At 37.1% G+C, this 287,564-nt stretch overlaps 2 protein-coding genes across 2 annotated transcripts in view; one reads left to right on the top strand and one right to left on the bottom strand.

Moving 5' to 3' along the window:
• Positions 1-59,983: 59,983 nt before the first annotated feature.
• Positions 59,984-218,668, bottom strand: LOC150103682 (GPI-anchor transamidase-like). The gene is made up of 9 exons (XM_090396491.1): positions 218,554-218,668; positions 177,183-177,343; positions 164,887-165,022; positions 146,232-146,343; positions 111,105-111,201; positions 89,225-89,342; positions 71,677-71,787; positions 64,787-64,974; positions 59,984-60,085 (listed from the first exon to the last, which is right to left on the bottom strand). The coding sequence occupies exons 1-9, from the start codon at positions 218,617-218,619 to the stop codon at positions 60,064-60,066; spliced, it is 1,011 nt and encodes a 336-aa protein (XP_090252617.1). The 5' UTR covers positions 218,620-218,668; the 3' UTR covers positions 59,984-60,063.
• A 47,638-nt stretch (positions 218,669-266,306) lies between these two features.
• Positions 266,307-287,564, top strand: part of LOC150103681 (uncharacterized) — a 46,171-nt gene continuing 24,913 nt past the window's right edge. Inside the window, exon 1 of the mRNA XM_090397052.1 lies at positions 266,307-270,258. Within this exon, the coding sequence (XP_090253178.1) occupies positions 266,367-270,254 (3,888 nt within the window). The 5' untranslated portion in view covers positions 266,307-266,366 and the 3' untranslated portion in view covers positions 270,255-270,258. The remainder of the gene's footprint in view (positions 270,259-287,564) is intronic.

Genomic DNA, 287,564 nt, shown 5'->3' with positions numbered 1-287,564 from the left:
CATAGTTAGGTTATCTTTAAATTCTACAGTAAAATTTTTCAAGAAAAAATAAAACTCCTTAGTTCAAAAGAAACCACATGTAGGTTTTTATTTAAAAAATTAAAAAAAAAACTAAACAGTAAATCCGATTAACATTTTCAGTGTTTGTTTGCATGATTGAATGTATGGACTGCAGATGCTAGCAAACGAGAAAGAGGGGTTATATGATTGAGACTTACAAACTTCTGAAAGGGTCATACAGAAATTCAGTTGATGGAATTTTTCATTTTATAGAGGAAAGGAGAGACACCCTTGGAAATTGAAAATGAATGCCATCAAGAAGGGGGTGAGAGGTAGTGTAAATGAATTCAAGAAAAGGTATGACAACTGGTGTGGATAATATGCATGACCTGACTTCCTGGAGGTCTCTCTTAATAATGCTTATTTCATTTTTTAATGCCACTTTAGGCTAGTAAATATGTGTTTTTTACTTCCCACATGTAAATAAATATCACATTATTTCTGTTATGAAAGAGGTGTAATTTTTATGTTAGTGAATATGAATGATGCCAACTGTTGCAATACAAATTAAATTATATTTGTATGCATAAATATAAAAATATGTAATTTTTATATTTATGCATACAAATATAAAAATTACACCTCTTTCATAACAGAAATAATGGGATATTTATTTACATCCGGGAAGTACAAAACATATTTACTACCCTAAAGTGGCATTAAAAAATGAAATAAGCATTATTAAAAGAGACCTCCAGGAAGTCAGGCCATGCATATTATCCACACCAGTTGTCATACATATATTTAACATTGCAAAATTATTAATTGATATGAGACCTAACATAAAGAGTCAGGGAAACTGAATTATGATGGGAGGAATCTTGAAACCAAGAGCGACAATGTCAGGTAACTTAATCATGGGAATGGTTATTGTGGAAATGATCCTGAAGAGAGAACAATTCTGTGTTTGTCCTGTTAGCGCCTATCAAGCATGTGTAAAGATGTCTGAATAAGTAAGGAACTACAGTAGATAAGAACAGAGATCTGCAAGTTGTCAAACAGACTACAGACAAGAGTATACAAAAAAAGCATGCAGGTAGCTTATATCTATAGACAAATGCTAGGAGTATCAGAAACAAAGGAATATATTGGGACCTCATATTGTAGGAATTAGTGAGTCCTGGCTATCAGCATACTAACTGGTATCAAGTGAAAAGGGTACAGTATTTTTAGGAAAGATATGGTAGGAGAGGAGAGCATGCTGCTCATGATATCAGATGACTATGAATCCAGTTAGAGTTGAGACCGTTGACCTGCAACAGTTTTTTCATGTGGCAGTGAACTTAAGCCATCTTGTGTGAGGTGGAGTCTAATAAGATCAAATATGAAGTTTGTATTTGACCGTCTACAATAGGATGATACTCAATAGAATAGAACCTTACTTAACACCACTTTTAAGAAAAAAACGATATACAGTAGAACAGATACATACATTGCATCAAAAGAATCATAGAAGGTTCATGTGATAAAAACTTACCATCATTGTAACCCTTATAGACTTCAAAAATAACCTTTGACTCCATTAATGGGGAAGCAATGTGTAAAATACTCAGCTTCTATGGTCTACCCTCAAAACTCATACAAGCAGTCTCTTCATGATCCTTGGATGAACTGTGTCACTAACTCTGCTCTGCTAAATTTGGCTAAGCAAGAACTACTTGTCAATATAGTCAAAAAACTACAACTCGGATGGCTTGGGTCAACTCAGGCATCCTGAAGTCTCACCCTTTTGGAATCCCTCATCCTGTACAAACCAGAAGATGGCAATCGCAGTAGAGGAAGACCATGCAAACAATTTTGGCAATACATGTGTGAAACCATCAGTAGGCTCAACTGTAAAAATCCATCTGACATTATTATGTGACACCTCCAGGGAGTCCAAAGACTCATCGAGGAAGAGTGTGCCAATAGCATCGAACGATTAACCCCTTCCAACTACTAACCATGCTCAAATGTGCTTAACTATTTGCATGAGCCATTAGTAGCAGAGGCTCTGCCAATCGACCAACCTTTGCTGACATACCAGTTAGCTCAAGATAGAGAGACTTGGAAGACCATAATTTGCAATATTTAATTTTTAATATAAAATTATATTAAATTGTATCTGTGAATAAACTATGATGATGAGGAGGTTTGTCCAGAAATGCCCAAACTTTTTAAATAAAAATTTTCCTGTCCAACTTAAAAGCTATTTGGCTTTGTCACCTTCAAAGTACTCTCATTCCACTTTTATACACCACTGCTAGCATTTCTTTCATTCTTGGAAACATTTCTGAAAAGTCTTTAGGGGGGGATACTGTGCAGTCCTGCTGGCAATATTTTCTTTATCAAGTCAATCGACTCAAAATGTTGGCCTTTCAATTTCAATTTGGGAAATAAAAATAGTCTGCTGGTCATGCGAGTAAGCAGGCTGTGGAATGACCATTGTTTCATGTTTTGCCAAAAATTGACGGACTAGTGGTGATGGGTGTATGTGCATTATCACGATGAAGCATCTATCAGTTTCCCCTCCAAACGGTAAGCCTTTGTTTTCTGATAGGCCTTACAAAGACATTGCATTTTCTCAAAATAATATTCCTTATTTGCTGTCTTCCCGTGTAGAAGAAATTCATGGTGAACAATGTTCTTAGAATCTAAAAAAACTGACGTTTCACTGCACTTGTCTCACTTATTTGTTTCTTGGCAACCTTTTTCACATCACTGTGGTGAAAAACCCACTTCTCATTCCGGTAATGATGTTTTTTAAAAGCTTTTCATCCTCGTAAATTCTACTGAAAAGCTGTTGGCTCACATCAACTCGAATTTGTTTTTTAATGCAAGCCGATACAAATTTGGCGCCAATGCGATGCATGCTTAAATTATTATTATTATTCCTGATACCTCCAAGGAGTCCGAAGACTCATCGTGGGAGGACATCTACAACTGTCTCTACACCTAACCTCTACTACGAATCATCTCCATCAACGCCGTCTACCGCCCAACTCCAACACCACCACAACTAGTAATTTTTGTCTGTAAATTGCGTGTTCTGAAGGGCCGATTTGTATGTATGCGGGATGAAAAACCCGAGTTTCCGGGAGAAAAAAACCCTGCTACCTCCGTATGAGATCGGCTAACTCACCTATTGAAATCGACCAGATAAAGATTCCTCCCGTCGCGACGAGAATCGAACTTAGGCCTATTTTAATCGAAGGGCGCAATGTACCGTCGTTCTTCCAATTGCGCTACGGAGGCTAAATTTTGCGTAAGATTCTCATGACACAGTTTTTGAAATTTTACTTTTTCAACTACCTCGCGAACGGTTAAACAGCAGTTAGGAAAACTTTTGCGGCATTTTCGTCATCCAACGTTGACGGTCGTCTGAAAGGGGATATTTGTCGATATTCTTTGAAACAAAGAATTTCCGGACACGATGAACACATGTTGACACAAACGACAGCAAAATATCACGTTGCAGTTTTCATAGGAAAACAAACATCGTACATAGGTGGAGTGTTGTTACAAACCTGGTGGATCGGTTGCTAGTGACGAAGAAATGCATCATCGAATAAAGACGATGGTGCCAAAAGAGTAATTGCAGTTGGGATTTTAATTATCCAAACATTGCTTTTGTAGATTAGGTAGAACTGCATGAGAAGAATGAAACTTAATTTATTGAGCTGTTGTGAGATTCATCGAATTCCATGTCACATGCTGCTTGCAGCATGTGACAGATGGAATTCATCGTCAAAAGAGTTAGATCTGATCAGAGGGGATTTCAGTTAAAGACATAACTTATTCTGCCTCCAGTTGGTGACTGATCATGCACGAGTACTCATTTGGGAAGTGGCTAAGTTTTTAAATGTTCCATTCAGAAAGGTACACATGCTGAACTACAAAGGAAATTATGATCACCTGAGGAGTATGCTGGGTTCTGTGCCATGGTATCAGTTGTTGAATGGGAAGTGTTTTAAAAAATACTTAAATGATGCGATATCAGAATGTATCCCTACTTTTCGAAGAATAAATAGAGTACTGTGGATGTTGCATACTTCATACATTGGCCTTTGCACCACCAGGAGTGGAAAGAATGTATGGTAATTCCATTGCACAAGAGTGCAATGGAATTACCATACATTCTTTCCACTCCTGTATAAATATGGCTGGAATTGTGGGCATGTGAAAATGGCTTGTCAGTTTAATAATAAATGTAAGGCGTGATTAGGACAAATGGCTGGTGTAATGTAATTAAGCAAGAGATTCATAAGAAAAAGATGACGTGCAAGAAATACCGTGTGCATAAGGATGATAATTGTAAGCAGCAGACGAGAAGAGTCACAAGTGTTTGGAAAGCTAAGTCTGAGTATGAAAAGAAGTTGGCTCTGCGAGTTAAATACAACTCAAAAAGAAATCTATCGTTATGTTGCAAGTAAAAGAAAGAAAGAATGAATTTAAAAAAATAACTACTGAATGCAAATAGTATGCAGGTGACTAATACTGAAGATTAAATTAAGAGGATAAAAAATCCTTTATTATTTTACAGCCAGTATGCGAAACTCTAAGATCGAGAACTACGATCTACGAGTTTCATGCCGAAGAACTATCGGCGAATCCAAGTGTAAGTGACCACTTGGTAGTACAACACCAAGGCAACTCGAAGCAAAGGTGGTACAAGCTCCCTCGCTATCCTTGATATTTTCTCATAATGTGAAAATACAGCTCCTAAGAGATGTAATACTGCTTTACATTATGAGGAAAGGTCACTACCCAGGCCAGTATATATATATATACAGTATATATACTGGCCTGGGTAGTATATATATATATATATATATATATATATATATATATATATATATATATATATATATATATATATATATATATATATACACACGAAGTATAAAGGGGCAGTGAACTCACTACCTCTTCATACAGTGAAGAGGTAGTGAGTTCAATGTTGCATATACCAGGTTGGTAGCTCTTTTAGCAAAATGGCTACTCGTTCGTTGAACAATATCTTCAGTGTTAAGATGAAAAGCCAAACGGCTATATTTGCAATAGGAACTGATGGGATAGCACAGATGCTAAAAGTGTTCAACTGAAATGGCCATTCCTTTTACCATGCTATATAATTTGAGTCTCAGAATGGAAGATTCCACACGAATAGAAAGAATGTATGGTAATCCCATTGCACAAGTGTGAAGCAAAGAGCGATATATCCAACTGTGAATCATTCAATATCTCAGGAGTGGTGGTGAAGATTTTGGAAAAATTGGTCAGGGCTCGCATTCAGAAATGAGTTGACAGTGAATTTACTTTGCAATGAATAGGTTTGCTAAGGGAAGGACATGTTTTAGCATCTTGCTCACATTCTCTAATGTTATTACTGAGTCAGATAAGGGGAATAGATACACTATAGCACTTTTGGATTTTGCTAAAGCTTTTGATAGAATACAGCTTGGAAGATGCATACATTGAAGAATATGAGTTTGGATTATAAAATAGCGTGGATAAGAGGATGGCAGACTGATATCAAAAAGTCATATATATATAGGGGTGTGTATCTGCAAGATTCAAGTTAATCAGTGGTATGCCTTAATTGGTCCATTTTTATTGAATCTGTACATTAATGACATTTCGAAGGATTTACCATGTAATACAGCCATTTGCTGATGGCGCAGGTTGGGTAATCAGGAATGTTGCTGATTATGCAGTACTCACAGAATGATTTGAATAGGCTCTGTGGGCATGTGAAAATGGCTGCCTCAAAGGACATATAGCAAATATTGCAAATACAACTCAGAATATAATTGCAATGCAGAAACGAACCCTGAGATGCAGAGAGAAGGAAGTCATATGGTTTTTTGATAAGACTACATTTGGAGTGTTGCATGCAGGTCTGGTTTCTGTGGTAATTTTGAGAGAGTGTAAAGGAGTTTCAAAAATGATATCAGGATTGTGGAATACTGATTATGAAGGCCGATTGAGAATTTGTAGGCTGCAGACACTAGCAAACAGGAGAAATTGTGGTAATATGATTGGGACTCAAAAACTTCGGAAAGGTTCATACAGGATTTCAGTTGATGAAATTTTTCATTTTATGGAGGGTGGGGAAAGGACGCAAGGGTATCCATGGAAGTTAAAAATGGATGCTGTCAAGAAGGATGTGAGAGCTAGATTTTTCTTTCATAGAGTGTTGTGTGATTGGAACAGATTGCTGTTGGATGTTTTGTGTGCAAGTAGCATGAATGAATTAAAGAACAGGTATGACAGCTGGTGCAAATAGTATGGTCTCCCCTCGATGGGTTCCTGACTCCCTGGAGGGCTAACAATAACAATAATCACTTATTATCATTAATGTGATGATTGACATTCGACATGTAATTAAATGACATTCTGCATTCCTATTTTCATTCAAAATAGTGGATTTGCAAAATATATTACATACATTGCGCATCATTATTAATTTCATTCAACAAGGATTGAAACTGATTATTATTACCATTACTACGGGCAGCTCCAAGGAGTCCTCAGACTCATTGAGGGAGGCCCAACATCATGTCAAGAACAACTATTCAACATTCACACAGTGTCTCTCATACTTCACCTTGAACTCATTTACAGTCATGGCACCCACAACAGATTCTGGAAGCTTATTCCACTCATTTACCACTCTCCAAGTAAAAACCTTGCTCTAACACCCTTGCTAACCACACTCTTACCAAGCTTCTATGGATCGCCCCTAGTCCTCCTATTATCAGTCCTATTCTCAAAAATATCTTCTGAATTAATCTCATAGAAACCCTTCAGTAATTTGAATGTCTCAATCATATCACCCCTTTTCCGCCTATCAACCAATTTCTGCAGCCCACAAATCTTCAACCTGTTCTCATAAGATTCATTCCACAGACCTACTATCATCTTGGTCACTCGTCTCTGGATCCTCTCCACTTTCTCCCCATCACGAAGAAACCCTGGCACCCATATCTGGACACAGTAGTCTAGATGGGGTCTTATCTGATGATTCAAAGAATTGTTATACGTGTAATTAGAACGTATAACACACTAAACTTAACCACATTATCATGCAATGTTTTCAAAGTATCTTCTTTATACGTCTGTGCACAGAAATTTTTCTGCTATGCAATGAAATTCTGACAAATGATTGTCAGTAACTTTATTTGCCAAATATAATTTCAAGTTCAGGATGTGAAGAACCATAATATATAGCCGCTCCATTCAAATGCCAATCCTGTTCTAAATGTATAAATGAGGCATAGGTGACTGAGTATGGGTGGCATAACCCTAATAGAGGAATGCTGTTAAGACAGGCATTAGGTACAACTCTACCATTGGACTCGCCCAGCAACAAGCTGGATTTTAAGGATGAGAAACCAAGGAGAGGTTGGGCAGATTACCATGGTTCTGGGAAAGTAAATAAAACTGTATGAAGGAGCATATGAAAATTGCGACCTCATTGTACACAAAGAGGACTGATGAACATTAAACCAATTTAATGTTCATCAGTCCTGATGAACATTAAATTGGTTTAATGATGTGTGCTAACAAATTTATGTGTACTAACAATTTATCCATCGTGTAATCTCCGTATATCTGAAAGGGAGAAAAATTAATTAAGAAGAGGATGATGGCAAACAATGCGTAGCCAGCGATATATCACACTCCAATGAAAATGTGGAGAAAGCAACGCAGTCTGTTAAAATGGACGAAGAAGAATTGACCAAGAGGGACCACAAAAACGAATTTTCTGCGGAAATTTGGACGTAAAGGAAGAAACTATTCAAGAAATCGCACATTTTCATCCATAGGAGCTATCCGGAATAATAAAATTGCCAATAATTTTCACGTTTTCTAAATTTGAATAAGAAGAGTAACCACTCTGTATTTGAAAATATTTAAGTATGCGAGAGGCTTACTATTTTTTGTCGTTTCTTGTAACACGAAAAGAGTTTAAAATACGCTAAGGCAAGAATAAGATGACATCGCAAATGAGCTTCGATTCCCGAGGATTTATTAAGAAAACCTGTTTCATCTTGTTTAAGTGTTTTCATATATTTAGCAAACCACGATGATTGTGGAATTAAGTCGGACAGAAGAGCAATCCACCATTTCGAACCAATCGTGCTTCTGAATGCTCTTTCTAAAGTACAGTGACCTTCGTAACGCAATTGCAAGAACGACCGTACATGGCGCCCCTCGAGTGGGAAAGGACCTAAGTTCGAATCTCGGCTTTTTCATTTGAAGGTGAGTTAGCCAATCTCGTAGGCCGGGTAGGCAACCTTTTCAGACTCGCGGGCCACATTCAACTTTTACTTTTAATAATCGGGCTGCAAGCGTTTAATTAAGAGAAAATAGTGAGTGAAAAAAATACTCGGGTTATAAATTTTTATTATATCAATGTTAAAATCTCGGTTGTCGTTGGATGAAGTCGCCTTTGTTATCCCCCACATGATGACTCGCACTAAGTTGCATGGGAAGATCATAAATAAAGGAATTCCGTGTGAATTTCTTTATTTAATGAAGCGTTGCTCCATTTTACAGGAGTCCACGGTACCATCTAGTCTCTCCAAATTTGATCCACGCTCCGGAACCGGCATAGGCTGACGAATCAGACCTATGGCTGGGTCAGTGTTCCTGACTGTCATCCGTGGGTGTCCGGTTTGCCTGCTTGAGGGATGAAAAAACCCCAGATAAACTGGCAGAAAAACCCTGCTGTCCATGCCCAAGACCAGCTGACTTGGCTGAGGAAGATCCTTCAGCTCCTCACGTCACCGACGGGAATCGAACCTAGGACAGTTCTTCCTCAGGCATACGGATGCGAAGCGTAAAGCCACTCGGCTAACCGCGCGGACGGAAATTATCATGAAGTAAGTATAAAATTATCTTAAATTTTTATTCATAACATAAAATGCATTATTTAAATAAATCAATATACAGGCCACATGACATGTAAGTATGGCCGACCTTTCTGGGCCGCATGCGTCCCGCCGGTTGCCTACCCTTGTCGTAGGGGATAGCAGGTTTTTTCTCCCGGATACTCAGGTTTTTCAGCCTGCTTAGAGACAAGTTGGCCTTCAGAATATACAAACAATACTGTTTGTAGTTGTGATGGGCGATAGATGGCGTTGATGGTAGGTCTGTGTAGCGTAGTGGAGTAGAGTGACCTCCCGCGATGAGTCCTTGGAGATATCACGCAGTAGTAAAGTGCAGTGAGTTAAATAAAGACAGATTAACATTCCGATGTATTAAAGATCTCGAAAAATATGAGCCATTAATTGACGATGTTTTTTTTTATTCTAATACGGCTTGATATTATGCGGACAAGCTTGAGACATTCCAGGAATTTAACCCTGAATTGAGTTGCCTCATCATTCGAACTGGCCAAATGAATTTCTATCTTAATTCAAATTTGTAAATAACAATATAAAAGAATATCTTGTTTGGATATTATTAACTAAATCAAGCTATTATAGTTTGTTTTCGATATACTCAAAATTTCCAATAAGCTTCTCACCACATCTTTTCGTTTATTATGAAATTATGTATAAATAATCATAATATGGGTAACAATCGCACGTGCAACTTCGCATGATAATTTTCGGTAACCGGTTTTGCAGAAACAGCCAACATCGTCTCGAAGAAAACCATGCAAAGAAGCTTCTACAAAAGAAGACTCACTCGAATCTGCGAATACGGGGGATGTAATTACAACGCGCGAGATCTCAGAAGAGGGCGAAGTCAATCCTGAGAAGTTAATGCTATAAATTCAGAGTGAATCCAGTTCCAGACCTCCCTTTCTATCGAAACAAAGGGTCGAATTTTGTCCATCTGCACAGAAGTTAAGATTAAAGACTAACAGAAAATGAAGAGAATTTATTGTAAGGATCCTAATAATGCTTTTGTTTACACCGAATATGGTTGAAGCATTTTTAACCTAAGGAAATGGATTTCGCAAAAGATAAATACAACAGACACTAATATTTTTGCAATTACGATTAGTATATAAGATTTAGTTTCTTACATTAAAAGCGGAAATAATATTAATTTTCTCAAATAATATACGGAATCGAGACGGATCATTAGCGGTGTTCGAGCTTTGCGCGCGCGTGTGTGTGTCAAATCCTAATACAGGAACTTCTCTAAATAAGTAAGATTGTATACGAATCGAATTTCAATTAGTGACAGCGTTTTCTATTGTTCTCTGAAAATATCGGTTCCACCAAAAATGAGCAAATATAAACACAGTAGCGAAATCAACATAAGGAAACCCAAAATTAATAGAAATGATAGAACGTGTAAACGAAGGAGATAAATACCTCATAGCCAGAACAAACGCCAATTTATATATTAATTTAAAAGAGAGAGAGAGAGAGAGAGAGAGAGAATGACAAACAAAAAATTCATTCGACAAAACAAAGGATGAGGACATGCTCGGTGAATACTACGATAAAGGGAAAAAAAAAAAAACAGTGCTAATCCTAACAATGTAAATAAACTATACGAAACGTTATCAATACATTTCCTGAACTTTGCAAAATATCTTCTTATGATATTCGGATTAGTAATTCTGAAGAAAGTTTAAAAATTTGGAAGAAATGCTTGTCGTTTAAAAAAAAAAAAAAAGTAGTGAAACGAAACTCTCATCTGATGATTGATCGCTGAATCACACACGAAATGAACATCTTTCTATACAAGACACACCAAGATGTTTATTTCTTATAATTACCAGCAACGGATGGATGGATGGATCCATCCTTCTGTACTTTTTTCAAACAAACTTCCTGCAGAAGAATTCCTCCGGAGTCTCTTTTCTTCCTGATGTGAAGCTCGGTTAAGGTTGGCCACAAGAAAGAACTGCTCAAGGAAATCGCAGTCGAGTTCAGAATGAAGAAAATGTTAATTGAGCGGGTTGACTTAATCTTAAAAAGTTCCAGGGAGAGAGGATGTCGCAGATAAAAAGTAAGTGTAAGAAAGTGGAAATAATTTCTCCCCCCCCCCCTTGGAGAAATGAAGCGAAACAAGTAACAACCACTTCGGCCAACTTCAAGAGAGCAGTTTTGGGCTGCGCGCAGATCCCTTTTTCGTTTCTCCCTAATTGCAGCTTTTCGCGCTAAAATTGAAAACGGAATCAGCTAACACGGGCTGTCCTAACAAGCCTGCGGGGTGGAGAGCAGATACGCTGACGGCTCGGTCAACCAAGGCTGCTCATTCAGTTTGGTGTCACTCGAGTAAACATGATTTGAACGCTATTAACGCACACGTGGAAGAAGTGATAAACGGAATTTGTCATTTTATGCGAATCCCACCCAGATCAGTGTTGGTGCGGTGAGCGAGCCTTTAAGCGGGGTTGGGACCTCCCAAAATGCTTCCCTGCCTGAAGACTGAACATGGAATTTTTTCCCCATTTGGTGGAGGGTGTTTTAATTAACTGAAACGCTTCTTAGCGGTTCATGATTGCCTGCGTGCTTGATAAATTACCATCATGTGACACATGGAGGTGTCACATGATAATAATTTTTTTAACGTGCCTGCCATGCTGAAGGCCTTCGAAGGCGTCTTTTCCCAAGTTCTTCTTGTATCGTTGGATAGCGGACATGCTCACCAGGTCGGCCTATTATTGACAAAATGTCGAAGTTCTAATGCGCATTGGCGATTTCAGAAAATCCGTATCATTTCAGTGGCCACAGAAAATGAGAATCCGTCCCTTTTCCCACAGCATATTAAGCCACTGAAGCAGAATAAGGGCATGTTTTAATTGTTAGTGAACTTTACAGAACATTTTTGGGTGTAATTTACTTGTGGATGAAGTTTTTCTTACAAAATGGCGTCAACGGTTGGCTGGCAAAACGTTATAAACTCTCTCTCTTTCTATCCTATTTGTGTAAATGTGCAGTGAAGTGAAGGGCTGCTCAACTAACTGCGTTCATAGAAGAGAACCGGATTAGAATAGGGACGCGCTTACTTCCTCAAAATGCTGATGACGTCACCTCTGTTAAATGGGTAAGCGACCGAAAGAGAGTTCATGAGACGGTATTAAAAATCAGGGAGCACGCGATGGTGGTATAGAGGTTAGCAACAAAGGGCTAAGTTATGTTACATTAAAAGAAAAATACTGCTCAACTCATGTAAAAAGGACTGTAGGAAGAAGCAGACACTGAGCAGATTACTGATGTTAAAAATAAGGTATAGAGGTTAGCATAGCTGCCTTCCAAGCAGTTGACCCGGGTTCGATTCCCGGCCATCGCAAAATATCATTTTGGCTTTTCCGAAGGAATTTTGTTCATTAATTCAAGAAGTGTGAAGTTTTTCCGTCGTTCGTATACGACGCTTATTTTCATCGTAAACAAGGTTTGCGAATAATTCATTGAAAATTGAATTTTAAAAAATAACAGGAAGACTGTTTTCTTATATTACATTTCAGTTACGGTATTAAATGCCCGACGTAAGAAAATAAAACTCACAAACGTCAAGAAAATCGAGCGTTCAGTGACGTTGACGTAGTGTGGGGAATGATGAACGTGACGAGACTCGATTACTTACTTTTTTTAATGCGACGAGTTTATGGAAGAGGAGACAGAAAGATGATTGGATTGACCTTGACGGATTAGTCGAGAGTGTCAAAGATAGATAGATTGAGGAGATTTACTTCGCTTAGCTGAATAAGCCTCTGCACATGTAAAAGACACAGCAAGAAGAGTCTGCGATCCCTTTGTTTACTGCTGTTTCAGCCCACGGTATCCCGAATCGATAAGATGAGGTCACTTTAAGACATTTTTTATTATGAAAGATTTCTTTCGATGTGATTTTCTTGGAAAGTTTTATTTTATTTCAAATTCTTCAAGTTTTGATTATTTTTTAATTTTGTTTTATGGAAATTTTCGCACACCGCGTCCCAAATTATTTAAATTGAGAGAAATAGAAAAGCCCGTAAAAGTATAATTCTCCAGATTGATCGGTTTTCATTCTTGTTTTCTGAGGGGTGTGTGTGTGGGGGGGGGGTCATGACCTCCAACTCATCGCCTGTACGAAAAGTGAAAATTGTTTCTGATCTTCGGAGTCTAAATCTAATTTTCGACAAGGAAATTCTTGCATAATCACGCCTAAGACACTTTGGGGCAGAGGGGGGGGGGGGGTGTCAAATCTTACCAGAGCCTCCGATTCATCGCCTGTGCTAAGAACATCATTTTCGTGCTAAATCACTTTTATTTCCTTCGCTCCATCACTTTATAATTAAAAACTGTACGGGAATATCTCCGCGATTTTACTCTCGAGGATTCTGCTGGCGTACAAGTTTAGCGACTGTCCGTTGCAGATGCCCTTCTAATCTTCAACATCTTCGTTTTTCATTCCCTAAAATTCCCTGTACATTTGAATTTATTTATTTGAAAGAATTTGCTTACAAATGTGATGACGTCGGACCTTTTTGATCACTGACATGGAATACGGCGAAATCTTTCTGTTGAACCGTAAATCGCACTTTATTGGGTCGGACATTTGGCACAGAATTTGTTTGTGTTGGCCACATTGAAAAGACCTTGCGGTGACAACAGCGACTGTTCTTGATTTGCTTTATTTATTTACACTCTGTAGTTCTCATGCAAGTGCTTAGTGATTGTACTGAGGAATAAATCGCGTTTAAAAACTGGAAAACGGGAGAGTCGTCCGACTTTCAAAACGGACAAATCGTTGGTATGCGTTTAGCTGGAGCATCAGTGACAAAATCTTCCACGTTATTTGGTGTGTCGAGATCGACAGAGTAATAGGGCAGCCACTTTTGACAAGATCAAGATCAACGTAAGATAAGGAATCATGATGTGATTGGTTGATCATATGGTGACGTCGTGAGTTTGGAATTTCCTTGGGGCATATGTGTCAGTGACGTCAGTTCTTGTGTTTTGATTCGCGTATGGAATTGTGGGTAGGGGAGCCACTTCTAACCAGATCAAGATCAAGATAACATAAGGAATCGTGATTGGTTGTTTTTCCTCAAGGTGTTCTAGAAACAAATTTGCTAGGTTTGGTGATAAAGGAGATCCCACTGCTGTTCCTCTTGCTTGTAAATTTGACCTTTCCAGGTGAAGTAACCTGATGCAATAACAAACTTGAACAATTCAACTATATCAGATGGAAATTTTTGAGTTAGTAATTCTATTGTTTCTTTATGGGGAATGTTAGTGAAGAGGGAGACAATTTCGAAGCTGATTAACAAGTCAGTTTTTGATAGTTGAATGTCTTTAATTTTTGTGTGAAACTCAGTAGAATTTTTGATTGAAGAGACTGATATAGTTGAATTGTTCAAGTTTGTTATTGCATCAGGTTACTTCACCTGGAAAGGTCAAATTTACAAACAAGAGGAAGGAACAGCAGTGGGATCTCCTTTATCACCGAACCTAGCAAATTTGTTTCTAGAACACCTTGAGGAAAAAATATTCACTTTTGAACCCAAACCAAAAATTTGGCTAAGATATGTCAATGACGTATTTGCAGTATGGAATCATCCCGAACTGAATTACAACTGTTTCTAGATAAAATTAACCTTCTTCATCATCGCATCAACTTTACGTTAGAAAAAGAATCTCCACAAGGCATCTCTTTTTTGGATTTACACATCAAAAGAAAAGAAGACGGTTCCATCGCCACTTCCGTCTTTCGCAAGCCTACATTCTCAGGTCGCTACATTCACAATTCTTCTGCTCATCATCCATCTCAGAAGTCTGGCATTATTAAATCACTAGTTTCCAGAGCACACAAATTCTGCTCCTCTGAAGAATCTTTAAACCAGGAATTAGAAGTTATCAAAAATACAGCCATCCTAAATGGATATAATCCCAAAACAACTCAAAAAATCATCAGTCACTTCTGCATACATCAAACCAGACAGGAAGAAGTGCATAGGATTCCCATACCTTACGTTAAATGCATCTCAGAACGTCTTTCTAAAATTATGAAGAAATACAATTTTGCCACTACTTACAAACCTATCAACCAAATTTACAACTTATTACCTTCTCCTAAGGAAAAATTCTCACCCTTGATGTTACCTGGTGTTTATGAGATTCCATGCTCATGCAAATTATCTTACTTTGGACAGACAGGTAGGTCTGTTCAGAAACGCATCTCGGAACATCAAGACCACATTCGCCTTCTTAAACCGCAGAAATCCGGCCTCTCTCAACACGGAATTGAAAATCCAAACCATAGGATCCATTGGGAAAAGGCTAAACTTTTACATAGATCTTTATTTAAACATGAACGTTTATACAAAGAAAGTTCTGAAGCCCTACTACACAGACCAAACCTAAACCGCAACGACGTTCTTACTATTCCTAAAGTATGGGAAATTATCATACAAAACTGTGTTAAATAATTAACGGTTTTTTTTTTTTGTACTACTTTAGCACGTTATGCACGTTTTCATGAGATTCTATTGTAATCATGCGCCCTAACTGTATGTTATTCCTAATTTTTGTTTAAATACTGTACTGATGATGTCCTAAGATACTTAGGATGAAATATTTACAATTAAATAATTTTCACTGTGGTTTATACGTGTGTTTCTTCTAATTATCATGGATTTGGAATGTTTGGAATTTTTCTGGGGAACATCTGCGTGTGTGATGTCACGTTGTTTGTTTTGTTCGCGTATGGAATTATGGGTGATGGTTAGAGATAAGGATTCATGTTGTGATTGGTGGGACACTATGAACAAAATAGGGGTAGGATGTATGGGGAAGCAACGTCGGTGTCATGGTTGTGTTATCAGATGAAGATAAGTGATGTCATTTGTTAGTTGTAAACAAGTGACGTTATTGTTTTGAATGGACAAAATGCGCATAAGGTTGTGGATAAGGATTCTTGTCGTGGTTGGTGGGACACTTTTAACCAGATCAAGATAAAATAAGGAATCGTGACGTAGATGTGTGTTGTTTTCAGATGAAGATAGAGTTTGGAATGTTTGGAAATTTCTGGGGGAGCACATATCACTGTGATATCACATGGTATTTTGGTTTGCCTATGGAATTGTGGGCGATGTTTTTGAGATACGACATCTTGGAATTTTCCCAGAGTCACGAACATCCGTCATTGTCATCAAATTTTATGTTTGGTTGTCTATAGATGGCTGTACTAATTTTCCAATATATTTTGGGGTTTTTCTTTTCTGTTAAAGGCTATGGGAATTCTTAGAGTAGAGTAGAGTTGATATGGCTGCAGCGTTTAGGGTTTTGTGAATAATTTAATTATATGCTGGTGTCCCTCAAACACACACTTTTTTTTCCATAGCTCATACATATTTTATTCTACATTCATATTCTAAAGACTATGGGAATTCTTAGAGTACAGTAGAGTCTAGTGGCAACAGCATTTAGGCTTTTCTGAATAATTTAATTATATGCTGGTGTTGCTCAAGCACACACTTTTTTCCCATAGCTCAGACATATTTTATTCTATATTCATATTCGAATTCATATTTTATTCATAATTAATCCCAATATTTTGATTTGTCTAAATTTAAGATCTTAAAGTTCAATAAATAAACAAATCGTGTGTGAATTCACTGAGATTTCAAAAGTGATCTTACTTAAATATGCATAACACATCAACGACACTGTTTGTTCTTTTAAGTGTACACATTTATTTCACAGATATTAATTACCTTTCTTTCCAGAATGGGACATCTTGCAAATATCGAGGTTTTCTGAATATTCCAAATTGCTGATTTTAAACATATATTCACAGCACAAAACACACAATCACAAGATCTGAAGTGCATTTGACTCTTTTTTCATTATAGGTTACTGGGGCATTGCGTTTTTCCTTCACTCATGGCTATGTTTTTTCCCCCACACATTTCTGGAGTTTCTTTGCTTACTGAGAACTTTTGTATGCAGTCTAGAAATTCTAATGATAATTTAAATTTACTTACAGTCTTTGCAGAATGACTCTTCTTAATGCGAACAGATATTTCAAAATTAGTTGAATTAAAGCATATATCCAGACCACAACACAGTCCGTAAATTCCTTCGCATTGGGGTCATGCTATGTTTTTATTCCCATGGTGGTGAGTGTAAGCTGAAACTGTCTTTTCCTGACTAATATATCTGCTAGCAATCCGTAATTTCCTATCTCTCAATGAGGATTTTTTTATGTGGTTCTTTTTTTTTTTTTCAAATGATTGGTTGTTTTTCTATTTTACTTTTAAAATTCAGTTAACTACATATTATAACTAGAATAACCGAGTAAAATAAATAAATAAATAAACTGTGTGTGTATTATTTTCCCACACTGTTAATTTCATTAGTCTTGTTTGTAGATAACTGAATGACTCATATCCGGTCATTTGTTTTCAGTCCTCGTTCTAAGTGTGGGAACATTAGTTCATTTAAAACTTTACACTATATGATATGTTGAGGTAAGCGTACAACGTGTCTTTTCATGACTCAATTTTCCCCCCTTTTGATGTTTTGCACGGTCTTTCTATGTTCTTATAACACAAACATTCTATTAGAGATCAGTAGTTAAGGGTTTTCGAACATGTGAACGAAATGTTTACAGATGTCTCAAACAATGTCAATAGTTAGCATTAGACAATTTTCTAAAATAATTAAATACAGGATATCAGTTTTCCCACTTTTTTCTTTCCCCTAATGGAATATTATGTGTTCAGTTTTGAAAAAAAAAAGTTTTGACTGCCTGTCACATGTTTTTAAACTTTTATTGGAAAATGCAACAACAACAGCACGCATGTTTGTTTATTAAGTTACAAATGTATATTTTATATTGCTCAAATATTAAATCATCAGATGCTAACAGTCACATTTTAATTCCAAAGCTTATAACTTACTTACTTATGTAACTGAAATTTATTTATCTTTCTTTCTTTAGCATTAGAAGGATTTTTTTACATTACAAGGATTTTTCGCATTTCTAACTAAACAAAAATTAAGACAATAAACTTAAAAGGTGTCTGAAAGCAGGGTTACCATATTTCCTGTAAACAATATGCAACAATGTCAAACATCAAAAAAAAAAATAAATTGTAAAGAAAAATAAAATGTTTACCTTCAAATAAATATTTATCAACACACCAAGCAAGAAATTCATCACCCTTTCAAAGTTTTGATATTCCTACCCATATTGTTTTCATCATTTGGTATCATTTAAAAGAAGAACAGGTCTGGCTATTAAGTTCGTTAATGTATTTTGATTTTTCTCTTCCAATGGCGAGTATTATTTGATATATACATGTTGATTCACTTGTTATCCGCATGCTACGATACCTTTTTATTTTCTACAACAAACTTTTTAAGAGTTTAGTAACTTGATGGGTTAAAATATCTGTCTCTCTCTGTAAATAACTAAATTCTAATAATCGTATTGTTAGAATTTGGTACGACTGTTTTTTTTTCTAGTCTGGTGAAGGTGTCTACAGATGTAGTAACAAAATTATCACTTTTCACTTCATTTGTACTTTATTCACAAAACTACCATTCTGTTATCTGCTATGACCTCTGTTTTTAATTTCCCTACACTAAAATAGTATGGGTGGTAAAGTTGTGAAAAAGGTTTCGACTCGCAGTCACTTGATTTTAAAGTTTTATCATGTACAGATGTGTGAAAAGAAAAGAAAACGTACCTCTGCTTTATTTTGAAAGCAGCATAAAAGTTTTCTGTCTATTTCTTCTTGTTACTTTGTATGAACATTAATTTATCCTGTCTTCTCAATCCCCAAAATTGTATTGTGTTATCTGGCACAGCATGATACCTTTTTTAAACAGAATTGCATTGAGGTATATAAAGTTATGGATTTTGTTTATCAAATTGTAAACAGAATAAACGTGTAAAAATTTCATTGTGGAAAACACAACAACAACATCACACATCTTTGTTCATTTAAGTTTGTAAATGCATAGTTTAATTTGCTGAAATATTATTATTTACACAGAAAACACGATACGATACTGCACTGGATGAACAAATTGCAGTAACTGAAAAGCCACTCGACTCAATCGTTTTCCTTATAGTACTGTTTACCTGACCCTTACACTGACCATTCCTTCCAAAATGAAACTTTCGTGCAGATGACTCACAGACATGTTTTCGCATGTGCTGTTCGATATGATGTTGATGTGAGATTATCTTACTTTGTGATATCATTGGGCAAACCTTATTTCTGTGGCCCGAAGGGCATTCTATATTATTTGTCCAATGATATCACTGGATAAAATGGTTAAGTATTTTATCAGGACTGGATTAACCATTAAGCAAAATAAGCACGTGCTTAGGGCATCATGGAAAGGGGGGCACCACAGAATTTCTGCTTTAGTTAGATGACGAATTTAATTTAAATTAACTTTTAATTAGCTTTTCATTGTTTTTATCTTTTCTTACTATTACCTACTTTGTTTCAATAAATAATGACGTGTAGAAGGCCTAATAAAACTCTAACCACGCGCATGACGTTTGGTTTACACTGTATTATCGCTCACGACGCTTTCTGGTACTACCATTGCGTCAAAATGGGGTAATTTGTTATTATTAGCGTAACCATTTTATTTTTTATTTTCCTGTCTGTTTTAGGTCTTGTTTTAATAGATTATGTCTTATAAAAGGCTCCAGAAGCAAATATCAAACAAATCATGTGGTTGTCTCAGAAACGCGCATCAGGTAAAAGGCCTAGCTGTCGTAGAAGTGCGACTCGGGTAAAATAAGAGTTAATTAAAGCACAAGATTCAGCTGTAAGCCGAAAATTAAATTGCTCGTATGATTTTGCCTGTGATATGTGTTACTGTGTTGATTGCCACCTAATATTCAACAAAATAATCTTTTTATTTCTGTATTTAACAGATCCCAAGAACCAAGATGAAACGTGTTCAGTTAAGGGGTGCACAAAAGCGAAAACTATCAAACAAGAAACAAGAGGAGACTCTGGAATTAGATTCCAAGACTGTAAAGCTGACTGATTTCTTCACACAAGTTCCACAACATTATATACCAATTCCTGATCAGAGCCAATCTCCGTCATCAGAAGTGGACATAAATACCACTTTGATCACTTCAAAATCAAAATACGATGATGTTGGAGTCATCAAGGTGTCAAAAGCAAGTTCATCTAGCACATATCTCACTACTGACCTCACTTTGTCTGTAAATTCTCTTGATATCTATCTCCACTGCAAATGTTGATGCAAGTTGCTTTACAAAACATTCTGAGGTTGAAATAATTGCTGAAAATGAAAGTTTAGTGTGGGGGGGGCATGGTGATGGTGGTGAAATGATTCAGTCTGCAAAAGATGAAGTAAATATAGCAAAAGATCCAGGGTTGTGGCTTGATTTCTCTGCTGCTGATGAAGTGGCTTATTGGACTACTTGTGGACCCAGTGACTGTCAACACCACAATGGGCCATTTGACAAGTCTTACCGACCTTTCAGTAGTGGGAAACCATTAAGATACTGTTCGCAGAAACTTTTTGTTGGGACAAAAGCCAATGGTGAGGAATACAAGAGAGAGTGGTTATTGTATTCACCATCAACGGGAGCGCTGATGTTAATAACCAATTTTCAGAATGAAACAAAAAAGTTAAGTAAATCAGAGGAAAGCCAACAACTCTGCCTCCAAGGTGTCTTCTGGTTGGCCAATCCCTTCTCCGAATAACTTTGCAAAAGAACTCTTTCCCATCTTGAAACTTTAGGTCCTTCAGTCTTTTTTTTTTAATGATTTATTCTGCCCGGTTCTCTCTTTCTCTCTCTCTCGGCTACTAACCCTTGAACAACTTTTTCTGGTCCCTCGTAAGCCCTCCCTTATCCTCACTAATCCGTTCGGTCCAAAGTAGGTAAACTCAAATAGACCCAATCATTTTGTTTACCGTAACTCTATCACGATTTCATTTAACTGCTTACCCATCTTTGTTCTTTCATGCCCTAAACGCGAATCGAGGGTCACATGGGCTCGATTATTTCAAAGAAGAAAGCGATGGACCCGAGTGAAATCAACTTGCAGGAATTTTCGTTTCAAAAACAACATGAAAACACGTGACCTCCTTGTTGCAGGGACTTTAAGTAAGAAATGTAATTTATGAATAATACAAAAAATGTATTCATTTTGATCATTTTATTTACTATTTCTTATATATATATATATATATATATATATATATATATAATAAATAATTAATAATTTATTAATAATTAATAAATATAAATAAAAAATTAATTTAAAAAATAATTAATTAATAAATATTCATACATATATTCATACACACACACACATATATATATACACACAGTAAAACTCCGAAGTTAGGCGGTAGGTGGGTCCAACAAAAACCGCGTAAGTTGAATTCGCGTAACTCGGGGTATAATTTTTCAATTTATATATACAAACATACAATTGGGACCAAAGGTTTGCAAAAACACCTATATTTTTTAATAAATATAATTATAATTGTAGTTTTCGTACATAAAAAAAGAAAGTTATTTCGATGTCGATGATTTCATAAAATCTGATAGATTCGTCTGACGCCATAATGTCTTTTTCTTGTCACGCAAAATTTCTTCCTAGCAAGCGCCAATGAGTTTTTTATTCCTTGCCTTGTGGCTACAATTCATTCCTAGTTAGAATCTATATCCTCCAAAATCTATGAACCTTTCTTAATTAAGCTGAGACCTTCTGTTAATTTTGCAATTGTCACGTGCTTTTCTGGTAGAACTGGATCGACGACTTAGACGTAGCCTCTTTATCAGCGCTTGCCGCCTCTCCGCGATTTTTAAATCGGTTGAACCAACCATTACTACTGGCCGCGAAATTTTCTTCTTTGGCCGCTTCTCCAGCTTCTGCTTTTAGTCTCTCAGCAATCAGCTTGGCTTGGCTACATGTTGTCGTTTGATGAACTGGACAATTTTCTTACTCTCACTCGATTATCACACCATAATTTAAGCATCGCTTCCATCTCACCAATAATCCCATGATGTTTACGAATTATGCTTGAATTCAATGATTGGGCATTTTTCACAGCAGCGAGAATTCTTTCTTTTTCTTTTTGATTGTTCTTACTGTGGATTCTGTAGGTCGAACTTCTTTGCTAGCTCACAAATTTTCATTCCGCCTTCAAAATCCTTAATAATGTTGAGTTTTGTTTCCAAAGTCAATGTTTTTCTTTTCTTGCTAGCTGTAGAAGAATCGGACTTGCTTCTTTTCTATATATATCTATATATATATATACATAGAAAATAAAAAAAGGACGAAGAGAGTGAGTTACAACATGACAGAAAGCGGATGCTTGATGTTAACAGAAAAGTACGATACGGAGGTATAAAATTCAATCTATGTTATTATTAAATTATTATTTTTTATTTCAATGTGTATAAATTACGACAGTGTAAAGGAAAGGAGATGTAAATTTATGAAGTGAGTTGGATGTCCGTGTTGAAAGGACCATGAGGCGAAGTAATTCGCCGACTTCGAAGTTTGATTTTCTGAAGACGGTGGGATTAACATAAATTACCGTTTTTGTTAGCCTTTATTGCCGTGGTTACGATGTTTTATGTGATATGAATATCAATCTTTGCAGCACCAGGTGTGCTGATTCCATTTCCACAGTTCGTGTTTTAATGTTCTGTAATTCGATTGGACGGCAGGGGATTAAGTACATGGTGTGGGTTTGAGAGGCGCTCTCATGGTCGAGCCTTAAATATTTTACAGCTCTCTTCAAACCCATTTTAAGAATATTATCATCATCATGCCTAGCAATGATTTAGGCGTTGATAGGCATGATGTGAGTGGTCTATCCGGCCTTAAAAGTCATCGTTGAATCGTTTAAGAGGACGTCCTGGTTTTCTTTTTCCTAATGGCTTTAAGGCTTGTTTCGGTAATCTTTCTGTTTTCATTCTTTGAACGTGTTCCATCCATCTATGTTTATATTTTTTAATTTTTTCAATTACTGGTTCTTGGTTTAATTCTTTCATAATATCTTCGTTTCTTTTGTGATCAAATAGGGTATACTTTGCAGTTTTTCTCATAAACTTCATTTCTGCTGTTGTTAGTCTTTGTTTGTCTTTTTGTTTTATTGTCCAGATTTCACTTACAATAAGACTAGTAGGACTAATGTATTGTATACTCTTAGTATGACAGGGGGGTTAAGTATCCAGTGTGGGTTCAGATGCTCTCTTAAACCCACACTGCTCTCTATCAGGGCCGGGCCATACAAACTATTATAGCATCCAGCTGTGTCCAAACCCATTTCAAGAATACCATCATCATCATCATGCTTGTGAAGGATTGAGGCCTAGGTGGCCTGTTCTGGCCTTAGAAGTCATCGTCATGATTTCAAGAATAGCAAATCGAAAATGAGTACTAGAACGCTGATGTTATTTGGGTTTCAACAGAAATGCGAGGTTTTCTTTCTCATTCACAGAGTCCAAGAAGCTACAAAGCAGACAACTGTAGTGGATAAGAAAAAGAAATGTGTGCAGTAGAAACAGCTGCTTCCAGTTGCCCATCAGATCAGATAAAATAGTTTTTATTTATTAATTTATGAAACTTATTGTGAAAGTAATTTTCATGAATTTAGCCAGAATTAGCTGAAAATGATTTACCATCCTTTTATAATGCGGAGGGGGGGGGGGGTGCGCGAGAAGTAATTGACTGGCTTTATGTGAAAGTCAATGATTCGGGGCAAAAATACAAATGTATCAAGGCTATGCATGAACTAAAATTGTTTACAATGAAGAAGGCTACTGAAAACATCTACGTAAGATTTAAAAAAATAAAAAAAGAAAGAAAAACCTGTATAGCAAGTTTTACAGGTTTTTTTTCTTCCTAAGTCGAAGTACAACTGAAAATGGGGCGAAAGAGTGAAATTGCCTTTCTCGGATTCAAGCAGCGAACCTCTCTAAAGACGTCGCACTTTTACAGCCTTTTGAGTGGAATAAATTCATAAAAAGAATTTCCGCTAACAGAATTTTTCCTAATTTTTTTTTCTTCAAAATATTATTTGAGTGTGATCATCTCTCGAGCTCTAATGAAATCCCCGCTTTCTAGTTCGATTAGATTGCTGAAGTTACTTCTTGTCTTCAAGATACCGACGGGTTGGTGCTCATTTCCATAAGGGGCGGCCCGAATTCGAACAAGGGATTAATTCATTGCTAGAGCAAATGAGATTCGATCTTGCGACTTGTTTTTGTGGACAATATCAAAATAATATTCTAATTTATATCCAATCTTGTACTTTCCTCTTGGCTATTTTCTCTAAGACCTTGATAATGATTCCTGTTATGCTGATTGGCCGGTAATTTTCAACAGCAGCCTTGGAACCACCTTTGTGCAGTGGAACTATTTTCCCCTCTTTCCACCCCCTTGGGACTGACCCAGTCCTGAGGCTCAAATTAAACATAATGGTCAAGGGCACTGACAATTCTTTGGCCGCTTCACGTACGACACGAGCTGGTATACCATCCAATCCCACAGATGTATTGACATTGAGGTTCTGTAATAGACTAGTTACCTCTACCTCATTCATCACAATTCCAGTATAAGCTGTTGGTTCCTCCATTTCCGCAAAGCCACCACCTGGATGATACACTCTTGCAAAGTGCTCGCTCAGTAATTCCACAACATCGACTGATTCAGTTACCTCCCTACCCTCAGCATTTTTTAAGATCATTCTACCATGAGCATTTTCCCTTTTACTTGCAACATATTGAAAAAACTGTTTGGGATTTTCTTTAGCCTGCATGGCCAATTTCCTTTCGTAATCTGCTTTTACTTTTCTTACCACCCTTGTTACCATCCTGGCCTGAGCTTTATACTGTTCATGCACCTGATGGTCACCCTTCTCCTTAAATTCCCTCCACAATTGTTTCTTTTTTTGCAGCTCAAGCTTAATAGTGTTATTCATCCATTTAACCCCTACCTGATTTATTATTCGGACTCTTGGTATACAGTCAACCATTGCCTCCTGCAAACAGTTCTTAACCACCTCCCATGCACCATCAACATCCAGCCCTTGCAGTTTTACATGCCATGGCATTGAGCCAAGCACACACCTAAGCTTGTCATACTTACCAGCCCGGTAATTCCACATATACCCTGTCTTAATTGTAAATTCGACTCCTTTAGCCACCTCCCAAGTCATGACCTTATGGTCACTCTCACCAATTGGTGGCAACATGGTCATGTTCGTTACAGCTACATTCTCGGTTGCAATTACTAGGTCCAGCACTCTCTGTCCCCTGGTATTTTCCAATACATGTTGCCGTAGATAGTTGTCTCTTAATAACTGCATAAAATCCAATTCCTTCCTCCCATGTGCCCTCTCCTCTTTCCAGTCAATGTTACCATAATTGAAATCACCCATAATAATTACCCTCCTTCCATTCATTTCTTCTATTTGCTTATGCATACTATTCCCACCATCCACTCCATCACCCGGTCTATAGCAGCACCCAATTGTATATTTTGTTCTGCTAGATTGTATCTCACACCAAACAGCCTCAAATGTGCTTTTTTCCCCATCCTGCAGTTCAACTTCTATACTCCTTGGCTGAAGCTCATCAGCTATCATCAATAACACTCCTCCCCCCTTTTTATTCACCCTGTCACTCCTGAACACGCTATACCCATCGCATTCAATCCCACTAGCTTTATCATCTTCTGTCAGCCATGTTTCACTAATACCGACAACCTGTGGCCTGGAAGTGCCAACCATGGCCAAAAACTCTTCCTTCTTGTTCCTAATACTCCTGGCATTAGTGTACATGAATCGCAGAAGCCCATTTGTCCCATCCCTACTTTGATTCCTTATACTAATTATCCCATTCTGATTTGTTGTCCGTCGTACTCGCCCGGGCATAATGTACTCATTCATACACTTAACTGCCCCCCCTAAAGTCTGCATATCTACTCCCCCCTCTTAATAAATCTAGTTTCCCTGAGTCTGTACATCCACTTCCACATCATTCATCAACACTCTTTCAAGTCTCCGTACACCAACTCCATTCAAATGTAACCCATCCATCTTATATAAGTCCTTTCGCCCATCGAACTCATTCCACACATCCACAAATTCCACACCACTCTCCATGCATAACCCACGCATAAAGTCATTGGCAATTATGGCCCTCCTTCTAAACACTTCGCTGTCATACCGCGGTAAGATACTCACCATCCTAACTCTCTCACTCTTCTCTTTTGCTACCTCAAACAACTCCCTCACATCCTCTATCATTTCCATTTTGTCCTCTTTCAAATCATTCGTTCCTGCCACTATTATCATCTCTTTCACCCTCTGTTTTTGCAGTCGAATAGATTCGCTGACGTCCTTTATGTTCGCACCCGGCTGGTACGACTTCGTTAAACTCTCAATTATTACGCCTCTTAATAGCGAATCCCCATACAGCACTCGCTCCTTCATTTTATTGACGTTTGCGAACATTCTATTATTTGCCGTCACAGACTTCCGCCGGTTATTTGTCGGTACGTTCAACACACATTTTTCCATACACTCCAGTTGTCGGTTAGCTCTGTATATCGCACCATTCAAACGGGCCATTTCGCTACTCGCATTTATCTCACCATTTTCATTATCGATCAAATCATCCATTCCTTCGGTGTTTCTACCTTCATTTACACTTTCAGCGACGCTCTCACACCTATCTGGCACTACCACGCAATTCTCTAGTACACCGCCATTTTCTACATTCTGACTACCGTTAACGATATCAGTCTCGATACACGAAACACGCTTGAAGTCCTCATTCTCTTTACACTTTCTACACATATTAACTCCACTATCACTTTCTAACCAGACTCCTACCGCTCTTCGCAAGGCATACATCTCACAGACAGCACATTGCATAAATTCTTTTACATCAAAACTCTTAAGCAAGCATGGCGACCTGGCCGCCATTTTTTTCTTTATCGGTGCCATGTGTACGCTATCTTTTCTTAAAAATAATAATTAAAATAACAGAAAACACGCAAAAATTGCACAGACACACCAAGAAACAAAAAGCAAACAATACTACTTAAAATTCTGGTAAAATATCTAATGTTAACACAAAATAATACTGATCTTTTCAGGAGCTCTCGACAAGCCGACGATCTAATCCGTGCGACAGTTATCATGATCAACCATTTCAGGATAGAAGAAAATGGGATACTGTATCGGGGACAGCATGGTTTGGTGAAGGGTAGGTCATGCCTCAGTAACTTGCTCACGTATTATAACACAGTGACGGCTGAACTGGATAAGGGTAATGGGTTTACGGTGATTCTGCTGGACCTTGCTAAGGCGTTTGACAGGATACCACATGGAACTCTAATCAGTAAATGCAGCATATGGGAATGGACATAGGGTTGGTGAGATGGATAGGAGGGTGGTTGACGGAGAGATATCAGAGAGTGGTTTACTCAGGAGTAGAGTCCACAAGACGGCCTGTGACTAGTGGTGTACCACAAGGATCTGTTCTTGGACCACTGCTGTTTAATTTGTTCATAAATGATATAGGAAAGGATCTGAGAGGAACAGTTCATTTGTTTGCGGATGATGCGAAGTTGGGTAGGGCAATAGTGAATGCAGATGACGTCAAAATTTTGCAGGATGATTTGGATAGATTGGAGGTGTGGGCTAGGGAGAATGGATGTCAATTTAATGTGGCAAAATGTAAGGTTATGCATTTTGGGGTGAAAAGATGGGAGGCAGTTTACTGCATTGGTGGAACCGTGCTCCAGGAAATTGATGAGGCACGAGATTTGGGAGTGTTGGTGGATAAGGAATTGAAATTCAGGGGACACATTGCAAAAGTGGCCAAAACAGCTCATCAAATCACTTGGTTGCTGAAGAATACGTTGACAAGCAGAGACAAGCAGGTTATTGTTCCTCTGTATCGAGCCTTGATAAGACCTCATCTCGACTACTGTGCTCAGATTTGGTCACCTAGGTTTCTTCTTGATGGGGAGGAGGTGGAGAGGATCCAGAGGCGAGTGACCAAGATGATAGCAGGTCTGTGGAATGAACCGTATGAGAACAGGTTGAGGATTTGTGGGTTGCAAAAATTGGTTGATAGGCGGAGGAGGGGAGATATGATTGAGACATTCAAATTACTGAAGGGTTTCTATAAAATTAATTCAGAAGATATTTTTGAGAACAGGGCTGGTTGTGGGAGGACTAGGGGACATCCATGGAAACTGGGCAAAAGTGTGGTCAGTAAAGGTGTTAGAGCTGGGTTCTTTACTTTTAGAGTGGTGAATGAGTGGAATGCGCTCCCTGAGTCTGTGGTGGATGCTGTGACAGTGAATGAGTTTAAGGCGAGGTATGATAGATACTGTATGAATGTCGAATAGTTGTGATGAAAATGATTTGGGGCCTCCCTCGATGAGTCTAATGACTCCCTGGAGTTGCCCGTAATAATAATAATAATAATAATAATAATAATAATAATAATAATAATAATAATTTAACGAACGAGAAGGAAATTTGAAACTTAGACAGGAATAATTTGCACTTTCAGTAGACGATTAGTTGGTCCCATAGTCAGAGCTGGTACGAGAGTATCTGATGCCCCTAGGCAAACAAAATTTAGGCGCCCTTATGCATTGTTTATACATTGTAGCAAAATCCGGTTTCCTTGGGCGATTGCCTAGGTTCATCTTTTGATAAAACCGGCCTTGCCCATAGTTTTGAAGCGAATAAACTTCGTATGGTCGATTAATCGCAGGCGTTTATCTAAGTTTGGCTCCTTTCTGCCAGGGAATTGCAGAATTCAATATACTTATGTTTTTTTTAGATGATCATTTTCTTAGCGTTGGCTTCGAATCTCCATTTATACAATGAAAGAGGAGGTTTTTTCTTGTAGTCGGCTAATTGCGAGTGCAACGATCTTCGCATGCGTGATCGGCATAAATAACGATGTCGCAGGAAGAAATCGCGCGGAGAAATTTGAATCGAATTCTTCGTACAAAATGCCATTAAAGCTCGCTTCGATTGGAAAATGAGTGGATTACGTTTATGACAACATTTTTATTTCTTAAAAATTTTTTCGAATAGTTTTGAAATGCTCTTGCTATAAATATAAATTAATAAATACCCTTTTTAAAAATTCTTTGACGTGTTAATATGAACTTAGCGGAAAATGCTTGAATCTCTTTGTAAATATTTGGTAGTATATAACTGCGATTTCAGATGATGTTCATCGCCAGCTGTTATGAGAATTTTCAAAGAAATTTCTAATTCCTTCGAAGTAAAATAAACTTTCTGCTGTAAAACCAAATCTCTTTCATTACGAGAAACGTGTTTCGTGTGCAATGGAAGCCGAAATGCAATAAATGACACGAGTTCAACAGAAGGAGCCACTTTCACAACTTTCCCACTTTGTGTTCTTGAACTGCACAAATTGCAACCCTCCCGAACTTCGCCGTCCCCCCTCCCACTGCTGTTCTGTAATTCGCTTACAGTTCTGCAGTGAGTTTGCAGCAAATTTCTCTCATAAGTTGACTCGTCGCAATTTTATCTTCCTCTTTGTCTCCGAATTTCTCCTCCATTTCTTACTCGAATTATTTTCTGAGCTGTGTGTTTTTCTTCGTCATTTTCTAGACTATTTTTTTTTTCATTCCAACTTCCTAAACGATTTTGCCATCCTTTGTATTCATTCACAGATGAAAATCTGCTTCCATTGCTACGCTATCATTTGTTTATTTCGCCATGTTGTTTTTTTTAACTCTCCTATACTATCAGTTTGAAGAGATATAAAAAAAATCAGCTAACGCTTTTTATTCCCGCATAGGGTGTAGGCGAGACAGTTTTAACCCTATCTATCGTTTGGGGACCGAGGGAGCAGTTATCTCCACAAGTAGCTAATCAGAGATAGCTGGCTCAAGACTACCACAAATTATACATAGCGTTCGGTGAAGAAAAGCGACTGACAAGTGTCGCCATCTGGTTGTTCCTAATCTTAACACTGTCTGAAAATAGTGCCCGTTCTAGGGTCGATTTTCTTGAGTTTACGCGACGAAAAACCCGAGTTTCTGGGAGAAAAAACCCGCTTGCCGTGCCAGAGATCGACTAACTCGGGAAACGGTCAAAAAAAGGCTTAGGAAAAGTTATTCTATTTGGCGACCAGAATCGGACTTACGCGCTCTCTCTTCGGACGATTTAGCGCCATGGAAGGCACATGCATCTCCACTGAGCTACACAGGCGCTTTTTGAAGAAGATATTCTGTATAAATTTTTATTTTGTTTTTATCGCGAATGCATCACGTGATAGGTAAGTAGAAAACTTTCTGAATTTGCAACCTTCAAGCTGTCTTGACTTTCGCAGTTTCCTCTATCATGAATAAGGTATTTACAGCGTGGTCGTCCTTTCCCCATCCCCGTATAATTTCTCCTCAGCATTCCACACGGCGCCACTTATCATTGATTTCTTAAAACTGTTGCCGATTTATTTGTGAGATCTGACCGCGGCTGTACTTTATAATTCGGTTCAATCGCTTTTCTATGAGGTGGTTGCACCCCTTTAAGAGAGTATTTGATTTCTTTTTCAGGAAACTGATGAAACGGGAAGAACCTTTATCAGTCATTTCAAACGAAGGTGAGTTAATCGGTCTCATACAGTGATGGCAAGGTATATCGTGTGTCCTGCGATCGGAGAGTGTATCTTGGAATTGTGGTTACGAAATCAAAGGATTTTGACCGGTATGGACGACCACGAATGCCCAACATAGAAGATGTCGTATGAAGTTAAAATTAGGTCAGACACAACTCCACGGTAGTATATTCTCACATCTCACCTAAAGATTCCCTCAGATCGCTGTTTTGAACATAATTGGAGATTTTTCTTAGTCTTCCTTTCCTACTAGAAGGGAAGACTTCCACTTCATTTCATTTCATTGATTGCAATGCAATTCCAAGATGAAAACGACTAATTTGTATAAAATTTAATAAAAAATACAAAATTTTAACAGGTGAGGACGATCCAAAGATTGGGACAACACAATTTGATGACTTGCATTTGCATGATGAGAAGGACACATCCGAACTTCATTTAAAGGAAAAAGTAATAAAATAAATGAAGTTTTAAAAAGTGGGAGACGATCCAAACTCTCTTCTCTCTATAATGAATTCGGAATTTCTTTTCACGGAAATCTCTCTACAAATATGAATTTTCTCCCCCAAAAAGTTTCCACCTCCTTGAGAATCCAAGAGTGCCTCGAGCAGTATCGTTAGGAGCTAAATATTATTTTTGAATTCACAAACATCAGAGGTTTTCCAGCATGTGATTGCTGTGCAGTTTGTGACATGCGCATTGAAATACAGTTGGGAAGCTGAAACTTTCCCGCACGAATTGCGGTTATTTGGTAGCAGCCACTGCGGGGACGTTACTCCATCTAAAAATGGGTGGGTTCATCGAGGAAACGTGTCAGCATTCAGAATCTGCAGTCCTGTTTTTTACTTAGTCACTCTCTTTGGATGTGGCTATTAAGAAATACAACGACCTTCAATCACCGTTACGCATATCTCAGAACACGTCTTCGAAATTTATTCGTTCACCACTCTTCATATGAATCGAGTTATTTATTATTCAGTTATTATTACATTACATCTCATTCATTTAAATGAATGAGATGTAATGTAATATATATATACAGAGAGAGAGAGAGAGAGGAACAATAACTTGTTTATCTCTGCTTGTTAAAGTATTTTTCAGTAACCAAGTGATTTGATGAGCTGATTTAGCCACTTTTTCAATGTGCCCCTGAACTTCAACTCCCTATCCACCAACGCTCCCAAATCCCTGGCCTCATCAATCTCCTGGAGTACGGTTCCACCAATGTGATATACTGCTGCTAATCTTTTCACTCCAAAATGATAACCTTACACTTTGCCTGTGTAGCTCAGTAGATGTGGCGTTTGCATACCACGGCGCTTGGCAACACGAAGGAAGACTTGGTTTCGAGTCTAGTCGGCGACTAGAGGAAATTTTTCTAAGCCCTTTTTCGACCGGTTCCAGAGTTAGACGATCTCTGGCACGGGCAAGCGGGTTTTACCTCCCGGAAACTCGGATTTTTCGTCCCGTAAATTCAAGAAAATCGACCGTAGAACCCACATTATTTCAGACATTAAATATATTGTGTTAGGGTTAGGGACCACGAGATGGCGGCACATTTGAGCTGTCTCTCTTCACTGAGTACCGCTTAATTAGTGATAGCCTTGGGCCATCTATCTCTGATTGGTACCAGTGGAGATTGAACTGCCCACTCAGTCTCCAAAAGTTAGATAGGGCTAAATGGCCTTGCCTACTCCCGTATATATATATATACGGGATATATATATATATATATATATGTATAAATTAAGATTTGTATTCGTTCACCGTGTTCCAGTCTATGTTTCTATGTTCCAATGTGTTCATTTTGGAAGTTCCCTTCCAGATTAAAGCTTCCATAATTTTATCTGAGCAGGAAAAGTACAGAAATAATAAAGACAAAGGTTTCTCATTGGGTGTGGGTGCTGCGGTAAAATTTTCCTATTTTCTATTTTACTCATTTCTCAAATATTCCAATTGATTTTTTCATTCTATCTTTCTGGCAGTGGTTTCATGAATTCGCAACAAGAGAGAATCCAGCGCAAATCAGTTTGAAGCACAGAGTGGGAAATGAACCCCACATAGGAACGTTTTGGGAAAATTTGGAAAAGAAAAGGCAAGGCTGATAGCAAAGATAATTATTTACGGATTTCATCTCAGAACACACAGAGCAGTCATTACAAAAACAATGTTCCAACAACAGAAGGATACAAACAAGTTCATGTGGACAGAAGACCCACGCACGAAATAAGAAAAGCCTCGTTGGCTACGTCACTGTTGATATCGCCATGTTTTGTTCAGGACGCAAGAGTTAACCAGGATGTGAAATTGGAAGTGAACTTTACTTAATACTAAGTAGGATAAAAATGGATATCACATTGAAAAGAGAAGTATTTCAGAAAGTTTCAAAAAGAATTAAAGTTGAGTAGCTTTCACAGGGAAATTGTAGACTTGATTAAACTCGAACAAACATCATTGAAAAAAAAATATGCCACAAATTGAAAACAAAACCAAACCTTACAATCTCGTTGACAAACTCTGAAGAAGGTATTGACTGGTGAAGTTGTCTGCACGGATAGAAAAATAAGAACGCCATGGTGGATACAAAAAATTAAAGAAGCAGTCATGGAAAAATACAAAACGTTCTTAACAAATAAATCAGCCATACCCTAAAAGAATACAGAGAAAAATGCAAGAGAGCTAAGCTGTGTGTACAAGTAGCTAAACAATAGTCATGGGAAGACTTTGGTAAAAGTATGGAAAATAAATATCAGAATGGTGACAAAATGTTCTTCAGGCTATTGAAGAATGAAGGAAAGAGTACTGTAATCAAAGATGATAAAGGTGATATGAAACTGAAGATAAAATATCCTAAATGTGAGAACAATTCGAACATTCATGAGGAATGCATAGAAGAGCACATATTAATACTCCAGGCAGAAAAACTTATCAAAAGCTTGAAATGTGGAAAGGCAGCAGGAGTAGATGATATTTGACCCGAAATGCTCAAGTATGGAGGTATAAAAGTCTTGCAGTGGCTGCACTGTTCAGAAGGCCTGGACAGAGGGACGAATTCCCGATGATTGGAGTAGAGCTCTCATAGTACCCATATATGAAAAGGGAAATAAAACTGAATGTGAGAATTACAGAGGAATTTCTATACTAAGTGTTCCAGGTAAGATTTATGCTAGCATACTTCAGAAGTGGCCGAGAAAAACTATGGAAGAAGAACATCACACTCGGGTGGGGCCTAAAGATCAGATTTTCACTTTATGACAAGTAGTTGGAAGGCCTGTGTAGCTCAGTGGAAGTGGCCCTTGCATCCTATGCGCTGTCGCCCATAGATATATTTTAAGTTCAAGTCTAGTTGCCAAATAGAAGAACTTTTTCTCATCCTTTCTTCGAGTGGCTCCCGAGTTAGTCGATCTCTAACACAGGTAAGCGAATTTTTTCTCCTGGAAACTCAAGAAAATCGACCGCAGAACCCACATTAAAATATGCTGTTAGGGTTAGGTACCAATAGATGGCAGCACTTGTGTGCCCATCTATTCATCGGTTGCCGCTTATAATTAGTGATAGATATGGGCCAGCTATCTCTGATTGGCTACCAGAGGAGATTGAACTGCCCACTCACTCTCCAAAAGCTAGATATGGTTAAGAGGACTCGCTTACTCCCTATAACGGAACAAAAGGCGTTAACTGATTTGTTTATCTTTTTTTGACATATAGTTGAGAAATCATGGGAATATTCAAGATCAGAATCTAAGTTTTCAAAATCTGAAAGAGCAAAGGTTTTCAATACACTGCAATTGTATGGTGTAAATTTGTTTATGTAGGCATACTTGAAAAGAGGTTGATGAAGAGAAAATTGGAAAAGAAGTTGAGTTCAGGCCAAATATATGTTGTCAAGTTCAGAATTATAATTTAAGACAAATAGTTGAGAAATCATGACAAAATGACAAGGATCTATACTTATATTTTGTAGATCCGAAAAGCAATACGACAAAGCCCCCAGAGAAAAGCCTTTCAAAATGCTTCACCATATAATTATGTGGATGAAACATTATATCAAAACAAAACAATACATAGTCTATATTTAAGTTTTAATTGAGCAGTAGAATTGAAGGAAATACAGGAATGTTTTTATATAAAATTAGTGGTAAGACAAGGATGCACATTAACTCCACTCTTAATCATCATCTGTATGGATCACATTTTGAAAGAGAGTGGCATCAGGTCTGATATTAGAGAAGTCAAACTTAGTTTGCTTTATGCAAATGATGTTGTACTCTTAAACACATCTAGTGCAGGTTTCCGGGATTCTGTAACGAAATTGAATAACAAATTTGGCATGAAAATCAGCAATAAAAAGTCCAAAACTATGAAAATAGGCAAGAGCATGGACAACTTCACTGCATTCTGAATGGACTCCTTATAGACCCAGTGAATTATTTAAGCTCAATTTTGAGTGAAGACAGCAAATAAAATGTAGGTGTAGACAACAGAATAAGCAAAACTAACGTTTTAGGAGCTAAATTTATAAATTTCTATGGAATAAGAGCGAAAATAGCCAAACACTAGCAGCACACAAGATATTGTTGAAACCAATCTAGTAGTACCGAATTTTTGCCAGTTTCTCTCTTTAATTCTCATTTTCATCCCGAAGATTGGCCTTTGATCATTCAATAATCAGAGATATAATGGGAACGCAAATCCTAACGCCGTGCGGTAGCTACCCGAGTTCCTTATTTCTAAGTGTTCATTCTTTTCTTGCATATATTTCAGTCAGGTGATCTCTGTTTCTCTCCATATATTCTATAAATAATTCTCCATATAAACAACGTGCTCATTTACAACTCAAACGGTTGAATCATTACACGCTATTAAGCATACAGACAGACACAAAGAAGAAAGAAAGAAAGAACCATTTGCGTTCTTTGTAACGTCGCCAGTAGGTCGATGCAAATCCAGCGCAATTGCTATTCCGATAGGTCCAAGGACAGAAGCTGCTTTTACGCGATCATCACTCTGGCTTCATGTTCAACTCAGTCCCCTGAAAAAAATCCCCTTGCATTTTCTTCCCTTCTCAGTAATTTTTATACTTCCCCGAGCAATTCGACAAAAGTCTTAGAAAGAGAAACTTGCAAAGGGAGTGAGAGAATTTTGAGATAAATATTCAGCGGACGAATATTCTCCCCCCCCCCACCAGTGTTAAGATTGTATTTTATTCAACTTTATTTTTAATAGAATACAAGTCAGATTGAAATTGGGTGGGTTGGTGTTTAGATTTCGCAAGGAAATGGGAGGGATTTGAGAGTGGACGAACAGAATTTGCTGGACGAGAATGCGACATTTCTTTTGCGATGATCGTCGTCGTGAAACTGAAAGAAAACGTGCAAGTGAAGTATCGTCGTAATAAAGCGAGCAGAGAAAGGGCGACTTCAAACAGGAAGAAACGCGACGACGATTCGATGAAGCGAAAAATCTCTGAATCCGGATCGGATTGAAATGCTTCTCACTTATTTGCCGATAACGAAGTGGGCTACAAAGCGTAATGAAGGGTTTCTGTCAAAATGCCCCACCACCGGGAAAGAGGGGAAGTTTGTTGCATAAAATCGACGACAGAAAGAATCTGTCCGCTCGTCAAAAACAGCGACGAATGTAAATTTCAACGGCGCACCTTAGAAGTGGGATAAACGCAACAAAGAAGAAGACTTTCAAAACGAAAGTTGCTGAAAAGTCACAAAAAGTAATAAAAGCAAGAAAATAAAAGTAGTTTATTTGGTGTACGACTCACCAATTCCACCCAGTGGGTTGGAAAAGAAAGAAAAATGGAGCACGAGATGGTTTAGAAAGCAGAAGAAGCAAACTGAATGCATCTTTCTCCTCTCCGCCTCTCAACCACCTTTCCGGAAGCTGATGGATTCTTACAGGATTTCAGTAACTTAAATCCATCACTAAGCACTACAAAAAGGTTCTTACAGCAAACTCAGTCCATTTTATCTGCACTCTCCAATGCATAGGAAACAATTCACACCAGATTCTTTAAAGATTATTGCCTGGAATGCTAACAGTCTCAAAAATAAAATACTAGAAATACAAGAATTCAATGACAGATATAATCGGGACATATTACTAATTAATGAAACTCATTTGAGACCTGCTGACAATCCCAAATTCAAAGGATACCAACTTTACCGGAATGACAGGCTTGATTATAGAGGTGGTGGTACAGCCATTCTCATCAAAAATCACATCAACCGTCATGCTGTAGCCATCCCTACAACCACTAATCTCGAAGTCACGGGTATCAATGTCATCACTAATTCTGTCGGAAATTTAAAAGTCTATGCTGCTCACAACCCACCATCAAAAACATTGCTTACCACAGATCTGGATGCCATCATCGGAGTTAAACTATCGGTCATTATCGCCGGTGATTTAAATGCAAAACATCACTCATGGAGCAGTAGGTCTATAAATAGGAATAGCCGCATCCTTTTTAACTATTCAAGCTCAAATTGCGCAGCTGTGGCTGGCCCCTCAGTGCCAACTCATCACAGTCCGACTGGTTCCTCCGACGTCTTGGATAACCTGCAGTACACTCTTGAATAACTGAATGAATTATCATCAGACCACAACCCTATTCTGTTCCAACTGGGTTATCAGAGGGGACTTCCCCTATCGTCTCACACCTTCATACCTTGGGAAAAACTATCCAAATGCTTCCAAACTACACTGACCCGTCCCCCAAGGAAGAAATCGAATCTGCAGTCAATAAACTTACTGATCAAATCAACGCAGCTTAGTATCTATCTCCTCAAATTCAACTGTTCCTAAGCCTAAACGACTACCTGAAGATATAATGAACTTATTCAGGGAAACAAATAAAACAAGAAAAAGATACCATAACACCAGGCACCCCAAGACAAAAAATATCTCAACAAAATGAACAGTGCAGTGGGAGATGCACTTAAAGCTCACAGAAACAAACTATGGGAAGACAAATTAACCTCCATATCACCGGTGATCAAACGATCTGGAAGCTGCTGAGAAACATCAAAAACAAAAACAAATCTCTTTCCCCTCTCAAATCTGATCTAAACATTGTTTACACAGATGCAGAAAAAGCTGAAACTATAGCTAAAAATTTAGAAAAACAGTGTAGCCCTTTGTACGATAATCTAAATTTCAATCATATTTACAAAGTCCACCGCCACGTCAGACACGTATTAAAACTGTCTCATACCTGTACCAGCCAACTCACATCTACTTCTCCAGCTGAAATTTATGAGATTATAAAGAATATAAAGAATAAAAAAACTCCGGGGCCTGATGGCATATCCACCAAAGTTATTAAACTGCTACCCCGAAAGGCCATTCTACATCTTACAACAATAATAAATGCTATTTATTAGGTTCAAGTACTTTCCCTCTGCATGGAAGTTGGCAAACGTGGTTCCTATTTATAAGCCTGGCAAGGATCCTCAGCAGCCTCAAAGTTATCGTCCCATAAGTCTGATTTCTAATTTGGACAAAATAGCAAGAAAAGCTATCCTTTCCAGAATTCAACTTTCAGTAAAAAAGTTAAACATCCTTCCTGTAGAACAGTTTGGTTTTCGCCAGTTTCATAGTACCACCCAACAAATCCATAGATTAATAGAGTTCATTACCACAAGTTACAATTGGCACCAATACACTGGAGCAGTGTTTCTTGACTTAGAAAAGGCATTCGATGAATTATGGCGCTTTCGACTACTATACAAGTTGATTTTAGCCGGCATTCCATTAGGTCTAGTCCAAATTATAAAATCATTTTTTAGTGGCAGACGAATGCAAGTCAAACTAAATGATATATTATCTGCCCAGCGACGAATCTTGGCAGGAGTGCCTCAATGTGTGCCGCAGGTGTGCCGTCTGCGTATAGGGCAATGATAGATGACATTGGATTGTGCAGACATACCGCACAATCCAATGTCATCTATCATTGCCCTATACGCAGACGGCACAACTATACTAGCCAGATCTATTAAGCCGCATCCTTTCACCAAGAAACTGCAAGAAAACCTGTTGAAATTAGGGCACTGGTTCTCGAAATGGAGATTGCAAGTAAACCCTCAGAAGAGTATCGCCATTCTCTTCACTAAAAATTAAACATCTCCCAAAGATGACATCTTCCTATTTAATACCAAGATTCCCTGGAAAGCAGAAGCCAAATATCTCGGGGTACTGCTAGACCGAAAACTAACCTTCAGTCCACACACGCAAAAGTCTCATGTACAAAGGCATCAAAATTATTGCACAGCTTTACCCTCTTATCAATAGGAATAGCAAGATAGATATCAAAATTAAACTGCTCCTTTATCAGTTGATGATTCGACCTATTATTACTTATGCGTCCCCAGCCTGGAGTCACACCTCAAGTACAAATATCTTCAAACTACAGAGAGTGCAAAACAAATGTCTCCGCATGATCTTAAACGTACCATGGTATATCAGAAATGTCCAACTCCACCGGGATACAAATATCCCCTACATCTACTCTTACCTGCAATCTTCAGCAGTAAAGTTCTTCTCAGCATCCTCTTCACATCCAAATGAATTAGTGCAACAAGCAGCAAATTGTGACGAGACAGATTTCTCCAAATATAGGAGACCTAAGGCCATCCTAATTCCTAACGAGGATCTATAACGCGCACCTACCTGGGCGCGAGTTATAAGAGCACTTAGCTCGTAAACTTTTCCCTACACAGCAACCTTACCAGATAGCAGGGATTATAAAAGCATTTTGATTCGCCCTTACAGACAGCAACGTCTTGGGCTCTTGCGTCTACCTCAAAGGTGGTGTGGAAAAGTGTACACTCGTGGCATCCACCACCCTTCAAATAGAGTAAAGTTAACAGCGGCAATTCTGGCTCATGCTCAATGTCGTTCGTTACAAACAAATCTCGACTTTCCTATAGAAATGTCACACCTCCGTAATTTAAAAAAAGTTGTGATAAATACTAAACATTTGTAATGTCGAATCAAAGGTTATCAGGATATACGTAAAATCGCAATACCAGCGGCATTTTTTCCAATATGGCAATCTCACCTGGGACAATTTCAAGAAATCATTTTATGATTTTTTTCCTGGTGGAATTTAACATTTTTAATAAATGACAATATTCAATGAAAAACGTACATCGCACTTATTTTATTTATATTTTCAATTTCATTCGCATTTCTTGTCAGTATTTTCCAGGAAAGCATTCTTCGTCTTTTGCATTGCATTTTGATCCCCTGACATCATTCTCTTAAGGAGATGCAGCAAGAAATTTCTTCGATTTCCTTGTTATTATTTTTGCTTGTATATAAGACGTGTCTTCTTTAGTTTAAGTAAGCCCTCCCGCTTATCATGACGGCTTCTTCTGTCCAACGAAGGAATTTCAATAATCCTTTTAAGCATGGCGCGATCAGTTTGGTGGGAGAGTTTTCCCCTCTTAGGCCATTTTGTGTATTTTCCCAGCGGAAATATTTTCGTTAACATGATTTATTATTATCGTGTGCTGATCTGATGTTCCTTTGCTTGCAAATTTCGTACTGTGCCAGTTAGTTAGAATGTTCTTACTTAATCAAAAGGTATTCAGCATTTCGAATATAAAACGGGGGTTTGATAATCTTCGCACTGTTCAATAATCTACTGCACAGTCTGAAAATCGTATTGAAAAAAAAATTAAATTTCAATGCAATTTAAAGGAAAGGATATTTGTTAGACTTTTTTTTAACCGAAGCTGAATCAGATGCTCGGAGAGTTCGACATGCATGGCTGCTCCTTTAGGAGGAGTTGCCTCCTCCTAAAGGAGCGGCTAACCAGTCTCTGTGAACACACTCCTCTGACATACGAGATTCTTTGACTTCCTTTTAGTTTTAGTGTAATTCTAAACATGTTAAAAGTAAGTAGTAATTCGAGATTTCCTTTTGGAAATATGCACACATCTTCGCACCGCTGATACCTGCCCTGCATTTGTTCAGCTCGAAATGTGGTGAAGCTAAAAACGGACGCATTTTGGAGCGGGAACTGTTCATCCCGTTCCAAACGTTTTTGCGAATATCAGTAAGGTTTGATGCTTTTAACACGTTTCTGACAGTGAACCTCTTAGTTGAGTCATTGGGACTCGATGACCCAAGTGACTTGCATAGTTTCAGACACCCCTTAATAAGATCCCTTATAATGACGAGGAATGCAAACAATATTACGTTCTTTTAATTTCTTGTTTCGTTCCCGTGCATTATGCTTGAACAGGTTTTTGCTTGTAATTTCACTTCTGTTACTGTAACACTTCTCGGGTGAGAAATGATCGACGGATTGGAGCAGGTTTTCACTAAAAGATAAAAACGCTTTGCTTAGCCATAAAATGCGACATTGGCGACTGAAACAGAAGAATTGAAAAATGTTTGTATTACGAACCACGATTTTGTAATTGATTTTTATAACTCAGGTTTATTAATTACTTTTAATTAAAATCAAGTTTTAATCAATAAAAAAGGAAACATCTTGTTCTTCTCTGAGAAGAATTAAGTTTACCACGGAAGTGAAGTAATAAAACAGTATTGTATTTCATCGAACTGAGTCAAGGCCAACCTTTATGGTAGGATCCAAAATACTATCGTGAACTTGTCGAACGACGCTTTGCAAGAAATGCCAAACGTCATCAAAGCAACAACAGAAATGTGAAATCTGAAGGCGCATCACTGCGCGCAGTTCCACTTCTCCATAACTGCGCATGCTCCTTCAGTGTTTCATTGAATCTTCTTTTATAAGCGGGAGTTTTAGTACGTCACATTATTATTATTATTATCATTATTTCGGGCAACTCCAAGGAGTCGACAGACTCATCGAGGGAGGCCCTAACATCATGCGAAGAACAACTATTCGACATTCACACAGTATCTATCATACTTTGCCTTGAACACATTCCACAGTCATAGCACCAACAACAGACTCTGGCAACTTATTCCACTCATTCACCACTCTCCAAGTAAGAAACCTAGCTCTAACACCCCTGCTAACCACATTCTTGCCCAGCTTCCATGCATGGCCCCTAGTCCTCCCACCACCAGTCCTATTCTCAAAAATATCTTCTGGATTAATCTTATAGAAACCCTTCAGTAATTTGAATGTCTCCATCATATCAACCCTTTTCCGCCTATCAACCAATTTTTGCAACCCACAAATCTTCAACCTATTCTCATAAGGTTCATTCCACAGACCTGCTATCATCGTGGTCACTCGTCTCTGGATCCTCTCCACTTCCTCCCTATCAAGAAGAAACCCTGGCACCCATATCTGGGCACAGTAGTCTAGATGGGGTCTTATTAAAGCTCGATATAGAGGAACAATAACTTGTTTGTCTCTGCTTATTAACATGTTCATTGCCAATCACGCGATATCGCGCGATGCGAGTTCTCACCAAACGGCCGATCACGCGTTATCGCGTTGACGTCGCTAACTAAATAACAAAATAAAAAAAATTTGGCCACCACACGAAATTCCAATTTTCAGCTTGGCAATGAACAATACGCGTGATGCGAGCCTCACCAAACGGCCGATCACGCGTTATCGCGTGGACGTCGCTAACAAAATAAAAAATTTAAAAAAAATTGGCCACCACAAGAAATTCCAATTTTCAGCTTGGCAATGAAAGTGTTAAAGTATTTTTCAGCAACCAAGTGATTTGATGAGCTGATTTAGCCACTTTTTCAATGGGTACCTAAACTTCAACTCCCTATCCACCAACACTCCCAAATACCTGGCCTCATCAATCTCCTGGAGTACGGTTCCACCAATGTGATATACTGCTGCTAATCTTTTCACTCCAAAATGCATAACCTTACACTTTGCCACATTAAATTGACATCCATTTTCCCCAGCCCAGTCCTCCAAACTATCCAAATCATCCTGCAAAAGTTTGATATCCTGTGCACTCACAATTGCTCTACCCCAACTTTGCATCATCAGCAAACAAGTGAACACTTCCTCTCAGATCCTTTCCTATATCGTTAATGAACAAATTGAAAAGTAGTGGTCCAAGAACAGAACCCTGCGGCACACCACTAGTCACAAGCCGTCTTTTGGACTCCACTCCTGAATAAACCACTCTCTGGTATCTCTCCATCAACCACCCTCCTATCCATCTCACCAACCCTATATCCATCCCCATCTGCTCCAGTTTACCGATTAGAATTCCATGTGGTATCTTATCAAAGGCCTTGGTAAGGTCCAGTAGAATCACTGAAAACCCATTACCCTTATCCAGATCAGCCGTCACTGTGTTATAAAACGTGAGCAAGTTACTGAGGCATAATCTACCCTTCACAAAATCATGTTGTCCCCCATACAATATCCCATTTTCATCTATCCAATCCTGTATTCTTCTCGTGACTAATTTCTCCAAGACCTTGACAACGATTTCTGATATGCTAATCGGTCGGTAATTTACAACAGCAGTTTTGGAACCTCCTTTATGCAGTGGAACTATTTTCCCCTCTTTCTACCCCCCTCGGGACTAATCCAGACCTGAGACTCAAATTAAACAAAATGGCCAACGGTAGTGACAATTCTTTAGCCGCTTCACATACGACACGAGCTGGTTGCCATCCAATCCCACAGATGTATTGACATTGAGGTTTTGCAATAGACTACTCACCTCCACTTCATTCACCATAATTCCCGTATAATTTATTGGTTCATTCATTTCTGCAATGTCACCACCTGGAAGATATATTCTTTCAAAGTGCTCACTGAGTAACTCAACTATATCAACTGATTCAGTTACCTCCCTACCATCGGCATTCTTTAAAATCATTCTACCGTATACATTTTTTCTTTTACTTGCAACATATCGAAAAAAATCGAATATCCTGTTTAGGATTCTCTTTAGCCTGCATGGCCAATGTTCTTTCGTAATCCTTTTTTGCTTTTCTTACCACACTCGTTACCCTTCTGACCTGCGCTTTATTCCGTTCATGTGCCTGCCGTCACCTTTCTCCTTAAATTCCCTCCATAGTTGTTTCTTTTTTTGCAGCTCAAGCTTAATGGTTCATCCATTTAACCCTTACTTGATTTATTATTCGGACTCTAGATATACGGTCAGCCATTGCTTCATGCAAACACTTCTTAACCACCTCCCATGCACTATCAACTTCTAGCTTGCAGTTGTACATGCCATGACACTGAACCAATCAATCTCCTAAGCTTGTCATACTTACCAGCCCGATAATTCTACATGTACCCTGTCTTAATTGTAAATTCCACACCTTTAGCTACCTCCCAAGTCAAGACTCTATGATCACTCTCACCAATTGGTGGAAACGTCGTCATATTCGTTACAGCCAAATTACCATCAAGCATTCTCTGATCCCTAGTATTTTCCATTACATGCTGTCGCAGATAGTTATCCCTTAATAACTGCATAAAATCCAGTTCCTTCCTCCAATGTGCCCTCTCCTCCTTCCAATCAATATTACTATAGTTGAAATCTCCCATAATAATTACCCTCCTTCCACTCATTTATTCTATTTGTTTATGCATACTATCTCCACCATCTATTCCATCACCTGGTCTATAGCAGCACCCAACCATATATTTTGTTCTGCTAGTTTCAATCTCACACCAAATAGCCTCAGATGTGCCCTTTTTTCTATCCGGCAGTCCCACTTCTATTCTTCTTGGCTATAGCTCATCCGCTATCATCAATAACACTCCTCCCCCCCATTTTATTCTCCCTGTCACTCCTGAACACACCATACCCCTCACATTCAATCCCCCTAGCTGTGTCATATTGTGTCAGCCATGTTTCACTAATGCCAATAACCTGTGGTCTGGAAGTGTCAACCACGGCCAAAAATTCTTCCCTCTTGTTCCTAATACTTCTGGCATTTGTATACATGAATTGTAGAAGCCGATTTGTCCCATCCCTATTTTGATGCCTTATACTATCCCATTCTAATTCGTTTTTCCTACTCGCTTGGGCATATTACACACATTCACATACTCAACTGTCTCCCTAAAGTCTGTATATCTACCCCCCCCCCCCCTTAATAACTCTAGTTTCCCTGATTCTGCACATTCACTTCCACTACATTCGACAACACCTTTCGAAGTCTCCGTACACCAAATCCATTCAAATGTAAACCATCCATTTTATATAGATCCTTTCGCCCATCGAACTCATTCCACACATCCACAAATTCTACACCACTCGTCCTGCATAATCACGCATAAAGTTATTAGCAATTATGGCCCTCCTTCTATACTCTTCACTGTCATACCGCGGTAACAGACTCGCCATCCTAACTCTTTCACTCTTCTCTTTTGCTACCTCAAGCAATTCCTGCACATCCTCACTCATAGCCTTTTTTGTTTCCTTTCAAATGTACCTGCCACCACTATCAATTCTTTCACCCGCTGCTTTTGCATTCTAATTGATTCGCTTACATTCTTAACGTTCGCACCAGGTTGGCACGATTTTGTTAAACTCTCTACTAACACACCTGTTACTATTTGTTACACACCTGTTTTGTATGTTAATCTCTATACAAAACACGCTTTTTCATTTTGTTTACACTCACTATCATACCCAGTGGCGCACCCAGAGGGGGAGGGCCAAGGGGCCCGGGCACCCCCCAAAGAAAAGGAAAAAACACTAGAAAAATTTCCAAAAATCTTTTCCTAATTAAAATTCATTTTTTTAATGTTGTGTGCTACTTATGAATTAGCGATCACTGCAGATGCTCAGTTATAGGTCGTATGCGATGTGTAGTGTGTCGCAAAACGTCTACTCAACTCAACCCCCCCCCAAAGGTTAAATCCTGAGCGCTCGGCCCCCTCCAAGATTAAATCCTGAGTGAGCCACTGATCATACCCTTATTTTTTCTATCATACTTTTGCCGATTATAAGTCGGTAAGCTTGGTAAACGTTTTTGCCAACGCTCCAGCTGCCGATTTGCACTATGTATCGCTCCGCGTAATAAAGCGATCTCACTCATTGCGTCAGTGTCATCATTTTTATTCTCCGATGATTCATTCAATCGTTCTGTATGTTTACCTTCATTCTCACTTTCAACGCCACTCTGACAGCAATCAGGTACTACCTCGCAAATATCACCATTCATACCTCGAATATCACTATTATCTAGATTCTCACTTTCATCGAAAGTGAGAATTTATGAAAGCTACTCTTACCAAAGATGTTAAGTTGACCACGATTAACGATCCCATGAGAGTACGATACTGCACGCCAATTTTGAGATGCAAGCGAGAGAGTATAGCACATTGGAAGTGGCGTTTGATCGTCCGAAGGAAGACCTAGGTTCAAATCTAATCGCCGACAAATCTAGTCGAAGAAAGGTTCTCGAGTTAGTCGATCTCTGGAACGGACAAGCGGTTCCCCCCACCCTCCTCCCCTTGCCCGTTCCGTAAAGTCAAGAAAATCGACCATAGAATACACAGTTTCAGGCAATAAATATATAGCGTTAGAATTAGGGACCGCGAGATGGCGGCACTTGCCAGACACCTCTCTTCACCGGATGCCGTTAGTGATTGTCTTGAGCCAGCTATTTCTAATTGGCCTCCGGTGAAGATTGAATCCCCCCTCAGTGTCTCCAAAAGTTACGGCTAAAACGGCCTCGCCTACTCAAAGGCGTCAGAGCTTTTTTTTTTTTAAATGTACAAATAAGCATTTCATTTGTAGGAAATTTTTTTCCACTTGGTTATAAAATATATCATACGTGACACGAAAATATATTCCTGTTTTGAGACAAGCAAATATAAACAAAGTTTGCTCGTGAGTTATCTTAACGATTAGTCCGTTTGTATTGTAGAGCCTGATGACGTCACATGAATTGTCTCAAACAGCGTAGACTAGTCGTGAAGATACTCCACGTGCAAACTTTGTTTACCTACGTTTCGGTATAGGTTTAAAACAAGATTATAATTTCTTTTCATGTATAATTGTTAATTGATGCTGTTATGCAGTGACGAATTCTCCATGCTTGCTGCGCAAGCTCATTAATTGAGAAAGAAGTACTATTGATTTGTTAATAAATGCACGCATTTATAAGCATTCCATTTAGGCTTTTATTTTTGTAGACAGAAGACGTCTTAAGCTTGCGCGGCAATAATTGAGCTTTGCGTTGTGTATCGAAGGTCGATGCTTGCTCGTTTAGTCAAAGCTACTTCGGCTTGGTCGGTTGTAGGAGCTTCCATCCTCGCTTCAGCAGTGTGATTTCATGCGCGCGCATAGCCATTTCACGTCGTCTTACTCTGTTGCGTAAACACAGGCCATACGCAGTGAAAGTAGCTGTAGCCAGTGAACTTCAGCCAGCCTTTACAAGTGTTGCTTGGGAAAATTAAGTTACAACCAACTTTTTATGACGATGTTATTGACCAGTTCATAAAGAAGAACCGGAGGGTAGAATTTGGATTCAAGTAGCTAAATTGGAAAAGATAGAATATCATTTGTAAAATAAATGTCGTATTTGTATGATTAAATGTACATAAATTTCTAAATACAGGTAATTCTCGTGTAACGCGGTACTTATACAACGCGGTCTAAAATTGTAGTAACCCTTGTTGAACGCGATACTTATACGTGGTTCCAATAAAAACACGGTCTACAAATTGTAGTAACTCTTCATCTTTTCATATTTTTTTCACCGCGCGATTTAAAAATCAAATTTTATCTTCGTTAAATTTGCGTCTGCCTGTATCCCGCATGTAATTATAAGTAGCGAATTTATATTAGGGGAAATACCCTTTAGCACGCATGTACCTCAATTGTTTACCGTTTAAAACATTTATTGTTGAAAATTGTCCTCGTTTCTGCCAGGAAAGCGCATTAAAAATCATAAGTGTGTTCATCTCAAGCTGAGCACTTTATTTTCTGGTGAGTTACATACAATACGTAATGCTTGCTTTTTTGTGTAAGAAAATTATTTTTATAGTAATGGCCAAAACTGCAACGAAAGGATAAAACCAACATTGAAATTAACAAAATTAATTTCTCTCGAAGAAAAACATTCAAAATCTTGGATCGGTTGAAAAATGGAGAAAAACCAGGAGTTTTTGCAGGGACTTTGAATTTAAACGAATCAACAATTCGAACAATCAAACAAAATGAACAGAAAATCCGAGAAAGTGTTTATTGCTGGGTCAACGATAATCGCAGAGCGCGTTGCTCGTGTACGCGATATTCTAAATGGAAAAATGTCTGATGATTTCGATAGAAGATTGCACCTCAAAAGAAAATTCCTGTGGATGCAAATCTTATTAAACAAAAACTCTCAAAGTTTATAAACATTTATAGTGCAGACCAGGTGTTTAATGCAGATTAATCCGATTTATATTGGAAAAAATGAAAGATCAGCTCCTGGATTCAAAGTTTCCAAAGATAGAATTACTCTACTGTTTTGTGGATGATGCATCAGGTGATTGCATGACAAAACCAATTTATGTTTATTAACCGATCCTCAAATCCTCGTCCTATGGAAGATTAAAATATGCGCTTTATTTTATTTTGCCTGAAACATTTATGCATTACGTGCAATGAAGTTTAAGTACAATTTGTAATTTTTATACTTTTATACTCTGTATTTGTTTCATACTTTATATGTTTTCTTAACTTACATGAATTATCTGAATTAAATAAAAATATAATTTTTGTTGGACATGTCATTGTTTATATATATATATATATATATAAAACGATTTCGGAACCTAATCCTACTTTTTCTATGTGATCTGAGACTCGCATAACGCGACATTTCTGCGGAACCCTCTTATAACATCCGCGTTATACGAGGGTTACCTGTACATAGTTTTAAATGGTCAGTAATTCATTATTCCGCTAATCAGACTTCAATCACACCTCTCACTCCCTGAATGATAACAAGAGCAAGCGTGAATTTCAAGACCAGCATTCGCCCCTGCTGTTATGTTACGAGACAATGCCAGAAAATATCTCGTAACATATCTAATGTGAGCAGGCAAAATATTGCTTAGCTAGAAGCAAGATATTATGTAAAAGTTATGGCAACTTAAAAAAAAGCATTCTATCAATTTCCATTTCCTTTGTAGAATAGATAATTACATGAAGATGTAATGAAATGCAATAAATAAAATATTTTCTTACAGAGTTACGTTAATTAGTGTATTTTAATTTTTATTAAAGAATAATGAATTTTCGTTATTCCCCCATCATCATGATTTAGATCTCATCTTAAAGTATTCTTCAGCAAGCCTGCAACCAAGACGGGGATTGAACGAGAATCTGACTGGGTTGGCAGCGAGATGCGAAAAGTTGGCCAAGGTTTTCGTGAACTTAATTGAGAAATTTGGATTTGGAATGGTTGAGAGTGGAAGGTATGATGAAATCACAGGGCACGTGGAACTGTTCCAGGTATCATCCTTCTCCCCTGAACACCAGGGCATTCATTATTTAGAAATTTTATAAAATTTCTGTGTATAAAAACGTTTCGTTTCATTTCTGGCATTTCACTCTTCGGCCTCAGTTGTTACATCGGGTCAAAATGCGACGATGCAGACTGTGACGTTTTATGAATTTCATAACTCTACACTCTCGGATCATTTCCATATCCCTAAAACAAAACAAAATAATAAAAAAAAATATTTCGCGAAATCAAAGATGCAGACTTTTATTTCAATTAAATACACAGTTTTCTCTAGTGAATATAATTTCTAAGATGGGCGTATATTATTGTTAATATTCTGCACAACAACAACAAATGCTATCTGCTGAAGATTTTGGCAAAAACGCAGTATTTCAATATTCGTTTATTATTATTATGTGACGCCCCCACGGAATCCAAAGACTCATCGAGGGAGAGTGTGCCAACAGCATCGAACGATTGTCCCCTTCCAACTACTAACGGGCTCAAACTTGCTTAACTTTTTGCTGAGCCATTAGTAGCAGAGGCTCTACCAATTGACCAACCTTTGCTGCACAAGCATTTCCTCTCTTTTAGAATTTCTATTTGTATGTGGTATGATGATTTTGTAATAGGGGATTCGACACCGTGTACGAAACAGATGTATTCTAGATCGAAGTCGACTGAACAACGAGGCTTGTTATTGTTGTCGTGTGGGATTCCCCCAATTTTACTCATCCATTCCTTAGGACTGGTTCGCCCTCCAATAAGGGATTTTAAGTATGCATTTTATGACTAAAGATCCGTGTTCACGGACTGGTTTGCCTGTTCTGAGGAACGAAAAAACCGAGTTTCCGGGTGACAAAAAAAAAAAAACCTTACCTCTGTATGAGACCAGCTAACTCACCTTTAGTCGAAAGAGACCAGATCAGATCAAGGTTCCTCACAGACGCGTCGAACAAGGTCTTTCCAACCAAGGGGCTTCGCCTATACTGACTAGGCTATGGAGGTTCTGAGACAAAAGGGAATTTTTTTAAAAAAGAGGGATAATTAAAAAATGAGTATGCCTTCTTGCTGATTTTAGTTTGATTGAATTTAACACTCCAAATTTTAAGAGCGGTGCCCTTCAGTAGTTCTGTTAACTAGAAGCAGTCCACCGATAATATCCAACTTAAAACCAGAATTAGAACGTAAATAACTGTAGCGTTATTTGTTCTGCTAATTAGCAAGACATTTCGCTGTATTCTCAACTCACTCTTAGCTAGCAAGACATTTCCAGTATCCATCCGTTGTATTTCGATTTTCCAAGGCAGTGCAAATCAAGTTCAACTACTGTTTGGACTTCCTCTAGGTCGACCGTACTGGAAGAACTAAATACAGCTTCACCTTTCTAATTCTGTTTTTTGATGACCATACCACCTTAGATTAGGCCGGCATACACGCTCCCGAACTGCCAGCAGTGTCAATTTCGTTTGCAATACCTTCTTTTGGATATGCTTTTATCATTGGTTCCACATGTTCCCTTCCAAGATTTCTAATAATTTCGCGAATAAATGATCAAATGTAGAAAACTGACAGTTCTTGTTTGGTCTAAACCCAGTTCGTTTGTTCTCCCTCCAAGTTTCCCTCTAGGATATTTTCTTCTTCACTTCTCAAATATGCTTAGATAAATATTACCTGCAACGGTGAGATCTCGACCACCAATCATCCAGTGGTAACTTCTAGTAAGCCGATCTACAAAATTATGCACAAAATTCTTGAGCATTTCCAGTCAAATCCCATTTCCCTCATAGCCTTTCCTTATTTCAAGCCTCTGATAGTTTTCTACCGAAAGCATATCTCTTGAATATTTTCTATCACTATCTGCTACTCTTTATCTCATTTAAGCTTTGCAAAAGTACATCTGGAACATCCTTCTATTCAGCTTTTGTCACTTTTATCATCTGATTTCTTAATCAAACTCTCTCCTCCATTTATATGCTTTCTCAATAGCGTTTAGAATAATTCAATGCCTTACATATCACCAAAGTATATACTTTTTAGCTTTATTCTTAATTTAGTTTTCTTCCATTTTTCATAGTATTGTTGAAAGCTTGCCAAACTCTCACGTTTTCTTCTTTATAAGGAATACTTTTAACTTTTTTTTTGTCCTCTACAGAGTTCCCATACCTTTACCACTTGTTCTCTGAACCAATCAGTGCTTTCATTTTTCTTTTCTTTTTTTCAGCTTACCCAGTAGGATCTGTTTTTGAACTCCATTACTTGTTATTTATCTCCAATGTTTTTTTCATATTGATTGTACTCTTCACCTCTGGAAATCAATGTTATTTTTTAAAGCAAATTTCATAGATATTTTTTTAAATCCTAATCAAAACCAAACAGTGGGAATTTGCAATTCCAAATTCTCTGCACTTTAGTGTCCTAATCCACCTAAAACAGCTATCAACAATTGCACCAATTCCACATCCTAACTAGAAATTCAGCAGCTTTTCTCTTTTTTGCATATATTCCTGAAATATTTCTAAATATCTGAAATTCATTTTTCCTGTTTACAAAAAAGCATTTCCTTTTCTTTATGTCCTTGATCCAAATAAAAATCTCTATTTTTTATTAGTAGTAGAGTATTCTTATAAAATTTCATACGATAACAAATTTAGTTTGAAATTCAGCATTAGAAAGAAAAAGACAATGAAAATAGACAGAAGCATATTTTCATTGTCTTCATTATCTTTATTGGCAGGAAAATATCAAGGGCATTGTGAATGGAGAACCTATAGCACAAGTAAAACCTTTCAGCAATTTAGATACAATTTTTAGTGAAAATGGTAAATTAAATATGGAAATAGACAACAGAATCAACAAAGCTGGTATGGTGGGAAGTCAATTGAATAAATTCAATAAGAGAGAAATGGAATAAGAGAGAAATTAGTCGGAACACTAAATTAGCTGTATACAAGACAGTGTTCAAACCAGTTTTAACTTATGGATCTGAGAGCTGGGTCAGAAGTAAAACACTTGACCAAAGACTAGAGAAAGCATATATGAGAGTCCTGAGAAAGATTAGAGGCATGAACGGATGGCATCAATGGCAATATCATATTAACAATGAGGATATTAGGAAAGAACTGGACATTGTCAGCATCCAGGAATGCGTTAGCAGAGCTAATCTCAGGTGGTATGGTCACTTAAACAGAATGGGCGAGGAAAGATTAGCAAAACAAGTGTTCTCTGCCAGGTTGGCAGGAAAACGACCCAGAGGAAGACCAAGATATAGGTGGATTGATACGGTACAAAGTGCCTTAGACGACAGAAGTATAAGATCTGATAATGTTGGAGTCTTGACAAGTAACAGACTGATTTGGAGGAAAATTGTTGACAGGAAGTTAGTAATGATGTAAGTTCTTCATATGATATTCTACCATAATATCCTATAAACCCTATGTCAGGAATTTTTTGATGATAATGAATTTAAATGCAAAAAAAAACTCCAATTTACCATTTTGAAGTTTGTCTGCAGCACTCTACTTAAAACTGCATGCTTTTGCTGATTGCTACTGAACTTCATTACTATTTGAACATAATGTCTTACAAATAGAACTATCTCACCACCTGCATTAGAATTGTTAATCTCAGTAATGCAATTATGAAGAAATTGTATTTCTTTAATCCTTCTGCTCTCCTTATCTCTTTTCTATTGATGAAATCTTTAATGGTTTAAAACTATTATCAGATATGTTGAGTTTGGAGTTGTTTCTGTTTCCCTTGGTTTCCTAAATAAACAGTGCAGGCTTTAGTAAATACATGACATTTGATCCTGTCATATCATCATATTTGTGGTGGTTTAGAATTTTCTGTGTGTAAAAGACATTAAAAATAAATAAATAAAATAAAGTAAACAAGGCTTATAAATTTACTCAAGAGACTATACCAGTTTGTCAGTTAGAAATGGGTGTACAATACACTTGGCTAACAAGGTTGGTTGTTTTTTCAAGTCCCAAATTCCTCTTCATTGACAAGAAAGAAAGGGAGATTATTATCCCTTTTTATAAGGATATGATTCAGCCACATGTTGGCTACTGTGTGTAGATTTAGTCACCTGCATTTCTTGGGGGACAGAGGATTCAGAGATGAATGACCAAGCTAGTGACAGGTCTGTGGAATGTTTAGGTGTTCCATGGAGTCAAGAGAGTCACTGCAGGATCCCCACATTATCCATTAACATAATACCCATAACACATCTGCTTATTCATTGTTGGAGTGCTTACAACCACATCCATTCCACTCATTCACCACACTCTTAGACAACTTCCAAGTGTGACCCCTTGTTTTTCTCTCATACTCTCCATGTTTTAAAAAAAAATCTGCCAGATTATTAAAACAGGCCTCTCAGACCACGCACTCCAAACATACCACAGAATTGACTGGAAAGACACCAAGTCCCTACACTACACCAAAACTTGGTTTGAAAGAAAATTCAAAGAAGCTTGTGAAATGCTGAAACATCATCCAACAAAATGAATGAAAATGATGGATTAATTATTCCAAGAATGTGGAGGACCCATCTTCAACCCCAAACAGAAGAAAATCTCAAAACAAGAGGACTTTGTAGTTCCGTTTTTTTTTAAATTTTATTTTCAATTAATTTATTTTTATTTTTTTCCACCAGAGGTCAGGTTAGGGTAAATGATTAACAAGCATTTTGATTCATCTTACAGAGTAATGTAGCTTGTATCTTATATGTATTTTTCCTGATGATGACCTCGATACAGAAGTCAAAACATTGAATGTTACTTTCCTAATGCTAAGTAAAGTAATTATTCTAACACGTGTTGTGTCTCCATAAATTCTTGACTATGAATGCTGACCGCCATGTAACCTTAAAAGAAAGAATTCTTTGGTAACTTAAATTTCTATCATATCCTCTCTCCTCTGCATGCCAGCTAAACTCTGCAACCCACACACCCTCAATCTATCTTCATAGGAAATATTCCACAGACCTGTCACCAGCTTGGTCATTCATCTCTGAATCCTCTCCACCACCTCTAGATCCCCAAGAAATGCAGGTGACTAAATCTATGCACAGTAGTCAACATGTGGCTGAATCATAGCCTGATAAAAAGGGATAATAACCTCCCTACCTTTACTTGTCATTCTTCATCACCCATGTAATACTCTGAATTTCAAATCTCTATCCACCCCAAGATTCCTAGCCTCATCAATTTCCTGTAAATTAGTACCACCAATATAATACAAAACTTGTAATACTTTTCATCCCAAAGTGCATTACCTTACATTTTGCAACATTAAATTGACAATCATTGTCCTTTGCCCACACTGCCAATTTATTTAAATAATCTTGTAAGATATTTACGTCACCTTTATCAGCTATTGTCCTCAGTTTTCCATCATCAGTTAACAACTAAATATCCCCCTTTCAAATTTTCTGCTATATCATTAGTGGTCCTAGTACAGAGCCCTTGAGACACTTCACTAGTCACTCTCATTTTCCTAGATTTCACTCCATCATATACTCTTCTCTAGTGTCTATCAGGCACCCCCAATCCATGCCACCAGCCTCATATCCATTTTGCTTCTTTCTTTCCTCCACAATGATTAAGTTTACATTATTATTAATCTCCTATCCACAATTTTCCTCAAAATTAGTCTATTACTTGTAAGCACTACAATATTGTCATATCTAACATTACCTCTAAGGCAGTTCTGACTGAATCAATCCACCTAGACCTTGGTCACTTTCCTACCATCTGTTTACACTAACCTTTCCTCACCCATTCTATTCAAGTGGCCATACCAATTTATATTACCTCTGCTACACATTCTTGGATACTAATAGTGTCAATTTCCTTTCTAATATCTTCAAATTTTAATATGATTCTGGCACTGATGCCAATCAGTTCACTCTCCTAATTTTTCTCAGTACCCCCATATCTATGGTCTCTAGTCTCTGATAAATGATTTATTTCTAACCCAAATTTATGCATAACATAAAACTGGTTTGAGCACTGTCTTGTATACTGCTAGCTTGGTGTTTTGGCTAATTTCTCTCTTATTCCATATAAATTTATTCAGCTGACTACCAACCATACCAGCTTTTTGTTATTCTATTGTCTATTTCCAAGTTTAATCTGCCATCTTCACTAAAAACTGTCCCTAAATAGCCGAAATATTTTACTTGTTCTATAGGACCTTTTTATTGCTGATTTTCATGCCAAATTTTTTAAAGCTATTATTCAAATTAGTCAGAGAATCCTGGCGACTTGCACTAGATGTCTTTATACAGATGATGTTCAGGAGTTGAACATCATCTGTATAAAGCAAAGAGCTAAGAACTAAATATCTATTTAGTATTGATATCTCGAATACTAATATCTGGTTTAATGCCATTTTCTTTCAGGTGATCCATACAGTTGGTGAATAAAGCAGGAGATAACGTGCATCCTTCTCATACACCTGATTTTACATCAATGTGTTTCCTTCTTTTAATTCTAACTGTTGACCTACAACTTAAATACAGACTATGTATTCCTCTGTATAATGTTCCATTTACCCCCATATAATTGTAGCATAATGAAAAGTATTTCTCTGGATACCTTGTCGTAAGCCTTTTTCAAGATCTATTTACATTTAAGTACAGATCGTTATTATATTTCAACGATTTCTCAACTTTGTCTTAAAGTGAAAATCTGATCTTGACAACCTCTATTTGGCCTGAACTCAACTTGTTCTTCAAGTTTCGCTTCCACAATCTTTTTCAACCTCTTTTCAAGTATGCTTGCATAAATATTACCTGGAACACTGAGTAGAAAAATTTCTCTGTAATTCTCATTCAGCTTTATTCCTTTTTTTTTTTTTTTTTATATATATAGTGGGTACTAGGGGAGATTTACTCCAATCATAAGGAATTCTGACCTTCTGTCCAGACCCTAATTATGCAGTGTAAACACTTTTATACCTCTATACGCAAGCATTTCTGGTCAAATATCATCTATTCTAGCTATCTTTCCACATTTCAAGTTTTAGACTTTTTTTTTTTCCTACTTCATATTGACACGTACTCCTCTCTGCATTCCTCTTGAAATTTTTCTAGTATGGTTCTGCTTGGTTTATTTAACAGTCAAAGTAATTTCTCCAGACATCAAGGATATACTTATCTTGTTTTCATGTCATCATCTTTGATTCCTTTTACAGTACTCTTTCTTCCATTTCTAAGTTTCTAAATTTTCTTCTAGAAAATTTTGCCACTTTCCTGATACTTATTTTCCATACTCTTATCCAAGTCTTCCCATGACTTTTGTTTAGCTTACATAGGCTTTTGTTTACACATAGATTAGCTCTCTTGCATTTTTCTCTATATTCTTTTAGGACATCTGCCAACATTTGCTATTAACTTTGGATATGCTTTCTTCCTTTCCAGGACCGCTTCTTTAACTTCTTATGTCCACCATGATGTTCTTATTTTTCTATCCTGGTTAGTACTAAGTAATGGCGATTTCCAATTTCAAATCCTGGATACACTCTTGTATCCTGAACCAGCCTTATGATATTACTATCAACAATGATGTAGTCAATGAAGTTTTTCTTATTTCTTGTGTGTCCTCTCCATGTGAACTTGTGCACATCATTATGTAGAAACATTGTGATAGTAATGACTAGTCTATATCCTGAGCAGAAGTCAAGTAAATACTTACCATCATTATTAGCTTGGCCCTTTTTGCCAAATTTTCCTAAAATGTTTGTATATATGCTTAGTGAGCTTCAGTTCCTACTCTGCTGTTCAGGTCTCCAACAAGGAACATTTTTTCCATTTTCTTTGTCAGCTGCCTATTCTAATGACTCAAAAAATTCCTCCTCTTTGTTAGAAGAACCTTTTGTGGGACCATAGGCACAAATAAATTTCATGGTCCATTACCCCATTTTGAAGACTACTTGAAACTGTCTTCCAACCAAAGAAGTTTATCTTCATGTTTGGTGCTGAATACCATTGCTACTCCTTCCTTTCCTTGTTCATTACTGGTTGAAAATAGCATCCTATACTTATTTAGTAATATCTCAGCTGTTTTCTGTTCTTTGTCTCAGTAATGCCAATTATGTCCACGTGGTACTTTTCCAATTCTTCTGCAAATTCGATTTCCTTTCCATTAATATCCCTTATTAATTCTTAGAAATCAAAGAATTCTTATTAATTCTTTGATTCCTATTTTCAGTTCTTCTGATATTGGGTTTATTCATCTTCTTCTAGATGTTGAGTAGGAGATTGTTCCAGTAGCTGACTTTTCACTGTTCACTCTGGTTCCCTGACAAAAACAGCGGGAACCTTGTGAACTGAAGTGGCAACACTTCAGCTGTCATGAAAGCTCATCATATGCATTTGTGGTAAATTGCCAGTCCATCGTTTTTGTTGAGAACCCAGTAGATATCTATTAACAGGGTGCACCACATGAAGGTGAGGATTGGACATTAGGTCAGAAGCCCCAGTCGGTTCTCCACATTCCTGAAGGTGATGTGGAGGTCTTCTCCCAGTTATTTGACTTTGCCCTTAAGCAACCACTTAATTTTTTTTTTATCATGATATATAAATGTAGAAATAGTTTAAATACATATGTGTATACATCAGTAATAATATTCACAGTAGTACATATATTTATGGTAATAATGTGGCTTAGTAATAAAGAGTGTGTGTTGTACATATACTAGGCCACATCTGACCTGCAACTATAGTTGGACAACACTGGTTTAATGAATGGAATATATCTGCATTTATCATGATTTTGTAGAACTCTTTGTTTATAAAATATTTTTTCTATTATGGGACAATTTTACACTGTACCTTAACACTATAGACCCAATATCAAGTGGAATTGCTTATAATGCAGTCAAAGGTTGGCTCTCAATTTGACACAGGCATTTTTTTTTTTTTTTTTTTTTTTTTTTTTTTTTTTTTTTTTTTTATCGCCACAGCAAGAAAGTCTGGATGACAGATTTTTTTTTTCAAGGAATAGTTTCATAAACGTTTTGTGCCATGGAATCTAAAGTACTTTTACTGCTGGACAACTGTCATGCCTATCCTGCAGAAACTCTGATAAGCTGTGATGATAAAATAAATTTGCCAAGGAATATGACTTCTGAGATTCAACCTTTGGATCAGATCATTATACTGACTTTAAAAATGCACAACACAAAAAATTAATTTAATGAATAATTGATGAATAAGTATAAATAATGTCTGGAGAAGCTCACACTGACCACAATCTGAGAAGTGTTGGAAGAGGTTTGTGCGAGGCATTTGAACTGATTAAGAAACTAAAAAATGATGAGAAAGAAGAGAAGCTTTAACTGTAGGAAAATTTTGTGGAGAATTACAGGAATTTGAGGACTGATGATAACACTGATGATGGGATCCATATAGATGATGACTGTCCAACTTATACTTTGTAATTGATAATACAGTGCAGGTAATTTGTTCTTAGCAATAAAACCTTTATTGCTATCATACTAAAAATGTACAATATAAAATTATCACATCTTTCTTATCTATTACAGCAAAATATATAAACTTGATATAATGTGGGCTGACCTATAATATACACCAAATTTTTAGATCCCAGTGTCCATGTTATATCAGGACTATAACCAGGGCCGGTGCTACCATTTAGGCAAACTAGGAAACTGCCTTAGGGCACAAAACTTCAAGCTATGCTTTATTCATACTTTACTAAAATAGCAAAAGTAAAAAGTGATATATGATTTAGGTATCGATTCTTTTTCCTTATCCCTCGCACTCTTTTACCTATTTAACTTTTGGTTCTTTTTTTGTTCCTTACCTAAATGATTTGAACTTACAGCTATTTAAGATTCAGTTAAGATAAATATTTTAAAACATTAACATTTTAAAATATTAAATTTTGGTATTTTATAACTTTTTTTTTTTTGTAAATGAATTATAACAGATTTTTCAAATTAATTAAAAAATAAAATAAAAAAAGCCCTATTAATTTAACCTGAAAGACAATTTTATTTTGCTTAATGCCAATTAGAAATATTTTAGTTTATGAAATAAGGGGCGCACTTGTAAACTTTGCCTACGGCGCAAAATAATCTGTCACCGAGAGCGACTATCACGTATTTACAGGGGATGGAACATGTTCATTTACAGCAAGCTTCAGCTTAATGTTCCATCAATGGTAAGTTGAAGCACAGTCAATGCTATGCTGAGTGATGACATAACATAAGAATATTACACTGGCCAAAGAGATCAGTTTTGATGAGATGGGCTAAGTTTGTAATTCCTTGCATAATTATGAAAGAATTATCAAATGATGAATTATGCACAAGCAGAAAAATAAAACTGTAATAGGTAGCAAGCAGCTTACATATTAAACATGAGGAAAGACAGTTTCAGCAATGTAAAAATTTTATCAGAATCATAAATAAAATTTCTATAATGGTAAAATTTAATGATGGGATTGAACATGTTCATTATAGCAAGCATCAGCTTAATGCTCCATCAACTTTTACTGGAAAAGAAACAAACATCTCTGATGTGTTCATCATTCTTTTCAATTGAGATTTTGAAGAAATTTATCAACTCACAGTTTTGATATAAATTGGCTACTTTAATGTCTGCTGCATATACATAATGAAATTTAGATGGAAATGGTCATTTTGAGGTTTTATTAAAACAAACTTAAGATGAAAATCCTTTTATTCTTGAATAATTTCCAATTCTTGTCTTGCACACATTCTTCTATGTCATATTCCTTGCAGAAAATTTGTTGGCTTACTGAAGTTTCTTTGTGTTGTTTATCAGGAATGCACTTAGTTTTCATAACAAAACATTACTGTAATTTGATCCCAGTATAAAAAAAACATCCACTGTACATATTTACATATATATACACACACACGAAATTTCTTTAATAGGTCTGTGGAAGAGTATGATCCATGGCCACAAGTTAGTTTGTTATTTCCATTTTTTCAAAGTTGATGGTCAAGAAATCTAGAAAATAAATTCAAGAATTAATATTTGCAAGAAAATTTATAAGAAAAAATAAACTTTTGCATAAAAACTCAAGAATAGCAATGAGTATTTTGCAGAATCTCATGTGCAGTATTATACCCCTGTTAGAAAAAATTTCAGCAATATTTTTTCTAATAGAAAAGAATGCAAAACACATAAAATGCAGTAATTATTGGATTAATATTCAACACCAATAAAACTAAAGTTTTAAAAAATAATATCGAATGAAACATGAAATACCGTATATCATCGCGTATAATGCGATCCACGTATAATGCAAACTAGAAATTTTGTTTGAAAACTAGCCCTAAAATGCCATGTCCATGTATAATGCAATCTGTTAATCTTGTTCCATAACATAAATAATACATGTAGACAGGGTTATATGTTGGTTATGCAATTCTAAATCACTTAGGGAATTGAACAACGTAGATCCAAATATAAATTAAATTATACTTTAATAAATATTTCCGATATTTCGGCAACGTCACGTTGCCATTTTCAAAAGGAACTTACAAAAAGGCACATGCACGCAGGCACTACAACACAGTAACTGAGAATGAAGATATGAGGTTATCGTTCTCCTAGAAGTCCTGATGGTGCCCTCTACCGGGCTAAGTAGGTGTTCTTGGCCGTTGGGCTGAAGGTCTGTTGATGTATGCCTCCCAAATTTGGGGCAGTCGCATACAACCAAATTTGTTGAGGTTTAGAGAGTTTCTTAGGGCTGAAGCTGATTCCATAATGTCTTTTGACTTTGTATTTGCTATATTACTGTAGCTTTCTTCCACCATATTCTGTGGCATGTATCCAGAGCATGGTCTGCAAGACCAGAATGGCTGTACTTGTGAAACCGGATGTAGTCCTTGTGTTCAGAAATTCTGATATTCGCTGTCCTGCCTGTTTGGTCAAAGTACGACAATTTGCAACTGCAAGGGACCTGGTATACACCAGGTAGGTCTAGGGGAAGTGGTTGGTCTTTGGTGGAGCGGATAAGGGATGCCAATTTTCTGTAAGGCCTGTAACAGGAGGCGAGGTCATGTTTTTTTAAAATTTTGGTAATTTTTTCCGAGGTGCCTCGGTTGTAGGGAATGGTGATGGATCTAGAGTAATCTTTGTTGTGGAGGGGGGGGGCTGTGGTTTGTAGGTTTTAATATATTTTGGATTTTTTTTTTGCGGGGGGGGGGGGGTAGCCATTGGCTGAGAAAGTGTTGAGGATGGGATTTAGTTCAGTGTTTAGGGCCATGTCGTTAGAACAGATTAGTTTAGCCCTGTTGTATAGTGTTTTCACCACTCCATATTGTTGTGAGGGGGGGGGGGGGGATTGTTGGTGAATGTATCTTCGTTGTGGAGGGGGGGGCTGTGGTTTATAGGTTTTAATATTTTTTGGATTTTTTGGGGGGGGGGGTGTATGTATGGGTGGGTTTTCTATAAACTGAGAAAACCAAAGTTCCATCAGGCTGGCGGGTGACTAGTGTGTCTAGGAAAGGGAGGGTGTTGTTTTCCTCTTTTTCCAGGGTGAACTTGATTCTGGAGTGTTGGTTGTTTAAGTATGTAAGGAAGGAGAGGAGTGTTTCAGAGCCATGTGGCCAAATAGCGAACACATCATCAACGTAGCGAAGCCACATGGTTGGTTTTTGTGGGGCAAAGGCTAAGGCTTTTTTCTTCAAAGGTCTCCATAAAGAAATTGGCCAAGGATGGGGAGAGTGGTGAACCCATGGCTGTCCCCTCTATTTGTTTGTAGAATTTTCCCTGCCAAACGAAATAGCCTGAGTTCATTGTGAACTGAAATAGGGCTGAGATATCGGAAGAAAATTTAGCTTGGATTAGCTCTAAAGTTTCCTTGAGTGGGACATTTGTGAATAAGGAGGGGACGTCAAAGCTGACCATTATGTCAGTATGTTGGAGTGTAAGATTTTCTATGCTGGCTTTGAAGTGGGCTGAGTTTTTTTATGTGTGATGGTGTGTTGCCAGTATAGTGTGTGAGCTCTTTGGCCAAATGTTTAGCTAATTTGTATGTGGAGGGGATCAATGCCATCCACTATGGGACGTAATGGCACATTTTCTTTATGTATTTTTGGGAGTCCGTAAATACGGGGGGGGGGGGGTATAGAGTTAAATGGCTTTAATCTGTTGGTAACTTCTACAGGCCAAGAAGTGACTTTCTTAAGGAGCCTGTGAAGTTTTCTGATTTGTGAGTTGGTGGGATTGTATTTGATAGGGAAGTAAGTAGCCAATCTAATAGAAGAGCATTAAGCTTACCTTTGTAGTCCTTTTGGTTAAGTACTACAGTTGCATTTCCCTTATCCGCTTTGGTGATAACTAATTCTTTATTATTCCTCATTTCCCGTAGAGCTTTAAATTCCTTGTTGGATATGTTGGTTTTTGGTGGTCTTGCTTTGGAAAGGACACAAGCTACATCCAGTCTTACACTGTTGGCGATTTGATGTGGAAGGTGGTGGATTCCCCTTTCGATCTGGATCATAATATCCTCACTAGGTATTTTTCTTGGAGCAATGGCGAAGTTGTGGCCATGTGAAAGCGTGTTTAAACATCACTGTTAGCTTTAATTTGGTTCCGTCTAACATGCATGCTAGAACAACAGTAAAATGTGTTTTTTCATGTCCCATTGTTTTTATGAAGACACCCTTTTCACCAACTGAGTTTACTGTTCAATTCCCAGGTATATCAAAGTACATGGGCATCTCATCCATATTGCCAATTTGGAAAAGTTCATATCCGTGACACTTCCGTAATTTTATGATAAATTTATGGAAGGACTGCACTTTTTCTTCAAGCTGCTTTGGTAACTTCTGCGCAATTTTTGTTTGGTGTCGATGTTAATGCTTTGTGTTCCATAAATCTGTTGCACCACCCAGGCGAAGCAAGAAAAGATGAAATAACTGGTGTGTCCTTGAATATACCATTCTTGAGTTGTGGAGCTCAAAAATGAATTGCATTTCTTGTTACTATAATGCCATCTTGTCATTGCATCAAAATCCATTCATTTAGCTCTTCTTCGAGTTCTGGAAAGGATGCTACATCTCCACGACGGGCACGTTTTGTTTTGGGGATTTTTTCAAGACTGTCTTTTTGCTTATGCCAAAGCTAATATTACTCTCTGCTACACCAAATTCTTTCATAGCAACACTGTTATTATGTTCTTCTGCAAACTGCATGACACTCAATTTAAATCCTGTTTCAAAAGCTGAACGTTTATGTTTCTGTTGGCTCATTTTCAGGCTAGGTTTGTTTAACGAATAATATTTAAAATGAACTGTGGTTAAACCGATATACCTAACTGTGCTCTATCATTCGGTGATAGAGCACGCATCGTATCTGCGCGTAAAGCCAGTAATGTAAGTAGCTTTATGCGCAGATACGATGCGTGCTCGGTCGGCGAATGCGAGTGGGTTAAGTAGATTTGGCTGCATAGACATTAGGTAGTATATATTGTGTGTGCAAGTCTAATAAGATGTTATATTTTTTAGGATCTGCATATAATGCGAACCCCTAACTTTAAGTAGTATTTTTTACCATAAATTTTTCGCATTATACACGATAATATATGGTAATCATATTGTCGTAGAGGTATAAGACTCTTATGATGATACTCTTTACCAACTTGGTTAAAAGAAAGCACAATGCTCTCACAATGTCACAAATGCCTCAAATTTGGGGGTAGCACACCAAAATTTGCCTCTACAAACCTCCAGTCATGTGATATGTACATCCAGCTCAGATGCAGAACATCATTACTCAGTGTGCTATTAATATCAGCAGCAGCTTTGAAATAACATTAGGATATACAGTATGTAACAAGAACACATTCCCAACATTGTCTATCCTTTAAGAAAAGTAAACTGTGAGTGGTTGAGACATTAAACCATGACAGGTACTTTCACCTGTTTGCAATTATAATTTAATAGAATGAAGACAGCACAAAGAATGAATTAAACACAGGTTTAACTTCATATGTCAAAAGAAATCATCTGGGATACAATATAAGAACTGTAATAACAAACAAGGCCCATACAAAAAATAAGCACATGACATAATAGACTAGGAGCCCTAAGGGGAGTGTTCTCTATAGGAGCTAGTAGGCAGCCTTGGTTGTTGGTTGGAAGTCTAAGAATTACTGATTCCCAAATTTCAAATGCTAATTTCAAAAAAATCATTCACTGGGATGAAGCTATGTAGTTTTTTCCATTTGATTTTGTGCACGATAACTCTTCTTCAAATCCAATGTTAAGTAATTTGTTTTCTCCTCAATGTGTTCAGATGATTCATGGCATGTATGTATGGACTGAACAATTACCTTGTATATATGATTATTATAACAGATTCATTTGAAACAAGTATGAACAACCCAGGAAAAAATAAAGAAATTAAAAAAATATGACCAGTAAAGGCTTTATCATATAACAGAATAAATAAGAACTTTCACTGACTATTAAAAATAAAAATTGAATGAGATTTTTATTATCATAATTTTGAGACAATACTGTAAATTAAGCATTTTAAATTATGTTGTAAAAGAACAATCTCAATAGTCAAAGTTAGTGTATTACAAAAGTAACTATGAAACTGAAAATTCAACATGCTATTATTTTACTATGCAAGTGTTACTTGATTACAACAAAACAAATTCGAAAAGTTTTTCAATGTTATTAGTTTACTTACCCAATGGTCACATTTGCTTTATTTAATACTTCATCAAGGGGAGGCAATTTTAAAGTCGACCGAGTCAGTTCTACATTACGTACACTTCCAAAAAAGTCAGTCAGTGGTACATCATCTGGATCTCTTGGAAAAAGATCCCTCCGTGAAGTGACTGTTGAGATGCACATTCTTTTTGGACAAACTTGAAGCTGCAAAAAGGAAACATTAGAAAGTTCAATGACAACATATACAAAAGTTACAAAGGCCTCAAATTCAAATGTTATGCTTGTATGCACACAATTTTAGCTTATTACCAAGAAGACAAGATCCTGAAATGGTAGAATGGTTAGTTTGTCATTGTGCTCTAGACCAGATGCAAGTTTGAACTAAAATGCACCATGAATTTTTGTGAAAATTTTATCTGGCAGATAATTTTCAGTGCTTGGTGATGTGAGACCATCACCTTACTTAGTGAAGGCAACAATAGCTTAAAAAATTTTTTTTGGGTATCTTGAATGAGGTTTTTCAGATTACCTTTCACCTATTCACAGCATTAAACATGCTATAGATTTTAGTCCTTTGTGAGTGAGAATGCATAAAAGATGCCATTATTATTCCCCAAAATAGCATTAGTCTCTGATAATTGGCTTGTTACATCCTTGCAACAATACAACTTAAAACAATGAGTTGTATTGTGTTGCAATTATGTCTAGTAAAAAAAGGGGGTAGAAAAAATTGAGAATACAACAGTCATATTGCATAAAAACTATAGTACAGTGTATACACAGATCATAGTAAACATCACTATAACAAAATGATGTACTATAAGGAACTACTGAAAAGGTCCAGCCCAAGTCCCAGAGAACCTATGATAGCAAACAATGTGTCAAATTACTGAATTTCCTAGCAAATGATGTCACTATATGATTTCCTAGCAGGAAATCAAACTGACAACAGAACACACAAGAAAATAAAACTGAAAATAGAAAATTAATGTTACTTACCTGAAATCTTCATAATGAATATGTGAAGATTGTGCCATTAAAGTCAAAAATTTAGGTAAAACATTCAAAAATTCTAAACAAGAAATTCAGAATTTTTTTACTATCAGGTAAGACCCAGTGATGTACTGCTGGCATAAAAGGATACTCTTCTCTTAGAAATGTAAATAAAAGAAAAACTGCACAATATACAGCATTTCTTTAATTCAAAATTTAAGTAAGAGTTGTGGAATTTGTATTGATAACAGCTCCTTTTATGTTTGACGATTCTATATACTAATGAATTTTGTTTTTAACAGCTCCATTTATGTTCTATATCCATTAGGATATAGAAACTTCAAACATAATCTTCAAACATTTTTGCATTTGTACTTTTTCATATTGTCATCTTGTGTTTATATTCAAAGATTCTATATCCTAATGAGTGCAGAATCTTCAGAGATAAAAAAAGCTGTTAGCAAAACAATTCCACAACTTTTACATTTCTAAGAGAAGAGTATCCTTTTATTCCTTTGTTACATTTCTCACTTTTGGTTTTCTTTCCAGATATTTCTTTTGTTCGGTTTTAATTTATTCAGGACTCCACGGAGTCAAGAGACTCATCGTGGGAGGACCTTCCTAGGAAACACAGTCTATCATACCACTCCTAGAACTCGATGACCGTTCTTGCTCTCACCACTCTATCAGGTAATGCATTCCATGGTTCAACCACCCTCCATGCAAAGAAAACACTCCTCGCCCTCTTGCTCACAGCTTCCTTTTGTAACTTCCAGGAATGGTCTCTTGTTATTGCTCCTTCATGCCGTTCCACCAAGTGAAATAACTCGCCAGTGTCAATCTTGTAACTGCCTCTCAACAGTTTAAAAGTCTCGATCATATCACCTCTCTTTCTTCTATCCACCAAACTCTGCAATCCACATTCCCTCAGCCAATCCTCATAACTAACATTGTACAGTCCTGAAAACATTTTTGTTATCCTCCTCTGTAATTTATCCCCTTCAAATCCTGGGGACCAAATCTGAGAACAATAGTCTAAGTGTGGTCTGATCAGAGTCTTATACAACGGAATGATAACTCTTTTATCTCTGCAGGTCGGCGTCCTTCTCAGTACTGCATCAATCCTCTGGGTTACCTTCACCACCTTTGCTTCCTGAATTTCAATTTTCTATCAATCATCACCCCAAGATCTCTTGTCTCTCTTACTTCCTCCAGTACAGCTCCTCCAATTGAGTATGCAGCATCCCATCGATGTATCCCAAACTTCAAAACTTTACATTTTGCTGCATTAAACCAACACCCCCATTCATTTGCCCATCTGTCCAGTTTATTCAAATCCTCTTGCAGGACTACCACATCTGCACTATTACTAATAACCCTGCCCAGCTTCACGTCATCCACAAACAACTGAACATCCCCTTGCAATCCATTGACAATGTCATTGATATAAAGGTTAAACAATACAGGTCCCAGTGCCCCACTGTGGGGCCCCACTTGTAACTTTCTGCTTTCTTGATATTGCCCCACCATACACAACTCTCTGATACCTAACACACAGCCAATCCTGAATCCAGTTGACTAACCCGACATCTAAACCCATGTGCTGCAACTTAAGTATCAGCTTAGCGTTGATATCAAATGCCTTTGCAAAATCAAAAAAAAAATGGCAGTATATGCCTTTCCCTCATCAACTGCTCTTGTCACTTTATTATAAAAGGCAATCATATTACTAAAGAAAGAGCACTCCTTAACAAATCTATGTTGATTCTCACAGATAACATTACCCTCATCTGCCCAATGTTGTATATGGTCCCTCACTAATTTCTCCAAGACCTTAACTAATGACACACAAACTGGCCTATAATTATACACTCCCAGTCTGCTACTGCCCTTATGCAATAGCACTATCTTACCTTTCTTTGGGTACCTTTCCTGTAGTCAGACTTTCATTGAAAAGCCAGGTCAACGGAGGTGTCAGTTTTTTAGCACATTCTCTCAAAACCCGTGGTGAAATACCATCCAGTCCCCCAGCTTTACTGACATCCAGAGTACCCAGTATTCGGAAAACACTCTCCTCATGCATTTCTAAACCTCGAACCTGCCCTATTCCTCTAGTATTAAAACCTATTTCTCCAGGATGAAATACTCCAATAAAGTGTTCATTGAACAACTCCACTGTGTCCTCTGCATCAGTCACTCTATTCTTATTTTGATCCCACAATGTCATTCTTCCATAATCATTTCTCCTCTACTGGCCAAATATCTAAAAAATTCCCTAAGATCTTAATGCCAATCTCCTCTCATATTCCAGTTTTGCCTTCCTCGCCATACTAGTCACTCTCCTGGCCTAAGTCTTATATTCCTCATGCATCTGCTGTCCGCCCCCTCTCCTTATATCTCTTTTTTACCTGCAGTTCCTGTTTGATATTGTTTGTCATCCACTTTACACCAAATTGTGTTCTTTTCTTCACTGGTGGAATACAGCTGACTATTGCTGCTAACAAATATTCCTTCACAATTTCCCAAGTACTAATAATATCTCACCCTTCAAATTCCTCCGTCCATGGAACTGTCCCAAGTTGATATCTAAGACTATTATAATTACCCGCCTTACAATTCTATATACATTCCATTTTCTTCGATACTCCTGCATGTCTATTCATTTTCCAAGTCAAAATCACATAGTCACTCTCCAACTGATGGGAGAGATGTCATCTCAGTTATTATCAGCTCTTCTGGGCTCGTAGCAACACCACACCAAATATCCTGTCTTGCCCACCTCTACTTCACACCATATGCCTTCAAAACCATTAATGTCACCACCTTCCAAAACCTCCACTCTTAGAGGACATAAGTTGTCACTTATCATAAGCAGTACTCCACCACCGTTTTCCCTTCCTATCCTGCCAAAAAATGCTGTACCCTGCTACTTCTATTCCTGTTATTATATCATCTTCTGTCAACCACATCTCAGAGATCTCAATAATCTTGTAAAATAGTGTATCCACTCTCCAGCAAAAAGGCTGTGGGTCCGAATCCCAGGGTGGGCATGGATGTTTGTGATTGTCTGGAAAATACTAGCAGTGATGATAGGCAGTAGGTGTTGGTGTAGATCAGTGGTCTCCAAACTTTTCGCCATGAAGGCCACATTGGATACTTCACCACTGTTTAGCAGGCCATAGTAAAAAAAAAAAAAAAAAACTCTAGAACTAGATATATGAGTTTTATTGAAAGCAGATAAAAAATGATTACAGAGTATGTGAGAATAAATTATCGTATATTAATGACAATGAACACTATCAGCAAATTCTCATTTTTATCACAAATTATAATAAAACCATCAATGTGAATGATGTAACTGTGTTTGTATTTTTAAAATATTATTAAACTCGGGTTCAAATTTTGAAGTGCTAATTACAAGTAGCAATTTCAGATGTTCATCAGATAAATTTGCCCTGTATTTTGACTTGATATATTTCATTCGGGGAAAAGTTTGTTTGCAAAGATACGTTGTCCCTAAAATAGAGATAAATTTACAAACAAATTTCTTGAAATTTGCTTGTAAAATTTTGTAAAATTCAATTTTTTTTTCTTTGTTAGTCCATTTTAACAGACCTTTTACAGTCAGAAACACTGTAACTTGTATTACGGTTACTTTTTGCTATTCGGGAATATATTTTGAACACAATTTTAATTAATGCATTTGAGATCTATCAACACCCAGTGTTTTTTTTGCGGATTCTTATTGAAAAATTAGTCCAATTGGTGGGCCGGATAAAATCATATTGCGGGCTGCATCTGACCCATGGGCCATAGTTTGGAGACCCCTGATATAAATGATAATGGTAGTTGCGGCTCGTTGTAGTTGGTGGATTGAGTGGTGGAGACAGAGAGTTGTAGAGTAGGTGCCCTCCCTCGATGAGTCTTTGGACTCCCTGGAGGTGTTGCGTAATAATAATAATAATAATATAGAGGAATTTCCCTGCTGAGTGTTCCTGGTAATATTGATGCAAGTATATTCAAAAAATGGCTAATAAAAATTGGATGGGAAGCCTGGACAAGAACAAGCTGGGTTAGGTTCAGGTAATATAGAGCTTATTTGTTTGCATTGACACTGTTTGCATTTAAGAATGTGTTAGCAGAGCTAATCTCAGGTGGTATGGTCATTTAAACAGAATGGTGAAGAAATGTTAGCCAAACAACTGTTCTTTGTCAGGAGGCAAGAAAAAGACCCAGAGGAAAATCTAGACTAAGATGGATTGATACAGTAAAAAAAGTGCCTTAGAAAAAGAAATATGTGATCCAATAATATTGGAGTCTTGACAGATAAGATTAATTGGGAGGAAAAGTGATAGGAGAAAAAGCCAATAGGATGTGTTAGTAATGATCCAACTTTTTCATGCAGTACTATCAGTACACATCAGGAATTTGAAGATGATATGCATGCCTCATTTTATCTTTAGAAAGTGCTCAGTCTTACTGAAAGGCAAAAATTAATTAATTGTGACATGGCAACCTAAAATAGATATAGTAGACAGCTGTAATTATCTGTATATATAAAATCCGTAATACTTTTTTTCATCTTTCCACTGTTGATGTTTCTTTACTAGTGACAGAATATGCAGAACTTGAAACATCAACAGTGGAAAGATGAAAAAAAGTATTATGGATTTTTTTTTTTTTTTTTAAATTCCAAATATTTCTTTATACCAATTCTGATGAAACGTTTTTTGAAGGTTTTCTAATTTGCTGCTGTGGCATATGACTCACTAGTTCTGTCTTCCAACAATGTTTCCAAGCCAATCAGAATTCAGAGACCCACTAATGTAGTTATATGTGGTAGACCTAAGGATAATTTTTCAGAGTTTTTATGATACTCAATGTTCTCAACATTTGTTTATAATTGCAGAGAAAAAAATTGTGTGATTGTTTCCATAAAAGTGATTCAAGTTATAAGTGTTAGAAGTGATGCTGTATATGAAAATGATCATGTATTAAAAAATAATAATAAAAATATTAAATGGTCTTGTACCACTTATAAAATGCACAGATTTTTTTCTCTACAGATTGAAAAACACTATAATATATAAGTAGCTAAAATATTTGCTTCAACACTGGTAGTTATCCACGATAAAAAGTAGCCATAGCATCAACAAGTTTATAAATTGACCAGATCTGGGATTAAATACATGACATATTTCAGGCAACCATGGTAAAGTACACCCAGGCTAATACCTGGCTAATGAGATATTTACCTGGCTGGTGAGACAGCATAAAAATTTTCAAGCTCTGCCCTAAATGCTCTCCAAACGATCATGAACTTTCCATACTAGTGATCCCTCTAAGTTATACAGTAAATGTTGTCTGTCTTCTCCCATGGAATAACACTTAAATAACTACTCTCCTTCAAGAGTTATCTGGCATTATATCAATGCCAAGTGGGAAGATTTTTGTAATGTCTCTTTCTTTTCTTTGATTGGATTATTGTTTTCAGTTTTCTTATATAAACAACAGCAATGAATACATCCCAACAAAATAATTCTTACTGGTAAAGAAACATTTACTTCCCATTACATTTTACATTCCTATTCTTTTTCCATAGGATCTACATGGGATGACTGAGCATATTGTAACTAGCTTTCATCAAAATTTCCATCTTCCTTTTCTGTTTATACCAAAACCAAAAATAGCACTACATATCAAACACTTATTTTGAAAGGGATATAAGCAGGAAACTTGGCATCATAGCCAAATGGTTAATCAATTCCAACATACAAAGCCTCAACATTAACAAAAATGGAAAATTTAAAATGCTTAACAGATTATGATAATGCTTTGATAAGTTTAAGAAGTTAGGAAATATTGTAATTGCAAATAAATGAAATCCATTCAAAATCCTTATCAATGACTTACAAATTGTCCCATAGTTTTCTTTCCATCTTTTTTCACCTTTTCAAGGAAGTCTAATGCATAATAAGTATAGCGATCAATCACATAAACTCCAATAGTAGGATCACCATGATGCTGAAATAATAATAAAAAAAAAAAGTTAGTTGTCAACAGTTCACCTTAAAATGTGGAAATCTAGAACTTTAACATGAAATCACAAAATATGAAAACAGTACAAAAGAAAAGTTATTATATAAAAAATATTTATCAAGCTGGTAGCTCTGAAAAATATAAGACACTTTACTCTTGCATTTAAGTTTTAATTTTAAATTGTTTTATGCTGTTCTCACTGCAGTTTAGTTTTTGAATACAAATGCCGAGTTCAATAATTATACCATTTTTTAAATAACGGTTTCACAAATAAAGAAAACTAGAATTATTAAATGCACCTATATATTTCTCAAATTTAGTTCCTTTAATCATTATTTAAAAAACTGTATTATGTCTACCATGCATGTCTCTATTAAATGCCTAGTTTATTATTATTACAAGAGACCTCCAGAAAGTCAGGGATTCATCAAGGGAGGACATGTATTGCTCACACCACCTGTCATAACTTCTCTTGAATTCATTCACACAATCTACACTTTCCACCTTCAAAACCAAGCCAGTTTGAATTACACACTGCTCTATTGAGAGAATCTAGCTCTCATCCCTTTCTTGAATGCATTCATTCTCGGCTTCCACGGGTGCCCTCTCATCTTCTTCACATCTTACATAAAATGAAAAATTCCTGAATGACACTTTCAGAAGTTTGTATGCCTCTATCAAAGTTATGAACTTTGGCATATGAAATTTCCAAACAGCATATTATATTATTATTATATCACACCTCCAGGGAGTCCAAAGACTCATCGAGGGAGGGCATCAACTCTTCGTCTCACTACTCCACCAACCTTCATCAACTAACACCGACGGCATCTACTGCCGACTATCACCACTAGGCTTTCACAGACATCCATGCCCACGGTGGGATTCGAACCCGCAGTCTTTTGGCTGGAGAGCGGATACGCTAACCACTCGGCCAACCAGTGCTACAAAAACCTGATTAGCATAATCCTACAAACTGGTTTGGGTGATGTATGGCCTCCCATGATGAGTTCTTGACTCCCTAAAGGCCTTCAATAATAATAGTAAAATTATACCTGCTTCAAACATGTCATATCAGATCAGATCAAATCTAAAAACAAAATTATTTATTATTGGAAATAACTGCACTTGTATTTTTAAAATTTCAAAATACATAATCATTGGAAACAAGATATATTTTGTTCAGATCCTTTGTTTTACTGGAAGGAAAGCACTGTTATTTTACACCATTTTCATTGTTTTCCTTTAAAATAATAAAATTTCCATAAAGGGAACAGAGAAAAACAAGATTTTATGATCAACAAAATTTCTGCACAACTATTTTGAGTTTGGAAAATGATGACATGTCAAATAAACAACATTCTTATATTGATTATCTTATATTGTTGTTGAGTACCTTAAATTACACAAATATTTCAATGTTATTTTTACAGTATAAGCTTGGTATGTTTCATTCCTCTAAGAAGAAAAAAGTCTGTTAATACAACAACAAAACAAGCATTTTATTAAGTAAAATAACTTCTTTGGAAAGTTCATCATCACAAACCATGGGTTCACTGCCTGTTGGGGTCCAATGCCTCCTTCACTATCTTCTTCACTATTTTCTTAAGAAGAAAAAAGTCTGTTAATACAACAACAAAACAAGCATTTTATTAAGTAAAATAACTTCTTTGGAAAGTTCATCATCACAAACCATGGGTTCACTGCCTGTTGGGGTCCAATGCCTCCTTCACTATCTTCTTCCACCGTTCTTGGTCCAGTACATAGTATCGCAGTTTCTGTACATCCATTCCACACCAGTCCTTTATGTCATTTATTCATTTTCTGTATGGTCTACCTCTTCTGTTTACACCATCCATAATACCAAACATGAATGTATTTATCTTCTGGTCCTCACTCATTCTACAGATGTGTCCAAATAATTGGGAAGTTCTTACACGTGGCTTAATATATATAATATTTATTAATTTGAAATGGTAATATTTAGGGAAGCTCAAGGGTCAAAGTGGTATAGCTGAGAGGGGACCTCCACATAGCAGTTAAACAAATGTGGAGAACTGACTGGGGGGGGGGGTTCTGACGTAATGTCCAATCCTCCAGTCTTGTGGGGCACCCTGTGAGGTATCAATCTGGATACTGAATGAACGAGAACAGGCTGGCAATTTAGGATTCAGCTGACCAAACTGTAATCTTATTAGCTAAAATCACAAGTAAAATGATGGCACAACATGACAAAATTTAATGCCAGCTGGGGGGGTTAGACAAGTCCCCATTGTTTTCACCAAGGAACCAGGGAGAACAGTGAAAAGGCAGCTACTGGAACAAATCCTGAAACACACCCCCAACTCACCATCAGAATTCAAGATCGGTACTATCGACATAAGAAACCTGAATGGCAAAGAAATAGAACTAGCTGAGGAATTGGATAAGTACCAGATCAACATAATAGGGGTGACTGAAACAAAAAAAGACAAAAACCGGTGAGATCTTTCTAAGCAATAAATACAAAATGTTATATTCAGGCAATAACAAAAAGGGAAAAGATGGAGAAGCTATACTATTCAACACTAAAAATGAAGCTAATCCTTTTGAATGGCAGGCAATATCAAGTAGAGTGATATGCGCAAACATCAGAATGGGAGACTGGATAATGAGAATTATTTGCACCTATGGTACTACAGAAGGTTCTACTAAGGTAGAAGTGGAGAAATTTTTTGAAACTTAGAGAAAGTAACTGACATAATGAAAAAAGGAAAAGTTGATCCTTGATGAGAATCTAAATAGCAGAGTAGGAAATGATTTTCAGACATACAGAAATATTTTGGGAAAATCTGGAGAAAAGGGAAAAGCTAATAACAATGGCAAATACCTGTTGGATTTCTGCTCAGGACATAGACTGGTTATTACTAACAAAATGTTCCAACATAAAAATGTGCATAAATCCATAGGGAGAGAAGAAGCAGGGAATAAGAAAAGTCTCATTGACTATATCATTGTTGATAGTGATGTTTTCTCACTGGTGTAGGACACTAGAATGTACAGAAATTGGAAGTGATTGCCATTTGGGAAGGATAAAATTGAATTTCATATTGAAAAGAAGAATATGTAAGAAAGTTTTAAAGCAAATAAAAGTTGAGCAGCTTTGGGATGTGAAATGTAGACCAAATACGCAAACATTATTCAAGAAAAACTGAAAGAGTTTGAGAACAGGAATCAAACCTTGGAGATTCAGTGGCAAGCCCTGAAGAAAACATTAATTGATTCAGCCAGAGAGGCACGTGGTCAGGTTGTCTGCAAGGATAGAAAAATCAGAACAACTGGCAAGATTTTTGGAAAATTTTCTAGTGTTTTTTTTCCCTTTTTCTTTTTGTGGGGGCCCAGGCCCCCTGGATCCCCTGAGTGCACCAATGGTTTGGAGGGAGAAACATGACCTTGAACTTGGTGACGATCACCAATATAAGACACCTGGAGCATTATCTAGAATTAATAAAATTTTAAATTTTATTTTCTTTCACACAATAGCCTTCCATTTCAACATTACAGTTGATTAAGGCATCCGCAAACAATTTTTGAGTCATCCATGGTTTTTTATATCTCCGCTAATAAACTGGAAGGGTATGCTTCGTAATGTTTTTGAAGGCTCGTGGATTTTCAGTGTGCATATCACAAATGGTTTCGGTTTATATCCAGCCACATTACCCATTAACAGAATCGTAACTCAATCTTTAAGAGCTTTGAAACCATGCATAGATTTTATGCTTTTTGTGGATGAATTGTCTGCCCGGGCATTTTTTTCTGAAGCAAGGAGGTCTCATCCATATTAAATATTTACTATGGCAAATAATTTTCCTCCGTAATATTTTATCCAATTTCTCCACAAACTCCTTGGTAGCCTTCTTATTGGAACTTGCAAATTCACCATACATTTTCACATTATGCAGTACAAAAGGCCTTGAATCTCATGGACCAATTGGAAGAAGCGTTGAATTAGTAGTCATAATCGGATCCTGCTTTCTCCTTCAACATGTCGAAGAGACTTAGTGCCTTAGTGGTTATGGTCATAATGCTAAGGGGTATAGGCTTTTGGTCCAGGTCTTCTACACATGATGGAAGTAGCTTTTCCAATCACTGACAGGACCTTGTCATTGCTTTGTCACTATCGTTGACCTTCAACTTCGTTTCAAGATCAAATGCTCACCTCTTTTTCTGTGATTCTTCACTCGGTTTTTTAATTGGGAGTGTAGGGACCATGTTGCACAAAATATCGCGAAATATTTAACGATAAATACACAAAAGTTTTTAAACACAAAATCAACAGAGGAACTGTTAAAGCCGCGTGCCAGCTGCCGAGGGAGGTTGCCGCTGTATGTGCTGTTGCCACTGTATTGTTGCTAAATAAAAACCTTTTTACTTTATGCTCTCTTGCATCTTGTTTCAAAGTACAGTTATAAATATTATTTATTCCCTTATGGGATCATAGACGTATCTTCGAACGAACATAACTAGAACGGAAGTAAGTCGAGGGATGACTGTATTTGGTGATGTCCACTGAAGTACAGTCGGGTCTCTTTTTATGCGGTAGAGACGTTCCACAGAAAACCGCATATAAAAAAATCGCACAAAAAAGGCCTAACTTAAGTTGAAAAATCAGGGATACATTCCATAATTTTCTAAAACCACAGCAATGAATTAAAATAAACCTAAAATCGCATAAAAAAGTTTATGAAAATTCAGGAAAATAAGAATGCCTAAGTTTGTCTTAAAGCTTTATTCATTTAATTTTATTGAAAAGTGACATTTTTTTTAACATTTTGTCATCAGAATTATCATCGCTATTAGACAATATTCGGCAACGTTTGCAAACTGGTGTGCAAAATCACTTTCATCACCAGAAGAGATAGTCAGCACATCAGATCTGTATGGTAAAGGCAATGGTTCTTCACAAACAGAATTAGCTTCACCCTCGTTCTGTGCTGATTTTTTTTCGTCTGAAATGTAATCAGTGATCAAAATTTGCGATGATGATTTCACTAATTTTTTATACAGCTTGCGATATCCAGACATACAGTTCTTCAGCTCACGCTGGAATTTAAAGGCTCGTTCAGAATTTGTATGATTTTCCAATTTATTGCACAGTTCAAGACCTTCTCGAATTATATTTGCAGTGAGGGAGACAGGTTTTTCTTCCGCTTCACTATCGTTTTCTGGATTTTCGACGATATCTAAAGTTAATCGATATCCAATAATATCATCGTCACTTAAGGCATTATCCACAAGCAATTCGTCTACATCGTTCTGGCTAAATATATTATTATCAAAACCTTCTCCACCAATTTCATGTGCCAATGTAATGATTTCAGCTGATAATGTAAGATGTTTGCATGGTTGCAATACATCCAGGCCGAGCTGCTTTCCAGCACGCATTTAAAGTTTGTGGTCTTATTTCAGTGATAGCAGATGCAAAATAATTTAAGCAGTCCAAAATATAAAATTTTTGCAAACGTCAGTTACTGTTAATGATTCATTTTCTAGTTTATCCAATATAAATTGAAAAGTGTGCTTAACGCAATATTTTTTTAAAAGTAGCAATTGTGCCTTGATCTAATGGCTGAATAATGCTTGTGTTGGGTAGAAAAAACACTACCTGCACATTTGGATGTTCTAAATGTGGATGACTTGGTGCATTGTCAACAATTAATAAAACTTTAAAATCAAGAGCTTTTTGCTTCATGTATGTTTCCACTTCTGGGACAAAGCAATTATTGAACCATTCAGTAAATACAGCAGTTGTTACTCAGGACTTTGTATTAGCCATCCAATGTACCTTTTAGAGCACGTGGTCTTAGAAATCGACTTACTAGGAGGGGTTTCAACATTCGATCTCCTGATGCATTGCTACAAAGTAACAAGGTTACTCGATCTTTGCTTGCTTTTTTCTCAGACTTTGCAATGTAAGTTCGACTAGACATTTTCTTCCAAAACAATCCTGTTTCGTCCGCGTCAAACACTTGATTGGAACAATATCCATCATCTTCAATAATTGTGGCTAACTTCTGTTAAAAATTTTTGTCTGCTTCTTCATCTGCTGCTGCTGCAACCTCGCCTGTAATCTTCACTTTATGAAGTGCATTCCTTTTTAAAAACCCAGTTTACCATCCTTTGCTAGCTGAAAATTCTTTATCAGTCTGGGAAGCAGAAGTAGATGGCTCTAATTGCTTCATCTGTTCATAAAACCGAAGAGCTTTTTCTTTAATTAAATAACCACTTATAGGAATTTCCCTTTGGGTTAATTCTTCAATCCAAATTAAGAGGGCTCATTCTGTGTTTTCTAATAAAGCATTTCTTGAGTACGATGATAATTTGGCACTTAGTTCTGTGCCAGAAATGACAGATTTTCTTATTGCGACTTCATTCTTTTTAATTCCTCTTATAGTAGATTCGTCTAAATTGAAATGTTTACTAATCACTGTAGATCCCTCTTCTTTTGCTAAGCGATCTAAAATTGCAATTTTCATTTCCAAAGAAATTGCTTTTCTTCGGTGATTTTTTCCTCCATTCGGCCAAATTCAATTAATTATTAATTAATCATCAATTATTAATTAATAATAAAAATTAGATAAATTAATTAATTATTAATGAATACACTACAAAATAACCAAGGTGTTTCGTGAAAATTTCAGGATTTGTGAAGTGTTTCCATCATAGGAAACGTTTGGGAAATGCTGGATTACCCTATTATCGGAATGGATTCTCCTTCTGTTGACATGCGCAGAAGTGTCGAAAGGTCTCGTATCTGTGGGTGTGTGCGCCGCATAACTTCAAATCCACATAAAAAGAGACCCGAGTGTATTTGAGTGTTTCAACAGCTGAATATTTAAAATATGAGAGAATGGCAGTTCTCTTATGAATTTCCACCTACCCTAGCATTCATACAATAGCCTGTAGAACATTATACAATGAAGGATTTCATGTATACAATTATTCACACATTCAACATCTTCAGGCTGAAAAAACAAAAGTTGGCAGTTGTAGTTCAGGTGGACGTTTGATACTTATGGGCTTGTGGTAATCCCAAGATACTGCAGAAAGTGATTGCTAACATGTACTTATGCGTACTGTTGTGTCCTGAATAAGCTATGAAATGTTTATTATAAAATATTCAGGTCACAACCTCAAATACAACCAAGGCAGAGAATATGGAATGTTGGCAATAGGATAAGTGTAAGCTGTTTACAAGTACAAAACACTTAAAATTTAGGAATTTCATGAATTTGTATAATAAGCTTTTATATTTTATATATAATCTGTATTAAGTGTGAACCAGTTATAGAGATCCATGTAAGCTGGCAAATCCATTTGATAAAGCCAGTCTCTAGTACTAAATTAGCAAGGCCTATGAGTCAGGGTTCAAGGGTCACTTTTGCTGTCCTGCATTATGGAAAAGAAGGGAGGGAGAGAAGTATTGGAAAAGGAAACCTAAGCATCTTCCAAGAAAGGAAGGCAGACACACGTGCGAAAAAAAAAATAGAGGGAGCTAAGGTGATCGACGTTAGCACACATGACCGCGTTGGCGTGAATTGCGAAGTTCGAGATTTGCCGAGAGGAAAGAGTTAAACAAAAAGGCCTTGCAAGCACGATTCCAGATCTTTTTTTCCTGGATTCCTGGTTCCTCCTCTCTTGGAGAGCAGTCAAGCTCGTCGTCGTCGGGGGGGAAGTTCCTGGCTTATCGCGGAAGGCATTTGGATCGTCTGTCGTAGCATTGGTATTGGGCCAAGCTATATCCGTGCACTGAATAGCTGAGCGACGTCGTGTGACGGACAAACCAAATTGATGCCATTCCAATCAAGGCGATGTCACCTTGCCAATCCCCCGGTTTCTCGCAGAGATTCTACTCACACAGATCTACGGAAGATATCCTCTAAAGCGACTATATTGAAGGCCTTGATGACCAGACAAGGCAGGAACAAGCTTTAAGAATTCAAGGACAGACATTGTAATGTAGACTTTTGGAATACTAATTCCAGTTATAGAAGAGTGTGAATTCCTTGTGAGGACATTTGTATTGGACTGAACTTAAGGGACTGTAAGAGTAACCTACAACTAGGCATAGGTCCGAAACAGTGTTAAGATTTGTTAGCCCACAAGGCCGAGTAGATATCTGATTATGTTAAACTTAATGTGTAAATTGTGCTATTGTGTTAACTGATGGCCACGTGTATCAGAATGGCATGATGATGACCTATGAATTTTATACTTTATGATTGAATTAGTGTTATTTGCAATTTAGTATGTGTGATTAGTACAAATTAATTAGAGCCCCTGAACTAAATTGAGTGCTACCATATTAACCTGCTTGAATTGTATTATTATGTATCACCTTAAAGCTCATTAAATTGTTTCATTCATGTACTTGCCTGATTTGCTTATGCTATATGAATGCAAAACTACCGCTCATAAAATCATCAACGAACTAAGCGGGATAAACCCATGAGTATAAATATGTTAAGCGAGCCAAGACTGTGAGAAAGAAATAAGCAAGCAGAGGAATAAGATTAATCTTGATCAAATTATCATTGTCTCTCTGAAGGGGTCACCCTGAGCAAGAATCCTTTCTTTCCTAGGTATTAGCTGGCACAGCAAAATAAATAAATGTGTTAATACTTATAGGGTGAACTCCATCAGATTGTTGTGTGATAAATTGACGTTTAGAGCATAGAGAGGCCAATAAGACTGCAGAGATCCTAAGAAATATATTAATTTGATAAGAGACAAAAGAGTTACGTACATATGTGAGAGAGAAAGGAAAAATAAGTAAAGATTAGTGGTGAGCTTGCTATAAGTATACGGGGATAGGATATAAGGAACATTATAACAGTATGTGATATAATTACTCAACTGCTGAAATTTACACTAGATCTTTGCAAAAGACAGAAACTTTCCTCTGCAAGTCCCTTTCTTGTGTTAAGAGATAATTATTATTATTATTATGACACCTCCAGGGAGTCCAAAGACTTCTCGAGGGAGGGCAAACACTCCACAACTCTCCCTCTCCACCAATTTCAACTAAACCACCACTACACCAACGACATAAACCGCCGACAACCACCACTAGTATTTCCACATACAATCACAAACATCCATGCCCATGGCAGGATTCGAACCCACAGCCTTTTGGCTGGAGAGCAGATACACTAACCACTCAGCCAACCAGGTTGACTGATTATTACAGCAAAAAAGTTCTTTGAACATGTACATACAAGAAGTTTATTAATAAATTATAAAATCAGATATTTCAATCTGAAATTTACAGATCATCTTTAAGAGAAATGACAATTCAAAAAGGAAAATAACAATGATGGATTTCAAAAAATATGAGCTAGCTACATGCTAAAGTAGAACAGTACTGTATACTACTAATAATAAATTAATGTTTGCCAATAATGTTTTATCAAATAATAAGGATCAGGATTTCCCAATGGTGCCTAAGGGTCAAAGCTGAATAACTGAGAGGAGACCCCCACATAGCCTTTAACACATTCATTGCCAATCACGCGATATCGCGCGATGTGAGTTCTCACCAAACGGCCGATCCCGCGTTATCGCGCTGACGTCGCTAACTAAATAAAAAAATAATAAAAATTTGGCCACCACACGAAATTCCAATTTTCAGCTTGGCAATGAAAGTGTTAAAGAAATGCGGAGAACCGACCAGGGCTTCCGACTTAATGTCCAATCCTCCCCTTCTCGTGGTGCACCCTGTTGGGTATCTACCTGAATACTGAACGAATGAGGATGGGCTGGCAATTTGGGATTTAGCTGAACAAACTGTATTCTTATTGGCTTAAACCAATATAGAAAATGATGGTACAACATGACAAAATTTCATGCCAGCTGGAGCGTCGCCCTGTTAAACAAGCGGCCCGTTGTTTTTGCCAGGGAACCAGGACGAACAGCAAAAAGTCAGCTACGGTGCTATCAACATAAGAAGCCTGAATGGCAAAGAAATGGAGCTAGCTGAAGAATTAGATAAGTACCAGATCGACATAACTGAAACAAAAAAGACAAAAACTGGTGAGATCTTTCTAAGCAATAAATACAAAATGTTATATTCAGGCAATGACAATCAAGGAAAGGAAGGAGTAGCCATAGTATTCAACACAAAATACAAGACTAATCTTTTTGAATGCAGGCAGTCTCAAGTAGAGTGATGTGGGCAAAAATGAGAATCGGGAACTGGACAATGAGACTTATTTGTGCCTACGGTCCCACAGAAGGTTCTACTAAGGTAGAAGTGGAGGAATTTTTTGATGCTTTAGAAAAAGCAACTGACATAATGAAAAAGGAAAAGTTAGTCCTTGTTGAGGATCTAAATAGCACAATAGCACAATATGATTGTCAGACATACAAAAATATTTGGAGAAAAGAGCAAAGCTAATAATAATGGCAAATACCTGTTGGATGTCTGCTCAGGACATGGACTGGTTATTACTTACACCATGTTCCAACATAAAAATGTACACAAATTCACATGGAGAGAAGAGGTAAGGAATAAGAAAAGTCTCATTGACTATGTTATTGTTGATAGTGATGTTTTCTCCCTGGTGCAGGACACCAGTGTACAGAGGATTTGAAATTGGAAGCGATCACTATTTAGTCTTGAGCAGGATAAAATTAAATTTCATATTGAAAAGAATAACATATAAGAAAGTTTTAAAGCGAATAAAAGTTGAGCAGCTCTCAGATGTGAACTGTAGACTAAAATACACAAAGATTATTGAAAAAAAAATGAAAAAGATTGAGAACAGGAACCAAACCATGGAGATTCAGTGGCAAGCCTTGAAGAAAACCCTGATTGATTCAGCCAGAGAGGCATGTGGTGAGATTGTCTTCAAGGATAGAAAAATCAGAACTCCATGGTGGACTCAAGAAGTTAAAGCAGCAGTGAAGGAAAAGAAGAAAGCATTTCCTGGCAAATAAGTCAGCTTGTGCTCTTAGAGAATACAGAGACAGTGTGAAAGCTAAACACTGTGTAAAACTAGCTAAACAAAAGTCATGGGAGGACTTTGGCAAGAGCATAGAAAATAAATATCAAGAAGGTAGTAAGATATTCTGGTGTTGAAGAAGCTTAAAAATGGAGGAAAGAGTGCTGTAAAAGGAATTAGAGATGATAAAGGTGACATGAAAACAGGAGAAAAAAGATATCCTTGAAGAATGGAGTAATTACTTTGAAAAATTGCTAAACGAAAAAAGCAGTGATAGCACACTGGTAAAAAAAAAAAACACTCAACAGGCATACAGTCAGGAATACATATCCATACTTGAAGTAGAAAGAGCCATTAAAGGCTTGAAATGTGGAAAGGCAGCAGGAGTAGATGATATTCGACCAAAAATGCTGAAATATGGTGGTATAAAAGTCTTACAGTGGCTGCACTGCATAGTTCAGAAATCCTGGACAGAGGGCTGAATTCCCGATGATTGGAGTAGAGCTCTAAGAGTAACCATATATAAAAAGGGAAATAAAACTGAATGTGAGAATTACAAAGGTATTCCCCTACTGAGTGTTCCTGGCAAGATCTATGCAAGTATACTTGAGAAACGGTTGAGAAGAATTGTGGAAGAAAAGCTTGGTGAAGAACAATCTGGATTCAGGCCAAATAGAGGCTGTCAGGATCAGATCTTCACTTTACGACAAATAGTCGAGAAAGCATGGAAATATAACAAAGATCTGTATTTAAGTTTTGTCGATCTGGAAAAGGCATATGACAAGATGCCAAGAGAGAAGCTATTCAATACGCTACAGTTATATGGTGTTGATGGGGCATTATATCAAGCAATACTTAGCCTTTATTTGAGTTGTAAGTCAGCAGTTAGAATTGAAGGAAGTAGAGGAAGATGGTTTAATGTTAAATCTGGTGCAGACTAGGATACAAGGATGTACATTATCCCCTCTGTTATTCGTTATTTGTTTCCAATATAAGATCCGATAATGATGGAGTCTTGACAAATAACAGACTGATTTGGAGGAAAATTGTAGATAGGAGGTTAGTAATGATGTAAATTTTTTATGTAGTACTATACAGGATACTGTACACCCCTTGGGGGTACATGTCAGGAATTTGATGATGAGGTTTTCCCAATGCCCATTTTTTGATACAAATGTTGTGCAGAATCTAGTACGTAGTAAACTATGAAAGTAAGTTTATAATAAACTGAAGTTGTCAATATATCATATAGAGAATGAGAGAGGAAGTCTAGCAAAGACATTTTTCTGTTCTTTTCTTTCTTCATGGTGCAATTTATATGACACAAGTTGTTGATTTTAGTTAAGAATGATGATAGAGCATCTTCAGGATGTGGCGAAATGGTGACATCATCCACATAGCATACTCAGAAAATAAAAATACACAAGGTGGGAAGAAAGGGAGAAAAGACTTCCCACAGGTGATGACTTCGATCTGCTTGTAGTTTAAAAAACAAAGTAGCCTGAATGTACAATAAAATCAATTTGACTGGGGAAGATACTTGTGATAAAACTGAAGAGTTACTGAAAGTAACTATACACTAGTAGTTCAAGACTACATTGTAAATGGTCATGATATTCATGGAATGGGAATAGGCAATAAGTGCGCCTAAGAGCTGTGATAGGAACCTTGTGAAGTAGTAGGCAGGGGAGTCGATGGTGGGTGTAAGAAGGACACCTTCTTTATGGATTTTCTGCAGGTTTTAGAAACAAGGGGCTCTACCAGAATTATGCTCCAACTATTGGTAAGGTAGTTTTATTGCATAAGGCATATAGCCTCTGAAATCCATTGTTGTTATTCAATCTTATTGAAGTGTCAGTTCAATATCAGTTCAATAAATGTGGCTAAACGTTCTACTCAACGTGCTTATAATAAACTAAGTCAACATCTTAACCGTAAATATGAATCTCTTTCGTCTAGACAATCCAAGCCCTTCAATAACTCCAGATAATTGGATTGTAAATATATCCGGACGTCCTTTGACTGAAAGCGAAATCCTCATCCTGTCAAAAGGAAATGATTTTTCTATTGTTCCAAATAAGATACCATATCTAGATTTCCTAGATAACATTGAAAGGAATCTCAATCATCTAACTAGTGATGAAGCTAATGCTCTTCGCCTAGAAGTCGCTTCTTCTCTACTTAAGGCCAAACTTCCTCCTTCCAACATATCTCCTTCTGAAATGAAATCTTTACAGTCCTTGAGAAAAAATAATCACCTCATTATCACCAAAGCTGACAAGGGAAAAGCAACAGTAGTTATGGACTCAGCAAATTACAGAAGAAAACTTTCTCTTTTGCTTCGAGATCGCTCCACATATCAAGAAATTGATTATAATCCGACCAACAGACAACTAAAGAAATTAAATTCTCTCTTAGATGAAGTCATCAGTTTAGATAAAGACACAATTGAAAGACTTAAAACTCATTTTGCAAGGCCTCCTAGATTTTATGGCCTTCCAAAAATCCATAAGATTGACTATCCTCTTCGTCCAATAGTAGATTGTATTGATTCTCCTACTTACCGTATAGCCAAATATCTAGCTAAATTATTGAAATCTTACATTGGCAACTCTAATTCTTTTTTAAAAAACTCCTCAGATTTCTTAGAAAAATTAAAAAATGTCTCATTACAACCTACAGATCTTATGGTTAGCTTTGATATAGAATCTTTATATACCAATGTACCTCTCAAGGAAACTTTAAAATTACTTGTCGACATCTTTCCTCAAGACATCATAAAACTATTCGATTTTGTAATACATTCTGGATATTTCGTATGTCAAAATAAATTTTACAGTAAAGTAGAAGGAACGGCCATGGGAAGTCCTCTTTCTCCTGCTTTAGCCAACTTTTATTTGGAACATTTAGAAAAAGTCCTCGTCTCATCTATTTTCCCTCAACCATCCTTTTGGGTAAGATATACAAATGACATCTTTACTATTTGGCCTAACAGCAAAAACTCTTTACTTTCTTTTTTAAACAGTATTAATTCCTTGCATCATCGTATAAAGTTTACTATGGAAATAGAAGAAAACAACCAGTTATCTTTTTTAGACGTTCTCCTCATCTGGTCACCTTCAAATATTCTTACAACTACGGTATACAGGAAACCAACGTTCACAGGTCGTTATACTCTTAAAGAATCAGCCCATCATCCTTGTCAAAAAACAGGAATTATAAAATGCCTCATCAGAAGAGCCAAAACTAATTGTTCTACTTTTGATTATCTACAGAAAGAACTTTCTACTATCCAACAACACATGAAACTCTATGGCTTTTCTAAAAAACGTACTCAACATCTTCTCAATTCTTATAATCCTCCACAAAACAACAAAGTTTCAATACATCGAGTGCCTATTCCTTATATCTCTGGTATTTCAGAACCTATCGCAAGAATTTTAAAGAAATATGATTTAATAACTACGTATTCACCTATTAACAAATTGTCTTCTCATTTTTCTTCGCCTAAAGACAAACGCTCAACTTTATCTCTTCCTGCAGTTTATCAAATTCCTTGCAACTGTGATCTTTTCCTATTTTAGACAGACTGGATATTTGAAAAAAGAATCCAAGAACATCAATCCTCCATTCTTCACAACAAACCTGAAAAATCTGGATTGGCTCAACACGGGATTGAAACTGACCACAGCATCTTTTGGTCCAGGACTCGCCTCTTACATAGATCCTGTTACAGGTTCGAACGTTTGTTCAAGGAAAGCATTTAGGCCTTACTCCATCGTCCCAACCTGAATCATAATGACTATATATCAATATCAAAAATCTGGGAAAGTCTAATCAAGATTACTCATTAATTTTTTTTTTTTTTTTTTCAATCATGTCTCTACTTCAAAATGTTCCGTTTTATACTTAATACTTAGTGATATAACATCACGCAGCATATTCTATTTTTAACGATCTATTGTTAGTATTCTAGCTTGTATTTTTTAAAATTGTTCTTGTAATACCACTGAAGATGGTCTGCTATTTCCAGACCGAAATATTTGGTTAATTAAATATCTTTGTGTTTACGTGCATTTATCATTCAGTCTTATGCCACAAGTATCCTTAAAACAGCAAATTAGTCTTTATTTGAGTTGTAAGTCAGCAATTAGAATTGAAGGAAGTACAGGAAGATGGTTTAATGTTAAATCTGGTGTGAGACAGGGATGTACATTATCCCCTCTGTTATTCATTATCTATATGGATCACATTATGAAGGAAAGTGGTATTAAACCTGATATCAAAATTGGAGATGTTAATGTCAGCTCTTTGCTTTTTGCAGATGATGTTATACTTCTAAATAAATCTGCTACAAGTCTGCAAGATTCTCTGACTAAATTGAATAACTGTTGTAATAGATATGGTATGAAGGTCAGCAATAAAAAGACAAAGACAATGAAAATAGGCAGAATCATTGAAAATGTCAACTGTGTTGTGAATGGAGAACCTGTGGAACAAGTGAAACATTTCAGCTACTTAGGCACAATTTTTACTGAAGATGGTAAATTAAATATAGAAATAGATAACAGAATCAGCAAAGCTGGTATGGTGGGAAGTCAATTGAATAAATTCATATGGAATAAGAGAAAAATTAGTCGGAACACTAAATTAGCTGTATACAAGACAGTGTTCAAACCATTTTTAACTTATGGATCTGAGAATTGGGTCAGAAGTAAAACACTTGACCAAAGACTAGAGAAAGCAGATACGAGAGTCCTGAGAAAGATTAGAGGTGTGAACAGATGGCATCGATGGCAATATCATATTGAAAACGAGGATATTAGGAAAGAACTTGACATTGTCAGCATCCAGGAATGCGTTAGCAGAGCTAATCTCAGGTAGTATAGTCACTTAAACAGAATGGGCGAAGAAAGATTAGCAAAACAAGTGTTCTCCGCCAGGTTGGCTGGAAAACGACCCAGAGGAATTGGATTTCAGTGGAACTAGATTCCCATGTGTAGGGTTACATGAAAAAGTGCATAAAGGTACACTGAAGGTAGAAGGGATGTGAAGCTAATTCCATGACATTTCAATGCCGTAAGAGGTATTAATGATGCCACATGTTCTCGTAAGGTACTTTCTGTAGTCAAATGAATCTGGGGAAATCTAAACGATGCAATCATTTTGGACAGTTATTAAAGTGAACTCAACATAGTGTAATCTTTTAAACATTATTAATAAATAAAGTTGGTTCATGTTTCAAATACTGATAACTCTAACTTCTAAGAATCAGATCTATGTTACTATGCCATTTATAGTTGCCTATGTTACTATGCCATTTATGGTTGCCAATGGTCATCATTAAGTCCATTCCTGTTTAATATTGTGATGGAGGTGGTGACGGAGGAGGTGAGAGAAGACACACCTTGGACTATGTTGTATGCAGATGACATCGTGCTGTGTGCAGAATCAAGAGAAGAAGTGGCAGCTAAACTGCAAAGTTGGAGGAAAGTACTGGAAGAGAGAGGTATGAGACTAAGCAGAAGTAAGACAGAGTATATGTTTTGCAAAGTGGATGGCAGCCAAGAGACAGATCTGGAGCTGGAAGGAAATGTCTTCAGGAAGGTCAGTAAATTTAGATACTTAAGTTCAACAATGAAAGAGGATAGTGAGGATGAGAAGGAAGTGGGTTACAGGATACAAACAGGATGGAGGAACTGGAGAGAGATGGCTTGAGTGCTATGCAATGAGGGTGCCGATCAATCTAAAAGGCAAAATCTACAGGACAGTAGTTAGACCAGCTATGACACATGCTATGGAAACTGTGGCCCTGAGGAAAAATAACATTGACAGGATGGAGGTAGCAGAGATGAGAATGCTTGGTGGATGTGCAGTGTGACCAGAAAGGATCGTCTGAGAAATGACTATGAACAGGGAACAGTAAAAGTAACAAACTTAGGAGCAAAGATACAGGAGGCAAGGTTATGATGAGGAGGGAGGAAGAGTATGTGGGAAGAAAGGTCATGTAGATGGATGTGCAGATGTGCAGGGGAGGAGGAAGTGTGGGCAGTCAAAGAAGAGATGGAGGGAGATGATGGAAGAGTACTTGAGGATGAAGAACTTGGATGTGGCTGCAGCCAAAGATAGGAGGTTGTGGAGGAGACTCACTACAAACAGCAACCCTACTTAAGTGGTAAAAGCTGCAAAAGAAGAAGAAGAATGGCCTCGGGAATAAAAACAAAGTACTGACAAAGTAACTGGAAACAACACTGCACTCTTATCACAGACAATGTTTAGGAATCGTATCAGTAATTTGTTATACCAAATAATTTGATAAGAGTGAATTTTCCTTTAGAATAACACTGTACCTATAGGACTTTGGTTGGAAGTTTTTTGGTAGTTTGTTATTGCATGCATTCCATTAAAAACAAAGGAGCACTAACAAGGAGTATACATACTGATAAGGAATCCTCACCAACTCGACTGCTGGCTACAGCAAGAATACCAGGAGAGTAAAATCTTTGAAACATAGATTCAGCTTGGCATGTATCAACCATAAAGAAAATTTCGTGATACCTGGTACAAAAAAAAAATCAGAAATTACTATGAAATTACAATGTAATGTAGTTGTAAAATCCATCTTATATGGCAAACTAATTTTTATAATTTAATGAATGAATAATAAACCTTAATTGTAAGTTTCAGTAAGGAAATACCATGAGTAGACATATTACTAACTATTATAATAATGGAATTAACTCACATCAATTATTCTTAATTCGTAGAATTTTCACCTGAGCATCGCAGACATCATCTACCTCAAGGGCTCACTTTAGTGAGTACGGGCATGGCAAACCCGAGGTACCTGATGCTGGACCATGCCTTACTTCATGTAATATATATCTGTTATATTATTCTGTAGACTGGTCCCTCTTCTTTCTTTGCTTCTTTCTTCTCTCCTTGCTTCTTCCCCCTGATGCTATTAGAGTATTCGAGGGCTAGGGGTGAGTCTTCCCTATCTTGCTAAGTCATTTCGTCTTATGCAGCCACCGAAGGAGGCAAGCTAGCCTCAATAGGTGCTGGTCCCAAGCCAGACAAGCGAGGGTTGATGTCAGGAAGGGCATCCGGTCGGGAAAACTTCAGTGCCAACTCAAACTATGATTATGAGTCAAAGAGAAAATGACATAAGGGCTAGGGTGTACCCCTTAAGAGACGTGCAGCCACATCGCCCTACAGCTGCGAGAAGTGGACGAGGGCTACTGCATCAAGGGCGGGTGCGGTTAAAGAAGCGAGCCCAGCAGGTGGAGAGGATGTTGCGAGTGGGAACACTGAATGTTGGAAACATGACTGGAAGGGGAAGAGAGGTGGCAGACATGATGAGGAAGTTGGACATTTTATGTGTGCAGGAGACAAGGTGGAAAGGCAAAGGAACTGGGAGATGGATATAAATTGTTCTACTCTGGAGCAAATAACGAGGGAAGAAATGGTGTAGGAATTGTGGTGTGTGGCAGAATGAAGGGTGAAGTACTGGATGTGGGTAGAAGGAACGACAGGATCATACGAATGAAATTGGGTCTTGGAGAAGAGCAGGTGGTCGTATTATGTGTATATGCCCTGCAAGTTGGTTGTACAGCAGAGGAAAAAGATGAGTTCTGGAACGTGTTAGATGAAGAAATGAGAGAATTGGAAGAAAATGAGATGGTGATTGTTGGAGGATACTTGAACAGGCACATAGGAAGACAGAATAGAGACTGTGAAAGGGTGCATGGTGGCCACGGAGTGGGAATGATGAACCAGGAAGGAGAGAGGGTTGTGTACTTTGCTGTAGCGTTTGATCTGGCAATTGTGAACTCGTTTTTCTACAAGAGGGAAGAACATTTGATAACATTTAGGAGTGGTAACAACAGCTCGCAAATTGACTACATTTTGACTAGAAGAAAACATCTTAAGGTTGCGAAAAATTGTAAAGTAATTCCAACAGATCAAGTAACACAACAACACCGACTGCTGTGCGCAAACTTTAAAATAAGATCGAAGATAAGAACTTCTGGATGCCATGGGATGAAGACAATTAAGTGGTTTCGCTTAAAAGAGGAGAGTGTGAGAAATCGTTTTAGGGAGAGGGTGTTAGAGAGGATTTCAGATGGACTGGAAAGTGTACAAGATTGGTGGAAACATAATTCAAAAGCAATCCTGAGCTGTGAAATTGAGGTGCTTGGTGAAACATTTGGTAAGATTAGAGAGCAGAAGGAGGGTTGGTGGCGGAATAATGATGTACAAGTGGCAGTGACAGCTAAGAGGAAGGCAAAGCAGAAGTGGGATGAGTCAAGAGTGGAAGAGGACAGAGAGGTGTACAAAGAGAGAAAGCAAGAAGCCAAGAGAGTTGTGGCACAAGCAAAGGCCATGGCATATCAAGATCTGTATGATCAATTAGAAACAAAGGAAGGACAGAGAAAAATTTACCAACTAGCGAAATGTAGAAATAAAGCAGCAAGGACATCTTACATGTGAGGCAGATCAAAGATGCTGAAGGAAGAGTATTATGGAGGGATGTGGACATAAGAAACAGATGGAAAATATACTTTGAGGGACTTTTGAATGAGGAAAATGCAAGGACTCACAGAGGAGATGGGCAGCCTTCTGAGGGGATGGTGCAGAACATCAGTAGAATGGAAGTGACGGAGGCCATGAAGAGGTATGGAAAATCGGTGGGCCCGACAGAATTCCAGTGGAGGCATGGAAGGCACTGGGGGAAGAGGGAATTGACCTGCTGTGGGAACTGTTTATGAAAGTTTGCCAACAGGAAAATATACCCTAGGAATGGAGGGAGAGTTACTCTTGTTCCCATCTACAAGGGTAAAGGGGATGCACAAGACTGTAAAAATTACAGAGGAATAAAGTTGATGTCCCACACAATGAAGATCCTAGAAAGGGTTCTTGATGGTAGATTGAGGAAGGAGGTGGAGATTGCAAAGGAACAATTTGAATTCATGCCTGGTAGATCAACAACAGATGCTATCTTTGGGTTATCACAGATAATGGAAAAATATCGAGAGATACAAAGGGAGCTACATCTGGTATTTATTGATCTTATGCTTTCTTGTTATGAGAAAGCATAACAAGTGTTCGGACCTATTTGGGACAGACAGAAAGTTTAAGTAACAGTTGGCTTGCATCAAGGGTCAGCATTAAGTCCGTTTCTGTTTAATACTGTGATGGAGGTGGTAACAGAGTAGGTGAGAGAAGATGTGCCTTGGACAATGTTGTATGCACATGACATCTTGCTGTGTGTAGATTCAAGAGAAGAAGCGGGAACTAAACTGGAAAGATGGAGAAAAGTACTGGAAGAGAGAGGTATGAGACTGAGCAGAAGTAAGACAGGGTATATGTGTTGCACAGTGGGCAGCAGACAGGAGACAGATCTGGAGCTGGAAGGAAATGTCATCAGGAAGGTGAGAGACTTCAAATACTTAGGTTCAACAGTGGAAGAAGATGGAGGAGCTGAGAAGGAAGTGGATGCAGGATACAAGCGGGTTGGAGGAACTGGAGAGAGATGGATAGAGCATTATGCGATAAGAGGGTGCCGATCAATCTGAAAGGCAAAATTTATAGGACAGTAGTGAGGCCAGCTATGACATATGCTATAGAAACTGTGGCCCTGAGGAAAAATAACATCAGCAGGATGGAAGTAGAGAGATGAGAATGCTTAGGTGGATGTGCGGTGTGACCAGAAAGGATCATCTGAGAAATGACTATGTCAGGGGAACAGTGAAAGTTACGAACTTAGGAGCGAAAATACAGGAGGCAAGGTTGAGATGGTTTGGTCATGTGATGAGGAGGGAGGACGAATATGTGGGAAGAAGGGTCATGCAGATGGATGTGCAAGGAAGGCGGAAACGTGGGTGGCCAAAGAAGAGATGGAGGGAGCTGGTAGAAGAGGACTTGAAGATGAAGAACTTGGATGTGGTGACAGCCCAAGACAGGAAGGTGTGGAGGAGACTCATTATAAACAGTGACCCCACTTAAGTGGGAGAAGCTGTAGAAGAAGAAGAAGAATTGCAGACATCATCAGTACAGGTACAAGGCTAATTATACAATAACTATTATATTCACAAGGTGCCACCTAAGTAGTTAAGGTTAAATTTCCTAAATTTATTTAATTAAAATTATTTTTTTTATATTTTTTTTATTTTTACAATTAAATATATATATATATATGTGACTGTATACAATTATATGTTAGGAAAGATTTGTGCTTTTATATTTGATAGTACTTTATAAAGTACTATCTCCCACAAGGGGGAAAGACGTAGACCATCAGATCTGTTGGTCTACGTCTAAATCAAAGGGACAGCAATGGGTAATCCAATATCTCCTGCTATTGCCAACTACTTCATGGAGCATTTCGAACAGCACATCTTTGATAACATTACACCCAGACCTAATATTTGGTTCAGATATGTGGAAGACATTTTTGCCATATGGAAGGGTATCTCAGAAGAACTACAACAGTTTCTCTAAAAAAAAAATTAATGCACTTCATCCAAGGATCCAGTTCACCCTAAAAGTAGAAGTAAATAAGCAGTTAGCCTTTCTAGACCTCTTGATTCTTCGCCAACCAGATGGTTATCTACAATTCACAATCTACAGGAAACAGACTCATACAGGCCAGTACATCCATGCTGAATCACATCACCATCCCAGTCAAAAGGCAGATACTATAAAAACACTAGTTCATAGAGCCAACTCCTTTTGTTCTTCAGAAGAACTTTTACAAAAAGAATTACAGTATATTAATTCCTCCTTCATATCCAATGGCTATAAGAAGTCCTTCATAAAAAGAGCTTTAAGTAGTCGTGCTCCAGCATCCTCTTCAAGTACAGAAGAACCTACACATATACTTATCCCCAATGTACAAGAGGTTAGTGAACGCATAGCTAAGGTGCTAAAACCACTAAATATCTGTGGCTTTTCGACCCGTCAGATAAATCTCCACATTCCTAATGTCTCTAAAGGACAAGCTCCCACATCTCAGCTATCCAGGTGTCTATTGGATTCCCTGTTCGTGAGGGTTATCATATTTCGGACAAACACGAAGATCTGCGAAGGTCTGGTTACAAGAACACCAGTCGTATATCCAGTACCTTGAACCCAAACAGTTTGGAATTGCAGAACATGCCATCAACACCAGACACAGAGTTAAGTGGAACAAGACAAAAGTCATTCACAAAAGTCGATTCCTAATGGAACAGATATATACAAAGAAACATTACTTCACTCTCCTAACCTAAACAGATCCGATGGTCTACATCTTTCCCAATTGTGAGAAATAGTACTTTATAAAGCAGCAAATCTTTCCTAACATATAATTGTATACACACATATATATATTTAATTATTAAAAAAAATATATATTATAATTGAATAATTAAATAACCAATACTTAAATTAAGGGGATATTAAATCCCACATAGTTTTAAAACCGAATAAGAAACTCAAAGATTGGAATCAGAGAGTTTCTTGCCGAATATAGTAAACTATAAAGTATCGGCGACACTAGCGTTAGCCAATGCAAGTGATCCTAGTACGTAGTACAATACCGGACAACTCGTTGCAAAGGTGGGGGAAGTTCAGATCGCTATTCTTAGGTATTTTCCATAATGTAAAAACACATTTCCTAGGAAATGTATGCTGTTATTACATTATGGAGGGAGGTCACTACCCAGACCGGTTTCAGCCTTTTTTGAGGCTTCATCAGTGAGTAGCAAGACCTAATACCAAAGTGAATAGCGAAAAGAACTTATATACTCTGCGAACGAGTTTTCCAAACATGTGCAACCATTAAGTCACTTAAGAATAAAGAGCTAATAAGCTTCATCTCGGCAATGAAAACATTACTTAAATTAAGGGGATATTAAATCCCACATAGTTTTAAAACCGAATAAGAAACTCAAAGATTGGAATCAGAGAGTTTCTTGCCGAATATAGTAAACTATAAAGTATTGGCGACACTAGCGTTAGCCAATGCAAGTGATCCTAGTACGTAGTACAATACCGGACAACTCGTTGCAAAGGTGGGGGAAGTTCAGATCACCATTCTTAGGTATTTTCCATAATGTAAAAACACATTTCCTAGGAAATGTATGCTGTTATTACATGCTGTTTAAGTAATGTTTTCATTGCCGAAATGAAGCTTATTAGCTCTTTATTCTTAAGTAACTTAATGGTTGCATCTGTTTGGAAAACTCGTTCGCAGAGTATATAAGTTCTTTTCGCTATTCACTTTGGTATTACGTCTAGCTACTCACTGATGAAGCCTCAAAAAAGGCTGAAACCGGTCTGGGTAGTGACCTCCCTCCATAATGTAATAACAGCATACATTTCCTAGGAAATGTGTTTTTACATTATGGAAAATACCTAAGAATAGCGATCTGAGCTTCCCCCACCTTTGCAACGAGTTGTCCGGTATTGTACTACGTACTAGGATCACCTGCATTGGCTAACGCTAGTGTCGCCGATACTTTATAGTTTACTATATTCGGCAAGAAACTCTCCGATTCCAATCTTTGAGTTTCTTATTCGGTTTTAAAACTATGTGGGATTTAATATCCCCTTAATTTAAGTAATGTTTTCATTGCCGAAATGAAGCTTATTAGCTCTTTATTCTTAAATAACCAAATTTAAATAATTAAAACAATAATAATAATTAAATAAATTTAGGAAATTTAACCTTAGCTACTTAGGTGGCACTTTGTGAATATAACAGTTATTGTTTAATTAGCCTTGTACCTGTACCGATGATGCCTGTGAAACTCAGGTGAAAATTCTACGAATAAAGAATAATTAACGTGAGTTAATTCTGTTATTATAATAGTTATTAATATGTCTACTCATGGTATTTCCTTACTGAAACTTATATCGAGACTTCACGGAGAGTCTACTTCCAAACGATGTGCCAGATACGGTAAAGTATTAGTTAAGAAAGCGAATTGCTTTAACGGAATAATATTCCTAAGGCAATGTAAGTTGGCTCAGGTTATTCCTACCTGCTGTAAACTAAAAGAAGTTTTTAAGTCTAAAAGCCCATCGGATTTATTTAAAGGCCAGTAGGTCACTGTTAAATTGTCAGCTACAAGAAGCAAAGAAATCTCTTGCCCTTCTGAACAAAGAAATAATAGATATCAAGAACGCTATAGAACCAGTATTAGAGACTGAAAATTTCAACACCGTTTTACGCATTTCATCGACGTCATACCAAAAGATTTTAAATGTTTCCCATGACAGATTGAAACGCAAGTTTGATTCACTGGTGAGTCACCCCAAATCTAGCAATACTGTCATTGATACAGATAGAGTAGTGATCAACATATCAGGTTGCCCACTGATGACAGACAGTACACATTTCGTTCTGTAAAAACGGCATAATTTTGCTGCTGCTCTGAATAAAGTACCCATAATAGACTTTTTGCATAGTATAGACCAAAGTATTTGATCCTTACCCCAAAAAACAGCTAACAGGACAAGATTCGAGTGTGCAAAAATTCTTTTTAATGCTAAGCCTCCGTGGCCAAACCTATCATATGCTGGACAAAAAGCACTGAAATCTCTAAAAAATAACAAGAACCTAATTATTACGAAAGCTGACAAAGGGAAGGCTGTAGTCATCCAAGACAGAAGAGAATACGAGAAAAAAATATCACTGTTACTCCATGACTATTCGACTTATAGGCCCCCCCCCTCACTTCAGATCCTACCGGTAGTCAAATAAAAAAGCTTAATGCCCTTATAGAAAAAATATCGATATGGGATGAAGATAAAAAGAAAACCCTAAAGACCTCCTTCGGGAGTCGGGAATAAGCCAGGAATTCCATTAAGACCGATTGTAGAGTGTATAGGTTATCCCACTTACAAAATATCAAAATTTCTGTCAAATTTACTCACTTCTTCAACTAGAAAAACTGCTACCTATATAAAAAATTCTGTGGACTTCAAAAATAAAATTTCCGATCTGTATCTAGACAATTCGGAGATTATGATTAGTCTAGATGTTGTTTCCCTATTTACGAATGTTCCGTTGGAGGACAACATAGAATTACCACACCAAGAATTTCCTGCAGACATTGTCAAATTGTATGACTTTTTAATAAAGTCCAGTTATATTTCCTTCAAAAACCAGTTATACCAACAAATCGAAGGGACAGCAATGGGTAATCCAACATCTCCTGCTATTGCCAACTACTTCATGGAGCATTTCGAACAATGTATCTTTGACAACATTACACCCAGACCTAATATTTGGTTCAGGTATGTGAACGACATTTTTGCCATATGGAAGGCCACCTCAGAAGAACTACAACAGTTCCTCTCAAAAATTAATGCACTTCATCCAAGGGTCCAGTTCACCCTAGAAGTAGAAGTAAATAAGCAGTTAGCCTTTCTAGACATCTTGATTCCTCTCCAACCAGATGGTCATCTACAATTCACAGTCTATAGGAAAGAGACTCATACAGACCAGTACACCCATGCTGAATAACATCACCATCCCAGTCAAAAGGCAGATACTATAAAAACACTAGTTCATAGAGCCCACTCCTTTTGTTCTTCAGAAGAACTTTTACAAAAAAGAATTACAGTATATTAATTCCGCCTTCATATCCAATGGCTATAAGTCCTTCATAAAAAGAGCGTTACGTAGTTGTGCTCGAGCATCCACTTCAAATACAGAAGAACCTACACGTATACCTATCCCCTATGTACAAGGGGTTAGTGAATGCATAGCTAAGGTGCTAAAACCACTAATTATATCTGTGTGGCTTTTCGACACGTCAGAAAAATCTCCACTTTCCTAATGTCTCCAAAGGACAAGCTCCCACATCTCAGCTATCCAGGTGTCTACCAGATTCCCGGTTCGTGTGGGTTACCATATTTCGAACAAACACGAAGATCTGCAAAGGTCTGGTTACAAGAACACCAGTAGTATATCCAGTACCTTGAACACGAACAGTCTGGTTGCAGAACATGCCATCAACACCAGACACAGAGTTAAGTGGAACAAACAAAAGTCATTTACAAAAGTTTGTTTTCCAAATGGAATAGCTATACAAAGAAACATGTGAAACATTACTTCACTCTCCTAACCTAAACAGATTTGATGGTCTACGTCTTTCCCCCTTGTGGGAGATAGTACTTTATAAAGTACTATCAAATACAAAAGCAGCAAATCTTTCCTAACATATAATTGTATACACACATATATATATATTTAATTATAAAAATATAAAAAATTATTATAATTGAATAATTAAATAGTTATTTAATAATTAAATAACTCATCATCATCAAATTCCTGCCATGTACCCTCAAGGGGTGTACAGGATATGATAGCACTACATGAAAAAAATTACATCATTACTAACTTCCTATCTACAATTTTTCTCCAAATCAGTCTGTTACTTGTCAAGACTCCAACATTATCAGATCTTATATTTCTATCGTCTAAGGCACTTTGTACCGTATCAATCCACCTATATCTTGGTCTTCCTCTGGGTCATTTTGCTGCCAACCTGGCAGAGAACACTTGTTTTGCTAATTTTTCTTAACCAATTCTGTTTAAATGACCATACCACCTCAGATTAGCTCTGCTAACGCATTCCTGGATGCTCACAATGTCAAGTTCTTTCCTAGTATCCTTGTTTTTAATATGACATTGCCATTGATGCCATCTATTCACGCCTATAATCTTTCTGAGGACTCTCATATCTGCAGTCTCTAGTCATTGGTCAAGTGTTTTTCTTCTGACCCAGCTCTCAGATCCATAAGTTAAAACTGGTTTGAATACTGTCTTGTATACAGCTAATTTAGTATTCCGACTAATTTCTCTCTAATTCCATATAAATTTATTCAATTGATTCCCCACCATACCAGCTTTGCTGATTCTGTGTCTATTTCTATATTTAATTTACCATCTTCAGTAAAAATTGTGCCTAAGTAGCTGAAATGTTTTACTTGTTCCACAGGTTCTCCATTCACAACACAGTTGACATTTTCAATGATTCTGCCTATTTTCATTGTCTTTGTCTTTTTATTGATGACCTTCATACCATATCTATTACAACAGCTATTCAATTTAGTCAGAGAATCTTGCAAACTTGTAGCGGATTTATTTAGAAGTATAACATCATCTGCACAAAGCAAAGAGCTGACATTAACATCTCCAAATCTGTTATCATGTTTAATACCACTTTCCTTCATAATGTGATCCACATAGATAATGAATAACAGAGGGGATAATGTACATCATTGTCTCCCACCAGATTTAACATTAAACCATCTTCCTGTACTTCCTTCAATTCTAACTGCTGACTTACAACTCAAATAAAGACTAAGTATTGCTTGATATAATGCCCCATTGACACCATATAACTGCAGCGTATTGAATAGCTTCTCTCTTGGCACCTTGTCATATGCCATTTCCAAATCGACAAAACCTAAATACAGATCTTTGTTATATTCCCATGCTTTCTCAACTATTTGTTGTAAAGTGAAAATCTGATCCTGACAGCCTCTATTTGGCCTGAATCCAGCTTGTTCTTCACCAAGCTTTTCTTCCACAATTCTTCTCAACCGTTTCTCAAGTATACTTGCATAGATCTTGCCAGGAACACTCAGTAGGGAAATACCTCTGTAATTCTCACATTCAGTTTTATTTCCCTTTTTATATATGGGTACTATTGAGAGCTCTACTCCAATCATCAGGAATTGGACCCTCTGTCCAGGCTTTCTGAACTATGCAGTGCAGCCACTGTAAGACTCTTATACCACCATACTTCAGCATTTCTGGTCGAATATCATCTACTCCTGCCTTTCCACATTTCAAGCCTCTCATGGCTTTTTCTACTTTAAGTATAGATATGTATTCCTGACTGCATGCCTGGTCAGTGTTTTTTTACCACTATGCCGTCATCACTGCTTGTTTCATTTAGCAGTTTTTCAAAGTAATTACTCCATACTTCAAGGATATCTTTTTCTCTCATTTTCATGTCACCTTTATCATCTCTAACTCCTTTTACAGTACTCTTTACTCCATTCCTAAGCTTCTTCAACAACCTCCAGAATATTTTGCCACCTTCTTGATATTTATTTTCTATATTCTTGCCAAAGTCATCCCATGACTTTTGTTTAGCTAGTTTTACACAGTGTTTAGCAATCTTGCATTTGTCTCTATATTCTCTAAGAGCACAAGCTGATTTATTTGACAGGAACTTTTGATATACTTTCTTCTTTTCCTTCACTGCCTCTTTAACTTCCTTAAACAAATCAGAAATCCAGGGAGTTCTGATTTTTTTTATACTTGCAGACAACCTCACCACATACCTCTCTGGCAGAATCAATCAATGTTTTCAAGGCTCGCCACTGAATCTCCAAGGTTTGATTCCTGTTCTCAAACTCTTTCATTTTTTTTTTTCTTCAATAATCTTTGTGTATTTTAATCTACAGTTCATATCTGAGAGCTGCTCAACTTTTATCTCAATATTCTGCTCAACAAAATAACTAAATAATTAAATTTAAATAATTAAAATAAGGGGTGCTTAATGGTCAAAGCTGTATAACTGAGAGGAGACCTCCACATAGCCTTTAAAGGAATGCGGAGAACCAAGCAGGGCTTCTGAATAATGTCCAATCCTCACCTTCTCGTGGTGCACCCTGTTGGGTATCTACTTGGATACTGAACGAATGAGGATGGGCTGGCAATTTGGGATTTAGCCGACCAAATTGTATTCTTACTGGTTAAACCAAAATAAAAAATGATGGTACAACATGACAAAATTTCATGCCGGCTGGGGCGTCGCCCGGTTAAACAAGGCCCCCGTTGTTTTCGCCAGGGAACCAGGGCGAACAGCGAAAAGTCAGCTAGTGGAACAAATCTGAAATCTGAAAACAAACCCCAACTCAACGTCACCAGAGTTAAAGATCGGTACTATCAACGTAAATAGCCTGAATGGCAAACAAATAGAGCTAGCTGAGGAATTAGATAAGTACCAGATCGACATAATAGGGGTGACTGAAACAAAAAAGACCAAAACTGGTGAGATCTTCCTGAGCAATAAATACAAAATGTTATATTCAGGCAATGACAATCAAGGAAAAGAAGGAGTAGCCATAGTATTCAACACAAAATACAAGACTAATCTTCTTGAATGCAGGCAGTCTCAAGTAGAGTGATGTGGGCAAAAATGAGAATCAGGAACTGGACAATGAGACTTATTTGTGCCTATGGTCCCACAGAAGGTTCTACTAAGGTAGAAGTAGAGGAATTTTTTGAGGCTTTAGAAAAAGCAACTGACACAATGAAAAATGAAAAGTTGGTCCTTGTTGAGGATCTAAATAGCAGAGCAGGAAATGATTGTGAGACATACTAAAATATTTTGGGAAAATTTGGAGAAAAGAGCAAAGCTAATAATAATGGCAAATATCTGTTGGATTTCTGCTCAGGACATGGACTGGTTATTACTAACACCATGTTCCAATATAAAAATGTGTACAAATTCACATGGAGAGAAGAGGCTAGAAATAAGAAAAGTCTCACTGACTATGTTATTGTTGATAGTGATGTTTTCTCCATGGTGCAGGACACCAGAGTGTACAGAGGATTTGAAATTGGAAGTGATCACTATTTAGTCTTGAGCAGGATAAAATTGAATTTCATATTGAAAAGAATAAAATGTAAGAAAGTTTTAAAGCGAATAAAAGTTGAGCAGCCCTCAGGTGTGAACTGTAGACTAAAATACAGAAAGATCATTGAAAGAAAATGAAAGAGTTTGAGAACAGGATTCAAACCTTGGAGATTCAGTGGCAAACTCTGAAGAAAACATTGATTGATTCTGCCAGAGAGGCATGTGGTGAGGTTGTCTGTAAGGATAAAAAAATCAGAACTCCCTGGTGGACACAGGAAGTTAAAGAGGCAGTGAAGGAAAAGAAGAAAGCATATCAAAAGTTCCTGTCAAATAAGTCAGCTAGTGCTCTTAGAGAATACAGAGACAAATGCAAGAATGCTAAACACTGTGTAAAACTAGCTAAACAAAAGTCATGGGAAGACTTTGGCAAGAATATAGAAAATAAATATGAAGAAGGTGCCAAAATATTCTGAAGATTGTTGAAGAAACTTAGGAATGGAGGAAAGAGTGCTGTAAAAGGAGTTAGAGATGATAAAGGTGACATGAAAACGGGAGAAAAAGATATCCTTGAAGTATGGAGTAATTACTTTGAAAAACTGCTAAATGAAACAAGCAGTGATGACAGTACAGTGATAAAAAACACTGACCAGGCATGCAGTCAGGAATACATATCTATACTTGAAGTAGAAAAAGCCATCAAAGGCTTGAAATGTGGAAAGGCAATAGTAGATGATATTCGACCAGAAATGCTGACGTATGGTGGTATAAGAGTCTTACAGTGGCTGCACTGCATAGTTCAGAAAGCCTGGACAGAAGGAAAAATTCCCGATGATTGTAGTAGAGCTCTCATAGTACCCATATATAAAAAGGGAAATAAAACTGAAAGTGAGAATTACAGAGGTATATCCCTACTGAGTGTTCTTGATTATACTTGCATAAATCTTATTGAGAAACGGTTGAGTAGAATTGTGGAAGAAAAGCTTGGTGAAGAACAAGCTGGATTCAGGCCAAATAGAGGCTGTCAGGATTAGATCTTCACTTTACGACAAATAGTCGAGAAAGCATGGGAATATAACAAAGATCTGTATTTAAGTTTTGTCGATCTGGAAAAGGCATATGACAAGGTGCCAAGAGAGAAGCTATTCAATACACTGCAGTTATATGGTGTCAATGGGGCATTATATCAAGCAATACTTAGTCTTTATTTGAGTTGTAAGTCAGCAGTTAGAATTGAAGGAAGTACAGGAAGATGGTTTAATGTTAAATCTGGTGTGAGACAAGGATGTACATTATCCCCTCTGTTATTCATTATCTATATGGATCACATTATGAAGGAAAGTGGTATTAAACATGATATCAAAATTGGAGATGTTAATGTCAGCTCTTTGCTTTATGCGGATGATGTTATACTTCTAAATAAATCCGCTACAAGTCTGCAAGATTCTCTGAATAAATTGAATAGCTGTTGTAATAGATATGGTATGAAGGTCAGTAATAAAAAGACAAAGATAATGAAAATAGGCAGAATCATTGAAAATGTCAACTGTATAGTGAATGGAGAACCTATGGAACAAGTAAAACATTTGATCTATTTAGGCATGATTTTTACTGAAAATTGTAAATTAAACATGGAAATAGACAACAGAATCAGCAAAGCTGGTATGGTGGGAAGTCAATTGAATAAATTCATATCAAATAAGAGAGAAATTAGTCGGAACACTAAATTAGCTATATACAAGACAGTATTCAAGCCAATTTTAACTTATGGATCTGAGAGCTGGGTCAGAAGTAAAACACTTGACCAAAGACTAGAGACCGCAGATATGAGAGTCCTGAGAAAGATTATAGGCGTGAACAGATGGCATCAATGGCAATATCATATTAAAAACGAGGATATTAGGAAAGAACTGGACATTGTCAGCATCCAGGAATGCGTTAGCAGAGCTAATCTCAGGTGGTATGGTCACTTAAACAGAATGGGCGAGGAAAGATTAGCAAAACAAGTGTTCTCTGCCAGGTTGGCAGCAAAACCACCCAGAGGAAGACCAAGATATAGGTGGATTGATACGGTACAAAGTGCCTTAGACGATAGAAATATAAGATCTGATAATGTTGGAGTCTTGACAAGTAACAGACTGATTTGGAGGAAAATTGTAGATAGGAAATTAATAATGATGTAATTTTTTTTCATGTAGTACTATCATATCCTGTACACCCCCTTGAGGGTACATGGCAGGAATTTGATGATGATGATAATTAAAATAATTAAAAAGATAAAAATAAAAAAAATAATAATAGTTAAATAAATTTACTCTTGGCTACTTAGGTGGCGCTTTGTGAATATAACAGTTAATGTTTAATTAGCCTTGTAACTGTACTGATGATGCCTGTGATACTCAGGTGAAAATTCTATGAATAAAGAATAACTGTCGCGAGTTAATTCCATTATTATCATAGTTATTAAAACCTTAACACATTCGCTGCCAACTACAAGTATACTCATAGTTGGTATACGAGCCTCACAAGCCAGCTACGAATATACTCTTATGACGCTTACCGTCAGCAACGAGATTACCCGTACTGATCTTGAAAAAGTGAAAATGCTTGACTTGTGGAAATAGCAGCAAAAGTGTGTATACTCGTAGATGGTATATAAGCCACACAAACCAACTACGAATATACTCGTATGTCAATTACCGCTGGCAACGAGATTACCCGTACTGACCTTGAAGTGAAATTGCTTGGCATACAGGAACAAACTATGCCCGAGTAGCGTGGCAGCGAACGTTTTAATTGTAATATGCTACAATACATAAAAACAAAATGAAATTAAAATAGAAAAATCATTTCTTGATATGTACTCTGAAGTGGTATACAGGAAACTGTGATAGAATTATTTCATTAAGTTCACATTATTACTCTCTTTCTAGCAACAATTTTCTTCAATTTAATCTATTATTCAAGTGCCCATTACTAGATATGCTATTCTTTTAAGGCATGATTAACTGCTCCAAACCACCTATATTTTGGTCTGCCAATGGGTCTTTTTCCTGCCATCCTGAAATCACACATATACCTTTTGCTAACTTGCCTTAACACCACAAACATACATACCATCATCATCATCAAATTCCTGACATGTAAATAAGTGATTACAATTCCTTATTTAGATCTACTCTGCTCATGCATTTTTGAATGCAACAATGTCCAATTCCTTGCTAATATCTTCATTTTTAATTATGATTCAGCCAATGATGTTATCTAATAGCTCTCATAACAAAGATTCTACTTTGCAATGAACAGTATAGGTTTACTAATGGAAGGTCATGTTTAAGCAAGTTTATTATCATGTTTAATCATAATAATTTAACTCTGAATTTTCATATATATGGCCTTCATTCAATAACACTTGGTTGCTGCTATAGACCAGGAGGTCAAGGAATGACCTCCTGGTCTATGAGTACAGGCTGAACAGTTATTATGAGAGACTAACTATTGGGCCATAAATTAAAGGGAGCATGACAAGATGGAAATTGAATTTATACATGTGCTAAGAGACAATTAACTGAAACAAACACCATGATGTTTCAGGTAATTATCCCTTAGCAAGTATATAAATGAGTTTGAGAGTACTGGATCTGGTAACAGCATTAAAAGATATATCCATAACTGGTTCGAGGAAGTTGCTAAACATCATGTGGAATTCTCTGTCAAGAAAGAGTTTATGTTGAACTATAAAGCTGGTAATTATGACAGACTTAGGACGCATTTGGGAGAAGTGCCATGGCTTAAAAGGCTACAAAGAATGGGAAGTGGTCAGAGATTGTTTGAGAGAAGCAGTATCAGACTGAATACCCATGGCCAGGAGGATAAACCAAGTGTGGATTAAGTGAATTGGTAGAGATATAAAGCAAGAACTGCAAAAGTGTGTGTGTGTGGTGGTGGTGGGAGGGATATAAAGGAAAAGCTGATCAGCATATTCATGTGCAGTACAAAGTGCAAACAAGAAGAGTGACTAGTATGGTAAGAAAGGCCAAATCAGATTGGGGGAAGAAAATTAGTTATGCACATCAAACTAAATCCAAAAGAGTTTTTTTTTGTTATGCAGCAAGTAAGAGGAAAAAGGACTGTGGTAGGATGACTTGAGCATATCATCCAGAGGATGACTTTAAGCAATGCTGATGGTAGGAAGGTGACAGAGGGAAAAAGAAATAGCTGAGTTGTTGAGTAATCATTTTGCAAAGATATATCATCCAGGTAGAGATTTTGCAGTTGCTGATGATGCATGTCAAAATTCAGGTAGATGAACAGGAAGTGATCAGCATATTGGAAAATATCAGTGTGAATACAACAGTGGGAATGGATGATATGTCAGCCCACATAGCATCCAGTTTACTGTTCATGTTTACTATGTGAACATGCAAAAGAACTGGCAATCCCTCTGATGAAGTTGTTCAACCTAAACCTCAGCTCTGGCAAGGTTCCAAGGGAGTGGAAAGAGGGAAAGATAGTCCCTTTATATAAAGGTGACTCCAAGATAGAAGTAGCAACTACAAATCAATTTTTTTTTATCTGGAGTGGTTCAAGTACTGGAAAAGTTGGTGAAAGGTAAAATCGAACAGTGGGTGGATAAACTCTATAGTAATAATAAGGTAGCAATAATAAATTACTATTTTTTACAAAGTAAGTAGTAATTATTCACATTTTATAATCAAATGACAACAGAATCAGATCAAGGAAATGGCTATACCATGATATTGCTGGACTTTGAAAGGCATTTGAGAGAATATCATATGAAAAACTAATACAAAAACTGGAGCAAATGGGAATGGATATGAAGTTAGTAGCACAGATGGGGAAGGGGCTGATAAACAGACACCAGAGAGCAGTATATGGTTGAGTGGAAGCTAGGAGAATGAGGGTGACTAGTGGAGTACCTCAGAGTTCTGTACTAAGGCTACAACTCTTTAATTGTATATCAATGATATAAGGAAAGATTTAAACGGGGATATTCAGTTGTTTGCTGATGATGCAAAACTGGAGAAGACAATAGTTGATAAAGGTGATATAAATATTCTGTAGGATGATTTAAATAAATTAGCATTGTGGGCAAAGAACGATTGTCAATTTAATGTTGCAAAATGTAGGGTGTGATGCATGCTGTGATGATTGATGGTACTAGATTGCAGGAATTTGATGAGGTTGAGACTTGGGAATAATGGTGGGCAGAGAGTTGAAGTTCAGAGGGCATATTGCAAAAGTTGGTAAAATAACTCAAAGGATTACATGGATGTCGATAAATATGCGAAGAAGTAATGATAGGGAGATTATTATCCCTCTTTATAAGATTATGACTGGGCTGAATCTTGACTAATGTGCACTGATTTGGTCATCTGGGGGGGGGGATTAAAATGTGGTAGTAGAGAGGATTCAGAGATGAGTGACCAAGCTGGTGACAAGTGTGTGGAATACCCCTTATGAAGATAGGTTGAGGGTGTGTGAGTAAAAAACAGTTTAGGTGACAGATGGAGAAGAGGGGACATGATAGAAACTTATAAAAGGGGTTTTATGATGATATGTTACAGAAGAAAAAAATTTTCAATATATAACAAATAGTCAGAAAACTAGGTTCCTTCACAGAAGTTATGTAAGAGTATGGTTAGTAAGGATGTGCAAACTAGATTTTTTTTTTTTTAATGTATAGTAGTGAACAAGTGGAATGGATTGCCACAATTAGTTGTGGGTGACCTGATAGTGAAGGAGTTCGAGGAGAGGTATGATAGGTTCTGTGTGTACAAATGTTAGTGTTGGTATCCCATGATAAGTCTCTGAACACCACAAACATACCATCATCAAATTCCTGACATGTACCCTCAAGGGGTGTACAGTATATGATGGAACTACATGAAAAATTTACATCATTACTAACTTCCTATCTACAATTTTCCTCCAAATCAGTCTATTACGTGTCAAGACTCCAATATTATAATTATCAGATCTTATATTTCTATCGTCTAAGGCACATTGTACCATACCAATCCACTATATCTTGGTCTTCCTCTGGGTCGTTTTCCTGCCAACCTGGCAAAGAACACTTCTTTTGCTAATCTTTCCTCGCCCATTCTTTTTAAGTGACCATACCACCTGAGATTAGCTCTGCTAACATATTCCTGGATGCCGACAAAGTCAAGTTCTTTCCTAATATCCTTGTTTTTAATATGATATTGCCATTGATGCCATCTGTTCACACCTCTAATCTTTCTCAGAACTCTCATATCGGCAGTCTCTAGTCATTGGTCAAGTATTTTACTTCTGACCTCAGATCCATAAGTTAAAACTGGTTTGAACACTGTCTTGTATACAGCTAATTTAGTGTTCCGACTAATTTCTCTCTTATTCTATATGATTTATTCAATTGACTTCCTACCATACCAGCTTTGTTGATTCTGTTGTCTATTTCCATATTTAATTTACTATCTTCACTAAAAATCGTGTCCAAATAGCTGAAATGTTTTACTTGTTCCACAAGTTCCCCGTTCACAACACAGTTGACATTTTCAACAATTCTACTTATTTTCAATGCCTTTGTCTTTTTAATGCTAACCTTCATACCATAGCTATTACAACAGTTAGTCAATTTAGTCAGGGAATCTTGCAAACTTGTAGCGGATTTATTCAGAAGTATAACATCGTCTGAATAAAGCAAACAGCTGACATTAACATCTCCAATTCTGATATCATGTTTAATACTACTTTCCTTCATAATGTGATCCATATAGATAATGAATAACAGAGGGGATAATGAACATCCTTGTCTCACACCAGATTTAACATTAAACTATCTTCTTGTACATCCTTCAATTCTAACTGCCGACTTATAACTCAAATACAGACTAAGAATTGCTTGATATAATGCCCCATTGACAACATATAACTGTAGCGTATTGAATAATTTCTTTCTTGGCACCTTGTCGTATGCCTTTTCCAAATCGACAAAACTTAAATACATATCTATGTTATATTCCCATGCTTTTTCGACTATTTGTCGTAAAGTGAAGATCTGATCCTGACAGCCTCTATTTGGCCTTAATCCGGCTTGTTCTTCACCAAGCTTTTCTTCCACAATTCTTCTCAACCGTTTCTCAAGAATACTTGCATAGATCTTGCCAGGAACACTCAGTAGGGAAATACCGCTGTAATTCTCATATTCCATTTTATTTCCCTTTTTATATATGTGCACTATTACAGCTCTACTCCAACCATTGGGAATTTTTCCCTCTGTCCAGGTTTTCTGAACTATGCAGTGCAGCCACTGTAAGACCTTTATACTACCATTCTTCAGCATTTCTGGTCAAATATAATCTATTCCTGCCTTTCTACATTTCAAGCCTTTGATGGCTTTTCCTACTTCAAGTATGGATATGTATTCCTGACTGTATGCCTGTTGAGTGTTTTTTACCACTGTGCTGTCATCACTGCTTTTTTCATTTAGCAATTTTTCGAAGTAATTACTCCATACTTCAAGAATATCTTTTTCTCCTGTTTTCATGTCACCTTTATCATCTCTAACTCCTTTTACAGCACTCTTTCCTCCATTTCTAAGCTTCTTCAACAATCTCCATAATATCTTACTACCTTCTAGATATTTATTTTCTATGTTCTTGCCAAAGTCCTCCCATGACTTTTGTTTAGCTAGTTTTACACAGTGTTTCACTTTCTTACATTTGTCTCTGTATTCTCTAAGAGCAAAAGCTGACTTATTTGCCAGGAACTTTGGATATGCTTTCTTCTTTTCCTTCACTGCCGCTTTAACTTCCTGTCTCCACCATGGAGTCCTGATTTTTCTTTCCTTGCAGACCTCATCACATACCTCTCTGGCTGAATCAATCAGGCTTTTCTTCAAGGTTTGCCACTGAATCTCCAAGGTTTCATTTCTGTTCTCAAACTCCTTCATTTTTTCTATAATAATTTTGTGTATGTTAGTCTACAGTTCACATCTGAGAGCTGCTCAACTTTTATTCGCTTTAAAACTTTCTTACATGTTATTCTTTTCAATATGAAATTCAATTTTTTCCTGCTCAAAACTAAATAGTGATTGCTTCCAATTTCAAATCCTCTGTACACTCTGGTGTCCTGAACCAGGGAGAAAACATCACTATCAACAATAACATCGTCAATGAGACTTTTCTTATTCCTAGCCTCTTCTCGCCATGTGAATTTGTGCACATTTTTATGTTGGAACATGGTGTTAGTAATAAAAAGTCCATGCCCTGAGCAAAAATCCAACAGGTATTTGCCATTATTATTAGCTTTGCACTTTTCTACAAATTTTCCCAAAATATTTTTGTATGTCTCACAATCATTTCCTACTCTGCTATTTAGATCCCCAACAAGGACCAACTTTTCATTTTTCATTGTGTCAGTTGCTTTTTCTAAAGCGTCTAAAAATTCCTCCACTTCTACCTTAGTAGAACCTTCTGTGGGACCATAGGCACAAATAAGTCTCGTTGTCCAGTTCCCCATTCTCATATTTGCCCACATTACTCTACTTGAGACTGACTGCCATTCAAGAAGATTCAAGAAGCCTCGTATTTTGTGTTGAATATTATGGCTACTCCTTCTTTTCCTTGATTGTCATTGCCTGAATATAACATTTTGTATTTATTGCTCAGAAAGATCTCACCAGTTTTGTTCTTTTTTGTTTCAGTCACCCCTATTATGTTGATCTGGTACTTATCTAATTCCTCAGCTAGTTCCATTTCTTTGCCATTCAGGCTTCTTACGTTGATAGTACCGATCTTTAACTCTGGTGATGTTGAGTTGGGGTTTATTTTCAGATTTGTTCCAGGAGCTGACTTTTCGCTGTTTGCCCTGGTTCCCTGGCAAAAACAACGGGGGCCTTGTTTAACCGGGCGACGCCCCAGCTGGCATGAAATTTTGTCATGTTGTACCATCATTTTTTTATTTTGGTTTAACCAATAAGAATACAATTTGGTCAGCTAAATCCCAAATTGCCAGCCCATCCTCGTTCATTCAGTATCAAAGTAGATACCCAACAGGGTGCACCACGAGAAGGTGAGGATTGGACATTAGGTCAGAAGCCCTAGTCGGTTCTCTGCATTCCTTTAAAGGCTATGTGGAGGTCTCCTCTCAGTTATACAGCTTTGACCTTTAAGCACCCTACAGACATTTTATTATTAATAATTTCATTTATTTATTTTTAATGCAAATCCATCCACAAAAGGTTATTGTGAGGCTGCTAAGGATATGTAATCTGTAAACTTTGCTCTAGAGATTAAACATGAACTTTTCAAACCACATAAGATCTGCAATAAGCAGACCAGTGGTTTCAACTAAGTGATGATATTCATCTATCACCACTTAAGAAAAAAAGAAAAAATCACGATGGGATTCGAATCCAGAACTTACTGGTTGGTAGTGTATACTCAGAGAGAGAGAGAGAGAGAGAGAGAGAGAGGGGTACATTCCACTTAAGCAACTAGGCTGGCAATAATTACCATGAAAATTTTACAAAAACTTAGGAGAAAAAAAAAATAATAATCTTTTAAAGCCTGGAGGAAAGCAGGGAGAAGAAATGGGAGAAAAAAACAAAAAGTAATCAAAGAGAAACTTGGAAAATATTAAAAATAAACACATTACTAACCTTCGTTTCTGCCACATCTGCTCAAAGGCATCAGCCAGTTCAACATTTGTAATCTCCTCAGAATCTTGAAATTTCAAAAATCCATCACCTCCATGACCTATACATAATGTAGTAAAGTTTCGACTTTTTAAAAATAAGTAAATAAGTAATCAAAATAAAATTTTTCTATTTGTTTTCATAATATACATGGAAACAATTTTTGAATGAACAAATAATCAATCAAAAATTTACTTTAATCCAAAATTCTTGCTAATGAAAACGTCTATTTCGATTCTTCATCATAAAATAATGTGAATGATTACATTAAAATTTCAATATTAACACTAGCCACTTGATCTTGGAAACATTAAAAATGAAACCTAAGATGGAGATCCAAACAGTAGAGTGCTGTTTGGATCTCCTACTCTATGAATAAATCCAATCAGAAATATTGAACCATTTGAGAAAAATTTGGAGAAAAGTACAAGGCTAATAATAATCATAATTACCTGCTGTATTTCTACTCAGGATACGGACTAGTCATTGCTTACACCATAATCCAACATAAAGATGTTCAAAAATTCACATGGAGAGAAGACAAAAAATAAGAAAGCTTCAATGGCTATGTTATTCTTCATAGTGATATCTTCATGCTGGTTCAGGACACAAGGGTGTACAGGGGATTTGAAATTGGAAGTGACCATTACTTAGTTTTAAGGGATAAAAGTGAATATCATGGGGTGCTTAAGGGTCAAAGGCTTTAAAGGCTATGTGGAGTTCTTTAAAGGAATGCAGAAAATCAACCAGGGGTTCTGACCTAATGTCCAGTCAACCTTCTCGTGGTGCACCCTGTTAGGTATCTACCTAAATACTGAATAAAAAATGAACAAAGGAGTATGGGCTAATAATTTGGGATTTGGCTGACCAAACTGTGTTCATATTGTCTTAAACCGAAATACAAAATGATGGTACAACAAAACAATTTCATGCCGGATGGGGCACACTCCGGGTAAACAAGACCCCGTTGTTTTCACCAGGGAACCAGGACAAACAGTGAAAAGTCAGCTACTGGAACAAATCTGAAAACACACCCTCAACTGAACATCACCAGAGTTAAATCGGTACCATCAACAGAAGAAGCCTGAATGGCAAAGAAATGGAGCTAGCTGAAGAATTAGATAAGTATCAGATTGACATGATAGGGGTGACTGAAACAAAAAAGAAAAAACTGGTGAGGTCTTTTTGAGCAATAAATACAGAATGTTATATTCAGGCAATGACAATCAAGGAAAAGAAGGAGTAGCCATAGTATTCAACACAAAATATGAAGCTAATCTTCATGAATGACAGGCAGTCTCAAGTAGAGTGATGTAGACAAATATGAAAATGTAGAACTGGACAATGAGACTTATTTTTGCCTATGGTCGCACAGAAGTTTTTATTAAGGTAGAAGTGGAGGAATTTTTTTGAGGCTTTAGAGAAAGCAACCGACACAATGAAAGAGGAAAAGTTGGACCTTGTTGGGGATCTAAATAGCAGAGTAGGAAATGATTGTCAGACATGCAAAAATATTTTGGAAAAATTTAGAGAAATGAGCAAAGCTAATAATAATGGCAAATACCTGTTGGATTTCTGCTCAGGACATGGACTGGTTATTACTAACACCATGTTCCAACATAAAAATATGCACAAATTCACATGGAGAGAAGAGGCAAGGAATAAGAAAAGTCTCACTGACTATGTTATTGTTGATAGTGATGTTTTCTCCTTGGTGCAGTCACCACAGTGTACAGAGGATTTGAAATTGGAAGTGATCACTATTTAGTCTTGAGGAGGATAAAACTGAATTTCATTTTGAAATTCAGTTTTATCTACAGTTCACATCTGAGAGCTGCTCAACTTTTATTCGCTTTAAAACAAAAACATGTTTTTGTTTTAAAGCGAATAAAAGTTGAGCAGCTCTCAGATGTGAACTGTAGACTGAAATTATTGAAGAAAAAAAAATGAAAGAGTTTGAGAACAGTAACCAAACATTGGAGAGTCAGTGGCAAGTCTTGAAGCCCTGATTGATTCAGCCAGAGAGGCATGTGGTGAGTTTGTCTGCAAGGATAGAAAAATCAGAACTCCATGGTAGACAGAGGAAGTTAAACAGGCAGTGATGAAAAAGAAGAAAGCACATCGAAAGTTCCTGGCAAATAAGTCAGCTTGTGCTCTTAGAGAATACAGAGACAAATGTAAGAAAGCTAAACACTGTGTAAAACAAAAGTCATGGGAAGACTTTGGTAAGAACATAGAAAATAAATATGAAGAAGGTGGCAAGATATTCTGGAGGTTGTTGAAGAAGCTCAGAATTGGAGGAAAGAGTGTTGTAAAAGGAATTAGAGATGATAATGGTGACATGAAAACTGGAGAAAAAGATATCCTTGAAGTATGGAGTAATTAATTCGAAAAATTGCTAAATGAAACAAGCAGTGATAGCATAGCGTTAAAAAGAAGTCAACAGGCATACAGTCAGGAATACATATCCAAACTTCAAGTAAAAAGTCATCAAAGGCTTGAAATGTGGAAAGGCAGGAGTAATAGATGATATTTGAGCAGAAATAATGAAGAATGGAGGTATAAAAGTTCTAAAGTGGCTGCACTGCATAGTTCAGAAGGCCTGGACAGAGGGACGAATTCCTGATCATTGGAGTAGAGCTGTCATAGTACCCATACATAAAAAGGGAAATAAAACTGAAAGTGAGAATTACAGAGGTATATCCCTACTGAGTGTTCCTGATTATACTTGCATAAATCTTATTGAGAAACGGCTGAGTAGAATTGTGGAAGAAAAGCTTGGTGAAGAACAAGCCGGATTCAGGCCAAATAGAGACTGTCAGGATCAGAGCTTCACTTTACGACAAATAGTTGAGAAATCATGGGAATATAACAAAGATCTGTATTTAAGTTTTTAGTTCTGGAAAAGGCATATGACAAGATGCTAAGAGAGAAGCTATTCAAAATGCTACAGTTATATGGTGTCAATGGGGCATTATATCAAGCAATACTTTGTCTGTATTTGAGTTGTAAGTCAGCAGTTAGAAATGAAAGAAATACAGGAAGATGGTTTAATGTTAAATCTAGTGTCAGACAAGGATGTACATATTATCTAACTCTGTTATTCATTATCTATATGGATCACATGATGAAGGAAAGTGGTATTAAACATGATATCAAAATTGTGGAGATGTTACTGTCAGCCCTTTGCTTTATGCAGACGATGTTAAACTTCTAAATAAATCTGCTACAAGTATGCAAGATTCCCTGACTAAATTGAGTAACTGTTGTAATAGGTATAGTATGAAGGTCAGCAATAACAAGATCAAAGACAATGAAAATAGGCAGAATCACAACTGTATTGATGAAGAACCTATAGAACAAATAAAACATTTCAGCTACTTAGGCACAATTTTTAGTGAAGATGGTAAATTAAATAACTCTGAGAAATAGACAACAGAATCATCAAAGCTGGTATGGTAGGAAGTCAACGGAATGAATTTATATGGAATAAGAGAGAAATCAGTCAAAACACTAAATTAGCTGTATGCAAGACAGTGTTCAAACCAGTTTTAACTTATGGATCTGAGAGCTGGGTCAGAAGTAAAACACTTGACCGAAGACTAGAGACTGCAGATATGAGAGTCCTGAGAAATATTAGGGGCATGAACAGATGGGCAGCAATGGCAACATCATATTAAAAATGAGGATATTAGGAAAGATACTTGACATTGTCAGCATTCAGGAATGCGTTAGCAAAGCTAATCTCAGGTGGTATGGTCATTTAAACAGAATGGGCAAGGAAAGATTAGCAAAACATGTGTTCTTTGCCATGTTGGCAGGAAAACGACCCAGAGGAAGACCAAGATATAGGTGGACTGATAACGGTAAAAAGTGCCTTAGATATTAGAAATGTAAGATCTTATAATGTTGGAGTCTTGACAAGTAACAGACTGGATTGGAAAAAAATTGTAGATAGAAAGTTAGTAATGATGTAAATTTGGGGGTACATGGCAGGAATTTGATGACGATGAAGTGAATATCACATTGAAAAGAACAGTATATATAAAAATTTTAAAAATAATTAAAGTTGAGCTGCTTTTACAGGTTATCTGTAGTCTCAATTATACAAACACTACTGAAGAAAGGATGAAACAGTTTAAAAACAAGAACCAAACCTTGGAGTCTCAGTCACAAACATTGAAGAAAACATTGATTAATCAGCTAGGGAGGCATGTGGTAATGTCTGCAAGGACAAAAAAATAAGAATGGTATGGTAGGTACAAGAAGATGAAGTCCTGGAAAAGGAGAAAGTACACTGAAAGTGTTTAGCAAATAAGTAGGCAGATGCCCTAAAAAAAATACAGAGAAAAATGTAAAGAACTAAGCTATTTATGAAAGTAGCTAAACAAACATCACGAGAAGGCTTTGGTAAAAATATAGAAGGTAAATATCAGGAAGATGTCAAAATATTCTGGAAGTTATTGACAAATGGAAGAAAGAGTACTGTAAAAGGAACCAAAATAATAAAAGAGGCATGAAAATTGAAGGATATTCGAGATGTCTAGAGTAATTACTTTGAAAGATTGTTAAACAAAATAGGCAGTGGCAGAACAGTAGTACATAGAATACTTGAGGTAAAAAAAATATATCGAAAGTCTGAAATGCAGAAAGGAAGCTGGAGCATATTATTATTATTATTTTGGTAACATGGAGTCAGTAGACATGGATAATGACATGGAGTCAGTAGACATGGATAATGACATGGAGTCAATAGACTGATTGTGAGAGGTCCATTCAACCAGAAACTTGTTTATCATAATAACTTTGAAGTTATCAAACTCGCCAGATTCGCAATGGATCGTGAATGAAGGTCGAATTCAAGATGACTGGAGCAGGGGATCTCATAGTTGAAAGGGGAATAAAGCTGAATTACAAAGGAATTTTTCTGTTAAGTGTTCCAGGTAAGATTTATGCAAGCATAACTCAGAAGAGGCTGAGAGAAATTGTGGAAGAAAAAACTTATTCTTCAAGTTAGATTCAGACCAAATAGAAGTTGTCCAGATAAGATTTTCACTTTACAACAAATAGTTAGGAAATCATGGGAATATAACAAGGATCTGTACTTAAGTTTTATAGATCTGGAAAAGGAATATGACAAGATGCCCAGAGAAAAACTTTTCTAAATGCTCAATTATATGATGCAATATCAGAATGTGTCCCAAGAGTTCGAAGAATAAATAGGGTAGGAGTCAAATGGATGTGTAATCTTATTAAGCAAGAGATTTGTAAGAAACAGATGATGTGGAAGGAATACCATCTGCGTAAGGATGATGTCCATTAAGAAAATTATAAGCAACAGGATAAAATAGCCACACTTGCTGTACAGAAAGCTAACTCTGAGTATGAAAAGAAACTGACTCTGCAAGCTAAAAACAACCCACAAAAATTCTAACGATATCAATCGGTGCAAAGAAGAGTTACAAAGATTATATCAAAGGATATTCTAAATACCATGGATTATGGGAATTAGATTATGAGGACAGATTAACAAGAGAAAGAGGGGTGATATGAGAGAGGTCTATAAACTTCTGAATGAGTATTATAAGATAGCATCTGATGAAATTTTTCATCATATGGAAGATGGGGAGAGAACACAGGGGGCATCCATGGAAGTTAATTTGTTCACAGTGAAGAAAGGAGTAAGGGCTAGGTTCTTCTCTCACAGAGCAATGAGTGTGGAATAGTTTGTCTTTAAGGGTAGTGAGTGCATTTAATGTGTATGAATTTAAGGAAAGGTATGAGAGCTGGTTTGGGTGATTTTAGCCTTCCTCGATGAGTCTTTGACTTGACAGAGGTCTTATATAATAATAATAATGCAAGTAAAAGAAAGAATAAATATAAAAGAATAACTCTTCTGAATGCAGATTGTGTTAGGGTGACATATGCAGAAGAGGTTGTTCCACTAATGAGTACCCAATTTTGCCAAAAGCTATCAACTTGGTGAATGCAACATTGAGTTCACTGTTACCTCTTCAATGAATGAAGAAACTCAGGTTTATGAGGAGGAGCTGCTGCACAAACTGAATAAGAATTCAGAAATAGGGACTGATGGGATATCAACAAGAGTGCTAAAAGAGTTCAGATGAACTGGCTATTCCTTTGACCAGGCTATATAATTTGAGTCACAGAACAGTGAAGATTTCTGCAGGAATGGAAAGAATATATGTTAATTCCATTGTACAAGGGTGGTGCAAAGATCGATGTATCAACGAATCACTATCTCAGGAGTGGTGGTGGTGAAGACTTTGGAAAAATTCTTTAGGACTTGCATTCAGAAATAGGTTGACAGCAAATCTCTACTTTGCAATGAACAGCATTGGTTTACTAAGAGAAGGTCATGTTTTAGCAATTTGCTTACATTCTACAATAATGTTACCATTGAACTAGACAAGAGGAATGGATACACCATAATACTTTTGGATTGTGCCAAGGCTTTTGACAGAATACAGCATGGAAGACTGCTGCATATATTGGAGAATATGGGTTTGGATTATAAATTATTAGTGTGGATAAGAGGATATCTCACTAAAAGATACCAACAAAAGATATTAAGCCCCAGCAAAGACTGTTTCTCCTTTCCCACTATCTCCTACCTCACTTTTACCACAAGTTGGTGCTCGGTAGGACATATATCTCGGTACTGTCCCGAATGGACAGGGCTATCCGTTCAGCCATGAAATCATGGCTCCGACTGCCACGTGACACCCCCTACTGCATATTTCCACGCACTGGGTAAAGAATGGTGGGCTCGGGGTTCCATCACATAGATGGCTGATCCCATGCCTGCGGCTGTCAAGAATTGCAAAGTTATAACTATCTTCTTCCCCTATCTGCAGAGAGGCTTTCTTTAGCCCATTAATACAAGAAGACTTTAGGCAGGCTAAAGGCTGGTCCCATTATCTGGGTACTTTAATTGAGTCAGCACCAGCAGAACACAAGAGGTGGGCATCTCTGTTGCACTATTCTGTAGATGGTGTTCCTTTAAAAGAGTCATATCTGGTGCCTCCCCAGCATGATTGGATAAGGGATGGCACTAGACTCCTCCCTGGGTTCGAGATATTGACCTTATCAGGACGAGGATCAATGCCCTGCCTACTCGAGCCACACAGCTCGATGGGGTAGTGACGACTCAAACTGTAGGGTTGGCTGCCACTACAGTGAGACACTGTCTCATATAGCCCAGTGTTGCTTCTGCACCCATGGGGTCAGCGTGCAGAGGCATGATGCTGTGGTCTCCATTCTGAACAACTGCTTTAAGAACAAAGGTTGGGTGACCGCAGTGGAACCACATTATAGGACCTCCGCAGGTTTGCGTAAGCCAGACTTAGTGATTAAAAGAGATGGTGACAGTTGGTAGTTGATGCCCAAGTGGTGGGAACATGCCCACTAGCCTATAGCCATAATAAAGTGAACTACTATAAAAATAACCAAGATCTAGTTAGTAAGATAAGGGAGGAGCATGGGACAACTCTGAAGTTTACCAGCACCACCATCTCTTTACATGGTGTATGGAGCACAGATAGTTATAAGGACTTAAAACAGCTTGGGCTTACGCAGAAGGAAATAAAAGTTCTTTTTTTGTGGGCCCTACAGGGTACACTGGTGGCATGGTGTTGCCACTAGAGAATGACTACAATGATAACTAGAACAGGCATAGGGTAAAACACTTGTAAAGGCTTAGGCCTATATCAAGTCTGGACGAGATGTCTGGACGTGATGTAAGGGTAGTACTGCCCATAACCGGTACAAAGATTAATCAAAAAAATAAAATAAAATATATAAACAAATAAATAACTAGTAGTATACCATAAGGATCAGTCCTTGATCCACTGTTATTCAATCTGTACATTAATGATATTGGAAAGGATTTGACAAGTGACATACAGCTATTTGCTGATGATGCAAAGATAGGTAGGGTAATCTGGAATGCGGCTGATGTGCAATATTTGCACAATGATTTGAGTGGGATGAAATTGTGGGCATGGAAAAATAGATGTCATTAAATGCAAAGTCATGCATTTTGGCATGATTAGATATTCAAAGTTGTTGGGATTATGTTACAGGAAACTGATCAGACTAGGATCTTGGAGTGTTAGTAGATAGCAAATTGAAGTTCAGGGACCATGTAGCAAAGATTGCAAATACAACCCAAAAGATAATTGCAATGCTGAAACAAATGTTCACATGTAAAGATAAGGATGTAATTTTGTCTCTTTACAAGTCATTAATAAGATCTCACTTGGATTATTGCATGCAGGTCTGGTCTCTTGGTTTCTATTGTGATTCTAATACATTAGATAAAAATTATATCAGGATTGCAGAATACTGGTTATGAATTTGTAGACTGCAGACACTAGCAAACAGGAAAAAAGAGGAGTGATATGACTGATACTTACAAACTTCTGAAAGGGTCATACAGGATTTCAGTTAATGGAATTTTTAAATTTATTGAGGGTGGTAAAAGGACAAGAGGGCATCCTTGGTAGCTGAGAATGAAGGCTGCTAAGAAGGGGCTGAGGGCTAGATTTTTCTATCATAGGGTGGTGCGTGATTGGAATGGATTACCACTGAATGTTGTGTGTGCAGGCAGTGTGAATGAATTCAAGAATAGGTATGACAGCTGATGTGTGTAGTATGTGGCCTTCCTCAATCCTGACTCCTTGGAGGTCTCTCTTAATAATAATAATAATATGGGATCAATGGAACATTATACAGCGAAGTACATTGTCTAAGTTGTAAGTCATCAGTTGGAATTGAAATAAATAAAGGAAGAATGGTTTGATATAAAGTCAAGTGCAAAATAAGGGGAGGTCACCACTCTTATTCATCATCTAGATGGTTTGAATTATGAAAGAAAGTGTCATTAAATCTGATATTAGATTTGAAGATATCAAACCTAGCTCTGCTTTATGCAGGTGATGATGTACTAAAAACTCATGTTGGACTTTAATGGAATAACTTACAGCACAAATAGAAATAATTAAACAACAGGTTTAACCAATTTCAATATTTTGCCTCGGTCACAGAGACATCATCAGGAACATAATGTTAAAATAGTAATAACACACATAAAAACACAAGAAACAATAAGTGGAAGAAATTAGATAGCATATCTATCTAATTTCAGGTGTAAAACAAGAATGCACATTATCTCTGCTGTTATTTAGCCTGAAGAGCACAAGTCTTATAACAGTCAGGATTTGCTGAGCATGCTATCTTGCACTAAACATACAGCTTATTGGAATAAGATGAGAATCTTTCATACAAGTTGTCAAAGAATGGCTTTATAAATAAATGTTTAAAACTTTACTTTACTGTCCTAACTTAAACAGATACAATGGTCTACATCTATCCCCTTTGGGAGATAGTAAGATTAGCTGATTTAAAAATTACTAACTTTATATATATATATATATATATATATATATATATATATATATATATATATAATTAAAACTATTTAATGACTAGAAGCTGAGAGGTACCAAAATAGAAAACACTATTCATTATAGAATTTTTACTGATATACAGTAGAAATAAAGCCTTTTACATCTGAACTATCTTTAGTACAATGAGCAGGAGAATTAAATAGTATCTTATGAACAGTCTGCTTAGGATAACAGTTTTCCTGAAAGATTGCAGGGAGAAAGAAACTATAGTTCTTTGGTAATCTCTTCTTGTCAAAGAGGGAGTGAGCACATTTACCTAATGTAGAAATGATGCCAATTGAAACTAATTGTGTGTTCAAATAATAAATAGATTCTTTTCTATTTTGGTATCTCTCGGTTTCTAGTCATTAAATTTCTTTAATGATGCTGTGTACCCAAGTAAATCCATTGCATAAAATATACACACATATATATACATAAACTGTTTGGAAAGAAGTCAATGAGCACCCCATGGGCAAGCTGCATTGTGCCATGTAATGAGTCATGTTTGTAGTGGGTATAAATTGGAGGAATAAGATGCTCTCAAGTCAGTGCAACTGTATCCAGGTGAAATGGCTGCAAGAAGGGAACTGATGGAATTATAAGGGTTGTGATAGGATGCCATGTTGCAGCCCATCAGTTCAGCAAATTGTTGACAAATTGGGTCATCCCAGGTCAATAATCAGTGATACCATACTGAGATGGAAGCACAGGGAGTCAACTGCAAGTGTGCTACCCACAGTGGACAACCACTACACTTATCGAACATGACTCTACAGGGTACTATGAAGGATAATGTTTAAAACTTACGTTTGTCGACCAACACACTGAATGAGGAGTTCAGTTATCGACTGTAACATGAATCTGTACAAAAACATTCAGAATCAAGGTTCACAACATGGGTTTCCATGGTAGGACCACAATATGCAAGCCTTGCATTAGTCGAACCAACATGTACAATGGCACATGGTAGCCTAGAAAGCTGTGTTATGGAGCAACAAATCACGCTACACCATCTACTGAGCAGATGGCAGGTGTGGGTATGATAATGCTTGGTGAATGTCTTTTACAAGAGTGCATAACCCTAACTATGAAATTCAGAGATGGTAGTATAATGGAATGGTCTTTTTTTTCTTGCTTTGGTCTTGAACCTCTGTTTCTGGTGCCATGAACACTGAACTCCAAGAGGTATCTGGACATTAGGGACAATGCAATGCTTCCTACTTTGTGGAGACCTGATAGTCTCGACTGAGCGCTGATCTCAACCATACTGAACATCTGTGGGATGAACTGGAGCATCGGGTGAGGTCAAGGGACATCCATCTCACAGGACTTCATTATATGTCTACAGGAAGAATGGTCCAAAATTCACACTGATCACTATCGCATGCTTGTGGAAAGCTTTGTCCCATAGGACTGCTGCAGTCATCACAGCAAAAGAAGGTTCTACATGTTATTAAGGTGGGTGCTATGAATAGAGTGGATGGTATGTCTCAAGTACCACTGAGATGACCGAGCCTTCGTCACTAGGTCATAGTTTCCATGGCAACTTGTTCCTCACACTATGATGTGTGTGACTTCTTTCCAAGCAATGTATATATACATTTTATTTTTATTTTTTAGTTAGGAATTTGACCATTTAGTCACCTTATATTAGCATGTGCACGCATGTACACAAGGTCTGTTCAGAAATTTCAGGACAAAATTTATTTAAAAGACATACAAAAATTTGAGGTATAGGAATATAACTCCAAAAACATTCTCTTCTGCTTCAATACAGTGTTCCCAGCATTTTTTTTCCTCACTTTTGAAAGCATCTCTGCTACATTCTATTTAATTTCATTCATGTCTTGAAATTGTTATAAATAAAAGTACAGATTTTAGCTTAGGGAATAAAAAGAGGCCCTTCACAGGGCTGGCCCTATCCTGATTTATGCTTATGCATAGACACTCATTTCACTGTACAGGTATTTGAAACTGAATATGACAGAATAGGTTGTTTAATCCTTATTTCCTGAAGCGGTCTATGCCTGTATATTGCGTGTGTTCTTCCAGCTGATTTGCCTATTTTGAGGGACAAAAAACATGAGTTTCCTGGAGAAAAAATCCTTCACCTCTGTGTGAGACTAGCTAACTCACCATTTGAATGAAAACTTGATAAAGGTTCCTCACATCATAGATGGGATTCAAACCCAGGTCTTTCCAACCAAGGGACTCATTTAAATCAACTGAGCTATATAGGCTCAAAAAGGGGCCAAATCTGATGAATAGAGTGGACAGACTGAGCCTTCGTCACTAGGTCATAGCCATAAATCCCCATCTTTACTTCTGACAACGTTCCTGATGAAATTTGGATCTTGAGCAGCATGATCTTTGAGCTCATGACAAACTGCAACTCAATTATCATTTTGATTATGAGTGAGAAATCTCAGCACAAAGTTTGTGGCAATCCTTATTTCCAAATCCTGTTAGAATATAGTGGCATATCCAACTGAGATACAATTTCACACGTTAGCTCTGAAAGAGTAATTCCCAATTATCGATAACGTTTTGCTAATGCAAGCCACCAAATGATGGGTACAGGATGAAGATGGTTATCTTTAAACCTTCTGTACCATTTTTATGACTTTGAGAAGATTAAGGCATTATCCTTGAAAGAAAAAAAGATAAGTTTCTATGAATTTTTTTTGACAAGTTTAATGCAAAACATGATGCACGCACGCAACCACAAACACTGTTCATTGATTCCTCAGTGACATTGGGACACTGAAAAAGAAAAACAGCCTTGTTCATTCATCAAACTAGTGTGAGTGATTGAGGTGACGTGATGACTTCGGACTTGTTTTGTTCTAACATGCCAATATATATATATATCTGCTTACAAAACAATACACTATTGCACCCAGTATCTTTATAATAACAACTATCCTGGAATTTTTTGAACATACCTTGTGTGTGCAGGGAATAGTGCAGTAGCATATTTTGTCCTTCCTCTCCTATTTTGCCACCCTCATTATTACTAATATCGACATTACTGGGATCACAATTAGAAGTACTTGCCATGAGTTCAGAATTTTTGATTTCAGTCCTTTTGCTTATTTCTCTTGTACTACATTAGCTGCTTCAGTTTTCAGATATTTATGCAAAGCCATGCTTTGTTTCTGAATATTGCATTCTTTTCCAATTTTCATTTGTGATATTCTATGCCTGATAGTTTTTTTCTTTTATCAGACATATTGGAATGTTAAAATTATTTTAAAAGTCAAATCCTAATAACTGTATCAAAAAAAATATATATTATTACAATCACTACACAACTGTATTTATGTATTTTGATTCTATTTCTTTAAGTTTTACTCTTAACCAATTATCTCATAACGATCATTTAGTCTCATTGATTAAATGAGATTTAATCTCAGGACAAGGTCAGCTCACAGTCAACAATGGAATTGGAAATAAACAAAAGATAGAAGGTATTCTGCTATTGTTGTCTGAAATTAACACTGACAGTGCGATATTAAATGCAACATAATACTGTATTATTTTAAATGATTATGATTTTTAAAAAATATACAGTACAATGAAGTTTTATTATGTAAAAATTTAACTAATGACATTGTGAAGTCTGGTTTCAACAGAGAAGGAATAAATGACTTTTTTTATGATTCACTTTTTGTATAAATTTAGGCCAAATTTGCGGCCCCAAAAAACTTGCCGCCTCGTGCAAATGCACATGTTGCACCATTAGTACAGCCGGACCTGCATGTGTATACTTACATTAAACAAATATATATGTGTACAACAAATACAATTCTCTACGTTAAGTTAATCTATTTTTTTCCTAAGAAGATGTGACGTCATTTTCTCAGAATTACAAATAGTAAAGATTATTTCTACTAGTTCTATAAATCTAACTTTAAATTCTTATTAAATACAAAAATGGCAATTCTAAAGAGTACACAATATAAGCTCAAAGAAAAAAAAATCTCACATTAATATGTCTTCCCACAAACTTATTTCTGGAGGATGACATCAATTAATGTTCAAAAAGAGGAACACATTCAGCTAAAAGTTCTATCGGTTCATTTTTGCCATATGGAAAACTTCATTTCTATGCAATTATCTCAGTCACTATATACATATTTAAAAAAACAAACAAACAACTCATTTATTCACTCATTCTGTCTTTACCTCACAAATTCCTCAGATCACAATAAAAAATATATATATATTAAAAAAAAGCTTAAGATATCAATTGACTATGCTTTCATATATTTTCTGACAAGCAAGTTTGATGAACATCTTTCTTTAATTTTCTGCAGCAGACACAAAGATAACTGAACTGACAATAGAAGTATAACATTTAACTGAACAGTCCTAATGGTGATTCTAAAGAAAAGAACTTTACTGTAGATTTTGTCGTGTCTGATTCTTGCTTCCAGTTACTTGGAGCATATAGCACTCTTGCTGATATATGAAAGCTTAATACACTACACTGTCTTTCAATATTGATTTCACGATTTTTAAAAAGATCTGTATAAAAACTTTTCTGAGATCATAAAATTCAACTTGGCAGTTTTTCTCCTTTTTTTTTTGCTGTTCTGAAAACAAAACACCAGGCAGAGAGACGAGATTCCAACTATTGCACGTGCCCATTACTGTGATTCAAAGTGAAACATGAGTGATGAAAACATGACTGGAATTAGTATAGCAGTTACACATTATAGAGACTTAGAAAAAATACTACAATAAAACAAATTTCTGATATACATCCTAAGGTGGGTATATAGGATATTATGATTTATTCATCATCATCATCAAATTCCTGCTATGTACCCTCAAGGGGTGTACAGTATATGACAGTACTACATGAAAAAATTACATCATTACTAACTTCCTATCTACAATTTTCCTGAAATCAATCTGTTACTTGTCAAGACTCCAACATTATCAGATCTTATATTTCTATCGTTTAAGGCACTTTGTACCATATCAATCCACCTATAACTTGGTATTCCTCTGGGTCGTTTTCCTGCAAACCTGGCAGAGAACACTTGTTTGGCTAATCTTTCCTCTTCCATTCTATTTAAGTGACCATAGAACAGCTCTGCTAACGCATTCCTCGATGCTGACAATGTCAAGTTCTTTCCTAATATCCTCATTTTTAATATGATATTGCCATTGATGTCATCTGTTCACACCTCTAATCTTTCTCAGGACTCTCATATCTGCGGTCTCTAGTCTTTGGTCAAGTGTTTTACTTCTGAACCAGCTCTCAGATCCATAAGTTAAAATTGGTTTGAACACTGTCTTGTATACAGCTAATTTAGTGTTCCGACTAATTTCTCTCTTATTCCATATGAATTTATTCAATTGACTTCCCACCATACCAGCTTTGCTGATTCTGTTTTCTATTACTATATTTAATTTACCATATTCAGTAAAAATCTTGCCTAAGTAGCTGAAATGTTTTACTTGTTCCACAGGTTCCCTGTTCAAAACACAGTTGACATTTTCAGCAATTCTATCTATTTTCATTGTCTTTGTCTTTTTATTGCTGACCTTCATACCATATCTATTACAACAGCTATTCAATTTAGTCAGAGAATCTTGCAGACTTGTAGCGGATTTATTTAGAAGTATAACATCATCTGCATAAAGCAAAGAGCTGACATTAACATCTGCAATTTTTAACATTAACATTCCAATTTTGATATATCAGGTTTAATACCACTTTCCTTCATAATGTGATCCATACAGAAAATGAATAACAGAGGGGATAATGTACATCATTGTCTCACACCAGATTTAACATTAAACCATCTTCCTGTACTTCCTTCAATTCTAACTGCTGACTTACAACTCAAATAAAGACTAAGTATTGCTTGATATAATGCCCCATTGACACCATATAACTGCAGCGTATTGAATAGCTTCTCTCTTGGCACCTTGTCATATGCCTTTTCCAAATCGACAAAACTTAAATACAAATCTTTGTTATATTCCCATGCTTTCTCGACAATTTGTCGTAAAGTGAAGATCTGATCCTGACAGCCTCTATTTGGCCTGAATCCAGCTTGTTCTTCACCAACCGTTTCTCAAGTATACTTGCATATATCTTGCCAGGAACACTCAGTAGGGAAATACCTCTGTAATTCTCACATTCAGTTTTATTTCCCTTTTAATATATGGGTACTTTGAGAGCTCTACTCCAATTATCGGGAATTCGTCCCTCTGTCCAGGCTTTCTGAACCATGCAGTGCAGCCACTGTAAGACTTTTATACCACCATACTTCAGCATTTCTGGTTGAATATCATCTACTCCTGCTGCCTTTCCACATTTCAAGCCTTTGATGGCTTTTTCTACTTCAAGTATGGATATGTATTCCTGACTGTATGCCTGGTCAGTGTTTTTTTATCACTGTGCTGTCATCACTGCTTGTTTCATTTAGCAATTTTTCGAAGTAATTACTCCATACTTCAAGGATATCTTTTTCTCCTGTTTTCATGTCACCTTTATCATCTCTAACTCCTTTTACAGCACTCTTTCCTCCATTCCTAAGCTTCTTCAACAACCTCCAGAATATTTTGCCACCTTCTTGATATTTATTTTCTATATTCTTGCCAATGTCCTCCCATGACTTTTGTTTAGCTAGTTTTACACACTGTTTAGCTTTCTTACATTTGTCTCTGTATTCTGTAAGAGTAAAAGCTGACTTATTTGCCAGGAACTTTTGATATGCTTTCTTCTTTCCTTCACTGCCTCTTTAACTTCCTGTGTCCACCAGGGAGTTCCGATTTTTTTATCCTTGCACACAACCTCACCACATTCCTCTCTGGCAGAATCAATCAATGTTTACTTCAGAGTTTGCCACTGAATCTCCAAGGTTTGATTCCTGTTCTCAAACTCTTTCATTTTCTTTTCAATAATTTTAATGTATTTTAGTCTACAGTTCACACCTGAGGGCTGCTCAACTTTTATTCGCTTTAAAACTTTCTTACATGTTATTCTTTTCAATATGAAATTCAATTTTATCCTGCTCAAGACTAAATAGTGATCACTTCCCATTTCAAATCCTCTGTACACTCTGGTGTCCTGCACCAGGGAGAAAACATCACTATCAACAATAACATAGTCTATGAGACTTTTCTTATTCCTAGCCTCTTCTCTCCATGTGAATTTGTGCACATTTTTATGTTGGAACATGGTGTTAGTAATAACCAGTCCAAGTCCTGAGCAGAAATCCAACAGATATTTGCCATTATTATTAGAGCTTTGCTCTTTTCTACAAATTTTCCCAAAATATTTTTGTATGTCTCACAATCATTTCCTACTCTGCTATTTAGATCCCCAACAAGGACCAACTTTTCCTTTTTCATTGTGTCAGTTGCTTTTTCTAAAGCGTCAAAAAATTCCTCCACTTCTACCTTAGTAGAACCTTCTGTGGGACCATAGGCACAAATAAGTCTCATTGTCCAGTTCCCCATTCTCATATTTGCCCACATTACTCTACTTGAGACTGACTGCCATTCAAGAAGATTCAAGAAGCCTCGTATTTTGTGTTGAATATTATGGCTACTCCTTCTTTTCCTTGATTGTCATTGCCTGAATATAACATTTTGTATTTATTGCTCAGAAAGATCTCACCAGTTTTTGTCTTTTTTGTTTCAGTCACCCCTATTATGTCGATCTGGTACTTATCTAATTCCTCAGCTAGCTCCATTTCTTTGACATATAGGCTTCTTACGTTGATAGTACCAATCTTTAACTCTGGTGATGCTGAGTTGGGGTTTGTTTTCAGATTTGTTCCAGAAGCTGACTTTTCGCTGTTTGCCCTGGTTCCCTGGCGAAAACAACGGGGGCCTTGTTTAACCGGGCGACGTCCCAGCTGGCATGAAATTTTGTCATGTTGTACCATCATTTTTAGTTTGGTTTAACTAATAAGATTACAATTTGGTCGGCTAAATCCCAAATTGCCAGCCCATCCTCGTTTGTTCAGTATCAAAGTAGATATCCAACAGGGTGCACCACGAGAAGGTGAGGATTGGACATTATGTCAGAAGCCCTGGTCGGTTCTCCGCATTCCTTTAAAGGCTATGTGGAGGTCTCCTCTCAGTTATACCGCTTTGACCCTTAAGCACCCCTTATGATTTATTTACTTGACCAATTCTGTTGTCCATTTCCATATTTGTTTGCCATATTCACTAAAATTTGCAAATTTTATAGGTTCTCCATTCAGGAACAGTTGATGTTTTTAATGTTCCTGACTACTTTCATAGTAGGAAGGAACATTAAAAATTACTGCTGATTTTTAGACCAAATTTATTACAGCAGTTATTGAACTTAGTTTAGGCTGAAAACTTATACTACATTATTTAACAGAATAAAACAAGTATAAGAAATGCAAGTTATGTCAGGAGCAAAAGAATGAAGTGACTGATATCATGGATATAAGGCAATACTCTCAAAGTGTTGTAGAGAATGTAGCAGAAGCAGTGAATGATAGTGCACGAAATATTAATGAGAGTGTGAAGGAAGTGGCTGAAAGTAGTAATGTGGATGATGAGATGCTCGTGTGGAAAGAAACTGCACACTTACATGGATTCCTTCATAGGACAAAATGTGAGCTCAAGGTGACTGGAGAAACGATTGCTGTGTGGTACAGAAGGACAGAAAATGAAAGAGTGAATGAGAAACCATAAAAGTGCAAGAAACTGGGAGAAAAGAAATAGTATTGCACAAGGATTTGATGATAAGGGGTATACTTAATGAGAAAATGACAAAAGCATGTTTTCCAGGTGCGAAGATAAAGGATGTTAGTGAAGGTGTAAGTTTGCAGAAAAACTAAGCAAAATATGTAATGAGAGAAGACATGAAAGACTGGTTAGAAGAAGCAAAAATGAACAGAGTAAGAAACAAAGATTGCAAGTCTGCTGCCTCAGTATGATAGGATCGCAGTGAGAAGAAGGGCCATGATTGCCAATGAGGAATGTGCAAGAGGAATGGTGTGCAGTTTATACATGTGTGGAGTGAATTTGATGGATGTAAGGATCTGTACATGACTGATTGACTGTACTTAAATGGTTTTGGAGTTTTAGGTGATTGGAGAAAGTGTTCAGTGAAAGTTTGAAGTGCAAAACCAAGGAAACTGGAGATATCAGAGGAGAAGTAAGAAGCATGTGTGTAGCCACCCCTGGGATAGATCAGTATGAGTGCAGGAATGATTATGAAGAGCTGAGTGCAGTTTCCCAGGTTTTGATCGGAATGGGCAGGTAATGACATTACATAAAGGTAACTGTGGGCCAAAGGAGATGTTGAAATGTATGTAAACAAATGCCCAAGGCACCAGAAATAAAGGAGAGGGGTTTTTAGCATTAGTCAGCTCAACTTAGCCAAAAATTATTGGCATCAGTGGTTGTCAGAGAATGATGTAGTTACAAGAATAGAATTTAATGGATATTGTATTTTCAGAGAAGATAGAAGCAACAGGGCAGGAGGAGGGGTATTATTAATGATAACTGAAGATCTTCAATCAACAAAAATAAAAGTTAAGGAAGATTGCAGATCTGATTTACATAAGATCTGGTGTGATATATTTTTGATTGCTGCTATAGACCTGGGATCCAGAAGAAGATGGATGACTCAAATTAGCATCATGAGTGCAGGCCTAGCAATTATCACAGGAGACTTCGTCATCAAATTCCTGCCATGTACACCTCAAGGGGTGTACATGATATGATAATACTACATGAAAAATTTACTTCATTACTAACTTCCTAACTACAATTTTCCTCCAAATCAGTCTGTTACTTGTCAAGACTCCAACATTATCAGATCTTATATTTCTATCGTCTAAGGCAGTGCTTCCCAAACTTCTTGATGTCAGGGCTCCATTTGGAAAATTAAAATTTTTTGTGGCACCGCTCGAAAAAAAAATCGTAATATAGACATATATTATTATAATATTTATAGTATATATATTCAATATAAAAACATACACAGAAAATATTGCAAAAATCAAATGCAAATATTACATTTTTAGCATCTTATGTTTCATGTGCTTGTACAGCAAGCACATGAAACATAACATGATTAGCAATAAAGAAAGAATTAATATTATTATTATTTGACACCTCTAGGGAGTCCAAAGACTCATCGAGGGAGGGCGCCTACTTTACAACTCTCTGTCTCCACCACAAACATTCATGTCCATGGCAGGATTAAAAACATAAAAGAAGTTTAATAGCAATTTAACATGATGGATGTGATTCAATACTGCTACACCAATATCAGGTGAAATATTTGAAACTGCAATTCTTAGATTTCTGTTTTGAAATGAAACTTATATGAATAAGCATATATTTATTAATATGCATTAAGCGCCGAAATACGCAGGAAACAAAATTTGTGAACCACCAACAATGTGCGATTTTTTCCATTAAAATATAAAAAATAACAAAAAAGAAATAATAAATAATAAAAATTAAATACGTTTCTTTTAAGATAAAAAATTCCACTTAGTCTTAAAAGATTTTAAATTTGTTTTCATTATTTCACAGCCCCCCTCAACAAATCCTACGGCTCCTATGGGGGCTGAAGCCCACAGTTTGGGAAGTGCTGGTCTAAGGCACTTTGTACCATATCAATAAACCTATATCTTAGAAATTAAGTGGATAAAAATCCTATGTTGTTATATAGCCAGTAAGTGAAACTCAAGATTGATATTTACGATCTATGTGAGTTTCATGCCGAAAAACTATCGGCGAAGGCAATAACGTGGAGCAAGCTCCCTCACTATTCTTGATATTCTCTCATAATGTAAAACACTAAGCTTTGATATCTTCCAGGTCTACCTACTCACTGATTAGACCTCAAAAAAGGTTGAAACCGGTCTGGGTAGTGAGCTCTCCTCATAATGTGATAACAGTATTACATCTCCTAGGAGCTGTGTTTTACATTATGAGAGAATATCAAGAATAGTGAGGTAGCTTGCTCCACCTTTGCTTCGAATTGCCTTCGCCGATAGTTTTTCGGCATGAAACTCACATAGATCGTAGTTCTCGATCTTCAGTTTCACTTACTGGCTATATAACAACATAGGATTTTTATCCCCTTAATTTCTATTGAGTCGCCAGAAAACTAGCCGTTTGGCTTTTCATTTTAGTTATAAAACCTATATCTTGATGTTCCTCTGGGTCGTTTTCCTGCCAACCTAGCATACAACACTTGTTTTGCTAATCTTTCTTCGCTCATTCTGTTTAAGTGACCATACCACCTAAGATTAGCTCTGCAAACGCATTCCTTGATGCTGAAAATGTCATGTTCTTTCCTAATATCCTCGTTTTTAATATGATATTGCCATTGATTCCATCTGTTCACACTTCGGATCTTTCAGAGGACTCTCATATCTGTGGTCTCTAGTCTTTGGTCAAGTGTTTTACTTCTGACCCAGCTCTCATATCCATAAGTCAAAATCATTTGAACACTGTCTTGTATACAGCTAATTCAGTATTCTGACTAATTTCTCTCTTATTCCATATGAATTTATTCAGTTAACTTCCTAGTATACCAGCTTTGTTGATTCTGTTGTCTATTTCCATATTTAATTTACCATCTTCACTAAAAATCATGCCTAAGTAGCTGAAATGTTTTACTTGATACACAGGCTCTCCGTTCACAACGCAGTTGACATTTTCAACGATTCTGCCTATTTTCATTGTCTTCTTATTGCTACCCTTCATACCATATCTATTACAACAGTTATTCAATATAGTCAAGGAATCTTGCAGACTTGTAGCAGATTTATTTAAAAGTATAACATCGTCTACATAAAGCAAAGGGCTGACAGTAACATCTCCACAATTTTGATATCATGTTTAATACCACTTTCCTTCATAATGTGATCCATATAGATAATGAATAACAGAGGGGATAATACAGATCCTTGTCTCACACCATATTTAACATTACACCATCTGCCTGTACTTCCATCAATTCTAACTGCTGACTTACAACTCAAATAGAAACAAAGTATTGTTTGAAATAATGCCTCATTGGCACCATATAACTGTAGCGGATTGAATAGCTTCTCTCTTGGCACCTTGTTATATGCCTTTTCCAGATCGACAAAACTTAAATACAGATCTTTGTTACATTCCCATGGTTTCTCAACCATTTGTCATAAAGTGAAGATCTGATCCTGTCAGCCTCTATTTGGCCTGAATCCAGCTTGTTCTTCACCAAGCTTTTCTTCCACAATTCTTCTCAAGTATACATCCATAAATCTGACCAGGAACAGTCAGTAAAGAAATACCCCTGCAATTCTCACATTCAGTTTTATTTCCCTTTTTATATGTGGGCACTATGAGAGCTCTACTCCAATCATTGGGAATTCGTCCCTCTGTTCAGGCTTTCTGAACTATGCAGTGCAGCCACTGTAAGACTTTTACACCGCTATACTTCATCAGTTCTGGTTGAATATAATCTACTCCTGCTACCTTTCCACATTTCAAGCCTTTGAGGGCTTTTTCTACTTCAAGTATGGATATGTATTCCTAACTGTATGCCTGTTGAGTGATTTTTGCCACTGTGCTATCACTGCTTGTTTCATTTAGCAATTTTTCGAAGTAATTGCTCCATACTTCAAGGATATCTTTTTATCCTGTTTTCATGTCACCTTTATCATCTCTAACTCCTTTTACTGCACTCTTTCCTCCATTTCTAAGCTTCTTCAACAACATCCAGAATATCTTACGACCTTCTTGATATTTATTTTCTGTGTTCTTGCCAAGTCCTCCCATGACTTTTATTTAGCTAATTTTATACAGTGTTTAGCTTTCTTACATTTGTCTCTGTATTCTCTACGAGCACAAGCTGACTTATTTACTAACCTAACCATCACTGCCTCTTTAACTTCCTCTGTCCACCATGGAGTTCTGATTTTTCTATCCTTGCAGACAAACTCACCATATGCCTCTCTAGATGAATCAAACACAGTTTTCTTCAAGGCTTGCCACTGAATCTCCGAGGTTTTTTTCCTGTTCTGAAACTCTTTCATTGTTTTTTCAATAATCTTTGTTTATTTTAGTCTACAGTTCACATCTGAGAGCTGCTCAACTTTTATTCGATTTAAAGCTTTCTTACATGTTATTCTTTTCAATATGAAATTCAATTTTATCCTGCTCAAGACTAAACATTGATCACTTCCAATTTCAAATCCTCTGTACACTCTGGTCTCCTGCACCAAGGAGAAAACAGCACTATCAACAATAACACAGTCAATGAGACTTTTCTTATTCCTTGCCTCTTCTCTCCATGTGAATTTGTGCACATTTTTATGTTGGAACATGATGTTAGTAATAACCAGTCCATGTCCTGAGCTTGGCTCAGGACATGGACTGGTTATTATTATTAGCTTTGCTCTTTTCTCCAAATTTTTCCAAAATATTTTTGTATGTCTGACAATCATTTCCTACTCTGCTATTTAGATCCCCAACAAGGACCAACTTTTCCTTTTTCATTGTGTCAGTTGCTTTTTCTAAAGCATCAAAAAATTCCTCCACTTCTACCTTAGTAGAACCTTCTGTGGGAGCATAGGCAACAAATAAGTTTCATTGTACAGTTCCCCATTCTGATATTTGCCCATATCACTCTACTTGAGGATGCCTGCCATTCAAGATTAGCCTCGTATTTTGTGTTGAATACTATGGCTACTCCTTTTCCTCGATTGTCATTGCCTGAATATAACATTTTGTATTTATTGCTCAGAAAGACCTCATCAGTTTTTGTCTTTTTTGTTTCAGTCACCCCTATCATGTCGATCTAGTACTTATCTAATTCTTTAGCTAGCTCCATTTCTTTGCCATTCAGGCTTCTTATTTTGATAGTACTAATTTAACTCTGGTGATGTTGAGTTGGGGTGTGTTTTCTGATTTGTTCCAGTAGCCGACTTTTCACTTTTTGCCCTGGTTCCCTGGCGAAAACAACAGGGGCGTTATTTAACCTCGGGGTGTCCCAGCTGGCATGATATTCTGTCATGTTGTACCATCATTTTGTATTTTGGTTTAAGCCAATATGAAAAAAATTTGGTCAGCTAAATCCCAAATTGCCAGCCCATCCTCATTCGTTCAATATCCAGATATATACCCAACAGGGTGCACCACGAGAAGGTTAGGATTTGGACATTAGGGCAGAACCCCTGGTCGGTTCTCTGCATTCCTTTAAAGACTATGTGGAGGTCTCCTCTCAGTTATATAGCTCTGACCCTTAAGCACACCCGGGTGACTTCAACTATGGTGATACAGATTAGATTGAAGAAAGAGTATGTGCCAAAATCGAAATAGAATTTATTCACTTACTAAAGGACCAGGAGTTTGAGAGTGTTGGATCTGGTAATAGCATTAGAAGATCTATCTATAACTGCAGTAGCAACTCTATCTCCTATCGGGGAAAGTGACCGTGCAGCTTGTCCTGGGAGGTTGCTGAACATGTGGAAATTTCAGTCAAGAAAGGGTTTATGGAGAACTACAAAGCTGGTGATTATAACAAACTTAGGAGGTAACTTGGAGCAGTGCTATGGCATGAAATGAATGTCATTAGTGTATGAAAAGTGATCAAGGATTATTTGAACAAAGCAGTATCAGAGGATAAATCACGTAGGGATGAAGTAGATGACTAGCAATATATAGCAGGAGCAGCAAAAAAAAAAAAAAAAAACAGTACTGTGGAAGGAATGTAAACAACTTTCTGTTTAGCTATCATCGCCTCCAAGGAGCATTCTGAATTTATACTCTTTAAAACCTTGTTATTGATCATTCAGTCCACGGGAATCTTAATAGTCTCATCCACACCCACAATTAAGCGTCTCCGTAGCGCAATTGGAAGAATGACGGTACATTGCACCCTTCGATTGGAATAGGCCTAAGTTCGATTCTCGTCGTGATGGGAGGAATCTTTATGTGGACTTTTTCAATCGAAGGTGAGTTAGCCAATCTCATATGGAGGTAGCAGGGTTTTTGCTACCGAAAACTCTGGTTTTTCATCCTGCATATAGATAAATCGTCCGTTCAGAACACACGCAATTTACAGACAAAAAATACTAGTTGTGGTGGTGGGCAGTAGATGCCATTGATGGAGATGATTGGTAATAGTGGTGGAGACAGTTGTATAGTGGGTGTCCTCCCGTGATGAGTCTTCAGACTCATTGGAGGTGTCACAAATAATAATAATAATTTAAATGAATCAATTTGCTTTCTTTCTTCTTAAAAATCCAGCTTTCACATCCATACATCACTAATGGAAATACCATTGCTTTGATAATTCTAACTTTTGTGGTCTTACTCACACCTCTATTTTTCAGAATTTTTGTCATGTTTAACACAGCTTTTTTTTTCTCCCATGACTATCCTTCTTTTAATTTCATCTTCACATTTACAATCATTTCTGATTCTGGACCTCTGTAAATCATAACTTTTAATGATTTCTATTTAATCTCCCTCTATTATAAATTCATTTAATTGCCAGAAGTCATCACTTTTGTTTTGCTGATGTTTAAATTAAGCCTGGCTTTGTTACTTTCTGTCTTAACCAATAGAATTAACCACTCCAGATCTTTCTTAGTTTCTGCTATGAGGGTTGTATCACCTGATTATCTTAAATTATTTTTCTGCCACCAATCTTAATTCCAGCTGGATCTTTGTGTAACTTAACCATTCTCATATATTCAATATAAATATTAAAAAGATAGAGTGAAGTATAAAAACTCTGCCGCCCCACTTTTTCCGCTCAAACACTGTTTCTCCAAAGACAGTTTTTTTTTACTGAAGTTTCTTGGTTGTCATACAGCATTCTTATCAAGAGAATTAGATGCTCAGGATTCCTGTATTCACCATTAGGTTTTATGTTTGTGATAAAGCACCCAAAATCCCTTCTCCTGATTCATTCCTCAATCCTAAACCAAATTTCCAGTGATGCCTTGTTCTTCTTTTTCTCCCACTTTTACATTCCAATCACCTAATATCAAGAGAAAATCTGTTTTATAATTACTATATACACTACTTGATGCATGCTGCTGTAAAACTCCTCTACTCGTCTTCACTTGAATCTGTATGAGTGTAACATTCACTGGATATGCCTTTATTCTGATTAGAATTAGTCTATCGGACACTGGGTCGTCGTCATCATCATCCTCATGCATATCAAGGATTTAGGCCTAGCGTGGCCTATTCCGGCCTTGGACGTCATCGTTGAATCATTTAAGAGGACGTCCTGGTTTCTTTTTCCTAATGGCTTGTACTTTAAGGCTTGTTTTGGTAATCTTTCTATTATCATTCTTTGAACGTGTTCCATCCATTTATGTTTATATTTTTTGTTAATTTTTTCTATTACTGATTCTTGGTTTTTTTCTTTCATAATTTCTTTGTTTCTTTTGTGATCAAATAGAGTATACGTTGCAGTTTTTCTCATCATCATCAAATTCCTGATATGTATCCTCAAGGGGTGAACAGAATATAATAGTACTACATGAAAAATTTACATCATTACTAACTTCCAATCTACAATTTTCCTCCAAATCAATCTGTTACTTGTCAAGACTCCAACATTATTAGATCTTATATTTCTATCGTCTAAGGCACTTTGTATCATATCAACCCACCTATATCTTGGTCTTCTTCTGGGTCATTTTCCTGCCAACCTGGCAGAGAAGACTTGTTTTGTTAATCTTTCCTTGCCCATTCTGTTTAAGTGACCATACCACGTGAGATTAGCTCTGCTAACGTATTCCTGGATGCCAACAATGTCAAGTTCTTTCCTAATATCCTCATTTTTAATATGATATTGCCATTGATGACATCCATTCACGCCTCTAATCTTTCTCAGAATTTCATATCTGCGGTCTCTAGTCTTTGGTGAAGTGTTTTACTTCTAATCCAGCTCTCAGATCCATAAGTTAAAACTGGTTTGAACACTGTCTTGTATACAGCTAATTTAGTGTTCCGACTAATTTCTCTCTTATTCCATATGAATTTATTTAATTGACTTCCTACCATACCAGCTTTGCTGATTCTGTTGTCTATTTCCATATTTAATTTACCATCTTCACTAAAAATCTTGCCTAAGTAGCTGAAATGTTTTACTTGTTCCACAGGTTCCCTGTTCAAAATGGATGTTTAAGTAGCGGATGTTTAAGTGACCATACCACGTGAGATTAGCTCTGCTAACGTATTCCTGGATGCCAACAATGTCAAGTTCTTTCCTAATATCCTCATTTTTAATATGATATTGCCATTGATGACATCCATTCACGCCTCTAATCTTTCTCGGAATTTCATATCTGCGGTCTCTAGTCTTTGGTGAAGTGTTTTACTTCTAATCCAGCTCTCAGATCCGACTAATTTCTCTCTTATTCCATATGAATTTATTTAATTGACTTCCTACCATACCAGCTTTGCTGATTCTGTTGTCTATTTCCATATTTAATTTACCATCTTCACTAAAAATCTTGCCTAAGTAGCTGAAATGTTTTACTTGTTCCACAGGTTCCCTGTTCAAAACACAGTTGACATTTTCAGCGATTCTATCTATTTTCATTGTCTTTGTCTTTTTATTGCTGACCTTCATACCATATCTATTACAACAGTTATTCAATTATTCAGGGAATCTTGCAAACTTGTAGCGGATTTATTTTGAAGCATAGCATCGTCAGCATAAAGCAAAGAGCTGACATTAACATCTCCAATTCTGATATCATGTTTAATATCATTTTCCTGCAGTTTTTCTCATAAACTTAATTTCTGCTGTATAATAAAATTAGTTTAGTCCTTTATCCAAGTGTGAACAAACAAAGTTTGCGCCTGAAAGTATCATCAGGACTGGGGTAAGGTGGTACAACACCAGGGAAACTCGTTGCAAAGGTGGAGCATGCTACCAACACTCCTATCTCAGTATCTCCTATAATGCAAAACACATCTCCTTGCGGATATGTCTAATGTTATGCATTAAGGACTAAACTAATTTTATTATACTCTAACCAAGTGAAAAATAAACTTTCAACTTAATTTCTGCTGTTATTAATCTTTGTCTTTTTGTTTTATTGTCCAGATTTCACTTCCACACAATAAGACTAGTAGGGCTAATGTATTGTATACTTTTAGTCTGGTTTGTTTTTGAAATAGGTATGGTTTAAATATACAGTTAACTACACCTGTTATTTTTAAATATTTTGAAATTTTTACATTTATATATTTTTCATTTTCATATATGATCATACATCGTAGGTAGTTAAATGAATTCACCTGTTCAAAGATCTTGTAATCTATTACTATCTTAGTTCTTGCTGGACCTTGTCCTTTAAACGCCATACTTTGATTTTTCTGTTGATATTATCATACCATAATCTTTGGTAATCAATTTTCTGACATGTACCGTCAAGGGGTGTACAGGATATGATAGTACTACATGAAAAATTTACATCATTACTAACTTCCTATCTACAATTTTCCTCCAAATCAGCCTGTTACTTGTCAAGGCTCCAACATTATCAGATCTTATATTTCTATCGTCTAAGGTGTACCATATCAATCCACCTATAACTTGGTCTTCCTCTGGGTTGTTTTCTTGCCAACCTGGCAGAGAACGCTTGTTTCGCTAATCTTTCCTCGCCCATTCTGTTTAAGTGCCCATACCACCTGAGATTATCTTTGCTAACGCATTCCTAGATGCTGACAATGTCAAGTTCTTTCCTAATATCCTCGTTTTTTAATATGATATTGCCATTGCTGCCATCTGTTCATACCCCTAATATTTCTCAGGACTCTCATATCTGTAGTCTCTAGTCTTCTGTCAAGTGTTTTTCTTCTGACCCAGCTCTCAGATCCATAAGTTGAAACTGGTTTGAACACTGTCTTGTACACAGCTAATTTAGTGTTCGGACTAATTATTCTCTTATTCCATATGAAGTTATTATATTCAATTGACTGCCTACCATACCAGCTTTGTTGATTCTGTTGTCTATTTCCATATTTAATTTACCATCTTCACTAAAAACGGTGCCTAAGTAGCTGAAATGTTTTACTTGTTCCACAGGTTCTCCGTTCACAACGCAGTTGACATTTTCAATGATTCTGCCTATTTTCATTGTCTTTTTATTGCTGACCTTCATACCATATCTATTACAACAGTTATTCAATTTATTCAGGGAATCTTGCAGACTTGTAGCGGATTTATTTAGAAGTATAACATCGTCCGCAAAAAGCAAAGAGCTGACATTAACATCTCCAATTCTGATATCATGTTTAATACCACTTTCCTTCATAATGTGATCCATACAGATAATGAATAACAGAGGGAATAATGTACATGCTTGTCTAACACCAGATTTAACATTAAACCATCTTCCTGTACTTCTTTCAATTCTAACTGCTGACTTACAACTGAAATACAGACTAAGTATTGTTTGATATAATGCCCCATCAACACCACATAACTGTAGCATATTGAATAGCTTCTCTCTTGGCACCTTGTCATATGCCTTTTCCAGGTCAACAAAACTTAAATACAGATCTTTGTTATATTCCCATGCTTTCTCAACTATTTGTCATAAAGTGAAGATCTGATCCTGACAGTCTCTATTTGGCATGAATCCAGCTTGTTCTTCACCAAGCTTTTCTTTCACAATCCTTCTCAACTGTTTCTCAAGTATACTAGCATTACTCTTGCCACTCCGTAGGGAAATACCTCTGTAATTCTCACATTCAGTTTTATTTCGTTTTTTATATATGGATACTATGAGAGCTCTACTCCAATCATTGGGAATTTGTACCTCTGTCCAGGCATTTTAAACTATGCAGTGCAGCCACGGTAAGATTTTTATACCACCATGCTTCAGCATTTCTGGTCGAATATCATCTACTCCTGCTGCCTTTGAACATTTCAGGTTTTTGATGGCTTTTTCTACTTCAAGTATGGATATGTATTCTTGACTGTATGCCTGTTGAGTGTTTTTTACTACTGTGCCATCACTGCTTGTTTCATTTAGCAATTTTTCGAAGTAATTACTCCATAATTCAAGGATATCTTTTTCTCCTGTTTTCATGTCACGTTTATCATCTCTAACTCCTTTTACAGCACTCTTTCCTCCATTTCTAAGCTTCTTCAATAACCTCGAGAATATTTTTCTGCCTTCTTGATATTTATTGTCCATGTTCTTGCCAAAGTCCTCCCATTACTTTTGTCTAGCTGATTTTACACAATGTTTAGCCGCCTTACATTTGTCTCTGTATTCTCTAAGTGACTGACTTATTTGCCAGGAACTTTTGATATGCTTTCATTTCCTTAACTGCCTCTTTAACTTCCTGTGTCCACCATTGAGTTCTGATTTTTCTATCCTTGAAGACAACCTCATCACATGCCTCTTTGGCTGAATCAATCAGAGTTTTCTTCAAGGCTTGCCACTGAATCTCCAAGGTTTGTTTCCTGTTCTCAAACTCTTTCATTTTTTCTTCAATAATCTTTGTCTATTTTAGTCTACAGTTCACATCGGAGAGCTGCTCAACTTTTATTCGCTTTAAAACTTTCTTACATGTTATTCTTTTCAATATGAAATTCAATTTTATCCTCCTCAAGACTAAATAGTGATCACTTCCAATTTCAAATCCTCTGTACACTCTGGTGTCCTGCACCAAGGAGAAAACATCACTATCAACAATAACATAGTCAATGAGACTTCTCTTATTCCTTGCCTCTTCTCTCCATGTGAATTTGTGCACATTTTTATGTTGAAACATGGTGTTAATAATAACCAGTCCGTGTCCTGAGCAGAAATCCAACACGTATTTGTCATTATTATTAGCTTTGCACTTTTCTCCAAATTTTCCCAAAATATTTTTGTATGTCTCACAATCTTTTCCTACTCTGCTATTTAGATCCCCAACAAGGACCAACTTTTCCTTTTTCATTGTGTCAATTGGTTTTTCTAAAGCATCAAAAAATTCCTCCACTTCTACCTTAGTAGAACCTTCTGTGGGACCATAGGCACAAATAAGTCTCATTGTCCAATGCCCCATTCTGATATTTGCTCACATCACTCTATTTGAGACTGTCTGCCATTCAAGAAGATTAGCCTCGTATTTAGTGTTGAATACTATGGCTACTCCTCCTTTTCCTTGATTGTTATTGCCTGAATATAACATTTTGTATTTATTGCTCAAAAAGATCTCACCAGTTTTTGTCGTTTTTGTCTCAGTCACCCCTATTATGTCGATCTGGTACTTATCTAATTCCTCAGCTAGCTCCATTTCTTTGCCATTCAGGTTTCTTATGTTGATAGTACTGATCTTTAACTCTAGTGGTGTTGAGTAGGGGTGTGCTTTCAAATTTGTTCCAGTATGTTTGCCCTGGTTCCCTGGCGAAAACAATGGGGGGGTCTTGTGTAACCAGGCGATGCCCCAGTCGACATGAAATTTTGTCATGTTGTACCATCATTTTGTATATTGGTTTAAGCCAATAAGAATACAATTTGGTCAGCTAAATTCCAAATTCCCCACCCATCCTTGTTTGTTCAGTATCCAGGTAGATACCCAACAGGGTTCACCACGAGAAGGTGAGGACTGGACATTAGATCAGAAGGCCTGGTCGGTTCTCTGCATTCCTTTAAAGCCTATGTGGAGGTCTCCTCTCAGTTATACAGCTTAAGACCCTTAAGGGTGCCACATAAAAACATTAATTCTGTATCAATTATAATTTGAATTGTTTTCCACATTTATTTAGTTCAGTGCTGTTCTCATTTAGATCGAAAATAGCTTTCTGTAAGTTATCTTCAGAATTTGAATTTATTATTTGGGCGTTGGCAGAAGGAGAGTGTTTAAGTTCACAGTAGGAGAAAGTTCACTACCTTGATGGAAATTTTTATTCCATTTTATTATTATATCATTTAGGTAAATATTAAAACTTGCTGAGAGGGGACATCCTCCCTGTCGGACCCTTTGGTTTATCTCTCTCGTATATGATAGAGTTCGTGATAGTTCATGATTTAATCTGATTTGTATTTGATTATTTTCTTATATACTTATGAATAGCTTTTAGGATATTATTTGGTATTTGTCTGTCATTTAATATGTTAAATAAAATGGTTCTCTAAACTTTGTCAAATGCTTTTTCAAAGTCAATAAATGCAATATATGTTTTTAAATTGTATTCTCTTCTTTTCTCTATTATTAATTTTAGGCAAAAGGCTGGGTCTATACATGATCGTCTTTTTCTAAACCCATTCTGTACTTCTAAAGTAAAGTTTTCAGAATATTTCATTAATTTGCTATTTACAATTCTGCTATATATTTTGTAACAGGAATTTAGTATGTTTATACCTCTATAGTTTTTTAGGGTCATCTCTATTACCTTTTTTAAAGATAGGAATCACAATTGTTTTTTTTTTTTTTTTCATTCTATTGGGAGGTTACTAGTTGTATAAATTTTATTTAAAAATAATAAGAGTCTATCTTTGTGTCTTGTTCCTGCATATTTATACAGTTCTGTATACCTAGCTTATCTTCTCCAGGTGATTTTTGCATTTCTTGTTTCTTTCAGGCTGATTCTAATTCTTCTTTAGTTATTTCCTTTTCATTAAGTGTTTGCCAGTTGTCTTTTTTAAAATATTTATCTGTCCACAATTCTGTGTAGAAATTTAGAAATTCTTCTAATTTCAATTCAGTGTTTAATTTTATGTTTTCTTTAGTATCTGCATTTAGGTGTTTCAAAATCTTATATACATTGGGTCTTATTTTATATAAATCATGTTCTAAATTAGAAACAAATTTGTTCCATGATTCTCTATGTCTTTTTCTGACTTCTCTTTCAGCTATGACTCTTATTCTTTTATATTCTATTTCACCTTCTAATCTTTTACTGCTTAACCATTTATGATAGGTTCTTTTTTCATTTTGATTATTTCTTTGGTTGTATCATTCCATATCTTCAGTTTTTTCCTTTTATTGAATTTTTTGATCTTTCCTAAGCTTTCATTTGCTGATGCATTCAGTATCGTTTTTATATTAATTCATTCTATTTCTTTCTTTTTGTTTTATTTTATCTAGATACTGGTTAATTCTATGTCCATATAGCCATTGTAAATTTGTGTTATTTAATAGTCTAGTTTTATAAACAAATGTTTTAAATTTTCTTTCTGTTTTTGTTACTTGTGGCCATTTAGGTGGTAATCTTAATTTTATTTTAACGAGGAAGTGGTCACTGCTTAGTTCATATCCTCTGTGAACTCTAACATCTAATGAAAACTTTGATGTCTTTTCATTTAAGATAAAATAATCTAATATTGATTTCCATCCTCTTGCTGCCCAAGTATATTTATGTATGTCTTTATGTTTATAAAAAGAATTCATTATTTTTAGGTTATTATAAACTACAAAGTCAATCAATTTTTTACTATTCCTGTTCAGAGTATGTTCTCCATATATTTCTATGTTATTATTAATTTTCATGTTTCCAATTCTTGCATTAAAGTCTCCTGCTAAAATTACGTAATCATTTTTATTTATTTTATAATATATATTTTGTAGCTAATTATAAAATTCAATATTATCCTGTTCTCTTCCTTCTTCTGGGGAATATAAACCAATTATTGTTAAATAACCTCTATCTATTTTTATTCTAGCTTCTATTATTCTTTCATTCCATAATTTATAATATTTTAACTGTTTTGAAAGGGAGTTATGAATCCAAATCATGACCCCTGCTTGAGCTCTTTGGTCTCTGTCAACTTCACTGTATATCACATTAAAATTTTTGGTTCTCATGGTTCATTTTAATTTTTTTTTTGTTTCAGTGATTACTGCTATTTTAAAATTTCTTTCATTTAATATTTGGTCTAATTCTATTTCTTTATATGCTATTCCGCTTACATTCTAGTTTGCTATATATATTATATTTTGTCGTTTCCATTTTCGTTTTACCTTTTCCATAGATTCATTCTGATTACCTTTTTCTGTCAGCTTAAAAGTAGAATTATGTTCTCCATGTCAGGTGACTAGCTCGACAATGGAATAGTTCAGTGGTAGGGCTGCTACCTTAAGGCTTCTAAACTAGCTTTCTTCCAAATTTAAACCCACAGGAGGAATAGGGTATATTGAAGGGGAAAGAGTAGATTATAGGAGAATAGAGTAGTTTATGGTAAAGGTTTATAGAGGGGACATAGTTGTAAGGCCAGAAATGAAGACCCCATGGCCCTCGAGTACTCTAATAGCATAAGGGTCATAAAATAAGAAGAGTTGGCTGAATAGGCCTTATAGGAAAGATTAAAGTGAGTGGATCTTCCTCAAAGTAGAAGAAGAATAGATAGATCCAGCTAGGAGTCCGTGGGAGTGCCACTTCCCTTACCATCAAGATGATTGCGCCTTATGGCCCTGTTGGTCCATGAGTCCTTATTCAGTATATTCGGACCACCCACCATATATACATATACACACACATACATGGTGGGCTCCCCTATCTGCCACCCAGTTGACATGCACTCTAGGGGTTACAGGGTCCCCCCCCCTCCCTCTCCCGAGAGAGACACTGGGTTGTAACCAAAAATGTATTTCCTGTATTCTCTACTATGAATGCTACTCCATTTCTTTGAAGGTTTCCATATCCAGAGTAATACATCATGAAATCATCGTATCAAAGTGACCTATTCCTGTTCATCTCAATTCACTGATTCCTAAAATTTTAACCTGAGGTCTAATTTCTTTCTTTACCAGTTCCAGTTCTCCTTAATACATACTTCTTACATTCCATGTTCCTATTTATGAAATCAGTAAAGCATTCTTCTGATAGTTTAACTTCATCATAAGTTCATCTCTGCTCTTCGCCAGTAGCCATTTCAATGCCTTCTGACTTGGGTGCTCCATCTTCCAGCACTATATCACAATAACTTAAGCCTCTGTTCAAATATTTTCTGTGCATACATAACAATAAATTTTCACTTTTGTCACTCAAGTAATAACTGTAGAATGGTGATCTCCAGATCTGATTCTTCTCAACTTTGTCCTGTAAGAATTCGTAAAAGATGGTATTTTCTATCCAACACTAAACAACTTGAAGGATTGCATACAGATAGAATGCTAAAAATAATTCTGACATATTGTAGAATGCACAGCAAAAAGTCTATCATCTTGGTGTGTGGGACAAAAATGGAACATGTATTTAAAGAGCACAGAAAAGTTCTTCGAATTACTCTTAAATGAATTTTATTAATGAGGGAGAGAAATATATATATATATATACATTTCAGGAAAACAAATGTCTAAATTATTTTTTTAATAAAGTATTTATATTGGGAATTATTTTACTGTGGATCCCTCTTGAGATGCATGCCTTTATGCCAAAACATCAGTGCACCAAACTGATGGATGCTTCACTAATTTATTTTGGAGGACTACATCATTTGGATTGAATTTTTACTATCACAGTCTTTCACTGATAGTCTATTATTAGGTATTAGGAGAAAACAGTTAATTGGAAAAAAAAAAAAATTACATATTCTCATTTAGGAAAATTGAAAAATTCATACATAATATTTAAATATATGTCAGTAAAGCAATAACATGGAAACAGTGAAACATATATTACCTGTCATATATATCAGAATATTACTGTGCTCATCAGTAAGAAGTCTTTTTGAACGTGGCGTGGATGGAGGAAGACGCCCAGTAAGAAGGCGAATGAAATTTTCAACTGTAACCTGCAAAAGAAAATTACAATTAAAAAAAAAAAATGCCCTCACTCTTTTTTATGTGATTAAATGCAAAACTAAGCAAGTCTTTCATATGCATGCACTTGAATAATGTAAATCACATCTTTGCAATATTAACTGACACAACTCTCACCAAAACAAACTAATAGGATCCAAATGAATAGTTTATTATAGTTAGAAGGTTTGCTATAGTGAATTTTCTTTAGAAGTATTAATGCTATGAGGTTTAGGTAGGGCTTCTATCAAGAAGCCCTACCTAAACCATCTCTGTTAAATAAATCTAATGTGTTTTAAATTTTATTTAAAACAAACTTTTTAGGAAAAGGGGAAGATCATTTGGACAAATTACAGGTCATGTCAACTTTTCAAAAATATTATTTTAAATATTATTTCTTGGGTATTTCCATGGAGCCAAAGATTAACTGTAGGAGACCCAGTCTTTACAATTGTTCACACCACACCTATCATATACCTCTCCTTAAACTCATTCACTAACAAAGCATTCACAACTACCTCTGACAACTCATTCCATCCATCAACCACCTACAAGCAAAAAATCTGGTCCTAATATTCCTGATAAACACTCTCTTATACAATTTCTAGGGGTGACCCTTGTTCTCTCCTTTCTTTTTTATAATGAATGAATGAAAATAATGAAAAAAGTTTTTGATGTCAATCCTACAAAACCCATTTAACAACTCATGTGCTTCTATCATGTCCTCTCTTATTCAGCTATCAGCAGTTTTAAAGCCCATAGACATTCAATCTATTTTCATAGGGTGCATTCCATAGATCTACCACAATTTTGGTCACTTGCTTCACTTCCACGACTTCTTCATCCCCCATGGAATCCAGGAGACCAGATGTGGTCTTATAAAGGAGAATAACTACCCTATCCCTGCTTGTCAATGTGTTCTTCAACAAGGACATGATCTGTTTCCTGCAGTTCATCAATTTCCTGCAGTTCAGTACCTCTGTTTATCCCAAAGTGCAGAACCTTACACTTGAATATAAAGTGTAAATCATCCTATAGGATCTGTATACTGATTAACTATTGCTCTTCCTAGTTTGCACCATTAGCAAACAACTTAATGCCTCCCCATAAATCACTGTCTATATCATTGATGTACAAATTAAACAGCATTTACTGAGTCATGTAATACACCACTAGTCACCTGTCTTCTGCCGGATTCAAATCCAGTCCCCTCCCCATTCTTTTAATATCTGTCCATCAGCCCCTCTTATTTAAATCACCAGTTTCATATCCATCTCCATGTGCTCTAATTTATGCACCAGAGTTATGTGGACTCCTGTAAAATGTCTTTATCATTGAAGAACCATTTCCTTTCTCCAACTCAATTGTCATCACTTTATTATAAAAAGTAAGTAAATTATTAAGGCAAGACCTGCCTTTAACAAAATCATGTGGCCTCCTATAAAGTATCATAGTCCTGTCCATCCATCCCGAATTATGTTTTCTCCCAGCATCAAGAGTGGTGGTAATAACCACCACTCCTGGAGATACTCATTTTCCTTTTTCCCTCTCTTACCTTGCGGTGTCGAAGGTTTATTGATCATCGAACCTCAACCATTCTCGGGTTAAGGTGGTCAAGCCCTATGCCCCAGTGTATCCTATGTCTGTAGTGGTGTTGAGTTCTCAAGACCGGTTTGCCTGCTTTGCAGGATGAAAAACCCCAGATAAACTGGGGAGAAAAACTCTACTGTCCACGCCCAAGACCGGCTAACTTGACTATGGCTGAGAAAGATCCTCAAGCTCTTCACGTCAGAACCCAGTATACTCCTTTCCCAGGCATATGGTTGTGAGGTGCATAGCCACTCGGTTAACCGTGCGGGCGCTCCTGGATATACTTCTTTAATAAAAACTGTTCCAATAGAAAGTCTCAGATCAGATGGATGAAATCTTTGCATTTCTTCCTATCCTTCCTTCATGAATACTGTACCAGTTCCGGTTTCTTTTTTTCTATATCTCCTCTTATCTGGTCTTTCCACTTCGTGTCTCTGTCAGAGATACTGATTAACTTATAATTTGTTAGGGCAATTTGCTCTGTCTTGGAGCCTCTGTTACAAAATGCAACTACTACTAGAGTAAAACTATTTTGTCCTCTTTCCATTCCCTATGCACTTTCCCAGAACTGAAGGAAGAATTAATCCCATGGCCATGTTCACATTAAGGTTCTGCAATATTGTGAGCACATCTAATCCATCTACCTTTATTCTCCCATCAGTCAATGTCACATCTGGCACTGCTATATTGCCACTTGGATGGTATACCCTTGCAAATCACTCAGCAACTGAATGATCCCACTTGCTTCTGTTATCTCTCTACCATTAGCACTCATCAAAGTCATTCTCCCCCTTACTTGACACCTAGTGAAATTTGGTATTTCTTTCTGCCTCTTCAACTAGCTTCTCCTCTCATAATTAGCTTTGGCCTTCCTTACCATACAAGGTCACCCAGAAGTTTGCACTATTTATTGCTCATGGGCTTGCTGATCTTTTTTTTTTTTTTAAATATTTCATCTACAATATTTTTTTTTCCTGCAACTCCTGATTTTATTTTCTGCATCTAAGTATACAGCTGATACTGTTTTACTCAAATACCCCCTCCCCAACCATCTTTCATGCACTACTAACATCTTTCTTTTCCAAATTCTTATGCCACTGCACATGTACCCCATTCTTAATAGAAAATTCTGCATGTCCAGCAATCTCCCAGGTGGGCAGACCACACAAGCTGCTTTTCCTAAGTGGAGGCAGTGCGGTAACATTGGTTATCATGAAGTTCTCTGATGGGTTGATCAGATCTCTCAGAAGCAATAGAAATTCAATTTCCTTCCCTCTCTGTAACTATTTCTCTTTCCAATTTGTGTTCTCATAGTTGAAGCCCACTATAATAATTACTTGTCCTCTACTTATTGTGCTAATTTGTCAGTGTATGCAGTCTACATTCTCCCTTTATACTTCATGGCCTATAGCAGCAATCAAATATATATTTCATCCTGTTCAGCTTTATTTCATACCAGATAGCATCAAATGAACTACACTCTTTATACCTGTCCTCCCAATACTTCTACTCTTTCTGGCTTCAATTCTTCTATCATTAGCAACCCCCCCCCCCTTCCCATTCTTCAAATTACTATATACATTGCATTCTATTCCTATGACTATCATCTCTGGTCAACCAAGTCTCACTAATGCTTATAACTTTTGACCAAGCTGAATTAACCAATGCCAGAAACTCCTTTTCCCTCTTTCAAATACTTCTGGCATCAGTATATACATAAACTGCAATACCCTCTATATCCAACAACCTCTCTTATGTGCTGTATTCATTTTCTCACTCAAGTAAAGAACTTGAGAGGCATCATGTGATCACTCTCCTACTTACTTTCAGTTCCCTACTCCCACACTTACCTTCACCCCTCCCCCCCACCAATACTCTAGTTCCTGAATTTCCAAACTCTCATTGAATAATTTCTTCTCAAGACACCTAATTGCAAATCTAACCTGGCAAATTCAGTTTTTACTCTCTCACTCTTTTTATTCATGTGCATCAACAACTCTGCAATTGCTAGATCATTAGTACTAGTCAAAACAATCATCTCTTTCAATTTCCCTCTTCAAATTTTTACAGCATTGCTACATTCTTTATCATGTTTCCTAGAGAAACATGATTTCATCATGCTCTCCTCATGCATTCCATTTATCATGGATTCACCATACGAAATTTGATTCTTATTTTCACTCTTTCATACAGTTTTTTTCTCTCTCTCTCCTTTTGATTGTCTGACATATCACTTGACAGGTCTTTCTCCAGCCATCCTATCTTATGTTTCGTTCTGTGAAGAACTCAGCATAAGTGCACTCTCTCTCTCTCTCTCTCTCTCTCTTTTATATGGTCATTCTCTTCCTTTTTTCCCTCTTTCATTTTTGCTATCGCATATTGCGATAGCAAAAATGAAAGAGGGAAAATCTTCACTCACTTCCAACAACCTCTCCAACACTTAAACGCATTTTCTCATCCACTGTTCAACTGACCACTGTCATTCTTCTTATTCTCCCCACACATATGCAGTTATTCTCATGACACTTGCAATAAACAGTCAAGTTTAATTCTCTTTCCACAAATCTTTTCCCCTTCTGAAGCAAATACATTTCATATGTTGCAGTAAACAGATTCATACATACCAAAATCACCTGCCATTATTCTTCGTATCAGTGCCATAATGTAGAATACAACATACTTATAACACAAATAACAGCTTTTAAAATCACTCAAGCACACATCAAACAAACACTCAAAAATAATAATCCAGAAAAAAAAAAAGAATCAATTACTGCTAATTATTTTGAAAAACAACTTATCTTTCGGCTCCTAAAACCTTAATATTGGACTTAATGCACTCTCTCAAACAGAAACTTATGTCAGCAGCACTATTTCCAGGTGGTTGCCCTCCTTTCAGGTTTATTTAACTTCAGTGATCAGATGAGAAATGGTGCTTTCAAGCCGATCTGGCCACAAACAGCAAACCTTTTGGACAAATTATAGATCACATGACCTTTTCAAATATATACATTCTAGGATTTTCAGCCTTCTCTTCTGATTATTATCATCACCATCATCATGCTTCAATGGAGTCAAAAGACTCACTGCAGGAGAGCCCATTCTCTCTCACACACACACACTTCAATCATACTGTGACTTAAATGCATTCGCTATTCATGCATTCTGATCACCTACTATTCTCATTATTAAAAAATTATGGAAACAACCACTATGTTATAATAAAACTTCAGTTTAATATAAACCAAAATAATCACTCAATGTTTCGACCTTCATATCAAGCTCATCTGGAGTATATACATATATACCAAGAAACAAGGTCTGCATTACAATTTATATGGTAAGCTAAAGTTCTAACTTGGTCGACAATTAAAACTGCTGGCCTGATCTCTGGTGAAAAAAAAAAATTTACTAAATCAGAGCTTGAGTCCTGTTATTATTATCTATTTAGTTACAAATAGATTAACAAATAAATTTTGCAAATAGATTTATAACAAACAGATTTTCCTCTCACATAATTACTCACTAAATTAGTACAAAACAGTATAGATGGTGGCCAATAACTGAAATTACTGCTTAGTCCTAAATTAAGGGTTTGCTGGAAAACTTGAAGAACTTAAGTGGGCTGAATGTGTGCCATCCAAATTCTTGGGATTTTTATGACCATTATCAGGCTTCTTTAAATTTGTGTTCATACCAGGTTTTTGTATGATGTAATGAACAGGTATTTTTCCAACCAATTTGGTGTAAGGTGTCAAGAGCATGATTTGAGAGGCCTGCTTTACCAAAATTTTTAAATTTAATGTTTTGTTTGTGTTCTTTTTTATGGATAAGAATTGTGCATCCGGTTTCACCAATATTAGGTAAGTTACAGATGCAATGGATACAGTATATCCCAGGGTGGATCCTAGGAGGACTTGAATATGTTTTTTTTTTTTTTTAATTTTATAGATGGTTTAAAAGTTGTATTAAGATTTTAATAGTGTAGGATTCCGTTTATTTTATATGATTACTTTCTACTAGACATATTCATCAAGAATATCTAACTAAATTATCAGTAATCCTTTCAAGCACATTCAAAATATCAGGATTCATATAACTAGAGAGTTCAGATTACAAATCTAAAACTTGATTTTGGGTCATTACTAGGTTTTTTCGGGCTGTTTGAAATTGCTCCCTAAGTATTGCTTTCCCTGTATGGGACTAGATTCAAAATGCTTTGGCAGAAGTGAATCTCTGTTTCAACTTCACAGAGTTAGGAATAAGATTGCTGTATCTGCACCTCTTCAAAAAAGCCAGCTGACTGATCAAAAGTAAAATGCGCAATTATTACGGTAAGCTAAAGATACAACGTGTGTAACATCTCCATGGATTATGAGTATTCCTTTTCTTCATAGTTACATGTGATCAACATTCATTATTACAAAATTATGAAAAAAACTATAGTAAAACTACAGTATGTTATAGTAAAACTTCAATTTAATATAAACCAAAATAATAAAGGCAGTAGCATCTAGAACTGTTAATAAACTGGATGTTACATATCACATAGAAAGAGGCATTAAATTTCTTCCAAATAATATAGCTGATAAAATTTGTTTAGAAACCAGTAATATTTTGAATAAAGTGAAAGCTATATGTACCAATCTTATCAAACCAGACCTAGCAACTGTGAAGTCATTAAAAGCTAATAAGGATATATTGGTAACAAAATCTGACAAAGGTAATAGTATGGTCATCCTAAACAAATCTTAAATTCATCAAATGAATCAATTAGTCTCTGATAGCAGCACTTATCAACTTATGAACTATAATCAAATTAACAAGATTAAGGAGAAATCTGTTAAATTATTTAAGTCAGTCACTTCTTGGCCATCAGTAACTCTTATCCCATTAGACATGCTCTCCCAGAATATATGGAGCTTCTCTTCCAGAATAAATTTCCACCCAATATTATGGCTCTCTTTGCCCACATATTACATTCTGGTTGCTTCCATGTGGCAAAATAATTTTTACCTACAGAAAGAAGGTAAAATGGGCTCACTATTATCCCCCAATTGCTTAGTTTTATATGGAAGCTTTTGAGCAACATGCTATAGATTCCTTTACTTTAAAACTTAGTCTGACTTAAATTCATTGACAATGTTTTCATTATTTGGCCACATGACCACCAAACTTTAAACAACTTCCTCAGCTACCTGAACAAACATGAGCACATATAATTTACTATTGAAATTGAAAAATCAAAACTCACTTCCTTTCCTAGATACACTGGTCACATGTCTTCCCTCAGGCAATCTATCCTTCACTGCCTACCAAAACCCTACATATACCGGTCAATATATACATGCTCACTCTTATCGTCTTCCCAAACATTTGAAGTCATTAACTAAACTTGGAGTCCTGCTCTAATGAACAAGCTCATAAACAAGAATTACAAATTACCACCAATACATTTATAAATAGTGGCTATAGCAAAATTACCATCAATAAATTATAAAAGTAAAGTGGATATTAGATCCAGCATTATTTCAAATGCCAAATTAGAAAATATGAAAGTTTCCTAAAAATAAGTTGACCAGAGAGCTTAGGGAATACACTTGCCAGCATTCAAGAGTTGCCGTAGCACGGACTACTTAAAAAACATAAATGCTGTCCGAGCTTCTATATATTTGCTTTCTATTAGTTCATTTTGATAAGGTTTCACTGGCCTGAGAGCTGTTTCGAACTGGTTGGTTCTCCTCAGAAACCAGGGAGAAACTTTAAGAGAGCAAAAACTCTCATTTAGTACTAAGGAACTTGAAACGTCAGAGAGGTGTTGTTGCGTTCGTATATCTCTGATATTGATATATCGAGGCAATTTATTTAACTTTATCCTTTTCTACTTCAGCTGCTATATCAAATTCTATCGCATGTACCTCTTTGTTAAGTAGGTTGCGCCATTGTTACGTGATCTTCATTAATATCAATTTTAACGTTAAGTCTCGCTTCTCTTTTACCTTTTCTTATGTAATTTAATCTTTTAAGCGCCACCAGAAATTACCCATTCCCTGAATTCTATGAGTTATCCTGGTCACTCAGGCAAATTTATTTTTTTATCTGCACCAGCCTGGGCCTTAAGGTTAGAGAAAACTTCAGCCTTTAGGATAATCATAGAATATCAGGTGCCACTAATAATGTTAATTAAATTCTTAGAAACCTTGGGTTCTCTGGCTTATTTTATTTTATTTGCCCTACTACTTTTAATTGGGGTATTCCCGCACACATACACACACGCTCACAGGGTCGATGTTTTATGAAGGGTCAGAATCAGTCATCATGATCAGAAACGCATGTAAGTAAGGAATCAAAACATTTATTAAACTCATTATATAATGCCCATACAAGTTAAAATGGTTATCAAATTTAATGTTAAACTTCTACCATTCATTCACTCTCTCTCACTCTTAAAAACAATTATGCATTGACTTCAAAATGTTAGCAAATTCAATAACTCAACATATAATACATTCATAATTACAGCTCAATTTGACATTTAGGCATTTTAGCACATTTATAATCTCTCTCGGATTAATTACGACAGAATCTCTATTTTACTGAAAGTTCTTAAAGTTCATTTGTAAAAGCATAGTCATTTACATAGATCTTAGTTCTTCACTCTTTCTTTCATTACAAATTTTAGGTTGCATTCTCTAAATACTGTTAGTCAATTCTCAAAAGGGGCTAGAACAAGTGAGAGTACTTATCTATTCTTTATCGGTTTTCTTCCGTCCTTCCTTCTTTGTTTCGATTCTGGTTGTCTCGATCTTATCGCCACGTGGGTTACACGTGCTCGCCTGAGTTGGGCGCTATCTCTCTGCTAGGGTTTTACATCGATGATCTTCTCATCGCGGCCTATGGTTGATCTTGCCAAAATCTGCTGCGGTGTCATGCCGGATCCTATCGTAAGTTAGCTCTCAAAAATGAGAGCTGAACTGCGATGCACGAAGAGAAATCCAGGAACAAGAAAAAACGAGGGTTTTATTCGCTCTCCTAGAGTGCCACCTTTCTGAGTTTGAATTTCTCTTATCGTCTCACCCATTGGTCTCAGCCTGGGTAACTTCACCGATCAACATACGGGACTTCTTGTTTCCGTTCCCGGAAACAAGAAGTCCCGTATGTTAATCTAGATGTCTTCTTAGATATGATGCCCGTGGGTGCTTACGCTGCTCTTATAGTATTAGGGTGATCTTTGCCCTATGTTGCTGAATAATACGCATTCTTTCATTTACAATATTTCACTAATGATTTCTCTCATATCTGCTCCTTTTGCTGACTTACATTCATGCTAGACATATAGATACATTAATTTAAATTTCACATAATTCATAATTTATCATGCAAGATGTTGTTACAAAAAAAAAACATAGTTACACTGTGCTAAAAGATAAGTATGCATATATATTTTTTTGTTAATTGTTACATTCTGGAATGGTGACGTCATGTAAAATTTGAAGTCGCCTATTTCAGATCTAACAGTGTATTTTTCGTATGCAAACTCTCGGTCGGTGTGTAAAAGTATTTACTAAAATAAAGAGCCAAAAGGCCTCAGTTCGGTGATGCAAAATTATATAAGTGGATATTAGATCCAGCATTATTTCAAAGCTGAATGTAGAAGCTATCAAAGTTTCATAAAGATAAGTTGATCAGAGAGCTTATGGGAATACACTTGCTGGCATTCATGAGTTGCCTTAGTATCATCAATACCATCAATAAAGCTTTTCATTAAACTTCATCAAAAAATGTATATAATATAAATTATAGTAAAACAAGAGCTATCCCATAAATTAAAGGTTATCAGATAAAATAAATAGAATCCTACACCATTACAATCTTAATGCTACTGTTAAACCACTTATAAAATTAAAAAAACATATTCAACTCCTCCAAGGATCCTCTCCCCTCCTTTGGTAATAGCATACGAAATCCATTGCACCTATAACTTATCTTATATTGGTGAAACTAAATGCACAATTCCTATCCATAAAAAAGAACACAAACAAAACATTAAATTTAACAATTTTGATAAAGCAGACCTCTCAGATCATGCTTTTAATACTCTACACCAAGTTGATTGGGAAAGTATCTGTTCATTACATCATACAAAAACCAGGTATGAACACAAATTTAAAAAGTCTGTGAAATTTTGATTCAACCATCCTAATCTTAACAATAATAAAAAATATTGTATTCATATTTTCTATTTCTAATTCGTGGCATAAAAATCCCAAGAATTTGGATGGCACACATTCAGCCCACTTAAGTTCTTCAAGTTTTCCAGCAAACCTATACTTCAGGACTAAGCAACAATTTCAGTCATCAGCCACCATCTATAACTGTTTTGTTCTAATTTAGCAAGTAATTATGTGAGAGCATTTTGCTCTCTAGCTTAATTTATATCTTAATGATTTTGCATCCCTCAACTGGCCTGCAAAACTAAGAAAGTGTATCAGCATTTTATGCTGTAGTGAAGGAGTGTGTCTCCTCCTTGTTGCACTTGAAGACTGGAATGGCAGAGTTAACAGATGATCAAAATTTAATTTGACAATAGTAACGAAGGCATGACAGCAAACTATGTGACATAGTCCGGGCACACTCCGAGACAAAACAGAGATGTGGCCAGTCACCGTGGAAGAGACAATAATCTCACCACGTAACCTTCCATAGTAAACCATGAAACAAAGAACCATGATGGATTTAAGGAATAGAGACAAGGCTGGACCATCTGCAACTTTTGTCTCTTGGAAACATTACAGGAAGAGAAAGAAACTAGGGAACGTAAGACAGATACTATGAAAATAGCATATGAAGAACCTTAAATCCTCCAGGGATGGTATCTCCTGATCCTTCAAGTCTGAAAACTAAGAATCTTCTCTCAAGGCTTGTAACTTGGAATGTAAAGACCTTATATGAAGCTGGGAAGTTAGATAACCATATACAAGAACTTTGAAGCAATGAAAATTGACATTGTTGATATCAATGAAGTCAAATGGACTAATAGTGGAAAAATAAACAGAAAGAGTCATTCAATTATATACTCATGTGAAGACAGTCATAGGAATGGAGTTGCATTTGTGCTAAAAAATAAGATTGCCCAATCCTTACCTGGATTTTGGCCCATAAGTAATAGAGTAATTGCATTAAAAATTGCAGTTCAACCTTTTAATATTTTTATTGTCCAAATATATGCACCTATTTCTGATTACCCAGATGATATTTGGGTCAACTAATTACAGAGAATAGAAAGTGTGATAAGGAAATATTAAGAAGAATAGAAATTGCTAGATCAACCTTCATTAGCATGAAAAACATTCTGACCTCAAGGGAAATTCACACAAAAACAAGAATTAGGCTGTCCAAATGCTACGTATGGTCAACACTGCTACATGGAGCAGAAACCTGGACAATATCAAAATATTGTGTGAAAATAAACTAAAAGCCTGGAGATGTGGATCCTCAGAAGAATTCTTAGAGTCCTGTGGACTGCCAAAAAACTAATTTAGAAATATTAGAGATGATTGGAGAAGATAGGACTCTGTTGAAAACCATTATGATAAGGAAAACCACCTACCTTGGTAACATACTAAGGCATGAATCCCTACAAAAAAAAACACTTCTAGAAGGAATGATAGAAGGAAAAAGAAGAAGAGGAAGACAAAGAACAGATTGGATGAGAAATATTAAGGACTGGACCTTTTTGTCCTATGAAGAATGTAAAAGAGAAGCACAAAACTACATGGTGGAAGCTCATGGTAGTCAACCTTCTGGAAGGATATGACATCTGACAAGAATGATTTGTAACTAAATATATAATAATAACAGGACTCAAGCTTTGATGTATTAAGGTTTTTTTTTGTTTTGTTTTTTTTCACCAGAGATCAGGCCAGCAGTTCTAATGGTCAACCAAGTTACTGTGACTTTAGCATACCATGTAGATTATAATGCAGCTTGTTTCTTGGTATATAAGTGTATACTAAAGATGACCTTGATATGAAGGTCGACACATCGAGTGATTATTTTGGTTTATATTAAACTGAAGTTTTACTACAGTATGGTAGATTTTTTCCATAATATTTTAATAATGAATGCTGATCACTATGTAACTATGAAGAAAAGGACCTACTACTCTCCATGCAAAAAAGTCTACTCCTCACCAGCTTGCTCACACTCTCCTTATGCAGCTCTCAGGGATAGTCTTTTGTTTCTTCCATCTTCACTCATTCCATGAAAAATCTCATCAACATTAATCCTGTAATTACTCCTGATCATGCCTCCACCTTCCTTCTATCCACTAGACTCTGCAATTTGCAATCCCTCAATGTGCTGCCCTCATATTCAACATTTCAGAGACTAGAAACCACCTTAGTCAATCATTTCTGAGCCCTTTCCAACATCTCTTTATCCTTTTGAAAATTAGGTGACTAAATCTATGCACAGTAATCCATATGCAGTATGATCAAAGCCATACATAACAGAACCATAACATCTTTCTTTCTACATGTCACTGTCCTATGCATCATTGCTATAATCAGCTGTGCAGCACTAACAATTTGAGCAATATGTCCTCATTTCAGGTCCATATCTAACATCACCTTCAGTTCATCTTTTCTAAGATATCCACAGCAATCTTACACTGTGCATCTCATCTTTGCTTCCAAAATTTTAAAACCTTACACTCTTCTACACTGAACTGGTAGCCCCACTCATTTGCCCATTCAACCAGTCTATTCAGGTCTTCTTGCAAGGCTACAACATCCATTCTACTCCTTAGTTTTCCAAACTTTGCATCATCTACAAACAATCGCCATGACTTTCCTCTTTTGGGATATCATTCCCCACAAACACAACTTGCTGATAACTATCAGACAGCCAAGCTCCAATCCAATACATTAATCTACTATTCAACCCCATTTAGTTCAATCTAATTACCAGCTTGTCATGTAGCAATCTATCAAAGGCTTGCAAAATGTAAATATACCCCTGTGTATGCAACCCCTTATTCAATGCATTTATCACCTTGTTATAAAAGTACACAGAATGCTAAAACACAAACTCCCTTTAGCAAACCTATGCTTCTATCAAAGAGAATGCTGCTGCTGCTGTTTTTAAACCCAATTCTAAATACTGGTCCTCACTACCTCTCTAACATCCTGATGACAACTCCAGACAAACAGACTGGCCTATAATTCGAAGCCTTAATCTTATCACTCCCTTTATAAAGCAGAACAATTTTGCCTTCTTCCCCCCCCCCTGAAACCTAGGCAACTCTAAGACTCATGTTATAGAATTAAGTTAAAGTTGTTAACTTCCTGGAACATTCCCTCAAGATGATGGAATATTCCAGAAAAGTACTATAAAGTCCTACACAGCCTTATTGACATTAATATTTACTCAATTCCTCATATACCTCCTGATCACTCACCATCAGTGGCTCCTCCTCCCTTCTCACTATTTTCAAGTTCTGCATTATGATACATTTACAAGAATGAAATACCTTAATGAATTGCTCATTTAACATCTCTACTATATCCTTCTCAGTGATTCATTCATACTATCATTGTCAGTGTTATAGTATCTATGGCTAAGGATAAAGAAAAGCATAGTGGATGCAAACTTCTTCAACCAAACCACTTAAATTAAAGAAACAGTGCAATACGTGTTATATATTTTAGGCCTAAGTAAGTAAAAAAAAATCAAATTACATCATTTTAGTTATAAATAACTGCAAATCTATCAAGGATTTGAACAATAATAATTTATTGTCATCACTACATTTTTTCAGTACACTTAATGTACTGAAAAAATGTAGCGATACCCACGATTAAGGAGAATGATGACTGGAATAAAAACATAAAATGAAATTTTACTCCAATCGTAGTTATATCTGCAATTAAAAAAGGGTTACAGAATAAATGTTATTAACAAGGCTCAACTTTCCCAAGAAATCCTTACTATGCAACTCACTACAATGAAATTTTGTGCTGAATTCTGAAATAGTAGAATGATAACCAGTGCAGAGGTTATAGCTGAGGTACTTAATGAGCAATTCATAAAGGTAATTTATTTCACTGGTGTGAATGTGACATCATGCAGACCTCGAATGCAGCAGAAGGGGAAGGAGGAGGGACTGTTAGTAGGTGAGCAGAGATATATGAGGAATTGAATAAACCTGATATTAATAAGGCTATAGGACTTGACATTTCATCAGTGTTTTGAGTTCATGAGAGTTAACAACAGCTGTGATATATCTTTTTAATATGGGTCTTACACTAGGTTAAGTTCCAAAGGAGTGGAAAGTGGGAAAAATTGTTGCCCTTCATAAGGAAGGTGATAAGACTAACATTTTAAATTATAGGCCAATCTGTGTGTCTAGAGCTGTGATTAAAATTCTACATTCAGAATTGGGTTGACAACAGCAAAATACTTCTTGATGGTCAGCATGGATTATTACAACAGTGATGACAAATGCATTGGATAAGGGACTAAGCATACACAGTGGTATGTTTAGATTTTGCAAAGGCCTTTGATAAGCTGGTAATTAAACTGGAACAGATAGGGCTAGATAATCAGCAAGGCCAAACATTACGGTACATTGAAACTTTGATTGCCTAGAGAATTTAACAGGTTGGCATTTCTCAAAAGATGCTATTACCAAAAAGAAATATTACCAAACTGTGTGAAATTTAAAGTCAATTTCAAATATAAAAAAGCCCTCCATATTTACAAGTGTGCCAGTTTTGCTCTACTATGGGAACAAATTGTTGCTGTTGCATGTACCGTCCTCTGCTAAATGGAGCCATCAGTTGATTGCAATTGGAGCCATCAGCTATTCTGAACAGTGAACTCTGTATCATTCTCTTTGATATTTGAGAAGCTTCTGCTCAGAAAGAAAATTCTTAAAAATAAACATCAAAAAGCACAAGTCTTCTGGATTCTAAACCCATACCTGTAGCTCAACCTCTTCATGCAGTAATTAACATAAACAAAAAATTACACAGTAACTACAGTAATTAACTTTAATGAAATGCAAGTACAGATATTTTGTATTGAAAATAACAGTATTTCATCAGTGCATAGAAACAAGCAAATCAAAGAAATAGGAATAAAAGGTACATACAACAATTGGTTTACCAATTAAAAATTGTTGCCACATGCTAGAAATTAAAACTATTTTTGATGTTTACATAAAATGAGAATCTTCCAAATAGATAATAATAACAGGACTTTCTCTCTCCCAAACTTTTAGAAGATAGACAATCGTTCCAATTCAGGTTTGGACAGTGTAAATTTGTAACTTTCTTTGAAAAGGCATTCATACTTAAACCTGCTTCTATGGAAAAGACGAGCTTCATCCCACCAGATACTGTGTTATCCCATCAATACTATGTTGTGCCAGACCAGACTTTTGAGGTTTCACGTGTTCAATATAATATTAATGTTCATTAATTCTTCTTTTCCACAGAATGGCCTGTCTACCAAAGTATGTCAAATTACATTCACAAGGTATCTGGTAAACACCAGCTAATAATAGAGGTGACAGTTTTCATTTGTAGATGGTAACAGATGACAAATTTTGTTGATAGAAATATATGTGGGAATGAGATGATACTTCTTTAAAATTCTACCAATCGGTTCAGAGATGCCAGAAATATAAGGGACTGGAACTCTGCAGCCTGTTAAAGAACCCTGAGGTGTTGGAACATAGGAGTCAACTATCTGCTGGATTTGATGAAGGTATAGTTACAACCCCCATTTGTAACCATTAAACTGATCTTCACCTCCTAATAGAAATCTATTATTGTATATAAGAAGATTCTGGTGAAACTGTCATCACTAGATGCCAATAAGGGGAGTGCCACTGTTTATCTTAATACCAATGAGTACAACAGAAAATTGACATCATTCTCAGAGACCACTCCACCTACAGATCTTTAGATTACAATCTCACCAAACCTCCTGAGATCAAAAAAATTGAAGCATTTGGTCAAAAAAAGTTTCTTCCTGACCTCCTCAAACCCTTCAGATCTAATCACAGACATCATCGCTATAAATTAGCAAAACAGTTAGAAAGCTCTCTCATCCTCCCCATCACTGGCCATACCACTTCCTATATCTAAAAACTACCCATTTTAAGACTTCTATCAAGACTTTAATGTTAAATAATAGATATTTTGATGAACTTGGATATTACCTCACTGTTCACCAATATTTCCTTAAATGATACCTTATCACTTATAAAGAAAGTATTTCCCTCTTCATATTATTGATCTCTTTTCTCTTTGCTATCAATTCTGGATATTTCTCTTGGAAGCACAAATTATTCTATTAACACTAAGGGTACCCTCTATGGATTTGTACCGCTCCCTCCCCCCCTTGCCAATTTTTTATGGAATATTTTGAAAAACAAGCTCTTGACTCAGCCACTCTCAAACCTTCTAATTAATATATGTGGAAGATGTGATGGCTCATGACCCAGACATATTAGACCATCTTTTCTCACCTCAATAGTTTTTGCCCTAGAATTCAGTTTATCATGAAAAAAGAAACTAATAATAGTTTAATCCTTCCACACACACACACTTCACACCTTACCCGATGGTAACCTGTCCTTTCCAGTATACAGGAAGCCCACTCCACACAGGCAGATACATTTGCAAACGCTCCCCCCCCCCTCAACAATATAGTATCATTAAAACACTAACCAATAGAGCTCATAACTTTTGTTATAATGAGTCCTCCTTTTACAGCAGAACTCAATCACACATCAAATCTTATCAAATGGCTACAGTTCCCACAGTATCAATAATAATAATTAATCCTTTCCCCAATCCTTGACCTTCTTTTCAAAAGCATTTTAGTAATGCTATCAAAATGCAGTCTTAAAGAAATACAATTTCTGCACAGTTTTCAAGCTCCAGTGAAAGCTTGCTACTCTTATACATTCTATTAAAGATCGGCTCTCTCCTCTCTTTCTGTGTCTGGAGTAATATCAAGTGCATGGTTCCTGCAAGTTGACCTACTATGGACAGACAAGATCAACCAACATCTGCATGGAAAAATACAAAAAAATACATCTGCAGTCAAGACTATGACAATCAGGCCTTGTGGAGACCAACCTTTAGATATGGCTCATAGAATCAATTACAAAAATACCACTATGTTCAATTTCAGTAAATTTAAAAGAGAAAGACTATTTTTAGAATCTGCAGCTGCTCTCATAAATCAGCCTAATTTTAATATATGTATATATATGGTTCCATTAAACTTTCCAAAATATGGGACACACTAATACTATGAGATCCCAATTTACTTCCTAGAGGCCAAACAGGTGCCCACAGAAGGTGATCCTCCTAGTTAGGACTCTGGTCTTTCATCTATGTGTTTCACTTAGTTCTGTGTTTGTTATAAGTCTCATATTGTATACTCCCTGATGTCTCAGTGACTGAGATGAAATATTGGAAGAATTAAATGTTATTTTTAATCCTTTCTCTCAGTGCTGTTTCACGCCATTCAGCTAGATAGTAGATAAGAGTACTGGATTGGAGATTGGTTGTCTGATAGGTACCAGCAAGTTGCCTATGGTGGAGTGATATCCCAGAAGAGAAAAGTCACTAGTTGTGTGTCCCATGGGTCTGTTTAAGGGCCATTGCTGTTTAACTTGTAAGTTAATGATACTGAGAGAGAGGTCTGAATGGTGATATGCAGCTGTTTTCAGATGATGCAAAACTGGGGAGAACTATGAGGAGTAGAGCAATGCTCTGGCATTGTAAGATGACTTGAATCCACTAGCTGAATGGATAAATGGGTGGGGTTATCAGTTCAATGTTGCAAAGTGCAAAGTTTTGGGAAATCAAAGTTGGGATGTAGAGTGTACATCTGGTGGAACTGTCTTGCAGGAGGCAGAGGAGATGACAGATCTAGAAATGATTACAGACAAAGGCCTAAAATTTCAGAGACATATTGCTAAAATTGTGAGGATAGTACAGCAGATGATGGGATAATGTGGAGGACATTAATATATACCAGTAAGAATGTGATGGTTCTACTGTATAAGGCTATGATCAGGCCACATGAGTATTGTGCACAGATTTGGTCACCTGGTTTTCAAAGTGATGAAGAGATACTGGAAAGGATCCAGAGACAATTGACTAAGGTGATTTATGGTCTCTGGATGAAGAAATTGAGAAAATGCAATATGCAGAATCTGATGAATAGGAAGCGGGGGGGGGGAGAATATGATTGTGACATATAAGTTGCTAATAAGTTATTAACATTAATGTGGAAGAGGTTTTACATAGAATGGAGCAAGAGAACAAGAGGTCATCATGGAAGCTGTATAAGAAGAGTGTGAGCAAGGGGATGTGGAACAGGTTTTTTTTTGCATGGAGAGTGATGAGTGATTGGAATGCATTGCTTGAAAATGTGGACACTGAATATATTTAAGGTCTGATTACAATAAAGAATTATATGTTTAATCCATGTTAGCTCTCACAGTAAGGATGTCCAATATAAACAAATCAACATTTGTTTAAGGTGATAAATCATCACTTCACTATTAAAGACACCACCTAACATTCATTTAATGAAGTACAGTGATAAAGATCAAATTTACTTAGTACTGTGTATAATTTTAAGATATATTAGATATAAAATATTAGAAATAGAAATAAAAAAATTATCAAAAGCAAAAATTAATTAAAAAACAATAACTTTACAGTTAGATGCAGCCTTAATACTGAAATTTTTGTTCTTGTGATTCTGAATAAGAAGCATATTTTTGATCAGCCACTGGAAAAAGAGAAACATTTATATTTCATAAAGGTATGATGCCTAACCATAATGAGTTATGATCCAATGTCATGAGTACTGTTAACTACACACTATTACAAAAAAGTGAAGCCACTTACTTCATAGCCTCTATAATCTACCTCGACATCATCCCCATACACATTAATGTGATGATGAGCATTATTATAAATGGTGGCAGCACGAGGGTTACGTGCATTGCATGCCATATCATCTGCTAACATTAAGATAATCTGGCTAGAAAGAAAAAAAAAGTATAATGTTAATGCATGAAAAAAGTAACAGCATAATAGATGTAGAATGAAACAGAACAGGCAATTTTTCATGTTCCTTGGTATCTTTAATTTATAGTATAACCAAGTGGAAAAACTTTCATAAATTAGGTTCCTCATAATAACTAGACAAATTAGTTTACTAACAAATACTTCTAGTCATAAAACTTGCATTAAGAAATTATCAAGATCAAGAAGCATAAAATAGAAACTTAAACACTTATAGTGGTCACATATCAGGATCTAGTTGGCCAAGTGAATAACATGTTTACTTTCTAACCTATAAGCTGTTGGTTTGAAGCATGAAATGATTTTAATCTCCTGTTGTGAAACTGATGCCCTGTTACTGGGTGACTTAAAGTGACTTGAAAGAGCATCATTTCTGAGCATCTGCACAGGGATTCAGGATTTCAACCTTTGTGGCTAGAAATGTCAAAAATTCAATATTCAAATTTACTTTTTTTTGTTTCCAAAGCTTGATGATTAAGTTTAAGCTAGACAGAAACATTAAAAATATTTCATCTGCAATATGCTGTTATTGGCCTTCCTCATGTCTTCAATGCACATATAAATCTGATATTTTGTAGTTTATAACCGTGCATTTCTACCATAGGTTCAATATGTGCTTTTGTCAGATATACTGCCAGTAAAGATGACTGTGTGGTTACTGTTATTATCTGATAATAGCAGAGTTAGATATGGGAAACACTGAAGATCTGAGGAAGGCCAGATACATTGCAGAGTTGGGCTTATTATTACAGTTTAAGAAATGAAAGTAAAAAAATAAATAAATAAATAAATAAAAATAAATCAATATATATATATATATATAAACATGCCTTTGGAAATACTGAAAAGCAAAAAGCATTTCAAGTAAATTTTAAAAATTTAGAGGTAGCACTCCAAGAGCTTCCCTAAAGATACTGGATTCTATGCAGAAAACAGCAGTTAGATATGTTGAATCCTACTCTGGCTATGGATGCTTGCGATTGTTTTTAGGTGGGAGATGAATTTCCCACCTAAAATTTCCCACCAAGTGTGAGACCACTGCCCTGCTTATTGGAGGCCTGAAGTTGTTTGAAAAAAGTTCCATGTTTGGTCTGCAGGGCAGAGTTTCTGGACTATGTAAAAAATAAATAAAAAATTATATAAATATACATATATAATTTATAAAAAACATTTTTTTTTAAAATCCTTAGTCCAACCATCGTACAAAGATACTATAGGTTCACTAATAACCCTTAATGGGTGGGAACCACATTAACAAAAACTCCACACACACTTTCATACAGGCACTCAGTTTCCACAGCCTGCATCTTTTATAAATATTTCTATGGCTACTGTTCATAAGAATTAGCATCAATAATTCCTCCACCCCCTGTTCAAATCAGTCTAAGCAACAGGCAGCACCCAATCAACACCCTCTCACAGTTCAACTTTAAACCTACAAAACAAATTTCTCCTTCTCTTCATTCATTTCTTGCACTGCTGCCCTCTGGAACAGACATTTGACCATGTGCTTCTCAAGGAATATAATACACAGCTTTTCAAGTCAGATGTGAAATGTTCCTTATTGCCCATCCATGGTACTAGTGTACTATAGATTCTCTGCTTCATCCCCTCTTTATATTTCTACAAATTAAATGGCCAGAAAAAATATTCAATAAAATATTATAACAAAAAAACTAAAACAAAAATCAATAATGCATGACATCGATCAGAGAAAATGAATATGGATAAGACATATACTCAGAAAACCTGGAAAATGCAAAGCCAAACAAGCATTAGAGTGGAATCTGCAAGGAAAGAGGAAGAGGACCAAAGATGAGCTGGAAGAAACAAAATCTCTGATGAAAGGTTGCAAAAATACTGGATACAGATGTAGAGAGGCAAAAAATAGCCAGATGGAGACCTATGCTGCCAATGGAGTGAATAGGAATAAGTAGAAATAGGAATATGAGACTAGCTAACTAAGCTTCAACTGAAAATCTCTTATAAAGGTTTTTTTTTTTTTTTTTTTTTTTTTTTGCATTCTTGATAGGATTTAAACTCAGGTCTTTCGAACCAAAGATCATAAGATCATTGTCAGTCAATACCTACTGAGATATGGAGATGCCACTGCAATAATGATGAAAATTGTATTTTTCAAACAGTGCAATGGAACCAGATATTATTCACATTCAATTTTTCAGGAGAGAATACAGGAATGATTTCTGAGGTATGTTCAAAATTGAGAATAATTCTATATTAAAGATATTTGATGAAAAAAAGTCGTCAAATTATGCATAAAATTTGTGGTTTAAATTATCATCTAGATTCAGATTAAGCTGCATATTGAAGTAATCTGTGATTTCTGGCTTAACGATGATCATAGTGAAGTACATAGTGGTAATTATGTTTTCAAAAGAGACTGAATAGGTTAAAGAGGAAGAGATGTAGAAATTATAACACATTTTAGGAATGTTAGTCAAGTAAGTAATATTTATTCTCTGACTAGTTTCACTGATTTTTGCTATCGGCATCTTCAGGGATACAATTGGCAAGCAATATGAAGGTAACAGACTAGGTTTTAACTGACAGTTCTAATTCATGCAAAAATTAGTACTGTGAAACAATACACGTGTCTCGAGAACATGATTTATTTGTTAAGAGACAAAATGTAATTGCCATGAAAGTTCATTTCTTTGCTGTTTAGTGATCTAATTAAAGTTTTCCAAATTTCCGGTAGGATTAGACCTTGATTCTTATTCAGGTTTCCTGTTGAATGGGTGACTATAGCAGCTTCTTTTAAGGTTCTGGAATGGTAGTTCTCTTGTATATAGGGTATATGACTCTTATCCCATTCAATAAGATGGTTGGTACTGGCGAAGTGGGAAGAAAGGCCTGAAATATCTTGTCTGTAGTTTCTAACATAGCCTATGTGCTCCTTCTGGAATGACTAACTGGCCTATAGACTTAATTAGAAAGCTAAAATCCATGCACCCATTGACTTCAAGATTGTATGGCATTCCTAAAAATCCGAGACAGAAGGAGCACATAGGCTATGTTAGAAACAACAGACAAGATATTTAAGGCCTTTCTTCCCACTTCACCACGTGGTATACAGAGAGAGAGGAGCCTAAGAAATAAAGTGATAATATAATTTGGCCATCCATGTTTAATGTATAAAATATCATATTTTATACATTAATATTATGTCGTTTCATTAATATTATGTAAAAAATAATATTAATGAAATAAAGAGCCAAAAGGCTTCTAAAGAGGACTTTTTTAAACTGACCCCAGAGTCAGCTCTTTGTACATGAGATCTTACCAACTTATCTAAAATCTTCACCCTCAAGATATACTAAATAGGTGAGCAGTTACACCAATTTTTGCACCACTTTTTAATGGAACTATCATAAATTTTTTGCATCCATGATGTAGAATCTTTCTTGAACTGAGACTCAAATTATACAAACATGTCACATGTCTAACTAGTTTAGCTAACCATTTCATTAGTAAATGTACTGATATCCCATCTGTAGGCTTGCCAGACGTCCCGTATTTTACTTTGAATATTGTTGTCCCGTATTGTACTCGAAGTGACAGCCTAATGTCCCATATTTTAATGAAAAGATAAAATTATAAATATTATGTTAAGCAATTATAATTTTCAATTTTTTTTGAATAATCCAACTTAAATTGATCTGTAAGTCATAAAAACTGACAATTCAAGGAAATTAATTGTGTTTACAGTTTACGGAGGCAGCATGGTGGAGACGGTCCCTTTCATTGGTCGCTTTTTATTTAGTATAAGCATTTGATTTATTATTCTGCACAGGCATGCTTATCTTCGAACAGTTCTTATCTGGACATTATGTGGTACAGTACGTGGATGTTATTTCAATAATTATTAAAAAAACATCTCACCTTTTTCGAGTGTGTGATATTTGGTTAATACATAAAATATATCATTAAAGGTAAATTAATTTTCTTTATTAATTATAAAAAAAGGTAAATTAAATTTTTTTCTTTCCTTAAGCCTTTAACAATGGCAAAACGAAAGTGCATTTTTAACAATGATTATTCAAAAATATTGAATTTTATTGCAAAAGGAAAACATAACAAAGTTGAATGCCAAATCTGTAGACAAATGCTAAGTATTGCACATGGGGGACGATCGGATATTACACAACACATTAACACTCAGAAACACAAATTGAGCATTTCGAGTTCCAGTTCCAAAAATATTGATACTTATTTTGTAAAATAAGTATCAATATAAGTACCAACTCGCCAAAATTGTCTTGTATTCGGAAAACCAAATACGGGACATGGGTCGCCAATGTCTCGTATTTGGTTTTCCAAAATCTGGCAACCCTACATCTGTCCCTATTGCTGCATTATTATTCAGATTATGCAACAGCTCAAAAACCTTCATCTCATGCACCTTCCTAGCTTCATCCAGTGTAGCTAGCACTGTGTCGTAAAGTGAGCACTCATTATCTAAACAATTAGATCTGCTTCAGGAAAAGCCTATCATCTGCATTCAGTAAAGTTATTCTTCCACTTTCATTCAACTTTTACTTGCAGCACAACAATAAAATTATTTTTGGTTTGTTTCCTTTTACCGACATGGTTAATTTCTTTTCATACTCCAACTCAGCTTTCTATACAACACTCTTAACTTTTCTGGCTTGCTTCTATGTATTTCTTGACTCCCCCATTCCTTACTCATGATATTTCTTCGAACACCACCTTCTCTTTCTTATGGATCTTGTTATTCTCTTGCTTAATGAGGTTGTACATCCATTTTGCTCCCACTATTTGTTTGTTCTTTGAACTCTCAGACACATTCAGATACTGAATCATTTATGCATTTTTTTCAATACTTCAGTAGCTGATACCAAACACAGTATTTATTTTATGGTATTATTAATTTACTGTCATAATTCCTAGCTGTGTAGTGAAGCACATGTAATCTTTCTTATAACATTCATATAACTGGCATCCCAGGTCAGGATGATATGATTGTTATCACCAACTGGTGGCAAAATGGTCATTCTTCACTAAGACTTTTCTGATAACATGATTAAATCTAACACTCTTTGACCTCAAGTTCAGATAATTTAAGTTACTCAAAGATTATGGGTGACAAATTGTTTTGTTTAGTACCCATCAAGATAATTTGGCAATGTATTTCATTGTTCCCAGCAACTGAAATGATGGATCTTGTAGCAACACCATCCTATATTTCATCCTGTAAGCCTCAAATCCTCCGTCCCATCTCTTGTATCATTCCTAAAAACACTATACTTTTTTACATTGCATACATTTGACTATGAATGCCAGGTCAAGTTTCACTAATGCCAACAATCTTGGGTCACAACATATTCACAAAGACAACAAATCCCTTTGTTCCATGAAATTGCAAGATAGTTTACTTCAGTTAAACTGGACATTCTGTCATTAAACATTTCTTGAACACCTTTCCTATATTGGGGATAAAAAATAAAAATAAGTATTAAATTTGACCTTGTTAAACAAGCAATTACTAATACTAGCCACAGGATTATCTGGGATCATGTTATTTATTGCACTGTTGCTCACACAAGTTTGAATGTATTTGTTTTTATAAAAGTGCCGAGTCCTTGTCCAAATCTCAATGTCAAATGATGGATTATCTATGCATGAAGTTTTGGAAAATTACCAGTATTTTTATTATTTATTTATTTTTAAGTCACATAAAATGAATAGACATGCTGGAGTATCAAAGAGAAGGGAACGTATGTGGAATTATAAGGCAGGTGATTATAATAGTCTAAGACGTCGACTTGGGGAAGATTCATGGAGGGAGGAATTGGAAGGCCGGGATATCATTAGTGCATGGGAAATTATGAAAGAATATTTGTTAGCAGATATGGTAAGTTGTATACCATGAGTGAAGAAGAGGACACAATTTGGAGTAAAGTGGATGACAAACAATATTAAACAGGAACTGCACGCGAAAAAGATACTATGAAAGAGATATAAGGACAGGTGAAGAGAAGATGCATGAAGAGTATAAGACACAGGCCAGAAGAATTACTAGTGTGGTACGGAAGACGAAACTGGAATATGAGAGGAGATTGGCCCTAAGATCCAAAGAAAACCCTAGGGAATTTTTTTTTTAGATATGTGGCCAGTAGGAGGAGAAATGACTGTGGAAGAAGATATGGGTGACAAATTGTGGGATAAAAATGGGAATAGAGTATCTGATGCAGAGGACATAGTGGAATTGTTCAATGAACATTTTATTGGAGTATTTCATCCAGGAGGAGTCAGTTTTAATGCTACAGGGATTGGGCAGGTTCGAGGTTTAGAGGTACAGGAGGAGAGTGTGTTTCAAATACTGAGTACTCTGAATGACAGTAAAGCTGTGGGACTGGATGGTATTTCACCACGAGTTTTGAGAGAATGTGCTAGGGAACTGACAGTGCCTTTGACCTGGCTTTTCAATGAAAGTCTGGCTGCAGGAAAGGTGCCCATGGAATGGAAGGAAGGTAAGATAGTGCCACTGCATAAGGGCGGTAGCAGATTGGAAGTGTTATAGGCCAGTTTGTGTGTCATCAGTAGTTAGTAAGATCTTGGAGAAAGTAGTGAAGGACCATATACAGCATTGGGCAGATGAGGGTAATGTTATCTGTGAGAGTCAACATAGATTTGTGAAGAAGCGCTCTTGTTTTAGCAATATGCTAGTCTTTTATGATAAAGTTAAAAGAGCATTAGATGAGGGAAAGGCACATACTGCCATTTTCTTAGACTTGGCGAAGGCATATGACAGGGTGCCACATGATAAGCTGATATTTAAGTTGCAACACATGGGTCTGGATGTCAGATTGATCAACTGGATTCAGGATTGGCTGTCCGATAGGTATCAGAGAGTTGTATCAGGGTATCAGGGCTCAGTACTGGGACCTATATTGTTTAACCTTTATATCAATGACATTGTCAGTGGATTGCAAGGGGATATTCAGTTGTTTGCGGATGATGCAAAGCTGGGAAGGATTATTAGTAATACTGCAGATGCGGCAGCCCTGCAAGAGGATTTGAATAAGCTAGACAGATGGGCAAATGAATGGGAGTATCAGTTTAATGCAGCAAAATGTAAGGTCTTGAGGTTTGGGAAACATCGATGGGACACTGCATACTCTATGGGAGGAGTTATACTGGAGGAAGTAGGGGAGACAAGAGATCTGGGGTTGATGATTGATAGAAACCTGAAATTTAGGGGACATATTGCAAAGGTGGTGAAGGTAACACAGAGGAGTGCTGCAATAATGAGAAGGACGCTGACCTGCAGAGATAAAACAGTTATCATTCCATTGTATAAGACCCTGATCAGACCACACTTAAGACTATTGTTCTCAGATTTGGTCCCCAGGATTGGAAGGGGATAAATTAACTGTGGAAAGGGTACAAAGGCAGATAACAAAGATGGTTTCAGGACTGTACAATGATAGTTATGAGAATTAGCTGAGGAAATGTGGACTGCAGAGTTTGGTGGATAGAAGGAGAGTGATATGATTGAGACTTTTAAACTGTTGAGAGGTGGTTACAGGGTTGACACTGGGGAGTTCTTTCGCTTGGTTGAACAGCGGGAAGGAGTGATGACAAGAGGCCATCCCTGGAAGTTACGAAAGGAATCTGTGAGCAAGAGGGTGAGGAGTGGTTTCTTTGCTCGGAGGGTGGTTGAACCACCGAATGCATTGCCTGATGGAGTGGTGAGAGCGAGAATGGTCAATGAGTTTAAGGAGTGGTATGATAGACTGTGTTTCTTAAGGGGGGGACCTCCCCTCGATGAGTCTTGATACTGTGTTTCTTAGGAAGGACCTCCCACGATGAGTCATTTGACTCCATGGAGGCCTGAATGATGATAATAATAATAATAAACACCTATTTCAGATCCTAATAGTATTATATTTACCTGGCTTCCTTGCAACTGCACATGAAAAAGGTACTATTCTCCATCTAACTACACTGTTGCTATTTGAATTTCCCTGTTCTAATTAATTACACTCATGATGGTTTAAGATGGAGGCATACCCCAACTCATAAAACATGTTAGGTTTCAGATCATTGTTGTATAGCAAATTTTGTCATATAGTGAATCACTGTTTGTTTTTTTTTACTTTTAGATGCAGTTTAATAACATTTTTAAGTGGTTATATATGTGCATAAATGACACCAACAATGCATTAATTTACCTCAGTTATGCAAACAAAAAGTTTAGAATAATTTACACAAATGAAAACTTTATTCTGAATAGCTTGGCTTAAGGGAACATGCAAACCAGTTGGGTCATCAATCTGCACCAATAAAATTTTTGCATTTTGGCAATATGATTGTCACATTTATGGATAACTGTAGTATTAACTAGGTGCAGTACTTTTCACTTTTTCTTTTTAACAACTGCAAAAACAGTAGTGTGAGGTAAGTTTAGCCTGTGGACTATCTCAGTGTTCAACACACCATTGTCACCAAGTTTAGTATGCAGCATAACAGGTTTATACATCTTTTCACTCAAAGCAACAGTCCCATATTTTGAATTATATATTTGGTTTAATCCTTTATCCAAGTGTAACAAAGTTTGCGCATGAAGTGATTTCAGGATTGGGGCAACTCGTGGCAAAGGTGGTATGACTTCATATCACTTGCCTTAATATCCCATAATGCAAAGCACATCTCCTTGAAGACATGTATAATGCTATGCATTAAAGGAAGGGTCACTACCCAGACCGTTTCGACCTTTATTGAGGTCTCATCAGTGAAAGCCAGACCCAAAGGTCATGATACCAAGATGGAAGTAATGCAAAAGTCATATTTCCACATGTGAGTTGCCAAAAGGTATCACACCTTATTACTAAAATTCTCTGGATTAGAGATAGTTGATGGAAGTTGTTTTCCACTTGGTTATGCTACGAATTATATATTTGGTTTAATCCTTTATCCAAGTGTAAGCAAACAAAGTTTGTGCCTGAAGTATTTTCAGGACTGGGGCAACTCGTGGCAAAGGTGGTATGGTATGATTTCACGTCACTTGCCTTAGTGACATGAAGTCATAATTTTGGAATTTTACAAAAGCAGTAGATGAGGGCAAGGCATACACTGCCATTTTCTTGGATTTTGCAAAGGCATTTGACAGGGTGCCACATGATAAGCTGATATTCAAGTTGCAGCAAAGGAATGTTTCTGGTAAAAAACTTCACTATCGGAAATGTTTCTCAAAGTGATCATAACATTCTTAAAAATACATATGCAAAATTTCTGGAAAATACTACAGGCAAATCCTAGATTGTAAAGTTTTGGAAGGTGATTAGCTCATTTTCAGGAATGTGAACATGTTGGAATTTTTCACATTTAATTACAAATACTGAAGAAAATGTTCATCATTGTCAAATTCCTGATAATGTACCCTTATGGGGGTGTATAGGATACTATGATAGCACTATATGAAATTTACACTATTACCAGCTTCCTATGAACTTTTTTTTTTTCAAAATTATCTGACCTCCATGGAGTCAAAAGACTCATTTGTGAGAGGTGACACACACACACTATACCATGCCTTAAATGCATTCATTTCTGTATTCAGCACTCTCAGCAATGCATTGAAAAAAAAAGAAAAAAGAAAACTCCTGAGATGGGCTGGTGTTCGTCCCTTCTAAGAAAGACCTCATCCACATTAATCTGGTAATAACCATTCCATCAACTTATGTCTATCTTCCCTCCTCTTGTTCCTATCCATTACTTTCTACAAACTGTGTTTTCTTAATATTTCTTCATATTCAACATTCCAGAAACCACTTTAGTTGTCTCTGCATCCTTTCCTATTCCTAGATACTGGTATCTTTTTTGACAACTAAGGTTACCAAATCTGTGGACAGTGATAATTTATAAGGAGCCTGATCAAAGTCATAAAATGGAGCCATAATCCTCTTAATTCTACACGTCAACACATAGATTTTTATATAACAGATTTAGCAATTTTAGCAATGTATTCCCAAAATTTTAAGTCCTTATCCACCATCACCTGAATATCTCTTGTCCTTCACCTTCTCTAAGATATCTCCACCACTGTATACTCTGCATTCCATCTTTGCTTCCCAAATTTTAAAACTTTACACACTGCAATATGAACTGACAATCCCACTCGCTCTTGCACATTCACTGAGCCTCTTCAAATCTTCCAACTTTGCATCATCTGCAAACAATCAATCTCATATAATCATTTTAACCTTTCTCAATATCATTAACACACATAGCACTAAAACAGACCCTCAGGCACAATATTGGTGACTTTCCTCTTCAGGGATAAAGAAGAAATTCATCCCAGCTTGTGGTATTCTATAATGTCTGCATGGTTCTCATTCATATTATTCTACTTTTCTTATCAATTTATTCTAAGATAAGGTGTGTGTGTACAACAGATTGCAGATGTAGGCTGAATCATCTGGTAACATTTTGCAGAACGTAAGTGAGCACTGTGATATTTCATGATATACGAAGACACTAATTCTTTGCAACTCAGCTACCACAGGAAGACAGAAGCATTCCTGCTAGTTACTTTTGGAACTCGAAAAAAAAAAGTAATTTATGAAAAAGATCACTTTTAAACAAAGTCCATTAAACAAAATTCATATTTTTATTTATAAATGTCTCCCACCCATGAAAGGTCATTTGCAAACATATAGTACATTTTGTACTGTGGGCAGGCTAAGGATATATACAGGGTGTTTCAAAAAAATGTATACACACTTTGAATGATCATAAAGTTGGTATTTATTATAATACAGTTAACTTTTACATTGTAAAGTACACTACATAAATGTACTTTTCATCCCTTAATGTCTGCATTCAAACTGATGACTGTCCTGGTCCAGGCACTGCTGATAACATGCAGCAATGGAATTGCAAACACTGAGAATCATTTTGTCTTGTAGCTTCTCTTTCGATTGCTGCTTTCAAGTAGTTGACTGTTGCCAGTTTTGAAGTGTAAACTTTATCTTTGATAAATCCCCATAAGAAGAAGTCCATTGGCGTGAGGTCTGGTGAATGCGGGGAGTATTCTACAGAACCTCTTCTTCCAATCCGTCTGTTGGGTAGAGTCTCATCAAGATAGGCCCTCACATCTCGATGGTTTCCCCGAGTACCACTCACAAAACTGCATTTTCCTAACTGGATCATCTTTGTTGAGAGCATGTACTCTTCTTGGAATGCAACTTTTCCAATGACTGCGCTTCAACATGCGATGAACACTTGATTTTGATACTCCTATCTCACGAGACGCTTGTTGCACAGATTTTCTTGAACTTTGACGATACATTTCAATCAACCTTTCTTCTATTGCAGGCCTCATAGCCGTTCGTGGTCTTCCTGAACGTTGCTTATGGATATTTTGAACAGTTCCATCTTCTTCAAATTTATCTCTAATTCGAGTGATAGTAAGTCTCGCAGGTGGATCTCGTTGAAATTCTCTTCTAAACCGTCTTTGTACTTCCACTACATTTTCATGCTTATAGTAGCATTTTAGGATAAATTTTCTTTCCTCAAAGCTTAGTCTGGTTTCAGCCATTATTTCAAATCCATTAAACCTGCAAAACAACGAAAATTAAGTGAGTTATCAGCTGTTGAAGTGTGCATACATTTTTTGAGACACCCTGTGTGTGTGTGTGTGTGTGTGTGTGTGTGTGTGTGTGTGTGTGTGTGTGTATCCATTTTTATCACTTTTATATTTTTGTATTTTTAATTTATTTTTTTACATAATCCAGAAACCCTGCTCTAGAGACCAAACATGAAACTTTTTCAAAGCACTTCAGGTCTCCAAACATAAGGTGAACATAACATACAGTATTCATAACATAACACATAATAAGATTTTCACCTCCAATATGGGTTGAAATATGAGTTGGTTATTTGAAAATTCTGAATAATGAAAAAGATCAACAACCACCAGTTTGTGATTTATGCAAGTCAAAAAACACTCTTAATTTTATGGTTTTTATTACAATTATCATACAGAAATACAAAATTGGTCATTAGTATAAAATTACAGTACTAGATTAAATAAGTTATTCAAAATATGTCAAACAATGAATAGTTACCTATCAGGAATTCCCAAACGCTTAACACTGCGGTAGATAGACAAAACATTAGCTACGTGACGATAGTTAAACCAAAATCTTGAAGTACATACAAGAACAGCCCAGTTATTTGTATGACCACTTTTGAAAGTTTTGTCAAATTTTTCATCTTGAAATAATGCCTGAGAGAGAAAGAAAGAGCAAACACATTAAAATGAAAATTCCATTTAAAAAAATAAAATAAATGGCAGCAAGCATAAATAGAATATAAATAGAAAGTATTTTTTCTAAAAACTATTTTAATTTAATTTGAAGAGAATTATTAACTTATTTAATAATTTATTAAACTTATTTAATTAATTTATTTAACTTTTTATATAACTTATTTAACAGCATTTATAATATGCAATTCCCTATACATGCAATTACATATAAGGAATACTCTATACATACTCAATACTTCAGTCATGAGTATGCAATTCCAAACATGCCTGCCACTTTTAAATACGCACAATAAAAAAATAAATAAAATAAATCCACATCATTTCCTTTGAAAAAAAAAAAAGGCAAACACTTAAAAGATTATAAATGGCGTAACCAGATATAACAAAAAAATGAAATTTGAGACTTTGAGTATGCTTATTTCAAACACTAAAGCTGTAAAAATGAAAATATAACTGAAGATAATGCATTATCCAACTCTACCTCTCCAAAACCAATTTACAGGGGGAAAAACATTAGCAATTAGAGAAACTGTTGGAAAATCAGTACCCTCGGCACCCTAACCAGATCATGGAGAAAAGATTTTGGTTGTGTTAAGTTATTCTACAGATTTATGAATGTGCATATATCCACAAAAAAAATTTGTTCCAAAACTTCTAGCTGATCATTAAAAACTGATACACTGAATGACAAGTGAAGGATTTTTTAAATAATTTATGAATAAAGAGTATTACTAAGTCATGCCATAACTGAAGATGAGCATTTATGATCAACATCTGGAAAACACAAACATTAACTTACCAAGAACAAAAGATTGTCAACGATGAAATAAATAATATATATTACACACACACACATTTCAAACTAAAGTACCCTTATTCAGAGCAACCTGTAGAGGGAACCAGTAGATGAAATACCCTTAACTTGTAAGTACCTTAACTAAGATCATGGGGAAGAAATTTTGATTTAAAATGAAAAATGTTCAAAAATGACCAATATGGGAAATATGGTGCTATGAGCAGGAGAAAGTTATATTAATATGAACCAGATGGTATGTGATTGTCACTGATTCTGAACCATTTCACAAACAATGTTATTCAAAGATGTTTATTTCACTCATTTCAAAAAATAACGTAATTCTTTCTTTTAGGGTTACACGGTGATCAGCACTCATATTTGTAGATTTAGGGACTCAAAAACACACGTGTTGAACAGATTATTTTATTAATTACAAATAAAATAAAACTTGACGTTTCGACCTCTATATCGAGGTCATCATCGGAAGAATACAACTGTATACAGAACCAAGCTACATGCTCATGCTTTCTATATCAGTAAACTAAATCTACGTAGTTAATAAATCTTTTTTCTAGCCTGACCTCTAGTGATAGAAAGGAAAAAAAAAAAATAAATAAAGAAATAAAAATTATATAAAAAAAATTATATATTAAAAAAAAAAAAAAAAAAATATATATATATATATATATATAAAAAAATTATATATACATTATAAATAGATAAATGCAACTACAATAAACTGTTAGAGTCCTCATGTATTAATATTCTGGATAGTTACAAAATGATTTCTTTCAGTTGCTATTGAATGTTCTAAACACTTCACCAGGTCACCAGGTTGTCTTCTTGTAGTGGGAATTTTTCTAATGCTAGTTTAGGATGTTATACAGGTTGTAGATGGGTCCTCCACATTCTTGAAATGGTGAGGCCATCATTTTTGTTGAGATTTGGGTTGTGTTTGAGCATTTCACAAGACTCTTTAAATTTTCTCTCAAACCAGGTTTTGGTGCGGTGTAGGGACTTGGTATTTTTCCAGTCAATTCTATGGTATGTTTGGAGTGCATGGTCAGAAAGGCCTGTTTTACCGAAATGGAGGTATTTAATGTGTCGTTTGTGTTCGTCTTGTCTGATTGGGATAGTTCGCCCTGTTTCCCCTATGTATGGTATGTTACATGTGCAGTGTATTTTGTATACCCCTGGGTGTGCTAGGTGTGGAAGAGGATCTTTAGAGGAACTGAGTAGGTGTCTTAGCTTATTTGGGGGTTTAAAGGTGGTTTTAATGTTGTATTTGTGAAGTGTTCTGTCTATTTTTTCAGAAATGCCTCTAACATAAGGAATGGCAATGGCATTCTTGAAATCTTTTTTGTTCTTACTGGTATCTTTATGGAGGATCTTGTGAATAGTTTTTTTATTGTATCCATTTTTGATAAATGTTTGGTTGATGATTTTGTATTCTTGGTTTAGAGCCTGTTCATTCGAACAAATAGTTAAGGCTCTGTGTTTAAGGGTGCTTATGACACCTAATTTTTGTGTTGGGTGGTGGTAAGAATTTTTGTGTATGTATTGGCCTGTGTGTGTAGGTTTGCGGTAAACTGAGAAGGAGAGACAGCCAGAGGGAAGACGTGTGACAAGTGTGTCTAGGAAAGGAAGAGAGTCATTTTTTTCCATTTCAATGGTGAATTGGATACGTTTGTGTTGTTTGTTTAGGTGGCTAAGGAATGTATTTAGAGCTTCGCGGCCGTGGGGCCAAATGGCGAAAATATCGTCGACGTATCTGAGCCAAATTTTGGGCTTTAGACATGCTGTCTCTAGAGCACGTTGCTCAAAGTCTTCCATATAAAAGTTAGCTATTGGGAGAGAAAGTGGTGAGCCCATGGCTGTACCTTCTTTTTGAAGGTAAAAATTGTTTTGCCATACGAAATATCTGGAGCGGAGTACGTGGGCAAAAAGGGCCGTGATGTCATGTGGAAATATGTTCTGTAGTAGCAAGATCGTGTCATTGATTGGGACATTGGTGAAAAGGGAAGTTATGTCAAAGCTGACTAATAAATCTTGGTCGGTGAGTGTAATGTTTTTGATTTTACTGATGAAATGTTGTGTATTTTTTATGTAGGAAGGGGACTGACCTACCAATTCCTTGAGTGTGGCAGCTAATTTTTTTGCTAAGAGATAATTTGGGCTGTCCATTCCTTCAACGATTGAGCGAAGTGGTGTGCCAGGTTTGTGTATTTTTGGCAGGCCATAAATTCTGGGCGCACGGGCATACTGAGGTATTAATTTTTTTGTCGTTTCTTCGTTTATGTTTGTATACTAATGTTTGTATACTAAATTCTAACAAAAAACTAAACACCAACATAAACAAAACCGAAAATCTAGCCCTTAAATCCTTAAAAAAACAGGATATTATAATAACGAAAGCCGATAAAGGCAATTCCACCGTCCTGTTAGACCGTACGACATACATTGAAAAAATGAACCAGTTAATATCGGACCATAACACCTACCAAAAGGTTAACTACAACCCCACAAAACGTAACAAAAAGAAAACTGAATTAATCAAATCTGTCCACACATGGCCCGAAGAAACGACAAAAAAATTAATACCTCAGTATGCCCGTGCGCCCAGAATTTATGGCCTGCCAAAAATACACAAACCTGGCACACCACTTCACCCGATCGTTGAAGGAATTGACAGCTCAAATTATCTCTTAGTAAAAAAATTAGCTGCCACACTCAAGGAATTGGTTGGTCAGTCCCCTTCCTACATAAAAAATACACAACATTTCATCAGTAAAATCAAAAACATTACACTCACCGACCAAGATTTATTAGTCAGCTTTGACATAACTTCCCTTTACACCAATGTCCCAATCAATGACACGATCTTGCTACTACAGAACATATTTCCACATGACATCACGGCCCTTTTTGCCCACGTACTCCGCTCCGGATATTTCGTATGGCAAAACAATTTTTACCTTGAAAAAGAATGTACAGCCATGGGCTCACCACTTTCTCCCCCAATAGCTAACTTTTATATGGAAGACTTTGAGCAACGTGCTCTAGAGACAGCATGTCTAAAGCCCAAAATTTGGCTCAGATACGTCGACGATATTTTCGCCATTTGGCCCCACGGCCGCGAAGCTCTAAATACATTCCTTAGACCTAAACAAACAACACAAACATATCCAATTCACCATTGAAATGGAAAAAAATGACTCTCTTCCTTTCCTAGACACACTTGTCACACGTCTTCCCACTGGCTGTCTCTCCTTCTCAGTTTACCGCAAACCTACACACACACAGGCCAATACATACACAAAAATTCTTACCACCACCCAACACAAAAATTAGGTGTCATAAGCACCCTTAAACACAGAGCCTTAACTATTTGTTCGAATGAACAGGCTCTAAACCAAGAATACAAAATCATCAACCAAAAATTTATCAAAAATGGATACAATAAAAAAACTATTCACAAGATCCTCCATAAAGATACCAGTAAGAACAAAACAGATTTCAAGAATGCCACTGCCATTCCTTATGTTAGAGGCATTTCTGAAAAAATAGACAGAACACTTTGCAAATACAACATTAAAACCACCTTTAAACTCCCAAATAAGCTAAGACACCTACTCAGTTCCTCTAAAGAACCTCTTCCACACCTAGCACACCCAGTGGTATACAAAATACACTGCACATGTAAATTACCATACATAGGGGAAACAGGGCGAACTATCCCAATCACACAAGACGAACACAAATGACACATTAAATACCTCCACTTCGGTAAAACAGGCCTTTCTGATCATGCACTCCAAACATACCATAGAATTGACTGGAAAAATACCAAGTCCCTACACCGCACCAAAACCTGGTTTGAGAGAAAATTTAAAGAGTCTTGTGAAATGCTCAAACACAACCCAAATCTCAACAAAAATGATGGCCTCACCATTTCAAGAATGTGGAGGACCCATCTACAACCTGTATAACATCCTAAACTAGCATTAGAAAAATTCCCACTACAAGAAGACAACCTGGTGACCTGGTGAAGTGTTTAGAACATTCAATAGCAACTGAAAGAAATCATTTTGTAACTATCCAGAATATTAATACATGAGGACTCTAACAGTTTATTGTAGTTGCATTTATCTATTTATAATATATATATATATATATATATATATATATATATATATATATATATGTTAAAGATACCAAGCAATTTTAAGCCTGGTTTTACTCCATTTCCCAAGTAAGCAAACAGACTAAAAGTCAAGTTTGCGCCTGCAATTGATGCAAGTCTAACTGATCCCACAGGTAGTGCAGGACCAGGGCAACTCGTGGCAAAGGTGGAACAAGCTCCGATCACTAATCTTAATATTTACCCTTAATGCCAAAACACATCTCCAAGAAGGGGATGTATGACGTTTTGTATTAAAGGCAAGGGGCCACTACCCAGACCGGTTTCGACCTTTATTGTGGTCTCGTCAGTGGGAGCTAGGCTAGAAATACCAAGATTTAGTAATACAGAGCTTGTAATAAGTATTTCACCAAAACGAGTTACCATAAGGTGTTTTAACCTTATTAAATAAAAAATCTCTGGAGGACATATATAAAATAGGACCAGGGTCACGAGTTGCCCTGGTCCTGCACTACCTGTGGGATCAGTTAGACTTGCATCAATTGCAGGCGCAAACTTGACTTTTAGTCTGTGTGCTTACTTGGGAAATGGAGTAAAACCAGGCTTAAAATTGCTTGGTATCTTTAACATATTTATACCCAAGGTAAAAATACTTTCTACATTTATATATCTCCTCCAGAGATTTTTTATTTAATAAGGTTAAAACACCTTATGGTAACTCGTTTTGGTGAAATACTTATTACAAGCTCTGTATTACTAAATCTTGGTATTTCTAGCCTAGCTCCCACTGACGAGACCACAATAAAGGTCGAAACCGGTCTGGGTAGTGGCCCCTTGCCTTTAATACAAAACGTCATACATCCCCTTCTTGGAGATGTGTTTTGGCATTAAGGGTAAATATTAAGATTAGTGATCGGAGCTTGTTCCACCTTTGCCACGAGTTGCCCTGGTCCTGCACTACCTGTGGGATCAGTTAGACTTGCATCAATTGCAGGCGCAAACTTGACTTTTAGTCTGTTTGCTTACTTGGGAAATGGAGTAAAACCAGGCTTAAAATTGCTTGGTATCTTTAACATATTTATACCCAAGGTAAAAATACTTTCTACATATATATATATATATATATATATATATAATTTATATATATATATATATATATATATATTTTTTTTTTTTTTTTTAATTTAAAAAAATTTTTTTTTTTTATATAATTTTATTTCTTTATTTTTGTTTTTCCTTTCTATCACTAGAGGTCAGGCTAGAAAAAAGATTTATTAACTACGTAGATTTAGTTTACTGATATAGAAAGCATGAGCATGTAGCTTGGTTCTGTATACAGTTGTATTCTTCCGATGATAACCTCGATATAGAGGTCGAAACGTCAAGTTGCATTTTATTTGTAATTAATAAAATAATCTGTTCAACACGTGTGTTTTTGAGTCCCTAAATCTACAAATATGAGAAAAATAATGAAATACAAAAAATATATCACATAGAGCTGACATGCTGTAAGGAGATTCAGATGATCAATGGAGGTGATGTTCAATGTGTTAGCTTTTATGCAGAACCAATCATTGATATTGCCATACAGCATTGTCTACAGCAGAATGCAACTGATCTGTCAAAAGGTTTTGCATATGATGTGTGATTTTGCCTTTCAGATCTACCATGTGAATGTTGTCCCAGTACAAGATGTAAGGTAACCCCAAAACTAAAAGTCACAGGTGATAGGAACTGGTGAATGCAATGAGCATTTCATAAAAAATGAGTGACTGCTTACTCTATCCTCTGTGAAATGTTGATGCAATAATTGTTGGACTTCACATCCTATGTGTGTAGATGCTCTATATTGCATCAAATACACTGTTGTGTTCAGGCACCCTGATATAGTTGTCAGATGGAAAAACAGGTACCAATAAGATGCAGCCATAACCGTGCAGGTCACAGGTATGGTTCGATGGATTTATTAAAAGAAAAATGGCCCATAACAAATTTGGCCATAAATCTTATCCATACTGTGACCTGTGACCTTTAGAGAATGTAAGCGAATATGTTTGGACACAAGAAGATTCCCTCAGATGCAGCAAATTTGAGTGTTTACTGTTCCACAAACATGAAAATGCATTTCATCAGTCCAGAGGATGTTCCAAGGCCAATTCTTATCCACCTGCATACATGCCAGAAATGCCACTACAAGTGTTTCTCGGATATTAGCATCTCCTGTTTGCAACTCATGACTGTCATCATCATCAAATTCCTGATATGAACCCACAGGATAATTGTGATAGTATTACATGAAAAAGATACACCACCAATACAAATTTCCAATCAACAATTTTCTTCCAAATTAATCTGTTATCTGTCAAGATTCCAATATTATCAGATCTTATATTTCTGTCTTTTAAGATACTTTTCACTGTATCAATCCATCTACATCTTTATCTTTTTCCTGCACTTGGCAAAGAAAACTTGTTTTGTTTATCTTTCTTCTCCCAATCTGTTAAAAGTGTCCACATCGCCTGAGATTAACTCTACTAACACATTCCTGAATGCTAACAATGGCAAGTTCTTTCCTAATACTGTACGAGGGTCAACATGGCTTTGTGAAAAGTCAGTCATGCCTTAGTATTTTATAATAGAGTAACAAGCAGAATTAAAGGAAATGGCAACATGATGATTTTGCTAGATTTTGAAAAGCATTTAACAGAATACCACATCTAACTCTGTTACGCAAATTAGAACAAATGGGGATGAACATGACACTGGTTAAGTGGATAAGAGGGTGGCTGCTGAACAGATATCAAAAAGTAGTATTGGAGGGACAGAATTGAAGCAAAAACAGGTGACTAGTAGTGTGCCACAAAATTCAGCGCTGGGACCAATGCTTTCTCTTAAGGTTACTTGGTGAAGACACATAAGCTACATGATACTGCACCATACAAAATCTAAGAATCTAAATGCTTGTTAATCATTTAATCTAGCCTGACCTCTTGTGGAAAAAATAAAAAAATAAAATAAAACAAAATAAAAATAAAATAATAAAAATAAAATATAAACAGAACTACATTAAACAATATCTTGGATGCCACATGCCACGTGATGCATGCCTTGGACCCAAAAAAGAAGTGAAAATTAGAATAACCAGAGCAACAGCTATTGTAAAAGCCATGGACAAAACATGGAAGAGCTGAGCTATAAAGATACACACTAAACTGCGAATGTGGAAACCTGTATCTTCAGCAGCATGCTCTATGGATGCTCCTGAGAGAATCTGAAAGGAGGATATTAGCATTCAAGAGGAACTATAGAAAGATCTTGAGGATAAGCTGGATCCAGAAAGTGAACAATGAGGAAATCTATAGATAAATAAACCAAAAGAAAACCTGATACAGAAAATAATCAAAAGGAAACTACATCTATTTGGCCATATATGTAGAATGAATGATGAGAGAAAATTAAAAACGTTGCTGTTTGAAGGAAAGAACAAAAGAGGAAGACCAAACAGAGAATGGGGTGATGAATTGTCAAATGGTGCAGAAACTTTATACACGAACTGAGTCATCTTGCACAAAATGGAATGCAGTGGAAGAATCTTATCAAGATGGTATCAGACACCTATGGGCATTGAACCCATGGCTGTTGTTGATTGATTGACATTAAACATTTCTAAAGTCCTCTCGTATTGAGATTTTCTTCTGTATGGATATTTGCTATATGGATTGCAGATGGGTCCTCCACATTCTTGGAATGATTAATCCATCGTTTTTGTTCAGGTTTGGATAATGTTTCAGCATTTCACAAGCATCTTTGACTTTTCTTTCAAACCAGGTTTTGGTGCAGTGTAGGGACTTGGTGCCTTTCCAGTCAATTCTGTGGCATATTTGGAGTGTGTGGTCTGATAGGCCTGTTTTACTATAGTGGAGATATTTAATGCATTTGTGTTCATCTTTTCTGATTGGGATGGTGTGTCCTGTTTCCCCTATGTAAGGTAGGTTACAGGTACATTGAATTTTGTAAAATGTTTGGGCCAGATATGGAAGAGGATTTTTGGAAGAGCTAAGTAAATTTCTTAATTTTGTCAGGGGTTTGAAGGTAGTCTTAATGTTGTATTTAAGTAGCGTTCTATTTTTTTTCCTGAAATACCCCTAACGTAGGGTATGGCTATGGCATTCTTGTAATCATTTTTGTTTTAGTGGCATTTTTTATGGAGGTGAACTGTTTTTTTTTTTTTATTGTAGACATTTTTTTTACAAAAGTTTGACTAATGATTTCAAATTTTTGGTTCAGAGCTTGTTCACTGGAGCAAATTGTTAGGGCTCTGTGTTTGAGGGTGCTGATGACTCCTAGTTTGTGTGTTGGATGGTGACATGAATTTTTATGTATGTATTAGCCTATGTGTATAGGTTTGCAGTAGACAGAGAAGGAGACACAGCCTGAGAGAAGATGTGTGATGAGTGTGTCTAGAAAAGGAAGAGAGTCATTTTCAATTTTGATGGTGAAATGAATAAGTTTGTTCAGGAGGATTAGGAATGCATTTAATGTTTTGCAGCCATGGGGCCAAATGGCAAAAATATCATCAACATATCTGAGTCCGACTTTGGACTTTAGGCTGGCCAAATCTAGAGCTCGTTGCTCAAAGTATTCCATGTAAAAGTTAGCTAATGGAGGGAAAGTGGTGAGCCTATGGCCATACCTTCTTTTTGTAGGTAAAAGTTATTTTGCCACACAAAATACCCAGAGCAAAGTACATGTGCAAAGAGGGCCGTGATGTCGAGTGGAAATATATTCTATAAGAGAAGAATAGTATCATTGATCAGAACATTAGTGAAAAGGACAGTTATATCAAAGCTGACTAATAAATCTTCATCAGTGAGTGTGATGTTTCTAATCATGTTTATGAAGTGTTCTGTATATTTTTATGTGGGGGTGGGAGGTGACTTACCAACTCCTTGAGTGTGGCAGCTAATTTCTTGGCTAAGTGATAATTAGGAATGTCGATTCCTTCAACTATTTTTACAGAAATGAAAGCTATCGCCCCATAGCCCTTTTAAGTACAACCTACAAATTGTTGGAGAGACTAATATTGAACAGGATCAGTGATAAAATTTTGGAACGTGTTCCAACAAAACAAGCAGAGTTCAGAAGAGATCGCAGCTGCACAGATCAAGTTCTCAGCTTAACAACCTACAATGAAGCAGGATTTCAAAGATGCTTGAAGACTACTGCAGTCTTTATTGACTTAACAGCAGCTCATGATACTGTTTGGCGGGAGGGACTCATATATAAATTTCTTAAGGTCATCCCATGTAAAATATTGGGTCATCTCCTAAACAACTTACTGTGTGATCGATATTTCAGGGTAGTCACTGGAGGAAGCATCCGTAAACAGAGAGTGCTTAAGAATGAATTATCTCAGGGCTCAGCGCTCGCACCACTGCTTTTTAGCCATTACATCGCAGATATTTCTGAAACAGCCAGCAAGAAGTTTGCTTATGCAGATGATCTAGCTGTGGCGATCAGCGACAAATCTATCAAAAGAACTTAATATAATAAACTTTCAATATCAAAAGAACTGAAGAAATATTGACAAATGATCTGTCGGCTTTATGGCAGTTCTATAAAAAATGGAGATCAACACCAAATTCTGGTAAAACCGAATGTTCTTACTTTCACCTGAACAATAGTCTTGTAAATCAAAAACCAGAGATATATGCTGATGGAACATTAATTTCGTTTAATCGGACACCTAAATATCTGGGAATAACTCTGGATAGAACTCTGACGTATAATAAGCATATGATTAATATCGCTGCTAAAATTTGCACCAGAAATAACATAGTACCACAAAGCTTCTGAACTATGTTATTTCTGGTGCGAACTTTAGCAGCGATATTAATCATATGCTGTTTATATTTCCCAGAGTTCTATCCAGAGTTATTCCCAGATATGTCTGATTAAATGAAATTAATGTTCCATTAATTTTGTTTAATCTGCTGCAATGGGTCTAGTTTACAGTGCAGCAGAGTATGGTCTCCTGTCTGGCTCAATAGTTACCATGTCAATAAACTAGATACTCAACTTAACTCTACTCTGCGTTTAATAACGCAGAGTAGAGTTAAGTTTAATAGGTTGCATAAGGAGTACACCCTTACAATGGCTCCCCACTTTGAGCTATATTGCTCCTCCGGAACTGCGACGACAGGAATCCTTGCTTCATAAATATAAAAGAATTTTAAATAACCAAAATCTCCTAATACATGAATTTATTCCAGATGCTTTATCCAACAGACTAAAATCCAGAAGACCTGCCATAAAAACCACCCATAATGTTCTTAGCCAGAATGACAGTATGGTGAGTAGGTGGGACGTACTGTGGTCCCAAGCAGTATCACCTGAAGTTCACAATCGCATAACCATCCACCACAAACACTCTTGATTTGACATGCCCAGGAATATATGGACGATGGCTAACAGGATTCGTACAGGCCATGGAGAATGTGGAGACTTAGTTTCAAAGTGGAGTAAGATACCAAATCCCAACTGTTCCTGTGGAGCCGAGACCTAAACCATTTACCATATAGTACAGGAGCTGACAGCATATCCAGGAAACTTTAAGGACATCTTTGACCTATCCCCAGAGGTAATCAACTGGATCAAAAACCTAAATGCAAAAATATGACTAATCTTCTGTCTGATGCTTGTCATAAATTTCATATTTGTATTTGCCTGAATGTGGACTTTTTTTTTTTAATCATATATATGTATCTTATCTATACTCATGTGTATTATATCTTATTGTCTTTAAACGATGTGTACAAGCCATACGATAAATAAATACATACGCACTAGATACATACATACGTACATACGTTTGGGGGGTAGCCATTGGCTGAGAATTTCTCAGCCAATGGCTACCCCCCCAAAAAAATCCAAAGAATATTAGAACCTAGAAACCACAGATCCCCCCCCCACAACAAGGATTACTCTAAATCCATCACCATTCCCTACATCCGAGGCACCTCGGAAAAGATTACCAAAATCTTAAAAAAACATGACCTAACCTCCTGTTACAAACCTTACAGAAAATTGGCATCCCTTATCCGCTCCACTAAAGACCAACCACTTCCCCTAGACCTACCTGGTGTTTACCAGGTCCCTTGCAGTTGTAAACTGTCTTACTTTGGCCAAACAGGCAGGACAGCGAATATCAGAATTTCGGAACACAAGGACTACATCTGTTTTCGCAAATAGATGTAGTCCTTGTGTTCCGAAATTCGAAATTTGCGGACCATGCTCTGGATACACGCCACAGAATACGGCAGAAGAAAGCTACAGTGATACACCGTAGCAAATACAAATTTGAAAGACTCTTTATGGAATCAGCCTCAGCCCTAAGAAATTCTCCAAACCTCAACAAATTTGGCTGTATGCGACTGCCCCAAATTTGGGAGGCCTACATCTGCAGACCTTCAGCCCAACGGCCAAGAACACCTACTTAGCCTGCTAGAGGGCACCATTAGGACTGTTAGGAGAACAATAGCTTCATCTCTTCATTCCCAGTTTCTGTGTTGTAGTGCCTACGTGCACGTAACTTTTTTGTAAGTTCCTTTAGAAAATGGCAATGTGACGTTGCCGAAATATCGGAAAATATTTATTAAAGTTTAATTTAATTTATATCCTTAACTACGTTGTTCTATTCCTTAAGTGTTTTAATAATGCATAACCAACGTATAAGCCTGTCTACGAGAATCATACATACATACTATATACGTACATATATGCATGTACGTATATAAGTAAAGAACGAAGGTTGTTAATATGATAATAGGTAACGCAAAACACGCAAATTCCCAGAGAGCAATGACATCACCGATGTACCTAACAAAATGAACAACCGCTTTACAAACTATGGTAGTTGTCATTTCAACCCTGCAGAAAGGACAAAGAACATGAGTCACCTTCCATGGATTAAGAATTCCATGTATCTACACACAGTAAACGAAGAAGAGGTAAAGAGTGTAGTAATCGGATTTTAAAAAAAAAAAAAAAGGGAAAAAATTGGGAAGTGACAATATAAATGTCAAAAAACTAAACTTTATCATTAAATATAAATTACAATTATTTACAAATATCATTAATAAATCCTTTGAACATGGTAAATTTATAGAACACTTAAAGACTGCTTCAGTTGTACCTCTATATAAAGGAGGTAACAGAAATGAAATAAAAAATTACAGACCAATATCTATACTATCCACAATCTCAAAGGTTATTGAAATTCTAATAAAAAAAAAAAATGCTTAAATAGCTATTTAAATACCATATTCTTTTATGCAATTAATCAATATGGGTTTAGATCTGGATACAATACCGAAAAAGAGCTATTGGAGTTTCATAAAATGGTCTGTAATGGAATAAATAAAGGAATGCACACAACAACCGTTTTTCTTGATATATATCTAAGGCGTTCGACTGTGTTCATCATGACCTATTGCTACTGAAAATGTCCAAATATGGCATCAGAAGGATTACTAATGACTGGTTCAGATCCTATCTGAATAATAGAAAACAATATACCTGCTACGGCACATTCAATAGCGCAATAAAAATAATAAAAATACAGACTCTCGCAAGGGTCTGTACTAAGACCCATCCTATTTTTAATATATGTTAATGATTTATGTAAATACAAACTTTTTGGCAAAATGATATCCTTCACCAATGACACGACATTAATATACACCGAAACAACCCTTGAAGATCTAAAAAATCGGATTAATAGTGATATGTTAAAACTAAGTAAATGGTTTAGAAATAATGGACTTAACATTAATACCGATAAAACTAGATATATGTACTTCATGTTAACAGATAAGCTAGACCACTATATAATCATAAAATGGCATGAAAGAAAATGCAGTGACATCCTAAATTGTAACTGTAGCTTAATCAAAAAAACAAAATCAGTCAAGCATTTGGGCCTCCATATCAATAGCAATATGAATTGGAACTCCCACACCATTTTCTTAACAAATAAGTTTAGGTTCATAATTAATAGAATATATTATGTTAAAAAATTTGTAAATGCAGCATTCTTAAGATGTTTATACTATTCCTGGGTAAATTCCTCACTGCAATATGGCATTACCTGTTGGGGTGGAGATTATTACAACAATCTGCTTCCATTAATAAGAATACAAAACAGAATAATTAGAGCCATAACCACTTTGCACATTCAACCAAATCTGTGTCAGGCATGATATTCTATCACTACAGAAACATATCTCTATGGTTGTCTATTATATGTAAAAAGGAAAACGCTGAAAGTTTCTTGGTATATAATGTAGGCTATTGATTATACTGCGGCTGAAACATGCTGGTAGTACCCAAGGCAAACAAAGAACTTTTTCATAAATCTTTCGAATACCTAGCGACAAGCAGCTACAATAAACTCCCAAATTAACTAAACCCCATGGGACTATACAATGTTGACAATTACTTTACACGTATAGTATAAGAGATCATTATAACTCACATATCATATCCAATTAAGGTACCAATATACTAACTAGTTCATTCACTTAGGACACTAATATATTAACATGTACATCAAATCAAAGTGTGTAAGGTGAGCCCCAGGGCCAGCTCTACCGACGGTGCAAGACATGCATCTGCATGGGGCGGCAAGTTTTTTTGGGGTGGCAAAGTTGGCATAAACAATACAAAAAATAAGGGAGAAGGGACGACAAAATATGCAACTGCATGGGAAGGCCCTGGTGAGCCCTCATAGATATGGTCACTGGACTAGCAGTGACTTTCGAACTAATTTAATTCTCTAGTAACCAGTATGGCTACGGCCCTTGGTAAGACATAAATATACAAACTAACTTACTTTATCACTAAAACCAGTAACTTATTATAAACTATGAAAACTGTCTGAAATGTATTTTACTCTATTTGTATACATAAGGAAACATTAACTGTAACAAAATAAATAGCCTAAAATAAGTGTAATTACCAACAGAAAATGATAGTAATACTTGAACTGTATTGTATTATAATGTACATTAAATTGCAAAACTTGAATTGTATAATATTGTACATTGAATTGTACAACTTGAATTGTATTGTATAATACTGTATATTGAATTGTACAACTTGAATTGTATTGTATAATACTGTATATTGAATTGTACAACTTGAATTGTATTGTATAATACTGTACACTGCATTGTACAACTTGATTTGGATTGTATAATACTGTACATTGAATGGTACAACTTGAATTGTATAATACAGTATAAATACCTTGTATACGTGATGGGAATGATAATAAACTGTTGAATGTTATTTATGCATTTGTTCTTGTTGCTCTGATAATTAGAAGTTTTATGAAGTAGTGAAAAATATTATGAAACATCAAAAATAGTTGTAAATGGGGCATGTACAGAATCTGAATTTGCATTTTCATAAGAAAATGCATGTTCAGATTTCAACTTCATTATTCTCACTGATCTAACACCCTAGATAGGACAACATTACCAAAAAATTAAATGCAACAAAAGAGCTAAAAAAAGGACATTCCTAAAGAAAACTTCCAGTGTGCTTTAAAAAAGGCGTACAAAATGCTGCCATTGAGATATGTAGCACTGAGATATTCTAGTAGAGAGGAAGACTTATTCTGAAGGGTATAAAGGTTTATACCTTTCAAAAGATGTAACTATTATCTGTAATAATTTATCATCAAAAAATGAATTAAATAAATCCAATTTTAATTGTTCACATCTTATATAAAGGCAGTGGTTATAAACTTAAACAGGCAAACTATAGCAATGTCTTTAAATACTGAACTTCATAATTTGTGCTGAATGTATAAACTTGAGGGCTAGCTAATGGATTAGTGATAGCGGAAGATACAGCCTCTCCTAATCAAATGTCAATCTCACCTCCACGTGGTGTAGCCTGGATTCGAACAGATGGAGCTCTGAAGTCCGAGTGTTTTCAGAATAACCATAACATCAGGAACTGAGGAAATACAGTTCCAATAAGCCGGTCCAGAGGCTTGAAGGTAGCAGTCCTACCACTGGACTTACTGCACTTTTGCAAGCAACCAATTTATAAGTCATCTTACTTTGCTTTAAAGTCTCATAAAATTCTCGACTTGGCCTGATCAAAGATAAGAATTGGAAAAAAGAAAGCATTTTCAAAATGGCAACTTGGAACATACATGGAATTGAACACAAGGATAGTAAATTGGACCAAATACTGTAACAAAAAAAAAAGGATGAAAATTGCAGCTATAAGAGAAATTAAGAGGAAGCAAAAAGGAATCAAACATATCAAACTACATCCAAATTTATCTGGTGTTCCTAGAGAAGAAAGAGCCCACTGTGGAATAATGCTTATGCTCCATAATTCTTTAAAAAACATAAAAAATTATATATATATATATATATATATCAATGAAAGAATATTACAGGCTCGAATACAGCTAAATTAAAAACACCTAACAATAATAGCAGTTTATGCCCGTATTGAAGGCAATGAAGAAAAAGTAATGAATTCTACATTATGCTATAAGACGTCTGGAACAAGGTAGATAAAAATGATTACATATCCGTTCTTGGAGACCTTAATGTCAGAATTGGAGACATTCCCTATTTCTGATTGTGTAGGAAACTATAGAGAACATATATGCAATAGCAATGGTTAAAAAAGTTATTTTTCAGTATTTAATAGTTTAAAAATCACAAATTCATTTTTTAAGCATAAATGAATCCTCTCAGTGGAATAGACTGCCATAAATATACTTGATCAGCACGTGGTTAGCAAACAATTATAGATTATGTAACGCAGAAATTGCCTGAACATTGCTACTTATATTTGAATATTAGTATGCTAAGAATAACTGAAACCTTTCAGAAAGGATCATCAGATTTTGAGTCGAAACTTCGAAATGGCAAGATATATAAAGTATATACGTCAGGTGGTGAAATATCAAGGAGAGGTGTAGCACTCATTGTAGACAAGAAAACTAATAAAAAACGTTATCCATGTCATCAAAAAATCAGATAAAGTAATGGCAATTCTAGTGAAGTCTAAACCTGATCATTCAGATATATGCTCCTACAGAACAGAATGAGGAAGCAGAAATAGATTATTATTATTTCCCAAGACCTCATGGAGTCAAAGACTCATCTGGGAGGTCCTTTTATCACACACACATCTCATCATACCGTGTCTTAAACACACTCAAACTCCTTGCAGACACCACATTCCAATCATTCACAACTCTGCACAAAAAAAACCTGCCTCTCATTCCCCTACTCACACCCTCTTTATACAGTTTCCAGGGATGACCTCTGGTTCTCCCCTGATCTCCCACTATTCTCTGTAGAACTTCTCCACCATTGATCTTATAACAACCCTTACCAACTTGTAGGTCTCTATCATATCTCCCCTCTTCCTTCTCTCCACCAGACTCTGCAAATTACATCTTCTCAATCTTTCCTCATATTCAACATTCCAGAGGTCAGAAACTACCTTAGTCAGTCGCCTTTAGAACCTTTCCAACATCTCTTCATCCTTCTGAAAACTGGGTGACCAAATCTGGGCACAATAGTCCATGTGTGGCCTAATCAAAGCCTTATACAATGGAACAAGAATCTCCCTACTTCTACACATCAGTGTCCTCTGCTGTGTTGTCTTCACAATTTTGGCGATGTGTCCCCTAAATTTTAGATCATTATCCACTATCACCCCCAGATCTCTTATTTCCTCTACCTCCAACAATATATTCTCACCAAGCATAAATTCTGCATCCCATCTTTGTTTTCTAAATTTTAAAACCTTACATTATGCAACATTGAACTCGCATCCCCATTTGCTTGCCCAATCACTCAATTTATTCAAGTCTTCTTGCAAGGCCACAACATCTTCACTACTCTTTATGGTTCGTCCCAACTTTGCATCATCTGCAAACAACTGAATATCTCCATCCAAATCTTCACCAATATCATTAATATACAAGTTAAATAGTAATGGCCCTAAAACAGACCCCTGAGGCACTCCACTAGTGACTTTCCTTTTCCTGGATATTGCACCCCCCATACACAACTTGTTGATACCTATCAGATAGCCAGTCTCAAATCCAATGCACTAATCTAATATCCAACCCCATCTGCTCTAGTATGACTGTCAACTTATCATGAGGTACTCAATCAAAAGCCTTTGCGAAATCCAAGTATATTACTGTGTATTTTTTTTCCTCTGTCCAAGGAAGCAGTCACTTTATTGTAATAAGTAAGTAGATTACTAAAACATGACCTCCCTTTAGCAAATCCATGCTGTCCATCAACGATAATTCCATTGTTATCAACCCAACTCTGGATCCTAGTTCTCACAAGCTTCTCCAACAACTTAACCACAACACCTGACACAGAGATAGGCCTATAGTTTGATGCTTGAGTTCGATCACCTCCTTTATGAAGTAGCACAATCTTGCCCTCCTTCCACTCTTTAGGAACTTGACCAAGTACAAGACTCATATTAAAAAAATATGTCAAGGGAGGTGTCAACTCTCTGGCACATTCCTTCAGAATACACAGTGATATATTATCAAGTCCCACAGCCTTATTTACATCTATTTTACTCAACTCTCGATACCCCTCTTGCTCACTTATAGTCAGTATCTCATCCCCATCATCTACTGCTCTCAATCTCTCCATGAAGTCGCATTCAAAGATTGAAAGATCTTTATGAACTGCTCATTAACTATCTCCACCACACATTCTGCAACAGTTGTCTTTATACCATTTCCTCCAATCAATGTCATCCTTCCATAATCATACTTTCTTTTGTGGCTACATATCAAAATAACTCCCTAGGATTCTTTTTGGCTTCATTAGCTACTGCTGTTCATACCTCTCTTTAGCTACTCTCACCAACCAAGTCACCCTCCTTGCCTGGTCTTTGTAGACCTCATGAAATTGGCTACTTCCACTTCGCTTAAGCTGCCTCCACAATGCCCTTTTTCTCTGTATCGCATGCTTAATCTCTTTATTCATCCATCTCACACCTACCTTATTTAACCTTCTCGCCCTTGGAATACATTTAGACATTGCATCTACTAAATAGTTTTTGAAAATCCTCCAAGCTGCATTGATCTCTTTTCCAGCTAACTCCTCATTCCATGCTACACCCACAAGCTGTCTCCTGAGCTCTTCATAATCACCCCCCCTTGTAGTTCCACATATACCCTTTTTTCACAGGGGTCCTTGCACTGCTGGCAAACACCCAAGAAATCACCTCATGGTCACTTTCACCAATTGGTGGATGATTTGACACCTCATTTATAATTACATCCTCTGATGAGATGACCAAATCCAAGACCCCTTAATCCTCGTGTGCCCTCTGTTACATATTATCTGAGGTAGTTATCCCTCAAAAACTCAAGAAACTTATTTTCTTTACTTCCAGTTGCTATCTCTTCATTCCAGTCTATATTGCCATAATTAAAATCACCCATAATGATCACCCTTTTCTTATTTGCTTGGCTTATTTGACTATACATTTCACTATTACCACCATCCACATTACCAGGTCTATAACAACATCCCACCAAGTATTTGATTCTATTCACCTCTATCTCACACCATACTGCCTCAAAACCACTGGCCCTATTTCCCTCTTGCATCTCTACCTTGTATGGACATAACTCTTTCTCTATCATCGATAGCACTCCCCCCTCCCTTTTTACCCCTTCTGTCCTCACGAAACATATCATACCCTTCCATCTCTATTCCTATCGTCCTCATCTAACCATGTCTCACTTATTCCGACAATCTTTGGGTGAACAGACGCAATTAGTGCAACCATTTCATCTGCCTTGTTTCTTATACTTCTAGCATTGGTATACAAACACGAAAGCTCATTTCTGGATCTACAGCTAGTTCCACTGATACCACTTACTCTATGTGATCTCTCCATGCTGGACTGGGGCCATTTCCCTTTCTGCTTCTTCATTTTAGAGCCCTTTTCAATTTCATCTATTTCCTCTTGATCCCTGGCCATCCCATTTCTTTCCTGCCTACACATGCTCTCACCTCCTCTTGGAGCATCCACCTTTCTCACGCTGTGTATCCCTGTCCACCCTGAGCCTCCCCGTTTCCCTGCTCCTCTTGCACACCCATTCTTTCATTTTCTATACTCCACTTCTTCAATCTCTCCTGCTCTTCCACATCACTCCCATCTCGATCTGATTCATTCTCTCTATTCACTTCTCTACCTTCCAGCAGCAGTCTCTCCAAGCAACTCACACCATAACCACTCAAATGCAGTCCATCGCTCCCATACAGCTCATTTCGTCCCTCAAACTCATTCCACAAATTAACAAACTGTACTCCCATCTCCTCACACATTTCAGCCAGAATATCATTCATAATCCTTGCTCTCCGCCTCATTTCACCACAATCATACCTAGGCAACACACTGACTACCCTTCCTGTCACATTATTCTCTTTTATCTTTCCAAGCAGCCTCCTGACATTCATTCTAACATGCTCTTTGTTGTCTCTCAAATCATTTGTACCAATTAATACAATTAACTCTTTTGCTCACTCCCGCCTCATATCCAATGCCTCAATCACTCTACTCATTTTATCGCCTAGAAAACATACCTTGTGCATTTTATCCTCTAGCACACCTTTAATAATGGAGTCGCCATATAACGCCACTCGCTCATCTTTCATTAACTCTTTCATGCCATCATGATTTATTTTAATAGTTTTGACCTGAATTCTCTTAATTTCATTCCATTTCTTGCCTCATCCAATCCAATTCACTTTCCGAATCTCGTGACATATTCTCTCTATCATTAAATCTTTCTAACTCTCGACCCCCTCTTCTCACTTTCCCTCTCATTCTCCTTCTTTGTTTCCGTACTTTCAGTCCAACATAAGTCCAACTTTCACTATCATTCTCACTTTCACTCTCATTTATCTTTCTTTGTTTCTGTACTTTCGGACTAATATGCATCCAACTTTCGCTATCATTCTTCTCACTTTTACTCTCATTCATCTTTCTTTGTTTCAGTACTTTCAATCCAACATGCGTCCAACTTTCGCCATCATTCATTCTTTTTTCGCTATCATTTATTCTTTAGATTTTTTTCACTTGCGATTTCTGCATCACGCCATTTCTACTTTCATTCGTTCTCTCAATTTCGTTTCTTTCCACCACTCTCGCCTCACTTTCGTCCCTTTTAACATGTGTTATGGTTTTCAAATCACTCTTTTTCTTTTTTTCCTGATTTTTTAACATTTTTTTGCCTCTCTTTATCACCATCCTTCTCTTTCAAACGTGCACTCGCGACACAATCGTTACTATCACTTTCTGTCATCAATTTCATATTTGCATTCATCAGTTCCTCATTCAGGTCACAATTCGCACACACCCTTCTTCCATCCGCGCTAAACATCCACAAATCATTTATGTAATTGAAGGATTACATATAACAGACCTCACACTTAATGAAACGACTGAAATCTAAATTAAAATCATGGAATGACAATGCTGCCTCCATTTTTTTTTTCCCCTTGCAGGTTACTAGGTCTAATAATAACTATTTCATAATTAAGTTTAGGCAAGAAAAATCCCCCACACTAATAATACCGGTAGCGCACAACGTTTACAGCCGCTCTTACTCAAACAATTACGCATATATAATTAATTATTCCTATAATGTAACGGAAGTTGGAGGCAAGAAAGATCGAGTTATTTGTGCTATAGTGACTGGAATGGAAAAGTTGGATCAGAGAGAACATTTATACATGTGGGCCCATTTGGACTTTGAATTTGGAATGAGAGAAGACAAACTGATTGATTTCTGTAACAAGCACAGTCTCACCATAACTAACATTATTTTCAGCAAAAACCAAGAAGATACACATGGGAAAGTCCAAACAGAAGATACAAAAATCAATTAGACTATATTGTAGTCAGTGAACGTTACTTCAATGGAATACGGAACTCAAAGGTGATGCCAGGTGCTAACTGTGGATCTGATCATAGACTGTGGTCTTAATAAAGATGAATATTTGCCTGAAAACAATACAAATTTAAAAGAAGTCAACCCCTAAAATGGGATCTGCAAATGGTACAAAATCCAATAGTAAAATCAAAATTTAATGAAAATGTTTCAGAACTATTGTTTGCGTAGTTGGAAAACGAAAATGAATCCTCTCAGTGGAATAGACCACAAGCAGCTATCATAACATCTGCTAAAAACCACACCAATAAACAAGAAAGAAAGAAAGAAAAAACAATGGATAACACAAGAAGTAATCAACCTTATTGATGAAAGAAAAACATGGAAAAGAGGAGCAAATTATTATTATCTGAGATCTCCAAGGAGTCAAGGACTCATCAAGGGAGGCTGTAAATTACCCAACCCAGCTATCATACCTTCCCTTAAATTCATTTACACTAGATGCACTCACTACCCCTAAGGGCAAATTATTCCACTCACTCACTGCTCTCTCTAGGAGAAAAACCTAGCTCTTACCCCTTTCTTGACTGAGAACAACCTTAACTTCCATGGATGCCCCAGTGTTCTCTCTCATCTTCCATATAACAGGAAATTTCATCATTTAAAATGCTATAACACATATTCAAAAGTTTATTGATGTCTATTATATCACCCCCTCTTTCTCCTGTTAACCAGTCTGCAATCCACATACTCACAATCTAAATATAATCCGGATATAATCTTTGTAACTCTTCTTTGCACCCTTTCCACAACTTCTTTATCCCCTTGGAACCCAGGAGACCAAATCTGTGCACAGTAATCCAGGTGTGGTCTTATCAAAGCCTTATAAAGAGGCAAAATGACTTCTTATCCTTACATGTCAAGGTTCACTTCAACATAGCAATTATCCTCTGAGTTGTATTTGCAACTTTTGCTATGTGACCTTTGAACTTTAAATTCTTATCCACCAATGCACCAAGATCCCTTGCCTCTTCAGTTTCTTGTAGCATAACCCCGCTAATATAATATGCCACTGGAACTCTAATCATGCCAAAGTGCATAACTTTACACTTACTAACATTCAACTGACAGCCATTTTCATGTGCCCAGATTTCCAGTCTATTCAAATCATTTTGTAATTGCTGAATATCAGTAGCGTCCCTGATTGCCCTGCTTATCTTCGCATCATCAGCAAACAATTGCACATATGATGATAGACCCTGCTTGATGTCATTAATGTACAGATTGAACAATAATGGCCCAAGGACTGAATCCTGAGGTACACCACTGGTTACCTTACATCTGGCAGATTCACACACACTGTATACCACTTTTTGATATCTGTCTGTCAACCATTCCCTGATCCAAGTCAATAGATTATATTCCAATTCCATATTCTCCAGTTTACGCATCAGCCTGTCGTGTGGTATCATATCAAATGCATTGGAAAAATCCAACATTATCATAGTGTATCCATTCCCTTTATCCATCTCAGCCGTAACATTGTTATAAAATATGAGCAAATTGCTAAAACATGATCTTCCTTTAATAAACCCATGCTGTTCCCTGCAGAGTATAGAATGCTTGTCTGCCCATTTCTGTATGCGAGTTCTTACCAACTTCTCTAAAATCTTCACCACCACACCAGAGATACTAATAGGTCAGTAGTTAGACACATCAGTTTTTACACCCTTATGCAATGGAACTATTATACATTCCTTTCATTCCTGTGGTATCATTCCTGAGCTGAGACTCAAGTTATACAAATGTGTGAAAGGCCTAGCCAATTCAGCTGAACATTCCTTTAGCAGATGGGCTGATATTCCATCTGTTCCTATATGCAAATTGTTATCCAGGTTATGCAAGAGTTCTTCAACCTCATTTTCATGAACCTCTAACTCATTATCAAACATAGCAGTAGCACTGTGCACCATGCTACATACACCTGGTTGATATATCTTAGCAAAGTGAGCACTCATTAACTGAACAATCTCCATTGCTTCCAACACTTGTGTACCATCTGCATTCAATAAAGTTATTTTTCCATTCATTCTTTCTTTTGCTTGCGGCATAACGATAAAATTCTTTTAGATTAATTTTAGCTTGCATGGCCAATTTCTTTTCATACTCCATTTTTGCTTTTCTCACAATACTCGTTACTTTTCTGGCCTGAGCTTTATATATTTCATAACTCCTGTCACTCTTATTCTTATGATATTTTTTCCCATTATCTTCTTCTTGTGGATCTCTTGCTTAATAAGGCTGCACATTCATTTCACTTGCAACCTATTTATTCTTCAAACACTGGGATACATTGAGATACCACCTCATTCAAACACTTTTTCAAAGATTCCCATGCATTGCTGACATTTTTTCCATACAGTAACTGATACCATGGGACCAAAGATAGTATTCTTCTAAGAGTTGACCATAATTTCCTGCTTTGTAGTTCAGCATGTAACCCATTTTAATCGGAGCTTCAATACAAGTAGATATTTCCCAAGAAAGAACCGCATGATCACTGGCACCAATTGGTAGTAAAATAGCCATATTCTTGACAGAGATCCCTCCTGACGCTATGAGCAATCTTTCTCATCAAGAGATTTCTCTTCTACCCGATCAATGCTTGGAAAATTAAAGTCACCCATAATGATCATTAGCTTGGTATCCATAAGGCTAAATTGGCGATGCATTTCTTCATCCCCTACAACTGAGCCACCAGGTCTGTAGCAACACCCCACCATATATATTTCATTCTGTTAACCTCAACTTCACACCAGATAGACTCAAACTCATCGCTACATGGGACATTGTTATCATCATTATTTTCTTGTATTTCTACCCTAACTGGACTTAAGTCATCTGATATCATTAGTAGCACTCCTCCTCCTCTCCTATCTCTTCTGTCATTTCTAAAAATAGTATATCCATTACACCTGACCCCACTTACCATATCTGATTCTGATATCCAGGTTTCACTAATGCCAACAACCTTAGACCACGTCGTATTCAATAAAGCAACAAACTCAACCCCCTTTGTTTCTATTGCTCCTGGCATTTGTGTATAGACATGACAAATTACGACCTAGACTATTCTTATAATTAGATATGCAATCTTTTGGTCTTGTTTTAGAATTTTCTCTTTTCCCTCCCCAGACATACTTAAAAGGTCTGAACCCAAAGCATGTTTCCCCACTCCTTTGCCACATACATAACCATGTTCAAAGGCATTCATATCTTTATCACATTTGTATACCATAGCAGAACTTCCACACATTTTTCCTATTCTTCCCTTGATGATCTAGTTTGCCTGACTCTCTGCATTGGGTCTCATAGCAAGAAGTAATTTCTCCAGGTTTCTGATGCCAAATGAATTCAAGTACAGGATATCATTCTTATAGAAATCTTTTCTGCCATCAAACACACCCCTCACATCCAAATCTTCTACATAGCCTGTGCATAATCTCATTTGCTATGATTGCCCTCCTTCTTAACTCAGCACTATCATATCTAGGTAGTAATCCTACAATTTTTACTCTCTCAGATTTCTTTCCCACTTCTTCCAACAGACCTTTCATATCTTCTCTCAGACTATGTTTGTCACCTACCAACACTACATTTCTTTTTTGGTTTTCAGTTACATTTGTCATATTTTTAATTTTCGCTCCTAGGAAACCAGAAGTGGTCACTCCCTCGGCAAGTGCAAATTTTAACATTGAGTCACCACACCACCTTGTTATTATTAATATTTTGGTTTCCATGTTCAGCATTTTCGTGCCTGTTCTTGTTCTTATCGTGTCAAAGTTTAGACACATGTTTTTCCACCTTTTCCAATTCCCTGGTCGATTTCCTAATAATTTCTTTTAACAGAGCTATTTCTAATGTCAACATGAATGTCTAATGTCAACATTCTAATGTCAAAATGAAGAAGAAAGATTAAGATATAAAACATTGGATAAAAGAATGAAACAGTTATGCAGAAGATTGAAAGAAAACTGGATAAATAGGCAATGCATTGAGATAGGAACAAAATCAGAGAAGTATTTCTGAAAGTGAAAGAACTGAATGGAAAAGCAAAATATACACTATCTAATAACATCAAGGACAAAGATGGAAACATAATCATTGATAAGGAAAAGATAAATGGAAGATGGGTGGAGTACTTATCAGATCTCTATGACAACGATAATGGTATCATGATAGATGATTCACGACAACAGAAGTTAAACGTAGCAACAGATACCACTCTACCGACAAGAAAGGAGATAGAACATGCAATTAAGAATCTTCCTAATAATAAATCCCTTGGTGTGATAATATCCTGCCTGAGCTGCTGAAAGCTTTGACTCTGCAATAATAACAACTATTTAGTGGAATCCATTCAGGACATCTATAAAACAATAGAATTACGTGAAGTTTTTACAACATCTACCTGCATACCAATTCCAAAGAAAAATGATGCACAAAATTGCAAGGATTACAGAACTGTGAGCCTAATATTCCATGCATCTAAAATTATTTCAACCATTGTTAACAAGCAAATTGAGTCTTAATCGGTAAATTCAGTGAACAACAGAAAGGCTTCAGAAGAGGAATGGGAACCATTAATGCTAACCTGGAACTAAAAATACTAATAGAAAGAACACTTGAAAGAAATAGGAATACTTACATATGCTTCATAGACTTTCAGAAAGCCTTTGACTGGGTAAAACATAATAAAATTGTTCAATATATTAGATAAATTAGACATAGAAGATCATGTACTTAAAGATTATAAAAATGATTTACACCAAACAGAAAATGCAGCTGTTTAACTCTGAGGTGTCTTCCTGTAGTGAAAATAAAAAGAGGAGTTAGACAAGGTTGTATCCTTTCACCAAATCTATTTAATAGCTATAGTGAGCCAGGATGAAAAAGATTGAAAAACAAAAAATAGGAATTAGTATCAATGGTATAAAATACAACTATCTTAGATATGCTGATAATACCATTCTAATAGCAGAAAACGAAAATAAATTAATCAAATTACTGCAGCTACTAACTGAAAAAGGTAAAGAATTTGGATTAGATATAAATGCAAAACAGACCAAATTTATGAAAATCTCAAAAGTAAACAGATCTGAGCCAGATATATCCATAAACAATATGAAAATTGAACATACAACAGAATACAAATATTTAGGTGCCTACTTTACTGCAGATGGAAAGTAAGATAAAGAAATAAAAATAAGAACAGCCATAGCTAAAGATGCCTTCTGGAAAAATAAAGATCTGCTCAGAAGTTCTGTGGGTATCAAGAGAAAGAAAAGAATGATAAGAACATTAGTGTGGCCAGTTTTCACATATGGAAGTGAGACCTGGATATTCAAGAATAGAGTAAGACAACAGATAATGCCTTTGAAATGCGGTGCTATAGGAGAGTTCTGAAAATCTCATGGACAGAACATGTGACAAACACAGATGTCCTACAAAGAATGAGAACACAGAGATCTTTACAGGAAACGATCCAAAGAAAGATTAGATTGGCAGGACAGAGGATACTAACAGTTTTAGAAGGAAAAATTATGGGAAAAGGATCAAGAGGCAAAAAATGAACAACATGGCTTGAAGATATAAGATCATGGACAGGATCACATGGCTATGTAGAAACAAAAAGGAAAGCTGCCAACAGAGAGAACTGGAAAGACATGGTGCTGCACCTTCTCACTGAGGAAGCTACATGAAGAAGAAGAATAGCTAATAAAAAAACTTGCAAAATTCATTCTAGATACAACAGTATACCGAGGTTGTGAATCAGAAATGGACCACTTTCTTCTTGTTTCAAACCTAAGATTCCCCACCTCAATGGTTAATGAGAAAAGCCCATTCATCTGAACAGGAAACCTTTTTTTAAAATTGGCCTTTTAAATGATCCTAGCATTAAATGGCTTTCTCTCTCTCTATATATATATATATAAAAAAAAGAATTAATGAAAAAATAGCAAATATAAACTTATGTAAAACTGTCAAGGAAGAATGGAATAACATCAAAACAATTATAACAGACGCAGCAATGAATCACTGGGAAAAAAAAGTAAATGGCAGAGAAGAAAAGGAATTAGAAGATGGCATGATCAGATCACCCAAATTATTGAAGACAAAACGGAATGCTTTTAAAGAATACTTAGCAACATAATCTCAAGATGACTATATAGAATGCAAAAGAAAAAGAGCAATCGACAAACAAGCTATAAGAAAAAACACAGAGTCCTGGTACAACTTTGTCTCTGAACTTGAAACAGACATTACATGTTCAGTCCAAAACTTTCAAAATATCAAGTAATTTAAATATAGATCTAAGAGAAAACACACGTATTTCACCTATTGATCAGAATACCTGGCTAAGCTATTATAAAAACTTTACTTTCATGCTTACACGGTGATCAAAATACATCAAGAAAATTATAGAAACAACTATAAAAACATAATACTCGGCAAGATGATTTATTAGTCAGTTTTGATGGTTCTGCCCTTTTCACAAATGTCCCAATCAGTGACACAATTCTTCTACTACAGAACAATTTCTGTCCAACATTACGCTCTCTTTGTCCATGTACTACATTCCGGTTACTTTATGTGGCAAAATAATTTTTACCTACAAAAAGAAGGTATAGCCATGGGCTCACCACTATCTCTCCCCCAATTGCTAACTTTTATATGGAAGCTTTTGAGCAATGTGCTCTAGATTCCCTTACTTTAAAACTTACAGTTTAGCTTAGATACAGTGATGATTTTGTTATCTGGCCACATGGCAGCCAAAGGTTAAACACATTCCTTAGCCACCTGAACAAATATAACAATTTACTCTAATGAACAAGCTCTTAAACAAGAACTAAAAATTATTACCAATATTTATAAATAATGGCTATAGCAAAAATACTATTAATAAATTCTTCATAAAACTTCACCAAAAAATTACAGTAAAACCACACCTCCATACATTAAAGGGCTATCAGAAAAAATTAACAGAATTCTACACCATTATAATCTTAATGCCACTTTTAAACCACCTTTAAAATTAAAAAACATATGCAACTCCTCTAATGATCCCTCCCCATTGGCCCACCTTGGAGTTTATTGAATTCTATTGCACCTGTAACTTACACTATATTGGAGAATATAGTGTAAGTTACAGGTGCAATTTTACAGATAGGGATTGAACATCCCTTTTTTACAGATAGGGATGTTCAATCCCTATCTGTAAAAAAGAACACAAGCGACACATTCAATTTAACAATTTTGGAGAAGCAGCCTCTCAGATCATGGTCTTAACCTCCCAACCGGCCAGTGTGGATGAAATATTCAACACTCCCTAGCTTTTTTCATGGATCAAAACTTCGTCGGCATTCTACCTTTTATCATGCCATTACTTTCCTTCGCCGTTAATCTCGTTATTCCATAGCCATTAGTAGATAAATGGCTATGGAATACGGCTATTCCATAGCCATTAGTGGATTAACTGTTGCTGAGTGACCTTTGTGTCCCCTCCCCGTCTTTACGTCTATTGTGTTGCTTAGAATTTCATTTACTGTCCTAAGTTATTTGACCTTTCTTGCCTCTAAAATGATTTATTGTATCTCTTCCCAAAAATTGAAACGAATCTCACATATGCGAAAAAAAATCAATCCTGAAATGACCACTGATCAGCTTTTGCAATGAATCTATTTAGTGATAGTAAATTTGGTGTATTTTATTCTACAAATCAGTGCACCGGAAGAGTTGCACTGATTATTCTTTCACTTTACGCATAATAATTGAATGATTTTTTTTCGAATTTTCGAATTTTCAAATGTTTGCTTTGAAAATATTATGTCAAATAGTTATATTTTTAAATAATATTTATTGAAATAAATATGTCCTTTTTCTTTCGTTTCTAGCCAAATAGCATTATATGGATCATCACATTTCAGATTTAGATACGATTTTTTGTTATTCATAACGACAAAATAAAAAAAAAAAAAATGTTAAAATGCTAAATTGCATTACTCGGTTTCCGATCGTGTCAAAACGATCGGAAACTGAGTTTGGTATCAAAAATTTATATCCAATGATATTTTAGCAGTGATTCTTCGCCTTCGTCATTTATTTATTTGTATTATGTATATTACGATAATATCTAGTGCATAACCTCGTAGATATGTTGAAAATATAATGTGAAAAATATCATATACGGAATGATTCAACATTTTTGCTGATGTTGAAGATTTTCTAATGCTCCCCGCCCCCTCGTTATTCTCTCCTGGAACTCAATTGCATAACTACTCTAAATTTCTATACAGGTTTGAAAGCTTTTCTAGACAGCATTCAAAATCAATTACTTCATTTTACCATTTTGACAATAGATATACGGCAATCAGATTGTATCGTGAAGCTTCTAAATCTGTTCTATTTATTTGCAATCTAAAACTAGCTGTTCTACTGTCCGCTGAAATTATGTGAAATTTTAGAAATAATATGCTATATTTTCACCATGCAAAATTGTTTATATGCATACCACACAAAAGAAAGTTCGGTAGTATTATTTGTGTTTGTTTTTCTTTAAAAAAATCTAAATATTACTTCTACTGCTGGAAACTATTTCTGAAATAATCTGTCTTCTAAATACTTGGTAATATCCTCTTAGCTGGAGGAAAAGTTGAAGGCTTATTACTCTCAGTGCTATTGAGAAGAACGGGGAGAACACTAAAGTGCCTCAGGCTGTGGTGCAGAATATGTCAAGAATGTCTCGTTTCCTTTTCGATTGCTGATTAGCTATATCCTAACAGAAATACTGATATTTAGTTTACATGCTTATACATTATTTATGCCAAAATAATTCCTTAATTTATAATGATCAGTTTCACTTTTATTATCAAAAATTAGAAATTAAATCATACAATTATCTTGAAAAAGAGGATTTGAATTATTTTCAAAGAAAAGGTGCATATATGTTTCATAATCTTCTTTTTTTTGTGGGGGGGGGGGTATAGACCTAATCAATCTGCAGATATTTCAGATAATTTATTTCATAAATCGTTCGCAAGAAAGCTGTTACAAACGTAAATCACTTGGGGAACATACCCATTCATTTTAGTGTAAAATAGTAGCAAAGGTTCAGTTACTTTAGATATGTAATCTAGAAGAAAATGTTATGTCTGCTGAGATTAGAATCTTAAGTGAATAATTTTTCTGACATGATTTCTCTATTCATAATAATGTAACCAATTTCCAGATTTTTTCCCTCATGCAGACTTCATGTTATATGCAGTGACTTCTTCTTTGTACTACAAGAAAAAAAAATCAGATAACAGGAGAAAAATATGTAGTATTTTCTTTTCCACTGGCTGAATTTACAATGTTCTTTCTTTGAGTTTTGAAGAGAAAGTGCAAATGACTTTTTTCTTACTATTTTTGCCATTATAACATCTCATATAATTATAAGAGTGACATTTTACGTTTTTCTCCCATACGAGAAACAGAAATAAGTAGTAATAATATTGTTGATTCTGCCAAACTTCATTGTAGCAGAAATTTTTATTACAAAACTTTGTAACATATATATATCTCCGAAACAAGAAATTTGGAACCCATATCACATCAATGTTGAGTGTTGGCAAGGTGAAAATGTTCCCGTTATTATTTATATATTTCATTTATTAACTAGGGGGGCTATGCCCAATCCCCCCATGTTCCAATGGTAGGCCAGTTCTCCTTCAATTGTGATAACTCGAAAGGGGTTCCGCGCCTGAATTCTGATGACTCGAATTTTGAAGGCTCGACACTCAGGGTAGCCCCTGAGTTTCAAAACGTTTCGATAAACATGACATGAAAAGGCTCATCATTTTATATATATATAGGGTAGATTTTATTTCATTATTTTTTATTGTTTTGATGAAATACTTTACCTGGAATACTCTTTCCAGTTTCTCTGTGTCATAAAAAGAACTTAAAAATTAGCCTTCAAGATGAAAAAGAAACAGTGCATTCGGGTATCCCTCTATATTTGTAGTCCTGAAAAGGACTGTTTTGATGGTCTTGAAAACAAACATTTTTTATTTCATATTGTTCGGCATTTAAAATTCTTGAACAGCGTGGAACACCTTGAAGCAAGGGTAAACACACAAAACAGTTTTACACTCAGGGCACCAGATTTTTGTTTCCGTTCTGATATTTTTTTATTACATACATAATATTTGCGTGCAGGTTTTTTTTTTTTATTAGCCGTTGGTGTTGGTGGTAGATTTTCGGGATAATAGTTGGAGTTAGCAGTGTTCAACCTCAGATGTCTGGCAGGATTTCCTGTTTTTCTGCTTGCTGAAGAAGGTGCATGTGCATGCAGCAATGCTTTCACAATTTCTATTCTGTATTCTAGATATGTTATGGTAGACAAACATTTTTTCTTGTACAGGAGGAAACTGTTCCAAATAACAAAATCCAATACATGTCCAAACACTTTTTTGTAATATTTTTATGCTGCTTCCTCATTACAGAGTAGAATGATAGCTGCTGATCGCACCTGTCGACCACACCCATAGTGTCATTGTATGCACACACAGCAATGGGTTTTTCTTTCTTGAAACCATGCTTCTCCACGGATTCCGTTGATGGATTGTGCAGGGAAGACAGCAGAAAAACATCTTTTTTGTCTTTCCAACGTAGTGCAAAGACTTTCCCTCGCTGATAAGTTCGGATTTCCCCCTTCGATAGCTTTCCTGAAGCCAGATCTGGAGGCATATCTCGCCTTTTTGCATTTACAGTACCATAACTATCTATACGATGCTGTAAAAGCAAATCAGCGAGTTCAGGACACATATATAGTAATTATCCATTATAATGCAGTAACCTTTCTCCAGTAAAGGGTCTAGTAACTGCATTACTGCACGCATCGACAAGATCCGAATGTTTATCATGCTCGATTACAGTTTGCTTTCACGTATAAGGTTTGAAATCTCAAAGATATTCACTTTCCGATTCGCAAAGCATAAAAAATTTTACTCCATACTTCGCTTTCTTTTTGGGAATATACTGCTTATATTTCAGTCTACCTTTGAATGGCATAAGGCTTTCATCGATACTCAAGTCTCTCTCTCAGGAATGATCTACATTTCTGATGGATTTTCATCAGAAAATCATAAATTTTGTTGAGGACTGGGCAAGGATGTGTTGCCTGATCGTATTCCTCATTATTCTGAAAATGCAAATACTTCATGATGAGACTGAATTGTTTTTCAGTCATAACATCACGAAACATTGGCGTGTTCAGAATCCAGTCTGTAGACCAATACATTTCGAGAGCAGGCTTTCGAAATGTATTTCGAAACTTCGGGTTTTCCACCTTTCTTTATTCTGATATTGCATTTGAAGGATGACAGTGATTTTAAATATTAATTTCACCTATATCCGAATATCACATAATTTCCTGATTTATAATAATCAGGAAATATGTATATTGTCTGATTTATAATTTGCTAATTTATAATAATCACCACATAGTTTCAGTATCGAAAAATTAAAGTTATGTGGAACAATTACTAGAGAAAAATAACGAATTAAATAAAAACTGTACCTATGTTTCATAACAGTTTTCGGGTGTGTGATAGTAATGCAATGGGGGGGGGGGTTAAACTATCAGAGGCGAAATAAAGTTCAATTCTATTGTAAAAATATGGAAATGAAATTTCACATTTGATATACATATTTTGAATGATAAAAATAAGCAAATGTATCGCTTACTTTAAAAATTGGAGAATAAAATATGCAGCAAATATAAATTAAAATCATAACTGTTAATTTCATTTTGTAATGACCAATTATACAAGGAAACCAAGAAAGTGAAAGTACAGATTACTATACAACATGAAGAAAAAATTTAGTAATATGATTAAAGAATTTCATGTTATTCTCTATAAAGCAAAGTTCCTCAAGCGTGTCCTTAAGGAAATGTGTGAAGTATTATTCGATTTCGATAGTTTTGTACAAAAATAAAAATAATATAATCTGGAACGTCAGCAGCCGGTTTTCTTTTTTTAAAAGAATAGTTCAAATAATTATTGTGAATTAATTTCTTCGAGAAAAAAGAAAAATCTTTTGTCTAGTAAGCGATTAGAAAAAAATTAGCGCAAAAAAATAAAAAATTAAATTGGTTCTCCAAGGTAAGGCAATATTTAAGTGAAGAAATTATGCAAGACCTTTATTTTGTTCAGAAATTAAAATTGTATCGTACAATAAAAAGAGAAAACAAAAATATAAATAATTTCTCTATTTTTAGTCTATCATATATAACTAAAATCCAGTTAACCAACATGGAACAAGAAAGTCCGTTTCTTGTTATAGGCAACTGAGGCGCAGCTACGAACAGGAGATAATCCGATTAACCGTTCTCTTCAGCGTGAGGGTTTATCACACCTTCTAATGGACATGACAGTCAAATTGCACTTCTTATCCAGGTTCTTTAAACAGGTGGGCTGAAACATATCCAGATTTAGTTGGATGTCTATAGACGTCCTAGCCGACCCTACACCAAACTGATTGGAAAAGTACTTGTTCTTTACATCATACAAAAGCTTGATATGAATGGAAATTTAAAGAAGCAGGTGAAATTTTGATTAACCACCCTAATCTTAACAATAATGGTGGCATAAAAATCTCAAAAATTTGGATGGTACACATTCAGCCAACTTAGTTTTCCAACAAACCCCGACTTTAGGACTCTAAGCAATTCTCGGCTTTTATTGGCCTTTATCCATACTGGCTTGTTGTAATCTATATGTATACTTATAAACTAATTTTTTTTGTGTGTAACAGGATTCTAGCTTTGATGTAGCGAGGTTTGTGTTTTTTTTTTTTTTTTTTTTTTTTTTTTTTTTTTTTTTTTTTTACACCAGAGGTCTGGCCAATAGGTTTAATCGTTGGTCAGTAACTTGAGCCCACCATATAGATTGTAGTGCAGCTTGTAGTTGTTTCCATAATTTTCGTGATCTATTATAAAAACTTTTGGACTCATAATAAACATTTTGAAGCAATAAACTTTGATACTCTCTTGGATCCTATATCAACAGACGAATTAGAAACTACTCTAAAAAAGTTATAAAAACCATAAAGCACCAGTGAAGATGGGTTAAATACTGAATTAATCAAATATGTTTAACACCTTGTTAAATCATAAAAGAAATCATGGAAGAAATGAATGAACAACCAATAATATAATATATCCACAACTATAGATGGAAATGGAAACAGCACACTGGAAGAATGGACAATAGTAGAATCACCAAAAAAATCCTTGAATACAAACCCATGGGGAAGGCATCAGTTGGAAGACTATATAAAAGATGGAATGAGACTGTAACAGGCCCTGAGGCCTAATACAAGGTAGGAAGAAGATGATATATAAATTTGAAAGGAAATATATTAATATTCCATTAATATTAATTATATAGTATATAATTATATACTATATAATTAATAATATTTAGTAATATTAAAAAAAATATTTTTTAATATTACTTCCACACACACACACACACACACACACACACACACAATAGGCAGAAAGGCCTATAATAAACACATGCCATGTGTGGACAGGGGTCAGGAGCAGAGTAATCTGCAGGGGACAAATTCTCCATGCTTGCTGCGCAAGCTCACTACTTGAGAAAGAAGTAATATTTATTTGTTAATAAATGCATACATTTATAAGCATTCCATTTAGGCTTTTATTTTTGTAGACAGAAGACGTCTTAAGCATGCGCAGCAATAATTGAGCTTTGCGTTGTGTATCGAAAGCAGATGCTTGCTTGTCTAATCAAAGCTACCTTGACTTGCTCGATTGTTGGAGCTTCCAGGTCCTCGCTACAGCACTGTGATTTCAAACACAGGCCATACGCAGTCAAAGTAGCTCTAGCCAGTGAGCTTCAGCCAGCCTTTAGAAGTGTGCGTGTTGCTTGGAAAAATTAAGTTACAACCAACTTTTTATAATGATGTTATTGACCAGTTCATAAGGAAGAACCGTAGGGTAGAATTTGTATCAAGTAGCTAAATTGAAAAAGATAGAATATCATTTGTAAAATAAATGTTGTATTTGCATGATTGAATGTACATAAATTTCTAAATATATAGTTTTAAATGGTCAGTAATTCACTATTCGATGAGTCTTTGGACTCCCTGGAGGTGTCACGTGATAATAATAATAATAAAAAAATTCCGCTAATCAGACATGCTTCATGGGGGAGGCTGTTCCACAGAATTGAGATGTATGGAATGAAAAATGACTAGGAGTTGTAGGCTCTGTGAGTATGCAGTTCAACTGCAAAGGGATGCAAAGCAGCTATTGCTTGAATTCTCGTAGATCTGGCAGAAATGGGAGGCATAATGGATGCTAGTTCTGCTGAACAGTTGCCATGGGAATATCTATAGAATACATACATTCAGAATAGATATGAGAACGTGACTAAAGAGTCTGTTAGATGTGTCATTAATCAAATGAACTGCCCTTTTCTGAACAACATCAAGAATTTTTAGAGAGATCTTAGGTGAATCACCCCCAAAAAAGATAGAGGTATTCCAAAGTTGCCCAGATTTGGGATTTATATAGAGTAACTGATTAGATAAGAAGTACTGCCTTGAGCAGAAAAGGATGTCTAGGGTTTGGAAACTGATGATGCTATAGAAGTGCTATGATTATACCAGGAATTGTTTGGACTAAAAGTCAGTCAAAGAAAAGAGAGAGAGAGATTTGGTATTAACTCTTGAGCTGAGCTTTATTAAAAGCAAGCAGAGAAGACATAAGATCTTTGAGAGAAAATAACAAAATCATGTTTTGTAAGCAGTGAAGTTGATTAGGTTGTTTTCATCCCAATCAAGGATGATTATGCTTGAAGAAACTGATGAGGCTAAGGATCTTGGAGTTTTGGTAGACAGGAAGTTGAAGTTCAAGGGTCATATAGCAAATATTGTAAATACAACTCAGAGAATGATGGCAATGATGAAACAAATCTTGACCATGTAAAGATAAGGAAGTCATTTTTGCCTCTTTATAAGGCCTTGATAGGACCTCACCTGGACTATTTCATGCAGGTCTTGTCTCCTGGTTTCTGTGGTGATTCTGATACAGTGGAGAGAGAGTGCAAAAATGATATCAGGATTGTGGAATACAGATTATGAAGACATATTGAGAATTTGTAGGCTGTAGACACTAGGAAACAGGAGAAAGACGGGTGATATGATTGAGACTCAAACTTCTGAAAGGATTATACAGAATTTCAGTGGATGGAATTTTTCATTTTATGGAGGACCAGACATGAGGGTATCCATGGAAGTTGAGAATGAATGCTGTCAAGAAGGGGGGTTATGGCTAGATTTTTTCTCATAGAGTGGTGCATAATTGGAATGGATTGCCATTGGATGTTGTGTGTGCAAATAGTATGAATGAATTCAAGTACAGGTATGACAGCTGGTGTGAATTATGGCCTCCTTCAATAGTTCCTGACTCTCTGGAGGTCTCTCTTAATAATAATAATACTGTAGTGATCAATGTTGGCACTTAGCACTTATTACAGATGATCTTGAAGCTTAAGATGTTTGAGCACTACAAGGCTTGTTGTATGAGTAGGACAAGTGGAGAGTGCTATCATCAGCAAAACTATGAATAGTGTTTACATTCAATGAGAGCAGCTCATTTATATAAAGTAAGAGGGTGTGTGAAATGACAAATCCCTGAGGGACACCTGCATTAACAGGAAAATCTGAAGAGGGAAAACCATTCACTATTACATGTAGAGATCAATCTGAGAAAAAACTGGCAATCTAATTACACAAGGATGAAGGCAGTCCATATGATGATAATTTGTTGACAATCCCTTGATGCCAAACCTTATCAAAAACCTTAGAGATGTCAAGTGGGTTTCTTCAAAGAAACTTTCTGCACGGGTTTCTTCAAACTTTTCCATGGAATTAATCTAGATTTGTGTGATGTAGGCCAGATCTCTTGTGGATCTACATTGGCAAAATTCAGACTGGTGGTATCTAATTAGATGGCAGTTCTCCAAGTGATGAAGACATTGACTGTTAATAACATTTTCCATTATTTTGGACAAAACTGAGGCAAGATTGATAAGTCAACAGCTTGATGGAGGTCATTACTTTTTTTTGGGAACTGGCTGTATGTGGGCTTGCTTCCATAGTGCAGGATGAATGCCACCTGAGTAAAATTTAGTGAATAAATGATAAAGAATGGGAGTTAATTCTGGAGCACATCCCTTAAGCACAATGGGTGCGATTCCATCAGAACTAGCTACCTCTGTGGTATCCAAGTTTTTAAAGATTCTTCTGACGTCCTTCTGCAGAATGAAGAAGTTTCATTGCAGCATGAGCTGCAATGTTCAAAGAAGAAGGTAATTTGTTATGGTCATAAATGGAGGATTTGGAAGAGAAGAATGAAGCCAGGACATCAGTCTTGTCTTTAGGTGATGATACAATGCTACCATTAGGGTGAAAAAAAGGTGATAGCACAGATGGACAAAAGTTGCACCCAATAACCTGGGTAAGGGGTCAAAGGCACAACTGCTGGCACAAGCAGCAAGTTTTCTACATTTATACTTGTTAGACTTTGCCTTTTTAATGATGGTTTTACAAGTGTTGCAGACAACTGTGAAGGAAGCTGGTGTTTTGGTCTCAAGCCACTTATAATAGGATGATTGCTTTTCTTGAATCACCTTGGCACACTTCTTGGAGAAGTATGGTTTAAATATAGGGTGAGAAATTTGAATAGAGTGAGGAATAAAAGCTTCTATTCCAAAATGGATTATTTCTGTAAAAGATCGTAATATCAAGTATCTGGATCTGATAAATGAAAACAGTCGGACTATGGAAAGTAGGAGTAATTATGATGTTTACAATACTCCTTTACTTTAAAATACTTCAGACACATCCCACCACTAAGTCAGAAAGATTATTTAGGTAAAGACAGCAGAAGAGCAATATGAGCAAGTCAGACCAAAAGAAAAATCCTAGAGAATTCTTTTGTTACGTGGCAAGTATAAAAAAGAACAATTATGATAAGATGTAATGGATGAAAATGGTAGATTGGTAACTGCATTGGTACATTTCATCTTCATCAGTGTGATATTATAAGAAGCTGGAGTATAGAGTGAATGGGAGAGGATGGACTGCTGGTGAGCAAGCAAAAGGTATGTGAGGCAATACTTGGATGACATATCACTGAGTATCTTAGGAAATGTTCCAGAGAGAAGATGCCAGGATGCAGTTGCAAGATGATTTGGCATCATGCAAAAGCATAATTCCAAAAGAGTGGAAAGAGGATAAAATTCCACTTCATGAAAGTGATTATTAGGTTGAAACTACAAATTATAGACAAGTCTGTATATCTGTAGTTGTGGTTAAGATGTTAGAGAGAGAGCTAGGATACATAAGTGGGTTCAAAAAAGCAGAGTTCTCAAAGCAGTATTCTCTGTGATGGTTAGCAAGGGTCTGTTAGAGGGAGGTCACATTTTATCGATTTACTTATGTACAAGGTGGCAAATAAATTCAACAAGGGAAATGCACATATAGTGATACAGTTAAATTCTGCAAAAGCTTTTGATAAAGTACCACACAAGTTAAATTGGAACAGATGGGATCAGATACTGGATTAGTATCTGATCCCATCAGATACTAATCCAGTTATGTTTGATATGATACTTGTTATGTTTGATATGATACTTATCTAACAACCAGTTATTCACTGGTTGTTAGATAAGTATCATTGTTTTATTGTCCATTACCATTTTCATTTAAATGGTCATTTTCCCTCTGAATGACCATCTTTTTTTTATTATTATTATTATTTTATTTCATCTCATCTTCCTTTTTTCCCTCTTTTACCTTGCAGTGTCGAGGGTTTATTAATCATCGAACCTCAAACCGTTCACAGGATAAGAAGGTCAGCCCTACGCCATGGTGTATCCTATGTCCTGTAATGTTGAGTTCTCAATGCTGGTTTGCTTGCTTTGCAGGATGAAAAACCCCAGGATAAACTGGGGAAAAACCCTACTGTCCACGCCCAAGACCGGCTAACTTGGCTATGGCTGAGGAAGATCCTTCAGCTCCTCATGTCACCGACGGGAATCAAACCTAGGACACTCCTTCCCCAGGCATATGGTTGCAAAGTGCACAGCCACTACGCTAACTGCATGTACATTATTATTATTATTTTTTTTTTTTGAGAGAGAGAGAGACTGACATTTTTTTTATTTTTTTATTATTAAATTTGTATATAGTCCTCTGTATATTGTCCTCACTTCTTTCAAATATCACTTGGTCATCTGCAAAAAGTAAATTATCCAATATAAAATTTTCTATTTGGATTCCTTTTTTTTTGCTTAACCTCCATTCTTTGATTATTTAATTAACATATATTCCAAATAATACTGGAGATAGAGAGAATCGCCCTTGTCTAATTCCTCCTGTTACTTCAGATGTTTGGTTCTGTTCTTGTCTCTTTTTATGCTTTTCTCATATAGGCTGTAGAGTGGTTTTTTAATATACCAAAAAATTTATATCCCTTAAAGTTTTTATTTTTTTTAAATAATGTATGAATGCTATGCAATTCTCTTCTTTTCTCACTTAGTACTTTGGGGGGGGGGGGTGACTAGGATGATGCACGATCACGAAGCAGAAAATGGCTTTTTTTTTTTTTTAAGCCATTCTCTTCTTCATTTATAATTCTGTTCTCCAGCAGTTTGACATATATCTTATAATCTGTGTTAAATAAATTTATTTCTCTGTAGTTGTCAGTTACTCTTACTTCCTTAAAAAAAAGGAAAAAAAAAAAAATTCAACGCTTGGTGCCAGTCATTGGGTAATTAGCCAGCATTATTAATGCAAGAAATATTTGGTTAAATTCATTCTTGCATATTTTATGGTATATTGAGAATTTTATTTATTTCCTGGAGAGTGGTGTTTTTTAAGGTAAAAAATAGTATAGTTCCACTACAACTTCATTTTTGACCTAGAAATATCACTACAGTACAGTGATTTGTATATGTTAATAATTTCCGTATATCCAAAATTCAGAATATCCAAAGAAAGGGAAATTCAGTTATTTATGACCATAAAACATTCTCACACTTCACTTACATGATAACGTTTTTGAAAGATTTCTCACATAAAATAGAGAAAGCTGTATTTACCTGAATGTATGGCGCAAATAACACAAAAATCGTTAGATAGAAAATAACGGTCAAACACCAAGACATCCTCTCTTACTCAGTGAAATTTCACTCTACAACATTTAACCCATTGCGGTGCACCATACCACGCTAAGCACCTAACAGCAACAGCGCCACCTTTATTATAGAAATATTTCATGAAAACATTGTAAATGAAGAATAAGTGATAATTAAACGAATCATTGTTTGCGGAATTTATTATAATAATTGTTAATATTATTACTATCGGAGTTTATTATTATTATTAATGTTGCACAGGCATCTCCATGGACTCCGAAGACTTATCGCGTGTGACCCAAGTAGTTATGGGAAAGAATGCATATTTTGACATTTTTCTCATTTGAGCGTAGCTGTGGCATTTTGATTTCCTACTACTTGTTCCAAAACATTTTCCATGATATGAGAGTGGTAGGTATTTGGAATGCATTGCATGAAAGTGTGGTAAGTGTAGAAGCTGTAAATTAGTTGAAGACACGGTTCGGTTTCCTTTACACATAAATGTGCGGACCTCAGCGATGAGACTTTGACTCAATGGAAGTTTCTATCTAATAGTAATAATAATAATAATAATAAAATAATAATAATGATATTATTATTATTATTATTATTATTATAATCCCCGAAGGAACACGGCCTTGTCATGGAGGTGGGGCTTGCGTGCTTCGGTGATGTTGAGGGATATTCTGGCGTAGTATAGCTGTCAGCAGGGCTACCTTTGTCAGACAGCTCTCAACTGAGGAGCCAAACTAACAGTGTTCAATCCCCCATCTTAATGGTGAAAAGTAAGAAAAGATGGATCAGTCAACGGGTCATCAAGAACTGCATCAGATGTTAGAGTTCCTCGGCATCAGGCGACAAGTGAGCCACAGAACCCAGCTCTCGCAATCAGGACAGGAAGCTGAAAAGCGATTGGAAGAAACGAAACGTAAAAAATGAACTGTAGAAAAAACAGACAAGTTATGAAATGTTTTTACAGATCAACACCAGAAAAAATGAGGTTTTAGAAAGCATATGCATTTAATTTGGAAAAAAAATTCCCAGAATCTGCAATCACCGAAGAAAGATTTATGGACCAAAAGAATTTCGTTTTCAGTAACAAAATATTTACTGAACTTGAGCTGCAAGAGCTACGTAATAAACCAACAACTTCACTAGCAGCAGATCATCAGGAGGTCGCTATATCAAACTTTGGAATTCAATTCAGTAAACATGAAGCTGACGACTTATCTCAGAATGTTTTGACAGAAGTGCAGTGTAAATGAAGTCAGGGATATTGAAACATATGAACTCCATAAATAACCGTATAAGACTACCACCATTAAAAGCTTTACATAAATCTAAGCTAAAACAGTTCCTCTTCGATGCAAATGCTGTGATTAAAACCATCACAACCAACAGCATAAAGGAAACAAATCAGTTCGTATACAGCACAGCCTATATCATTATAGTGAATGTTGGTTGCAAACCTCAAGAGCAAAAGCTGAGGATGAAACAATCTGCACCATGGAAAATCCGGTGGGAACGAAAAGTCAACAAACTTCGAGCTGATCTCAGCAACTTAAAGAGATTTAAAGAAGGATGGCTGATAAATAATAACATCAAAAACAATATGATAATTGGGTCAACAGAACAATTGCTGAAGTTACTGAAGAGCTAAAACAAAGAATAATAGCGATTGCACAGAAAATTAAAAGATATGACGCAAGAATAAACCAATATGTGCAAGATATGCAATTTTGACAGAAGAACTAACGTTCTTTCAGTCTCTCCAGAGAAATACAAATGCAAACAATCATTCACCAGAAAAAAAAAAAGAAACACTCAAATTTTGGAAGATAATCTGGGATAATCCTATTGAATACAATAAAGATGCCTCATGGACTAAGGAAATAGAATTGGAAATGAAACAAAAACAAATGCAAAATGTCATTATCACTAAAGCAATGGTCAGCGCACAAGCTAGAAAATTAAAAAACTGGAGTACTCCTGGCAAAGTTGAACTACATTGATTTTGGTTAAAGCATCTAACCAGTCTACATGATCGAATGGCAGAACAATTTAATTATTTATTGCATTCAGGCTCAGTGGAAAATGGAATTTGGTTTATATAAATGCGTAATTTTATCTATTAAACGAGGAAAAAATAATCACACATAGCAATTTTAATTTTGATCAAGAAAAATATATAAAAGCAATTTCAGCGGACGAACACTATAAATACATAGGAATATTAGAAGTCAGTGACATTCTCTACTTGAAAGTTAGACAACAGGCAGCAGCAGAATAGATCAAAAGAGTTAGAGATATTCTGAAAACAAAACTAAATGGATTAAACACAATTAGAGCAATGAATTATTGGGCTATACCAGTGATCTGATACACAGCAGGACAAAAGAAGACGTGGACAAATTGGACCGCCAAACTAGAAAACTAATGAATATGCATCATGCATTACATCCACGAAGTAATGTTGACCGGTTGTACCTACCAAGGAGAATAGGTGGACGGGGTCTGCTACAAGTGAGACAGACTGTGGAAGAAGAAGAAATTAGCTTGAAGAAGAGTTACATCGTCTTGTGTAACTGCTTGAAGCAGTTACACAAGACGGTCTTCTGAAAGAAACAGGAAACAAATGCGATTACAAAACGGAATAGCAAAATAAACCAATATGTGCCTTGGAAAAATAAACCTTCGCATGGACAATTTCTTAGAGATACTGAGGACAAAACTGACGTGAACAAGACATGGTAATGGTTACAATATGGACATATTAAAAAGGAAACAGAAGGATTTATTCTAGCAGCTCAAGAACAGACATTGCAAACTAATGCAATGAAAGCAAACATTTTGAACATCAATAATAACAGCAAATGCAGATTATGTGATCAGAAAGATGAGACCGTAGAACATCTAATCAGTGCCTGAAGCAAAATAGCTCAAACTGACTATAAATACCGCCATGATCAAGTGGCCAAAATAGTTCATTGGCATGTATGCAAAAAAATATGGCTTTCCTACTTCTGATAACTGGTGGCAGCATAAAATAGAGATAGTATTGGAAAACGAAACAGCAAAAAATCTCTGGGACTTTAGAATACGAATTAATTAATCGGCATTTGGAACACAATTGACCTGAGATGACTTTTTTTTTAATTACATATGATACAACATTACATACATTTGTTTACATATGATACATACATTAGTATGTATCATATGGTGGGGTGAAGAGTTGTACAGTGGGTATCCTCCTGCGATTAGTCTTCGTACTCCTTGAAGTGTCACAAATAATAATAATAATAATAATACATACATTTGTTTGCATGTGATAGGTACATTACATACATTTGATTACACATGGTACATACTTTTTTTTTTTTTAAATCTTGGATGGGATGTAATTTCTCAGCTTTCATCCTCAAAGCTTACTTGTAAGCTTATGTGAGGATGACACCAGAAAGTTATTATTTATTGGTTTGTTTGCTGTGTTGGGAAGCTACGAAATGAAATCTATGTTGTTTAATAGGCTTGATTTCCACTGCAGCCCTTGATTGAGGAATTCGCGCGCGCGCGAATTCCTCAAACACACACACACTAACTTCGAATGTATTGATGCGTCGCTGAACTGGAAGCCTGAACGAATATATTGTGTTTCATTAAGTTTGTATGGTATTTTGGGTGGTGTTTCTTGTACATAGTATGTCCTTAAAGCACTTTTCAGGCTATTGTAGTTTGTAAGGTTTCTTCTGTATTCAAAAGGTAATTTGTTTACCATGCCTGGGATGTAGAAATTTCGTGTGGCCTTTCCGTAGTGATTATTGTATTTATATGATATAATTAGTTGTCTGAAGTCTTGTTATATGGTATGTATTTCTGGCTGTCCTGTAGATGTCATCGAAATAATGTTTTCGCAAAAGCTGCAGTCAGTATTTTGTGTTCTGACATTGCAGTGTATATAAAGTCATTATTGTCTCTTTGTTCCCAAAAGATCAGTTTTATCATTTTGTACTGTAACGACATTAATCTATTTAATTTGTAGGGTGCACAGAAAGCATACGTTGTTATAGCGTATCTTAGTATATTTTGGCATAGTGCTTTGCAATTAGTTTTTTAGGCGTATGGGAACTATGTCTTTTAACCTGTAGAGTTTGCCACTTATTGTTCGGAGTTTGTTGTGTAGATGGTTTATGTGACTATTCCAGTTCGTATCTGCATCAAAGTAAATTCCAAGGTATCGTATTGTTTCAATCTGAGTGATTGTTGTGGTTTCGCTGTTCTCTGTGTTTTTTATGTTGGAGAGTGGATGTTGGATGGTTATATATTTGTTATCAACTGGTCGAGTCAGTGGATTTCTAATTATCATTAATTTTGTCTTATGTGAGTTTAGGTGTATGGAGTTTTTCGTGAGCCAGTCTGTGATCAGATTTATGGCATGTTGCGTATTTGTTTGGGCTATGCTTGCGTTATTGTGGATGGATATTATTGCTGTATCGTCTGCGTATTGGAATATCTTACCTTTGAGTGGTAGCTGATTAATATCGTGCATGTAAATGTTTGAATACAGTTGGGGAGAGTACAGCTCCCTGTGGCACTCCGCGGGTTACTGGTAGCTCTCTACTTTGGTTTGACCCGATATGTGTGATATACTTTCTATTTTGGAGGTAGTTTGTAAACCACCTGTGCAAAGGCCCGTCTATTCCAACATACCTCAGCTTTTCTAACAAGGTTTGATGTGTGAGTGTATCGAATGCTTTAGTTAGATCAATAAAGCCTACCATGGCAATTTTGTTTTTGTCTAAAGCGGTATTAATTACGTCTGTAAAGTCTTCCAAGAGAGATGTTGTTCCCTTATTTTTCTGAAAACCAAATGCCATCGTAACAACAAGTATTGAAGAAGTAGGTTATGTGAATAATATAAAACAACAGGAATGGATGACAGATGAAATTCTTTCTCTTATTGATACAAGAAGAATGTACAAAAACAAAGAACTTGCCAGGTATACAGAAACACATAACATCATCAAGAAAAAAATAAAAGAAGCGAAGGAAAATTGGATGAAAAATTTATGTACTGAAATTGAACTGCTTCAGAAGAAACATGATAATTTCAATTTGTATAAGAAAATCAACGAAATTTCTGGAAAACTGAGGAAAAAGCAAATAGTGTCTCTAAGAGACGAAAATGGAAAAATAGTTCTAGAAGAAGAGAATAAAGCACAGATCTGGATAAAATACATAACAGAACTTTTCAATGATACTAGACAGAAGCCTATAAATATAAAAGATAACATTCAAGGACCAGCAATCATGAAATGCGAAATAGAGAATGCTATACGAACAAGTAAAACAGGAAACGCCAGTGGACCAGATGGTGTGCAAACAGAATTTTTAAAATTAATAGAACCAGATAACATCAAACTTCTTGAAAAACTATTTAATAAAATATATGAAAGTGATGAATTTCCATCAGATTGGCTCAAATCTACATTTATCACTGTCCCAAAGAAACCCAAAGCGAATTCCTGTGGTGACTTCCGACTTATTAGTCTAATGAGCCAAACATTAAAAATATTTTAGAAAGTAATTCAGAATCATATTTATAGAAAAAGTGAAGAAACTCTAAGTGAAACACAATTCGGCTTTCGGAATGGTTTTGGTACTAGAGAGCCCCTTTTCTGTACCAAAATATTGATACAAAAATGCATAGAAAAACAGAAATCTGTCTTTATGTGTTTCATAGATTTTGAAAAAGCATTCGACAAAGTCAGACACACTAACTTAATAGAAGTCCTTCAACAAATAAAGCTAGACGAACAAGACATAAGACTAATAACAAATCTGTATTGGAATCAGTCAGCTACCGTTCAATTAGACAACATTACCACCAGTGATATTAACATCAAAAGAGGAGTGAGACAAGGATGTGTGCTCTCACTACTCCTCTTCAACATATATGCAGAGGTCATCTTTAAAAAAGCATTGGAAGAGCAAAGCATGTCCAGAGGGAATCACAATAAATGGAAAGATTGTTAACAACCTACGATATGCAGATGACACTGTGCTAATTGCAGATAATATTATGGATCTCCAAAACCTCATTGACAGAGTATACATAGAAAGCCAAAGAATGGGAATAAATATAAACATCAACAAGACAAAATACATGATCATCAGGAAACATCGAGCCTCATCAATGAAACTGACACTCAATGGTAAAAATATTGATCAAGTGTCAAGATATAAATATCTTGGTTGCTGGCTTAATGAACGGTGGGATCCAGAAATAGATATAAAGACAAGGATTGAAGTTGCACGGCAGTCCTTCATGAAAATGAGAACACTGTTCTACAATAAAGACCTAAACATGGAAGTCAGATGCCGAATGCTGAAATGCTACGTGTGGTTTATTCTGCTCTATGGAGTTGAAACATGGACATTGAAGGCGACAACCATCAAGAAAATCGAAGCCTTTGATATGTGGCTATACAGAAGAATGCTAAAGATATTATGGACAGAAAAAATTACCAATGAAGATGTCTTAAAATCCATTGGCAAAGCTAAACATCTTGTACAAATAATCAAGAAACGAAAAACATCGTATCTTGGCCACATCATGAGAAACAGCAAATACCAACTTCTACAAACTATTTTAATAGGAAGAATTGGTGGCAAAGGAACTAGAGGAAGAAAAAGAATATCATGGTTTGAGAACATCAAGACGTGGACAGAAAAGAGCAGTGCACAACTGCTCAGATTAGCACAAGAGCGCAGTTTGTTCGCCAAGATGGTCGCTGACCTTCGATAGAAGATAGCACAATAAGAAGAAGATATTGTGTTTCGGGTATAATATGAAAGGTCTCTGTGTATGCTGTGAGTTTCTTCAGTATGATCCGCTCCATAATTTGATTGATAAATGGTAATGTTGCTATGGGTCTGTAATTGCTGATTAAATTTCTTTTTCCATGTTTGTATATGTTTCATGTTATGTTTATATGAATTGTGATTATGGCGGTTCTTTAGCATACTTGGTATCTGTCGTGTTTTAAATATTTTATTTAATAATTTTAGTAGGATAGGACTTAAACTAGTTGCATGTTGCTTTATATCTTTAGGTCTTATACCATCAATTCCTGGGCCTTTGTTTGGTTTGATTTGATGTATTGCTGAGAGAAGTTCTGCTTCTTTTATGGTTGGAAACCATAATGTCTGTTTTGATTGTGGTCCAAGTGGAGGGTCACGTTTTGTGATTGGGGGAATATTTCTATGCAGTTCTTGGTTGGAGTCTGCAAAGTATTGGTTAAAGTCATTTGCTAGTTGTTGGATAGGTTTTGCGTCTTTCATGAAGCTGTGTTTTATTGTTTCGGAGGCGGTGGTGTTGAGAACAAAATCTAGCATCTCATTGATCAGATGCCAGGTTTATTTCATGTTATTTTGTGCAGAGCTTAATTTCTCTCTGTAGTGGCTTCTTTTTGCATTTCTTATTTGTGTTGTAAGGCAATTAGTTGTTATCTTATATTCAGTTTTCAAAGCTGTGTTATTTGGATATCGCTTTAATTCTTTCCATAGAGCGTCCTTTCTGTGTATTGCTAGGATTAAGTTTTGTTATCCAGGGATTTTGGGTTGTTCTTGAACGAATTCTGACTTTCCTTGCAGCTTTCTTATATATTTTCTTCAGTGTAAGTTTAATGTCGTTGTATAAGATATCTGCTGAATCTGATGCCACGTGTTTCCAGTTGGTTTTACTTATTTCGTGGTTGACTATTTCTTTAGAGCCGTGAAGTAAATCTGCTACTTTGCACTTTATGACTGATGCAGTGTAACTGTTTGGTGTTGCTCGGACGTTTATATGATCTAGGCAGGAAGCAGTGATAGCATTTCCGAATATTTCTTCTCTAGTACATGATGTTATTGTTGGTATATTAGGTTATACATGGATAGCATGTCTAGGTATTGTACATTGTTGTTCTGTTTTTCGTTTGTAATATTTATGTTTATGTCGCCGATTATCATTAAGAATTCGGTTGAGCATATTTCTTGGCGTTAAAGCCAGCAATTTAATTCGTGCAAGAATTTTATCATGTTTAAGTTTGGTGGTCTGTAAATAGCATTAAGTATTATGGGATGCTGTCTATTGGTGGTATTAGTGATTTCTATGGAAAGGATTTCAGCGTCCTCAAACTGATAGGCAGTTTCTTTTGCTATTAGTTTATCTTCGATAAATATTAATATTCCACCCCCTCTTTTTGTTTGGCGGCATGATCTATGTTGTTGGAAGCCTGGAATTTGGAAAGGAGTCCCTTCGTCATTAGTTATGGATACTTCTGTTAGGACCAATATATCAATAATACCGGTGTAATTCCTCAGATAAGCCTGTAACAATAACCAATGTTTTCGGATGCTTCTGATGTTAATATGCAACATTGAGAGTCCTCTCGTTTGTACTCTGTGTTGTTTCCATGCATCACGCGAGTCGAAAGTGCAATTGCTGATGTATTCTGGTGTAATTACCTCTATCTGGTGGTTCACATCCATTTTTGTTCTGCTGAGGTCTTCTTTTTGAATTAAATTGGAATCTTCTGTTTCACTCTGGCAGCCTATCTATGTCTTCCGAGCTTTTTTTTGTATAGACTTTGAAGTTTGTGACTTTCTCAAGAATATCTTGCCGTCTTTGATCGACACAAATTGACAATAATAATAATAATAATAATAATAATAATAATAATAATAATTTTTATTTTTTTTTATTATTATTATTATTATTATTATTGTCAATATTGTCAATTTAAATTATTAAATTTAAAAATACATTTTTTTATTGATTTCTGAAATATTTAAACAACCACAATAATCATCTTTAGTGACATTCCACTTGTAATTTTTACAAAATTCAGCACTAAATTCTGCATATGTGATTCATTTTCTACATTACATTTCAACTAAAATTTTGATAATACTTTTTTTGCATCTATATTTACAACACGTGTTCTTCTAATATTAACAATGAAGATTACACAGAATTTTTGAATTATTGATAATAATAATAATAATAATAATAGTATGATAATGTCTCAGACAATTTTTTAAATAATAATAGTAATTTATTGATTGCTAACATATTTACACATACAATAAACTTCTTGAGTGACATTGCACCTTATAATATTACAGAGTTCAGCACTAAGTGCTGCATTTTCTACATTGATTTCAACTAAAATTTTTAATAGTATTTTTTTGCCTCTATATTATGTATTAACAACACATGTTCTTCTAATGTTAACAATGACGATTATTCAGAATTTTTTGTATAATAATTTTTTTGTTTATATCATTTTTTAATTATAAGAATAATTTATTACATTATTTTTTCATGTTACATCATCATCATCATCATCATCAGTTGCATCAGGCTTGGGACTGGTAGCTCAGCAGCAATTTCCTCCATTCCGCTCTGTCATTGGCTTTCTTCTTAACCCCCTGGTAACTCCTCAAACCCGTGCTGTCTTTGACTTGGTCAAAAAAGCTTTTCCTTGGTCTGCCTCTTCTTCGTTTCCCCTCTATGTTGCCTTCGGTTATTCTTTTCACAAGTCCATCATGTCGAAGTATATGTCCAAACCACCTACCCCCTTCTAATTTTGATCGATTTTATTAGAGTTCTTGTTTCGTTTATCTCTCTCAGGACTTGTTCGTTTGATTTTTTTTCTGTCCATTTTATTTTGTTCATGCGGCGCCAGCACCACATTTCGAAAGCCTCCAATCTTCTTACATCTTCTCTGCCTGGAATCCAGGTTTCACATCCATACAGTGCAATGCTCCATATCAATGTCTTTACTAATTTTTTTTTTCAATTGTAGGTTGAGGTTTCCTGTTAAAATGCTTTTCATCTTAGAGAATTGGGCTTTTGCATTGTTTATTCTTGATCTCATGTCTTCTCTTGTTCTGCCATCTTCTGTTATTAGGCTTCCTAAATATTTAAAGCTTTTCACTTGTTTTATTTGTTTCCCGCTGATGTCTATATGCTCTATATTGATAGGGATTTTGCCTGCAACAATGATTTTAGTCTTATCTGTGTTAATTTTCATTTTATATTGTTCAAGGTTATTATTTAGTAATTCTAGCACTGTTTTTAGTTTTTAACGTTCTTTCTGTTTTCTGCTACAAGGGCTATGTCATCAGCAAATCTCATACACATGACTTGCTCACCATTTATCTTTATGCCACTATTTATTTTGTCTTTAGTTTCCTGAATGGCCTTTTCAATATATAAATGAAATAAAAGTGGTGAAAGAATACATCCTTGTCTTACTCCACTCCTTATATTTATTATTTTCTCCTTATCATTGATTTTAATCCGTCCATTTTGATTTTTATAAAATTTGATAAATTATTTTCCTATCCCTCAAATCTATGCCGATATTATTTGCTGGTTTACTTTATCAAACGCTTTCTCTAAATCAAGGAAGCAAATGTAAGTATTTTGACTAAGGTCTAATCTTCTCTCTATTATTGTTCTTAAACAGAGTATTGCCGCTCTTGTTCCTTTATTCTTTCTGAATCCAAATTGGTCTTCATCCAATAGACAATCTATTTTTGAATAAATTCTATTTTGAATAATTTTTAGCAGAATTTTGCTAACATGTGGGATTAAAGCTATTGTTCTAAATTGGCTGCATTTGTTTGCATTATTCTTTTTTGGTATTGGTATTATGGTTGATTACATAACCTCCTTCGATATTTCTCCTCTATTACAGATTTGGGCTATTAATTGATAGAGTAAGGTTTTTGTCTCATCACCTAGATTTTGTAACAGTTCTATAGGAATATTGTCTACACCTGGACTTTTTCCCTTACTCATTTCGGACGGTGCTTTATCAAATTCTTCTCGCATTATTGGGGGTCCTAGATTATCTTCATTTTGATTTTCTATGCTGATATCAACATCAAGTTCGTCGCCATTATAGACATTTTGAAGATAATTCTTCCATTCCATTAATATATCCTCAGATTCTATTAGTAATTTTCCATTTTCCTCTTTAATGGCATTATTTTTGCTGTTCTTATTAAATTTGAAAGTCAGTTTGTTAATTTCTTTATAGGCTTTCTCTATGTTTTCTTTTTTAAATAAATCATCTATGTTATTACACTGTTCTTCCAGGTATTCTTTTTTGGATTGTCTACATTTTCTTGTAATTTGATTTTTAAGATATTTGTATTTGGCTACATCTTCTTTAACAGCATTTTTATATTTTCTTCTTTCGTCCATAAGGCCAAGTATTTCATCTGTTATCTAATGTTTTCTTTTTTCTTTTTCTGCATTTTTCAATAATTGATTTGATGAATTTGTAATTAACTCTTTAATCATATTCCATTAGTTTTCAATATTATTCTGACTATTTATGTTTTCTGGAATGTTATGATCAGTTGCCTCTTGGTATCCTCTCTTTACTTCTTTACTCTTTAATTTTTCAAGGTTCCATCTTATTGGTTTGTATCTTTGGATTTGTTTCCCATGTTTCAGTTCTGTTTTCATTAAGACAAGGTAATGGTCACTACTAATGTCGGCACCTGGATAGCTTTTGCAATTTTCATTTGGTTTCTGTATCTTTTCTTGACCAATATATAATAATCTATTTGATATCTATTTGAATCCCCAGGCGCTTTCCAGGTGTATCTTCTCCTTTTTGGAACATGAAATAGTGTATTTGCTATTATTATTGTTATTATTATTCCTGATACCTTCAAGGAGTCCGAAGACTCATCGCGGGAGTACACCTACACTGTCTCAACCACTACACCGAACCTCTACTATGAATCATATAACTATCTGTTTTTATGTACAAAATTCTATTAATTGCTTTCCACTTTCATTCCTACGTCCAAGACCAAATCTTCCTGAAACATTATCATTGCTCTCTTCTCCCACCATAGCATTCCAATCTCCCATTATTATTGTATTGTCTCTGTCTTTAAAGCTGCTCCAGGTTTCTTCTATTTGTTCATAAATTTCTTCTATTTCTTCATCGCTATGTTGTGATGCTGGCATGTAGACCATTATAATATTGAGGTTTACTGGTTCATTTTCAATGCTTATCGCCATGATTCTGTCACTATGGTTAATTATTGTAGTGATTAACTTTCCAACTTTTTTATGAAGCATTATTGCAACATCTCACTCGCCCTTCTTTTGTCCTGAATTTATCTGAAATTCTCCACTCCAGAAATCACCCTGTCCCTTCCATCTCGTCTTCGCCCAGAATCGCCCTTCACTAATGCCCAGAATGTCTATTTCAAGTTTTTCCATTTCTTTTTTCACATTTTCTATTTTACCTGGTTCTAGCAGTGTTCTTGCATTCCATGTTCCAATATTCAGCTTATTTCTTGTCTTCATTTTTGAATAAGTACCAGGATTTCGTTGGCTGTCGACCTGAGAAACTTGGTTACTTCTCCTGCCGCGCATGACTCCTTCAGTGAAGGCTCCATCGCGGATCTTGACTTCATTTTAAACTTCCATTGCTGCTTTTACTTGGGAATGTAATGTGGTGGTTTCCCTTTGCCTTCCACATCGCAGTATTGTAACATGTATGCTACAGGAGGTTAATACAAGTAGCGCTGCTGCCTACTGCTATAACTATTAGTGGTTAGTTGAAAGAGGAGGAAACACCCCTCGCCCTCGAGTACTCTAATAGCTTCAGGGAGAATGGAGGACCTCCTCCTGGGAGGAGGAGGTCCTCCATTCTAAGCAAGAAAAGAGACAGACAGAAAGTTTTAATAAAGAATCCTCATTAGGAAGAATGTTAGTATGAGGGTAGAAGCAGGAAGTGGAAGAGTTAGAGAAAAGTATGACCAAAAGCTTGAAATAGATCATACTTAGCTCTGGGACCCCGGGTTAGCCATGCCCGTGCCTGCAAGTCGCAAGCCCCATGGGATGTTACATAAGAGTATGATATTATCACATAATAATCAGTATCTTCTTTATTGTTGCATACTTTACTAACTGTCTTATTAGATAATCTGCTTCTTTGGTTATAAGGATTGCGTGTGGCTGAGTGAGGCGAATTAATCCCACCTATTTCGAAGCTGGGGGTTAGCTTTTATGAAGAGAGTGGGATTTAACCTTCACTATTTATGTAGTTGTTACTGTTTATTTGGGATGTTGGCATTGGATGCTGGTGATTTGTGATGTGTATATTAGTGTTAATGGTGTATTAACTTTGTTGGTATATTTTCCAGAGTTCGTGCTTTAATATTCTGTAGTTATTTATGTGTTTTAAATTTCTTGGTAGGTTGTTGAGTTGCGTTAGTATCTGATGTGATCTCACAGAAGAACCGTATGAATTTGTAAAGGGCGTAGGGATGTCGAGAGTTGTTGTGGGTCGTGTTATACGATATGTGTCTCTTGTTGTTTCGATAGGTGATGTTGAAGTAATTCCTTGTTAATGTAATGTAGTGTTTCAGGTTTTTAACGTAAAGTGGATTTTTACAAAAGTATAGACGGAAAACGTATCTCTAATAATACAACTTAAATTTATATTTTTTGATGCCCTTTTGATAAAACATCTCTTTAACTTATTCTGTTGCATTCTTTTATCGACTTGGCACTTCAGTAAAGTGAAATTCAGTCTGAACTTTTCCATTTAAATTGATTTTACTCCAATCAAAGCTTCTAATAACGAAATCATCCTCTGGGCAGTTCAATTTCTACAATACGATTGTTGTTTCGTTTCTGTAGCTGCACTGAACTAGTGGAAAGGAATGTTGAAAACTTTGCTACGATCAACTTTTATTATTATTACCATTTTTCCATCTGATCTGTTAAGTTCTAATCTCTTTCTAACGTAGCAGTAACAGAATAATAAATAATAAACTGATATCACTTCATATAAGTTTAACACAAGCTTCGAGGATGCATGCTGATAAATTCACATTATCAGCCTGGATTAATATCATTATATTAGTTTATTCAAGTACGAATAGGGAAATACCCTGCATGGAAAGAAGTCAACCGAACCCCCCCCCCCCCCCCATGAACAAAGTACATCCTGCCATGTAACGGGTTACGTGTTTGCAATCAGTATAAATTAGAGGAATAATATGATTGCTCCCAAGTCAGTGCAATTGTGTCCGGGTGAAATGGCTGCGAGAAGGGAACTGACAGAATTTGAAAGAGAAGTTGTGATAGAACGCTATGTTGCAGGCCTATATGTTCGGCAAATGGTTGAAAAATTGGGCCATCCCAGGTTAACAATCACTGACACCATACTGAGATGGAGGAGCTGGGAGTCATCTGCAAGTGCTACCCGCAGTGGACAACCACCACACTCACGGAACATGACTCTACGTAGAGTGCTATGAAGGATAATAAGTAAAAACCGCCGTTCGTCGGCTGACACGTTGAATCCGGGCATCGACTGGAACACGAATCTGCACAAAAACATTCAGAACCGAGGCTCGCAACATGAGTTTCCATGTGAGGACCGCAACATGCAAGCCCCACATTATCCGAGCAAACATACATAGTCGTCTTTAGTGATGCAAAGAGTGTGCACTATAGGCCGTGTTATGGAAATCTGTGTTATGGAGCGACAAATCACGCTACGCCCTCACCCGGGCAGATGAACAGGTGTGTGTGTGTGTGTGTGTGTGTGTGTGTGTGTGTGTGTGTGTGTGTGTGTGTGTGGCGGATGTCCGGTTAATGGCTGTTACCAGAGTGTGTAATCCCAACTATGAAATTCAGAGATGGCAGTGTGATGGCATGGTCTTGTTCTTCCTTGATTGGCCTCGGGCCTCCGTTTGTGGTGCCATGAACATTGAACTCCGAGAGGTATCTGAACATGTGGACAATGCAATGTTTCCTACTTTGTGGCGTTTCTACGGAACTTACCATTGTTTCTTTCATCAACATAATACACCATGCTATACGGCTGCTGCTGTATCTGCATGGTTTATGGATATGAACGTCGCTAAACCTGGCTGTCATCCACAGAGTCCTGATCTCAACCCTAATGAACATCTGTGGGATGAACTGGAGCGTCAGGTGAGGTCAAGAAACCTCCACTCTACCACAGCCCTGACCTCATTACATGCCTACAGGAAGAATGGTCCCATTTATGTCACTGTGCAGCAGCTTTGCTAAAACATTATTTCGATGCCAACTACAGGACAGTCAGAAATACATATCGCATAACAAGACCTCAGACAACTAATTATATCACATATAAATACAATAATCACTACTGAAAGGCCACGCGAACTTCTCCATCCCAGACATGATAAACAAATTATCTTTTGAATACAGAAACCTTACAAACTACAATAGCCCGAAAAGAGCTCTAAGGACATACTATGAATAAGAAACACGCACCCAAAATACCATACAAACTTAATGAAACAATATATTCGTTCAGGCTTCCAGTTCTGAAACGCATCAATACATTCCAAGTTATCGCGCGCGTGCGTGCGTGCGTGCGTGCGTGTGTGTGCGTGTGTGTGCGTGCGTGCGTGTGTGTGTGTGTGTGTGTGTGTGTGTGTGTGTGTGTGTGTGTGTGTGTGTGTGTGTGTGTGTGTGTGTGTGTGTGTGTGTGTGTGTGTGTGTGTGTGTGTGTGTGCGCGCGCGCGTGAATTTCTCAATCATAGATTTCGTAGCTCTGATCCAAAAAAAAAAAAGTATGTATCATATGTAACCACATTCATTTTAAGTACGTATCACATGAAAACCAATGTATGTACAGTATTATATGTAAACAAATGTACGTAATGTTGTATCATATGTAATGAACTGTATGTAATAATTGTAAGAACTGTAACAAATGTATGTAATGTAATAAAAAAAAAAATATAAATAAATAAATAAAAAAGAAGAGAGAGCCTCCAGCGAGTCACAAACTCATCGAGGGAGGCCACATACTACACTCACCAGCTATCATACTTATTCTTGAATTCATTCACACTGCTTGCACTCACAACATCCAGTCGCAACCCATTCCGATCACGCACTCTCGTTCTTTCCCCACCCTCCATAAATTGAAACATTTCATTAATTGAAATCCTGTATGACCCTTTCAAAAGTTTGTAAGTCTCAATCACATCAACCCCCCCCCCTCTCCTGTTTGCTAGTGTCTGCAGCCTACAAATTCTCAATCTGTCTTTACTCAGTATTCCGCAATCTTGATCTCATTTTTAACACTCTCCTTTGTACTCTCTCCAATATATATCAGACTCACAACGGAAACTAGGAGACCAGACCTGCGCACAATCGTCCACGTGAGGTCATATCAAGGCCTTGTAAAGAAGCAAAATAACATCCTTATATTTACATGTGAACGTTCGTTTCTGCATTGCAATTATCTTTTGAGTTGACCCCTGAATTTCAACTTCCTATCTATTAATTCCCAAAATTCTGTAGCGTCATCAGTTTCTTCTAGCCTAATCCCACCAATATAATACGACACTGGATATCTAATCATGCCGAAGTGAATGAATTTACATTTACTGACATTGAACTGACACCTATTTTCCCATGCACACAATTCTAGCCTGCTCAAATCATTCTGCAAGTACTTTCATTCAGCAGCATTCCTGATTACCCTGCCTATCTTTGCATCATCTGCAAAGCAGAGCTTGCTGATATGTGCTTTGCCTGAAGACCTCCAGTTGAAGCAGGAAAGCTCTCAAGTCTCTCTCTCTCTCTCCATTAGTCGTTCTTCTTGCATGATAATTTGGCATGGTTTTCCGCCAATCGCTTTAATTATTTTCAAGTATGTATTATATGTAATACATACTTGAAAATAATTAACGAGAATTAGAACATCCTTTGTCTATTGACGGAATCGAAGGCTTTTGAGAAATCTATGAAATTTAAGATCTCTTGTTGAGCAGATGACGTGTTACGTGGGGTTCGATTCAGCTAAGAAGCATATGCTGTGAGGGGTTTTTAGTGTGACAGGAAGTAGTGTGATTCCTCTGAAATTTCTGAGTTGTTTAGAATTGCTTTGTGTGTGTGTGGGGGGGGGGGGGGGTATTGGTATTATTAGAGTATTGTTGGTATTTTTGTTATTATAACACCAATGGTATTATAGGTATGATTATTTGGATATTAAGTATTACTATTTAATAGCCATTTCCAAACTTTTTTCTTCATGTTCAGCTGAGAAATTACACGGAGAGAAAAAAAGCTGAGACATTCCATCTGAACCCGGGATTAACACAAAGAAAAGAAAATCAATTTTTATTACAACTACAGCATTTAAATGCATTAAAAATAAATAAATACATGCTTTACTGCCATATTTATAAAAAAATGTATGTAACTAATGTATATGTATATTATAAAGAAATTCTAATTATTATTATTGTATAAATACTGTGAAATGCAATTTTATTTCACTGCCAGTGTAAATTACTGATTACTGTTTTTATCAATCTATCTATCTAGCACTCGTCAGTCTTGCTCAGGAGAAGGCTTTCGACAGAGCAGAGCACGAGTACCTTTATGAAGTCCTAAAGGCATTCGGCGATGGCCCTCTTATTATTGAAACAGTCCAGTTGCTATACAGAGATGAACTCTTGTTTAAAAATCAACAACAGGCTCACCCGCACTTTGCCATATTCTCGAGGGATCAAGCAAGGATGACCTCTCTCTCTCTCTCTCTCTCTCTCTCTCTCTCTCTCTCTCTCTCTCTCTCTCTCTCTCTCTCTCTGTGGACAATTATACACACTGACCAAAGAAAACCTTTCTTAAAAAGAACACATGACACCATGATCTCCAAACGAACCAGCATAATAGAACCACTTCTAAAAATAAGCCAATCAGCATATGCCGATGATGTCACCGTAATAATCCGTAATGACAAGGAAATTATAGTAACCGATGAAGCACACAGATTATATGCACAAGCCTCAGGGGCAAAATTAAACTCTGCGAAAACCACTGGCTTGCGGTCAGGCAGATAGAAGGCTAGAAAACTGATTCTCGATAGAATGGTCAAATGAAGGACAAACATACTCAGGTGTGCACCTTGGTAACACCAAAATATATAATACACCGAACTGCACAACCGATTTAAACAGGTTCTAGGGAAATGTAACAGCATTCGTTCAATGTCTTCACTTAGAAGAAGAGTCCTAATAATCAACCAGATGGCTGCGAGTGTGCTATAGCATACCCTCAAAGTACTGACACCCCCTGAAGACCTTCTTCATCACATTCAAAACGCACTCAAACGTTTCCTCTGGAACAACACTAACTGGACAACATACTCTGACCTCTGCAAGCCACTCAATAAGGGAGGTCAAGGCCTAATTTCCCTTGAAAACAAGATCAGATCCTTCAGGATAATCTTTCTCCTAAGGGCACTTCATTCCAATCATACTTATGTAACGACCTTCAATTACATCATGAAATCATCCACCAGAGGACTTATACTTTCAACCATCCTCCGAATGGCCAGTTCTGCACCATCTCCTCCAACTACCTCATCTGCGTATGAAAACATATGCAGATGACTTATGTTTTCGAACAGAAACATAACAATTCTCACAACTGGCCAGCCCTACATGGAACTTGTCAGGAATAAGAATCATTGGGAACCTCCTGACTTAGACTCTAAAGTAGAAAACATTCACATGCCTACAACTGAAAAACCCAAAAATTGAAAACTAATATCAACAGATGCAAGTTGCTATCATAAAAGCCTTTCCAGATATCGCTATACCTCAGGGAATCCGTATTCCCTCTAGATACTGCGGGGAGCCCACCTTTCATCTCGTATCATCTGAAGCATCACTTCCAATTCTTCTTTCCAACTACAAGAAAATATATCACTTCCTCATGTCAGTGCCTCCAACTTCGCCCTTCGTATGTTCATCCTTAACCCTCTCATTTACAAAGCTGCACATGCCACCCAATTTTCAGTGGGATCTTCCAGATTTGAAGTGTGCCAAATCAGGTTCCGACATACAGTGGAGGCTATGGAATAACATCTTGCCAACTCCTAATAAGCTCTACAAATTTAAACTTATGGAATCGGATCTGTGTCTATTCTGCGAAATTTTAGGTACCTTGGAACACACATATCTAATCTGTCCTGCAAACAAAGCGATGATCACCTATGCCTGAATTCTGCATCTAGCACCTGTAACTACACACACACATAGCCAAGAAGACTACTAAATTTAGTCCATACAGAAGAGAACAGACACAGAATATGCAATTTCATCTTCATCTGCGCAAAGGCCGTCATCAACAGCTTCTACCTTAAACACGTAAGAAATAACCAACACCGAATCGGCACAAACCCTCATGTGTAGCCTATGTCGGAAACTACACTTTCACTATAACTTAATTATTACAAAGAAACAAGAACTGTCGCAAAATTCATAGAAGAGTGGAATTCAGCTGGTACCTGTTCTGGATTGTCGACGGCAATACACTTCAACAGAAAGATAACTAAGAGTGATACTGAACTGTAATACTAACTCTTTTACTGAAAAGACAAATCCTCTCTCCCACTAATGTATCTTTCGCGTCCTTTGTATTGTATATCCGAAAAGAAAATCCTTTTTTTCTTCTCTGTAATATATATTCATATAATCTGTAAATAGTATTTTTGTTTTCTATCTTCCAATGCATATTTTGTCAAGTTAATATATATATTGTATGTTTCATAGAACCCGGGCTGGCAGATTGCCAAGAATTGTCTGTTCATACTGAAGGGTAGGAAGAAATAAAGAATGTACGAATTGGTCACCAACGCGAAATCACGTGCTCTATACATAAACTTTTCTAAATGTTATACAAGCAAAATAGTTACCACTTTAAAAACTACAATGTTCATAAAAGAAAAGTTCATTTTCTGACGTGTAATAATAAACAACTTATCCCAAAAGACGGATTGATTACTCTATTATCGGAATGTATTCTCCTTCTTCTGACATGCGCAAAAGTGTCGAAGGGTCTCGCATTATATACATCAGAAACGAATGTGCTCAAATAATTTGTATACTGAATTTCTGTAATAAATGTAGTAATAATAATGCGATAATAATGTCTTTAATTGTGTGTGTGTGTGTGTGTGTGTGTGTGTGTGTGTGTGTGTGTGTGTGTGTGTGTAATGAGCCTGTGTGGCTCAGTGGATGTGACGTTTGTACACCACGGCGCTTGACCGCACGAAGAAAAACTTCTTGGTTTCGAATCTAGTCGGCTACTAGAAGAAATTTTTTAAGACTTTTTCTGACCGGTTCCCGAGTTAGTCGATCTCTGGTACGAGCAAGCGGGTTTTTTTCTCCTGGAAACTCGGGTTTTTCGTTCCGTAAACTCAAGAAAATCGACCATAGAACCCACATTATTTCAGACATTAAATATATTGTGTTAGGATTAGGGATCACGAGATGGCGGCACTTGTTGAGCCGTATTTTCACTGTGAGCTGCTTAATTAGTAATAGCCTTGGGCCAAGGCTATCTCTGATTGGGTACCAGTGGAGATTGAACTTCCCCCTCAGTCTCCAAAAGTTAGATAGGGCTGAAACGGCTTCGCCTTCTCCCTATACGGGAATAAAAAGGCGTTAGCTGATTTTTTTTATCAGGGGCGTATATTCAGGGTATGTTAGGTGTGCAGTGCACACTTACTGAATGGCAATACCACCGCTATTATATTCTTGTATTTATTCCTGTTAAAGACTCCTCTAATTGTTTCCTGGCTTCGTGTGATTCCTAAAATTAAATATTTTAATACTTCACGAAGAGGCCGCTTTTCGAAGCATCAACATTGCATCGCATTCGTGCTAATGGCTCGGGTGTGCGACTGACACCTTTGAGTCCTTTAAACACACGTGCGTATGGCGCATCGTTCCAGTGATTTTAACCGTCCCAGAAGGCGAGGAAGGATGTGCGTTGAGACCAGAGCACCCAGAAGTCCTTAGTGGCTGTGACTGGTTATTGTGTCCAACTGAGCGTCGTCATGAGTTCCTGTTTTTGTTTGCTGAGTTTCATCTGTTTTGGTGTGTGACAAGCTTTTAATATTTATAATTTCTGTAAATGATTTATAATTTTATGCCCATATTTACAATGGGAAACAATGCTGACGATGTACTGAATGTCCCGATTTTTGCCAGAGCTTTCCCGAATTGCATGACTGATCATAGTCGAAAGACGTTGGAACACGTGTGTAATAAGTAAGTAAAAACGAGCAATTTCAGCTTTCTTCGGTTCAGTCAGAAAAATAATAATTTCCCAAGTGATTACGTTTCCGATTTCTGCGCGTATTATATCGCTGGATTTAAAAATCCTATCAAAATTCAAATCATCCGAGTCCCACTCTTGTATTTGCCAATGATAATCGAATATCACCACGAAACGTGATATTAGAAAACCCTTTGTGCATCTCACATAAACGGCGCTCGTGAAGCATGGCTATTGTTCATTTGACCTTCATGCTTTCCACATTTAAAATTATATTAATTGATAAATTAAAGTGTTCAAAGTTATCTTACAATTAACTGCATTGGACAAATTAAGATAAGCGCTGACACGATTTGCAGTCTTAACACTTTCATTGCCAAGCTGAAAATTGGAATTTCGTGTGGTGGGCATTTTTTTTTAATCCTTTCATTTAGTTAGCGACGTTCACGCGATAACGTGTGATCGGCCGTTTGATGCGGGCTCGCATCGCGCGATATCGCGTGATTGTCAATGAACATGTTAAAACTTTCATACTTCAATAAAAGTGAAATTATACCGTCAAATTGACGTTTTGTGGAGGAGGCTGCATAGGCCACACGACAGCGCACCCAACCGAAATATATATATGTCAAAGATACCAAGCTATTTTAAACCTGGTTTTACTCCATTTCGCAAGTAAGCAAACAGACAAATAAGTCAAGTTTGCGCCTGCACGTAGTGTGAGTCTAACTGTGCAGTTATGTGGATATCCAACAAACTGTGGCAAGACGTGAGTCGAAACTGGTCTGGGTAGTGGACCCTTGCCTTTAATGCACAGCATCATACATCTCCTCAAGGAGATGTGCTTTGCATTAAGGGTAAATATTAAGAATAGTGATCAGAGCTTATTCCACCTTTACCACGAGTTGCTCAGACTTGCACTACCTTGTGGGTCAGTTAGACTCACACTACGTGCAGGTGCAAACTTGACTTATTTGTCTGTTTGCTTACTTGGGAAATGGAGTAAAACCAGGTTTAAAATAGCTTGGCATCTTTAACATATATTATACCCAAGGTAAAAAACTTTCTACATATATATATAATATTCATCCAAGCTTGATTTGCTTCCTCAGTCTTAAGAAAAGGCTGGTTATATTCCACTAATTCGAGCCCTACCCGAGGGCCTATGAGTTGTGGAAATACTTTCTGAAAATGAAAGCTCTGCCGAACAAAGCGGCCTTTTGCAGCTGCCCAATTTTTAATCCATCTAACTCTAGTGCTTCTAGATGTTTTTTCAATGTTTTAGGGATGGCGCCTAAAGCACCTATTATTATGGGAACAACTTTTATTTTCTTTTGCCAGATTCGTTCAACTTCGATTTGCAAATCGCGATATTTTGTAATTTTTTCATTTTCTTTGTTGTCAATCCGACTATCTCCTGGTACTGATATTTCGATAAACGTAACACCCTTCTTTTCACTTTTTTCAACCACTGTGATATCGGGTGTATTACATTCCAAGCTTTTGTCAGTCTGGATTTTGAAATCCCAGAGTATTTTAGCTTTTTCATTCTCAACCACTTTCTGGTGAACTTTATGCTTCCAATAGTCTTTAGATACTTCAAACCCATACTTTTTACATAAATGCCAGTGGATTATCTTAGCTACGTTATCATGCCTTTTACGGTACTCAATTTGTGCGATTTTGCTGCATCCACTTATAATCTGGTCTACCGTTTCTTCCTTTTCTTTGCACAATCTACGTTTGCTGTCTTCTTGAATTTTTTGTATTTGTGCCTCAATAACGTTGGTTTTAATGGCCTGTTCTTGTGCTGCAAAAATTACCGATTCTGTTTCTTTCTTTAGTGCTCCATTTCTCAACCATTGCCAGGTCAAGCTGCTGTCAGCGCTGTCCTCTATACTGTGAAGGAATTTTCCATGCAATGCCTTATTTTTCCATCTTTCAGTTATCACTTTTACTTGGTTGGTTTTGTAATCCTTGTCTCCATGGGTTTAAATAAACCCTCTTTCCTTACATCAATTAGAAAATTTTCCGTTGTTTGCTACAGATAATCATTTAAATTTCGTTTTTTCTTCTTCAATAACTTGCTTCACTTGTAATAATCCTCTACCTCCTTTTTTGCGTGATAGATATAGCCTATCAATGTCATTGCGAGGATTGAGGGCATGGTGCATTGTCATTAATTTTCGAGTTTTCGATCCAAATCTTCCATCTGTAGCTGGGTCCATTCAACAGTGCCTGCTGAATATCTCAGAAACAGGTATGGCCCAGGTATTACTTGCTTTGATCAAATTTCCAGCATTAAGCATTGACTTAAGGAGTTTTCTTAATCGTCTTATGTATTCTGCTCTAGTTCTTTCTTTGATCTTATTGCAGAATTTCTGATACTTCTAAAATTCCCAAATATTTGTAGCTGTCTTCGAATTTTATTGCCTTGATTATTTCACTATTGAGCAGCTCGATTTCGTTCATATCTTCAAACTTTCCTCTTGTTATTCCAGCAATTGCACATTTGTCTAAGCCAAAATCCATTGATATATTTTGACTGAATATGTGCACAGTGTTAAACAACGATCCGAGTTCATTCTCTGATTTTGCATACAACTTCAGATCGTTCATGTATAAAAGGTGAGATATCTTTGCACTCTTTTACGCACTTTGATAACCATGAGCAGTTTTATTTAAAATTTTAGTTAAGGGGATCAACGACAATATAAACAATAGAGGAGATAATGAGTCTCCTTGAAAGATGCCCCTTTTTATGTTTACCTCTCCAGTTTCTTCTCTATTTATAACCAACGTTGTTTTCCAGTTTTTCATGCTGGATTGCAAAAGGTTTTGCACATTTTCGCTAATACCGAATAGTTCTGTGCATTTTAAAATCCAACTATGAGGCACCGAATCAAACGTTTTTTTACAATCCATCCAAGCCATATGAAGGTTGGTTTTTCTACGTTTGCAATTTTTAAGAATCATTTTACCAATCAGCAATTGGTCTTTTGTGCCTCTTGAATTTTTGCTGTTACCTTTTTGTTCAATTGGGAGAAGAGAGTTTGCTTTAAGATAGCTGTATATTTTATCAGCTAGTATGCCTGTGAGTAGCTTAAAAGTTGTTGGCAGACTGGTTATTGGTCGGAAGTTTTCTATATATATATATATTAGCGACGCATACTTGAGTCTAAGGAAATTGTTATGGACCCTCATCACATAAATAATAACCTCAGCTATAATCTACCGGACTCTTTCAGCTCTGATATCCGATAAATCAGACGCACGCAGCTACTTAACAATAGAACTTCAACATGGACTGTAGCTACAGTTCAAAGTTAACTGATTTTGTAATAGTCGTTTTATATATATATATATATATATATATATATATATATATATATTATCACTTTTACCTATAGAAGTTGCAACAAGGTGTTTTTATTTTTAATAAAAATCTCTGGAGGAGATACAGATGTAATAAATTTGTTAACTCGGGGATATTGTATATTAGGATAACCAAGGAATTTTATAAACTTGGTTATTTTAACTCCTAATCCCAAGTATGCAAACAATTAAGTTTGCGCCTGAAACAAAGTTCAAATCTAAAGATGATACAACACCAGGACAACTCATTCATCTTTAGATTTGAACTTTGTTTCAGGCGCAAACTTAATTGTTTGCATACTTGGGATTAGGAGTTAAAATACCCAAGTTTATAAAATTACTTGATTATCCTAATATACAATATCCCCAAGTTAAAAAATTTATTATAAAAAATTTATTATAAAAAATTTATTATAAAAAATGAATATATATATATATATATTCAGAATTCATATTTACTCGGTTGGAATATTATGAAAAAGCTTTAATGACTAATACCGAGAGATAAAAAGATGACAAGATATATTTATAAAGATAGTACTAGTTTACTAGTTTCGTTGAATAGATCAACATCCTCAGGTATCACAATCAAAGAAATATATAAAAAATTACGGAGACTTAAAATTGTAATAACAGAACAAGTATAAAAAGACTAGCGTGTTTGAAAAATAAATGCGAGTATGAGTTCCAAACAAACGAATACTACGCGCTGTCGCGAGTGCGCCAGTACTGAACAGAAGCAACGTGCGTCCGAGAGATTGTAACTCAGGCTGTTGTTGATATGAGAGGAATCTAGAGAAATTTCCCTGGATTCGACAATCTTTCTTTCGAGTTCATCGTAGCACACATGGATGTTAGAAGTTTGAGTCCAGTTTACAATGTGTTGGCGGCCTTCGTCTGAGTTAGCTGAAAAGAGAACGTGGCTAGAGAGAGCGCTAGTTCTAGTCCTGTTATAGGAGATATCTCTACGGTTATTACAATTTTAAGTCTCTGTAATTTTTTATATATTTCTTTGATTGTGATACCTGAGGATGTTGATCTATTCAACGAAACTAGTAAACTAGTAGTATCTTTATAAATATATCTCGTCATCATTTTATCTCTCGGTATTAGTCATTAAAGGTTTTTCATCATATATATATATATATATATATATATATATATATATATATGATGAAAAACATCATATATATATATATATATATATACATAAAGTATTTTACCTTGGGTATAATAAATGTTAAAGATACCAAGCTATTTTAAACCTGGTTTTACTCCATTTCCTAAGTAAGCAAACAGACAAACAAGTCAAGTTTGATATATATATATATTAGTTATCCATTGTAAAAAAAAAAAAAAAGAACTGAGGTAGTACTCACACATATCTCAGCAATTTCCAATCACGTTGATTGGAAATTCATCCAAGCACAGAAGTTGTAAATAGTACAATTTTACCATAACTTTCATTCATTATATTTTGCATATTACTACAAGAACATAACGCGTATAACTTGTGCGTATGTTCTAGTATTCAGATATGTATATAATGTTAATTGCAGGTATGCAATATAAAAATTATTATTGGTGGTGGTACACGTGCTAAATACTTCAATCTCCATAGTTTATATACAGATAGCCACTTTAAATGAAATAAAGATATCTTCATAACGAACTATGCACTATTGCTGCAAAATTCTTCCAAGCAAAAGACACGATTCCAACCAACGTAAAAAAAAAAAAATCTCATATACCACGGATTCTGTGAAACAATACTAGACTAGGTTAGAGTATAAGAGCAAAAGAATGCAAACAGTCACTTATCAAATTTAGAAAAACTCCGCAGAAGAATCGCTTCAACTGTGCTTTGGAGGCCCAGTACACACCAGGCAATAACCGAACCCAAGATGGCAAAACAAAATTCTCAGCATGAAGAAACTAAGACACTATAAACTGTTACTAAGACCTATTTCAACAACGCCTACCTTTAAAATAGAAATGCGCATCGCATAACACGATCAACCACAACCCTGCGCTATAAACCAACTTGTACGGAGCGGTCGTGAGGGCGCATCTCATACCCACACTACTCAACAACCAGCCATACAAGTTAAAATGCCTAAACAGTTACAGAACATCAAAATACGAACGGTGGAGAAATTATATCAACACATTTAGTACTGCAAAACATTTATATCGCATGACACATAGTCGCCACAGCAACAATCACTAACAAAGAAAAAAAATATTAATCATTTTTAATCCCACTGTCTGCACACAATCAAACTAGTTTCAAAATCAGTGGGATCACTCGCCATCCTTTAACTGCTATTATTAGCACCCAATTTACCTCATAAATAACAAATTTCCTTCTCTTTACTTACATTTAAAAGGAAGTTATTATTTTATTGCCAATAAATTATTAGTATTAATATTACTACCAGTGCTAGAAGATTCATCCGTATAATAAATGTACCTTTGTACCGTATGTTTTTACTAATAAAAATATAACAAGTGAATTGGATATATATACGGCACAATTCACAATCCGAATTACATCATCAACTACCACTACACAGTTTTTCTATTTATTATGCGTTTTGCTCTTGCTGGTTTGCAGTGGCGAATTTTCCATGTTTGCTATGCTTGCTGTGCAAGCTCATTAATTGAGAAAGAAGTAATATTTATTTGTTAATAAATGCACGCATTTATAAGGATTCCATTTAGGCTTTTATTTTTGTAGACAGAAGACGTCTTAAGCTTGCGTGGCAATAATTGAGCTTTGCGTTGTGTATCGAAGGCCGACGCAAGTCATGTGGGCGCATCCAGGTCCTCGCTTCAGCACTATGATTTCGTGTGCGCGCATAGCCATTTCCGCTCCCTCCACGTCATCTCACCCTGTTGCTTAAACACTGCCCATACGCAGTCAACGTAGCTCTAGCCAGTGAGCTTCAGTCACCCTTTACAAGTGTGTGTGTGTGTGTGTTGCTTGGGAAAATTAAGTTACAACCAACTTTTTATGACGATGTTATTGACCAGTTCATAAAGAAGAACCGGAGGGTAGAATTTGGATTCAAGTAGCTAAATTGAAAAAAATAGATTATCATTTGTAAAATAAATGTCGTATTTGTATGATTAAATGTACATAAATTTCTAAATACAGGTAATCCTCGTGTAACGCGGTACTTATACAACGCGGTTTCGATATAACGCGGTCTAAAATTGTACTAACCCTTGTTGAATGCGGTACTTATACAACACGGTCTGCAAATTGAAGTAACCCTTTATCTTTTCATATGTCACCGCGCGACTTAAAAAGAAATTTTATCTTCTTTAAATTTGCGTCTGTCCTTATCCCGCATGTAACTATAAGTAGGGAATTTATATTAGGGGAAATACCCTTTAGCATGCATATACCTCAATTGCGTACCGTATAAAACATTTATTGTTGAAAATTGTCCAGGAAAGTGCATTAAAAATCAAAAGTGTGTTCATCTCAAGCTGAGCACTTTATTTTCTGGTGAGTTACATACAATACGTAATGCTTGCTTTTTTGTGTAAGAAAATTATTTTTATAGTAATGGCAACGAAAGGGAAAACCAACATTGAAAACATAATTAATTTCTCTCGAAGAAAAATATTCAAAATCTTGGATCGGTTGAAAAATGGAGAAAAACCAGGAGAACAAAATGAACATGAAATCCGAGAAAGTGTTTATTGCTGGGTCAACGATAAGTGCAAAGCGCGTTGCTCGTGTACGCGATATTCTAATGGAGAAATCTCTAATGATTTCGATACAAGATTGCACCTCAAAAGAAAATTCCTGTGGATGGAAATCTTATTAAACAAAAATCTCTCAACGTTTATAAACATTTATAGTGCAGACCAGGTGTTTAATGCTGATTAATCCGATTTATATTGGAAAAAATGAAAGATCAGCTCCTGGATTCAAAGTTTCCAAAGATAGAATTACTCTACTGTTTTGTAGATGATGCATCAGGTGATTGCATGACAAAACCAATTTATGTTTATTAACCGATCCTCAAATCCTTGTCCTATGGAAGATTAAAATATGCACGATTTTATTTTGCCTGAAACATTTATGCATTACGTGCAATGAAGTTTAAGTACAATTTGTAATTTATACTTTTATACTATGTATTTGCAAATTTCATAGTTTATAATATAAACTTTATATGTTTTCTTAACTTACATGAATTACATGAATTAAATACAAAGATTTTTTGTTGGCTATGTCATTGTTGTTTATATAATTAAAAAAAAAAAACTATTTCGGAACCTAACCCTACTTTTTCTATGTGATCTGAGAGTCGCATAACGCGATTTATATAACGCGGCATTTCTTCGGAAACTAACATCCGCGTTATACGAGGGTTACCTGTACAGTTTTAAATGGTCAGTAATTCATTACTCCGCTAATCAGACTTCAATCACACCTCTCACTCCCTGAATGATAACAAGAGCAAGCGTGAATTCCAAGACCAGCATTCGCCCCTGCTGGTTTGCCTGTTTCCAGTCGAAAAAGGAAATCTGAATTTCGGGAGAAAAACTTGCTTATGTGAATGACTAATTCACCTTCAGTTGAAAAAGCATTTTCGAAAAAGGGCGTCTTCTCTTTCAACTGTTTAACGGAGGAGCGAAAAAAGTGTGTGTGTGTGTGTGTGTGTGTGTGTGTGTGTGTGTGTGTGTGTGTGTGTGTGTGTGTGTGTGTGTGTGTGTGTGTGTGTGTGTGTGTGTGTGAAGCGCACATCCACTCGTTTGCTCTTTTCCTCGTGTTATTTGGTATTATAAGGATGCCAAATGGATCGATCCTCCATATTTCGATTAGATTATTGTTTTCAGTTTCGGATTCATGCATTAGTACTGATCGCATCACCGAAATGTTTATTTACCAAGAATTGCGCGTGGAGCTGCAAGATTTGTAGCAGAGGCATTTTTAACTGAATTCTCTACTCTGGGAAGTTAATAATTTAGCTTATTAAACTTTTAATGATTTCAAGGATTATGTAATAACCTCAAAGTAGTACTAAGCAACTTCTTTTTCTTTTTGGATGCACTCTTATCACTTACAAATTTCATAAATGATGCTGCATGAACAAAGAAGCCGTCCGAAACCAGAATCCACTGCCCTTGTCAGATGTGCAGCCGTGCATTTTTCTCGATGTAGCGTTGTCTCATTCTGCAATGCACTCATTATCACTTTAATCAGTTGCTGACCGGAGACATTATTAGGTTTCAAGTGCTCTGAATCAGACTCCTTCCACATGTCTACAGATATCTGGAGCAGAATAATGTAAGAAGAAGAATCCGACTCGTGGGGTCTTGTGTCACATAACTGTGACCCCCGTTTCGAAACTTAATGCAGAACCTTCTTTCTTAGAAATATTTTCGGCGCATTCCGAAATGAGAACGACTAATAAGCAAGCGAGTGCAAGAAAATGTCTCGCATGTAGATCACAAAATGCTCCCTCCCACACCTTTGTCAAAATAGGGAGCTCGCCTTACACTATAATGAATTTATTCTTGTGAGTGCAGAACGCAGCGGAAGTGGCCGATTATTTTTCAACACGTCAATGACGCAGTTACAGTTTATTGCTGACCCAAGCACTTAATTTAAATCGCGCCGAGGAAAAGGTTGCTATCAATTTCATACTTTCTGGATGCCAAAAGGTTCAAATTGTCATTACTCCTTGGACGCTGGCCAGCTTCTGTAGCGACTTATTGCCTCGTGCGCGTTCTTTTACTTTTGAACCGTTTCCCAGAAGTGTTACGTAATTGTTGTTTGCTGCCAAAATCCAAGGTCAACTCGCTTATCTGTTCTATACGTTTGGCATTGGCAGGTGTGGAATTGCCACTGTCTTATCTGTGGCCTCTTCGCTCTAAAAAAAGTAAATAAAGACGCAGAAGATATTTATTACTTCAAAGGAATGACGATTCTTGATACGGTGAATTGCCGGAGAAATGCAAACAATTTAGGAGTTTCGTTTTATGATGTCGCACACCCACGTACATAGAAGAAGGCAGAAGGTCGTCACTCCATTCGCTGCTATTTTACAAATTTCACAAAAAAAAAAGAAAGAAAGAAGCATTCTTTCTTCTTAAGTGATGTCGGGGGGGGGGATTTCTTTGCTTTAATCTACACTTAAGGTACTCGAAAACTTTTCACAGTAACCCGATACACGAAAGTTGTAATAGCTACGGTTTGTAGTTCTGAAGGCAAATCGACAGGCCAACTGTTGCTTGCGCTCCAAGATAAGGGGAGTACCGATTTCATGTGTCACTCGGACGATGTCCTCTGGATTATGCAGGGAAAGACAAGCATATTTTTTTCTCTTTTCTTTAAAAAAACACATTCACCTGCGGTTACTGCATAGTTCCAAATGCCCGCTTTTTTAAATCATCAACGTTTTGTCCTTCACTTCATTTTCCTCGCAGATGAGAAAGAAATTGCGCATAGGATTAAGATTATTATTAAAGTGATGGCGAAGACTCTTAAACCCATCATTCCCCTCGTCGAAAATAATTAAATACCAATAAATAAAACGCGGAATGAAAATTCAAATACCACACAAAAAATTCATTACCTGGGTTAGACAAAACGATCGCATTTTTTTACAGTTCGTATAAAATAGATGAGCTATAAAACAGTAGCGGATTCATATGAATTGAACAGCAATGGGGAGGTGGAAAAATTTATCCAATTACAGGAAGTGTGCAAATTCCTTGGAATATGCGCACGTCCCGAACTTGTGAACGAAGAATTTCATTTCAAGTAGAATAAAAGTCGTCATTACGCAAATTCCGAGGGCGGTTAGCACTACGAAAAGTTCTTTTTTGTGCTTAAAACGATGACGGGTGAGTGCGAGAGATCGAGTTGACGTCTCAGCTGTTTCTACCACATGATGAACGCAAATTACTTTCAAAAACTGGTTTCAGTAGCAGATGTTCACCTTTCTTCTCTCTCTCTCTTCTTGTCCCTGCACTTTTAATTCTCTGTCCTTTCAGAGAAAGCCCCCTTTCCCAAAGTGCTGCTCCACAGCCCTCCAACTTACCCTGCAGCCGGAAGTGGCCACCTCGACAGCTGGGAAGTTGCTTTTGTGGCGCTCATGTAGCGTATCGGAACTTTGTTCGAGTGGTGCCAGCAGAATTCCAAACAACGGAGAAACTGTGTTAATGGGGAGTGTTTTGGACTGCATCCGGATGTTGTGGATAGAGGAGTGGCGCTCGTATCGGGCAACAGTCGCTATCGTTATGACCCTTATTTCCCCAAGAATAGCACGGCCTTTTTTTTGTTGTTGTTACTTTAAAAAAAGGAACATATGACGGTTAATCACACTGGAAAGGAGCGAATGTAAAAATCAGAGATAGAATAGGATTATGCAGATAGAAAGCGATGACCAAAGTAGTAAAAAATTCCGAAAAATCTACGAACAACCTTCCAAGCATTTATAACATGAGGGGGGGGGGGGAATTCTTCGGCCATTGCGCTGACGATTTTTTTAATTTTTATTTTTAAACAGAACTGGACAAAACTTGTTGACTTCATTTCGATGTTTGAGTGCAAAAGCATAATGTGCTAATGCGGCATTTCAAATAAAATACTGCCATCTCGTTACGATTAACGAAGTATTTGAATTGACATTCCGAGTGTGATCACACCAATGGCGATATGAGAAAAATATTTTGTCTTCTCCCTGTTATTTGAAACTATATAAAAAAGAAATGAATCTAAAGAGTCAAAGCACAACAGCTACTTTAATAATCTCATACTTTCACTCGGAATGCGTACCAGGCGGAGAAAACGCATGTGAGACCCGAGTTTCGATGTCTAAGCCCCTTTATAAGGACTTTAAAGATGAAGATTTTTTTACCGCTCTCGTACCGAGGTAGAAGAATGTTTTCCTCGGTCAAAACCTCAGGCTTTCCATCCTGTAAAACAGGCAACCCTTCCGGAGAACAGAAGCAACTGACGTGCGTAGAAAACTACCTAAGCAGGGCAGCCTTCTCGAGGCATCCCTTAGGCTTTTAGAAAGTAAGGTTTTCGGCCGTGCCATCAGGACTTTACTGAAAGACGCGATGCATTCAAAATACGAGATTTACGTTGACTAAATTCTATCTTTAGTTTGCTGATATGCAACATTAATTATAATCTTGAAGCTTCTTCTTCCTCTTCTTTTTTTATCCAAAGAAAGAAATAAGACTCCAAGAGACCCCAAAATAAAAAAAAAGGCTTTTAAAATTAAGATCGCCATTCGATAATTAATTCATTGAGACAGAAAAGGGTGAGAAATACTCCAGTTAACCCGAATGCCGCCAAATCCCAGCGTCTCTTCGCCTGGTTAGACAAACTTCTTTTCACCAGCTCGAAATTTCTGCAGAAATTCCATCTCCAGTCCACTCATTCAGCAGATGAATCACCAGTCCAAAGCAGCAATTGACCTGCGTTCTGCGCTGTTCTTATGCGCACTCACTTGTAAGCCAAAATGCATTCCGCGATGCCAAGGAGGATTGCGTCTTATTCAAGAATTGTCGAATCAGCAGATCGAAGAGGAAATCTGCAGTTCGTTTCTGTGTGGTGAGAAAGGTAATACTGAGCAGGAATTAGTTTCCCACGTGGGGGAAAAATTGAAATAAATCAAATACTGCGTCTAAAAATTTTCTCCCTGCGCAATCACAGTGTATCGCTTGGACTCTTTTTACCGTATCGTCCATCCATCTGCATGAAGGAAAAACAGCCCCCCCCCCCTTGCGCATAAACAGATTCTCCATCGAGTATGGAGAAAACGTTAACCTGAATGATCTTAGGTGAAATCATTCAGGTTAACGTTTTCTATGTTTTCTGCTTTTATGACTGATGACAGAGAGAGAGAGAGAGAGAGAGAGAGAGAGAGAGATTTTGGACGTTGTGTGTGCGTGCGTGCGCTACTATACTTCTGTGTTATTGAGCCACGATGACTAAGAAGCCATTCGCAGGGTGCAAATAATGTCACCCCATGCGGCAATAAAATGCGAACTGCGCTCTTCGTTCTATTTCCAGAGTGGGGCCAGAGACCTTGATATGTATTGGAGGGCGGCCAATATTGTCACCATGTCCTCCAGAGAAGACCAAAATAAACAGACAGGAAAAGAAGATACGCTACAAGGAGATTAAACTCGTTTCACTGCAGAAATAGGGTTAAGAATCTGCACTCAAGGGCGTGTGATTTCCGAGGTCTGCGCTTCGTACGCTTACATTTTTATTTTATTTATTTATTTTTATTTTTTTAATAGCAAACCTTGACGAGAGTTTAGAGCTTTCTCTTCGGGGACAGCATCTCACATTCATTTACATTTTGAGACGTTTTGCTTTGTATATAAGCGAACGAAATTTGAATGAGAAAAAAGAAGAAGCTGGCTGATTACTGACAGCAATGTAGAGACTTTGGTCTTCTGTAGAGCTGCTTTCTCCTACAGAAGAAACTCGCACGCCGTGTTTCTTCTTTAGAAGATAGCATCATTCTTAAGACAGAGTCACTCGCTTTTGCAGTTCATCCTATTCCTTTCAGTTTTTATTGCGATTGGTTGGAATTGCGAATAGGTAAATTAAGGGTACGAAGCCAATATATCGTATATGGATAACTGGGTGTGTCCTCCGACAGTTTTTATTTATTCAAATACACAAAACCTTCCATCTCTGTTTACGCAATCACATCGGAAGTTTCATCAAGTTCCTTTGACTACTTCCTCCCATGGAAGGTTCTCCGATACTGGTGTCATTTTCAAGGGTTTCGCTGGCTTTTTTTTTTCGAGATATGAATCGAATCACTTGAAAACGCATTGGATAGGATACTCTTTGCTTCCGTTATTATTTTATTGTACGCTAAATTTCCAAGTTTTATACAAAATTTTGCATTTGTGAAACCCAGTATAAGTGTTTGTTTCGCTGTTTTTCCCACAAGTCATCTGGAGAACACATGACCTTTTTGAGATGAATTCGAGGAGGCAACTAAAGTCACTTCCTGTCCTTGGTTGTCTTCTCGTGCTAAAGACAAATGAACAACCGCGGATTTGTGAGTCAGGTGTGAAGGGCAATCAAACGTTTTGCAATTTTGAAATTTTCAGTGGTCGTGGATGTTTTCAGGACGCATCGCTGATGGCTTGAAAAGCTCGTGGCATCATTCGATCTGCAAACAGCGATCGCTGAACTTACACAGTTCTGAAAAGAACAGTCTTTTCCCCGTTCAGATCCACTGCAATATTATTCCCTTGTTTCCTGGGGTTTGAAGGGACACTAGACTGTACTAGTATCTATGCTCTCAGCTTGTGTAGTGTTGGTTTTCAACTTGACCTTTCTACAGAAATACGGTTGCCAGCAGAGCAACCAACCGATTAACCAAATTAACATGCAGTGCGAACGAGATTTTGTCAATTAGCACCAGCGGACACTTTCATTCAAGAGTACGAATGCCACAGTCGACAATGCGAGAAGTGTAGCGGATTCATTCGGAGCCAATTCCAATCAGTAAACAGGAGTACAAGGAGCAACAGCAGAAAACAAATCTTCAAAAATTCTTCATCCACCTTCTAAGTGGGCATCACTTCGCTGTACCATCTTGATTGTTATTCTACTAACCATCTTACCTTTCGTGTTAGGTTCAAAAGCTTGTCACGTCCAAATTACTTGGCTTTTTTTTAGAAACTTGCTTACTGCTTATCATTCGCCAGTTAATCCTTGCAACGTCTACATTGGAAGTGAGTTGCGTGTATTCTTCTTCTTCTTTTTCTAGTTGGTTTTCAGGATTAAGGAGGAAAACACTTTCTTATGAAACGGGCTAACTCATCTTCAGTTGAAAAGGCCTGATAATGGTTGGCCAGGTTACTGTACCCGCTCTGAAACCAACAGGCTGCGGGTTCTAATCCCGTCGAGTGCATGGATGTTTGTGATTAGCTTTTGTAGGAGGTGAATTTCATCGCCCGGTGTGAGACAACTGGGCCGTTTATTGACTCCTGAAGTGGCTTGAAAATATGTGCGTGTTTGGTCTGTGGAGCAGGGTTTCCGATTACGTAAAAATAAATAAAAATATTAATAAAAATTTTGGAAAGACCCAAAAAAAATATTTCTTCGTAGAAATACCATCAGCGGTGTAAGGGACAGTATAATAGTATGTTCAGTTTAATGGTATAAAGTATAAGGAAGAGCAACAATTGATGCTTGCTCGTCTAGTCAAAGCTACCTTGGCTTGCTCGGTTGTAGGAGCTTCCAGATCCTCGCTGCAGCACTGTGATTTCATGCGCGCGCATAGCCATTTCCGCTCACTGCACGTTGTCTTAAACACGTATAGGCCATATATGTAGTGAAAGTAGCTGTAGCCAGTGAGCTTCAGCCAGCCTTTACAAGTGTTGCTTGGGAAAATTAAGTTACAACCAACTTTTTATGACGATGTTATTGACCAGTTCATAAAGAAGAACCGGAGGGTAGAATTTGGATTCAAGTAGCTAAATTGGAAAAGATAGAATATCATTTGTAAAATAAATGTCGTATTTGTATGATTAAATGTACATAAATTTCTAAATACGAGTAATCTTCGTGTAACGCGGTACTTATACAAGCGGTTTCGATATAAGACGGTCTACAAATTGAAGTAACCCTTTATCTTTTCATATGTTTTTCACCGCGCGACTTAAAAATCAAATTTTATCTTCGTTAAATTTGTGTCTGCCTGTATGTACCTCAATTGTTTGAGGTACATGCGTGCTGAGCACTTTATTTTCTGGTGAGTTACATACAATATGTAATGCTTGCTTTTTTGTGTAAGAAAATTATTTTTATAGTAATGGCCAAAACTGCAACGAAAGGATAAAACCAACATTGAAATTAACAAAATTAATTTCTCTCGAAGAAAAATATTCAAAATCTTGGATCGGTTGAAAAATGGAGAAAAACCAGGAGTTTTTGCAGGGACTTTGAATTTAAACGAATCAACAATTCGAACAATCAAACAAAATGAACAGAAAATCCGAGAAAGTGTTTATTGCTGGGTCAACGATAATCGCAGAGCGCGTTGCTCGTGTACGCGATATTCTAAATGGAAAAATGTCTGATGATTTCGATAGAAGATTGCACCTCAAAAGAAAATTCCTGTGGATGCAAATCTTATTAAACAAAAACTCTCAAAGTTTATAAACATTTATAGTGCAGACCAGGTGTTCAATGCGGATGAATCCGGGTTATATTGGAAAAAATGAAAGATCAACTCCTAGATTCGAAGTTTCCAAAGATAGAATTACTCTACTGCTTTGTAGATAATGCATCAGGTGATTGCATGACAAAACCAATTTATGTTTATTAACCAATCCTCAAATTCTCGTGCTATGAAAGATTAAAATATGCGCTTTATTTTATTTTGCCTGAAACATTTATGCATTATGTGCAATGAAGTTTAAGTACAATTTGTAATTTTACAAATAAAAGTTAATTAAATAAAATTATATTTTATTTAATTAAAATTAAATAAAATATATTTATTGTCGGATATGTCATTGTTGTTTATATAATTAAAAAAAAACTATTTCGGAACATAACTCTACTTTGTGTTGAATTTTTTCTTGACAATTATTCATAAATAAAATAAAGGATAAAATAAAGCTACTTGACAAAGATTATAAAAAAAGTGTAATAGTCTTATAACTCTACTTTTTCTCTGTGATCTGAGACTCGCATAACGCGATTTATATAACGCGGCCTTTCTTCGGAAACTAACATCAGCGTTATACGAGGGTCACTTGTACATAGTTTTAAATGGTCAGTAATTCATTACTCCGCTAATCAGACTTCAGTCACACCTCTCACTCCCTGAATGATAGCAAGAGCAAGCGTGAATCTCAAGACCAGCATTCGCCCCTGAAAAAAAAAAAAGTATTTAATTGGGAAGACTGCGATGAGATTATAACCAAAAGAGATCATTTAGAGAATGTTTTTGGCACTGCAAACCGGAGAGGATGAAACGGGACATTTGGCCGATTTTATATTTGCACTAACAGGAAATCCAGTTCGCCTCCCGCACTCAATTCCGAAAGAGAATTAGTAACGAATTGTTATCGCATTTGTTCTCAGGGAATGCGCTGAAACATCGAGTGAACTTCAGAATGCGTTTGGAATGTGCGCTGAAACTGCATTGCGTGCAAATAAATATAAGTTGCGAGTTAACGTGGGTTGCCAACGTTATTGCACGCGTCTTCGGCATGGCAAATTCACCCCCCCCCCCCTTTCTTTCCTCGCAGGAGCAGCTTAATTAACGAGGCAACCGATTCCGACCTTGTCCTTGTGCGAGTGTCGCGGCATCAATTACTTTCTTTTCCTCGAAGATGCAACACGCTACTCGCCACGTCCGAAAGGCCACTCGTCACTCGAATGCGCCGTGTAGTGGAGTATCGTTAGCAGACTGCGGAAAGTGCCGGAAACGAAGCAGATCGGTACTTCCCAGCCACGCACTGGTCGTGAAATGCGTTTGCTGGTGTATTAATGACATTCAATTGCACGCACGCACCCCGAGCAGCGATCTGGAAAAGTATTTCAGGAGTGAGAATACACGTGCAGCGAATCGATAATGCCGCTTGCCTGCCGCTGTTGAAACCGCCAAGGATGGGAAAATACGTGTTTTCTAGACGCCGATTTCCAAGACACTGATCAACCCTTCCTTTTAATTCACCTTTGCTATTTGCTTAGTGATTGGCTCGTTTTGTTTTTGTTTTTTTTTTCAGTGAACTAGGGAGCTCGGACTGTGAGTCCCGCATTCTTAAACGCACCGGAAAAAAAATGTTTTTTTTTTCAATAATATTTTTACGATTTTTGGTGCAACGAGGACCTCGAAATGACATCAAGCACACATCATTTCCAGGTTCTCATTCCTAACAGTGATGGAGTTTTACAGCCTTTCGCTAAAGCAGAGTGCAAGTGCGACTGTGGATGAGCGATGTGCTACATAATCGCTGTGTTCTACAGAGGAAACAAATATCAGACCGGGAGATAACAATCATTTATTATCTGAATTAAGGCTCACCTATTGATAACTGATAACGGTACGCAAGAGAAGGTCGTTCCATTGTCGGTAAGTGACAGTGACATGCTCGCAGGAAAATAATAATAATCAATGATGATTTGTACAAATACATGCGACCGACAATCGGTTTCATATTTTGTACAAATAAGATAGGGAATAATAATGGTGTAAGAGAGCATTGAATTTATCACATCTGGACTATTTTTTCAACATATCAACTCCAAACACAAACGACCGCAAAATTTATAACGCCATTTGTGAGATGCTAAAACATTTGCCATCACTTGCCACAACGACCTTACACAACTTGTCCAGATGCCAACCAGAATATCAGATAACCCAAACCACTCCCCCAAAACCCTAGATCTCTTCTTCACCAATCACCCCTCCAAATACACAGTGAAAGTAGAGAGCCCCCTGGGCAATTCTGACCACAACTTAGTGCTCATCTCCTCCCCATGCAACAACGTTTACACAGACACTCCCATACAAGAGGAGTTTGGCACTATAACAGCGCCAAGTGGGACAGCCTCCACAACTTCCGTGCTGCATTCCCATGGTTGGGCTATTGCTTCCGGCCTTCCAACCCAAACATATGCAGCGAGCTTATTACCAAAGTAATCATCCTCACTGGAATGAATATATACATTGCACACAGCACCCTGAACTGCCATTCCCTAACGAAATCCTGGTTCTCCAAAAGATGTGCCAAGGCTGTAGAGATGAAACACCAGACATGCCACAACTGGCTGAAATCAAGAACCTCATCCTCCTTCAAAGCTTACACCGAAGCCCGTCATAAATGCAAAAAAAAAAAAAAAAAAAACAACGCTTCCAAAACAGAGTTCGAAAAAGCAAAAAGCAGGAAACTAGAAACCTGTCCAAACGGCAGCCGAACCTTTTGGTCTCTTGCCAAAGCAATTGGCCATAACTTCTGTCCAACACTATTCCCACCCCTATCATACCCAGATGGCTATACTGCATCATCACCCACAGAAAAAGCCAAACTTCTGGCTTCATACTTTGCTTCAAATTCATGCATAAATGACGATGGTAAATGTCCCCCAACCATTCCAGACACCCAACATACACTGCTCCCTATATCCTTTTGCCAGGATGAGATCAGAAAAATACTGTCCAAATTAGACACAAAAAAGTCTCCTCTCCCCGATGGCATTCCCCCAATTGTTCTGAAAGTTTGTGCTCCAGAATTGACTCCTATCGTATGTCACCTATATACCCTCTTACTCCACTGGAATCTATCCCCCAAATTGGAGATTGGCCTATATTTAGACCATTCCCAAGAAGGGTGACAAGTCACTGCCATCCAATTACCTTCCTATCTCGCTCACCTCAGTCTTGTCAAAAGTAATGGAAAAAATCATCAATTCCCAACTCCTACACTATCTTGAAGACACTCACCAAATAAATGACCGCCAGTATGGATTCTGCCACTGCCGATCAACAGGAGATCTACTCACATACGTCACTCATCTCTGTACAAATGCTATGGAAAGGTTTGGTGAATCTCAAGCTCAAGTGGTTGCACTAGATATCTCCAAAGCATTTGACCGGGTCTGGCACAAAGGCTTATTAAGCAAACTACCATCATTTGGTCTGACCCAGGACTTCTGTAGTTGGACTGCCAGCTTTCTGTCTGGACACACTGTGTATGATGGCGTACGGCTCCCTATCCTCTCACCACTCAATTAATGCTGGGGTCCCACAAAGTTTTGTCCTCTCACCAACCCTCTTCCTGCTATATACCAATGACCTACTGCAATTGACCTCCAACCCAATACACAGTTTTGCAGACGACAGCATAGTACATTCCTCGCTTGCAGTTGATAAGCCTTACCCTACACAACTCACCTCAACCTACAGAACATCAACCACCACCACCCTCAACTCCGATCTCCACGCCATCCTACAATGGGGTTCGGAAAACCTTATAAATTTCAATGCCAATAAAACTCAGTTCTGTACTATTTTCCATAAAAAAGAACCATTTTTTCCCAGTATCCTTTTTGACAATACCCAAATCTCGAGACAGTTTGAGATATCGCTTCTGGGAATCACCCTCACATCAAACTTCTCCTATAATAAACATATCACAACCATTGCAACCTCAGCTTCAAAAAAACTAGGATTTCTCTTCCGCTCAAGACGTTACTTCACCCCCGAACAGCTACATATTAACATTATACAAATCACAAATCCGCCTAGCTATTGAATACTGCTCCTACATATGGGGTGAGGCTCCAAAACGCTCCCTCAAAATGCTCGACTCAATACAGAGGAGGGCAGTTAGAATTATCAATGGTCCATCCCTTACCAACTCTCTCCCCCCCACTTTCACACAGAAGTTTGGTCTCTCTCTGCAGTAAGTATATTCTACAAATACTTCACTGGGGAATGCTCATCTGAAATAACATCAATAATTCCTTTGCTCAGTACTAAGCTCGTTGGAGCACATGCAGCTACTGCACAACATCCGTTCACAGTACACCTAGAAACAAACAGAACAAGTTTCTTTTCGTCTTCCTTCATCCCTGCAACTGCTGCGCTGTAGAACAGTCTCCCACCTGCTGTGTTTCCCAACGAATACAATTTAAAGTCATTCAAATCAAATGTAAACAAATTCCTCCTCTCCCAGCCCACTACCCATATGCGGTACTAATGGACTATAGGTTGACCAACCAACCTCCTGTGTATGGGCCAAACATAAAAAAAAAAAAATAATAATTTTAAAAAGCGATTCGAGAGAGAAGGAAGGAATCAGTTGATGTGATTCTCGAAGAGCAAACGGTCTCTGGGGAAAACAGTATGCGAAGGGCTGCTCCAAAGAACAGAAGCAGATATGAATACCATTTGCTAACTGTGGATGTGGAACTGCTTCCACGGAGACAGAAGCGGATTTGTGAGAAAGATGTCATCTATTAAGCAGATGGCACTCTTCTAAATAGAACTAAGCATCTTTGTAGGAAAGTTTCTGATACAAAGCGAAAAGAGTATTCTAAAGTTATACAGATTTGGGTTTTGCACATAACAGACAAAGAAGACACCGAAATTTTGAAAGCTGAACAAGCTATGGGAGTCATGTGTTTGTACTGGGAAAGTCGGAGAAATCTGATCTTGAGCGAAGATGGGAATATTATCTAAGGTAAGGGGAAGTGAAGTTACATTTTTGTTAAGAGACAGGAACGTGTTTTGGTATCACTGAAGTTCATCGGATTGTCATCACTCCACTGGAGAATATCAAGGCCATCAGCGTTTATACGACTTAAATTAGGAACGAGTTTGAAATTTGGATTACACGAACGCTACTGAGGTAACGACCAGTGAGTTAACTCGCAGTAGCCAACCCACCAATCATTTTCTTGCTCCGTGTCATATAAGGTCGAAACCATTTCTCCGGTTAGCATAACTGTTTCACCTAACGCTGCAATCTTTCCCAATCGGCGTTCTTTCTCATTTGATATGTGTGCACTTAACACCTCATTCGCTAATGCATTCCAATAACCAAACACTCTCCCTACAAAAAAGCCGTACCTCACTCTCTTACGCACCCACCTTAACACAATTTCCAAGAATGACCTTTCGCCTCTCTCCTTTTCCATCAGTTTAAGCCTTTGAAAATATCTGATAAGCAAATCTTAACAATTTATGACTCGATCAAGTCACCCGTCTTCCGCCTATTTACCAACCTCTGCAAATTACATTCCTTCAGTCTGCCATCATAGCCAATGTTCCACAAACCGGTGCCACCTTTGTTATCCATCCTTGAACCTTTTCCAAAGCTAGCTCCTCTTAGAAATCCAGGCGATCAAATCTGTGCGCAGTAGCCCATATCAGGACTACTGCGCACGGTAGTGAAAGCCTTGTACAGTGGAGTCGCTACCTCGTTATTGCTATTGTACTTCTTTCTACAGTAGCATTTCTTTGTGCTGCTTTTTGTCGCGTTTGCAGTATGCTCTTCAAACTTCAACTTTCTCTCCACTAATATCCCAGGATCCCTCGCTTCCTTTACCTTTCAATGCAGCACCATCAAAGCGGTCCCCTTCTCGACTGCCCACACACAGAGCATTAAAATCGTTCTGAGGCACCATCACATCAGTTCAATTTTGCAAACCCTTTAATATCCGATCGCAAACTACTCACGATCTAATTAGCATACAGATTGAACTGCATTCTCCCAAGATAGAACTCTGTAATATATAGCATCCCGCTCTTCCTCAGACCCAACCTTTTGATACATTTGAGACAGCCAGTTTCCTATCCATTGAACTAATCGATTATCCAAACACATTTGCAATGATTTATACACTAATCTATCACGTGGTAGTTTGTCAAATGCCTTTGAAAAATCTACAGATGTGATCGCCGTAAATGAATGAATTACTTCTGATCCACCGCCGTGGTCACCGCACTATAAAATTACTGAAAGAATAATTACTGTAATAAAATTACCTTCAGCAACTCCGGTTGACCTCTAAATGACATTTCTCCCCAGGAATGCCAACGAGACTCTTTAATTCGGTTCTGCTTCCACCTTTAAGCGATAAAACAATTTTGCCATTTTTGCACTCACCCACCAGGACCCCCTCCGATAAATCACTCAATAAACAGCGATCTCGATAACACCGTCAATTCCTGAGTGCATTCTTTCCCTGGCGAAATCCCATTCGGTCTGTCTTCTTCGCATTAATTATTGTGAAGGGTGATCTCCATATATTATTCAATCTACGAAAGAAGTATTTTGCTTTCTCCAATCTCTGTGTTATATCCATTCAGCTGCACCTCAGTAACAACATTAGTTCGCAAGTCTGCAAAATTCTGAACTCCTCGTGTTTGTTGGTCAATTTAATTTCTTTCTGGCATCTGTTGTTCAAGTGCTTTCGTCATCCGTGTGTATTTCGAGTTCAGCTGTCTTACATAGCCCTCCTGAGTTTACTTGTCTGCTCAGTGTTTTGATGGTATTTAAAATCGCTCATCTGCATAACATTCGGGCTCTTAACCTTTTTCATAATCCAATCAATGATTATGTTCAACACTAATCCAGATATTACGCAGCGCTTTCTTACATCAGTCCTTACCTCGCACCATACTGGTTGCTGTGCATTAGCGCAACTATATTCTTTTATTGTTTATTTATTTATTGTGCTAACATATTTATCAGGAATTCCACAGCTTTTACTAACTACCTCTAACATCTCTCTAACACTGTCAAAAGCTTTGGCAAACTCTACATTCCCCCCCCCCCCCAAAAAAAAACGAGTGCAGCACAAGAAGTTTCTCGCTTCTAAACTGACAATTCGCGGGACTTGCAAGGTCCTTAAAGACCTGTAAGTTTATTTATTTATTCGGGTGGGGTCCCCCCCCCGGTTCCTCCTCGCTCTTAGGACTGAGGGATTAATACATACTTAATCCCTCTTAATGAGGGATTAAGTATGTATTTTTGACTGTAGCAGCGTGTGTTCACGGGGCCGGTTTGCTTCTTCTGAGGGGCTAAAAACCCGAGTTTCCTGGAAAAAATCCCTCTGCCTCCGTATGAGATCGGCTAACTCACCTTTAGTCGAAAGAGACCAGATAAAGGTTCGTCGCGTCATGGACGGGAATCGAACCCAGGTCTTTCCGACCAATGGTCTTCCTTCGTCTATATCGACTGAGCTACGGAAGCTCAGATCTGTAAGTACGGCGGATGAAGTACCACGACTCCTCAGATTACTTTTCGTGACCGTAATTTTAGGATAAGATAGTTCGTGATGTGTCCAATTCCATATTCTTGTGAGTAAGTAACTGCGCGTGTTCTCCTGGACAGTTTTCCCGGAAGCATAATAAAAATCCGAGTTCTCCGGAGGGGAAAAACCCTTTGCTCCCCTGCATGAGACCGGCTAACTCATCTTCGGTTGAAAAGCCCCCTCGTCAATGGGATTCGAGCTCACGTGTTTCTACCTCACGGACTTCGTTGAAACAGACCGAGGAACGGAGGCTCGGTGCATCTATTGGATTTTATTTTGTGGTACGCAGTGAGTCATTTGTATTTTGATAGTAACCAGTACAACTACGGCCCTTAGTTACACACACTGTACGGTTCCATCTAGTTTATTTCCATATTTAAGTCTTTTCTTCAAATTATCAACCTCTAATATCAATTGAACGGTAATTGGAGGATGTTGGTAGAGCCTCTGCCACTAATGGCTCAGCAAAAAGTTAAGCAAGTTTGAGCGCGGTTAGTAGTTGGAAGGGATTCAATCGTCCGATGCTGTTGGCACACTCTCCCTCGATGAGTCTTTGGACTTCCTGGAGGCATCACATAATAATTATGTTTTTTACAGCATATGTAGTGTTACTTTTTTACTAATTTGTTATCATCACTTGTATTGTTCTAAATACACGTTGCATCATCACTATTATGTCATATTTCCATTTGTACTTCTTCAGCGTTAATAAATTTCAACTTCATTTTATTTTTCGACTATTTCTATATTGATTTTCAGTAGAGCGAAAATTCACTGTTGAAAACACTGTGGGTTGATCAACCGACCCACAGTGTTTTCATCCATGTGGCGAACTTTTTTTTTTTTTGAATCTATTTTCCAAGGCATCCGACATGCGCAGTATGCTAAAACGTTATACAAACACCGTTTCATAAGGGTATAATGTACAATATATAATGCATGATTTGTAGAATGGATGCATACAAATCACAATTACTTGCTTTCCCAAGGAATCTTTTTTTCCCATTCAACGATTTTAAATTGTATTCACGCATGCAATAAAATGTTTTCTTCTGTTTGCGTCTTTCCTAACATTTTTGGATGTTCGATAATCTCATTTCTGCTGAGGCTGCTTAAGAGCAATTACTATTCAATTCCTCTCTCCAAGTTTTATATTTTTTTATTTCGTAAGGTACTTGTTGGTCAGTTTAAGCGAGTGGTACTTGTAACATCGGATTGGCAAGGTGGGAAGCATTCGCGACCTTGACTTGATCAGAGGGAAAGTCAACATTTGAAATTTTACTGCTGGAAATCACTTCGTAAAAATGAATTTTCCTTTTTTAAATTTAGTTTAATCCAAGTGCAGGCAAACAAAGTTTGCGCCTGAAGTGTTTTCAGGACTAGACAGGATGTCGCCTTTGAAACTAAAATGTCATGATTTCAAATGTCATTTTCGCAAGGATATTTGTTTTTGAGGTGACAGACAGTTTTCATTATTGTTTGGTGTGGGGAATTACTACTCTGCATAACGGCCTCTCTCTCTCTCTCTCTCTCTCTCTCTCTCTCTCTCTCTCTCTCTCTCTCTCTCTCACTCACTCACTCCTGTGTATGAGCGACTTTTATTGATACGAACAACTCAACATTTTTAGCCAAACTCAAAATGTCGCCATATGTGTTGGAGGTCATGTGGATATTTCCATCGGTTTTGTTTAGAATTCTGGTCGAAGCCACAAGCTGTGCGGCCGGCCGGAGTAGTGGTGGGAAACTGCTTGTGTGTTTTTCTGTTCGGTTTGCGTGCTTTGCCAGATGAAAAAAGGTCTGTCCAACCGTGAAGAAACCTGTTAGCAACAACCGCATTTCTGGTGCGTTATGGCAAAAGCTCAGACGGGACATTTTCTCTTTTTACTCTCACTTTTCGTCCCCTTGTTTTTAACGGGTTTTGCGCGAGTTCTTTTATGTCAGAAGAATTCTAACTTATTATTATTATTATTATTACAATGTGCCGCATGACATCTCGAATTGGGTCGTTTTGTCTGACGGGAATTCCATAGCGACTGTGCAATTAAGCTTGCTGTTTCGATACATTCGGTATTTCACCACACGGAAAAGGGGTTATATTTGGGTTTCCTGTTTTCCAGTGCTTTCTCCGGGGCGATTCTTTGGCCTCTTTGAGGGGTGGGTCGGGAACGAACCTTTTGTGTGTTTCCTCTGAGAAGGGCGGAGTTCTTTCGCTCCCCGTTCTCGGGCAAAGAATAGCGCGCATCCATCCCGAGGATACAGTAGTTCAAGGTTTAGCTCGTTCAGTGTCGTCAGCAGCCGTTTGGGGATATCGATCTTCTTGAGCAGCGGAACACTACAGTTGTTACTCTCGTGCCGTGGTCGTCTCCATAGTAACTTGCCACCATAAGTGCAAGTGTTCGACGGCAGTCGACATCTAGACGATAATGTGGTTATATTAGCGTCAAGAATTCAAGAAAAGTGCGATATGTTGGTGTGTCTCGTGTGAATGGTGGACGTCTCTCAGTCTCTCTTCCTCCCTTCAGGTATCGGTGTCCCCTGTCTGTATGTCCCTAATATTGTGTACGTATGTGTGCTTGTTGTCCTGCAAGAAACATCCTCTGCTGCTTGAACGATTCCTCAGGACGAAATCGCCGCTACTCCGTGTGGCTTCGATCGCCGGATCTATCTGAGTGTCGTCCGCGTAGGAGCTTTCCTTCTTTCCCGAAGCCAAATTCGAATTGCAGCGGTTAGGCTTAGCGTATTCTGCGTTGAGGTCAGTGCGGCTGCGCACCGGAATGACAAAGTGATATGGACAGCTCCTCGGCGAGCCACTGGTCAGTGGGTCAGGTGGCAGCTCTCGTGTCTGCCGCTCTCGTCACCTTATACTTCGTGCTGCAAAGCTTTCAGTGGGCGGGGGAGGGATCGAGATCGTCGCCCCTGGACACCTGGAACGACGAAGAGAAACAGCTGTCCGGCGTCACTCCCGAAGTTTCTAGCCACGTGCGACAAGACGATGGCAACGATGGACCACAGGGGGACGGACGCGCGCGGAACAAAGTTTTTCGTCTTCTCAATGACGACCTTGGCAGGTGTTATTCGGGCATCTGCTCTGAGGTCAGTGAGCACGAGGGGACGGGGCGAGACAGGAGGAAGACTGCGAGTTGGCAGTCTTGGGGAAGCGCGGAAGCCCCTTTTGATATGATGAACGCAACGGAAACACGGTCGTGTGGGGCTGAATGGTGGCAGACGGTGGTGGGGAGGCGAACGGTGTTTGTTAGAGGGTGTTACCTGAACGGCTTCGGAGACCGCTGGCATTGTGCCCGAGCCATTCATAAAGAGATGCGTGATGACGTCACTTCGAGATACGACAGCCACCGCCGAGCGATGCTTGAAACCTCGTGCAGCGGAAGGACGTGTCGTAACGGGATCACAGAGGGAGCTGTGCACGATATGAGCGTTCTCGCCGCTTCGCAGCACAGTCAGTCAGAGGACGGAAAGGGTGGTACGGAATGCGGAGGAATCACCCGATGTGCAGTCACCCTTGACGATCCCGTGGCACGAGTGAGTGGCGAACCCGTACAGATAAACTTTTTCCGTGGCAGCGAACATTCTGCCTCCTCAGATAACAGTGTTGCGGTCACTCCCGTGCCTGCTCGAGGTTCGTCGTGCGTTCCAGAGGAGCACAAGATGGAGATACACGGAACGGACACGACGTGTCTCTTCATCTCTTCAGGAAACGAGTCGAGGAACGTGTCAGGAACAAGCACGTATCGAATTCACGTGGACGGAGCAGCGAGCCCACCGTGTGCCGAAGACCGAGAGAGTGTGCGCGTGTCTCGAAGTCCCGACAGCACTCGCGATTATCTGGACGCACTGCTGGTGAAGTGGCAGGAGGAAGTTTCCGAGATCGTGGAGGATGAAGATTCGCCAGGATCAACCGCTCGGTGTTCCGATGATGCAAAGAAACATTTTGACGACACGGAAGCGGCCCTCGCAGACCCGGAATTCCGTCTTGCAGGTTTGCTACTCAGGGACAGAGAGCGCCGGGCGAGGATGGACTACCTGGGTCAGATGACCGGCCAGAGCAACGATGGGCTGGCTGGCTTTATGGAGGGAGACTCCATCTCTGTTTCCTCCCCCTCAGATTTAGGGACGCCACCCAACGATAGCGAAGGGATGGCACGTGCAGACAGCAGGATAACAGAAAGCTCCGAAGACACCGCTTCGGGGAACTCCCCTCCTCGTCTGCACCTGCCGCCCAGCTGCTCGACACTTGCAGCTGAGGAGGCGCCACCTGACGGCCATGTGCCTGAGAAGTGGGACTTACTGCTGACAGACATCTTCGACAGGCTGGTGTCTATCCAAAGCGCGAGCGAACAAGCACTCGACCTCCGCGGCACCCTTTCGGAAGAGGCACTGATAAGATCGGAGCGGGAAGAGCGCATTTCGACCACCGCACTTTCCTCGAGCAGCAAAGTGCTAAATTTAGCAGCCCGAGAGGAGAGAAGCCCCGCCCATGAGCCACGTGTCACGTCCCCCTGCGGAGATGATGCCGTGCTTTCTTCGGCCACTTCAGAAGCCTTGGGATCGGCAGACAGAAGTACTGCCACAGCCACATCAGACAGATGCTCGCTCGACAGCTCGGAAACATCACCGATGATTGCGACCAAACTGCCGGAGCCAAATATGGAACAGCCAGTAGTGAACGGCACATGCGGCAAGCATCCCTGCGACAGATCCATCCTGAAAGGAGATGCTTATCGCGCGACGACCCCCGTGGCTAACAAAATAAAGAGTCTGCGTTTCAAGTCGGAACCTGACGTCATCAATCTTTTGCCCAACGATAGCGATGAAGACAGCGAAGACGGGAATGAAGAACCGCACGCGAATGGCGATAACTGGAACAGAAACTATCCCTCGTTCAAAAGAACAGCAGAGTTCGGAGAAGTAGAAAACCTCGCTTGTGATCCGGTGACAGTCGAAAGAAAAATCCTTCCCGTCAGGACCTCGGTGGTTGAACTGGGAAGCAAGATGATCCCCTTTTTCACGGAAACCCTGGACCTCAGGCAGCTGGCGACAGAAGGGCAGTGGAGCGACCTCGAGAAAGGGAATCCCACGCTGTTGACCACGGTGGTGAAGGAAGTGGAGCCCAAGAGAGTGGGATTCACCTGCAGGGGAGGCACGTGCAGTGACAGCAAGCCCTTCGATGCAGCAGCTTCGATTACGGATCGCGAAAACGAAAGGCGAAGTACGAGTCCAGAAATGACACGAAGTGGCAAAAACCCTCAGAAGCCAAAATGCCATCCAGCGGTCTTTCAGAAAGACATCTCCAAGCGATGCGGTGAGAAGAGAATGATGAGAACATCGACTCCCATTAGAGGACCAACTGACGGAAGGATGTGCAAAATTACTCCGGGAAGACTTTCGTTTGCATCTTCGAAAACATCCCCAAGGAAAAGCCCTCAAGGAATTCCTCTGCAGCACACCAAGAAACCGATTCTAGTGACAAAAAATGCTCATTCACAGAAGAGTGAACTTGGGAATTCTTATTCGACGACACTTCCAGCGGCAAAATCACCCAGCAGAAACAGTTCTGCATCTAAGCTGTCTTCTTCTTCTGGAAAAGCGGCCCCCGCAAGCACAACGGGCCTTATCGCACATCAGCCAACAACCTTCGTCGCCACTTCTTCAGGAAAGAGAACTTTCCAGGTGTTCAAACGTCCAGTGAAGATTGTGCCCGACAAAGAGCAGATGGAGAGAATCACGGGCTATCAAGCGGCAGTTGGAATAGCAAAGCCACCCATTCCTCCCGTCAGAAGTCCTGCATCGTACCGCCTTACCTCCGGAGTGAAAAGTAAGCTGAACTCTGCTCGTCGGCAGTACTTTGAAACGAAGGCCAGTGCGTCTGCCCAGCAGTTGAATGCCGATCGTTTCGAAGAATTCCGGCAAAAGGCACAGGAAGAAAGATCGCGACTCGCGCACAGCACTCCAGACTTGGCCGCTTTAGAAAAGGCAGTGAGGAGCTCGTGGAGAGAGAATTCTCCAAAGAGAACGAGCCGTACCGTGACCTCCAGGGAGACGTGCAAACATTCAAAATATCCAACTCCATCTGCCACAGAGGACATCTGGGTAACCTACGTACGACGCCTCCAGCAGGAGATGACCAGCAGAAGCCGCAGTTTGGGATATCTGGAAACGGACATGGACACATGGACAAGCTCCGAAGTATCTCCAGACACGAGCTCTTCCTCTAAGACCGTCGGGACCCAATTGGAAAAGGGCGTGGATGCCTCTCGTTCACACAGTATGGATTATTTGTCGGACGCTCTAGATGGGCCTGCATCACCCGTAAACACGTTGGGAAGAAAAGGGAAAGCACTTTCGGAACACGAACTTCGAATTCAAAGGTCGCTGCAGAATATTAACGTACCAGAGTGGTATCGCAAGTCCGATTTGAATCAGCGACCGAAGGCTGGATTTCTTCTGAACAGGAGGCCAAATAAGCCTGGTGGATGGGAGGAAGTGAAGTCTTTGGGATCTTCTACGACTAGTCTTTCCAGTGTTCCAGGAAGAATGAGCGCCCGTCGGATGACGTCTCCTGACTGGAGACACGTGCGATCCCTACGCTCGTCTCAAGAGAACTTGTTGTGGGCCAGGGGATCGCCTTCCCCAGGTCCAATAGAAACCAGATCTCTTTCCCGGTGGGGACGATCAAACAGTGGCCCTACTTTATCGTCTGGCTTCTATCGATCGTTCAGGGAACCCTATCTGGGGTGGAGAGCAACGCGCAGTCCTACAAACGAGCGGTCTCTCTCCCCTCAGTGCACAACCCCGAGTCAGTTGTCTACTAGTGAGCCTCTCTACAGTCCCTGTGACGCATATGAAACGGCAATCGACGAACCGGATGCTAGTCATCGAACCGAAGAAGGTGATGTGGAAGAAATCAAGATTTCTCCAACTGCTGTAAACGCGTACTCAACCAGTCCATCGTCAGATGGCAGCTTTGAATCGGGATGTCCAGAGAAATCGTATCCGGATTATACAGACCTCATCAGAGGCTTTTCCCACTACTCCCCAACCCCTAAAAACAGGTTCTCCTACGTGCAAAGCATTTATAACAGCGAACGGGATTTGATGGGAGAACTGGAAAAAAACCAGAACACTGAGAAGCTTTCCACTCGCATCATCTGGATAGAGTCGTCTTTCGTTGGGTCTCGGACGACGACGTCAGTGGTGGTGCTTCCCTGTAGCGATGGTGACGACAAATCCTCCTGGGAGCGGTACAATGGTAGAGATGAGCACGACGATATGGCTCTGGAACGTCCAGCTTCCAGATAGTTAGGTGAGTAAAAGTTTTGTTTGCAAAAGTTCATCAAGTTGTCCGATCATTCCCTTATAAAGTGGCTGCCAAACAGAAAGAAGCTCACAGAAACACAATTTTAAAATACGCACTTTTTTCGCGCAATATTTCAACAAAAACCAACCAACTAGGGGTAGATGGAGGTTGCTTCGGTACAGTTACAACAGAGCCCAATTTCATGTAAAAGCAGGTTTTCCATCCCCCCCCCCGACACTAATATGCTGTAGGGCTTGCGATCCTTCGTTTGGGGGTCAGATATCTAAAAGAAATCGCTAATCGTAATATATATATATATATATATATACTGTATATATATATATATATATATATATAGAGAGAGAGAGAGAGAGAGAGAGAGAGAGAGAGAGAGAGGAGTTATTTGCTTACTAACTGGCAGCGCTTTCTCACGGTAGCTGTTTCCTTAGTGAGCAAACCTTTTTTTTTTTTTTCTTCTTAACATTCCCTGTTGACAACAGCAAAGCTGGTATTTTATTTTCGCCTAAAACTGCCGCGATTTGCAGGGAATGCAATCACCTACAGACGTGGAGCGTTCGGAGAAAGAGTTAAAGTAAAGCGAGCTTCGTAGCCCACAACAGAGGGTCACATTCCGGAGAGGTCGGGATGCCCACTCACCAGCCAGAAATAGAAAAGGTTTAGTAAAGTTTGACTTTTAGGTATAAATAGGAGATAATGTTTCTTAAGTTTCTGGATCCAAGAAAGGCGTGTAAATTCAGGAGTGCTTTTTTTGGGTTCTCCTCGCGCTGACGTCGAGGAACGCAATGGCCGAGTAGGAAGAGATTTTAATCGGGGATAATTCTGGAGGCAGAACATCAAATATGTTTTCGGATTTTCTCGTGATCGCTAGCTGTGTGTGTGCGTGCGTGGGCTAATGAAAAGGTATACTTCTGGCCAGGAAGCGCACGAAATGAGGTCGCTAGAAATAGCGAATTCGGATCTAAATTCAAACGCGCAGGTGGCCTCCAGCAATGAGGACAAGGAGAGTGTTCCATTGCCACGAGAGCGTTACTCTCATCGCAACAACCCAAAGGGGAAGAGTTCAGCGCCCCTTTAAAATTCTGCGAGCCAAAAAAGTTCAGCAGTTGAAGGACGGAAGGAAATTCCAGAAACCGAATCGGAAAGCTTTCAAATGAGCTCGTTTCCGAAGATTTGGCAATTTATTCATCTCGATGATCTCATTAATGTCTTTCTACCATTAATAACAATATTCGAGAAACAAACTGAGCAAGCGAACGATTTCGCACAGACATTCTCGCTTAAGCTAAAAATTCCAATGTTAGTAAACAAAACTCTTGCACGTGATGTAATAAAATGGGTCGGGCATTATTACTGGCGAAATGTTAACAAAAATCTTTCAATTTTCTCTGATTCATCGTTCAAACTATCCGTTACAATCTCCGATTAAAAGCGAACTTTTATAGAAGTGCATAATTTTGGACACGAACTCCTACAAGTGTTAGGTGGTCTCTGGAGAGTACGCAGTTCGACCCAGTGCGGTGATATCAGCGAAACAAATAAAAAAGCGTAACAAACACACAACTCTTTGCAAAGGCGAACAGTTTCGTGTCCACATAACGTTATCGCTTTAATAAAATCGGTTTCATGAAAGTGATGGCATTATAACAGTTACGAAAGGAAAGGATAAATGACAGACCCGCTTAACCCTTCTGTCCTGGACGTGTGAGGAAAGAAGCGATTAAGAGTGGCGGGTTTGGTCTTGGCGAATGATTTTTTTTTTTTTTCACTAGTAAGAAATGCTAATCTGTTTAAATCGTCTCGTGATTATTTTGAAGGATCTTTAGCTCTGCGGGTATCGCGAAATCGCATTTCGATGTTAAATTAAACCCTACTCGAAGCATCTCGTTTATTTCAGACGCTTCGATTCTACTCGAATCTGCCCGCGAAGGCATCTTATCGTGAAACGCATAATCGGTTAAGGAGAGCTCCTACAAAAGAAAGATCCCGCGTAAAACAACGGCGTCGTCAGGGTTTCTTACGGGCATTCGAGATCCTGTGCTTTGGTCGAGACCGTGCCGTAAAATAATCGATGCTTATTTTAGGTAATCGACCGCGCCCACTTTAAACCTCAGGGTCCCGTAGATTCGGTGTGACGCCACTACTTAAAGAGTCTTGCTGTCTTAAACAACACTGGGGGACTTTCTTAATAAGAACTAAATTAAGCGGCTTTCTTGAAGTGTGCCAAAATAGCAGCTTCGTTACCAAAGCGCTTTAAAAAGTTACAAAGACAAAAAAAGCGCTTTCTTACCAAGTGTCGGCAAACAATCACTCGACCCTAACATAATTCTGCGCTGTTCGGCTTCAAGTTCTACTTCGTAGACAACCCCTGTGCGTACCATTTACAATCATTCGCACACTTCTCATCACAATCAGACTCTTCAAAGGAGGAAACCCGACACGAATGCGTAATAAATACAAACAGAGATGCAACTGGCCAAATGAGAAATTAAAAATCCCCACTTAAGATACTCCCCCTCCCCCTCCAAAGGAGATTTTAAAACTATTAAATACTAACCTAACCTAACCTATTAAATACCTTCTTTTTTTTTCCCGAAGAAATTATTTTAAAGTTCCCCACTGAAGGTTTCTTGTGTGGAATTTCTGAAATGTTTAAAGAAAATAATTAATCCAATTGATGTTTCGTGCAGCTTGGTGAAGTAACGTAATTGGACTATTTCATTAAGTTTTTATTTTTCTAAAGGTTCGTATTTAATGCGCAGGAATTATTTGGTGAGTGGGTGACAACAAGGCTTCGTTTTTCTGCAGATAATTTTGGATTCTGAAATCTAATCATTAAATAAATGAAAACACTGTCATTATGAAATATTCGCAACGAAGTATTATTATTATTATTATTATTATTATTACATCAACTCTTCTGGAGTCAGAGAGCGAGAGAGAGAGAGAGAGAGAGGTTTATACACTTTTATATCTATACTTAATGGCTTTATACACTACATTTATCTTATAAATAGGTTCAAATAACAAATCATGCAAAACGATAAAGGAAATTAAAATCCCTTATATATATATATATATATATATATATATATATATATATATATATATATATATATATATATATATATATATATATATATATATATTTGGATTCATATTTGAATCCAAAAATCCACATATCCAAAAATATTTGGATTTATTTGGCAATCGAAGATTTCATTTTTCTGTTTCATGTTTCGTGTTTACTCTTTGGCTGCGAATTGTGTTAATCGAAATATTCGCAAAGAAAAATATTCGATCACTGGGTCCTCTCGTCCTCATCGAACACACTTTGCCGCTGGTGATTACCTGGCCATTGTTTCGGACAGGTATTGCCGCACACGGAGACAATCTGGCCGATCGATCTGGACTCTTCGAGCAAAACAACGTTCCGTGTCGTAAGGCTCGCATTGTGAGAGCATAGTTCGAAGGGCATAGGCAAGCATTCCACGTGCTCCCATGGGCGCATAATTCTGCTGATTTCAATCCCATCGAATATTTGTGGGATTAGGGGAAATCATGTGCATCTGCAGCTCGATGCCAGTGGCTCGCTCGGTCGCTGGCTTCCGGACATTATTCTGCCAGTTGGTCCATAAATACCTCAGGACACCTTCCGTGGTGTAGCGCAGTGGTCTCCAAACTTTTTTGATCGCGTACCTCCAAGACAGAAAAAATAAATAGCGCATACCCCCAATTGATTGAACAAAAATCTACTGTAATAAGTATTATAAAGAGGAAATATGCCTTGTATCATCATATAATAATTAAAAAAAAAAGCTAGATATTTTTACACATTATTTTTATTATTAACAGCTTACAAACATATTTATTACAATATTTAATGTGAACAAAGGCCTTGCATTTCTTTCATAATTTCTTGAAATTCTGGGTTGATGGCTTCTGATACTGCGATGCGAAGGTCTGGTTCCAAGTTTAATTGATTTCGATATTTGGTTTTAATATTTGTCATTGCAGAAAATGATCCCTCACGTAAATAAGTAGAACCAAACTGTAGGAGTGCATCATTTGCTGTGTTTACTAAATTGCTATACCCGGACTTCAATCCCATCCACCAACCAATTGTGAAGAGATTTCTGTTGAAATTCGTTTTTCAAAGTTGTGTTGTATCTAATGTCAATTAATTGCTCTTGAAAAATAATCGGAAGTGGTCAATTTTTACATATTCTGCAAATGGGGTATAAAATGCTCTGCAAACAATGGCAATGATAAGAAGTAAGAGATTTACTCCCTAGTTTTAAAAAACATGACAGCTTTACCACGGACTTTGCACTGAGGGACTTTGCACACATTTATGTGTGCAAAGTCGCTCAAGGTGCGCTACTCGCAAATATTTCAGACAGCGACATATCTTGTTAGGGTTAATTACTAAGAGATGGAAGCACTTGTTTGCCAGCCTCTTCATCGGTGGCTGCTATAATTAGTGATGGACATGGGCCAGCTATCTCTGATTGGCTACTGGTGGAGATTGAACTGCCCACTCAGTCTCCAAAAGCTAGATAGGGTATAAAGGCCTCGCCTACTCCCTATTAGGGAATAAAAGGCGTTAGTTGATTTTTTAAAAATTTTTTATAACGTCTTTGTCTATATTATATATATGTTTAATTGATGAAAGAAAGTAATATTCTTTATCTTTAATTAACTACTTAATTTTTTTCCTATCAATATAAAACTTTGTTTGACGTACCCTCACGTATCGACTCGCGTACCCACTGGGGTACACGTAGCACACTTTGGAGACCACTGGTCTAGCGGAATAAAGGCCAAGAGTTGCAAAATTATTTCGGCCAAAGGTGGCCCAACACGCTACTAGATAGGTGGTCATAATGTTTTGGCTCATGAGCGAAAATTGTTAACAGGAGCTTGCCAGATAGAAAGAATATTTCCCCAAGAAAATGAATTAGTAATATGGGGAACAGGCCATTCCTGTAAATGGTCATCTGGTTTTAATAACAGGTGAATTATTAAAACCAGATGAGGTGTTAAGGGCAACAGACATTGAATCAATTTAAGACAAGGTGTGACAGATATTGTGCCTGTTAGATTGATTTCACCCATGCGTGTTTGAAACTACAAAGTATTTGCTAATTTCTTTTAAAAAAATATTTTACTCCGAACAGAAACAGTGAATGTTACCAAATATAACATACGAAGAAATAATAATAATAATAATTTCCATCAGTTTAGTTTATTATCATTATTTTCTTTTGCTTAACACAATTCACAGTCAAAGAGTAACACGAAACACGAAACCAAATAATGAAATCTTTGACTGGCAAATGAATCCAATCGGACCTTATTCGAAGGCCTAGGAATTGACTGGATATCGTCGTAAAATGTAAAATGTATCTCAAAGCGCCGTTTTCTGCAGCTTAAATGCTGTTATATCGGGGGGGGGGGGGGGGCTCGGTTTTCCTGATGTTTTTATAAATGCTCTTGGTGCTCCTAATAGTTCTTGCCCTTTCTTTCCAAGGTAGCTGAATTTCAATCTCCAGATCTCTACACTTGGTGGTTTTCATGCTTTTTCTTCTACTTTACTATCTACTAGAATTGCCACATCAATAAACCACATATGTTGTTCGACTTCAGTGAGGTCTGGCATATTATGTTCTAGATGTCTGTCTGCGTGAAATTAAAAGTGTCATAATATCATTGCATTTTCATTTTGAATTTTCCAATTGTGTGTTCCAAAAAGCTTTTTCAAGATGGGAAACTGTATTTCCTACACAAGCTCTAATTTGGCAACCTGGTCATGTCTTTGTTTTTGGTCTATATGGGCAATCTTGCTGCAAAAACTAATTAGATGGTCCACTGTCTCTTCTTTATCTCTGCACAGCCGGCATTTGTTATGGTTACTGATCTTTTCCCTCTACGCCTTCATTGCATTCGTTTATGGTGATTGTCCTTGATCAACACAGAGGAATAAAGTTGATGTCCCACACAATGAAGATCCTAGAAAGGGTTCTTGATGGTAGATTGAGGGAGGAGGTGGAGATTGCAAAGGAACAATTTGGCTTCATGCCTAGAAGATCAACAACAGATGCTATCTTTGGGTTACGACAGATGATGGAAAAATATCGAGAGAAACAAAGGGAGCTACATCTGGTATTTATTGATCTGGAGAAAGCATACGATAGAGTGCCAAGGCAAGAAGTCTGGAGGTGTCTGAGGGAGAAGAAGGTGCCGGAGAAATATGTCAGGTTGGTGCAGGAAATGTACAGAAATGTGAAGACAAGTGTTCGGACCTGTTTGGGACAGACAGAAAGTTTTCAAGTAACAGTTGGCTTGCATCAAGGGTCAGCATTAAGTCCGTTTCTGTTTAATATTGTGATGGAGGTGGTAACAGAGGAGGTGAGAGAAGATGCACCTTGGACAATGTTGTATGCAGATGACATCTTGCTGTGTGTAGATTCAAGAGAAGAAGCGGAAACTAAACTGGAAAGATGGAGAAAAGTACTGGAAGAGAGAGGTATGAGACTGAGCAGAAGTAAGATAGAGTATATGTGTTGCGCAGTGGGCGGTGGCCAGGAGACAGACCTGGAGCTGGAAGGAAATGTCATCAGGAAGGTGAGAGACTTTAGATACTTAGGTTCGACAGTGGAAGAAGATGGAGGAGGTGAGAAGGAAGTGGGATGCAGGATACAAGCAGGTTGGAGGAACTGGAGGGAGATGGCTGGAGTGTTATGTGATAAGAGGGTGCCGATCAATCTGAAAGGCAAAATTTATAGGACAGTAGTGAGGCCAGCTATGACATATGCTATAGAAACTGTAGCCCTGAGGAAAAATAACATTAGCAGGATGGAAGTAGCAGAGATGAGAATGCTTAGGTGGATGTGCGGTGTGACCAGAAAGGATCATCTGAGAAATGACTATGTCAGGGGAACAGTGAAAGTTACGAACTTAGGAGCGAAAATACAGGAGGCAAGGTTGAGATGGTTTGGTCATGTGATGAGGAGGGAGGACGAATATGTGGGAAGAAGGGTCATGCAGATGGATGTGCAAGGAAGGCGGAAGCGTGGGCGGCCAAAGAAGAGATGGAGGGAGCTGGTAGAAGAGGACTTGAAGATGAAGAACTTGGATGTGGTGACAGCCCAAGACAGGAAGGTATGGAGGAGACTCATAATAAACAGTGACCCCACTTAAGTGGGAGAAGCTGCAGAAGAAGAAGAAGAAGAAGAAGAAGACTGTCTCTTCTTTATCTCTGCACAGCCGGCATTTGTTATGGTTACTGATCTTTTCCCTCTACGCCTTCATTGCATTCGTTTATGGTGATTGTCCTTGATCAACATGCATCAGGATTTCTGTCTCTTCCTTGTTGTTGCTCGGCTTAAGCCATTGCCAAATGAAACGTGTCAACTTATTCTTCAATATTAATATGTTGGTAAAAGGCCACATTCTCCATCTTTCGGGCAATGTATATCGATCGACATTGCTGAGTGGATGAACAGCAATGCACTCCATTCGTTTTCATTAATTTTCGTGCATCTGCGGAGTGATGCCGATCAGTTATACATAGTGAGAAAAGTGCAGCACGTGGCCCTGCAGACAAGCCGATCAAGTGAATCCAAATCGGCTTTGTCCGGTCAAAATCCCTACTGTGTATCTCATTACAGGGATGGTCCGTATTGATTGTTGTTTTCCAGTGTTACCTCCATTCAGTTTAGACTTCAGAATTTTTCAGACTCTTTTGAGATATTCAGAATGTTTTCTTTTTGACTTCTGCGTGCAAGATGTCATCTGCCTCAAGAATTTCTAGGTGTGTGTGTAGGATTCATTGTGGCACAAGTTTTTATTTCCCTCCCATCTGCAAATGTGATTTCTTTGTTGTCTGTCATTTTCCCTCGCACTATGGAGAGGGTTGCGCATTTTTCAAGTCCAAATTTCATACAAATGTCTTCGTTGAAGATTCGGACTGGATTGAGCAGTGACGACTCAATTTCTCTGCATAGTTTAAGAGGTCATTCATGTATAAGAAATACGATATTTTCCCTGCCTGTTTTGATGTTTGATATTCAAAGGTAATCTTTTTCAAAATGAATGACAGAGGAATCACTGCTAGGATTTACGATAGATTGACAGTAAATCACCATGGAAAAATCCCCTCTTGACATTTACCAAAGTTGTCTCGTAATTAAATTTTTTCAAATGAATTTTTCGAAATCATTTTCTCGATTGACAACTGGTTTTTTGTCCCTCTGGAGTTTCTACAACACCCCTTTTGTTCAAAAGGCAGAAGTTGGTCTTGAGATAAATAACGACTAATCGAAGTTACTAGAAGTCTCGTGAATAACTTAAATATTATTGGCAAGCAATCAGAAGAAAGTTCAGAAAAATGAAACAGTTTCATCTTTCTGATCGCATGATACGCATTTATTGTTATTATTGCCGAGGTTTTTAATTTTGTTTTAATTTCATTAGGTTGTAAAGCCTGTTCAGTCAGTATAAAATCTTCAGTTTCTTCCTTAATATATCCATGCTGTAGTCGCTGTTACGTCTTAGTCTTGCTGGTGTTTAACTCAGTGTCTCGCAAAAAATTGTCACTTGTAAGAGTTCATGTTTTCTGAGATCAAATCAATTATTTTGCTGTTCTATCTGGTGGTGTAATTTATTTCCCATTGCACGTGAAAGACTCAGTGATATTGTCAATATAATTTTTTAAACCATAATCTCGGCACATGACAAAGTGCCAAGAGGAGAGCTACTCAAAACGCTACAGTTAGATGGCGTTAGTGAGACATTATATAATGTCTCACTAACGCCATATACTTGTATAAATATATAAACCCAGTACAAGTCTGCAAGATTCCCTGACTAAATTGAATAACTGTTGTAATAGATATAGTATGAAGTTCAGCAATAAAAAGACAAAGACAATGAAAATAGGCAGAATCATTGAAAATGTCAACTGTGTTGTGAATGGAGAACCTGTGGAACAAGTAAAACATTTCAGCTACTTACGCACGATTTTTAGTGCCTAAATAGCTGAAATGGTAAATTACATATGGAAATAGACAACAGAATGAACAAAGCTGGTATGGTAGGAAGTCAATTGAATAAATTCATATGCAATAAGAGAGAAATTAGTCAGAAGACTAAATTAGTTGTATACAAGACAGTGTTCAAACCAGTTTTAACTTATGGATCTGAGAGCTGGATTAGAAACGCTTGACCAAAGACTAGAGACCGCAGATATGAGAGTCCTAAGAAAGATTAGAGGCGTGAACAGATGGCATCAATGGCAATATCATATTAAAAATCGAGGATATTAGGAAAGAACTTGACATTGTCAGCATCCAGGAATGCGTTAGCAGAGCTAATCTCAGGTGGTATGGCCACTTAAACAGAATGGGCGAGGAAAGATTAGCAAAACAAGTGTTCTTTTGCCAGGTTCGAAGAAAAAGACCCAGAGGATGACTAAGATGTAGGTGGTGTGATACAGTGGAAAAAGTGCCTTAGAAGACGGAAGGCCTGATAATATTGGAATGTTGACAGATGATGGGCTAATCCAGAGGAAAATTGCTGATAGGAAGTTAGTAATGGTGTAACCTCTTTATGTGGTACTCTCATAATATCCTGCATACCCACGGTGGGTATATGTCAGGAATTTGATGATGGTGATGATAAAAAAAATCTCTCCACAGCAAAACTTGCGTGCGTACAAATGGATCGAACGCATTTTGCTAAACGCACTTAAAGGGAACGATGCAACGAAGCTTTCACCCTCGGAACCGTTTTAACAACGCAGAATGATGAGCAATTTTATTTACATGTTTACAGACATGCAACAAGCAGAACGAGGATGGAAACTGCTGTGGAGTCGTCGTCTTATTTTCTTTACACACGGAAGATGAGTTGGATTGGACTCTGCTGGCCCGATGCGGCCTTAGTAAACCAGGATAAGCTTCGTGTGCACAAAATAATGTCTGCTTTTCACGTGTACATAACAAGCACAAATGCGCTTAACTGAGCGGTGTTTTTTGCTTGGTCTTGTGTTTTCATCTATTAGGAGAACAATTTCTCGCTTAGTTTGCTTTTCCACTATTAACAGCAGCGCGAGTTATTCGGTTACATAAGAGAACAGCGCACGTTACGCATCGAAGCAAGTGCGCTTGTGGGAATACGAGCCACTTATCTGTCTCTCCTGCATTTAATCGCTTATCTCTCCTTCCTCTGCCGTGGCTTCCTGATTGAAAAGTCCTCTACACGCGTTCTTTCGATTCTCTTTGCTGTCACGACCACGCCAGCTCGGCCCTGACATTGCAAAACGGTTTACATTAATTCACAGCATCGCCACGCAACAGGGAAGTGAATAATCAGCTTAATGCGACGAAGGCCTGCGCATATTGTAATGCCCATTACGTTAATGAGATGATGTTCGACCTTGTCGCAAGGTCATCAGAAGGACACGATGACCACCGACACAATAACATCTCGAGTACCAGAGCACAAAACGGCACACGTGCTTGCCAGGTCTCCGAGACCCATTCTCTTTCTGCAGATTATTTAATTTACGGAAATTGAGAGAAAGTAAGAAAAATAAAGGTCTCATCCCGGGACGTTCAAGATAAATGATTGCCATAATTAGTCATTTGGCTTACTAAAGAAACCGAAATTAGATCACATTAGGAAGGAAGTTGCTCAACATTCACGAGGAAAAGTGCCCAAAGTGCGCTGAGAACGAGATGGGTCTCGTTCATAGTGCGAAGATGCACTTCTAGGAAGATGGTGCACAGAAAAAAGCGATCGTATTTAATGGAGACCTGAAATGACATGAAAGGATGCAAGCTTGGTCTTGAGAGCGGGGGCGAGGGGGCTTCCCGGATTACTTAACCCTCAGCGATGCATCAGAACCGCTAAGGGTTACATAACAATAGAGCAGACTTGTGTGAAAATGAGTACGTGACAGATTACTTAGCGCGACACGCCTTGCTTAGCGGAACTTGATGTGACCAAAAGATCAGGTTCAGACTCCACGGTCGAGCTTATTAGTTACGTGATGCAGCACTTACTTGTCCGTACGCGGTGGTTTCAGCCATCCGGAGTTAAACGAGGATAAGAATAGCGAACTGTTTTACCGTTGAATCAACGGAAATGGGTTTGACCATTCGGTTTGTGGCCCACGCAGTTCGCTACAGCGCACTTTAGCGAGAAAATAAAAAATGATAAAAGTTTCGAATCGAGAAATGAGCAGAGGATGAATGCAGTAGTCGAATTGGAATCGAAATGAGAACAGCCAACTTCTCTCGCAGAAGTGATTTTGAAAAGCGAGGAAAGAAGCAGAGATCGCAACGTCCATCAGGGAGAAAGGGGAGCGTTATTCGTTTAGGAGGGGTCAACTCTGTTCGCAGAGTTGACTCCTCCTAAACGAATTCAATTCTGTTCGCAACGTGGCGCGTGTTTCGTTGCGATCACGTGCGGCTGAATATTCTGTTTTCTGCTTGGAAACAAGCGTTCCCTTCGCAGCGGAAGAAGACTCGTTGGCATTCCTTTCGCATCATTTCGTTTTCGTAAAGTTATTCTGTGGACACACTTCGGGATTTCCACATCACCTCCCTCCTACAATGTGCCACCCACTCTGCAAATACGAGAATCCCAAGTGGAAGGGAAGTCGTTGCTTCTTGAAGTGCAATTCGGTGGCGAGTTTTCGCTCAGCTGAAAGTTCGCCACATTTTGACTCCTTTCCAAGCGAAACGGAAAATTTGAAGATTTCTTGTCTTCGAGAAGGAAATCTTTTAGTATCCGATTCGGAATTGTTGGCAAAAGTTGAAAAGGGAGCTATTTTAGTTCTCTCTCTCTCTCTCTCATGGGCATCGTCACATCTTCGGTTTTGTTGCTGTGGTGTCAGCTCTTTCTCTCTCTCTCTCTAGCTATAGCCACGCGCCAAAAGACTGCTCTTCATCGTCACTCAAACGTTGACCTTTCCCACCAACTTGGCTCGTGGGTGAGAAATACGCCCCCTAGTGGCTGCTGCGTAGGACACTTCCAGTGATGGAGAGAGAAAAAAGACTAAATATACAGTCGTGGGCAGGCGGGGGAGGAAACCTGAGACCGAGAAGTGCAGCGAGTTTAGCGATTAAGCAAAAACATTAAAAAACGGAGAATGGAAGGGAGCTGACACCGCCATGTTGCTTTGCCACAGCCTGCAATATTTGAATGTGCAGTCTGCGTTGCAAACCCGGGCACTTGTTGTATTCTCTCCAAACCCATTTTTATAAGGAACCACTCGCATCTAAAATGCAGATCGCCTCAATCGACCAATTTAGTGAGTTATTCCGAAGAAAATGAATATTTAGGAAATTGTTCGCTTTTGCTAAACAACAGAGAAAGTGCGCCACCTGTTAAATTTACAATGCACGTCTCTTCCTCTATCTCCAGCGTAACATCTGTTTCTCTCTCTCTCTCTCTCTCTCTCTCTCTCTCTCTCTCTCTCTCTCTCTTTGTGTGTGTCTGTGTGCGTATGCGTGCGTACGTGTGTGTGTGTGTGTGTGTGTGTGTGTGTGTGTGTGTGTGTGTGTGTGTGTGTGTGTGTGTGTGTGTGTGTGTGTGTGTGTGAGAGAGAGAGAGAGAGAGAGAGAGAGAGGGCGTTGGTTTGGTTCTCCTGTTTCCACCGACCTGAAAGTGCTGACGTCTCTCCCTTCCCCCCAGACCCCTGGATGACCTCATTTGAATGGATTCGTCTGCATGCTTGCATGCACAATTGCCCGCGTGTATTTCTGTAACATCGGTCGGTTTGTTACCAGACGCCTCGCCTGTGCCAACTTGAATAATCATTCACGCAGTGTTTATTTGTTTGCTGTTTTTCCCTTCAAGCACTAAACGCTCGCATCAACGTCCCCCTGTGTTCGCTTTAATGAGTAGGAAAGTGTCCAAGGCAGACAACAAACCAAACTGCGGCTTTCTGTACGGATGCCGAGAAATCAACTGCTTATTATTTGGGCTTTGCTTCACTGTACTGCCTTCTGAATCCGATTTTGATCTGTCCAGATCATTTCCTTAACGACTTATATGAAACCATACTCGGAAGTGGTGAACACACAGCGCACTCTCCTATTAGTACCGTCGCTTAACTGAGATTAGACAACCGGAAATACTGATTCAGAAATCGAACATGGAAACTTTTCAAGTCTCCAAGAAGTGGGGGGGGGGGGACTCACATTGGGAGATGAAATTCGTTTCCCACGTAAAGACAATCACCGACACCCGTTCCCGTGGCGAAATTCGAACTCGTAGCCTGTTGGTTGAAACTCGAGAGACCGCATGCTCTTGACGTACCAAGCTGCCAACTAAAATAATTGACGCAAAGCTTTTTATTTCGAGACGAAATCACGTTAATGTTACGAACATGACACACTTGCAATATGGTGAGCACATAAAATATGCAAATAAATTGTGATTTATGAATTTAGTTTAACTTTTGCGCAGCTTTTTAAAACCCCTCTCTCTCTCTCTCTCTCTCTCTCTCTCTCTCTCTCTCTCTTTCTCTCTCTATCTGCAATGGAATATATGAAATCGTAAGAAGGGGAAAATGCGCTAACATTATTGGAGCGGTGTTTGGTGTTTTGTGGTCATCACTCCATTGACCGTAACATCGCTCAGAATCTCGCATTGTCATCCTGGGCTGCACTCGGAATAACTGAAGAGAAAGTTTAACTGAAGATGAGATGAAACACAGCAATGAAAAACAGAAAAACAAAATGGAACAGAGCACAATATAACACCGAAAGACTCGTTCCTATTTTTGATTGGATGCAGTTCATTCTAAGTTCATTCTAAACATCAGCGGCACAGAATTTGCAAATAACGCGACATTTCGCATCCTGCAGCATTTTATAAAGCGCCCTCTTTAGAAGACGCGGCATAAAAGTGGTGAGTGAATGGTGATTTTAATCACCATTTGCTCACCACGTCACCACCGAGAAGCATCGTTCTCGGTTGTACATCGCTGATAACACCACTTCGCATCGTTGTCGGTCGTCTTAAGAGGCGGCTTATTTCCTAGACGACGACGGTGACCTCTGATAAGGCTTTGTTCGCACATTCCCCTTCTCACGATAACACTGCATCTTCGAAGATAAGTTGCTGAGCGGAACTTTACAAGAAGAACAATAATGCGCTGTTATAAATTTAAGCAGCAACACTCAGTGGCAAAAGGAGCTGCCAATGGGAGGCTTCTACTGCTCCTGATGATCTGAAGTTTCAATCGAAGTCCTTCTTGGCTGTGAAATTAGACTTTCATTTGGGTAACTGGTCGTTCTTGATGAATCTCAAACAGTATCTGTTTCAGAATACCAGCAAGGCTCACGAATCCCAATCTGCTTAAAATAAAAAAAAACGACCCGTCCAAGAGTCGTTCTTTTCTCTTAATGCACTCGTTTTCATGCAGCTTAGTGGACGGTCCCTTCGCTCGTTGTGCAACACCTCCCCACTCAATTGCTCGCATCAAATCACTCAACAGGTGAGGCAAAGCGGAGGCTGCCTCGGTGCTCGGCTTATGAAAGGCTCCCGAGGCATGATCCGTCTGGGAGATGGAATGCCTCGCTCCAGTCAAGGGTGCAGATATTTGCACGTTTTAAATCTGAATAACGTCAATGAAAACAAAAAAGCACACACGCTGGTTTTTTATGAGATGTTTTTATTTCATTGCTTTTTTATTCATATTCTGCGTTTTTCAATAAATAAATGAAATCGTGCAAAATTTTTATCATTTATTAAATGAAATAAAATTATAAACGTAAGGAAAGAACGAAAACGAGACTAAAATGAAAACAAACTTATTATTATTTTTTCTCTCTTTTGAGCTGAGAACATTCGCGAGCACTCAGAAGGTGCCGAAGAATACCGGAAGCAGCGAGATGTTTGGTGCCTTCTTAAACAACTTCGCAACATGAAGGGGGATGTGTAAACCGTACGCGATTTTCTGTGTGCACGACGAAGGAAACGGCCCATCGGGGTAGTGAAAGCCTTACAAAATAGACACTTCCTGCTTTAAGATTGCTCCGCGCTGATCAGAGAGTCGTGTTGACTCCGCTCACAGGGATTTGGTTTTCTTCCATCCCGAGAGAATTCGTTCCCTCAAGGAAGGGGGAGGCAGGAGGAGAGAGCTGTCGGGACGAAATATTAAGACATTAAAAACGATTAAAACGCGAGAATTGCTGTTAAAGTTAGCGAGGAAGAATCAGCCGAAGGGACAATAAAATTCAATGAAAGAGAAAGAAGAATTTATTTTTTACTCGGAACAGGGATGAACTCGAAAAGGAAGACCGGCGTGGAATGAAAGTGTCCTGCACAAGTTTAAGAGATTCGCTTCAAAGTAGGAACGGCCGAAGATGCTTTCATTTCAATTAGTGAAAGTTGTGCAGAGCCAATTATCATCATCATCATCATCATTATTTTCTTCAGTGCTGTCCGTCGTAGAATAGGCCAATCCGTATTGCAAGCGAATAGCTTAACAGTTTATACTTTTATTTATTTATTTATTTTTATTATTTTTATTTTTTGCGATCCGTCAACAATGCGATCCGTCAACAGACGGATCGCATTAATTTTAGTGATGTGTCGGATCAACGGGGCGGGTGAGAAAAGAAGAAGCACTCAAAACGGATAAGACTTTTTTTTCCCGATGTTTCAATATTTCCAAGCCCGATCGTCTGATTGGGTTTGGAAATATTGAGAGAGAGAGAGAGAGAGAGAGAGAGAGAGATCACTTTACAAATAATTTGACTGATAAAAAAATAAAGATCCACTATTTACTGGATCTTTATTTTTTAATTTGGTGAGCAGCAGCGACACGACCTCGAAAGCTGAACAAACGAACGACACTAATTGCGCACTAATCGCGTGCTCACGTTCCCCGTGAGCGCCCGGAGCATGCGCGTTGGAACAAAACAGTGTAAGAACGCTTCTTGGACGCCTCTAATATTTGAAAACCATGTGGGTATATAAAAAGCATCGAATAAAATGACCAACATCGAGATTAGCGATGAGAGATCTAATACGCCTTCGATTCTATTTGTTGTATTTCTTGCTCTTGAAAATCAAAACCCACAGGCAGGCGCAACAAAATCGCACAGCGGGCCGCATGCGGCCCGAGGGCAGTACTTTGGACAGCCCTGACGTAAATGAATCGAGTAGTACTGTCGTCGTCGAATTCTGTGCGAGAGCGCAGATCAGAAATGGATGCTGTTGCGATTTTTGTGACATTTCCCATACAAAGAATGCTGTAAAGCATCGCTATGCACTTACCCAAATGCAAAATCGAATTTTTTTATTAATCTGAAGTAATTATTTTCTCATTCAGTCCTTTATGCCTTTATCGTCAAAGCAGTTCACTTTCTACAGTAATGAAAAGCTTCATTTCGACCAGCCCTGCAGAGAAGAAGGTGCTAACTTCGCTATTCCACTCTTCAACGGAGGGATTTTTTATGTAGTTTGTTAATACATTAGTTCCGTAAGTATTGGATGAGTCGGTAAAGGTTTTTATTATTATTATTCTTACTTTTGAATTCTTTAATAAATTTTACATGGTCCGGAAACCTTGCTCTAGAGGTCAAACGTGGAACTTTGATTGACCACTTCAGGCCTCCAATAAGCGAGGCGGTAGATTAATTTGGCCACAGTTTATTTATAAATTTGTAAATCAGCGTGTGTGTGTGTGGGGGTGGGTGGGTGGGTGACAGTGAACAACTGCTCATCAGTTCCCTCCTTGCTGAACGCGAAGTGACTCTTTAGCTCAAGAAAAAAAAAAAAAAAAAAAAAACCGAACAGCCTAACACACAAAAGCAAGCTGAACTGAGGGTGGGAAGAAGATTTCTTGAAAAAGTCAGAAATCAAAAACTTAAGCATTTGGACTCCCATTTGGGCAAAAAGTTGGTTTTAGGCTAGAAAACATGCCATTCGCTTATTGCTAAAATAAATCGCGATGACTGCTGCACGTGAATCTGAGGATTGTTTTGAATTGGGGATTCGAAACCGCCCCTCCAACTAATGTAAACATTTTTAGTTCGTTTCGTCCACACCCTTCTTGAAATTGTCAAAAGTAAAGGCATCCTAAACGAAGAGCATTTATTTTATGCGTGTTAATATTTCTATACGTTATTCTACAGATCTGTATATGAACGTATTTTATATGTGGATATGGCGAATCTGTTTCACTTACTCTCCTGCCGATTGAAAGAAATGAAGGCAAACAAAATTATCTTTTTTTCAGAGCTTCGTAACCGCCAAACATCCTCATT

Source organism: Typopeltis vanoorti, chromosome 8, assembly GCF_054136105.1.
Source record: "Typopeltis vanoorti isolate ZY-2024b chromosome 8, IOZ_Tvanoo_1.0, whole genome shotgun sequence".
In the NCBI taxonomy this organism is placed as follows: Eukaryota; Metazoa; Arthropoda; class Arachnida; order Uropygi; family Thelyphonidae; genus Typopeltis; species Typopeltis vanoorti.
Note: the sequence above shows the minus strand (reverse complement) of the source record. Positions and strands in the feature narration are given on the sequence as shown.

Excerpts from the sequence above, each read along its gene's own strand:
- LOC150103682 (XM_090396491.1), bottom strand. The coding sequence starts at position 218,619 with ATGTCTTGGTGTTTGACCGTTATTTTCTATCTAACGATTTTTGTGTTA. Across the intron at positions 64,975-71,676 it reads AGAAAACTATGGGACAATTT|CTTCAAGTTTGTCCAAAAAG; the intron begins GTAAGTCATTGA and ends TCCTTTTTGCAG. Across the intron at positions 60,086-64,786 it reads AAAGCAAATGTGACCATTGG|ATTTCTTGACCATCAACTTT; the intron begins GTAAGTAAACTA and ends TTTATTTTCTAG.